The sequence below is a fragment of the Coturnix japonica genome, chromosome 2 (genome assembly GCF_054131305.1).
Source record: "Coturnix japonica strain WE chromosome 2, WE-NBRP24, whole genome shotgun sequence".
Lineage (NCBI taxonomy): Eukaryota > Metazoa > Chordata > Aves > Galliformes > Phasianidae > Coturnix > Coturnix japonica.
Window position 1 is genome coordinate 30,166,507 of NC_140664.1, and position 288,358 is coordinate 30,454,864.

At 36.8% G+C, this 288,358-nt stretch overlaps 2 protein-coding genes across 7 annotated transcripts in view; both read right to left on the reverse strand.

Moving 5' to 3' along the window:
- Positions 1-4,389: 4,389 nt before the first annotated feature.
- On the reverse strand, positions 4,390-151,169 carry C2H8orf34 (chromosome 2 C8orf34 homolog). 5 transcript variants are annotated; one of them, XM_015855746.3, is made up of 14 exons: positions 150,668-151,169; positions 123,128-123,275; positions 121,977-122,108; positions 116,032-116,160; positions 102,533-102,561; positions 96,167-96,336; positions 94,192-94,358; positions 61,186-61,321; positions 40,929-41,014; positions 36,301-36,374; positions 25,397-25,517; positions 20,939-21,438; positions 16,103-16,196; positions 4,390-5,418 (listed from the first exon to the last, which is right to left on the reverse strand). In XM_015855746.3, exons 1-14 carry the CDS (start codon positions 150,734-150,736, stop codon positions 5,411-5,413), a joined length of 1,863 nt encoding a protein of 620 aa, XP_015711232.2. In that variant the 5' UTR covers positions 150,737-151,169; the 3' UTR covers positions 4,390-5,410. The 5 variants fall into 5 exon arrangements, with proteins under 5 accessions (XP_015711232.2, XP_015711233.2, XP_085395577.1 ...); XM_015855747.3 differs by lacking the exon at positions 116,032-116,160; XM_085539451.1 differs by lacking the exons at positions 116,032-116,160; positions 121,977-122,108; positions 123,128-123,275 and having other exon boundaries at positions 150,668-150,783.
- Positions 151,170-179,557: 28,388 nt separating this feature from the next.
- PREX2 (phosphatidylinositol-3,4,5-trisphosphate dependent Rac exchange factor 2) overlaps positions 179,558-288,358 on the reverse strand; it is a 158,328-nt gene continuing 49,527 nt past the window's right edge. For both annotated transcript variants that reach the window (XM_015855723.3, XM_085539455.1), the window contains exons 7-40: positions 283,216-283,349; positions 280,721-280,824; positions 275,327-275,476; positions 271,582-271,726; positions 269,675-269,775; positions 266,428-266,531; positions 265,515-265,564; positions 264,822-264,897; positions 264,053-264,125; positions 262,861-263,003; positions 262,619-262,711; positions 261,333-261,481; positions 258,953-259,038; positions 257,323-257,459; positions 253,981-254,098; positions 252,931-253,115; positions 250,449-250,610; positions 247,574-247,796; positions 247,043-247,250; positions 242,614-242,793; positions 239,113-239,207; positions 236,874-236,956; positions 236,440-236,530; positions 234,850-234,978; positions 228,783-228,824; positions 226,230-226,447; positions 222,822-222,924; positions 219,772-219,915; positions 214,924-215,038; positions 206,724-206,790; positions 204,264-204,454; positions 192,938-193,040; positions 187,945-188,012; positions 179,558-184,793 (exon numbers count right to left, since the gene is read on the reverse strand). In XM_015855723.3, coding sequence (XP_015711209.2) covers positions 184,748-184,793; positions 187,945-188,012; positions 192,938-193,040; positions 204,264-204,454; positions 206,724-206,790; positions 214,924-215,038; positions 219,772-219,915; positions 222,822-222,924; positions 226,230-226,447; positions 228,783-228,824; positions 234,850-234,978; positions 236,440-236,530; positions 236,874-236,956; positions 239,113-239,207; positions 242,614-242,793; positions 247,043-247,250; positions 247,574-247,796; positions 250,449-250,610; positions 252,931-253,115; positions 253,981-254,098; positions 257,323-257,459; positions 258,953-259,038; positions 261,333-261,481; positions 262,619-262,711; positions 262,861-263,003; positions 264,053-264,125; positions 264,822-264,897; positions 265,515-265,564; positions 266,428-266,531; positions 269,675-269,775; positions 271,582-271,726; positions 275,327-275,476; positions 280,721-280,824; positions 283,216-283,349 — 4,116 coding nt within the window. In that variant the 3' untranslated portion in view covers positions 179,558-184,747. The remainder of the gene's footprint in view (positions 184,794-187,944; positions 188,013-192,937; positions 193,041-204,263; positions 204,455-206,723; positions 206,791-214,923; positions 215,039-219,771; positions 219,916-222,821; positions 222,925-226,229; positions 226,448-228,782; positions 228,825-234,849; positions 234,979-236,439; positions 236,531-236,873; positions 236,957-239,112; positions 239,208-242,613; positions 242,794-247,042; positions 247,251-247,573; positions 247,797-250,448; positions 250,611-252,930; positions 253,116-253,980; positions 254,099-257,322; positions 257,460-258,952; positions 259,039-261,332; positions 261,482-262,618; positions 262,712-262,860; positions 263,004-264,052; positions 264,126-264,821; positions 264,898-265,514; positions 265,565-266,427; positions 266,532-269,674; positions 269,776-271,581; positions 271,727-275,326; positions 275,477-280,720; positions 280,825-283,215; positions 283,350-288,358) is intronic.

Sequence of the window (288,358 nt, forward strand, 5' to 3'; positions counted from 1 at the left end):
AAGGGCCCCACGCTTTATTAAAACCTGGAACTGTGAGTGTATAGGTGTTGGATTACACACATCAGGAGGAACTGAATGATTTCTGGAGGCACTTATGGAGAGATTTTGAATTATGGTACTTATCAGGCCCCAGGGAGTATTTTGGCAAGTTTTGAAATTCACTCATGAATTCCTCATGTACTTCTTGGAGACAGATACAATGACTGAGGCACACAGGTTTGAATGACCCTTTGCTGGTTCATCACACGTGATTTCTAGTGCAAATGCAGAACTTTTCAGAGCAGCAACATAGGCACCCTGCAGAGCACAAGTCCTGCTGTCAGTGCCTGTCACATGTGATGATCTGCAACAACCCTTCTTCAGTATATGTGTCAGTAACATTTGCAAGAAGTTTTGGCCAGTTTAAATCATTTTAAAAATTTATAAGGTTCTACAGGTCCAACATTTCACTACACTGCTTTGCCTGGAGTCTGAATTCAATATTATCAGAACCTAAACAAGATGCAAGCAGTTAAGAAGTGAAGAATGCATTCAAGGGGGAAGATCACATCCTGAGAAACCACTGTCAAGCAAAAATACAAGCACTCGGGTATGTGATTTTCAAAGATAAACATCAGAAAGAGCTAGGGGCTGCTTGACCCTGGATTCTCCATCTCCAGACATTCTCAAAACAGATTAGATAAAAAGCTGTTGGAAATGGTTTTATTAGAGTTATGCTGTCACAGGATTAGCAACTAAATGATACCTCGAGGCCTTTTCCAGATTCACTTCCTATTACAATCCCTGTGTATGCTCTCATGCACATATTTCTGGGAGAGGAAGACCCTGGTAAGATTAGTAGCTCAGCAGTCAAGTCAAAGATGAGTGATTTATACTTGCTTTCCTGCAGTGTCTCTTCAGTGATCTGCCTTGGTTGTCTTTGGTGGGAACACCAGAAGGCTCTGCTGCCATTCAACAAGATCTGGCCACAGAATTGGGTAGAGAGAAACCTGATGAGGTTCAACAAGGGCAAATGTAGAGTCCTGCACCTGAGGAGGAATAACTGTGCAACAGTACAGGTTAGGGGCTGACCTGCTGGAGAGGAGTTCTGTGTATAAGGACTTAGAAGCCCTAGTGAATAACATGTTGACCATGAGCCAGATTTGTGCCCTTGTGGCCAAGAAGGTCAATTGTATCCTGGAGAGCATGGCTGGCAGGTCAAATGAGGTGATCCTTCTCCTATACTCTGTCATGGTGAGGCTACATCTGGAGAGCTGGGTCCAGTTCTGGGCTCCCCAGCTTAAGAAAGGCAGGAAGAGCAACAAAAATGTTATTCATAACATATACACTTCAGTCTGGAGAACAGAAGACTGAGGGGAGATCTTATCAATGTTAATAAATAAATAATGAGTAGGAGTCAAGTGAAAGGGGGCAGGCTCTTTTTGGTGGTATACAGTGTCTGGACAAGGAGCAATAGGCACAAACTGGAACAAAGGATGTTCCATCTGAACATGAGGAAGAAAGTCTTTGAGAGAAACAAAGCACAGGAAGAAGTTATCCAGAGAGGTTATGGAGTCTCCTCTGGAGACTGTGAGCCTGGATGCTTTCCTATTTGACTTACCATAGGGAACCTGCTTCAGCAGGGTGGTTGGGCTAGATGATCTCCAGAGGTCCCTTCCATAGCATAAAAAGCTACTCAGAGCGTGAACTTCAGGTTAGTATTCTTGCTGTAGACAATTTTATGTTACTAGAACCTACCCCATAAAGGCTTTTTAGTATTTTACATTAATAGTTCATGTGATTAAATGTAAAGCATGTCTAAATACAGCCGGGGCAACGAAACATTGTCATATATTCACATGTGACTTAGCTTTCATTTTCTTCATATATCTCCATGAGTTCAGTTGTTTCAATAAAGGATTTCTCCTGCTTTAGTTTGTTATCTTTAAGTATAGACGTAACTGAATCAATACTCCAAGGAGCAGGAGAAAAATCTCCTTCTCTTTTTGAAAGAGATCTAAACTGCAAATAAAGATATATTTTTAGGAACAATATTCCCACAGGGTCAGAAGCTTTTGTTAATACTGCATGCACGCAGCACAGCTGTTTATTATGTAAGTGGTTTTAAATTATTGCTTAAGTTTTCAAGTTAAGGATTTGCTCAGAGAAACTTCCCACTGCAAAATATTCCAAAAGTAATAGTTCTATTTTAATAACGTTTGCAAAGAAAATTTTCTTCCCATTTCTCCCTCAGCTGGACCTTTAAGTCTTAGAACCAGACACTGGGCTAGCAAGAAGTCATGCCATGAAGTCTGTCAAGTGATGAAGTTACTTGATATGAGCAGTAGAGAAGGAAAGCTATTAGTATCATTGTATTAATGGAATGAATAGAGATGGTAAGGTTGTTTTTCTGATTACCCAGATAATGTATCAAAAGTGTGAAGCTCTAAAAAGGAAACAACAGAAACCTGTATGGTAATAACAACCTTTTCTTCTTTTCTTTCTTTTTTTCTTTTTTTTTTATTTTAATAAATTGGCATTTGACAGGACAGCTGTTTATTAGACAAGCTACATTCATTTTCATATACTCAGGTATGTTTTCATTTTTGCCATTAGCAAGTACCATTGAGAATACAATTTCCCTACATCTCTGCGCTAGCAAATGCTTTTAAAAACAAAGAGGTAAACAAACATATCTGTTTATAGTGGTTCTTTCATCAAAAAGCGGTAATTGAGTAGCATCAGCAATGAGCCATGAAGTATCTTTCTGAAAACCACTAAATCTACTCTGCTTCCTAGAGATAAAGAGAGGTACATTTTTACATCACCTATACTGAACTATGACTTTGAAGTGCCTGGTGCAGAGTCAAAAAACAAAGCCAAACCTCCTGCCAAACAAACTAGAGAAGCATCAACATGAACTCACACAGCTGACTCTCAGTTCACTTAGGCACCAAGGAGGCAGAGTTTATTCCATAAGCAACTGACAAATGGAAACTGCTTCCTGAAGCCAAAAAGGTCAAACTGAAAATGAGTAAGGCTTCCCACAGATCAAAGGTGAAAACAAGTTTATCACACTTGCTTTCTGCACGGCCATCCCAGCTGCTGTTTATGCTCCCCAGCCCCAAGCCCAGCTGCTTGTTTTCTATTAAGACCATCTCAGTCCTTCTTGGATCTTCATTGCCAGCTTGTTCACAGTCAAGGCACCAGGTGGCTGCTTCTCCTCTACAATGCCAGCAGTGGTTGCTGGGCTGACTGCTTGCCATACACTTTAGAGGGAGTACTGCCAACCACAAGTGTTAAATAATCATGAGATCATTCACATCTCATGAGAGATAAAACAAAAGATGACGTGGAATTTTCTGTATGCCTTAGTCTGGGGAAGTGGGTGGAGGGAGAAGCCACATACTGCACTGTTTATCTTCCACTCTTCAGCTTACAAAATGCCCTAGAACCCAGCCCCAAGAACAGGCAGCTCTCAGGAGACCAAGACTTCACAGCTTTTATCGCTGGACCACACAAAGGTCAAACCATCCCGCCACACTTGTGAACATTTCACACTTATGAAGTTGCTAATTTTTCTGAGAGTTGATGGTGCACACTGTATCTGTAACTGAGAACAGCAACAGGATTATATTGTGCCTTCCTGCATAAAGCTTGTCTTATGTTTCTGGATGTAATAAAATTAGAATTAAAAAACATATACATAAAAATAGACATGTTCCTAACCAAATTCCTCTGCATTACCCAGTGCAAATAGTATTTCAAGTATTTTAGCTTGCAAGAACTTCTAGAATTAATATGCTGCCAAATTCTGATTTCTTCCTTAAAATATGAGCAATCTTAGTTCCATCAAAGTCAATGAGATTTTTTCCCCAGGGATCAAATATGATCATAACTTCAATAAATAATGTAAGCAATTAGGGGAAAAAAAGGCAAATCTACCTTGACATTAATGAAGAGTTCAAAGTAAAGTATGAAATGAAGGTCACTATGGAAGAATATAACACAGAACTATAGCTGTAACTACTGGAACTATAAGTAGTTTCACAAGAATGCTTTACTGCAGAAAACTGATAAACTGTAACTTATCAATGATAATATACACTCCCACATGCAAATGTGTATGTTGGAAATACAAACAATGAAGTAGATTTTCTTTATTGATGACTAATTAATGAAGCCCCAACCTGCAATGAACTTCAAGGGGCTACTCCCATGGGCCTCCAGTATGCTAAATATTTTACAAAAAAGGAAGTCTAAACGATGATGATATGTACAGCAAAAGCCAGCTCAGCACAATCACATCCTTCATTTCACTGACTTATGCCTAAGACAGACCAGACACTTTTTGTGCTAGCGCTGAATGTGTGAGAGACAGGGAAAAAACTTCACGCTATGGAACACACATGACATAGAATTCATGTTTATTCCTTAAACAAATAGATGATCTGTTATATTCTGTTTTTAATAGTTGCAAGCAATTTCATTATATCGTTATGCTTAAGATACAGGAACCAACTGTACATAATTGAAGACAAATGAAACTGAAAACACACTTGACAGAATTAACAGATACATAAATGAAATCAGTCAATGCAATTGCCACATCCCTTCATTTGACATCTGTGCAAAAGCATCTTCTAAATTCCCAAGCATACAGCATATATCAGTTTATTTTGAACAGCAAATTTGTTTCAGTAACTCATATGGGTAAATAGTGTTTTACTCTACATATGAAATCCCTTTAGATACTTTATTTTTGCATGCACCTTCCTCTCTTTATCGATATGTTCCCTTTTTAACAGTCCTTATTTGTTTTAAAGATCAAAGCAGATAAACTCAATACAAAGCTATATGACACAGGCAACACCTGTTCCTGCTCCCTGCACACACTTTTCACTACTGCAACACTCCCCCAGGCCCCTCTCTGCAGGTGATTCTGAGCAAACAGCTAGTTCTCTGTGAGACCTGAATGGGACATATAGAATGGCAGATGTGGGCAAATGCTTTCATGCCTGTTAATTTAAAAAAGAGCAAAGCTTACAAAAATATAGGGAGTAGAAAACCTCAGACAAGTTAAAATACATACAGTCTCTAGGCAAAGTTTACTTTGGTCAGGCAGAGTTTAGTTTATCAAACATCAATCCAAAATAGCATTGGGTAGAAACTAAACAAAAACATTAGAGTAACTTTATACTAAAAGGTGACAGCTACCCTTCTTTCCTAAGGCCACTGTACCACAGTAAGCACTCTGATTCACTGCATTTCAGCATCCACATGTTGGAGTGGCTCCCCTTATGCACTGCTGGCACTAGAAAAATAACTTCATTTAAAACTATTATGTATAAACTAAAGCAAATGTTCAGGTGCAGTTTTGATCACCGTACTTTTGTTTTTATTAAATTGTTCTTCAACAATCCCATTGATTTCACAAACCTATGAAGTCAAAAAGAAAACACAGAAATTAGGGCTAAAATGTACACCAAAAATATGATAAAATGGAAATTCACTGTGCTTGCATTTTGTAGAAGTTTTCCATAATGCTGAACTCACAGTTATATAAGCAATGCGGTTTTTGATGAATCTCTATTTTTCTTCATTAATAAAGTATTCAGAAGCAAACCAGAGCTTCTTTAGTTACATATTTTTCCCAATTACTCAGCATTTTAAAGAATTCTCTGCCTCTTCCTTGCAATAATAATGCTAAGTGGTTGCAAAAATTGAACAGTGTTGTACAATGCATTAAGTATAATAGGTAACTATAATGAATTGGGTGAGCTGAGATAGGAACATTTTCATTTCCAATTGTGTTCAGCTTGAAAACATTCCCAAAGCAAAATGGAAATTTAGCTTTTACAAATATTTCCACATGCACTTTGAAGCAGATTATTTTGCAAATGCTGCTGTCTATAACACAAACCCCTCCCCATATATTTGTAAAAACTCAAGTAATGATGCATCTGTTCTTGTTACGTGTACTTGGTTAGAAAACAAGGGTTATAAGTGGGAAATAAAAAACACCCAAACCATGTTAAATTACAGAGCTAAATGCATAAAGCTGTGTTAGTTGCCTTAGAAGCCTTCAATTTGTCATTTTTAAGCACTGAAGAAAATTAGGATGAGTAAATTCAACTGTTCATTTCTTTTGCATATATAAATATGCAGCCTCTCTTTTGGGGATTAAAGGCATTTGGCAGCAGTAAACTATTCCCTGTTACCTCCAGGTAATCAATTAGATATTACTGGAACAATATATTCAAGCTTCACTTAGCCAGGTGATAGGCCTGGGTTTTATGTTCGTTACTGTACTGATATTCTGCAGACTAAGCCACATACCATGGATTTCCCATTAGCAACATTTCTCACCCTGTATTAACTCAATATGTTTTTTTTTTCCATAACTTATAATTAATGTTTAACAACTATTTTCCTTGGATACACTTCATTTAGAAGAGATTCAAGCACTGTCACAGTTCCATCTTAAAGTAACAGATTTGTCGTAAGGGTGGAAAAAGAAAAGCAAACATATGTAAGCCTGTTCCATTTGCAAATTCTTCTCATGACTGTTATCTGCAAAGACTCCAAGGACCGTAGTCTTCTTAGCTGTAGAAGGAAATGGGATGCCAGACAGAAAACATAATCTATGCTTCCTCATATCCATTATAGAATTCTTGACTGATAAGAAATGATATTAATAAGACTAAGTCAACTCTCAGCTGACATGACCTAGAGAAGAGTCAGGCTGGAGATGCAAAAGATGAAGGAGCCCCTGACAGGGAGAATGGATTCTTTGTCACTTCCCAGCACTGTACATCTCTATATGACCTCTGAAGTTCCTTTGTTTCTCTCTATTTCAGAGAACAAATAGCTTGGACTATACTCCCTCATTTTTAGATAGGTAGGTGAGGTGGGTCATTCTGACATGCTGAGCACTTCAATGCAAAGAGAATGACAGTAACTTGAAAGTAGTTAATATAAGAAGAAAGCCATCACTGATTTACTTGAGTAAAATTACTGAAATAAACTACAACCATTTTAATGCATGTAAAACTACAGCAGAAAGAAATCCAAACAGACATTAGAACTGGGGCCTACACTTGTGACATGTTTTGGAAACAGTAACTGGTGATTTCTCATAGCTTTATTGTCAGATATCATATTTTATCATTGGAGTTTGAAGATCAGAGAAATAAAACACAGAGGACATAAGCATTCCCCAGATTCTACTGCAAAACACACTCTGGTACTACACATTGCCAAGTGAGATTTAACCAAAATGAACAGAAGCCACACAACGAGGACCAACCCTCCTCTCTTATTTCCCTGATTCCATTTTCCTGGACTTGCCCTCTAACAGGTCAAGAGCAGTTGCAGTTATTGAGTTCATTACAAAATCTTAACCTTTTCCATTGCAGACTTCTTCCTGCTGAAATTTACAATCCTTTCTCTTCATTAAAGAAGAGGAATTTTCACAGTTTTAGCTCAGAATAAATCCCATCCTTGCAAAATGTATTTATAACATTAAGATAAAAAAGAGCATCAGCTTTTTCTAGAGCTTGAAGAATACTGGCACAGGAGAAAAAAACACATTTCCTTTATAGATCCTTCACTTCCTGGTCATTTTTTCACCCTGGAATTAGTCATTCTGTTGAATTTTTTTGTTTGTTTCTGTAGCAGTCTGACCCCATCTGCTGAATCCATCATTTAGCTATGGAATCAAGAGCCTTTCAAAGCTTTATTTAATGCAAAGAGATGTACTCACTGCTTGCCACTTTCTGAGTCTTGCACTCTTGCACTTTGTGAGGCCATTTGCACTGAGTGACAAATTGGTGTAAAAGAAGTTTGCTCTGGTAGCAAGGCTACTTTGTGCTCTTTCTTTACTGCTATAAGTGACCAGTCAGGGCATAGGTGAAAGACAAACTGGGGTCTACATTTATTAAAAAGAGTTGCAACAAATAAATTGGATAAAAAGTACACTCTGATTTGCAGCAAGATTTTGTAGCAAAAGTGCACAGCCTATATGGCAAATAAAGGAATCCAGAAAGGCATTATAAAATGAACAGTGTAGTTCCTAACTCTTCACAATGCTCTGTAGTATGAAGGATACAAGAAATGGTCAGTTCCCTCCAGCTGGAAAGTCTGTACAGCAGTCCTTGAGCTGAACAGTTCAACGATATGCATTTCCGCAGGATTACTGTGCCCTTCAGTCTTCATTGGGTTACAACCACTTCAGTCTTTGCTAAAACCCTGGCAGCACTTTTCTTGAGCTTTTATTTTTTTCTGTGAAAAGTCAGCTGAAGCAGTTTCATCCCTACTGTCAGACTCTGAAATACCCTCCACAGCTCTTTCTGAATCACAATAGCACAAATGTCAGGGTATCCACAGGGCTGAGACACAACACGGGACTGAATTATCTGAGTAAAAATATTCTATATTTGCAAAGCGATATTTCAACCAGATCAGTTCATGGTTCACTGCACACCTTCACAAAGAGCTACGCCTAATTTAAGTTACGGTTACTCAACAAAGTAGGTGTTTTGGAAAAGCAGACTAAAAAATCCTGATATAGTCAAAACAAAATCAAGCAACTTAAATTTCCTCCACCAACATGCAGCAAATTAGACTGTATTTCTGTTATGAAGTTACATTTTGCAATAGCAGTGTTGTGGTTTAACCCAGCAGGCAGCTCGGCGAGCAGAAAAGGGCAATGAACTCCCACCCACTACATAACTCTCACTCTGCATCACATCATAAGCTGTGGAATATCCCTTTGGCTAGGTCAAGTCAGCAGTCCTGATTCTGCTCCCTCCCATCCCTTTGTTGGTATGAGCTGAGAAATGGTACAGCCTTGGCTCTGTACAACACTGCTCAGCAGCAGCTATAAACATCAGTGTGTTATCAACAAGGCTTTTGCCTTAGAACTGAAAACTAGCATCACACCAGACACTGAAGAAAACAATTCCATCCCAGCTGAAACTAAGACAAGCAGCTAACCTAATTATCTGCCTGTCAGCGATCAGTCAACAAAGCATCATTTTGTTTCATTCTCCAAAATTCTTTCACTAATGTTAGAGAAGAGCTCTATTTTCCTAAAGATTATCTTTTTGATTTTGACCTTTTAGACTAACCTTTTAATAGGACAACATTAGACAGCCTGTGTTTCAACACACACGCTACTTTGTGATTCAAATAAAAGTTCTTATTTAACTTATGTGATTGCTGTAAAAATATACAGTATTTTAATTGTAATGTATGCAAATTAATGTATGTTGATGATCTTATTTTGAACAAAACTTTAAGAAAGTACAGTACAGACTTGGAGTGATAAGCACAGATAATTACTTACCTGTGGAGTTTACCTGTACATCTATCCAAGGTCGTTTACACAATACATAGAACTGTGCACAGTTAAAAAATGGGGATACCTAGTATTTTTCACCTAAAAGCTCAGAATGTCACTTGCAATTGTTTCTGAATTAAAGTTATCATTAAAAACAACCAAACAAACAAACAAAAAACACCCAAAATATTTATTTAACTGCATGGTATATATTGCCATTTAATATTAGGCATTCAGGCTAGATAGAATGAAAAAATTCTTTACTGTGAGGGTGGTAAAGCCGTGGAACAGCCTTTTAGAGAGGTGGTTGCTCCCTCTGACAGGTGTGTCTGTGTCCAAGAGGTGTCTGGACAATGCCCTCAATAACAGTCTTTAACTTCTGTTTAGCCCTGAAGTGGTCAGGCAGTTGGACTGGATGATCTTTGGAGTCCCCTTCCAAATGAATACTGCATTCTATTCCACTCTTGTCACATACATCTTTAAAATTTTCAAAGTACAAAATCTGTTCACAGTATTTTCTGACTTGCTTTGTCCAGGAAAATAGAGCCTACATAGTATTTTACAAATATCTAAATTATGGTCAGTGTTAATCCAAACTCTTTGTATATCCTAAGTTCAAATGTTTGGATCATTAAGAACAGCCTTTACTTCACAGAAATACAGAATCATAAGGGTTGGAAGGGACCTTAAGAGATGACTGAGTCCAAGCCCCCTGCTCAAGCAGGTACCCTACAATGGGTTGCACATAATAGATCCAGAGGCACTTCCCTTTCTCACATAAGTAGTTTTTATATTCCAAAATAAAAAAAAATATGATAATTCCATGATAATAAAAATAACTAAGGAAATCTTTGAAGTTTAAAATCACTGGAAGAAACCAATATATAAAATCACAAAAATGTGTAAGCATGTAAATACAGTTATGTTCATGATATGGCATTTGTAAGAAAATGCATTTCTCATCTGCAAAGAAGCTCTTCTTGTTTGTAATCACATGATATTCACCAGGTACTGTTGGGAGGACTGAGAATTACTTTGAACATGTTAAAACACAAACAAGGAAACCTTTAAAGAAATTAATGCATATATGATCATTAACTCATTCTCACCTTTATCCATACCTAACAGGAAATATGCCTACCCCAGGGAAGTAACTGAAATTTCACATCTAGGCTACACTTTGCTAGAGTAAATAAGTATATTCTCAGACACTAGCAAAAAAATCCTATGTGCTCATCTAATTTGACCACTTGCATACCAGAATCTCCAGCTGGATTAACATCTGTCATTTACAAAGCCCCATCACCTCATGTTAATGATTCCAGATTAATCACTTCCCTCAGCTTTTGGTTACAATGCTTAAGGCTCCTGGCTGCTAGGTCATAGCATCAATTTCCGTTGTCATAGTTTGAAGAGTTTAATCTTTCTTATTTAAAGATCTACAGTTATATATCATCTCTGAAGTTCCTAGAGGATGCCTTTGGGTGAGGTGAACTCCTAACAAGACTTCTCAAATGCTGGGTTGCTTTTAATCTTCTGTAATCTCTTAAGTAATTCCAATCTTTCTTAATGACATTCGAACTGCAGATTTTAGGTGATACTATTTTGAATAATTACTTTGTTACTTAATTTTTTAGGCATGCAAGGAATGGTTTACCGTTATGTGTTTACAGCATTATTCTAAGAGCTCACACTGAGACAATCATCTGTGATAATCCTAAACCCATTAAGTCACTACTTTCCAGGACAAAGTCTCATTATTCTGCAGCAGAGACAGATATATTTCTCCGGTGTCACATATATTTCATTTGCTTCAAATATATTTCATCTGGTTATAATAAAGTTCAGTTTACTGGAATGTGGCCATTATATCAGGGGATTCATATTATTTAATATCTTCAACTTCTCCCTTACATCAATTATCTAAACCTATCAGGCACTAATGAGCCCCATTCATCTACATCTTCCCATTAGATACTCTTATTTTTTCATTTTTCAGTAAGCCAGCTTTTAATTCACCCAGTGTGTACCTTGATAATTCTCTATGTCACTCTATGTAATTTTTTAAAATGACAGTGTCATTTGTATTATATTAATATGTTCTTGAGAAATTCCAGTTCACCATAATAATGATAATGCAAAAATTCATATCCTGAGGTTTGGAAGATGTCTGCACTAAAATAAAAAAAAACAAAACTATGATGCAAAAATTCCTCCCTCCCTTCCCAAGTTCATTGGGAACTTTTCCAAGATTAAACAAAATATCAGACAGTAATAAACAAAGCGACATGAACTAGAGCCATAACAGAACATTCAGTCAAAAACCTTGAGTCTGATTCTGACCTTCCTAGGCTGCATTTGAACTCTTACCTTTCAAGACTAATGCAACTACTGGTAAAAATAATGTCAATCTCTATTTTTGTTTCACTATGAATAACTGAATACTAGAGTTTCCAGGACAGAAAATTGTTTTCTCTCTCATTTTCAGATTCAGAGATGTGTAATATGAAATGGTGAAGCTTCAGCCGTAAGTGTTACAAGACATCCAGGCAAGACTTCCCAACAGGCCTGTGGAAAATGCGAAATGTGTTTAAAGCAGACCTGGAGCTGTCTGGAAAGAGATGGTAAATTTTTCATAATACAAGCATAGCAGTCATGACACTTTCTAGAAAGGGTGGGGAGATGCAACATGCTGACTTTTTTGTTCTGGTCCGTTTTACCATTCTTGAGATATCTGATGAAAGAAAGACTCCCTAGGTTTCTTCAAAACAATAATGAATCTCAAATTAAAGTTCCCAGAAGTTGACTGCAGATTCACTTCTGAGATAAGAAATAGCATTTGCAGTGAATTTACTGTTCACTGGGAATATTTCTAACTATGTACATTATTTCTTATTAACTTGGCATGTAATTCATTAATACATTTTTGCAATGCCTTACATCTACATTTCTCAACAGAGAAAAAAATCTAATCTTGCCCCAAGTCATAAACACTGTAAAAGACTGCTATAATGCATCAGAGCAGAATGCAAATGCAAAAAGCTGAATGTGATGAACAGGAATGTGTTTGTGTTAATCCATAAAAGTTTCAATCAACAGTTTCTACTCTAGGCTTGGTTCTGTCACTCATACACATACGTATGGTAACTGGCTCTAGCAAGATGAAACTTTCACATAAAAAACATATTGCAGCATTAAGTTCCTTTTTATGAACTCCAATCAAGCAATTTTCCAAATCTTAGGAACATCTATTTTTAAAATTTATTAAGAAAGAATATCTGTTTATTTGTATGAACTTGCTCAGCATAAGGAATTTCACCTGCAGACAAACACTGTAAAGTCTGGAATTTTACTGGAACACATCCTGAATTTCTTGATCCTATAAAAAGTGGTATTTCACTTTTTTGGGTCTTTTTCTTACGCAGACATTTGTGCAGAATGGGAAAATGACCATTTTATTCATTACCTGTTGAAGTGATCAGTAAAGGGATTTTGACAGCAGTGTTTCAAGAGAAGTACAAGAATGAGTGGAATAGAAATACATAATACTTTTTCCTAACAATCAACTTTTACTTGTTAGTAGTTGACTTTCCATCGCAGATCCTTAGAAAGGAGTTTGCAGATGTATAGTGGCAAAATGTATAAGTTTCTTGCCAAGTTTAAGACTTGTCCCAAGAGTAGCTAATACTTCTGTTGTCAAGCTGAAGTTAGGATGTACTGATTGTAGCCACACTGCCTAGTGTGCCAGTGAGAACAAAATTGCCATACCTTAATCAGACTGAAGCAAAGGAACATGTATACACACACATACACACATTTAATATGAACAAATGAAGCAGTAAGTTCCCTAAATGCCTAAGTTATCCTCCTACCAGGTACATCTGTGAATGTGTAGGGATCCTGCATATCCAAGGCTTTTGAATCTGGAGACATCTGCTCTATGACCTACTTCTTCAGTTAAGAAGAAGTACTAAGGAAAGCAGACTGACTTTGGGCAGCAAGTTCATCCCAGGGCTAAAAGCAGGTCAAATTTACCACAAAAGACTGTTGTCATCCTTCCAAGATTCCTGGAAGCTAGCGATGCATCAGAATTCTTCATCAGCAATATTTGTTGGGTCTGTTCTTAAAGTAAAATTTACGCTGGCTCATGCCAGTCCTCTGAAACTTTTCAGAAAAGCTGTCTGAGAAATGCCTGGTGACTGCGGAAGCAGTTCCTCTGTTTCTTGGCATCAGTGCCCCGTAATGAAGAAAACTGCTTTTGACAAAGAACTCTCATCAACCTGAAACACTGTGGATCTGGTAACTATTTTCTGCAGATCCTTCCTATTCCAAAAATGATCTTTATGCATCCTCTGAAAAACTTCTGCTGAAAATTAGTATACAAACAAAGTACTGAAGACAACAATGGAGAAACGTCTTAACAGGAAGAAAACACAGGTCTCCTTTTACATGTTTTTAGTGACAGTAAAGTCACAGAAGAGCTATGCACCCTTCATTTTGGAAAATACTGCCTTGACAGTTCTCACTCCTCTTTGCTCAGTGCATATATAATATCAAAGAACATATTTAACAAACAGAATATGTTTAGTTATTAGATGACATTTCAGCTACAAGAAGTATGTACTAGTTCCTATTATGTTAATCACAAAATTTACACTTAAGGGGAAAAAAATACACATCTTTCTCTGGTATATGTTTGCAAATTTATATTGTTATAACTAGTATAAAACTTCTTTTAAAATGACTGACTTCTAGGGGTTTTTTTTGTTGTTGTTTTGTTTGGTTTGGTTTTTTGTTTGTTTGTTTGTTTTATATTTGGATGCTCCAGGTAAATTTGTATAATGCTGTCAGAGAGTCTAAAGGATTTAGAAAGTCAAGTCTGATTTTCAGGAATTGAATACCTAGACCTCCTTTCCCTAAGACAAGATATGCACTGCCATATCTGTGTTAAAAATAATTGTGGAAAGATTTTAAGATGCTAAAAAGTGTCCTAGTTCTGTTCAGTTATCATTCACTGGCATTGAAAATAGCCTCTTTAAACTCCTGCATCTGAGCACATTTGCACCGCTAACCCAAATAAAAGCTTTTCATTCTTTTTCTTGTAGAACAGTAACCACAAGGTATTAATTTCCAAAGAACTCAAGGTGACTCACATATCTTCTCTTTTTGTATTGTTTTTCCACTACCAAAAACTAGCTTTTCACCTGGCTGCTATTATCTGAAGGTAGTCAAAGAATGTGGTAAATATTATCCACATGTAATTTATTAAAAGCCGAGTCAAAGAACAGGTGTTGCTATTGTAAAGATTAATTTTGCAGTTCTTCTGCTAAGACTCATAAATTATGAACTCCTGGGCCCCTCAACACTAAATCACAAGCGCAACATCTATACAGATTTATTAACTTGAGGGTGAAAAACGATGCAGAATCTTGCCAGCTGCTCAAGCTACAAGCACTGGCATCAGCAAGTACACCAAACCACTCCCCAAGTCCCCACTTTACAGCTGGGAATTTGCAGCTTCTTCTTGCCAGCAATGATGGTTCTGCACTTTCTGCTTCCCTATGACCTAACTTATCATCTCTCTTGGGCATTATAACATTTTTATTTTTAATAATGTTGATGACCACTAAAAATCAGATATAGGAATTATTGCTTCGATAATCATTTTTTGTCCTACTTTAGTAGTGTTAATAGAAAGATTGAAATTCTCATGCTCTTCAGTATCTCAGCACGTAAATTGAAATTTCATAGTCAAACCTCAGGCTATTTATCGATTTGTGGAACTGTATATAGGTTTTTTGTTTGTTTGTTTGTTTGGGGGTTTTTTTGTTTTGTTTGTTTGTTTGTTTGTTTAAAGTGGCATCATTAAGAAATATATCCTGTTTATCTGGTATGATTATCATCAACCATGCATTCATTCACAGCTATTCCATTACATGAAGAGAACGTTTTTTTTTTTCATATTTTTAACTCTGCATGATTAAGGAAGTTTTTGTCACATGCATTAAGATTTCTAAACATGCTGATTAAATTGCCTGCTCTTTTTAAGTATGTTATCTTAACTATCTATGGAAGTAGTTTGCATATTTACCCTTTCATATAGGAAAACAATTGCAAAATGTGAAACATTTAATATTTTCAACAAGACTATTTACAGGTACATTGTAGCCAGATACAACATGCTGCAGTTTGAAAGTACTGTGATTTATAGCGTGCTACTTGTTGTTACCTGTTCTGTCATTTAGGTTATGATCCTGCTGACCTTTACATTCATGATTAGACAACTGCTTCAAAGAGTGTAGGAAATTAAGGATTACTGGTGCAATTGAGAACTTGTTTTCATACACAGGAACTCAAAAGAATGCAGGCAAAACAGAGTTAATGAAGGCTCTACTTTTCAGAGCTACTGGGCTTGTGTGTGGTTTTGGTTTTCATTCCTTTCCTTTTTTTTCCCCTTTTTTCCTGGTCAATACAGATTTACTGAACAGAACACCTATTTCGACTTCATGCTACTTCTCTGGAACAACTACTTTAACACTCCAGAACAAATCATTTCACTTAGCTAGGTAAGCTGTAGTCCCTGATCATTTTGTCAATGCTCAGCATCTGTAGGAAAGCTTATGGAAAACAATCCTATAAAATTCAGCCCTGAAACAGATGAGTAATTGCTTCTTATGAGAAAAGTTTCTCCGAGCAGGCATGAATTCTTTGTAAGATTTGGTGATACAAAAAAGTTAAAAGTTTTTTGAAATATCATCAGCTCCTAACAAGTAGACTTACGTTTGTCTTGGTCAGCTTCCACTCCTTCATTTTCTGTATCACTCGGCAATATCCAAGGCTGATGAGCAAGCTGAAGCTGTTGTAAGAATTCATCCTGCCATAAACAGATCTGTTTTAGATAAAATGGCATAGAATAGTACTACACAAATGCAGACTGTAGTACTTCAGTATGAATTAACTGGATAGGAAAAAGCCTTCAATTAAAAAATAGAAATAAAAATACATATTTATATATTCTTGCTGTGATGTAAACTCAGAATGTAGAGGCTATGCAGGCTCCCCAGATACTTTTTCTAATGGAATTCTTGTTTATCCATTTATTCCAGGGGAAAAAAGTCTATTTATTTAATTTTCTGCTATAGCCAGTGATATACACATACTCGACTTAGAAATGCAGTGACACAAAACAAAATGTTAATGAGGATATTGTTTATTCTTGCAGTTTTTGATCCATGCCTAGATATCTAATGAATGATTTGCTTAAGCAAGGCTTTGATTTCTTGGAACTTTCACCGTCTTCAATAATGTAAGAATAAGGATCTTCAACCTGATTTAGAACATACACCTTTATTGGAGAAGTAGAAAGCCTAGGAAGGAATAATGGCATGGAAAATGTCTCCCAGTTACCACAAAGCTCTAAGCATCAAAACACTAATGTTACACACAGTTAAGAATCTGTATGTGCCTTTAAAATGCTTTGCCATCACCCATTTTTTACAAAATATATGTATGTATATAAAAATGTTTTTCCATACGTACACGCTCATGTAAGCATGTACACTCACATGAATTACCATGACAGGTTATTTTGCAGTACTGAAGGTGAGAGATGAGATCAGGATGCATAGTTTCATTGCAACAGTGGCTCAAATATGCAAGTCGAGTCTCTGAAATTCAAGTCAAGGACTGTCCAGACGTCATAAAATTACTGGTCAGATTCTTATAGTCACCTAAAACAAAAGGAGGCTACAAGCCCTTTCTCATTTTCTACCAGTTGGAAACCAGAATCTACGTATTCCAAGTTAGGTTGCATTGTGCAGTGCTGTAGCATTATTTTTATTGCTGGACCATCTGGTTTAAAAATATAAACTAGGTTTGTTTTACTCAGTTCTTGCGAATTCACCTCAGTAGTTGAAATAAAACTGTTAATTAATTTTTTTATTCATCTGTTAAAAAAATCCCATAAGACTGCTACAATGACTGAAAAGGAAGCTCAGGCAGCAGACCCAGCCTTATGCATGTATTTCGCTTCATAACTTTTTCACAATCTGAGATGGTTGCTGACTGCAGCACTGAAATGGGAAAAAGCTTTGGTTGGTAGGGCAGGATTACTGCAGCAGTAGCAAGTGGCTTCTCACACTGGTCAGCATGTTTTTTAATCTTCCAAAACTACAGAGTGAAGAAGTGGGACTGGCAGCAGAAGAGAATGGAAGTACCTGACCAAGAAGAGTCCTCATGACACTGAGTGGTGCTGTGCACTCTTGAGATTAGGAAGAGGTCTTGTGTTAACCAATGATTCAAATCAGCTGAAATCTCCTAGTATTAACAATGACGGACCAATAAATGTCACTGAACAGCACTTCAAGCTGCCTGGATGAATAAAGTGACTAAAATTCCAAGCGCTGCGAAAATGTAATGGCAAACAAGGGAGTCAGTAGTATTTTTATCTCAACAGCTATTGATAACTATCACAGTATTGTGTCACTTTAATGGAATCCATCCTGAAGAGATAAGCAGTATTCAGCATTCCTATGTCAATTTATACAAAACACCAAAGGATACAGTCAATGCATAAAAATATCTCTGCAAAAGGATTTGGAGCTGTGATTTATTAGTTTTATAGAGATAATAAAACTATTTCTCTAGGTAGCATTTCGTTGCCATAATTCAATTCAGCCTGAACAGAGCTGATAATAAAACACACCTGTTAAAACTTTGTAGTATTATGTGTGCCAAGAGGCAGAAACTTGTCCACAAAGTCTCAGATCATTATAAGTTTTGAGCATTAAAATAAAATTCTTAACAGCTGATATGTTAAGTATTTGCCAGATTATTTAAAATGTGTGGTATAACAAGATTAAACCAGCACGGACTTTACTAAAACTTACTAAGAACTCTGAATTGTACTCTGAATATTTTTGTATTTTAGACTTATTGTACTCTGAAATATTTTACAAACTAGGAAGCATGTATAATGTATTTAGTGATATGTTAAATGTCCTGATAAATGGCATAGTGACAGTGCAAATTCATGCATACACTGTATTCTTTAATTCAAGCTCCATATGACAAAATGTGCTGCTGGTACTCAGTAACTGCTTCCTTTTCAGCTGACTTACTCTCATCACATGTGTACCAGCTATATACTGATTAATTCCATTAACACCACATAAGAGTAAGGAAGCAGAATTCTTTGCAAAATATTATTTGAGTATCTCATACAGTGCTGGCCATGTAACCACAGTGCATTCACATCTAATAGAAATTCTCTGCTCATACCATTAAGTCTAAGAAGAATAAAGGCAATGTCCCTTATTTTATTTTACTGTTTTTATACAGGAAGAAGATACAAAACCTATAATGAAAGTTGCAAAATAATATACAGTATCAGCTTTTAGTTTTCATACATTTGTAATATGCACAAGTACAAAGAACTTCATTGTTCACATACCTCAGGCTGCCTTAGATTTTCCAAGATTTGACTCTATGCTCAAAGAGAAATAACATGGGCAGAAATAGAGGGACACTTCTACCATAACAAAAGATATCATAGATCAGCAATACTTTCTGGGGATGTTCTGTCCTTACTCTCTTGTCTTTTTCTAAGACAGCAGGACCTGGAATAGGCAAAGATGGCTTAAAAGAGCTCCCAGAATTCCAGCAGAACACCCCAACCATGAGGCTGGCAGCTACAGATTGGCCAGATCTCCACCAGCCAATTTCTGAGACCTGAGTGATCTCCAGTACAAACGTGCTATACCAGCCATTTTACCCTTGGAATCAGAGCTAGTCCCCAGGGGAGCTTCAATGAAGTAAAATGTCACTTGCACGTGTCAGGAAGGGATGAATATGGTTTGGATCTGGGTCACCATCAGCCAACATGCTGATGCTAGTGCCCAGTAAGCACAGAGAAAGAAAAGTGTGTCACTTCTATCAGCGCTTATAACAGTGGATAAGATCTTGCACAGGAATACTGATATCTGGTATCAGCCTTAAAGTGATCTTGCTGGATGAGACCAGACATGTTATTCCATCTGTAAAACAGGGTAATAGTACTGCTCTTTTCTTAAAGTACTTTAGACACACATGCACACATGAAAAAAATATAACAAGACATCATTATTAGAAGATGTGTCAGTAAAGTTTGGGATTTGGCAAACAGAAATAACAAATCACAGCAAATTGAAATGGATTTTCAAAATTATCATTACTATTACCAGCAAATACTGTGGAAGTGAGAATTGTTAACTGTCTGCCTCGTTAGAGGAAAGATCAGAAGGGATCTGAGAGTTGCTGTCCCTTGGCAGAGATACAGCGTTCATTACATGGCACTTCAGGATCCATTACAACTGAAGTTGACACCACCTGACTATGTATCAGTGAAGACAGAAAAGATAAAAATAAAATAAAAGTGAAGAGTTTTAGTGGGAAACAATGAAACCTTTCATTTCTTCGGACCATTCTTGGTTACTAAATGAACTTCAGTTCTCACTTTCTGGTATGTGAGAATTTTCATCACACAAAGACACTCATCCCTCCAAACAGGGGCCAAAAGGTATTGTTAGGAGAAAAAAAAAAAAAAAAAAAAAAAAAAAAGTTAGGGAAAAAAAAAAGATATTTTTATTACAATCAGATTTTTTTTTTTTTTTTTCATGGAAAATTTCTAGCTTGAAGAAATATATCAATTTTAGCCATTTTAATCCTTGTATTTTTAAGTTGGATTTTCAAATCTGGGTGGAGAACTAGATCAAGCAATGGGATTAATGCACTGATATTATTTTTCACCACTGAACATACAGATCCTTCTCATCAGACCGGCATTTCCTGAGAAAAACTCATCTTAGTGAGGCATGCATCTGAGATAGACAGCAGGGCTATTCTTTCACAGATTCTTTTATTTCCACTGCCTACACACTAAAGTTATCTTTAAGGCAGCTAAGGTTTGCAGAGGAGAATCCCACTCAAAATTTACAAGGTACTTTAACTTTTCTTTTTATACAAAGACTAATCCCGTAAAAGCCATTAATATAAGACAGGAAGTTCTTATGCTCTGAATAAGTCTAGCTAACATGCACAATAGTACTAGACAGTCGTTCAGCAATATTGGACATTTTCCCATTTCAGTTCAGCTTTTTATTTCAGAAAATACGTTCATTCAGCAATGGCTAACTAATAATTCCAGTCTATCAAAAAAAAAAAAAAAAAAGGAACAATTAGACCAATGAAATATTATGTGCTGTCAGTGCAGCAGGAAAAATACCCTGGAATCATAAAGATAAGATATAGTTGTATTTAATAGTCCAGAAATAAGCAATTCAGAAACTGGAAGGCTAAGAAATCTGCTGTGCATTATGCAGGCAAAACCCTACCAATCCCTTTGAAAATTTTGGGGCATGAGTGCTTCACTACAATTTCCAGAACAATCCTAAAAGTTTCTCATCAATACTTCTCAAAGTTGAGCAGTATTTCCTGCAACTTTTCTTGGTGTTATGTTTCAAGCTTCTTTCAAAACATTAACATTAGGTATATTGACACCACTTCAATGGAAAACACGATCTCGTCTTTATGTTATAGTAGCTCCTAACCATATCCAAAACATTAAATTGAAAATCTTACTTCTGACAAACTGCTTCTTTGAGCAGTGACAGTGACAACATCTCCACTCATTTGCACAGAGAGCCCTGAAGCAGCGCTGAGGGTCCTCCCCATTTGGCTCTTCGATGTTAAAGATCTACTCCTATGCAAACTGATGATGCTTTCCTTATTTCCTTGACTGCTAGGAGTAAGTGGCCGTGACAGCAAGCTGTTTGGGGTCACAGGTCTACTACCCGGAGTTGATGGAGTCGATGGCCTGTTGGTTTGCACACCAGCTGTCGGAGGCCTGCTGTTTGTAACACTTGAGGCCTGTGCTCGGCTGCTAGTGGGCAGTGGTGGCGATTTGTTTCCCTGGAGCTGAATGTTTTTCCCCATTTGAGTTGGGACTTGGGGCCTTGGATTTTGGCCCTGTGTAGCTTGAAGATTGCCTTGAGGATCAGATGTACCCAAACTGTGATGCTGGATGCTAGGACTTCTTGAGAGCCTTGCTTCTTCCCACAGCGCTAGGTCCTTTTCAATATCTGAGCACACAAACACATAAACAAACAAAAACCTCACTTTCAGTACTCTCAGGTTTAAATTTCTTATTGATTCTCCCCACTATACGTGACAACCTGTAGTTCTGCAGAGAAAATCTATTCATCCTTAAAATACAAGGCACCAGAATTAATGGTTTAACAATTATGTCCTTAGAATCTATTCACAGTTGATTTACTGAATGCACATCTATCCCACATAAATGCATTATTACCATTTAACTGAACCAACTAGCTATGAATTTCACTACAACCTATGAAAACTTCGCTCATTTAATCAAACTTCTATGTGGCTTTTGCACAGTTTCTCATTAGTAATAAGATAAGATGAGTCTGTGAGCTGAACCTCCAATCCTCATCTGCACTGATGTGTAATCCAAAAGCAAGATGAGCAAGATGAGACTTAATGTTTCCAGCCTCCCTGTCTATTGCCCAAACAGAACTCTGGGGCCAACAACTCCTGACCTCTGGCATATCTGGGTCTGTAATGCTGCCTGGATCTGAATTTTGTGCTCTGGTTTGTCTTCAGTGCTCCAGCAGTTGAAGGGGTCACTAAGGTCTAGAATTTAAGAAAAAAGGTGCCCTCCATTTGGTGTTCTAGTTTCTACCCCGTACAAGGGTTGTATGAAATAAGATCCTATTTAAAAACAGAACAGTTCAGTGGTAATGAGGAAACTGTCTTCTGAATTCATTTAATTCATATTAATGATTCCAATCAATTAAATCATATACATTCAGCCAAGTTAGATGAGGGTTGCTGGAATTCAGGCTAGCATAGCTACTATACTGAAAGGTCCTTGAAAGTACAAATGTGAAGAAGCTTGACAGGCAATTCAAGTTCATTTAATCTCACACAACTGTTCTGAATTTTCACTCTCAATGACATTTACTCTACTGTAACTTGGTTTGGATAAGTTACGCTCTTTTCCATTAAATTGTACAAACCAGAAGCTGTAAATCAGCAAGGTTCTTCTGACTTAGTCATGTATTAAGTGAACTTATAGAAAATGAGCATTTCATTTTTATGTTTCTAATAATAACTTCAGGTCCTTAAATTCTAACATAAACACACTCTAAGCTGCTTATAAAAAATCAGATTTTCTTGCACTTCTGTTTACCAGTCAGTATAAAAACAATGCTTTATGTAAAACAACTAAACATGTCCCACCATTAATATCTTTTAAAATTACACTTTGAAAACAGGAAAATAAGTCACATCAGGTTTATGTTACTACTGCAATACAAGACATTTCTCACATTTATAATAACATTATTTAATAAAGTTGTCAAAATTTAAATAGTTGTGAAAGCCTCAGATAAAGCATCAATCTTCCAACTCTTTAAAGTTGCTAGCAAATTTTAAAATGCAGTTATTCTTCCCAGCACACAGTTTGGAATATTTCTAATTGCCATCCTTACAATAATCTTACCAAATCTGACCTCTTAAAATTATTTCCATTTTGACACAATTATTTCTCGAAGTACTCTTTTATTATGCTTTAAAAAAAAAATCAATACACATCAGTTTGGAATTTATAAGATGCCTGGCTGAAATCCAGGGTCCAAGAAATGACAATGTGGGTAACGTGATTTGAACCAAATAAGGAATATTCTCCATAAAAGATTCAATTTAGTTTGTGTCTCTGCAGATCTCTAACTTCCCCATGTTGATTCAGCATGTTAAGATTTTTTTTTGAATATTTAAGGATTTAATAGCAGCTAATTAAACATTATATTCTGGATCACATTTTCTTCATTTCATATAGTAGACAAGATTGTTAAACATTTCTCCGCAAATAATTTACATGTTTTCATAATGTATTTGTAATGTTAACATTATTTAGCACATGTTCTCTTTGTTGTTGTTGTTGTTTTGCTTCAACATCAGGTTTTTAATCAGAAGGGAAAGAAAAATATCACGGATCTCCACCCTTATGGTATTATCTGATACTCAGTAAATACCAGAATTCAATTATGGCAGGATTTTTTAAAATCCCTTGTCAACGTCATTTAAAGGAAATAAAAATGCAGGAATTAGAAAAACACAAAAGCATTTTACTTGCTTACCAGAAATTCTAGGATAAGAATACCATTCATAATGCACCTACAAACAATTTATGCACCTAGCAGTTCTACTTATGGTAAATCATATTCCAGAAGTATGCAGTGACCACAGAATAAGCATAACAAACCAAATGGGCAAGTTACTGGAATTAACTACTAAAAAAAAAAAAAGAATTTTCCACTTGTGTGTGATATAAAGCAGCCACAGTTAACGTAAGAGACTGGATTTTTGAGAAAAGTATCACTGGGCCACATGTAAGGAAGAAAGGGAAAACTGCTTCAAAATCTGATTTTGTAAAAATGTTGTTTTCATATAACAAGGCACTGAAGAAGTTGTTGACATTTGGTGCTAATCATAGGTATCCACTTGTGCCAGTGTTTAAAGTCAGTTTTCTATGGAATGCAGTCCATAACAGAAAGGCAGAACTATGTCTTATCATTACATGAGCCCAAGTCTTAGAAAAAATCTAAATGACTGCATAGTACAGGATAGGATTAATAGATTCCACTGTACTCAGTGAAAGAAAGAAGATGGCTTGCTGATATCACATTTTGTTGTTGTTGTTATTGTTGTTCTAATCTATCAGAAAAATAAGGCTAAGCAAAATTGCTGCTTTATTATCTTTAATGTTGTGCTTGTTAGTGAGAGGGATAATTGTCTCAAGCAGCACTGGTATAAGAGGAAGTTAATTGGTTAATAAATTAACTGGAATAGGGGAGTCCAATGTCTAATAATAGAGCTATGCTCTTGTGAATTTCTCCGTCAAACAAAAATATCTAGATAGTAAAATGCCTGAACCCCCCATACAGGTCTACTGAAGTAACAGACCCAAAGCAAATGACAACAGCATTGACGTGAGAAGACCTTGCACATCATACCACAGCAGACAATGTCAGAGAATAACAGAATCCACATAGTTAGCCAATTAAGCTAATTAAGCTAATTAAGCCAATTAAAATTCTATTTTCCAATCAACATGGTAGTAATTATTGTCTTCGATCTTCCATTCAGCATGGTGGTAGTTGTTATTGTCAGCTTCATCTACGGACTCAAGGATCTGCATGTTCTGCATGTTTCAGAGCATGCTGCTTAGAAGAGCACCTTGTACAACCATGGAAATGCTACCAGTTCAGACGTAAATCAAAGCAATGAGATCCCTTGTAAGTGACACCTGCCACAATACACAGGGACCATTTTTAGTTCTTGTTTCACTCCAAGCAAAAGCTTTTTCTCTTCCTCACTGCACTCACAGCCATGTCTTCTATTTGATTTCAGCTACATCAGTTCCTAGACAGAAGTAATACAGCTGCATCTCTCTCTCTAAAGAGGATACAGCTCCCAAGCCTTACAGGCCAACTTCATGGGTAGGATAGATGACCAAAATATTTTAGAAAATGACACTGAAAATGCTAACTTCTATACCTAGTTCTGTGACAGACTTGAAAGAAGGGCCTGAAAAAATTCAGTTTTCTGTTTGACAAGTAGCATGTGTACTACAGGACTACTGCAAAGCAGTGCTTTCTCACCCCAAATATCCACTGCAGACTTTTAACTAACATTAGATGAAGCATCTGTACCTCAAAACTGCATAAGTCTAGGTGAATTGTATCACACACACACACAAAAAAACGTATTATTAAGATGTCAGACTGCAAGATATTTAACAACAACAAATACTTTTAATTACTGTATTTACTGTAATTAAATTTTATTGTATCTACAAATATTTTTGCTGTTTCTCTGCAACGAAGGAAATGTGAAGTTTCATCTATTTTCATCAGCATCTGAAATAGATTATCTCTTTTCCTTTGTCTAAAATATTGGCATAGATCTGAAAGGATTGATATGTGTTTTATCATCCCTTGCTACTATACATACCAGCTAGGTGTTTTTCCATGGTCTGAAGTTCTTTTGCTGCTAAGGAGTCCTTTAAGAGTTTCTGTCTTGGGGAACCGCCAGATCTGACACCCATGGCATCCATAGTCCAAACTGGCTGAGACTTACACAGATAAAAATAAAATGGAATATTTTTTAACACACTTTCATATTTATATGTGAAGCAATAAAAAACAAGGGGAGGGGTAGTGACAGGTAAGTAAGGTAAGTAACTTCTTACCTTAAATAACATAAACAGTATGCATAAATAAAAATCAGCAGTTCTAGAGTAATTCACATATATATTGACACACAAGCTCTTGTTCCATACTGAGAAAATCTAACAGAACAAATTCAATGATTTGCATTCCAAGCACGTTTGTTAATGGGAGCTGCACTTTAATTTACCACAACGTTTGGCACAGTATCTCTGCAAAGCAGCACTTCTGGGAACATCACAGAATTTCCTAATCAAAATTGCTAGTGCCTTTTTATCACTGTAAAGTATTCCTCACAGGAACAGCATCTAAATCATCATGGTAACACAGCAGCTTGAAAGGGATGCTGGGAAACATACTTTCTCTACTGAACACTGTGGTACTCAGTTACCTGCAATTTCTGGAGCCCATTCAGTACATTTTATTTAAAAAAAATAAAATAAAATATAATACTATGAGGTAAACTCAGTAAGTTTTTATATGCCTATATATACAACAGAAGTATATGATAGAATGCTTAAGACTTGGTTATAAAAAACAAGAAACAAATACATTAATCAAAGCATTATTAACAGCTCATCTGAAATAAAATTTACGTTATTACCTCACCAAAAATATTTAATCATATAGGGGCTGCTTTCCCTGGTTTCCTAAAGAAACAAAGTTTATGCAGTGGTCCCACTGTTTTTTACCTCTTGCTGTTTTTCAAATCTCTGAGTAAATATCAAACAAATCTAGAGAGGAGCCAGGGTTTCAAAGTCATTGAGTTGATGTAATTGCAGTGAGAAGAATGATTGAGAAGAGGACATAAACACTGTCTTGTATTTAACTGACCACTGTAAAGCATGTACCTCCAAAATTTGTTAACACAGATTCCTATGTATAAAACAACAGTTATACTGTAAAGTTCCATATTCTTATATTAAAAAAAAAAACAACAACCCTATTCATATTTACTAGAATATGAAATAAGTTTACAGCTGCAGGCAATCCTACTGTTAGTAACACAGAGATTTTTTAGATCACAGCTGCTATTTCTTAATTTGCCAATTGCTTTTTACTGTAGTTCTGCTCTGGTTAGAGTCACACGTATTTCATTCCAGGCAAATACACAGGAGGAGACAAGCAAAATGTAAATTAGTCAGAAATTGAAGTTATCCTGCAAATGCATTTATTTCAGACATGTCACTGGACTTGATTCACCTGATTTCCCATGAGATTTTGAGAATTTTCCACTTTATTCAGTTCACCATCCAAATGATAATGTGTCTTATTAAGATCACTATAGAATATTCACTTGTATTAGACTACTCACATTTCCACATACTTGTTTCTAACAGATAATAGTAACTCCATATCTGTTTCTAGATAGAAGAGTAATTTGATCTATGAGCAGTTTCTCTGAAACTAAAGAAACTAAATAAGAGATTGGAATGGGTAAAAGTGCCTGTAACAAAACCATAATATTCTGGTTTTTAATCTGTTTTTACATATCGTCTTAACCTTCAGATTTTTATGGTGGAAATAGCCATTTTTCTTTAAGTATAATGGAGCACACTTCATTAAGGGAAGAAAAAAACAGCAGCCCTTCAATAATGTCTGGAGCAAAGAATTTCCCAATGAATTCTCTTTGAATACAGTTTCACACACATAACTCTGATGAAGTTCAGAATAAAAGCTAGTCAGTTGTCTGTGGTAATAACTGAAGACCAAACATTTAATCTAGTATTCTCAGCTCTGTTCAAATTTATTGTAAGCAAATGATTATGAGTTTTCACTAATTCTCTAGCCTCCAAAAGCACACACTTGCAAATGTTACCCTTCTCAGACTTTTTCAGCCTCCATTTCCTTTTATTCTGGAGATAAAATAATTTTTCTTTTCTACAAACCTCTAACGCTTCTTCTTACACCCTGCCTTTTCCTCTGCAATACTTTTTTTATATGCATCAATATGCATACAGCTAAGGTGAAGGAGTGAAGCCAACTCAGTCTACTGCCTGTAACAGAAACTAAAATAAATGGAGAAAAATGATTCTTTAATGGTAAGCACCATGTCAGTGCTTGAAATGTTTAAAAAAATATATGAATAACATTTAAATTTAAATTGCAATTGGGACACTCAAAATCACAAAGATTACCACACTTCAGCAATACCTCTGCATGCTTCAATTCAGATTATAAATCTTGCACAGATTCACATAAAACTGAGAGGAATGGCTGTGCATAAGCACATGCAGGCACATCAAGTCGTGTACACGCATGCATTCTGTAAATGCTTGTGTCTGCCTTCATCCTGTTAACATATAGTCACAGAGATTACAGAATTTGTGTTCAGTTCTGTGCACAACAAAGATTCACACATTCTTTTGGAGAGTAAGGATTAATGTTGGATCTGATTTAAAAGCAATACATTTGCATCTACCTTCCAGATGCACCATTTCAACACTGTGAAATTAGTGAGACAATTTTGGACAACTTTTTTCCAAAAATTTTGTAACGTTTTCTGTGCATTTCCTGTACCATGTGCTATCATAAGCTAATGGCATTTTGTGAGACAACAACACTGTAAAAAGAGCAGAATAATAGTCCAATAATAGCCATGAAAGATGAGATATTTATTAGTAGCCATTTAATTACAAATTATGGGCTCATAACATCATAACATTATGGATCCTCTTACAATTAAACACTCAGTAGAAAGAAAGAATGATCTGAAACTTTTAGAATAAAAAATAATCAGTTTATTATGAGATTAATACTGCTGTATTACCATTATTTTTTTGCTCCTTCATTGACACTAGATATTCCAATACCATAAGCAACATCATCGTCCTGAGCGAAAGACATGACCTGTAGGAGCATGCCCAGAAGAGGGCTGCAAAAATGATCCAAGGGATGGAATATCTCCCCTACAAGGGCAGGACAAAAGAACTACAGCTGCTCAACCTAGAGAAGTCTCCAAGTAGATATGAGAACAGTCATTCGGTATCTAAAGGAGGGCTATAAGAGAGAAGAGGACAGACTCTTTAGCAGAGTCTGTTGAGACCGGACAAGGGGAAATGGTTCCAAACTAAAAGAAGGGAGATTTAGATTGGATATAAGGAAGAAGTTATTTACAATAAAGGTGGTGAGGCACTGGAACAGGCTGCCCAGAGACCTGGTGGATGCCCTGTCCTTGGAGACACTCAAGGTCAGGCTGGACAGGACTCTGAACAACTGGATGTAGCTGTAGGTGTCCCTGTTCATTGCAGAGGAGTTGGACTAAATGACCTTTAATAGTCCCTTCCAACTCAAACAATTTAATGATTTCTGTCTTTCTGAAGGCAGGCTCAAGTAATGTTTTTTTGTTTTTTTGTTTGTTTACCTCTAAATAATACTGAACATAAAAAAAAATAAAAATAAAAAAAATCTCTCTTAATACATCTAAGTGAATAACATATAAATAAAGAAAGGTTTCCTTAGTGTCTTCAACAATGTATGCAACAATCTCGATCTTAAAGGATAAATAGAAGCTGAAAGCAGGGGATGTTAACAGGGAGCCTGTGGAAGCACATCAGTTCAAATGCCTTAGCAAGGAAAAATGAATTCACACATCTCCAGCAGAATTTGCTGGTATCCCTTCTCTCCACTGGATAAATGGCAGCAGTTCAGAGATGTCTCTTAAGAAAGAGATTCAGGCTAGCCAGTCAGTAATTTAAATCCTTCTATTCCATTTTTATCAATATGTTATCTTTATCTCCTGGCCAGGTACAGCAAAGATAACACACTAGTGTCAGTTATCTGTTATTGATAATGACAGTAGGCTGAAAGTAGTTGAAAAATTTAGTATGTACGTCTAAAGTGCATATATAGAAATAGTCCTTTTCTGTTCCTTCAGTATATTCCAAACTGCAATTGGCCTCAACTGTTCATTAAGCTTTTTTTTTTTTTTTTTTAATACACAAAAATTAACAAGATTTTATATCTTAAAATGAAGATGTTCCTGAAAGACACCCTTGCCTTTTCAGTTTGTAGGAACAGCTCTGGGTGCTGTTCATATCACCTTCAAACTCTGAAGGTAAGGCAAAGCCTCTGTGCTAGAAATATGTTCAAACAAAGCCTTCAGGATACATTTGTCAGCTTTAAAGGTCAACTATGCATCCATTTCCTAATTGGTTTTCCTTATACAGCATCATTATTTGTTCACTAACTTTATATTCATCAGCACATTCTTTACTTAGATCGCTTAGCCAAATTATTCCTAAAATAAAAATTACGAAAGATAAAGCCAAAGGGGATGTTTGTCATCACTGGTTCAATGAAGTTCCAGAAAATATCATAACTTACTGGGAAAGTCATAAGTATTTAAGGAAGTTTTCCATGATCAATATAAGTACTTCAATTTGCAGCACAATGTCATTTTGACAGCATGCATCAATATAGCTTTTATCCCTAGGAAAAACAGTGCAAATGTGAATGTCTGCAGTGACTTGGGCTGCAATTTCTGTATAGTCCCCCATGGAAGTACAGGGAATTTTGCAGAGATGCAGCATTTTGAAATATCTGAGGCAAAGAAGAAGGCCTCCAAATTACCTCCAACACCATCAGGAAATCAAATGATTGTTTGAAAGTAAATTAAGCCTTCCTGCTGACCATTAAAAGTTTGGAATGATGGAACACTACTCTTCTGTGTCATTTTGGCCTTTTTCAGAGTTAAACATCTAGGTACCCACAGGCACAACCATGTACATTCTCTTTTCAGACATAGGGGACCTCCCTACCTCATAAGCTCTTCTTCATTTTTAAAGACTATCTAAATGATAGACTCCATGACAAATCACATAATTTTGTCAAAATAAAGAGGTAATCATATAGAGGTATTGAAAAGGAGGTGAAAATCAGTCCTTGGCTCTTCACGAGCTGTAAATGCAGGTAATGTATTTTGATTTAACTTTTAATTCTCCATGATTTTGTTAATCAAGTGCAATTGTCATTGGCAGTTTCAGGAGATAATAGCATAGAAAAGACAACCACACTTACTTTTCTATCTATCCATAATTCCTATTATTCCTTTACTAAATGCCCTAAATGTCTTAAACAGAAACATTTGATGGAGAATCCTCCCAATGCAAAAAGTGTCATTTATTCCTCAATTTGTTTCCAAGTGCCCTTTCCATCTGACCAAGAAGTGGCAAGGACAACTGTTATTCAGCAATTGAACTTTTTGTGTAACATTTTGTTTGAAGGTCCTTCAAATAGTTTACATTACTTTGTAAGAGATCACCAAATTTTTTATCTTCCCAGTTCCACAGTATTTTCAAGAGCAATAGGGGAACTTGTCAACACATTTTTATTTTTTGGTATTGTTAAAACAGTGAACCTCCTCAAAGGTCTGATGCAATGTAAGAAGCCACCTCTAATCCCCATCTTCCACACTAGGGCCTATTCTACATGAAATGCCATGTAATTGAAATCATGAGCTTTTTGCTTCCCATGGCAGGCAACATTTTACACTCAGCCTCACACTAGAAAGGTGATAGTTCGGGTTAACTTACAAGTTTTCTACTCACAGATTGAAGAAGGAACTACATGGGCAACGGGGTATAACATGTTTCAGCTTTTCAATCATAACCTTATGTTCAGTCTTGTTTTATTCACTGTTGTTTGGATTAATATTTTTCAGTTTGTCACTTCAAAGACACCAAAGTTTCAGAAACAAAAACCCAAGGCAATCAGATTTTTTCTTTAATGAATTTTGTAATTTGCAGAAAAATCATTTTAAAGTCATCTTCTGGAGTATTAAATATTTTAAATTATGAGTATTTTCAGTTCAGAACACACTTGCTTTTCTGCTTACACCACTGAATGTCTTGAAAGTGTGAATCAAAAGCTGCACGCAGTTCCTGCCAATGGGGCTGGTGGAATTGAACTCACAAGGGGATGGGGCTTTCTGCCCACTGTACTCCAGCCATGGGCTGGGAGCCCTGCAGGGATGCTGGGCAGCTGAACCATGTGTCGCTAGGACTGGGAATGTACCTGAGATGCTGGATTTTGCAGTACGTAAAATGATGTCAGTAAAAAGAATATGAGCGGGTAAGAAGTGAGAAGAATTGTTGAGCACTTCAGGTGCTCTCCAAACCAAAAGAGAAATTCAAAGTAAGAAATTAACATTTTGCAATTGTACTCACAAAATGTGATATGTAATTTGTGAAATCTGTTTCACACAGATGATGTCTAGAGTAAAGAAGTTCAAGGTATGTAACTTAAACTATTTGCTTAACAACTTTAAGGAAATATTACCCATTTCCCAATAAACTTGATATTATGTTCTTTTATTACATTGTATTGTTAATTTAGCTAATGGTAATTGAAATAACACACTTGCAGTTCGTTTTGGCCTAGCTGCACAAGAGTTGCATTTATGTAGTATTATTTGTTATTGTTATTAGCTTTATGAGTTAAAATGTAAAGGCTAAAAGCATGTAACTTTATGTACCTGCATTTCCATATACTTAAAAAAAAGTGAAATTGGATTAAAAAAAAAACAAACAAAACAACAACAACAAAGAAAAAGACGGTGTGAGACTATAGTAATTCTGTATGTATAATACATAAATATAACCTTTTTAATTCATGCTACCTCACGGTGACACTGCTGTTATTCAAGATGTGTCAGAGGAGCCTTAAAACAATTATTTTATTGGCTAGCCTTCTAATTGCTATAAGGGGCCTCAATCCAGCAAAGAATATTTAGTTAAATATTGATGTTTACTTGATTTAAAGTTATAGTCATACTTCTATAAGCATTAAGTTATTTCCTAGGATTGTTCCCTGAGAAAATGATAAAAAAAAGCGAAGAAAATTTACGTCAGTTATAATGGAAGCTACATATCACTGGAATATAGCTGTATTCAAAATGTATCAATACCAAGAGTGAAAAGCTTAATTATTCCTTGAGCAGAAACCCTCAAATCATTTCACAAAATGAATTCCCATTAAGCAATTTCCATATATATTACAGAAAATCCTTGTGTATATTCATTCTAGGAAAGCAACAGAGAAGTTCCAAAGGAGAAGGAAAAACAGGAAAGGATATATTTTAAGCAAAACATCTCTATAAAACAATTCATTAGTGTGTTTTTCCCAAAGTATTACCAAAAACTCAAGCCAACTGCATGCAAAAAATGCCTGTTGGAGTTAAATGACTTCTTTTTCCCACAGTTTCTGTTTCACTTGTATTGGTTTGCCTTGCATGGATAATTTGCAAAGAAAAATAAACCTTTTCATGTGTACGTGCAAAGCAAGATGAGTGAATGCAAAGATTCACGTGAATAAAAACAATAAGCATGAGATCCAGGTGGTAAAAGAAGTAACTCAAGAGTGAACACAAGGGTTACTCAGTGTCAAATGCACAGTGTACATGCCCTAATCTTTCTTTCAGTTACTGTAAATTTGGGTTATTCCCTGGATACTTCACTTTTCAATTACTGTTAGATTTCCATCTGACAAAACTTTTTCCATGCATCACTTCTGTGTTTTCTTGAAGATAACTAACCAAATATTTGTAACAGTTGTTTACAGAAACAGAAGGTAAAATAGGACTCTGAGAAAGCCCCACGGCAAAAAATTTGAAAAAAAGCTCTGCATCTTGCCTTGCACATTTTCTTAAATTAAATATTTGTCAAAAAAAGATTCCCACAATAAACCAGGATCTCTAAGGACATCCTGAATGCTTGCTTCCACTTCATGTCCTTGCAAAACACATGGGAAGAGAGCTGATTCCTGTAAGTACTCTGAACTGCTTTCTGCTAGCCTTACTCATTTATCCATTCAGTACACTTTGTTTGGGACTGTGTAGCACTGACAAATAAGTTCTCCATTTTTCAAATATCAATTCTATTTGAGAAAAATAAAGCTTAGCAAAGGATTCTGCTGAAAAGACACACAAATGGAAAAGGTCTGATTCCAGAAACTTCCAGACTCTCTAGAAAAATAGAATGTTACAAGAAAATCACAATGTAGTCACAGTACAAGTTATGTTGAGGCACATTATAGACATTCCTTCTCTTCTAATTGCTGACATTCAGGTTGCTTTAATTTCCATACCAAAGATCTTACATGAAGACTTGCACACAGAGCATGAAAAAAGGACCCACACAGCTCTATTCTGAAGATGTTCTGAACATGCTCTTGTAAAATCCTTGCTGCTTCATCTCAAAATCTTTCTCAGAAGATTTATTCTCTGTAGGCTGAGGCACGTTTAAAGAAGATAAGTCAAATATACATGAGTAGAGAGAAATTTACGATAATGACTAGTTTAAGTAGCAACAGACTCATACTACCCTAGTGGGATGCAGTACTGGAATTAAATATGGAACACCTTGAGCTCAATCATGAATTCTTACAGGTAGTATGCACATTTGCGTAAATGTCACAAATCAATTTGTCTGGTTTATGATAAGTGTCTGATTAACATTGGATTTATTCTTCCTCATCCTATTTCTTCCTCTCCTTCTATCTCCCATATATCTCATATAACATCTGAAAATTATGTGAACTCATGAAAACATATTTTGGTATCAATTTTGAAGTCCCTTTACAGGCATAATTCTTAATCTTTTAAAGAATTTCTGGGAATTCATTGCATGAATGCATTTATCTTCACAGTTTTTCTATGCAGAACCTTAGCTCTGTTTCTGTTTTTTGTATGTAAAGACTGTCACAGAATAATTCTCACTGGAAGCTCCCATGGAGCAGATCTCTATTCCTTCACAGGTCTAAAATGCAACAACAGTTAAACCACTTTATTCTTTTGTGATTAGATACAGATACAGGCAAACATATAATGCTTGATAGCTGAATATTACTTGGGTAACAGCCATTTCAAAGACAGAAAAAACACAAACAGCTAATGACACTATTTACACAACAGCTTAAAGATCCAAAACACTAACTCTAAAAGCAGATGAACTAACAGTGACTGGCTTCCAGCTCCTTAGTAAATGAGACAAAGGAACTTTCCAAACACTCAGGAAAGGGAACCTAGTTGCCCTTGCCTTAGGAAAGAGGCTGTGCAGGCAAAGCAGAACCTTTAAATATTGCAGAGCTATGGTTCTGACTTCTCTTTGCAGCACTGGCACTAACAGCAGTATCCAGTGTGAATTTCAGGGATTCTTCCCAGACAAGGTCAGTGCCTCTGGCACTCTACTGCTGTGGGCAACTTTACCTCTGCCTGTATATACAATTCTGTGATTCCAACTGGCAGTACACTAAATTTATATACATTTATGTACATTCATAAGCATGTAAACACAGAATGTGTATATGAAAATACTCAGCTAAAGGGTGCACACTTCTCCAGCAAGATTTGCTAATAAATACAATGACCTTTTATTTTCCTTGTTACCTTTATGTATCCATGCAATTCAATTTATTTGTTGCGCTTTGCCTATACTACACATCTGCAGAACTGAAAAATCCAAGATTTTAGCCACAACAGGAAGTCCAATTCAGTAAGAAAATCAAGTGTAAGATCATAAGAAACAGCTGCAAAATTTATCACAACTCTGTTCACTGCTGAAGAAAAGCAGAAAGGAAGCTTGAGCAAGAAACTCAAAGCAAGGGCTGCTGAAGATTTGCTCCTCATTCCCTTTGCCCAATATCCATATCTTTGCAAGCTTCTTGCAGTCCAAGTTATCAAAGACTTTTAGGAATTGATCTGGAACTCCCTGTCTATCTGTCAGTGGTTTTGATACCTTAGTTTGGAAACAGGTTAAGTATTTTACAGGTTTGGGTTTTTTTTTAATTTTTTAAGCTTCACAAGTAGCTATCTGCCTGAAAGTCTGCAACATCCATCTGCATAGTCATCATTTTCCTTTTTTCTTCAATACTGCTTTTTTTCCATTGCCTACAAATACTGAGACCTTCTTTTCACTTACCTTGTCAACATTATCGTGTGCTAAAATCATAATTGCTACAGGTGAGCTGGAATCAATGCTTCCATATACAGTTGCCTAAAAGTATATTAAAAACCCCCTACATTTTCAAAAACAAAACATTCTCTTCTTTTAATTTGATTCAAATTTCTGAAGCAATATAACTAGCTCCAAAGTTCTGACTGTGTCACTTTCAAAGAATCATTTTATTGACAACCATATTTTTTGCAAATTCCAAACACAGTATTGCACTATTGAGACAAAACCATACAGATTTACAAGGCATATCTTATTTACAAGGCTCCAAGCAAACATTACCAAAATTCTAAGTGACTGAGGTGATAAAATGACAAATTTCATAATAAAATCTAAAATTTAAATTGTTTTTGTTCTGTTAAAATTTGTAAAATACACTCATCATACAATGATGTTTAAGCATAAATGTACATTTAAGACCCTATAGACAAGGTCTAAAATGACTGAGATTACAATAGGAGCTATACAAGTAAATCTATGATTTCATATGAGATCATAATAATAGATTTCAATATATGATCCCTTCTAGTTTGAAAAAAAAACACATAACTGCCATAGAACTGAATATGCTGGAGAGCTAGGCAAAATAGGCCTAGAAATAGCATAGAAATTATGCTCTCCTTGCTTAAGATGAGAGTGCAGACGAGCACTTTTATCTTTACACAAAATCCCATTTTTCTCATGCTATTAAAAAATAAATAAAAAAATTACAGGATTATTCATAAGGGAATCTACTTACAGATGCTGCCACTTGAGAGGCACTCTCAAATTCATCAATATCTTCCATAAGTGTTTCAGCCCCAGGTACCTGAGCTGTTCCAATGAGGTAAAGAAAAAATAAATTGCATTGAATAACCTCTAGTCACTTTGAAAATACAATACCTATAAATTAACTGCTGGGAAGGTAAATAGAGCTACCATAAAAGTAGCTTTCTAGTTACACTTGAATGGATATTAATTTATGACTAATTTTAAGTTATAAGCTTAATGCAATGAGGTACGGTGTCTATAACATGAATAGAGTGACAAGCAAGCTTGTTTTATCTTCTTGCAGTTTTATAGGTTATTTGTTATTTTTACTGTTAAAACAGAATATTACTGTCTGCACAATGGAGTAGTAGATTTTCAGGTTCCAATCACTTTAAGCAATGTTTAAAGGCCATGCAGGCAATAATTTTTGCCCATACTGTCACATTTATTAAACAACAAGATTTGGTGAGAAATCCAGAATGCCTCTGACACACACTTAATGTCTTAAGAGTCAATTTATGTACCTTTTCCAGAGAAAGCAATTTCTAAATAACATGCTGAGCAGTTTCACTGCCAGTTAGCCTTATAGGTACTTAGACGCTGTTTGGAAGCTATGTAAAAAACAAGATGCCCTGATCTTCCCTAAGTTTTGCTGTTATTCGACACTTAGCAGAGAGATCCTCATGTTTCCAGAGTGCCCAGATGTGTGAAACATCTCAGACTATACTTATTATGAAAACAACTGCACTGAAGCACAGCAATTACAGTTAACCACATACACTGCAAATGCAAATGAAAGTGGGGGAAGAAGAGGTGATGATGCAACATGGAAAAGTGTTCAGAGAACTGATGAAGAACTGGGAGATCATACTACATTTTTGCCATTGCCATGCCTGGTTCACATCCCACATATTTTTATCCTTATTAATTTTCTATCCTAGTCATGCAGTTTCTAGTGGAATAGTAATATATATGATGTATGAAAAAGCTCTATTTCTATTGAACTTCCCAGATTTCAAACTTTTCCATCCAAATGCCAGTTACATATCAGGTCTGGAGCTGGAGCTGGCTTACTACAAATAATAGAAACTCGTGGCTCCTGTTTGATAGGGAATTAAGCACTGATGTGAAAATTACTTAACAAAATTTATTTTGCAAACTAATTATTATGTATCACAGCACAATCTGTAGATTTAGTAACAGAATATAGTAAGAAATACCACATGCATACTGTGGCATAGCACCACATAAACCATCATTTTCAGTCCAAATATGTTGTTCCAGGAAAAGCCACAAAAAAAAAATAAGTCTTTGCTCACACCTTAGAAATATGTGGCATTGCATACTGCTCACGCCACAGACAGCATTTTCTTTTTTAGATTAATTGGGCAGTTTAAAAAGTTTAAAAAGATCAATGCTTTTCATTCACTCAGCATTCAAAGCTCACTCCCTTATGAGGTATTTTAAGCCTTCTACAAGAATGCACTGACTGCAAAGATCTTTGCAATAATTTCATATTTTCCTGCCTTGTACAGTGTCTCTCACTCAAAGTGTACATGGAATTTGCCAGCAGAAGAGATTTAAACAAGTGAAACAAGATCCCACTGTACTCAGAGGCACCCAGGACTAAACAAACACATGCATATGCTTTTAGTGATACCATTTCTTCATATCCATGTTCAAAAAACCACACATTAGTATATGACCTGTACAGTTCCCCCACCATGAAAGCAGCATGGAGACTGTCAGGCACAGATTTGTATTGGATCCATGCAGTTGTAGTATCTATCTGCACAGTACAAGAGGAAGATTTATAGGAGGACTGATCCATGAGACAAACTCAGGAGGCCTGGCATCTACAGGGGAAGTTAGTGCACTGATCAAAATCAGGAACGTAACTATTAAATTCTTCCCTGAGTTATTTCCTGTGAAATGGTCCAATGGGAAAGAGAAACAGTTTTGATGTTTATCATTTGGAACATTAAAACAGCAGCGTTAGAGCATCTTGTGCCATCTGATCTCAAGACCTGATTCCCCTATCATTTTTATTGCTTAGATCAAAGATAACTCTGCTCAATTCAGTAGGATTGCACTAGAGGGAAATCAGTGTAGTGGTTAATTAGAGCCAGATAAAGATTGTCAGTGGAGTCAGTATTGTGCCTGATACCACAGATTTTTTTACATAGGCTATTCCATTGCCTTTATGAGATGGAATTGCTTTAGTAAGCTTATTTGTAAAGGACTCAGATCAGATGTGCAGCCAATTACTTCTGAACCTGGTTCATCTGAAATCCACAAGAGAGATACTCCAGATCAAACAACTTAACAATTCCTCACTAACCCAGAAAGAAATCATTAAGGAAAGCTGTCTCAACTCTACTGTACATTAGCACCTTGCTTACACACTCCTGAAGGAATGGTTTACATCAGCACTTAGCAACTCATAGTTTTCTCAGTTAGGTCATTGGTATCAACAAGTAAGAGCAGAAAATAAATTCAAATAAACCTGGTAATTGAAACCTGCTAGTCTTTTTTTATGATATAATGCATACATTTAAGACATAACTAAAATTTCAAGTCCAACACCATGTCTTGGCTATTAAGAGTTTTCTAACAGTATCTTTTATCATCTTCTTCACATACTTAATTTTAGGTACACAAAAAACAAGTACTATGCTGCATTTACAGGAAAGATAGAATAGGCAGCTGTCTGAGTTCTACATCTGTTTCTAGTCTGTGCCTTCTTGTAAAATCCAGATGTGGGGATTTTTCTTTTTTTTTTTTTTTTTAAATCAAAATGTACTACTAGCCAAAAATTTAGGGAAAAAAAAAAAAAAAAAAAAAAAAGGAAGAAAAAACTTTGAAAGGCTAAACATTTCTGAGAGAGCCTCTTGTCAGAAATTTGGCAATACCTTACTGTTGACCTCAGCTTTTTTGCCCTAAAGGCGATGCTGTTTACTAGCTATACAGCTAACAGGTTTGTGTGTATTCACAGACATGAGATAGATGAGAAATAACAACATTAATCTTGTTGCCTCATCTACCTAAGTTTTATTCCCTGTTTTTGGGGAAAGGGATATTCCTCTCCCTTTTAATCATGACAGAATGTCCAGTGGCACATAAAGTGGTCAAAGTTAAAGTGGCTATGGTATTCTTGTGGTCCGTAATCTGTGACCATGAAAAACCCAGCTTCATTGTTAGTCGGCATCCAGGATCTTCTGACAGTTTCATCTTCTTTAATTCTAGTGCCTTTATCGCTGTGCAACAGGCTACCATTTTACTGACCTCCCAGTAAACAAAAATGAGCCTCCAGTTTCAGGGGGTGGCATAGCAATATATTTCCAGTACAATAATAAAGTTAGCAATCTGGGTCTCTCTCACAGATGATCTTCATCAAACTTGTAAGAGTGCAATATTCTGAGATTTTTAGTGCTCTAATAATTGTTTTTAATGAAGTGATCAATGACAAATGAAAGGAAAAATGAATTGTATAACTGGATTGAACCATGTATGTTCACAAAACCAGTTTATGACATGTACACTTAAAGACAAATTAGTTACTAATATTGACATGTTGCTTTACAAACATGACAAATGTGCAAAAGCTCAGGTTGATGTCACACTTAGGGGCATTAAATAATAGACATTTGGCAGGACAATTCAAAATGGCAAAAGCTCAGTTAGTCTTTTTCGCATTAATTAATCAAAATGACTAACTTATCTACAGATACTGAAGACAAAACTACAAATCTTCTCCTTAGAAGACTAAGCTGGTTCTGCCCTGAAGTAGGAGAAAAGATTAAATGATTCATCTTTTGCAGAATCTCTGTCCAAACTACTATTCCTTCCTATCTCTATTTCAGTGACAGCTAAGATAATCTTCATCCAGTGAATCTTTCATAAGAAAGAGGGGCATTCTCTGGCAGGATATCCCCCAGGAAGTGCTTTTTCCATTATATTCCAGGTGTTCTGTTAAGAACCAGAGCAGAAACTGAAACTGGGCTGTGTCCTGGTTGTAAATTAGTACAGCATGTATTTATGTGTAAACAAGGAAAATAAAACGTTCAGAGTTTTTTGTAAAAACTTCTTTGAACAGTGTTTTTTAATTCTTGCCAGCAGTGCTCAGAGAGACCACGGAGGCACTTTTAATACTGAGTCTAAAAGCAGAGGAGAAATTATTTAAATCTTTTTCTTTCCTAGATATTATTTGAATTCTGTGAATGAGATTGTACTACTAAATTAAATAATCCAAAGACAGTTCTTTAACACACAGGCCAGTTGGCAATGGACAGGACGTGTCTATACTACTAAGCTATGTTACATCCAAAATACTGTGCTAACTTAAAAACTGTCTACTACAACACTGACCCAAAATCACTGACCTGAGACATTTCCCAAAATACAGTGAAGAATTATTTTGGAGTGCTAAAGGGCTATGGCCAAAACTACATTATGAACTTTTCTAATGTCATGTGCCCAGTAACACCCTCAGGAAATAATTTAACTTCCCTTGAAGACATAAAATTAACTCTTAAATGAAAAATGTTGCTGTTGTTTTCTTTTTTTTTTTTTTTTTTTTTTTTTTTTTTTTTGATGTGCAGCAAATATCTTACTTACCATCAGAGTCTGAAATAGCTGGCTCTGACGTTTGAGATACCACGGACACATCTTCTGGCCTTTCTGCCATATTATCTCCTTGCAATCTAAATTGTGAAAAAACAGAACAAAAACACAAGCAAGTGTGATAAAAATATTAATTCTGACTACATACTCTATACAGAACACTGTAACTTTGCTGAAAAGTCAACATCTATGGTCATGTCATTTCTATCATGTCATTTCAGAAACCAGAACTAGCCTTTAAAAAAAAGTCAAATGAATTCCACATGGCTTAAATAAATGAAAAGGACTGCACTGTATCAAGGTGCTGGTGGCAGGGTGGCTACCAGGAATGGCCTTAGTGAGAAGGGGATGTGGACTACCCCATACTGGACATAGCCATTTCTGTCTGGCTCCAGTGGACACAATAATGCCCAAAATCCAACGTGGCAGCACTTCTGGATAAATGCATTTAAGAAAGAGGAGGAGATCTAAGGCAAGTAGAGCAAAAGGGAAAGAGTGGGAATAGCAGAGGGAAAACCATAGTTAGAGAAGGAGGTGGTTAAGGCACTGGATCAGACATTGTGCTGCATCTAGGGGAGAGGACTACATCATCTACTGAAAAACACAAAGACCATATGAGTACAGTGGAGCAGGTATTTCCTGAAGGAAACAAAGCCAATGGAGAGCCACAGTGGAGTAGCCCAGAGGAACTGTAGGGACTGACTGGTCGGGGTGTGAGTAGAAGAATGTGGAATGAAGAAGTGAAGTTGAACCTGGGAAAAAGGGGAGGAAAAGTGTGATTGTCACGGGTTAGTTAGATTTACCTATGCCCGTGACAGGGGAAGCCACCCCACGCCCCCCCCCGGGGCCCGGAAAGGAGGGGGAAAAGGGGAGTGGGATAAAACAGCGACAATCTAAGGAGGAAAAACTTATTTTACTAAATATGATATCGAAATACAAGATAACACAATATAATATAATTAAGGCTAACAAATCGAACGAAATAGAGAGAGAGAGTCTCCGAAAACCGAGAGGCCTACTGTGAACTCTAGGCGACACGGCTGGAACGCTTCCCACTCTCCGAGCAGTTCGAGAGAAGAAGCAGGGCACTCCAGCCTGGGAACGAGATTATATAGAGTCCTGGTCCCGTGACTTATTGTTACTCCTGTTGTTCTCTGGGATATGTAGTCTTCTTCTGTGGACTGCACATTCAACAGAAGTATCCATACTTGACATGATGTTATGATGTGGAATACTGATAGCAAAATTACAAAATTACAAAACCATGACATTCCACCCCTTATTCTACATTATTACATCATGGTTAATATATACATATATATACATATATATACACGTATGTAAAATTGTGATAGCTAAATAGTAGAATTGCATGTAACATAACTAAATGTACAACTATAATAACTAAAATACACTACACATGCAAACATATATATATATATATAGATACATAAAATTATTGACTGCACTCCCCCAGCATCAAATTCCCTTGTGGCACACATTGAACATCCCCATCCTTCTGCATTACCCACCAAGTGCACCCAGGTCCCTGGGCGAAGACAGTTCCACGGATAGGTTTGCCCTTTCCAGAAGCTGGAAGGACCCAAACAGCTTTTCCCAACATGTTCTTTACATGTATAACAGGAACCTTATCTCCTTCTACAGTGTGTAGGGGGCTAGATTGACTAGGACCATCACGATTGACAGATCCTCTAGTATTGACCAACCAAGTGGCTTCTGCCAGATTCTTCTCCCAGTGCTTAAATGTTCCACCACCCATTGCTTTCAACATAGTTTTCAACAACCCATTATATCGTTCAATTTTACCAGAAGCTGGTGCATGGTAGGGAATATGATAAATCCACTCAATGCCATGATCTTTGGCCCAAGTATTTATAAGGGAATTTTTAAAATGTGTCCCATTATCAGATTCAATTCTTTCTGGGGTGCCATGTCGCCACAGGACTTGTTTCTCAAGACCTAATATGGTGTTTCGAGCAGTTGCATGGGGTACTGCGTATGTTTCAAGCCACCCAGTGGTTGCCTCTACCATAGTGAGTACATAACACTTACCACTGCGAGATCGTGGCAAGGTGATATAATCAACCTGCCACGCCTCCCCATATTTATACTTTTGCCATCGCCCTTCCTCCCAGAGAGGTTTCATCCTTCTGGCTTGTTTAATTATGGCACATGTTTCACAATCATGAATAATCTGCGCAATAGCGTCCATGGTTAAGTCCACCCCTCGGTCTCTGGCCCACTTGTATGTTGCGTCTCTTCCTTGATGGCCTGAGGTCTCATGAGCCCATCGAGCTAGAAATAATTCGCCCTTATTCTGCCAATCCAAGTCGATTTGAGCCACTTCAATTCTAGCAGCTTTATCTACCTGATGGTTGTTTTGTTGTTCTTCAGTAGCCCGACTTTTGGGCACATGTGCATCCACATGACGCACCTTTACAACCATATTCTTTGTTCGGGAAGCAATGTCCTTCCATAGTTCAGCGGCCCAAACAGATTTTCCCCTCCGTTGCCAGTTATTTTGTTCCCACCGCTGTAACCACCCCCATAAGGCATTTGCCACCATCCATGAGTCAGTATAAAGATACAGCATTGGCCACCTCTCCCGTTCAGCAACATCTAAGGCCAGCTGGACAGCTTTTACCTCTGCAAACTGACTTGATTCTCCCTTACCTTCAGTGGCCTCTGCAACCTGTCGTGTGGGGCTCCACACAGCAGCTTTCCATTTGCGATGCTTCCCTACAATGCGACATGATCCGTCAGTGAATAGGGCATATTTCTTTTCATTTTCTGGTAATTCGTTGTATGGTGGGGCCTCTTTAGCACGTGATACCTCTTCTGCTGGTGATGTTCCAAACTTTTTATCTTCAGGCCAGTCCATGATTACCTCTAGGATTCCTGGACGATTGAGGTTTCCCATTCGCGCTCGCTGTGTAATCAGCGTAATCCACTTGCTCCAGGTGACATCGGTAGCATGATGGGTGGAGGGAACCTGTCCTTTGAACATCCAGTTCAGCACTGGCAGTCGAGGTGCCAAAAGGAGCTGTGTTTCAGTCCCGACTACTTCGGAAGCAGCCCGAACCCCCTCATACGCGGCTAAGATCTCCTTCTCAGTTGGAGTGTAGCACTCTTCAGACCCCTTATATGATCGACTCCAGAATCCCAGGGGTCGGCCTCGGGTCTCTCCTGAGGCTCTTTGCCACAAACTCCAAGTGGGGCCTTTCTCTCCAGCAGCAGTATAGAGGATGTTCTTTACATCCTGTCCAGTCCGTACTGGCCCCAGGGCTACAGCACGGGCTATCTCTTGTTTAATCTGTTCAAAAGCCTGCTGCTGCTCAGGGCCCCATGCAAAATCATTCTTCTTCCGCGTTACCTGATAAAGGGGGCTTACAATGAGGCTGTAGTTTGGAATGTGCATCCTCCAAAAGCCCACTGCACCCAGGAAAGATTGTGTCTCTTTCTTGCTAGTTGGTGGAGACATGGCAGTGATTTTGTCGATCACATCTGCTGGGATGTGACGACGTCCATCCTGCCACTTTATACCTAAGAACTGAATTTCCTGGGCAGGTCCTTTTACTTTGCTTCTCTTAATAGCAAAGCCAGCTTGTAGAAGAATCCGGATTATCTGCTCTCCTTTTGTGAAAACTTCTTCTGCTGTATCGCCCCACACAACAATGTCATCAATGTACTGCAGGTGTTCAGGAGCACCACCCTGTTCCAGTACAGTTTGGACCAACCCATGGCAAATGGTTGGGCTGTGTTTCCACCCCTGGGGCAAACGGTTCCAAGTATACTGAATGCCCCTCCAGGTGAAGGCAAACTGTGGCTTGCATTCTGCGGCCAAAGGAATAGAAAAGAAGGCATTGGCAATGTCAATGGTGGCATACCATTTGGCTGCTTTTGACTCCAGCTCGTACTGGAGTTCCAACATGTCCGGCACAGCAGCGCTCAATGGGGGTGTGACCTCATTCAGGCCACGGTAGTCTACTGTCAGCCTCCATTCTCCACTGGCTTTACGCACTGGCCATATGGGACTGTTAAAAGGTGAGTGAGTTTTACTGATCACTCCCTGATTCTCCAACTGGCGAATCAAATCATGAATGGGGAGCAAGGAATCCCTGTTGGTGCGATACTGCCGTCTGTGCACTGTCTTTGTAGCAATCGGCACCTGCTGCTCTTTTACTCGTAGCAGCCCCACAACAGACGGGTCCTCTGACAGGCCAGGCAAAACAGACAGCTGCTTAATGTTGTCCATGTCTACAGCAGCTATCCCAAAGGCCCATCGATACCCCTTAGGATCCTTGAAATGCCCCCTTCTGAGGTAATCAATACCCAGTATACATGGAGCCCCTGGGCCAGTCACAATAGGATGTTTTTGCCAGTCTTTGCCAGTGAGGCTTATTTCAGCCTCCAGCACAGTCAATTCTTGAGAGCCCCCAGTCACTCCAGAAATATGGATTGATTCTGTCCCTTCATGACTGGAGGGCATTAGGGTACACTGTGCACCGGTATCCACCAGCGCCTTATATTCCTGTGGTTCTGATGTGCCAGGCCATCGAATCCACACAGTCCAATAAACTCTATTATCCCTTTCCCTCCCCTGACTGAGGGCAGGGCCCCTCTATTGGTTACCTGTGATGACTGGAGCAACTCCACTGGTGGTTGGTATGTCTAGTAGTTCTTTCACCCGTGCTCGTAGTGCAGAAGTAGGCTGATCATGCCACTTCCTCATGTCTTCTCCACGGTCACGTAGGTAGCGCCACATGGAAACACGCGGTGCAATCGTACTGTTGTTCTTTGCTCGAGCTGGGAAGCGTGTGCGTTTAACAGCTGAGACTTTTGATGATGCAGGTGGGGAGTAGGACTGGACTAGTTTGATCAGATCCTTCATTAGACCTGGAGGCCCGTACGAGGATTGACCTTCATCAGTTGTTTCTGATACTATTACGGGATCATTACAATTAGTTGATGGAAACAATTTCTTGCACATTTCATCTACTCGATTTTCTAGCCGTGAGATGGCAGAAACTGCGGCATGCAGTTGGGGGAGCTGCTGATCGGTGGTTTGAAGCATTATAATCAGCTCAACAACTCGGGGCCATCTGTCCACGAACCCTTTAGAACCTGTTACCAATGACTGTGCCATTCTCTCTGGTGCTGTACTTGTGATTTTCTGCCACATGTCAGGATCGGCCCTCACTCTCTCAGGGTCAAGTTCGCTTGGATCAGGGCTGTACAACATTTTCGCCATGGCCAATTCCCTCAGGCGCTGAATGCCTTTTTGGACGGTATTCCAACTATCAAATTTAGGTTTCAAAGCATCCTTATAGGGGTACCTTTCTCTCACGGCTTCTAACAGCCGCAACCAGAGAGTGGCAGCTCCATCCGAACATCTGCTAATCCCTCTGTCGATACCTGCATCTTGGGCAATGCTTCCTAGTTGGCGAGCTTCATTACCATCTAGAGACAAGCTGTTGGCCCCGTTGTCCCAGCAGCGAAGCAACCAAGCAAGGATACCTTCATCTTGACGCCGTGTGAACTCCTTTCTTGAGCCTTGGATTTCAGTCAGCTTCAGAGGTCGACAGTAGGTGATTTCCTCCTCATCATCAGTCTCTTCTTCATGCCTCTTGGTTTTTGCCTTTGCTTTTTTTGGTACTGCTCCATGCCCGGCACCTGGGTCTTCTGCTGGCCCCCCCTGTGCTTCTCCTTCTTTTCGTTCTAGACGCATGGACACCCGTTTCCATTTCTTGCCTTCCACAGGGGCAACTGATATTGCTACTGATGCCTCCTGTGACTGATCAGAATTAACTTGGGCTTGAATCTCAGATCGGAAACTCTCTCTCTCCAGAATAGTATGATACAAAGCACGGTATGCATAAGCCAAACCCCACATAAGGTTTACCTCCTTAGATCTCTGACCCAAATACTCACTTAATTTCTTAGGGTCCCTTAGGTGTTCAAGAGTGAAATCCCATGACACTGCGGGTCCCCATGCTTCTAAGACTTTTCCTAAACCTTTCCATATTCCCTGCCAGTCATCATTCTCTGGTTCTGGAGGAGACTTCCGCATAGAACGAATGCATAGGAACATATATGCATGCATTGATAGTGATAACATGAATGCAAGTATGAACCCTATCTCAGTTATTGAAAAGCGTGTGGAAATCTGAGAGTACAACCTAAATAAAAAGGGTTTATTTAGCCTGTACAATGAATTAAACATGGTGGTGTTTGTAAAATTGCCTGTTCCATCTGGGATGCAAGTATTTGTAAAATTGCCTGTTTCATCTGGGATGCAAGTGTTTGTAAGATTCACAATTCCATCTGGGGTGTAGATGCCAAAATTCTGACCATACCACATCTCGTAAAAGTACCAGGCAGGTGTCTCCATCAGTATCCACCTTACTAGGCTATATATCTGCACAATTCCACAACACCAAATTATGGTGTTAATAGTTGACCAATACTTTAAGAAGATCATAATTGCTTTCAATCCCTTAAACAGAGCAACTGGGATGAAGAGTGGATTCATAGCTGGCAGGCTCTGTAAAAGTCAGAACTAGCTAGCTTTGCTCTAAGGGAGAAAGAAATCCCTTTGTTTTTTACACAAAAGTTAGATAGCAGTGCTGAGAATGTACAGCAGCCCTTAATGTTGACAATTTGTCTGGTATTTCAAGGTCACGTTCTCCGTGAGCAGCTACGGAAAGATAACACTCCCAACACTCCCGTAACGAAGCTCTTTAAGAGCAAAGAGAGAGTTGTTCTAAAAGCTAAAAAGCTCTAATGCCCGCATTCTCCACCAAAAAATCTGTCACGGGTTAGTTAGATTTACCTATGCCCGTGACAGGGGAAGCCACCCCACGCCCCCCCCCGGGGCCCGGAAAGGAGGGGGAAAAGGGGAGTGGGATAAAACAGCGACAATCTAAGGAGGAAAAACTTATTTTACTAAATATGATATCGAAATACAAGATAACACAATATAATATAATTAAGGCTAACAAATCGAACGAAATAGAGAGAGAGAGTCTCCGAAAACCGAGAGGCCTACTGTGAACTCTAGGCGACACGGCTGGAACGCTTCCCACTCTCCGAGCAGTTCGAGAGAAGAAGCAGGGCACTCCAGCCTGGGAACGAGATTATATAGAGTCCTGGTCCCGTGACTTATTGTTACTCCTGTTGTTCTCTGGGATATGTAGTCTTCTTCTGTGGACTGCACATTCAACAGAAGTATCCATACTTGACATGATGTTATGATGTGGAATACTGATAGCAAAATTACAAAATTACAAAACCATGACAGTGATCTAAATGCTTGTCTTTTTATTTCTCATCAGTCAAATACATTTTAATTGGCAATAAATCAAGTTAATTTCCCATAAGTCTGTTTTGCATGTGGCAGTATAGGCAAGCAATCTCCCTGCCTTTACCTAGACCCACAAGCTTTTTCATCATAATTTCTCCCTGTCATACTGAGCGTAGTGAGTGAACATGCAGCTGAGTAGGAGTTTGGCCCTTAGCCAAAGGCAACCCACCAGAAGAAATACACACATGAATATTTCCTACATCTTTGTTACTTTTTAAAGAAAATATCCAATATTTAAGGCAAGTATTGTCTTCAGGCTTTCCTCCTGTATCAGCTGACTGCAATGTCTTGATAGCAATTTACAAAAATAGACCTCGTAACTGTTGTTTTTCTTATGAGTATTCCAATAGACACACTATAGATATATAGATTCTACTAGATACACACCTTCTTCAGGCTCCTATGGTCCTTGAGTACAGATTTTGCTCTGAAGACGTGGTTTGTAGCAACACAGTTGTTATTTGCATAAAGGTTATTTTAACTTGAATTTATTCAGACATGAAAAGAATAAGAAAATGCAATTTTGCAGAGCCCAGGAATTCTAAGAATGCACTGAAATAAAACATTAAGAAAATAAATATGTCCTGAAAGGAGTTCCTTTTACTCTCTATCCTCACTCTCTGCAGCCGCTTTAAATGAATCTTTCAATTAACCTTTGAAACCAAACAGAATCTCCATATTAGCCCTATCCAATTTTCACATTTTATGAGTTTCACACATATTTAATCCATCATCTCAAAAATTATTTTCCCACAATAATTACTTTCATTTCCTTTTATGACAGAATGCTTAATATAAATTCATAACAAATCCGACCTGAGCAAGCAGTTCCATAGAACTCAAAACTTTTTAAGGCAACAAAAGAGTAAAACTTAGAAGACACAAACCTAACCTTTATAGTTCTATAGCGAGTTTGTATGCTCTAGTTACAAATTCTTGGAAAACTAAGCTTGCAAACCAAGCTTTTCAAAAGACAACAGTAAAACAGAACTAAACTTCTCATGCTACTCATGCTCATGTTCACGCTATGATAAAGACAAACAGAGAAAAACAAACTTCAGTGGTAATGGAAGAAAATCTCAAAACCCACATCATTTTCATCTGCTTTAAAACTGTCCTGCCCTCCTGTATTACATACATACACATGAATACTACAAGCATGTATTCAAGCTTATACAGATATGCATGAAATCACAGAACCAGAAGTGATGAGGCATTCTCCTCTGCAGCCATCCTGTGCTTTATTAAAAGCAAAATTACTCCAGTGTTCTCTGTTTATATTGCACTCATACAAAATTACCTCTAATAGTAGGAGCTTCTTATACCACATCAGAATTTTGTAAAACAACCAGCACGAACTCAGTTTTGACTGATATAAGATCCTGGATTTTTTTTTAGCATTTTCAGGACTTCCCTGCCTGTCTGATAACACCTCAAAACACATTATTCTTTAAATCTCTATGATTACAGAGGTGGAAAAGAACCACAAAAAAAATTTCCATAGCAGCATTATGTTCGCCATTAGACAAAAACTCAGAGAACATTTCATTAACTTACCACTCTTTTCAATAGAGTAACACAGACTACTTAGTTTTGCCAAAGATATTACAACTGGAACTAACTACATAATTTGAACTGTAGCAATAAAGAAGCATACACAGGAAAGAATCCCTGGATGAGGAAGATATGATCTCTGCCATATGTAAAACTTTTGAAATGATACCTGCTTTTCCTAACACAACTCACTGGGACATACTTCTTAGTGATGCTGTATTCAAACTGATATTACTTAAGCAGAATGTATAGTCGAACTTGTCACTACTATCTGAAAATTAGTCCTTTCACGAACTTGTCATATTTGTCATGAAAATAAACACTGACAGAATCCAAAGTCTGTATTAGTTTATTGCTCTTCCATACTGTAATTAGCTGTGTGGCATGTCATTTCAATCCCTCAGTCCTTTTTAGTATTTACAGAATTAGGGGTCTTGCTTTCAAATACCTCTGATACCCGTCAATGTCCAACATACAGGACAGCTTCTTGACATTACGGTAATTGCTGCTTTAGAAAGATGATTTAGGTGATTACTTAGATTGATGACCTCACTTAGAAGCTGAAGAGACAACACTATAAACAATCCATTATTTGCATCTAAAAATCAGTGAATCACAAAATCTCATAGCATTCCAGAATGACAGATTACAGGGGGTAAGTAATAAAGAATGGGATTACTAAGGATGGAAAGAGAGAGTAATACCTGAGAAGCTATGACTTCTCCACCTGTGTCTCTCCCAAAGCAATGCTTTAGGATCTCATACAGGTGCACAATCACAGTCAAACTATAACCTGTAGATAAAACTAACAGAAAACATTTGAGTAAGTTGATTTGTTTTTTCCTCTATTACTTAAATATGGTATGCAGTTTCAAGGTTGAAATTGTGGACATATTTTTGCTTGAGTAAAACTGATTTGTAAGAGGTAAAAGAGTTGCTTTAAGAGCAGCAATGGGTATGTTTAAATTTGACTGTGTATATTTGACTGCATGTATAGATTAAGATGAATTCCATTTGATGAATTCCTCTATTGCACTAAATTGCTAGCGCCAGTATACACCATGACTATCCTCTATATAAGCGTTGTTGCCCTGTGATAGTCTTAAAATTATCAGTAAATGAAATTATGCTCCCAAGCAGCTCTGCATTTTATGAACATTCTGATGTTCCCTAGAGAATAACAATTTTGAAGTTCCACTTGAAAAGAAACCCCCAAATCCTGTTAGTTCCAGACAATACAAGTGTTTATGCCATCTTTTTCAGTAATAAAGAAGTATTCCTTGAGGGGCTTCAGGACAGTGAAGGGCACTCCCTGTGGTGGGAGTGAGAAATAACGTGATGGCAGATCGCAGCTCCAGCCATTCTCTCTGCCAGATAAATTTTGTTGAACCTGGATAATTTCTGTAAAATATTTCCCTTTCTATGAATCATTATTTCCTAAAGAACATACATTTCACTGGAAAATTCCTGATATGCTTTGCTGAAGACTCAGCTGACTTCTTTTAGATAAACACAGTGAGAAGTAGAGGAAAGTTCAGAAAAAACAACCATAAGTACTTCAGCAAAAAGAACAGCAAAGCTATTTTCACATTCACCCAAGATCAGTGCACATTTTAAGGCCACAATCACAAAGAATTGCTTTCAGCTCTGAAAACCAGATGTAGTGTCATGTTTGCATTAGAATCTTAATGTAAAAGTTTTTGATTTGCTGAATGACTTATTTTCATTAAATTGCTGCAGACAACTGTGCTCTTGAAAGAAAGCCTAATACTTCAGTGATTTAAAGTTAGTTTCTTGATGAAGTAGTTATTAATTTGGTTCAAAAAGCATAAAACACATTTTGTTAGATTAAAGAATAACACAGACTTATTCACAGAAGAAACTTATGATGGCATTTCTTTGGCAACCAAATAAAATCTCAGTCAAGATGAGAACTTTCTTTCTTTCTTTCAAATCATCTGTTTCCTTTCTGTTATTTTAAACACCACATCTTCATCTGACATCTTTCTCTGATATCACTGTAATACTGAATTAAAATTTCCCTAAAGCAAATACATATTCATAACATGAGGGATGTTATAGCAACGGAGGTCAGACAAGCAAATTCTTGAAAGCCCCCACATGCTTTTAGGTTACACTGAATGTTTTCTTGCACCTTTCCCTAGCAACCTCAACACCACACCAGTAACAATACTCCACACGTTATAATCATTTGTTCTGACTTGCCTGTAATATGGTGAGCTTATTTCATTCTGTGTTCCCAAACAGACTGATCCAAATTCTGATCTCATGTACCTTGACTTGCTGTCTCCACTACTTCCACACTTGCTTACTGGTGTAGAATCCAAAGCTTCTCCAGCACCCAAACATAATGCCAGGAATTTCTGACCTATTCCATTTTGTTCTACTAATGTCTTTTACAAAAACAAAAATGTTAAAACCGTGCCAGCAAAATTCTTAGTGTATTCACAGGTACATATGAAAAAAGATGTGAGTTCTCCATTATTACAGAGTATGCCAGTTAATGTGATGGAGAAAATATATTAAATATTATTAAAATATATATATACAGGCAAAGTACTCTTCTGTTTGTGAAACTCTCCATCTGCTTTAGCTACATACTATTTCTTCCTAATGAAGAATAGGTTTAAAATCAGTTAGTATAAATTTCAGTTCAGCTGCAGAAGAAAAATGTTACATCTATGGAGGCAAGCAACAGAGGACTGTGAACGCAGATAGTAATGAGTGGCTGGCACATCCCAAGCTTTAAGTAACAATGGGAAAGCTCTGCAACATGGCACCTTGTTGTATTAAAAAATCAGTGTCATAGCTTCTGTTTTCACTGTAGACCAAAATAGGAGGTATCTGCATTGAAGAGAAATGAAGCATGAGGACTATTGGATTATCTAGCAGAACATTATACAGGCAGACATTTCCAAAGTTAAGCTCTAAGAATACATGAATAAATACAGGCATTTAATGTATATAGAAGAACGTGTAAGGAATTAAAAGCAGCAACATACTATGCATGTTCTGATTGAGGTTTGTAATTCTTATAATTGCAGTTGAAATCTGTGATGCAGAGCCCACAGGCAGGAGACTGCTGTTACTAATGCTGGCTTTACTGATGTATGTGAGATATACAGCATTCAGATTCTTTGAGTTACACCCTGATCTAAGGTACAGTCTAGCATAAATTATTCCATTTTCACTGATAGTAGTGGCATCACTATCTCTTAATTTTGCACAAAAGGACACTATTTCTCAGTGGTTGCAGACTGAAACAGCAAATGATTTGCAAATTCATAGAAGCCATAGTTCTTAAAAAAAAACACAACAGATTCCATTCCCTTTGTGCAAATTAAAAGCACTTTTATTTCCAGCTACTCTTCAAAGATTTTTGTGGAAACTTGCCACATCACCAATACATAATTCACAGCCATAATGCTTTCAGCTGGTAAAACTAGAATATTCACTCACTGAGCAAATTTACACATTGACAGAGCCTGCAAAATAATCTTTCCTGTGTGCCACTTGCCTTTTCACGATGCCTGAATGCAGGTCTTTGTGCATTTAAATAAGTACACTCTGCAGCTATTTCTGAGGAGAACCAAAAGTGGAAATATATTTCCCAGAGTAAGGAATCCATAAAGAGACTGAATTATCTAATCCTTTTACAAGATGGGGAATTAAGCCATTCTTACAGCAATCTTTTATCTGCTGCTGGCTTCAAACCATTATCTCACAGGAGAAAAATTAGAGTCTTTGTCAGTCTTTTCAGACTTAACACTCTTTCTTCTCTCTGAAACATTTTTTTCCAGGACTTGTGAAAGAGTTGTGTGTGTGTGTGTCTTCAAGAGCCACATTAAAGTGTTATCCAGAGCCTCAAATTATGACCAACAGGCTTCCTCTGGCCCACGAGCTGCTGGTTTTCACCCTTCATTATTCACATCCACAAGCAACTGCTACAGCTGATATACATCACAGTGTAGCACCAAACAGGAAGAATCTATAAACATCACAGTAAAGAATTAGCTTGCAAGGAACACATTAGAGAAGGAAAAAAAAGTAGGGGAAAAAGCTTGGGCTTTTTAAGTTATTGGGAAGGGCTGAATGTGTTTTGTCAGTGGAGTTCTACAGATGAAGGACAGGATGAAACAGATGTCACCCTCCATTAAGTCTGTAGACAGTATAATAATCTCCGGGACTATGCATAGATTTATATTACTTTCATTTTCAAATATGCTCCTATTGCTTACACTATTGCAAATCAAGATTAGGACATTCAAATGAACTAAAAAGTCCTTTAGGTCTTCTTTTCTTAAGATCTTTTAACAGTGTTAATGTTTGCAGGATTATCAACCCTGTTATTCCAGTTATTATTTTTTTTTTCAAGCTGCATGAGATGTAGAAAAAAAGGTCAAAATAGCATCAGCTGAACAATAGTTCTTAGAAAAGATGCAGTAATGTTACATCATTCATTCATAGAATCTTACACAAAATTTTTCTTTCAGAACCAGAACCAGACACTAATTCCTTGTTGCTAGTTGCAGTACGGTTGTCTCTGTATGAACTCAGTGCACTACAGGACACATTTGCAAAAGCAGTTCTATCAATGCACCAGGTATGTATGTATAAGATGAAATTCACCTGTAAATTTTATGTATCTGTTGTACAAATTTCAGGCATGCAAGCTAAATCCCACCCTTCTCACGCAGCCTTTAAGGAAGCACAATAGCTGTTAAATCAAAGGCAGCAGATAAAATAATCTCTGAGAATACTATGTAATGCACGCACATAGATATCCACTGCTCCTTTTAAAATGATACATCTTTCGTCTATATATATTGGTTTCTTCCCAGCTTACATAATTCTCAGTAACAGACAATACTGTAATTATCACAATATTTTGGAACATCAGATAGGTCTGATATTATTGCTCGGTGGATTTACTCATTGGGAAAAAAGGAGGAAAAAAAAGCCTGTTCCTATGATTTCTGTTTGAGCCATTGATAGCAATCTACTGTTATATCACTCCTTTCTTATGTCACAGCTAAGGTTTCAAAATAGACACACCTTGTCATTCTTTTAAAACACATATTCTCTGGGAGTTTTCCACGAAACTAATTAGAGTTTGGGATTAAAAGTCATAATAACTTGTGTATTTTAGAAGTCAATCATAAACCCAGAAACTCAAAAACAGTCACTTGAAATGACACAGGTGATCTCTGTTTTGCATAGTCAGATGTTCTAATGGAGCATTAGCCAGTGAAAGAGCAAGTAATGCTTCCACAAGAGACAAACAAGCACATTAATCTCACAGTCTAGCATAAGACAAACTCCTAAAATTTCATTTGTGTTTTTTTGTCCCTGATTACCATTAGGACTAAACTAACTTTTTACTAGGTTCTTTTTTTTTTTTGGTTTTTTTTTTTCTGCTGTTTTTCTATTTTTGAGGAAAAACGAATAAGACACCAAACTGGTTTGCCACTCTAAGAGAAAGAAAGACGAAGTGGTCTATTTTGCCTGCTCTCTTTCATGTCAACTCATGAGATGCTATCTCAGTGCTGCATGCTGCAGCACCTATTCCCTCACAGCTTTCCATCCCCAGCCATGGAGGATGGACAAGACAGGAGAACCCATCCCATTGGTTTCTGTACAGGGAACACAATGACATCAAGAGCAGCCTAACCATAAACTAAAATAAGGGGATCTAGTGCGCAACTGAAGATGGGGAAGCTTAGTAGGCTTCCTTCCTTCCCTTGAGGAAGCCTTCCAAGTTCTCATCTTTTTAAGTATAGATTTTGTTAGTATTTATGATGTTCCAGAGACATATGCTTTCATTAATTTTTCTCTTAGCTGTCTGAAATTTCAGCAGCATTCTCTGTGAACAGTATGCACATCAGCATGACTAGTTTAACAACAGTTTATTCTTGACATGCAGTTGCCAGCTTTTCTGCTTTTGATAGTTAAACATAATACACTTTTCAAGTTCCAGGTACTCAGGCACAGTTTATTATCCAATTTTCCACCACCAAATGTTTCTTAATGATCTCAAGTCTCATTAGTATTGTTATAGCTTTGTAATACTCAGATGAAACAGCTCCATATAAACTCATGCATTCTAGGAGTATACTGTCTACGATAGATGAACACCAGAGAATGTACTGACTAAATTTATTTCAGTTATTTTCTAGAGAGACAAATAAAGGCCAGTTCAGACAAGAGTTTTGTTCTCCATCATTCTTCTGCAAATTTATAGAAATTAATGTCTGTAGTAGTTTGTTTTTCTCTGTCTGGTTCCTTCACTTATTTCCTCCATGCTGTCATGGAAGCCTGTCTGTATTTCAGAACACTCACATGTGGTTCTTAAATTTCACACGGTACCATGTAGTTTATCTGAGTATATATACCAAAGACACATGGAAGTTGTGGTGTCTATACTGCAGAGTTTGAGAAAATTAAAAAATGCTGATGGTTAAAGAAAAGTTGACTCACTTTGGTAAATAAATAAGCTAATTTGTAGACTGGTGGATGAAGAAACCATCTAAAGGAGTTAAGATACAGACAGTAAGTAAGTAAGAACAATAAATCAGTCACAGGCAAAGTAAACTGATGTGAGAGTCTTTGAATAATTTTTCCAAACAGATATTTCAGAGAGTATTCATAAATGGTAGCATGAACAAAGCATCTCATGTATTCTACACTATCAACACAAGCTACCAAACTTGACCTTTAATACAAATCCCAATGGTGGTGGTTAGAAAAGCTGTGATTGCTTTTTTAATTGACAGATTTACTTTGCTTATACATATACATATATCTCTATGTATTTGATTTCCCAAATATGTTGAAAGGCCTGAGGACGCTGTGCTCCTGCTCCAACTAATCTTAAAATCAATTATTAAATATATTGCATCTCAAACCTAAATTTGTATGCAACGAGTGCTCCTTCCCAACATTCTTGTTCAGAAGCCTTCAAGCTTGTGGCACAGTATGTTTTCTATAATCCCATTTCTTTTTTAATCACATGCAACCCTTTTTTTGTATTCTATTGATGTTAAGAAGAATGAATGCAGCCCTTGCGCTATTAAAAACAAAAAGCTTCTTACTTCCAGGAATGCGCTGGCAAGACTCCCCAAGAACAAGATTTAACTTTTGAGCATGGCAGTGGGCATATAAGGCTAATGGGTGGTCCTCCAAAAAAAGAAAGAAAAAAAAAAAAAAAACAAAAAAAAACTCCATGAAAAAAACCTTAAACTTCATTCAAATAATCACAGTACATCAATATTATCTTCTTATCTTGCAGAACTCTCAGTGCACACATAACGAGATGTGAGAAAATGAAGTACTGTTCAGTTTTACAGTTTGTTACTTACACCTTTATTTAACACATATGAGTTTTGCCTATGTGTGAAGGTGCCTTATGACTCATCAGCTTAAAATGAACCTCAGTTTGTTTTGCTTGTATGTGAGAAAGAAATAACAAAATTGTATTACAGAATGGGTCAGTCCATTCAGTCCAACAAGCTGTGCCCCTAGACGAAGATGGAATTTTTATTGTAAACACTTTGCTCAAGTGATCTAAATCCAGGTTGGCTGTAGTAAAATTGCCTTTGCTAATTTCCCTGCCAAAACTGCAGAAAGCAATTATTCTAAATACAGTTATTTTTTTAGCCCGTTTTTTGTGTATCTACAAATCTTGCTTTGTTCTACCTTGTGAATGATGTCACCCTTTTATTTAGATGACTTAATATGCTGCTTAACACGTGATATAGTTCAAGAGCAGCTATGGGAATAACATTGTCCTGTAGCTACTTTCCCATTTGAAAACCCTCTTAAAGCTGTTATCCATCTGCATTTTGCTCACCGTTTGTGAAACATCTATACAGAAAACAGTGAGCTCTCTGTTTCTTACAGCTATATTACAGCCTACAAACCTATTTATACTCCAGAATAATTAACACCTACTTTTACTATTCTTTTTCTCAGAGGTTTTGTGCTGGCTTTTTTCCTCTTTCATTTTTTAAATCATAAGCTACAAAAAATAACATGGTGTAATAGCTTGAAAGGATTCCCCTCATCTCCTAGATGGGTGAAAAACATGCTTTCTTAAAATTGCTGACCTGGGCTGTGACAACTCCATCTGTTTTTCTTCAAGATGCTTGGTAAAATTATCAGCATTCATGTTTGGATGTCAGTTTCTAAAAAGCTTGTTTCTTTAAAAAAAAAAAAAAGGAAAAAAATGTATTTCTACTTTTGTCCATTCTCAGTGTCATGTCTCACAATTCTTGAAAATGATTTAACTCTTTTTTTCTAGGAAACTTAAAGCGACAGAGGGTGTTTTACCAATTGCAGTCTCAGAAGCATTCCAAGTGGTCTCTAAAATGTAAAATGAGTTTAATTTACTTTGTAACAAATAAGATTTATAATTCTTACATATAGGCACTCCCATTTCGCATTCTTTCTGAAGACCTTTCAGTAACACTATGTCAAACACTGCATCAGAAATCCCTCTTAGAAAAGCCATAAAATGTTTACGAAGCTTATGTAGGATGTACATAGGAGATAACATGACTGTGCAATGAAATCAAGATGGAACATTAAAAAAATACAGTAATTTGACAGAGCAAGGATTATGGATACATAAGAGTAAAATCAAACTTTTCTCTGAACTAAGATGCATGTTTTCTACCACCTGCAACTCAGTTAATCAACTTTGAGGTGAAAAGTCATATTCCTCCTACTGACAGACAAAATACCTGAAGTAAACATGACTTGGTAATCTGTTTTGACAGGTCTCATTAGCTACAGAATACCCACTGCTATTAACAAGTCCACTCATTTCAAATTAATTTCTTTGATGAAAAAATAGTGGATAAAATTAAGTGGAAAAACAAGTGTTTAATTGCAGCTAAAGGTACGTATAACAATAACATATATTGACTACTTTTTCAATTATATTCAAATATGCTTACAATGAAGGCCCAAAGTATTTATGAATAGCATACGAGACTACTTAGAGGATATGTAAAAATGAAAATAACATTTATAAAAGAAATAAATGCACTACAATTCTATATTATGCCCGTGAAATAAGTACTGGGCTTTCACATAACAATAGAGATAAATGCCGACACTGAGGAACCTTTATAGAGATGATCCAAGTGCTCAGACATTGATTTTCTGATATGTTATTTTCAATGACTATATCACTGAGTAACAGCAAAGAGAATAGCTCATGGAAAGAAACTGGAAAAGAACATATAGCTACTGCTAGAAGTCATTTGGCATATTCACTATGAAGAAACTGAAAAAACAGCTAACTGCAGTGAGAACTCTGTCTTGAGGAAGAATGGAGAGGTGTTCTCCAACTAAGTAAGAAAGAAGGAATGCTCAAAAAAAAAAAAAAAAAAAAATCAATAGATTTGTTCATCATGAGTCTTCCCCACAATTGAATACAAAACCAATAAACAGCTCTATTTTAAGCCTTGTGCTACTGAGAAGATGGTCTATTTTTTAGTCTATCAGAAGTTTAAAGAAATTGTTGAACTACAACCAGAAGAGAAAAAAGAACCAGTCAAGTAGGTATCATCCAGTTCCTCCCTCACATTCTTAAATAAGGTAGAGAGTGACCCAAGGGTATACAGGTGACATAAAGTACTGCTTTGCATCCTCTGATCATGAAAGTGAAGTGAGAAAAGCATGTTTTGTGAGATCTTTCTCTTGCAATTCACATTTCAAACTACAGCATCATGTAGTGCAGTCAGTTAAAGGACAATATAACAATAGAGAAGGTTGCTAAGACTGGCCCAAGATCTGAGTCACATGCTCCCTGATGTGCAGAACTGAGAGGATATATTGCATCTTGGCACCTGCTGCTAGTGGCTATTTCAGGGAATTTAAAATTTAATTAAGCCTCATATTATTCCATACAAAACTTATATAGTTCTTATAAATTATAGGCTTTTAAGTTCTAAGAGATCGTGGACAAAAATTAATATTTCCATTTCCTTAACTTTCTGCATGATAGTTCATGGACAACTAATGCAAGTTAAAAAAAGGTGTCATGTTATCACGTAGCTAGTTGTTTGGAAACGAATTATAACATATGCAATTTTTTTTTTTTTTCCAGTGAATTGGGAAGAATCTCAGGTCTAACATGTTTGCTCTTTTCTTGAAGCACTTAGCTGTGCTGCTAACAGTAAAACTGCCTGGACTCTAAAAGCCCTTAGCTTCTGCTGCTCTGTCAGTGTTGGAAATGAAGGTTGAGGCCCCAGGACCGTGCCGAGGAAATGCTACTGTGCAGATACTCAGTATGCCTATAGCTATACTCCCAGAGCATCAGAAAAAGTTTTGGAGCCCTTCCTACATAAGTGCCTTTTAAAAAGTAGTAACTTACAAGTAAACCGGGGGGGGGAAGGAGGGGAGAGGGGAATAGAAATGTAGGGTGGCATATGGCCAAACTTTTGACTTAATTTCACCACGGGTTGCTTTTTATTTACAAGCGACTAATCCCCTCTCAAACTATACAATGGAGCAGCCATTGGCAAAGCAAGCAGATAAAATTGGCATGCCTCTGTATTGTTCTTGTTAATCTGAACCATTAACAGAAGGGTGAGAAGGCTAGTTTTGTCATTTAAACAGGCTTAAATCCTTTCTCCAAATGAGCTTTTGTCTACACAGAAGAATGCATCTAGGAAATTTAAGGGGTTTCTGTTAGTGTTGCATTCTCAAGTTGACTTGGCTACAGGATCACCAAACTGTTTATTTGGCCCCCATACTGTAAATGCAAGAATTATTTCCAGCTGTCAAAATCAAAAGGGGTTCAACCCGATTAAATTATTTCTCAGAGGTAAAACAGGATGAGATTATAAAGTGCTAAGAAGCAGTTATTTGAAGTACTGGACTGCACCTGTGCAACTAAATCTCCATTTATACAGGTGCTTTTCAAATTGGATTTGAACCTTTAAATTCCCTGATTCATCTCCTGAAAAACCACAGAAGCTCAAATAACTAATGAAATTCAGAGACAGAAAGGCTTAAAATAGTTTCAAGCTGTGAAGTAAGGCCTAAGACTAACTACACTCTTTGATTCATTGTTGACGTGACATATCAAGCATAAACGTTAAGTTGCACAACCCAGATGCTAGAGGTCATAGGGTAGCTAGTAGCCAAGTAATTTCTTTTCTTTTTCTTTTTTAAACTTAGTACAGGAGAGGTCATCACCTGGCCCAAAACAAAGCACAATACATATCCAAAAACTTGGGGAAAAGAACGTATGTGGTAGCACTGCATGGTTTTGATTTTTACCTGGCACATCTTGCACAGATATTCAACGTGACCTTTGCTTGAGGTTCAGCAGGATGAGCACTTCTACTTTGATTGAATTTGCTACCAGAAGACATCAGACTTGTTACTCCTTCCATTCTTAGGTCATCAAGATCCTCTGCAACAAAACAGAATGACTAGGTGAATAGAGTATTAATTTTTATAGCAATACTTAATAATTCTGCTCATGCAAAATTTATTCAGTCCCTACAGGATCACTAAAGGTTAGGAAGAAATCACACAGTTACTTGAATAATATCAAGAAAAAAAACAAACAATACTTGGGATAGTTTTTATTTATATCAGCATCTGTACACAAAGGGTTCCGTCAAAAATACTCAGTAGCATTTCCACTTCAGACAGTGTTGTCTATTCTTTCATCTTTATTTCTCCAGTTCATCTATAAAAACTAGCAAACACACTTGCCAGTTGCTTTGTCAAGAGATGCTGACCAGTATCTCAGTTCCATGTAGGGCTCCATTGCAAAGATAAAATTCACTTTTTTTGAGTATATGGTCCTTTTTTTGAGTACTGATATAGGCTGGTATATAGTCCTCCTCTGAGCTTTTGTTGTTCTCTTATTATCTAATAGTTGGCAAAGACAACTATTTGTTGCTAAAACAAAAATGTTCCACTGAGCCCCAAATACGTGAAACAGCTACGTTTATCACACCAAAGGAACCATAATGAGCACACCTATAGCTACCACATCACTGTAATACATGAGCAACTAATAATCATAATTGGATTTTATAGTACTGCAAAATCACTCCCACTTTGCAGGAAGAGAGCTGAGGCTCTTGGAGAACCATTTTTCCCAGATTACACTGGAATAGTGTGGCTGTTAGAATGTAAACAAAATCTCCTGCATTAAAGTCAGGACATCCTTAACCTGATTTGCTTTTTTTTTTTTTTTTTTACTAGCATATAAAATAGGCACATTATGTATGCCTGGTGTATCCATAAAGTACAACTTCAAGTTGTTTATAATTCCATTGGTTCTAGCTGAAAAGTAAACAGAGTGCTAACTAGCTGCTATTGAATGGGCACCAACCATTCCATGTTCTGACTGAGGTTTGTGGTTTGCAATATATAGAACGTTATAATCTAATTAAAATGTCTTTCAGATAATATATGTACATATATTTTCATATACTTATATCTACAAAAGAAACCAGACATTAAATGACCCAAGTGAAGCAGTAAGCATGTAAAGGTGGACTGTCAGTTGTACAATCAGACAGTAAAAGATCACAGAGAATTGTAAAATCAGAAGCCATATAGGTTCAACTGGAATTTAAATTACACAAGTAGTCATTACATACACATAGTGGAGTACTAGACATGGCAGGATAATGCCATGCTAATCACACTCTTTTTGGGAGACTTCCATTTCAATAAACAAGATCCATCAATTGTGCTGAGAATAAAAGCACATGAAGACTAAAATCAAATGAATTTCCTGCTACGAAATTTTTGTAACTAAGTCTTCTTACCTGCAATGTTTTATTTCAGTGTTTAACAAAACCCTCCCTCCTCCTTGTCTTACTGGTATAAATAGACCGTTTCAGTAATTCTGTCATCAGTTTACACCATTTCCACAACTTTAAATGTGATCTGTAGTTTATATACAAACTAATTCAAAGGACTTGGAAGGATATATGATAAAGAGTTATAAAATCAATCACCTATGAGGCATTTCAGAGAAGGCATTACGCATTTGGAACATACTATGTATTAAAATAAATAATGTTAAATTGTGTTTTAAAGAGGTGCAAAAAGTTCCATATTTTTTAATAGATGTAAACCACTGGATGGATTACAGTTTAAATGAAATTGAAGCACAAGCCTTATATTTTCCCCCCTTGAACAGATGTGATTTCATAAAATGGGGTTTTCAGCTGTTCCCTGTTTGATTAAAAACTAAGAGTGTTTCAGTGGAGAAGTGATGTAGGCTGTTGTACCTATACATGATGTACCTATAGCTGTAATTAACAGACAAATTGGCAGAATTTTATGCAGAACTGATATTTACCAGCATGTGGTAATATATACAAGGACGTGCTAATAAATCAATCTTAGCAAAAAAAAAAAGATTTCATTTGAGAAGTCAATTCAGTTACAGGGCCTGGAATGCTGAATCTTTCTCTTTCAATGTATTTTTTGCTAGATCAACTAGCAACGATAAAGCTGGGTGGTTCAGTAATTTTGTTGAGGAGCAATGACATAATTCACTGAGAAAAAAAGAGAAAAAAAGCTAAGTAGATGACTGCTTCTGTGAGAGAGGACAGGAATACTATTAAACCTCTCAAATTTTTAGAAAATTAGCATTCTCACCAATAAGGAAGGACTTGTTAAGGAAGTAAAAGTTGGGGGCAGCTTGGGATGTATTGACCATGAGATGGTGGAGTCCGAGATCCTGAGTGGAGGAAGCAAAGCAAAAAGTAGGATTGCTACCCTGGACTTTAGGAGAGCCAACTTTGATCTCCTTCGGGACCTACTTGGGGCTATCCTTATAACAAAGATTAGGAAGTATGGGATAGATGAGTGGACGGTGAAGTGGGTTGAAAACTGGCTGACTGGCAGAGTGCAGAGGGTTGTCGCTGGCGGTGTGGGGTCTGGCTGGAGGCCTGTAACTAGCGGCGTCCCCCAGGGGTCTGTACTGGGTCCGGTCTTGTTCAACATCTTCATCAACGACCTTGATGAGGGGATAGTGACCACCCTCAGCAAGTTTGCTGATGACACAAAGTTGGGAGGATTGGCTGACACGCCTGAAGGCTGTGCTGCCATTCAGCGAGACCTGGACAGGCTGGAGAGCTGGGCAGTAAGAAACCAGATGAGGTTTAACAAAAGCAAGTGTAGAGTCTTGCACCTGGGTAGAAATAATTGCATGCACCAGTACAGGCTGGGGGAAGACCTGCTGGAGAGGAGCTCTGCTGAGAGGGACCTGGGCGTCCTGATGGACGACAGATTAACCGAGCCAGCAGTGTGCCCTTGTAGCCAAAAAAGCCAATGGCATACTGGGGTGTATTAAAAAGAGCGTGTCCAGCAGGTCGAAGGAGGTGATCCTCCCCCTCTACTCTGCCCTGGTGAGGCCTCATCTGGAATATTGTGTCCAGTTCTGGGCTTCCCAGTACAAAAAAGACAGGGATCTCTTGGAAAGAGTCCAGCGGAGGGCCACAAAGATGGTGAAGGGCCTGGAGCATCTCCCCTATGAGGAGAGACTTAGGGAACTGGGTCTGTTTAGCCTTGAGAAAAGAAGGCTGAGAGGGGACTTGATCCAGGTTTATAAATACCTGAGGTGTGGGAGCCATAGTGGTGAGGCTGGTCTCTTTTCAGTAGTGCGTGGGGATAGGACTAGGTGTAAATGGGATGAAAGTACAGCAAAGGAAGTTCCGCACAAATGTGCGGAAGAACTTCTTTACAGTGAGGGTGACAGAGCACTGGAACAGGCTGCCCAGGGAGGTGGTGGAGTCTCCTTCTCTGGAGATATTTAAGACCCGCCTGGACGCCTACATGTGTGACATGGTGTAGGGAACCTGCTTTGGCAGGGGGGTTGGACTCGATGACCTCTAGAGGTCCTTTCCAACCCCTACAATTCTGTGATTCTGTGATTCTGTGAAAGCCAACAAATATTTTCATGTGGGATCAAACATTATAATGAATCTTAATTTATGTTCTTGCAGGCCTCCAGTCAATTCTGATGCACCATTAAAATGATAGCTCTTTCTCTGAAGCAATGCATTTCTGAAGTCAGTATTCTTCCATCAGGACAGACATTGATGTATTGTTGCCTGTAGATAACACTGATTTGTCACAGATTGTTGACTAAAGAACAGGACCAATATGCTCTGGTACACTTAGGAAAAAATGAAGTAAAATAAAAAAACGGCTTCATATAGCAGTTTTGCTTACTTTCCAGGCATTTCTGCTGCTCTGTATGTCATACTTATGTTTCTTATTATGCTAACCACTCATCTCTGCTTTAGATAATTTTTCTTAGCAACATCAACAGGGCCCCTCCAGATCCTACCTTAATTCCAATGAATTACTGGAAGATTCAGGATTTAAGCTTCAAGACAAAAAGGAACCATTAATCTAGAAGGCCTTATGCTCCACTCCTGAAACTTTATTTAATCACTTACTTCAACCAAAGCTAAACTGGAGTTATCTTTCTCAATACACTAGTATAGGACATTTCAATTCTTTTTCTCTTATTATTTTTTCTCTTATTTTTCTATGACTTTGAGATTATGAACTTGGCAACACAGTTCATTATAATATGTTTTTCCCATTAATACCTTCAAAATATTGGAATGTCACCTAATCCAGACCTCTGGCATCTACAGATGGCAAGAAATTTTCCTGGTGTTTGTGCTTTCACTGTAAGATATATAGCACACCAAAACAACTGAAACCTGATTTTGCACATCCCTGAATCTGCATCTCCATCTCTACATATATTATTCCAGTTCAGCAGAATTCTACCCCACAGTCAAAAAACAACAACAAAAATCAACCTGGGGCTGTAGCAAGTAGCACTCTTTGTATACACTTAGAAAATGTATTCACAGTTAAAGTTCTCACTTTTAATCAGCAAGAAGAACAGAAATCTTTCTTCAGTTCCTCAATATTTCTATTTTAAACTGAGACTAGAATTAGTAAAGCAGGTAGCCTTTTCTGATTAAATTCTTCCGTATTCACCAGAGCACACTTCACTATGTTAGACAACTGCAAAAAGAACTGGCGCACAGACTCCATCTCTTACTTACTCTCCCTTTATCCATATGGAAGATTGTCTGTTTACTACAAAATCTGCTGGCAGGCCAGACTGAAGGAATACTGCCTGAGGGGATTAAGATTTTTACAATCACGAGTCCAGGCTTCAGCCTCTCACGCAATATCAGGTACATGAACTTTAGAGAACAAGTTGTGTCTCCCAATGGCCCAAACGACTGATTGGTTGCAACATTATAGTCTCATTTGATTTATATGACCAGGTCCATAACAACAACTGAAAAGAACTGGCATCGTGATCACTTATGCCGTACTAAGAATCCAAGGCAAAACAATCTAGAAGCACAAACAACAGCTGCAAATATCCAACCTCTACTTAAGAAACAATAACACAACAGTGCTCTGCAGTGTTTTGGCACAAACTGTCATCTAAGGTATTTCATTCAATGCTTTGTTTTTACAATAAAGGGAATGTACTATTAATTAGAATATATTACATATTTTGATAATGCAAATAAAAGAAAAATTAGAATATTTCATTTATTATGTTGCATTCCATAATGCTTTACTGCAACTGTAATATTTGTACAATAGTATAATGCACAAAGCAATGATTCACAATGAGAAAATCCACAAAATAACCAGAAACTTTGAAAGACAAATGTCATCAAAAAGAAACTTAATCAGCATTACTCCTCAGCAAACTTCCCTTTTTTTCTGCTTCAGCTCAAAGTATAACAACTTTATTTGAAAGGAAGTTTTGATCAATATTTCTAATCAGTTCCATTTCTGATGTGATTTATGCAACCACTATGTTTATTTGAATACGCAATTCAGACTGTGCTCAAAATCTGCATTCTTAAAGAAAAACAACAAAGCTTTTTTCATAGAAATAGAACAAGACACATTTAAATCAGTAAGTATTTTAAAAATCTGTTTAAAATACCAGGACCTAAGAAAGAAGTGCTTATTTAAAAGGTCCCATTTTGTTTTTAATTTGTTTGGTTTTTACTTTCTAGCAAAGAGTAGCCAGCCATAATGTTTTTCTAGCATGTTTGGTTAATGTACTACAGATGTTCCTTAAAATATTGCCAAAATATTGAATTTCACATGACGCTGTCATTTACATGTTCCTTCATTCAATCTATTTTGAATGAAACTGATAATTTGGATGTCTGTGTGATTTTTACAAAAATGCTTTAAGATAAAGAATAACTAATTTGACAGTATAGCTCACTAAAGCTAAAGCATCTACAGGGATTTTCCAACCAGAGAAGATGTTAAAGAACAACTTAATTTTGTATGAATCAGTTTTCACAGTAAGGGCTACATTCATGTCTATTTGCATCCATTTAGTTTATTCTACCTGCCCCTTGGCAGCATTAATCTTAGCTGACTTGTCAAGAGGCCAGTGGAAATTCACCTTTTATTGAAATGAAAGTTGTGGCGAAGAATAAAAATTACAAATAATCTTATGCCAAACATTTCCAGTAATACTTGACCCTCCAACAGCTTTCTTTTAAAAGAAATAGTAGCACAAGCATTTCTCAAGTGTCAGCCTTGCATCATTTGTATGCTTTCTTTCATAAGCCTATCTAGCACAAGGATTACTGCAATGGAATTATCTCCATTTCCATAATTTTTTTCATGTTTTTTAAATTAAGATGACTGCACTCCAAATGCATTTAAACACCATACTTGTCTTTCAGAGTATGGTCACGAAAACATAAACTGACAAAGACAGCATAGTTCTTGCTGAGGCAGACATGTCAATAACTCTATGATAATGACCAAGAGGTCAGATAACAAGCCAGAATAAATAAACTGCGGATCTTTGATATTGGTCTTCAAACTTTTCCTGATCTGCAAAGGGACAAATGCCATCCTTATTACCTCTGCTACCTATGAATTAAAGATAAGAATGACTGTAAGATGGGATCCAATAGGTGAAGCTCCATTTCTTCTAGCTTCATCCCTCTATCAGCTCACATCAGCTCTGCTTTGTGCTGAGACATGACTGTCTGTTTTCCATCACAATCTGTATTTTGGCCAGACAGTGGGACATCTGGAAGACCACACTGTACATACTCAAGAAAACAGACACTGAGCTGGATACCATCAACATACCAGTGGCATCACAGCTGACAGTGAATGCTCTTCCTCACAGACTGATTAAAGTCATACCACTGATGTCTTTCATGAGAAGGCAGAATAAAATTTTAAAATACAATTTTATCTCCCCAGCTGGGTCAGGCAAACTAGCAGGTATATCAAAAGTATCCCACACAGCCTATAGATTAGCCAGGTAATATAGTTCCAAGTAAACCATACAGCCTTCTATTCTGTTTATTTTTTACTGGAGAGGAATGTAAGCTTTTTTAAAACAAAACAATTAGTTACTAAAAGGCCTGTGTTTTTGGTGTGTTGTGTAAGTATTGCTTAGTTGTTAGAAATCTGTTTTGTACAGTCTTTCGGTTCAGCAAACTGTTGGGTCATGTTTGCTCTTGTGTTTGGTTTGGATAAAAGAAAATTAGGCGGCTTTTGGATTTCCTGCAATGCTTGAACAATTACACAGGAAAGAAAGCTGTCTCAAGTGAAAAACAACTATAAATGTAGTACATATAATATATGTGATCGCTACACTTTCGCTGAATACTGCAGTACAAGATTATTGCATAAAAAACAGATTAGTCACTACAATATGTTAGTTCATGTAATTAGCTTATACTCACTATCACATAGATTGTAAGAGTTGAATTTCTTTTTACTCACTACTATAATCTCTCCTGGATTTCTATTAGAACCACACATTTGTCCAGACAATCTCCTCTCAAAACTCTAGTGTCACCTTGTAAATGGATCAGACAGCCTCACCTGGCAACTGTGCCTCTCAAGGTATACTAAGTTAAATCATTACACCAATGCATTCAAGCTAAATTTGCCAATGACTCCAAAAACTCTGAAATTCTGAAAACTTATCTAAATTATTGCAAAATACAGTCCTTGGGGTTATCACTGCTTAATAGAAAAGCTGTGAAACTCCAATAGATCTAACAGATAACTCTGGAGTAGTCAGTAGTGGAACAGAACATGAGCCAGATCACCTGGCGGCCACAGTATGGCATCTCCTGCAGAGTATAAAAACAGCAAGTTATTTATTTGAAGTTACTTTTTAAATTGAGAATGAGGCAGGGATTTCTCAATGAAATGACAGTTCAATGTCAGATTGTAAATGTTTATCAAATAACTGTAAAAAAATAAATTAAAATTAAATAAAACAAAACAAAAAAAATAAACTAACAAAAACAACCAAGGATGAAGGAAACAAACCACAGAAAGAATTGAAGGGGACAGCAGAAAAGAGTATATTTTATCACAGAAGACAAATGACTAATTCAACACATTTTTCTTCTCAGAAAGAACCACCTGTGCTAAGTTCTTAAGAATGCCATCAGTTTGACTGATAACCTACAGATGAAATGAAACCAAACTTTCAGCATGAACAGTACCAGAAATAAGAGAGAAAATAATAATAATAAAACCCCGAAAGCATCTTCAACAATGTACAGCAGAAGAGATCTATTTCAAACAAAAGGAAAACATGTAGGATTGTATCAGAAGATAAATCAGGACAACATAAAAGAGCCATAGTTTTCAAGCATACAAATGCAATTCCCTGGCCCTGAAATATTATTAGCTCAAGTGGTGGATGAATGAGGTCAGTCTCCAAGGTGTTAACCAGCAGGTACTAAGGACACACAGTCTGGTAATCCAGTAGCTTGTTACCAATGACAGAGAATGTCCCATTTCCACCCTTCTCTTTTTCTACCATTCCCACTAATATGGTTGTTCCTCCTTGATTCTTGTTTGTCCACATTCATTTAAGTTCAGCCTAATTCTTAGAGCTATACCCTAAGGTGCAAGAGGTATTTTGCACTATGTACACTACGTATTTAACTTAGAAAGTTATCAGAAATGATGGAAGTCATCTATGAATCAAATTATCAAAAACTCCTTAGTTATCTGCTTCATTACCACAAATACTGTTGTTAAAATAGCGTACAGCTACATGTGGTAATCCACAAAATGAGGTCATATCAATTCAATTGTGTTTCTTCAAAGGCAACATCTCTTCAGGTTCCCAAAAACACTTTAAAAACATTTTTAAACACCTGATAACACTTCAGCAAGTCCACAGAAATCCATTTATTCAGCCTGTGAATAACATTCTTGATTAACTACGTATGCTTCCAGAAGAGTAAGCCTCATATAATGTTACCTCAAAACATTCTTGAGCCAGAAGCTCCTTCAGTTATCAAAATCTCCCTCTATTCCCTTTCACCTAGGCAATAGCTTTTCTTAGTCTGCAAGCTTTCTCACAATGCTTTCAACAAGTACCCTGAGAAAATACCTATAGCAGTTACCATAATTTCTCATCACAGCAATGAAAAGCTCCCATCTTAATGATTAATGTCACTTCAGTTATCATCTAGATAGCTGTGAATAATTCATGATGATCCAATATAACGAAAAATATTGCTAAATTATTTTGTGATTCAGTATTGCTCATTTAGAAGTTAGAAGTGATGTCCGGTAGGGACAAACCAAATTTATATAACAAATCCTACATAAAAAGTTATCAAAAAATCCTAATGCAATGGTGGCATGATTTCTCTGTTTATAGAATATGGTAGTTCTCACAGAAGAGCTGTGCCTACATATGCAAACATGTTATCTGATATTCCTCACCAACACTTCTAAACAGATCAATACACAGTTAATATTTAAAGAAGAAAAAACAACTAGCGATCAGATGCTATACACTGACAATATTTTGCCTCTCAGAAGTATAAAGCCATCTAAACAAAGTTCACAAAGCAAATAGTACTTTCTTTTGAATAACGCAAGTGTTCATAAGAAAAACAAAACAAAACACTATTTTAATATTTATTATAAATGATATATTTAGCCTTCATACTTGTGACTGACATAATCCAGTTGCTCTTCATTTACAGAAAAACAGCAGAAACATAAACTTTTCTCGGAAATACTTGAAAACATCAAAAGACTCTTTTCTCCCCCTAAGGACATTAATCACATTTGACAACATCCTCTGGAAAGATACATCTCCCTTTACAGTCAAATGGGAAAAAGAGTCTGCAAAGCATTGTCAGCCACCCTGCCAAGTCTTTTCGTCCCAGGCATTACTTATAGTATTTCTGCATTTAGGTGATAGTGATTCAATAATTAAATCTTGACATTCTGAGGAATTCTCTCTCCGGCCATTAACATTTGCCTACAGTCACGTCACATGTACTCTGACTGAGAATCAAAAATAAAAACAAAATGATGCATAAAGTTATTTTGTGTATATAAAAGGGCAACCACTCAGTCAGCTTCTCAATATCCAAAATAAAACGTACAGTAACCCATACTTCAAGAAAAAAAGTCAGCTGCAATGTGCTGGTGTAAACTTTAAGAGAGATAACAGGTGAACAAGAGGAAACAATTCCATAAGTAAATTAGGTATGAATATATTCATTATGTGTAGAAGACAAATGAGGGTTTTTGCAGAAGGAGCTGTGCATTCAGTAACAGTTGATATTCTGTGCTGTGTAGGGGAACTACTTGATTGCACTCAATGCGGTAGCTTCTCCGTAGGTCAGGTGCAGGACATATACCACCCAACTGGGTAACCTTTTACAGAATAAACTAGCTGACTTGCCTTCCAGTGCTCAGAAATCTACCAGTAATGAGAGGAATATAAAAACTGTAAAGCTGGCACATGGCTACTATGGTTCTTCTCCATCTCAAACTTTCATGCTTTCAGTTGAGTTTAGCTAGGCAAAAGATTATGTACAAGAACAAAAATAGTAATAATATATTTTCATTTTATACAAGTCATAAATTTTGATTGCTAATAATGGTTTATAAACAGTAGCAGTAAACATAAAATGGATATGATACTGCAGTTATTTTTTACAGTTACTGAAGAGTATGTTACCTCTCTGAATAGCCTTGAAGATGAAATTCTACATCAGAAGAGACATGACTGAAGAACTGCAGCATTAGCTTGGTTTATGAACACCACTAATTACAGTTTCAAAAAATAGGAATGTTCAAATGTCAACAACACTTCAAAATTCTACATTAAGGTGGGAACGTTTCAGACAAAAAAATAAAAATAAAACAAGTATGTAATCTCTCTTGGACAGAATAAGTCTGTGGCTATCATGCTTTTATTGTGAACTCTGCATTTAAGAACAATTTTATATTCTTGTTCTATTTACAATATCTTTTCAAGTTTTATTTCTCACTGAACTGAAAATATTTTAATAACTTCTGTTTTTAATAAAATAAGGGGACAGACCTTTTTGAAGCCGCAACTGGATTTGTCTTTCTTTGCAACTGATTAAAAATCAAAACAAAAAAATCCTATTATTTGCATACTTATTTATATTTAATTATTTCCAGGTCTGTATATTTTCCCTGAAGAGAATTAAAAGCAAAGGAATAACTATAGTTCTCTCCACTGCTATTTTATTCTTTATCCATTACCGGATATTTCTAAGATAGAATACTTCTTTAAGAAACTTGGGCTGTATCAGTGTTACCCAGAAAACAGTAAACTAATAAATGTGATCTATTCTTGTTCAGAACTCCTCCTTCTGTCACAAATGCACATTGTAACCTCCACTGTTAGGGCCAGGAACGTAAAAACTTCATGCATTTACCCTCACATATACACATACATATCCTATTACATTTCCATTTTTTTTTCAGCTGCTCACTCTCTCAATATTCTGCTAATCGTTTCCAGCCTTATTTTTACACATTCTTCCAAAGGTGATTCATCATCCCTCTTCATATTCCCTCACAGTGATATCTTTTCTTTATACACATCAGTATCCAAACACACTTCAGTGAAAGCAGGATTTAACTTTTTAAAGTGTGCTTCCTGTACAGCTCACTTTTCCAAGATCCTCACTGTAGTATTTGTGTGGCTCACAATGAGGAGGGTGAGAGAGCTCAACGGTTTTCATCTTCTCTCTGTTCTATTGCTGTAATAATTGGACCAGCCCAGACTTATACTCACCAACTTTTTTGTTTGTTTGTTTTTGTAATATATATATTTTTTGCTCAGACATGGATTGGTTTAAAGAGGCAATTAGAATAGCTGATTTGAAAATATAACTTAGCATGTTTTCAATTCAGTGCCCAGTGACATAAAACCAGTTAAGCATCCATAACTTCTTGTATAATTTGCTTAAGTCACAGAACTTCATAAAGGAACTTCAATGGAAACAACTGTATAGCTCTGTCGGCATGAAATATCAGTTTTAGTTTCCTTGGAAAGTGCAGGTGAAATCCTACAGGCTATAACCTATTTGAGGATATATTAGGTAGATATCAGAAATGAGTTTTAGCAGTCGTTTTAATACCTGTTTCTTTGGAAAAGGTTGCTTATGCAAAAGGATACTGTTTATATTATTATCAAGCTGAAAGATAAAAATTGTCCAAACTTTCATAGCTCCAAGGCAAACGTGTGTAAGATTAAGATGTTCCATGGAGATATTAAGCTTAAACCAACAGTACCACATGCAGAAGAAAAACAACACAAAACAAAACAAAACAAAACCCAACAACAAAAACAAGCACTAGTTTCCAATATCAATTCATACTAACTATAGCCCTGTAGGCCTCAAAGTGCTCTTAATGCAGTTGTTTCTCCTTCACCATCCCAGTCCTCACCAATTACACGATGCATCTATTAGCTGCGTATGACAGTAGAAACACAGACTTCAGCTGACATCCGCCTTTCAGTTCTTTTTAATTTATTTTCAGCATACTTTTAGTATGATGCTATAAACAGATTTTTCCTTTGATTAATCTTCTTACAAATTCTCACTTTTGGATTTGTATTTTTCATATCCCAAATTCTGTTATTTCTGTTTCTCTCATCTACAGTATTTCCCTCCACCTCCATCTCCTCTGTAGTCAAAATATCTTACAGATAATAGAACTTACAGTGATTACATTTATATATAAAGAAATACTTCTACATGAAGTTATTAAAAGAAAACCCAAAAAGAGAAGTTGGTGGTCCTTCTGAAGTCAGCAGGTACACTGCAGTTACTACTATAACTGTAAGTCTAAGTAACTCTAAGCTAACACTAAACTTGCAAACTCCAGGTAGTTTGAGGCATAATCACACTGTGAATCCCTGCCATGGCTAATGAGCTTCCTGATCTGCTCAAAACTGCTACATATATGCTGTAAAATAATAAAAGAAAAAGAAAGTAAGAAATCCTTTGTCTGCAGAGTAGTAAAGGCGGTTACTGCTGTACACAGAATTCCATATGTTGAATGCTTTGTCATGTAATTTCTTGAGACAGAAAACAAAGTAGACAAGTGCAATATTTAAAATTGTAGATGTGCTGAACAGTTGTTTCAAAATGCTTTCATTACATTTTGTTTTAAATCTCTCTCTCTCACTTACTATATCAAGGCATACCAAATCTTATTTTGAGTTACCTTTCTGAAGAAGCATGTCTCTTCTTCACTAAAATTGACCTTTTACTTCCATCTACTTCTTCTCTCTGTTTATTCTTCCTCCATCATTTTGACCTTGCAACAACTACAATCATTAAAAAAAAAATATTCCACGTAGGTTTTTTTCTATAACTCAGTATTCCTTCAAGTGAAAAACACTATTAAACAATGGCTGTGTAAGTAAAAGGCTTTTAATATAGGCTCAATCACTGTCTTCAAGAATAAGCAACAAGAGTTTGCATTTTGTCATGCTATTCATTATTTGTCATATTATTTGCTGTCTAAAGGATTTAAAATTGTATTCATCTTGCAGGTATTAAATCTAAAGTTGCATTTCATCTTGTGTTAAGCTATAGAAACACACTTTGCAGCAGAAAATTGAATTAGAATTCTTTCTGGTCAGGGAAGCAAACACAAAAATAGTTCAGATAGTTCTTCTATAAGCACCAAATGTAATGAATGACTTCCTACAGCTTTGTGTTACATCCCAGTAATCCTTTCACACTGATTTCAGATGTTACCCTCTGTATTTCCTATACTACCCTTCCCCTAGCAATAACTTTTTGACCACCTTCCCTCTCTTCCAGTTAATCAGCTTGTCCCAAATTCCTTGAGTGAGAGAACAGGTACATTCAATGACTCAAAGCCACAGTACTGATCAATCTGCAATACTCATGAGATTCTCATATCCAGATACCAAATTTCATAAATTTGGAGAAATTTCATGCATGAGACCTATTAAATTCTGTTGAAATCGATCAGAAGGTTTAGAAGTTCCTAGGATGAGGTAGTATGAAAAATCAAAGATGAACATCATAGAAAAATCACCTGTGGACATGGAATCAGGAAACCAGAGGCTGAAAACTTGGGGGGTAGGGGGGGAAACATTACGCTAGGGATAACTACACAGAGGAAAACTACTGGTTTACATCATACTAAACTCACATCTTTGTAACTATCTGACTGTGAATACACTCCAGATAAAACAAGCATTTCCATCTTTATCAGATTTCAGCAGTGACAGTACAGTTTTATTAGCTTTTGCTCTTAAAATATCAAATTTGCAAAGTCTCAGGCAGACTGCTTGTCTGACTTTCTACCAGCCTAAACTATCTTCCCCTCCTCTGACAAACACTGCTGCCTTCCTAGGCAGAAATAGACTTCCTTAATGCACTGGCCTGAAAGCAGATTTACAAGCAGATCAGATGTCTCTGCCCTGAGGGCTTCCATATCTATTAAACGTGCAGGGCAGATGGCTGAGGGTGGTAACAGCTTCGGCCAAAGATCTCCTGCTGCAAGTCTGTCAGAACCTAAAAAGGAACCAATTTATTCCCACTAATTATTTTGCTTACCTTCCTTCATTCCTTCATCAAACTGATGTGTATGAAACTTCAATTTCTTACTGTCTTTATTTCCCTCTCACAGATTTTTCAAATCTCCTTCACTTCTTCTGGAACCAATCTGAGACTAGGGTGACTAGAATGGAAACCCTCTATACCAGATTGAGGTATCTCACTAGATACACACATGGACAACTGAAGGAGACATGCAAGAAGTTTTACAGGATGTGCAGGGCAGTTAATCTTCCCTTTTGAACTAATAGCATGGCTCAAAGGTAGCTGGTTCCTTTTACATTCACAGCTGTTATGGGCCTGCAAGCATTTCATCACAACTGTTCATGTGAATAATCTGAAAGCTATAGCAGTAGTTCAAACCACTCTTTTTCAGATGTTTCCAGACATTTAGCAACAACAACAACATTCATCCACCGTCATGCTGTTAAACTGTAGACAGTTCTTTGCTAGTTTTTGGTCTTGACCAGCTTGAATAGTTGTGTAATGTTGTAAATGTGTATAATCTCTCAGTGGCGAACGTTAATATACTAAACAATACAATCTAACATAGGTAGTCTACTGTTCTTAGTCTGCTTAAAAAATAAGTTCTACAGACAACATTTATTTATCTATTATTCCTTTGCTACATGAGGAGTTTATATTCCATGACAGCATCTTTTTACCTCACCATTTGACCATCTGCTTCTTTAATATTCTCTTGAGAGAGGTTTTCACAAAAGTTATTTATGGGATTACAAAAATGCCATGCCTACTGGCACTTTTTCATCAATACTTTTAATGCTTTCATAGAATCATAACTGCACAAATTCTGAAAAGGTGGCTGTGCTCTAGTCTTATGATTAGAACTTCTTCTAGCTTTATACAGAGAAAAAAAGTCTTGACTTCACTATGCATGTTCACCTTTTAGAAGGAGGTAATGTTGCTGATGGTAAAATGGTTGGTTTAGTAAATACTGCAAGAAAGCAATGATTAAGTGCTTAGTGTTCTAGCCAGTATTAACTTCAGAAGCAACGGTATAGATCACAGCTATTTTGTACCAGAAGCAATGAAATATTTATACAGAAACGTATACAGAAAGCCCTTTGAAGTCCTCTTTCTCAAAACAGTATCTAATAGCTAGACCACCAAAATTTAATCAAAGGGCAGAGGTAAACTCATTTGAAAAATTTAAACACTGAATTTCAAGTGAGAAGTGGAAGCAAATTTTCTTCTCAGTTCAATTGTTAGTTTTTATTTAAAATAAGTTTTTACTTTAAAAAAGAGTGCATCCTATTTTCACTATACAAGACGAGTATACACAAATGCTCTAATACTTCAGTGAATCTTATATGCAGGAAGACACTCACTGGACGGTAACAACACTGTAACTTTACATACCAGTTGACAAACAAACCTGTGGATTTTCACATACCAAAACTGATGTTGGTAACATACACACAAATACTTTTAAATAAATAATCCCTTACAATACTTAAAATTGTTGGTGCAATATAAGCATTCTGATGCATACTGACAAAATGTGTGGCTCTGGATTACTTAACAGTAAACAAAACAGAACTTAATTGACTATCCAGTCACTCCCAATGAGATTCTGAACACAAAAACTCTTGAATACTGCTACACCACAGTCATAACTAATTTTCATACAAAGGTGATTTGAAATATTGCTTAGATGTTACACCACTAAGAGTGAAAGTGTAACCTAAAAACTTTCCATTATTGCATTCTGTAGCAAAGAAACAAGTTAAAGATGTGTTTTTCTCCTCATTTTCACAATTTCGCATTCAGAACCCTTCCTATTATTACATCATTATGACACCAAATTGGCTGGGAGTGTGGATCTGCCTGGGGGTAGCGAGGCCCTACAGAGGGATCTGAACAGGCTGGAGAGCTGGGCTGAAGCCAATGGGATGAGGTTCAACAAGACCAAATGCTGCATCCTACACTTTGGCTACAACAGCCCTGGGCGACGCTACAGGCTTGGGGCAGAGTGACTGGAAGATGGCATAGAGGAAATGGACCTGGAGGTATTGATTGATGAATCAATGTCGGCTGAACATGAGCCAAAAGTGTGCTCAGGCGTCCAAGAAGGCCAATGGCATCCTGGCTTGCATCAGAAACAGTGTTGCCAGAAGGAGCAGAGAAGTGATTGTTCCCCTGTACTCAGCCCTGGTGAGGCTGCACCTCGAGTACCTAGTCCAGTTTTGGGCCTCTCACTGCAAGAAAGACAATGAGGACCTAGAACATGCTCAAGGGAGGGCAACAAAGCTGGTGAGGGGTCTGCAGCACAGGCCATACGAGGAGAGGCTGAAGGAGCTGGGAATGTTCAGCCTGGAGAAGAGGAGGCTCAGGGGAGACCTTATTGCTCTCTATAACTTCCTGAAGGGAGTTTGTGGTGAGCTGGGGGTCGGCCTCTTCTCTCGTGTCATTAGTGATAGAACTAGAGGGAATGGTTTCAAGTTGCAGCAGGGGAGATTCAAGCTGGACATTAGGAAGTATTACTTCTCAGAAAGGGTGGTCAGGCACTGGAATGCACTGCCCAGGGAGGTGGTGGAGTCACCGACCCTGGGGGTATTCAAGGAATGACTGAATGTTGTGCTGAGGGACATGGTTTAGTGGGAGCTATTGGTAATAGGTGAACAGTTGGACTGAATGATCTCTTAGGTCTTTTCCAGCCTTGGTGATTCTATGATTATTTGGTAAATCCCAGCAGCTTCCCCTTTTATACAGTCTGATTCCACCAAGAAAATATCAGTTTCATAGCCAAGATCCGTTTATTTTGAATTGGGCAGCCAGACTTTAAGGAATGATGCAGTGCCTAAGGGGTAGGTGCACCCTTCATTCTCCATCCAAATTTCAGCTCACTTTGTTATCTGAACATACAAAGGAACTGCAGATAAGAGTCCATCTTGTTAAAATATCCAAAAGCACAGTGGTATTTGCTATACTGTTAGTTAAGGAATGCCACTCTAGAGAAGAGAACTAAGTATTTTTCAGAGCTAAGCAACTGGTCTGGACTATTCAGACACTAGATGACAAGAACAATATTCTGGATCTTCACTCCTTCTTTCAGGAAAAGCAATTCTGAGCAGATAATGAAAAATGATAAATTTCGTTTTACCTATTATTTGTTCCAAACATACCTCAAGATAGTATTTTTTCTAGTTGAAGTTCTTCAGAAGTATCTCAGGGATCAATATTTTCACACAGTGTATGACTGACATTCAGATATCTATGTTAATCCTTTCAGCTGTATTCAAAAATACAGTATCATTAACACTACATATACTAGGTTTCCAAATACTAAGTTCCCTATACTTTTACTCAGTACAGATTTACTTTCCTACTCAATGGCAATCTTGTCAAACATTTGTCCCAAAGACTGAGATGCTGGAAAATCTGGCTTCTTGCTGAAAGGAATTTGTTATCACATAAGTCTGAGAAAGCCTACCTGCTACGAGTAAATATTTGCTTCTTAGAGCACAAAGCATCAGAGTTTCCAAGGAGATGGAAGCCAGAAGGTTAAAGAAGCTCTGGCTCTAACCAAGGATCAGATTCACATGCAGCACACTGAAATCAAAATGCCATTACAACCCCTGTCTTCTAATTGCAGAGTTCAGACGTAGACCATGCTTGTAAATTCTGAGATAGGTGGTCCAGGTCAGTAATTGCACAGTCCACACAGGAGCTGCCCCTGAGCAACAGATCTTGTCAGTCCCATGGGGCTCCTCCGTGAAATTGACATTCTTGTCGATTTCACAGCTACTACAAGCAGGGAAACTGACAGGAATGTCAATTTCACAAGGCTGCAGGAGGGGCTTGGGCATTTTCAGAGAAAGAGAAAAATTCAAAATTCCCATTTCAGTCTTATTTGGAACATTAAAGAAAAAGCTCTCTGCCATTCAGTCCACTCTGATATCCATTGCTTTTCTTTAAGGAATGCTTATACAGCCCTGTGAATTATAAAATGCTACACTGAAATTGCACTGAATAAAATACCTGACCCCTTTTTAATGATACAGGGTACAGGAAACAGAACAGATACTAATTTCCATAGGGAACAGCCTGTGCTTTTATTATCAACAAACTACAAATGTGGCACAACACTTGTTCTTAAACTGCAATTCTTGACTTCAAATTCATAATCTTAGAACATTCCTGCCCTTCATGTCAGTATCTCAGGAAGTGTCTGTCAGTAATAAAGAATAGCAAAAAAATCCATAGTCACAAAAAGGATTATATACATGTGTAATACACATATATGAATCTATACATATATTATACATACAGTGGTTTATACATTATAAACCATTACAGACTGCTCTGTGGATGAAGAATACTTGAGCTTCAGGTAGAAAAAAATGATAAATATGTTCCCAACAACAGAAATTATGATATTTCAGATTACTTCAGAAAATTGCGGTACTCCTGCAGATGTAGTTTTGTCACTAATAAGAATTCTTATAAACGTACTTTATGTTGGCCTTTTAAGCTATAATTTCACCTTTCTTTTCTCTTGCACTGTTCTCCTGCTCATATCAACTAATTTCATTTAATACACATGCCCTGACAAATTCACACTATTTCCCATCCTGCAGCTTGCTTCTAATGAGGTAAACACTTGATTCTCCACAGGAAATTTAAAGTCAAGCTACTGATGGTTTTCAGAAACATTTTCTATACATGCTTGCATCTGTTTATAATGATCACTAAGAGTCTTTTATTGAAGAATTCACTGAAGAGAAGATGGGCAATGCCTGTTCTCTAAAAATAGCAATTACTAAAACCAACTTTTGAATAGTACTAGCACATTCTTTCTAATCTTCTATGAGAAAGATACTTTCTATACTAATAGATAGAAAAAGATACTCTTCTATACTAATCTTCTATGAGAAAGTAAACACATACACACAAAAACAAACATACAAACAAAAAAACCCAGCCTATATCATATCAGCAGCAGCTTTCACATTATTGATTGCTGAGCTTTTCATATTCATAGGTGAAAAGCCTCTTTTTTGTTGAAAGGAGTTTTTCATAGAAAATAAGTGATCAAATCTTGAAGGTGCATTTCATTTTGCAAAATAATATGCAAAACAAAATTCATTCATTTACTTTATGATAAATGCCTTCTTATTTTATATATTTTATGTCGGCATAAGATAAAGGGATATACTACTTTTTTTTTTTTGTTTGTTTGATTAAAGACAGATTTCTCTGAGTGGTCTCTTTTTGCCAACAGGTATAACCAACTCAGCTAATTATTTAAGATAGGCTTTTGTATTGACAATCGAACAACAAACAAATCCAGAAAGTAAAATAGTCACATCTTAAAGAACTTATTAGAAAAAACACAGTGGAAGGATTAGAAACATTTAATATTCAATTATTCCACATGATTCTAACAAAGGACCAGGTGTGCTGCGGACTAAAAGCATGAAGTCAGAAATAAAGAAAGCAATACATGTACAGTGAAGAATTTGACAAAGAAAAAGCCCTTAAAACTCCCTGGAACTTCAGCATCTTAGAAGAAATTACAGAATCAACTGTGCAGTAGGAGAGTTTTAACAGCAGCTGTAGCACTAACTTCTCTGTTTTTACAATAGTTTTTAAATAAGCACTTCCCAAGTTAATCACAAAAACTGTACACACCTCACCTCTTTTGGTCATACTTAAAAACTAAAACTGCCTCTATTATTCATACACATGTCTTTCAAACATACCAAGCAAGAACAAATTCCATTACAAAAAAAAAAACACAACAGAACAACAACAACACAAAACAAACAACAACAACAAAACAAAAAAAAACCCTATTTAATGTCATGAGAAAGTATCAAATTGGTTAAAACTCTAAACAGAGGAACCTGGAAATGCTGAATCTTTTTTTTTTTTTTTTCTTGCAGTTATACTCATTTAGATTTTCTTTCCAGGTGTTTAGTTTTCTGGCCTTTATACAGAGATTATTTCTAGACCTTAAATTGTGATAAGTAATTTATAGTAATAATATCAATTGCACACACAGGAAAAGGATACTACATTCCCTATAGCTAAGCAAGGATTAATTCAGTAACGACATTGAAATACAAATATGAAGGCAATCATTCTTGATGAGCACTTTGAGCTTAACATCTCCTCTCTCCCAACCAAATTGTTTTATTTATTCAGGTACAACCAACTGGTTTTGTATGACGTATTGATTTATATTATGCTACTTCACACACTATGTCATGATTCTTGTGCATAAATGAATTTTCCAGTGCTAAATGTTACTATTGATATGTCATTAAATACATGCCTACTTAATTACAAACACTAGAAAATCAAGAAATGAAAATACATTATAACAACAAAGTTCATTCTTTCAAGAAAGAATGTAAACACGTCAACAGTTGCTGAATATCAGCGCTGCTTCTGCTTCTTTGCTGTGCATATTTATCCCTTACCTGTATTTTGAGAACTGCTTTGCCAGCAGGTTTAAAGAATTGGGATAAATTATTACATATAAGTGGGTGGCGGCAGTCTTTATGAGCAACAATTGTTAACACAATTCTGCCACATTTTGACAAGTGTTGCACTTCAAGTTCACTTGCTTCTAAATTAATCAAGATGACATAAACCAGATCTTCCCAATTTGTATGATTAGTTGAGTCATGGAACAGACTTACAGGATTGTCTACCCAGACTTGGAAAAATTGGCAAAAAAAAAGCTTAATTTGTTAAAATGGACAAATCTGGGCAGTTTCAAAGACAGCTACCATATCACAGGCTATGATGGGAGATTTGTGCTTCCAATTCTTTTTTTACTGCACACTAAACCATTTCTTTACTGTATAAAATAATTAAATCATTGCTTTGTCGTAGGAAAATGTTACTTTTCTGTTTCAAGGCGAAAAGAAATAGTTCTGTTTCTCATTTTCTCTTCATGTTTCTTTTAAATGATTCGCATGTATCATAGGTTTAAAAGAGTAACTAGGTTTAACAAGAAACTATAAGGATATTGTACAATTGCAAAGCCTCACAGAAACGAGCTTTCAATTTCAATTTCCATATGCCTCTTACAATGATAAAGCATTTATTTTAGATTTATAACTTTTGGGAAGAAGGAAAAACAAAAGAAAAAAAACAACGATTTTTCTTGTCTTTCCCATAGATTAATCTGCATGTAGGTTAATCAGCCCAGAAAGGAAAACCATCAGCGCCCCCCGGTGGTCACAGCTCCCTTTCGACAATACAACCTTCAGTATCTACGGAAAATTGTATTGTAGCTAAAAAAAAATCCAGTTCATCGATAATCACATTTAAATCCCTTGCCAGTCATTCATAGTTCACTCTTCCAATTTGCAGTGGAACTAGGTTTGTAAACTGAAGGATCATTCTCGTTTACCCAAAACATTCACATTTGTGTCCATTTTTACTATTAAGGTAAGGCTCTATTTTTCTCTGTATTCTCTTAACTGTACTATAACTTCTCAAAACCATGGACGCTTTTTCTAACCTAATTGTTTTAGCCTGAGTAGACAATATTATGCTTACATGAAATACCAACTCTTTTAAGCACAATTTCACTGCAGTTTCTACTAGAAATACTAGATATTCTGAAATATCCATACTTTTATGAAAAATAAAAAAATTTTTTTAAAAAAATCATTTACTAACAATCTAATATTATTCCCTTGTGCTGCTACAGTACCTGTTAGCTTCAATTTCATTCTTTCTGGGACTCATAATAAGAAATGGCAGAGAAATGCACTTCCCAGTTTGAGCAAAGATCTAAAGACTTAGCTACTTACACTCAAAACATTATCTATGCTATTCTCAGTAACTTTCCCATACTCACAAATTCATACTGAAAATTTATATAAACCATAATAACACCCAAGAGACTATTCTTCTGTGGTTAGTAACATGCATAGTGTCCAGTGTGACATGTGAATTTCAAATCTGATGTACAAATCAATTCACTGACATTCAGCATTGTCTACTCATCTTCCACCCTACAGAAAATTGTCAGTTTCTCTATACGTTTTAAATGTTCCCTCTATGACTTCTGTGTCAATAAACCGTAGAGACAGTTGTTAATGTAATTATATCAATTGCTGAATTAGATGGCTCTGACTGAAAATTTATTTGGTGGGTTGGGGGGAGCGGTTGGTTGGTTTTTTTTTCATTTCTGTTTTTTCCCTGTCATTAATTAAGCATTGTTTTTCAGAATTTTTCACTTTTCTATGGTAGTTATATTACTAATTCAAATTATTTCCTACCTGTAAATCTTGGGAAATGCAATAACATGTCCTGAATTATTAAGCTAGAGGACAAAGAAATACCCTGAAAATACATGCTAAGTTAATTTGAGTTGCAGAAAGTGGAAGGAGGAAAGAAGGAGGAAAGAGGGAGGAAAGAGGGAGGAAAGAAAGAGGGACAGGTGAGGGACAGAAAAGAGATAAGAAGAGAGACAAGAAGAATGACAAGAAGGACAACACTGAGACAATAATGGTGCAACGCCCATTACAACATTCAGATCATCTTACTTGTAATTAAAAGTAGTTGGGGTATGAGATGAGAAATCGTGGAATTAAAATATAGACTGCTGGAATGAGCAAGAACTCCCTTTCCCGCACAGAGAATATTTACAGACTCTTTTCTTAAGGAAGAGAGATAGAATCAGCCCCCAAGGAAAAGAATTAATGTAATCATGCATCATTCTGCCATCCTATTGACAGAGTAGCAATAACAAAGGATGAACTCAGGAGTGTTTGGAAGGCAAACAAGTGTCTTAACAGTACTACATAAAAAGTAAATATAGGAAAGGCACTATCTAACTTCAAACAATTAAGACAAATACTCATTATTTCAAGGCAAACTACATATGACTATCCTTTATGAAGTTCCCAAAATTGTACCTAGTATTTAGTGAGTAAATACTACATTTCACACCTAACAGTTGTGTGAAGGAGAGTGAGAGTACAGGGATGTTATTTGATATCTAACTTCTCAAGATTGTGTTGGCATGCATAAAATCATAGCCCAAGGCTGCATTCTAGCGCTATCAGGCTTGGTTTCAACTCCATTAACTACTCCACCAGAAGCAGAAACAAATTTAGCTGATCTACCAAGACCAGGCAAGAGAAAGGTGTGAAGAAAGTAAAGTATGAAAAAGTGACTACAGATTCAGCAAGAATTAGACTTTTTAGGCCATTGCTACTTTTCCTATCACAACACACCACTGAGAAGAGCCTAGTCTCATCCATTTGCTTCTCATCTCCCTTTAGATACTCATAAACAGTTATCAGATCCTCTCTCAGTCTTCTTTTTCCCAGGCTGAACAGATCCAGATCCTCATACCGGAGACGGTCCAGGCCCTTTGTCATCTTTGTGGCCCTCTTCTGGGCTTTACCTATGAGATCCCTGTCCTTGTTTTGAACTGGGGAACCCAGTTTTGTGGGTACTAACACAAAAGCTTTTGAGATCAGGTCACAATTTTGTGAATATTGGTAAGGTGAAAATCAGAAGATATGCTGAGCAGTAAGAAACCAGATGAGGTTTAACAAAAGCAAGTGGGGGAAGACCTGATGGAGAGGAGCTCTGCTGAGAGGGACCTGGGCGTCCTGGTGGACGACAGGTTGGCCATGAGCCAGCAGTGTGCCCTTGTAGCCAAAAAGGCCAAGGGCATACTGAGGTGTATTAAAAAGAGCATGTCCAGCAGGTCGAAGGAGGTGATCCTCCCCCTCTACTCTGCCCTGGTGAGGCCTCATCTGAAATATTGTGTCCAGTTCTGGGCTCCCCAGTACAAAAAAGACAGGGATCTCTTGGAAAGAGTCCAGCGGAGGGCCACAAAGATGGTGAAGGGCCTGGAGCATCTCCCCTATGAGGAGAGACTTAGGGAACTGGGTCTGTTTAGCCTTGAGAAAAGAAGGCTGAGAGGGGACTTGATCCAGGTTTATAAATACCTGAGGTGTGGGAGCCATAGTGGTGAGTCTGGTCTCTTTTCAGTAATGTGTGGGGACAGGACTAGGGGTAGTGGGCTGAAACTTCAGCATAGGAAGTTCCGCACAAATGTGTGCAAGAACTTCTTTACGGTGAGGGTGACAGAGCACTGGAACAGGCTGCCCAGGGAGGTGGTGGAGTCTCCTTCTCTGGAGATATTCAATACCCGACTGGATGCCTACCTGTGTGATGTGGTGTAGGGAACCTGCTTTGGCAGGGGAGTTGGACTCGATGATCTCTAGTGGTCCCTTCTAAACTCTACAGTTCTGTGATTCTGTGATGCAGCAGAATTGTGAGGTCACAGCCTGAACCAATGGCTGAGCACCAACTGAGACAGCATGGCTAACCCAGGGAGTGACACACACAACCTTAAAAATCAGATAAAATAGAAAACCTAACCGAATCAAGCATGAACTATTGGGATAACTTTTTTTTTTATCAGAATAGTTACATAATCAGGTAAGATCCTGAATTTACATTACTTTCTCATTAGTTTTGCAGTGTTTCAGATTCAATATTTTACTTCAGAAATCTCACACACTTTCCACTAGCTGTACCAGAATGTATAACTTCTATATGCATTATGAAATGTAAATCAAAATCTATTTTCTACAACTAACATTAAAATACAGTTTCAGCAATTGGAAGGTTTCACGAAGGAACGAAAGCATCAGAAAAACAGATGAATCTCTGGAAAATGTTGTGTGGTGGTGTGCAGTGGATGTGAAAATTGAATCTGTTTTTCTACAGATATTTCCAAAACCTTGTTCCAGCAGATTCCAGCTTAAAAAGACATGACACAAAACATTTAGAAGCACGTCACTTATAGTTCACTCTGTTCCGATTCTTACTTCGTGTTATCTACAGCATATTAGTCAGATATAAATATCACTGAGAGTTGAGAGTCTAATACCTGGCAGTTTTTCTTGCAATAAATATACCTATCTTTTACATATATATATGTTGATCTTCCTTGAGAGGGTATTTCTCATTTATCTTCTCAAAATTTCTAGAATTTTATTTCCAGATGAAACATTCAAGTAATCCTCAAGCCCTGAAGGTACACACATACATGCAGCTTGAGTACTGCTGAAAAATTAGACGCTTATAGTCAGAACAAAGATCCCAAAAAGCAATGTTGCCTCATCTCAAAGAAGAAAGACTTAACATGCATCAGAAACCAGGCAGAGATGACTTGTCCTTTTTTATTTCTCAATTTTGGAACGAAAATAAATGATTCATTTAAAAAATTTCCGCAGTGGAGCAGGCTAATAAAAAAGGTTTGAAGGAAAATGAATTAAAAGAATGCAACAAGAAAATGCCATTATTTTTAAGAGGTCCACTTAAACTGAAATTAGTGAATCAAATACTGTAGTCAGCTGCTTCAGATGATTAACCCAAAATATTTGGTCACAGAGCCACTATAGGAACAAGTTTTCTTCACTTATTTCTAAGTCCAAATTAGTGCCAAATTCTGTTTCCACAAATCAGTGACTTTTATCTCATAGGTCCAGCTGTGTGTAAACCTTAATTAAGTAGTCCCAATTAATTAGCATCACAGAAATATGCTTGACATAAAGAATAAATAACATACTTTTCATACTAATTTGCACCATTTATTTTCAAGAGTCTCTCTTCTCAAAGTCACGAATAACTTCATATAAAATCAATTCCAAATAGCATAAACATCAACCACATTTGCAAGTCTAGCAGGCACAAGTTCAGCACAAACCTGAAAAGCAAGTGAAAAAAAACTGATCTCAGAAGTTGTCAATTTCAGCTTTTTGTGGATTCAGCTTTTTGTGGAGTTTTTACATGTCCAGTTCATGCCATTTCCAGATGACAATATTATATAAATAATTTCACATGTGAAAAGGAAATTGAAGTAAGTCATTCTGCAAAGAATGCAATTACACTTGCTGGACAGTCTGAAAAATGTCTATAGAGAGCTTTCTCCTCCAGATGTTAAAGACAGAGTATCAAGTGGGCATATGTCATAAAGTGTATACAAACACAAACCTGACAGGATATGGTAGAAAAGTACGAGGTAGTTGTGATAGTTATAAGAAGACAAGAATTCAGCCACAAAAATCCCAAGAAAGGATCAGAATTCTACAGGATCCAGCCCTCAGCTATATAGGTTCAGATTATACCTCTTCAAAAGACCTTCAATAGGGGAGGATCGAGCACAGGTGGGGACCACCTGGCTGAAAAGCAGCTCTGCAGAAAAGGACCCGTAGATCCTGGTGGAAGAGCTCTACATGAGTCAGCAGGGTGCTCTTGCTGCTACAAAGCATGATGGTATTCTTGGCTGCATTAGGCAAAGTATCACCCACAAGTCAAGAGAGGTTATCCCTTCCCTATACTCATCATTGCTGAGGATACACCTGGAGTACTGTATTCACTTCTGCTCCTCACAGTGCAAGACATGGACATAATAGAGAGAGTCCAGTGGAGCATCAAGAAAATGCAGAAGGGATCAAAGCATCTATCTTGAGAGGGAAGCCTGAGAGAACTAAGACTATTCAGCATGGAAAGAGCCCAGGAGGATCTCATCAATGTGTATGAATATTTGAGGGTGCAAAGAAGACAGAGCCAGACCCTTTTCAGTGCCAGAAAAGAGACAGTGGTTGTGGGGTCTCCCACCTTAGAGATCTTCAAAAGCCACCTGAACATGTGTCTGGGCACTCTGCTTGAGCAGAGGTTCAACAAGATGGCTTCCTAAGGTCTCTTCTGACCTCAGCTATTCTGTCATTCTGTGATCTTTCATGAATTTACCTGGTCTTGTACAATTATATATGTGTGCCCCAGTGGCGCAAGTGGTAGGAATGCCACCTTGCAACACCGGGGCCCAGGGTTCGAATCCCCCCTGTGGTGCAAGTGGTAGAAGTGACGCTCTGCAGCACAGAGGCTCGAATCCCAGGAGTTTGACTCGATGATCTCTAAGGTCCCTTCCAACCCGCATGAGACTATTACTATTACTATTACTATTACTATTACTATTACTATTACTATTACTATTACTATTACTATTACTATTACTATTACTATTACTATTACTATTACTATTACTATTACTAGCAAACTCCACAAACTTCTGTTTCAGTGCATTGCACAGAAAACTATGCCATACTCATGCAAAGGAACTTCATAGCAACTGTACAGCTTACAAATGTTATCTAAAAGATTCCACCTGACTAGAGCACAGCTCCTTAATATTTCCATGACGCCAGATGTTCCTGGCGTGACCAGAGAGATAAGACTGAGGAATAGAGGAAGCTGGCTAAGAGAATCACCACCTTTTCCCTCTTAGAAGTGGCGCTGGAGTGGAAGGGAGGTTCTTCTTATACCTGCTTTAAAGGGATCTCTATATCTCCACAGCTATGAAACAACAGAGTATTTATAAGTGTAGAAGAGCATCTGACTGATCCTATGGCACTGGGATCAGTATCACATTGTAATAAAACTCAATGTATAACATTCTGCTGTGCTTCTCTGGCTTTACTGAAGAGAAATCCCAAGCATGGGAATAAGAAAATTATTTTACTACAGACATTTAGGTCTCTGATCTATGCAATCAAGACCAGGATTGTGCAGTTTCCTTGGTCTATTTTCTTAGTGTAGGTTTAAAATAAGCCTGGTTCCCTAAGCAAACCACAAATAAATGAAATTTCAGGCCCTAGCACACCATCATATTCAGTACACATATATCTCTTGAAAATTAATCAGTCTTTTGAAGCTTTTATTGGCTCATAAATTACTCATTTCAAGTTGAGTCTATTATCTCTAACAATTGATTTTCTCTCCTTTTTCCCTTTAGCAATGTGAAGCTCAATAAGCTTCAACAGTAACCCATGTTACATTTATCAAGCTAGAAATAACAACACAAGTGTTGCAATAAATGACTAATGCACTTCAAAATTTATTTTAACCTTACAAACATTCTCTTAACTAAACTTCAGAATTTATAAATGTTACTAGAAATTACTGACAGTATAAAAAGTTAGTGTACACATTGAACATGAATTTCAATACTAATTACAACTAGTATATATTGCTGATTGTAAAACTGAAGAGCAAGGTTCCGTCATTTTAGGGCATTAAATCTCAAATCCCTGTTCTTTGAATAACTGGATCAAATAAAAGATTCTCACTGATTCTGCTTTCTTTTTTCTTTGTCCTAAAAATGAAGAACTCTATGAACGACATTAAATAGACCTGCAGGTTTCTTTTACATATGTGACCGCATATCATGCCAGAAAAAGGAAAATATAAACTATGGTATTTGTTAAACTTTCACATAGGTATTCTGTGACAGGTGTAATAAATGAAAACATTGGTTTAAAATGAGAAGTTTTCACGTTTGTGACTTTTCTCTAGACAATAGCCCTGCAGATCGAGGAATCTTATAAAAATACTATTGACAGTATCTGTAATAACGTTACGAGTTCAGTGAAATGCCATAAGCAGTCAAAAACACTTTCTGAGTTTATTTCTAACTGTTTTGTAAAAATAGCTAATGCAACTGATTACCATTATTTGCATACTGTATTTGGAAAAAAAAAAAAAAAAGCAATAACTTACTTTGTTAACTCTTTGAAGCACACTGTAACAATTCACACATTTAATTAAAAGCAAAAGTGCTAGGAATTGAATGACACTTACTAGCAAGATGATCTCTGTAGCCTGAAGATGAACATTTAAAGTACTCATAATTGCCCATTTTAAAAATGGAAATTCCCGTTCAAAACTTGACTCTGTTATTTGCTACTTTCTTGCCCCCTCTACTAGACTTCGATATTCACCATGATTCAATATTCACTCAAGATTAGATTCTCCATTATCTAATACTGTTATTATACCATCTATACGAATAACGTGAATTCTCAGTGGACTTGAGCTAAATGTAAAAGCAAGCCTATGTCAGAATGGCAGAGAATTCCAAAAAGATTGCAGACTTCCACAAAGAACTACTTCAAGTCCCTATTAGATTACAAAACACCACACTTGTCATGGACATATATCTACAAAATGAGTTCTGGAATGTTTTCAGTTACAGATCTTAACAGCTTTACCTTTCACATGTTTACAAATACATGTGGTTTTACAGCTTCTGCTTAGTCATGAAGATACTTTCCACTGTAAGGCTATCATCTGCTAGTAATGCATTTCAGCTACTTGTATAACAGAACTAAACTCACAAAACTAACAAAACTACCATTGTTAACAGCCCTCCTGTGTGCCCTACATTATACATAGCCCAAAATAAGAATGTAGCCCCATAATATTCTTTTTCATCTTTGCAAGTATATTTTCTCTGAAATGTATCCTTCCTCCTAAGTGTAATATCTTGTCTGATTCTTCTGTTGGAATGTTCCTGAATCAAGTAATAGAAAGCCTCAATAGGGGGGCTTGCAATACTGGACCTATTGATCACAGATGCAAATGAACTGATTGGTGAGATGAAGACTGGAGACTTCCTAGGTTGTAGTGACCAAGCAGTGGTGGAGCTCATGCTCTGGAGGGTTAAGACAGGCAAAGAGGACACTATAAGGAATAGCACAGAAAACCAACCATATCTTCGGCTGCATCAAAATGTGACAGCAGGTTAAGGGAAGTGATCCTGCCCCTCTACTCTGCACTGGTGAGGCCACACCTGGAGTACTGCATCCAGATGTGGAGTCATCAGCACAGGAGAGGCACAGACCTGTTGGAGTGTATCCAGAGAAGGGTCGCAAAAATGACCCAATGAATGGAATACCACCCATTCAAGGACAGGCTGAGAGCACTGAGGCTATGCAACCTGGAGAAGAGAAGGCTCTAAGGTGACCTGATAGTGGCCTTCCAGCATCTAAAAAGGAGCTACAGGAAAGAAAGTGAGAGACTCCATAGCAGGGTCTGAAGTGATAAAACGAGTGGAAATGGCTTCAAGCTTAAATCAGGTAGATTTAGACTTGATATAAAGAAAAAATCTTTTACAGTGAGGATGTTGAGGCACTGGATCACGTTGCCCAGTGATGTGGTTGATGCCCCATCCCTGGAGACTTTCAATGCAAAGCTGGATCAGAGCCTGGGCAATCTAATCTGACTGTGGTGTCCCTGCTCATTGCAGGGGAGTTGAATAGATGACCTTTAAAGGTTCCTTCCAGCTCTAAGGATTTTGATTCTATGATTCTATGCCATTTTAGCTAAACCTTCCCTGACAATTCTGATATGACTCCTAGGAGCTTTTTTAGAAGAAAATACCCCAAAAAGTCAGTTTCATACTTTTGATACCTAACTAGATCAACCAAATTCTGATAAAGATTCTCTTGGATACAGATCGAAGATCTTGCTCTGCAAAAACCTGTACTGTAAGTAGAGTATGGATTAAAATCATCTGTTATCAATAGTGGAATTTGTTTTCGCATAATTCAGACTTATAAGCATGAGGCTTTGAAACTTTTTTTTTTTTTTTTTTTTAAAGGGCCATATAAGCAATGAATAATGAATACTAAATGGAACAAGTGATGCATCTATATGCAACAATTCACTGCAATTTAGTTATGGCAGAAAGCCATTATTTGGAAGTACCTAGACTGCATGTGTAAAAAGCATCAAAGCAGTTAATAGATTAATGCAGTACATAAGAAAATTCAATTGCAATATCATGCAGTTACTGATCTGGAAAATGCAGCAATGAAAGATAACTATCTTTGCTGATAGAAACTTAAGTTCTTTATTTTACCTTCAATAGAAAATAAATGCCCTTCCTGTGCCACAATTTGTTACAATATCAAGTTTTGAGCAGTTCTGCAGGGTGTAACTGAATAATTATATTTTATGTAACACATATACTGCCAGCAAAAGGGAAAATGAGATTTAAAATAAAAATCAGTCTTTCAGAAGAATGTGACTTTCAAAATAAGCAGATTTATATTGATCATCCTATAGGTGTTGGATACTATAACGTGGCTACTTTATAATCACTGTAACCATAGTTACTTATTAAGAAACACTATGATTTTCCTCCAGAATCTCAAAAGTGCTTATATAATGTGCTGATCAAACCAAAGGTCCTCTTTGTGACCTTTCAATTTAAAGCTGATTTTGTATGAACTTGGCTGGTTTTAATGAAATGTGGGGTAGAAAAATGTTCTAGGTTTTACACAGCATAAAACCAGAATAGCGGGTCAGACTCTTTGAATCAAGTCCTCATTTATCACAAACAGACAAACCCAAACAAAACAAAATAAAACAAACAAAACAAAACCCTCAGATTATATTCTGCAAAAATGTCAAAACATGCAAAAGGATAATTTTGTTCATATTGACTTTTTAGCCCAGATACTTTTAGGGATTCATGAGTCTACAGGAAAAGATCTACACATAGGAGAAGCAAACTTACACTGAGTAGCATTCATTTTACTGTATCTGCAGATGTTAACAAAAGAGTCTATGTGGGTCATACATCATGAAGCTAATAACTTCATTCACCTTCTCCCACAGTACCAATCAAATGCCACAGAATCCTACTTAATTCTACTTTAGAGAAGTGCTGTGGTTTATAGCAACGCAAGATACTCATTTTTTGACACACAGACAAAATTGGAAAGATTACTAAATTTCATGAGAAAATAAAGAGATAACACAGCTACAGATTAGTTACAGCTTTCACTGGAACCTGTGGATTAACTCTGGAATAACAATTGATTCTATGAAGATAGCAAGTCCTCAGCCACAAACAGTGTGGCTTCCTATAAGAGGAACTAATTGCCCCACTGAGACACAGAAGAGATCCAGCCTATTATGTCTTCTTTCTTGTAAATGCAAATGCATGCATCAGATTTAAAATTACTAATAAAATCAACAAAAGACAACAAACCAACAACAACAACAGAACAAACAACAACAAAAAATAACATGGTATGTATTAATTCACAATTATTTGTACAAAATAATTGTTTATTATTATTATTATTTTTAATCATCAGCATGGTCAAGCACTGGAACACATTGCTCAGACACATCAACAACTTTTGCACAGACTCTCAAAACCCAACTGTGCCATGTCTAGAGCAATCTACTCCAGCTGACTGCTTATGTAGGAAATCAAATTAATTACTTTAATCACCTGAAACGTGGATTTGAAGCAGCTACTAGTTTCCTCACATATACATATGACTCTCATAACATCAACTCCTGAAAATTACTCAGTTTCGCACAGCTACTGGATACTTAGACTTTAAAAATAGGAAGCAGATTCAAACTAATCTATGCTTGATGGAGTATTACACTTCTTATCTTAATCAATAATTTAGATTTAGAAAAAAAATAATAAGATTTTATTGAAAAATATATATCGTTTTCCATTTACCCAGCAGTTCCATTGCATCATCTTCATTGTCAATGTCTTCTTCAGTCACAGATGGAGCTGTGCTGTGAGCAGAATCAAAGGAGTCTTGAGAAAGCATGGCAGCCAGCAGTTTCTTATGTTGCTGCTGTTGCTGTTTTAGTCCTTTAGTCTTTGGCTCCATTTTTAAGCTGTGAGGGAGGAAAGCAGAATTTTCTCTTACTGACACACTCTACAAACCATGTCACATGTTTTTTCAAATTCCTATCTAAAGTTTTGATTGAATGATGGTGGAAAGTTCCTATTGACTTTATGGTCATTTGATAAAGTTACATGAACACAAAAAGATATTGATTACTAATGAGTATTTTTAAGACACTGGTCACACAACAATACTGAGAAGTTTATAATAATCATACAGCATTAAGGACTACACAGTTACAACAGTCTTCATTGTGGTTTCTTGATGTGTCCCTAACCTAAGTAAAAGACAACTGGAACTGCAGAGAAGTTAGCAGAAGGGGCTAAGGCAGGAATTGCTGCAGTTACCAATTTTTGATTCCTTCCAAAAAAAAAAAAAAAAAAAAAAAAAAAAAATCACCTTAGAATGTTTTATAGACTGTTTCAGGAAGATTCTTTTGCAGAAGTATAATGTGCAATAAAATCAGTATTTATTTTCCCCTGTACAGATCAACCCTAAGAAGATAGACTGAACCTTGGGGATGAAGAACAAGTTCTGAGTTTAGGTTTTGGTTATGGATGGAGCCGCTTTAGTTCATTTCAGGCTTTGAGGAACAAGAACATCATAATAAAAATCACCCAAATTCTCCACTGTGTACACGATATCCCTCAAGGAAGTTTCCCAAGGGCCATGCTTCTTCTCAGAATACCCACAATATTTTTTCATGTTAAAAAATAAATAAATACTAACAGTGACATGGAATATAGTCCTATTTTTTGGTTCCCGAAATTCTGAAGAAGGAGCTCAGTACCAGGAGAGACACCATCAGCACTTCTATACAGTCCTTTATCACATATTAATATCTTGTCTTATTCCCTTACAACAGCAACAGAGTAAAGAGCTCAGAACTAAATCTCTTTGCTCCCATCTTGAAAACAGCTTATTTCTGTTCCTACTGAGAAAAGGGATACAATATCCTTGCTGTCCTCTACAACACATAACAAATTTTTATCCAGTGTCCTTATTGAACTGCTGAATAAGAAAATAGAGACCTGGGCCTGCACAATCAGGCTGCTATGACAGCTGCTGACTCCATTACTTTGCTGTTGCTGCTACTTTGGGGCTGTACTGTAATATTCACACTTTGAAACTGTAGTATTTACACCTTGCTAACAAAATGTTTGTTCTTGATAACAAACATTTCCAACATGAATGGAAAGTTAATAAATTCAGCCTCTAAGAGTACAGCAAATGATACATTAGTTCCCCTGTGACAAGGAATCCCCTGTGACAAGGAATTCTAGTGGAGAGGACACGTGATAAAAATAATGAAATTACGTTAAACACATAATAAAAATACTTCAGAACTTTTCAAAGGGTAACCAAAGACTTTCTGCATGCTTAAAAGAGCAATAAGAAGGTGTCTGCTGCAGTCAGTGTACTGATTATAACCAAAGAGAAAAGTTATGGAGTTGATGGAGAACAGTAGGGATTTAGGTAATTAAAGGAGGCAGTGCACAAGCTCTTAACATATACATGCACACACATACACATCTAGCTTTATGCACGAGAATCAAACCATGGAATTGCTAATGAGTGTAAAGTAGAAACACTATGTAGAAACACTATGTAGAAACACTATATGTAGAAACACTAGAGGAAGCTAGTCCCACTGCAGTGTCTACCATTTATTATGCATTATTCTACATGATTGTATGGGAATTCAATTGCACTGTGTTTCACCCACAGAAACGGGGCATTAAAAAGGAAGTTCTCTTTAACAAATTATCAGTTTTTTTAGACAGAATGAAATCCTACCTTCCACCAGGACTGCTGCTGTCTTCACTGTCCCACTGCTCATTTTTACTTCTTGGAATTGGTGGCTGCAGCATCTCAGCAGCCAGGGGATCAGCATCATTCTCTTCACGACCAATCCATTCTCCAATCACACGAGGTCTGAGAAGGGGGGTATTAAAACCTGTTGTCTCCTGAAGAGAAATAAAAACAACAACAACAACAAAAAAAAAACCAACAAAGCACCATATTACTTATTCTCAACTACAAACGTAAATCTGAAAATAAGACAATAACATTATTCATTAAAAAAGTAAAGAAAAATTATGTAATATATAAAAACATCAGAGGTCTAAGTAGCACCCAGAAAGAATCAAAGACTAAGGAAAAGACATTTTCCATTAATAAAATTCCAAGAGAGATTTCCCCACCCTGGTGTCTCAAATCTCTTCATGCTTCTCAATATCAACTGTATAAAGCTGGAATTTATCATTTTAAATGCAGAATTCTTTGGTTAAATCAATGTGCAGCTCCTGGAACCCATACGGTGTCAGTTAGGCTAAGCAACAGATGAGGTCACTTGCATAATGAACATCTTCGCCACCAAAAGACTTGCAGATTAACAGCATCTCCCCTATTTGCATTATGAATTAATGCAAAACTAATAAATACATCTGAATTTGGCATTTTAAAAATAACCCTGCTGGGATTTACATAATGTATCCTTCAATTCCAAAAATGGTATTAACATTTTAATAAAATGCATTTCTGAAACTAGCACTCATATTTTTAACCACTTACTGGAGAAGATAGCTGAAGAGGATTACAAGAAACAAGCAAAAATACAACCAGAATATTCAACACAGTGCTGGTTATTTGCATCGTTAAATTAGGAATTTAGGTTAAGGAAAGAAAATGCACCTAGAAATTATAGGAAAAAGCTGTTGCAAAGCAGCGAGAGTCTCTTTTATAAGTGTTATGAGGAAGGTTGTAGCGAAAGGGTCATACACTACAGGGTAATCAAACTACAAAAAAGGATAGATACAAGAAGTAGACACAGAAACAGTGGAGCAGGAATATAATTTGCTTCCTTTTTTTTTTTCCTAGGAAAACAAAGACATTTGAAATATAGTTTCTCTCACTAACAGAGATATGGTATTTCTTTAATAAGAGAAAAATTTAGGGAAAGAAACCCTTTTGGATGTTGCCTATCTCAATGTCAGAACAAATATTCCTTCCATAAAACAACGATTTCAAAACAAGTAGCTTCTGGAAAAACTACCATACAGTGATTACTTAGCTAAGCAACCACATTTTCCTGCCTTCCTGAAAACAATTTCAAAGTCCCTTTCTAAATGATATGGATACGGTAAAAGTCCAGTCTGAAGTAGCAGTCCACTGAAACAAATAAAAAAATAAAAACTATGCATAAACTGCTCCCATCTGATTGACTTTGGCTAGATGCTGTAATTTTGCTCAGCCAAATTCGAAGAGCTTCCATCTGATTGAGCCAAATACAAACTAGGCCCTGGATTAGATTCATCCACCCTTGCTATTTTGTTTTCTGCATTATTCCACTCTTATCTAGATGCACACATCCAGACAACTAAATTCACCTTTCACAGTATCTACTTTCTGCAAGGTATGGCCAGTAAAAATAAAATGAAGCCAACACAGAAGAGAAAAACCTGAGGAAAACACCACGACTGCAAAAGTTTTGGAATATCAGCACTGGTGATTTTCCTTTATGTAGTTAAAAATATATGTTTTATGCATCTATCTATTGCTGTGCCACAGTCTTGTAACACAGTTTCTTGTCATTTGACAGGTGTTAGCTACCACAGGTGCCTTTATCATTATAAAACCTATATGCTAGGAAAAAAGATTATTCCACAGCCCACAATACATGGTGCCCTCATTAGTTTATTTAAATAAGAGCTATTTGGCCCCATCTGAAGTTTCTTTCTGTTACTTCAGTCATTTTCTCTCTTCCCCTTCTCCCTATGTAACTTCCAATAATGAATTTTTAAGGGCTGTTGCTGTCAGTTGAACTTGCAACAACCAGCAGTGTCAGTCTCGCTAAAAGCTGCCAGTTACCAACTTGAAAGAGGAAGAGCACCTAAAAATTTGTCTTTTTTTCAGTACTGAAGCTTTTTTTCAGTCACTGCACTACACTAGTCCATGAATAAGTAAAAAACAAATGCCATGTCTGCCCCTGTTATGCTGATTTCTTCTCTAGACATCTCAGGGACTGAAGTAGTACTTTCATACTCTGCTTAACAGAAGTGTAATTTACATTACATAGTCATGCTTTGCCTCACTTTATTACCTTGCTTCCATTTTTGAATCTTGTTAATTAGTGCACCACAGTTTCAGTGACCTAATTTATTTTCTTTCTTTCAACTACATAAGCAGTGACAGTGAAAACAGTAAATGAGTATCAGAGACAGCTCTACTGAGAACACCGACTCATTTACTTGGCACATTATTTCAAAATCTTTAATAAATTTACTTGAAGTATTCTGTTCTCAGTCAAGTTTTTATACATGTATTTTAAATTCTAAACCTTAGAATCTTAACTGATTTTCAATTTGTAGTCCTCCATAAATAAATGAAGAGATTGACAGTGGCATAGGTGTGCACAGAAGCACAGGTAGGTATTTAAATCTACAATAAATTAACCTAGAGGATTGTTTTATGGTCTAGTCCAGAATCATCTACCAACCTATCTAGATCTATCAGCATCTACCCACCTGACAGTCTCATACCTCCTTTATGTAGAAACCAGGAGAATGAGAGAAAGACTAAAGGACAGCTAAATCTCATCCTCAAATTGACTTGAGATGTGGTTGTAATATGTAAACCCTATAAGGAAGCACAGCAACATTTGTTTATCCATTCATGTAAGCACAGCTTAAAAAGCTCTGCATTCTTTATTGCCAAATGGATTTTGAGGGAACTTCTACAGTTACAAAGACTTTTGGATGAGCACAAATTTGTTTTGATGATCTAGTTACGTCCTCAGTTTTATTAATTATAACCTATGTTCATTGCATCAATACTCCACCTAACAAGAAAGTACACCCTAGGCACTGCACAGAAAAGGTGTTTGAATGACCTTGAGAGTCCAGTATGATTTATCTAATAAATTTTGTCTACTGCTGTATGATTCTGGATCTCTGACTCATAGGGGACTTCCCATTCTTAAAGCTGACTGAACAAAATCATTTGAAATTCCAGACAAATCTCACAATTATATAGCAGGCCTCATATAATCTGAGAGAACTCTGCAACATGAAGCTCAAGTAAAGCACCAATCCACGGAATACTGGGATTATGTGAAAACCTTATCTTCTATTTAAAAAGAAAATATTTTTTGTCTTTGTAGTGATATAGTAAATAAATATCACTTGGAAAACAAATGTAAAGTGCTTAAAGAATCAAAAGCCAGAAGATGAATAAGCCTTTCCTTATACCCTTTTAAATTTCTTTATAATGTTATTTCAGTCACTTTTTGACTGGCAAGAGGCAAAGTGTGTGAGTACCTGTCTGGGGCTTGGTCTGGTTCAGAAACACTGCTACAGGGGGTACAAGCCCATCTGAAACACACTTCTGCACTGTAACATTCTGGCTATGCTTTAGCTCAATGTACCTTACAATGTACACATACTACAATGGAACACATACTACAGTTCAATTTGTGGCTTTCAGGTAAGTGGTGTTTTCTAGTAGCTGCAAATTCTACAGAAGGCAATCATCACTATGAATGCTCTTATTCAGCAGTACCACAGTTACAGCCTTCACCTACCATATGGGAACTCCAACAGTAGGGCTAGTCCATGGCTGTTCTACATATACATCTGTGCATATCTGAGCTCTCAGCTTCCGGGGATGTGTCCTCACACTGAACTTATAAAATGTTTTTGTCTAGGTTTCTTTTTTTTTTTTTTTTTTATAAATCAAACTGGAATTCCATAAATTTCACAGAAAGGGTAACATTCTGGCTCAACTTCTTTATGCTGACAGAAAATTATTGACATTTATGAAGAGCTTTGGAAAATGCATGCATAGTTTCTGTTCAACAGTAAAGAATTTGAGTCAGTTCAGGAATTTGAATCATACTAACGCTGCATGATAGCTTTGAAATCAGTGACTCACAAGGCATTCCTTCCCTTTTTTTTCCCTACAAACTGTACCTACAGCATCAGTTACTGGCTTTATATCGCTTCCACAGCTTAGACAGAGAACTGGGCTGAATCATCAGGCAAAACGAAAAATCAAACTCCGCAAAACTGAAGTAAATGAAATGAAAACGGAGGGAATCCATACAGAATCACAGAACCGCAAGGACTGGAAGGGACCTCAAGAGATCATTGAGTCCAACCCCCTTCTAAAGCAGGTGCCCTACAAGAGGTTGCGCATGTACAACCTGTAACCTATTAACAGCATAAGAAATCTGGATAAATTTCAGTAATGCAGTTATAGCTATGGAATACTGAAATTGTAGTAGGCTGTGAAACTGAAAGCTTCCATTCTTACTGAAAGACTTGCCTTGTCTGTCTGCTTTTTGTACCTCTCTCGGCGTAAAACTGAGTACTGAACAGAGACAATTATAGGATTAGTTTGACAAGAGTCCATTTAAAAGAAACACCTTTCCAGAAATGATCTTGCAATTCAGAGCAAACTGTTCTTCCAGATTCAAATGCTTGAATAACTAAGCAACTAACAAGTTAACTGGACTGCTTAGAAGAAGAACTACATCAGACAGTGATAACTGAGGAATTATCTGAAAAGGTGGCTAAAGATTATTGCAGCCAAAATAAAATTATTATTTTTAAAATACATACTTTAAAGGAAAGAAAAATGTATATAAATTCATGTTGTCTATTTTCTCCTGGTTCATAATATAGAACACAAAATAAACAGGAGAATTATGGTCTCTGTCCTAAGTGCCATGGTAAAAAAAAAAAAAAAAAAAAAAAAAAAAAAAAAAAAGAAGAAGAAGAAGAGGAAGAAGTAAGGAAAAGCATATAGAAGCATTTACAGAAGCATCTATAATGATGTTTAATTTTATGCCCCTTGTGACATCTAAGTAATGTCATTTTTATAAGACTCTAGTGTGAAGCATGGGACCTAACACATGCACCTGCTTCAAAACTCAGATTGTGTGTGGTTTAAAAAACATTTAGTACTGCTGCAAGCTAGATAAGGAAGCTGTAGCATCAGCATGTACGTCTGGGAAGGGAATTTCAATGAACTTGGCTACATTTTATGCATGTAGCTACCCTGTTGTAGAGGGAAAGAGTTTAACAACATGAATTTCCACTTTTATACTTCACAGCAAAGTCCTAACCATGCTTAACTTCCTCATACAAGTGTTGTGCTTAAACCCCTTAAAAAACTTTAAAGGGCAAAACAAGAAGGAATACTTATGTTCACTACAGATTTTCTTTTCCTTTGAATGTGGCTGTACAAAGGAAGTATGCTAAGAGTTTAAATATTTTAAATATTTTTGTATTTTTAAATGTACATTAAAATACTTAATTTTTTAACTCTTCAAATAATTTTTTATTTCAAGAGCATTCACTTTGCCTGTTCTCATCAGATGGGAAATCTGATGCAATACTGTCAAATCAAAGATTGGGCAATGCATGCTTTTAACTGTATTTAGTATAATAACTAGATTTATAAAAAAACATTTCCTATTTTAAATCATAAACAATAAAGAATTTGGTAATGAAAGGAAAATTCATTGTTCACTCAGATTGCAACAGGAGGAAATTCATTGATGATGCTCTCCACCCCAACTTTCACTAAATTATTACATTCCAGAGCATGAATGTTTTTTGAACAATCATTAATTGCCTGGGAAAAAAAATATATTTTCAAGTAAATTTAGCTTATATATGAAGAAAACTATGTGATCATAGGCTCTATTTCAAATTATCTTTCCTATACCCCAAAATAGCTTTCCATAGTTTTGCTTTGCTTGTTTTGCTTTGTTTTTGTGTCTTTTTTTTAATTAAACTCTCCTAAATATTTCCTCAAATTATAATATCTAATAGTACATAAGCTACCCAATGATATAACCTCATAAATAAAAGATATTCCAAATGAAATGTTTCTAAAAGTACACCATTAAAGTAACCCAAGCAAAGATGGTATCAAGATCAAAAGCCTCACAGCCTCATTAAGAGTGCCTTAAATCTCAGTGGTATAGCTGACAGCCCAACCTGGATCAAGCTCTTAATGTACCAAGAAGTACCGTACTTACCCATATAGTTTTTATACTCAATCTAAACTTGACAGGAAGATTTAGATCATATTGCCTAACTTTGTCACAGTCATCTGCCTGTTTGTACAGTTCATTAGGCATACAGTAAATCTTACCTTATCAAGTTCATCAGAAATAGCAATGCCTGAAAGAAAAAAAAACAACAAAACAAAACAGATTTTAAAGAAGAAAAAATTAGAAACATCCTTTCTAGAAATGTATTTTACTACAGTAAATAAAAGAAAGGTTCACTCTGAAAAGTTTCCATATTTTTCTCTGTGCACATCTGCATCATACAACCTATCGTGTTTTGGTGCACTAGTGAAATTGTCCAGAAACAAATATACTCTTAACTTTCCCAAGCTGCAAAATTATCAAAATGAGTTTTAAAAACATTATACAGTAGATGTGCTGGTGAAGTAACAGTGAGCATAAGTAAACTATTTCTACTTCTTTTCTAAATTTAAAACATAAGCTTAATAATTATGTATGGGCACATTCTCATGCAAACCTCTCCTTGACCAACATGCACAGTATCATACTGCAATTATAGGGAAAAATGTGCATGACTTCCCCCTCTTTTTCCATAGTTCAATGTAAAGGTACTTTTATGAAAACCAAATAAACGTATGGGGAGTAAAATCTAATCATAAAATTTAACAGTACAATGCAAAACAGTTCTTTCAATTCCTCTTAGTAAGAACCTACTTGTTTTTGTCCTTTCTGCCAGTGCCTGCCTGAGCTTTCCCTGTGTTAGGTTTCATTATGTCCTAAAACTTCTTTAATGTGTCCAACCTGTTGCACACTAAATGTGTACTCAGAATTTATGACATATCTACATGCCTCGGTCACATCACACTGCGAGATCAACTACTCATATGTTTAATGCCATCACACTGAAAGTTCTGTCTCACTGAAAGCAAAGGACTTCCAGCTTCCTATCAGGTTTGATAAGAGAGATACTGAGCACAGAACTTCGGGTCAAAAAATGCAGAAAAGCATCTCCTGGTGCTCAGAAGAAAGTGGAGAAGTAGACATGCATAAGAAGAATGCATACTTAAAAGTTATTTCCTAATTCATGTAGTATAGTCAAGACATCTTCTAAGGATTACAACATGTAATAAACCCAAATATGTAATTTCAGATGAACAAAGAACTATTCTTTCTAAAATCATACTAATACTACAGCAGTGAAAGTCTTTTTCCATAATGTTTTCATTTCTCACTATTGGTATTACCTTAATTACATTGATTCTTTTTTTTTCTTTAATGTCATACCTTTAATCATTAACTCTATGCAACTAATTCTTAATTTAGATTGCTTCCTCATGTATATTTATATATATAATGCAATTAGAATTTTAAGACCTGATCAATCCATAAGAAATACATGCAAGGAGCTAACAAAATATTTTCACTCATTCAACAGCAGCAAGGTAAATTATATTGAACAAGACTAATTTGTCTAACACTTCCACATCTCACAGCCATTAATATATTTTAATAACTTAAGACTTTTATTCAGGCCAGACACTACACTAAGGTCCGTACAGTATAATCAGCAGGTTGCACCAGTGTGCAAGAGAACTTCAATGTGTTATGAAATCTCATTTCTTCAATCCCCGAAGTTGCATGGACATTTACTGGAGAGCAGATAAATGGAAGCAGTAAAAAATTCAATTTAAAGTTCTCTTTATATCAGCCCTGAAACCCTGATTTCCAAAAGCCAGCTCTCCATCACATTTGGTTTATTTTCAACATCCAAGGTCAAACCACTTCTCAACCACAAATGATCTCTTCAAATAGACAAATCATCTTTCCTCAGCAAGTTCCCATAATTTTAAGAAAGTTCATTTTGTTTTGATACAGGTTTATTTCCTCAGATTAGAGGATGGTCCCCTTTCCATGTGCTTTCACAGAGGATTCTCTGTGAAAAGCAGAATTCTATGTTGAAACCTGGAAGCAAAGCCAGTAGTCAGAAAATAAGCAGAACATTACAGAACATAGAATTGCTGTTGGAATTTAAAGCATGATTAAATACAATCAATTTTTCACTGTATTTGCTCACTGATTAAGAATATTTATTTTCAAGTATGGCAAAGGAATTTACAAATGGTAACCTTGTCGTCTTCAAAACTCCATCACAAAAATAAATACCAAATGCTTTCACTGCAGAATTCAGGTAGCACGTCTAAGAGAATCCATCAAACAGGAAACAGGAATTCCATAGTGAGGGATCTGATGGCAGACACCTTCTAGCTCTTCTTCAGCATGAAGGTCTCAGGTCGTGAGGAATCTGATATCAGAAAACCTAAATTCATGGTTGCTGATCCCTCTTTTATTCTCCTTTTTTTCCTGCCTATGTGACATCCCTGGGTGACTGGGTAAGAGTCATGTGATTGCCCCCTGAGATGGCCATTTTCCTTGAGATAAGTCCACACAAAAGACCGCTTCATGGCCATTAAGCTGCAGCTTTCTCTCTCCCTCTCTCTCTCTCTCTCTCTGAATGGAGATTAGTGACAAGTGGTGTCCCTAAGAAGTCAAGACTAGGACAAGTGTCCTACAAGTGGGCCCAGGTGAAACTCACGCAGTTCAACAAATGCAAGAGCAAGGTATTCCACCCACCTGGGTCATGGTAACTTCCACTATCAGTACAAGCTGAGGGATGTAAGGATAGAGCACAAGCCATGCACAGTACCTGGGGGTATTGGCAAGCTGGACTTGAGCAAGCACTGCGCCCATGCAACACAGAACAGCAACCATACCCTGGGCTGCATCAAACAAGCATGGTCAGCAGGTCAAGGACAGTGATTCTGCCCCTCTGTGCCAGTGCGACCTCACCTGGAGTACTATGTACACATGTGGAGCCCTCGATACAGGAGAAATATGGACTTGCTAGAATACGTCCAAAGGAGGGCCACAAAAGTGATTTAAAGGATGAAACACCTTCCCTGCAAGGATAGGATGAAAGAGCTGGGGCTGTTCAGCCTGCATAAGAGAAGACTCCAGGGAGCCTGAGAGCAGCCTGTCAGTATCTAAATGGGAACTCTGGAGAAGAAAGGGACAGACTCTTTATCAGGGTCTGCTGAGATATGACAAGGGGAAATGTTTTCAAACTAATGAAGGAAAGATTCAGACTAAATATAAAGAAGAAGTGCTTTGGTTTTGTTTTGTTTTTGTTTTTGTTTTTACAGTAAGGGTGGTGAAACACTGGAACAAAAGTTGCTCAGTGAGGTGATGGATGCCCTGCTCTTGGAGACACTCAAGGCAAGGCTGGATGGGGCACTGAGGAGCCTGACTGAGCTGTAGGTGTCCCTGTTCATTACAAGGGGAGTTCGGCTAGATGGCTTTAAAGGTCCCTTCCAACTCCAACAATTCTATGATTTTATAACAAACGTCCATTATCTACTGATGATACAACTCAATCATCATAAAACAGGATAAAATAGGCCACAAAAAGGCGCTCAATTCATCCCAAGACACTACTGCACTAAGCTTGGTGTTTGCCCACTACTATCAATTCTCTTCAGCTCCCAGACAAAAATGCGTTGTTGAAAATGAGAGGAGGAGGCACTGGCATCCTGTGTGCCAGTGTAAAAAGTAAAAACAGGGAGGACTATAGAAAAAAAATGTAACCTGATGAAATAGAATCAATCCCATTGCATTTACCACTGCAACAATGGTAAAAAAAAACAACTTATATTGAGAGTCCTAAAAATGCAACTAGAGAAACTGAAATTCACAATTATTACACAAAGATAATTAGGATTTCCATTATTCTTTTAACTATTAGCACACTCAGGGTTTTTTGGTACTGTCAACTGCATTGTTTTCAAGCAGTACAGTGACAGCTTAAAAAAAAACAACAACAAAACAACACATTAATTCCTACAAAGTAATAGTAAAAATGTTATCTCCAATTTCTATAACTGCTGATATATTGTTTTTCAAATAAATCTCTTTTCAGTTGATTTTGTATATCTGGCAGCAAATTATTGGTTTTGTTGGTTTTGTTCTCTATACCTTGTTATAGTTATTTCTAATGTTTCCACACATCTTTCATGCAACAGCAGAAAGGAAAGAAAATTGCTTTTTATATATTCTACATAGGAGAATAATGTAAAGATCACAGATTCCTTCAGGTTTGGACAAAATGTCCACACTAAAAACTTCATGCCCAGCATTTCAGTTCCTTCTTCAAACTGTTGCCTTTTTCTCATCACAACTTAATACTAATCATCAAAATGCTAATACAAGAAAAACTAGCATACCCAGTTTGTTCAAGCTTGAATCCAATAGCTTTTATATTCCTAGAAGAAAAATTATTAGCGACAACTGCTTCTGACTTCCCTGAGTTTACAGTATTTGAAGCCAGACCCTGCAGGATACTGAAAGTAGAGAAAGGAAGTTTTAAGGTTGCTTCATAATTTTTCTGCTTCAAGCCACTGAGCAGTGGATGTGAAGGGGAATGTCGGAAGATCTCCTCCCTTTGTTGGAGAAAGCTTTCTGATTTCATATGGAAATCCTTTGGAAATAAAGAAATATACTTAACTCTTTTTCTCAGAGCAGATGTTTCTCATGGACATTTGCTATAGTTTTATGTCAGTTGTATTATGACAGCAGCAAAGTAATTCTACCAAAAAAAAGAACAAAGAAAGCAGCATTCTAACACAATGGTGACACACTGTAGTAGGTTGCCAAGGAGGTTGTGGGTGCCCCAACCTTGCAGGCATTCAAAGCCAGGCTGGATGTGGCTCTGAGCAGCCTGGTGAGGTGTTTGGTGACCCTGCACGTAGCAGGAGGTTGAAACTAGGTGATCATTGTGGTCCTTTTCAACCCAGGCCATTATAGGGTTTTATGATTCTATGATTCTGACTAAAGTGACAAGAGCTTTTGCTTGCCACCACCAGCTAAGGTTCACAGGCAAGGTTTACTGTGGGAATTTAGTTAGGTCTTTAACTACCAATTTTATGCCTTCAAAAATCCTCCCTCTGGCAATTAATTAAGGTTGTTGAATTTTGATCAGGCATCACAAGTACACAGCCCACTCAGCTGTCCAGTGAATTACACAGACAGATTCAGGGCACTTGCTTCTACTTTTAAACGTAATGACTCTCCTTGCCATCAGGGTGCTGGAACAACAAAGTAATTGGTCTGAACACGCTTTCACAGTCCTTTAGAAATTCTCCACAGCCACAACTACTGCCATCTCTGATCTGCAGCAAATCTAGAGGGGGGCTGTTTTTGCTGGCACAGCCAGTCTCAACTGAAACACTCAGTCTGTCAATAGCTTAGTTTTTGAAAAAATTGGAAGAACAAAGAACCTTCTAATTGCAAGAAATTTCCAGCATGCTAGGATTAAATGAAATACATGCACAAGCCAATGCAACATAATAATGCAACTTTATACTTATTTTAATTAGTATTATCATCTTGCATTAAACAGATTCCCCCAAAGCACGTCACACTTTACTAGGTTTTTACACACCTAAAATATTAAACTGCTTGTCATGTCTTAAAAAACAACAACAACAACAGAAAGTGGGGATTTTTTAATTGCCTGTATATATACAAAACCTTTCCTTGTCCTTTACACAGTCATCTAAGATTGTTGTTGCCCATCATTCATCCCTATGGCAATTTTGCAACAGAAAAACAGTAAGAAATGAGAAATGGAAATGACCATCTAAGCATTATAGCACCTTCTCTGATGAAAAAGCCACCTCCCAAAATGTATCTACATCATGCTGTAATGAAATTAAATCTTGCTTTCTGTCTATAAAAGGTTATCTCCCACAGTAAAGACCTCCTGCTTGTACTATTATACTTAATTTCTAGTTTACCAGGAAATGAACTTTCTTTCAAATTAAAAAAACAACACACTGCTAAAAATTCATTGGATTTTAAAAATGCCTCTCTCTTTCATATGCAGGTCTCAGTAGAACAGTTTCAATTTGCTGCTGCTCTCTCACGACAATTACAATTAATGCAGTACCTAACACTTCTGTGTAGTATAATTCTTCTGTGGAAAGCGATTTTAAGACTTTGATGCTCAAAATTCAACCACAAAAAAAAATCATTTTCAAAACAGTACATACTATGTGCACTCAGGTCTTGTTGAAATGGCAAGTCCTGTATTACCTGACTGGTACGCTGACTGAAACTTCAGAGACCTCTAACATTTTTACTTTTGTGTCCCTTAAATAATTGCAGGAAGAAATAACACAAAATAAGAAGTTGATGTTTAAGAAAGATTTATATTGTTCCAAAGGCAAAACATTCATCTTACCAGTCTAGTGCATTCCTAGTCTGAAGAAAAAAGAGAGAGAAAAAAAAAGCTAGTACTTAAATATATGGCATATAGTCATTCTTCAGCACAATGGTAGTTGCAAATACGTAATGCATTTTCCTAAGCATCCAGAAGATGGCCACAGAGATCCCAACAGCCAGTTTTCCTTCATACCAGTCAAAGCATTCTGGTTATTCTGGTTTTCACATTCAGTGTTCAGAACTAAAATACCCCCACAGTAACCATGACTAACTTGATAAAATTCATTCTTAGGATTAGTCTAGGCCAGGGAACTTGTGGATGGCTGGACTGTCAAACTCACAGTGTATCACAGGTTCTATAACAAACACCAGGAGGGAAACAGCATTACTATTCTACCATTATTCTAACTGTCCTCTACCAAATTGCTGCTTTGAGTATGAAAACAGAAATACCTTATCATACATATATCAACTGTCCATCAGAAAACTGCCACACTGCATTCTCTCATCCACTGTAAGTCAAAAGAAGCACATTTCCCTACCGGTGGGCAAGGCTATCTCAAATGTACTTGCATTTCTCACAGCAAAACCGTGTGCACAGAATGGTTGCCACACTACTGTTAGCAAAATGGTAAATTACTGAATGCATGCATCACATAGTAAACATGAGGTAGATGAAGATTGCCTATTTTACACCAAATTTGGATTACAAAGGATAGAAAATGGCTGTTCTGTTTGCAGTTAGAAAAATGTCTCCACTAATTTCAACAACACATACGCAGGAACCAAACCAGCTCAGTCATTTCTGTGCTGGAATACTGTAATAGATTTGTTATTGACTGGCATAATAAACATTCTTATGTTATTTATTCACAGTGAATCATTTTACAGCTTTCCAAACTAGCCCTATTTTCTCCAGTAATAATTCAATGCTTTTTGATGCTAGTGAGGCCATATATCCCTACATCATTAAGCAACTATACAGAAAGTTTCTGTAGGGGAATCCATACCAACATCCCAAGCCATTCCATGTTTCATTTTATCTTAAAGTCATAGCCCACCTTCCTGCTACTCTCTGAATGCCAAGTGCCTTTTTCTAAGGATTAGAAAGTATCACATATGAGACTGAAGTCACGCAAAGCCCAGTTCTCCAGGAAATTCTTAGCAAGTCAAGTACTGCTCCAGAAAAGGACAATATAACTCAAAAAGAGACTAGTTCTGAAATTTCAAGCACACTGGATCAGAATGGCATATACCTTAATAACAGTAATTTAAAATTTAACATCTGTAGGAAAAGAATATGATTATAACTGAAATCAGTAAGATCTCGCTGCCATATAAGCCCCATTGTATAATTGAGCTGCAATAATTATGTTCACATTCTTCCTGTTTCAATCTCAGAAAATATCATTATTTAGTATTATTACTCATAAATCACACTAAAAGCAAACGGATTTTATAAGCAAAACTAGTACTGAATAACAGCTGCAGTACTGAGATAAAATTATCTTCTTTAAAGGTTTGATTGAGCTTATCTAAAAATGTCGATCTCGCAATAAATCACAAACACTGAACTCATACAAAAATAACACAGTTTTAAAGTTCAGCCTGAACAGAAGGAAAAAACCTCCACAGAATACTGATGTTTTGTGGTTCAACTGAAAAAAAACCAAACATATTTAAGACTACACGGACTTATCACACATAAGTTATTTTAACAGACTGAAGTGTATTTAGAGTGTATGACTAAGAAAAAATAAAGTATTATGTCCTAAAACAATTCCACCTGAAAAAGGTGGTTGATCAAAGTCCAGCATTCCGCTCAAGCAAATTTTCCATAACCAATCTGTAAATCATTAATAAACTTTCTATAGAGTAGAAGCTAACTGATGAAAACCCATCTTAATGTGTTTCAGAGACTGCAAAATACATTGAAGTAGTTCGTGGTGTATATCCATTATCTCACATCCCACACACTCACAGACTCACCCAGAAACAGATAATATATTTTAGTACTTTGTTGACAATATTCTAATCATTTTTGAACTAGTTGTACCCTTATTGTTACGACTTTGATTCTTGCTGCTTATCTTCTTCTCCATAGGATCACATTTATCCTTCTAAGGCTATTATAGAAATAAACAGCAACTAACTCTGATATTATGATTAATATCAGCTGGAGGTACTCTGGAGGGATTCAGAGCTCTTTCAGTCTTGGAGATATTCAAAAGGCCTCTGGATATGCTCCTGGTAAACTGGTGCACCTGCTTGTGCAGGGGGCTGGATCAATAACATCCAGAGGTCTCTTCCTTCCAACCAGTCTGCAATTCTGTGATTCTCTATGGTACCCTTATAACAATATTTCCTACTGGACTTAAGTTGGCTTTCTAATTTACAGATTGTTTATTAACTGATTGCTCCCCCTCTAAATAAAGACATAAAGACCTAAAGACATACTTTTTTTTTCTGTTGTTTGTAGCTAGACATCATTATTTCTGGGGTTCCCTCAAACAGAATCAGATAGGCTCCCAAATAGCTTCAGTTAATGTTAACTTATTATCCTTTTTCTGACCCAAGAATGTCTGTCACATTCAAAGCAAGATAAACCTGTTTCTTGCCCTCTAATTTTGAGTATACACATGGATTCAGCAAGAATTCATACATTAATAAAACATTAGTTAACTCTGATAAATGTCTATTTGTAACTGTGAAAACATACCTATCTTAAAGTAGAATACATTAAGCATCATCAAATGGTGTTACTATGTGTAAATTGAAATGTCCAATATATACACATTTTCATTATGTACTCTAGTTCATATAGAAGATGTAAAGATGTTCACAAAGCAGTCAGAAATAACTACTTTGAAGCAAGCTCTTACTGATTTAATCCTTATTTTCTCCCACTTATAGCACATAATTCACTGTTTTCCATCTTTGTTTATGCATCTTTCAAACCTTGGAAGAGTGGGGATTAAGACAGGTCTATTTATGAGCAAGAGCCTCAGCTATGCAGGAGATTTAGACTCTGTTTAAAAGGAAAAAAAAAGGCCAGAAATGGAAATACAAGAGTATATATCTGAAATAGCATAAAACTTATTTATGACCTGCATAAGAAGGATAATGACAATAAAAACCTCTCAATAAAAGAAAATGAAATATGCATAAGGGAAATGCAGTATATACCTGTATGCTGTTTCATTAACCAAAGTCTCTCCTAAATAATTAACTTGGTAGTTCAAAATGCACCTCAGTAACACACAGGTCATCAGAGAAGCAAACAAAACCCAGATCTTCCACGTGGGTTAATGCTGGGAGGAACAGGTGAAAAGTGGAAGATTGGCAAGGAAGAGAAGAGAGCTGATGAGGACAGAAGTCCAGCAATGAGGACTGTAAATATGTTCAAGTGACCTTGCAGCTAGGAATATGCAAAGTCTGTTGAGTAGTACTGCGGAAAAATACATATATTATAGCTGCTGCTGTTTGTCCTCTGTGTGTTTCACAAGTATAACATTTCTGTATAGATGATGTAGGTGTTTGGTAGACTTGGAAGTATTCTATCAGACATATTTGAGCTTGGTATGTCTCCACCAAGTCTTGTCTTGGTAAAGAGAAGATCAAAACAGTGATGATTACAGCATGGTAGCAAACCTTTTATAAACAGGCATAAACGGTAGGCCAGGTATCCTCTTGCATGGATCACTGCCTGTGCCACCACATGCGTGCCTCTGCCCAAGTATTGCTTTGAGGATACCCTCAGTAGGACAAAGAACAAAGATAAATTTATTCAGTGTTTCAGTCATAGGTTTGCAGCTGTTCCTGTTGTTGCCTGTGCTGACTCACAGTCGACCACTTTAGGAAGGTATATTTGAGTCACAAGGTCCAATGCACACAGACCATAATTATGGCAATACTATCTTCCAGTCTCTCAATATGCAACATATCTTTAGCGTTAGATGTGAATTCACTTTTGCGGTTGTTTCAATCTACTGGAAAACAGAATTACTCACGAATTGACTTGACGGGACTTGAGAGGATGTACGTTTTGTGTGAAATGTACACGTTTCTCTCGAAGGTGAGATTTAACAATAAATAAAGCAATGGAAACTACAGTTTAATTCATAGCCTATGTCAGATGGATAGGAGGCAATGAAGTCTGTGGAGTCCTAGAATCCACTACAAGATCAAAAGCATTCCTTTAAAACCTGAAATGAATTCCAGAACTTGATAGAAAATTTAATTTCACATGTTCAACATCATGTGACACTTTTCCTTGTTAAAAGTACCAAAGAATTAAATGTGTTGTAAAAAGCCATTGTATGTTGTGATCCATTTGCACACTCAAATAGTTATTTGTTGAGCTCACTCCACTGCCTGTCACATACTGCTTGGAAACAAGGTTAGTAGCAAATGTAGATTTACAGACTTTATGAACATGCCTGTAAGAATCAAAAGCATTGACTAAGCAAGTAGTAACACTGAAGAAAGTGGCTGTAAGAACCTTTCTCAGCTTTTAAAAAAATCACCAGAAGGGATATTTGAGCCCAGAACAGAATGAGTTTCACATCTTTAACTTTTAATGCTCTAGATATGTCTCTTCATTGAATCCTTCTAAGATATTTGCTAAATACAATTTCAGTTCCCCTTAGGGCAACAATAAGACCAGATTCATTTTTAAAATTATACCCCTTCTTTTTTTTCCAACATTTTCAAATATGTCATTTTGAATTTTTATTTTATATCATCCAAATATGGAAGAAATCATAGCAAGGGAAAGAGTTATTTCCTGAAGTAATGTGAAAATCAGGAGCACAGAAATTGTAAACAGTACATATAGTTGAGAATCTGACACAAGTGTTTAAATGATACGACCAAAAAACCTAAAGAGAAAATGAATAATAACTATCAAGGAACAAAAATAAATTCACACAGAAAGGTACTACAAATATACTAGGAAAGGAGGACAAAGTAAAATGCAGAACTACTACATCAAAGATAAGGGAAACAAACAATGGACGGTACAAAGAAATCTCAGTATTTAATAGTTCCACTGCTTCGATCCTTACAACAACAAAAAAAGATAGTCACCAGGTTCCTAATGGTAGTGATTCTAAGATGGGTGAATTACAGGCCAGATGAGGGAAAGCTGAAAGATATTTTGATAGTTAAGATATGTTCCAGTTGGCAGAATCTTGTGATGTTCATGCTGGACTATCTACCAAACTAGCTAAAGAAATCTCAGTACCGTTAGCAACTGTCTTTCAGGGATGGAGAACAGGAAAGGGCAAATACCACATCTTTCTTTAGAAAAGAAAAAGGGAAGATGAGGAATTACTAATCAGTGAGCCTACAGGTAACAGCAGCAAAAATATTTTACAAAATTGTTAAATAAACAGTTTAAGGACTTCTAATGGACAGGAAAGGTGATAAGAACCAGCTGACACAGATTAATCAAGAACAAGTCATGTCAAATCACTCTAATTGCTTTCTCAGCTTGGAAACTTGCCTAGTGAATAAGAGGAAGAAGTAGAATTAAAATACTTAAGCTATTATAAGACTTTTTTTTGCTATCCTAGATGATAGTCAAATCAGAGAATTACATTCTAGGTGTAATCACTGCTAGGAAGATAAATATCTGGTGGGAAAAAATGCACTTACTGAGTAGCTTTCAAGGGCTGGATGTCAGATCTGAAATGGAATCATGAAGAAGTCTGACAATATTTCCAGTAATGATCTGGATGAAGAAATAGAAAGCACATTCATGAAAGTGAACGTTACATCTAGTTGCAAGTGAATTAAAGCACTCTGGGTGGTAAGACTAAAAGTTTGCATTACCTTGGTAAATCATCAGAAAATATCAAGTACTAGCAAGAATTAATGAAGAAAGTATCATTTGTGAAATAACTACAAAAACATGATTCCAACAATACTGACCAGGTATATTCATCTCCAGTCCAAGCACAGGACTCGGAAGAGCAGCAGTGTTAGAAAACTCCTGTTAGAAAACTCTTTGGGAAAAAGAGGCGCAGAATGCTGCTCACTATATGTTGGATGCGTGAAAACAGAACTTTATTAGAAGCTACACAACACTCAGAAGGAAAGACAAAAGATGTAGGACTGAGACTGGATTTATATTCTATTACTGGACTCTCAGTGAAACTGAAAATAAGACATTTCTGAATCTGTGTTAGTCCTGACTACAAGGATAAAGGTTTGAAACTGGCAGACATCACAGTAAGCCAGGCAATGGTGGGGCTGCAAATCAGATACCCAGTCAGAAAGAGTTTCAGCTCATCAGAGGAGAAATCACAGACAGACTAGTTAATGAGAAATGTATTTGAAGAGAGTCCTGTAACAACACTACTCCAGTTAATATAAATAGGAATTCTCAGACTATAATTCATGTAGGGAATTAGGGCATTTGAGCAAACTAGTTTTAGCTTTTGACCCCAAATTGGAAAAAATAAAATACAATCACAAAATTATCTGCAAGACAGATATTCCATTTTTCATTTAGCTCTGTTCCTGACATCATTATCTGCAATTTCTTCATTGAATCAAGAAGTGACAGGGATAAAACTTAATGAGAGGAGAAACTAAATAGTTATAATTCAAACGTCTTCCAGATCATGGCTCCCAGATCATATCATACATAGTTTCCATGCACCTTAGTAGAGTACATTTCACACTTTGATAACTGTTAATAGTGCCTGCTTCCATCATGTACTTCAAACTAGCATCGTGTTTCAGAAGTTTCCTTCTATGAGCATGCTATTCATATTGCTTCTGTTTCACTATGTCTCTTACAGGTTAATGCTTGAGGTTCTATTTTATGAAATAACTGGTTACCAAGTTTCTGAGTATTTATTTGAGATGCTTTACACTACCTGAAATGCTTCTGAAAATTGTAAGGAATTAATCAGGATCAAGGCCATGAGGTCTGATCTCCATCAGTGTCATTAAGGTTTCACAAAAGGTTAACCTATCTGTTAACCTCTACAGGAGTAGCATCTCTGTTGCATGTTCCTGCCATTATCCGTAAAAACAGGTTCTTGTGTTTTATCACTTTATGAGCTACCTCAACTCACTAAGCTGGCAGAAATTAAATACAAAAACAACAACAACAACAAAAAACTACCAACAAGGTGAAGGGGAAGTAGTGTCAGGAAGCAGGAAAGCTGCTAAACTGCCCTAGATGTTCTGCAAACCTCCTCGACCAGAATCCAACTGCAAATGTGAGTGAACTTACTCTTAATTGGATAGGAGATCACCTTTTTGATATATACTTCCAGATTGCAATTCAGGCCGTATGGTTACATTAAAAAACTAAAATCAATCAACTTACTGCGAGAAAGATTCTCAAGGGCTTTTCCAAGTTTTTTGCTCTCTTGAAGAATATGATTTAGCTCATCAAAATCATGGTTCTCCGGTTTTGTCCTCCAATCCCACTTAGGATGCTCTATTGACCTTGGCACTAAATATACACAGATATATACATGAAGTTTAGATTTGGTAGTTCAGACTCCTACAGGAGAAAACAAATAGCTGTACAATGTGTTTACAAGCTCAAGAATCTTGAGTGGAAATTGTTTAGTTATCTTCTTATTTAAAAGCTGGAAATATTTTCTTTGGTCAATGTGAAACAGAAATGAAAACATCTGTGAGCAAATACATACTCTGGATGACTATTATGACTGAATTAATTGGCAATGAGCAATAACTAATGCTAACAATTAAAAAATAACAAAAATTCTGATACTTACAGAAAATAAACTTAGTCTTTGGGAAATTCAGTCCAAAACTCTGTTTCCTATGTGTTACTTACTACTGAAACCTTTGACTAAAATTCAAAATAAGTTTTTCCACTGCTGAGCTAACCTCCCATCCAAATGCAGAGATAAGGAGAAGGAGTTCCTGAGGTATTTAGGACTCACAATACTTAATGCCGCATGTGAACATTCTGAACAACTTTTAGAAATGAGAACAAAAATAATGTCTCTGGATCTAGTGACTTCTAAACTAAAAGCAATTGTTGGGTTGTTTCCAAACACAGCATTGCCATGCTGGGAAGCACACACACTGCTGTGAAGATGATTATGTTAAGTTCACATTCGCAACAGAAAGAACCAGCTGCATTTACCAGTGGTTGATTACTACTCCCCTAAGAATAACTTCAAAAGTAAAGCATGCAAAGATACATTCAATGCCTGCTGGCCAGCTTTGAAATATTAATTTTCAATTTTGATAGCTGTTAACTAATTTATGATTACAAACATCATTTTCATTAAACACTACAAAGAAAACTTTCAGACTCCTAAAGACTTTGCAAAAAAATACAAAACACCAAAGGTATCTCGTGATCATTTGCAATTTCAAAGTGCTTTTATAATGGTATGGGGAAATTTATCTCGGACTTTAAGCTTTGGTAGCCAGTACAAAATGTTTTAAAAACTGCTGCCATTGAAATTTGCCTTAGTGCTAAATGTCCTCTGGATGTATATAGAATATGCTCTACTCTGGATCAACTCCAGGAGGTAAAGCTGAGGTTAAGTCAAATGCCAGGTAAGGAAATGGCACAATGCCCCCCAAATGTCACAAAAATAAATAAAATAATTTTTAAAACAATGATTCCATGTCCCATAGCCATACATGAAATCATTTATAAACTGGACATCCAAACAGAGTCTGAAAATCCAGGGTTTATTCTGATCTGTAACTCCCACTTAGGAACCTGGTTAAGTTTTTCGGATACTAGCATACTGGACTGCAATTACAGACATACTCAAAGACTGAAGACATTAAAAAGGATGTACAGAAAACAGACTAGGAAGAAAGAAACACAGGAAGTCTCAAGAAAGAGAATGGAAGAGAGTGGAAAGTTGGAGTGGAAAATGTCAGTCTCATTCTCCCTTGCGTTCAAAGGGTCATGTATTTCTGAAAAGGAATTCTGAGGATGGGAACTAATGAACTATGGTCGTTTCTAGTACCAAATAGAGGCATTCACGTACTAGGCCTGTCAGATGGACAGCTTACAGGTTTTTATTACTTCCTTTAAAAGCTAATTATTTAACTTACTGTTTTAGAAGGGACCATGTTCATTAGAATTCATGTAAATTTTTGTGTGATTGACATTTCCCTCTATTAATAAATAACTCCAATTAAGTAGCACAATTTCAGTGTTTCACATTTTTGCTTATTTTCCAGAAAATGAAATGTTACTTCTAGTATTTTTTCTAAATTTTCTGTAGTTCTACTAACTCCTAATAGAAATACCTAGTAAACTTGCACAGAAATTCTATGAGTTAATTCCACTTTTACTCCTGAAGTTCACATGAAGATCCTATGTACTTTAATTACCTGCTTTTTCAGTTTTCCTTCACTGTACCAACAAGATATTCTTCAGCATCACTCACTAACCTACTACCAGATTAACAGATTTTTCTTTCCATGTACAACGCAGCATTGAGCTCACCATAGCACAGAAACCCCACATTACCACCAAAATACAACAGAGAGCAATTTCATATAGTAATACCATGAACAAAGATATCCAAGGCTTGGAGCTACCAGGCTGCATAAAACTGCAGCAGGTTGGAGTGTGATATCACATCATTTTTAAATGAATTACATTTTTCAAAATTCGTAAGGACAGAATTTTTTGAGAAACAATATGATTTCAAAATAAAATCTGTCATGAGACCCACAACAGATGTTGAATGACACAAACACCATTTCCACTCAACAGCTGTGAAGCTTCCAAGGATCAGCAGTCATTTGGTATGTGGATCAACCTGCATCAGAAACATGTGAGTTTCGAGTTTTGCCTTCAAAAGACTGAATTAGTTCCTAGTTTTGTCTGGTCTCTAGTTTCAGGGAAATGTCCCGCAGACACCAAAATCTTTGTCCTGTATCTCACTAAGTGGATACTGGGAAAGCAGTCAAAAGCCTGAGAGAAATCTGTTTGTTGGTTAGCAGTCTGGATATTAATAAACCATTTTGTACTTCAGTGAAAATGTATCCAAAACAGACACATTATGGAACACTTCTGTTTCAATAACTTACTTTATTAAGACAAAACTGAGGAAGAAGATATGCAGAATTAAAAACTTCTATTACTTCTAGAAGACTTAGTTCTTTTTAGCTACTTACTCATCCAAGAAATGATTGAATACTAAAATTAAAAACTCCTTTGTTATATCATGTGACAAGTGTCTCTCCTTTCAAGGTTCATTTTCTGCTAACTTTTAAATGCTTTGAAAATGTGAACTTGTACCATCCCGATAATATGATCAACAAAACCAGCCTTTCCAAAGCAGATGGCTTTATGTGAAGCATGCAGAACACAAACACAATAATGACCCTTCCCTGGCATCTTTTGAAACACATCTTTTCCTCTACGAAGTTCATCGTACACCATTTCACATGTATCTTATGTCACATTTATCAAAATCCATTCATTACATTCCAACTTTCTTCCTTTATTATACCCAATCATTCCTCAAATTCATGTCAGTAATTTTAAATCTGTCATCACATTTGTTGTTTTGAGACATTTATGTACTTACTCTTGAGATTATCTGACTATCATGTAGAAGACCTATGACAACTACACATAGAGAGCATTTGGGTAGAAATATTTAGCTTATCCCTTTCTTTTCCCCCTTTCCCATCTCATCTTAGGAGAGGGCAAAAACACGCTTCCCTGTATTCCTGCTTTTCTGGTGTATCCTTCACCCTCCACCCATCCCACATACAGCCCCCACCCCAGCAAATGCACAACAAAAACAGATTCATTTCTAACTTTGTGTTAAAATCTGTCATAAATCAGCAGACCATTGTTTTATTGTAGCAGAAAATCAGAATTGTTTCAGTATCATTTTTACCTCGATATACTTGTTTTCAAAACATAGTTTGCAGATGAAAATTTATACCTATCAAAAGGCACCAGGCCACATATTCAAGCACACAATTTCACTGTAGGAGAAAAGACCTTCCTAGACTAGGAACTACATTTCATTAACACTTTGTATGCTAATCTTGCATCCCAAAGAACAAAAATGCCGATATTATTGAACATAAAATTGCTTAGGTATTGAAATCTTCCAAGATCTTTGAGATTACAGTTCTTACTGTGATATCACAGCAAAACTAATTTACACAATACCTGGATACTAGAAGGCTAAGTGCATGAAGGCCAATAGCAATAGACAGCCAATTGGTGATTAGAAGTATTTAACACCAAAAATGGCTTACAGAAACCTGGAAAGAGAACAGTGAACTGTAGTGGAGGGAAAGAATGACTTGTGAACTGATTTAATATGAAGCTGGCAAAGACATCAACCTATTTTGCCTAATAGTAGCTAACTGGATAGCAAGAAGTCTGTTTCACAGACTACTTAGAAACTTCAAAATTGATTATTCTTCAAATACTGGATGTAATTATCCAAGTATTTCATTGAACGGGCACACATGAACACAAACAGACACCTAGCTTCAAACTTCTTCCCTTGCCAGACTAGAATAGAATCCTAGGTATATTCTTGCATCTATACTCTGGAATGCATCAAGAGAGGCAAGAGAGGTGAATGTCCCCCTCTACTCTGCTCTCATAAGGCCCCATTTGGAGTACTGAGTCCAGCCTTGGGGCCCTAACACAGGAAAGATGTGGTGCTTCTGGAGAGGGTTAAGAGGAGGGCCATGAAGACGATCAGAAGGCTGGAGCACCTCTCCTACAAAAGAAAGCTGAGAGAGCTGACCTCATTTTGTCTGGGAAAGAGAACGTCCTAGTGAGAACTCATTGTAGCCTTCCAGTTTTAAATGGGAGCTTATAAACAGAAGGGAGACCAACTTTTCACATGGACGAGTAGTGATAGAAAAAGGAGTACAGTTTTAAACTAAAATGGGGAGATTTAGACTATACATTGGAAGAACATTTTTTACTCAGAGAGTGGTGAGACACTGGAACAGGCTGCCCGGAGAAGCTGTGGACACCCCACCCTTGGAGATGTTCAAAATCAGGTTGGATGGGGCCCCAGGCAGCCTGATCTAGAGGCTGGGAACCCTGCCCATGACAGAGTGTTGGAACTAGACATTCTTTAAGGTCTCTTCCACTCCAACTCATTCCATGACTCTATGATTTAATCAAGTTAAAAGTTCTAGATCATTTGTAAAAGACAGTCCTTTGACAAAAGTTGTGGAACAGAATATCTTGTCATTTTTCTTTGGGAAGGGAGAGGTATGTTTAAGGTGTGTTATTGTAGGGAAAGTAAGGAGACAGCTGAGGGGTTTTGAGGTATTTTACACAAATCTGGAAGTAAATCTTTATCTCTCATTAGGCCCTCATATTATTTTCAGTTAAACTCCTTACTATCTCTGAAAAAAAAAAAAAAAAGAAAAAAAGAAAAAAAAAAGACACAACCTTACAATCACACCCAAAAATGTCTTAAAGTACAATCTGAAAGCACACAGCAGGTGGGAAGTCTGGATAGAGTAGTGAATTGCTGCTGAACATGCTTGTTTTCCACTCATCTGAGTGGTTGAAGGAGCACACAGTGCCCACTGATTCTGGCATAAACCCAGCAAAAAAGGTCAGTATTAATTTGTTTGTTGGCAGAAAAGAAGAGAAGCAAGATATCACAAGACGGCACATTGCTGATACTAGCCTGTGCGATAGCACTTAAAATGTAGTTCAAAACCACAAGAAAATAAACAATGTGTTTAATGTATTTAAAAAGCCACACAGACATATTTGCAGGGGCGATTTAAAAAAAAAAAAAAAAAAGACAGAAGTACACTCTTGGCCATTGCTTCTATAAGCTGTTGTTACCCTGCAAAGACTGTAGATTATGAGTGACTGTCCACATCTCTGAATATCTATTTACCTTAGATTTTGACATTCTGTGGCCACTGGAATATTTTCCATTATCTCCACTTAAATCTAGACTTCCACATCTTGCTTTTCAGAGGAAAACCAGAAAGCTTTCTATTACTAAGTATATTCATCATCTGGGACACTTCATTAAACTCAAATATTCTTAAAAGTTTTTGCCATTATAAATAAAAAACTATAAAAACCTAGAATAAAATAAAATTTTGAAGCTCAGTGAAAATGTAGATTATAATTATAAATTCATAATGCATATGAGAGTGAAGCAAGACTCAAACTCTTCTAATATGTCTCTCTAGTCATTACAACTGCTCATAGTTTGCTTTCCTTTTTAAACCTAATGAAAAGAAACACAGACTATGGGTTTAAAAATGTGCGCAAGTTAATAATGCAGTGAACCTTACATGACTTGGACTCCGGTGACGGTGGAGAGATATTGGACACGGCAAGGTCACTCTTTGACTTTTTAGGCTTCTTTGCATTTACCTGCCAAGGCTTATCATAACTTCTGAAATCTCTCCTTGTTCCTTTATTTTCTGTTTGAAGAATAAAATCCAGCAATTATAATCTTCACAGGGTCATTTTAAAAACACTTCATAAACAATCAATTCAGAAATTCCCAGTCTTATCAGTGGAAATCACATACAGCTCTTTTAGCACTACTTTTTCTTATTTTTGTTAAATTCCATATATTTTTTTTGTTTTCCTAAACACTAAAACTGAGAAATTCCCTCATGTCCTTTTATTTCAAAACATACTGTGTTCTTTCTTTTTATTATTATGAAGAAGTCATTAACCTCAGTATCATAATGTTTAACAGCCTATGTCTGAAACTTTAAAATTGATATAAATAGTGAATTTGTCCAGCAGTTGACTACAAACAAATGCTGGAGATTTTTTATAATCTGACACAGATGATCAGTCATTTTTTACACGCAAAACCAACATTCTCAGAAATGTTTGTACCAAAATATCAAAGTTAAAATTTCTACTTTGGAATCACAAAAAATACTATTTTGTTGTGTTTTTTTTTTTTTTTAATTTACAACCAGAAATTGTCTGCAGGGGAGCTGTAAAGTATATTAAGTGCTGGAATTATGGCTTGTTAAAATTGCCTGTAGTAAAATCAATCAATCAAACAAACAAAAAATAAAAGCAACAAAACCCAGTAACCTCAATACATACAAACTCAGTTTATATAAAGGGAGATTATAAACAAGATGGAGACTGAGTTTCTGTACAGGTAGATAGTGATAGGACAATGATGAATGATTTTAAACTAAAAGAGAAGTATTCAAGGCTAGGTTGGGTGGACTTGATCTATTGGAATTGGAACTGGATATTTGTTAAGGTCCCTTCCAACCCACAGCATTCCATGATTCTATTAGATCAGTATTTGCACATTAAATTCAGTTTCTAGTGGACAAACAGGATTTATTGTATGCTGAAAAGCACAGACTAGCACTTTCACAGTAAATACATGAGAATCCAAGAAACAACCCAGGAAAATTGTGGGAAGATTATATTGTAGCCCTTTCCATCTTACAGAACATACCTGATGCTTCACTCTCTGCCCAAAGGGCGGCAGAGCCAGACAGTGTTCTCTGAAGCTGACCACGGTTCCCTTGTTTAGACTGAAGATGATCAATTAAAAATGGGATTGGCTGGTCAGGTGTCTCTGTTATCAGCTTGGTCATCAACTCCTTTAGAAAATTTAGAGAAAACACAGATAAGGAAGTTAGAAGGAGGATGTGGCACTGTGTTGGCTTGTATTTAGAGTGGAAATCAATTACTAATATAGGCCAATATATTATATCAACCTACCAGGACAAAAAAAAAAAAATAAAAAAAATCAGGTTATTAAGAACAAAACAATCAAGTTACTAAGAGCATTACAAAGCTGCATCAGCTCATCCAAAGAAGCTGTGGGTGCTCCATCATTTGAAGAATTTAAAGTTCAGTGTATGGGGCTTAGAAAAACCTGATCTTGTGAATGATCATCCTATTCACAGACTAGATAATCTTCAAGGATTCCTTCCAACTCATACTATCACAGTATCACAGTCTCGTGAGGGTTGGAAGGGACCTTAGAGATCATCGAGTCCAACACCTGGGATTCAAGCCCCTGTGTAGCAGAGCAGCACTTCTACCACTTGCACCACAGGGGGGATTCGAACCCGGGCCCCTGGTGTTGCAACGCAGCATTCCCACCACTGTGCCACCAGGGCACACAAAATCATTCTGATTCTCTAATTTACCCCCAAGCATAAATCTTATCAGAACTTCCATACAACTCAGCATCTACCTTTTACACACGTCATTTGATGAATATTTTTTTTCAAATACCAGTAGTTACTTGGTATTAAAATCAGCTGTTTTGGAAGAAGACAGTTAAGAATGAGCTTAGCAAAAACATCTATTAGTCTTTAAGAGGTTATTTGGATAATGAACTTAATAATGAACTTTAATTTTTTATTAGCCCTTAAGTGATCTGGTAGTTGGACTCGATAACAGTTTTGTAAGTCACTTCCAACTGGACTATTCTATTCTACCCACTTGTAAATATAACTCGCAGTATGCAATACTTGGACTATAACTTACTGTCTTACAATGCTTTCTGTTCTTTTTATTCAAGTACTGATACAAAAATTAGGTGTAAGTGAAAAATGAAAGGGAAAAAAGTTTCCATTTCAGAAATAGAAATTAAGCTTCAGAAGACAAAACAGTGTGATTTTCAGCAACCATGCACAGGGAACAAAAGAAGTATGACTCTATCTAGACTGTCTTTCAACAATGTAGGAAAATCCCTCTGACAAACATCATACAAGAAAAATCCAGAAGTTGGAATAATTCATCTTTTTGTTGCTTAGCAACACTCTAACAGCAAACCTTTTTTTCCCTGCCAAAATGCAAAATTAGTGACAAATGGAAAGATGCAATTCTGTGCTTGTAATGGACCACAATAGCTATAGGAATTCCAGTGCAGAGGATTCTATTACCAAAGAAAAAATGTCAATCTGTAACCTCCAAGATGCAATTTAAATCATTTATTTAAATTATGGTCTGAAAAAATAATTTTTTCTGTTGTAGACTAATAAAAACTAAATGATGAGAACTGAGAGACATGCACTAATGCTATTAATTTTCTTTAGTGATGTGTGGGTGTTGGTAATACACTACAAAATTAAATATAGCTTGAGAAAAGATAATAAGAAGAGATCTACACATCAGTGTACGACCAATGCTACTTGATTGTTGCGATAACTAAGCTACTTTTCCTAGGGTGGGGGAGGAAGGAAAAGAAAAAAAAGGGGGGTCTTCAGTTAAAAAAAAAAAACAACAAAAAACAAAAAAAAAACCAACAAATACAGATTTGATAAATAAAAACTTAGACATTGCAATGAAACTTAAAAACACAGTTGCACAGAAATGTGATATGACATCAGCTACTACTCAGGACCAGTTTTTTATTCACCCTTATATTGAAAAAGGGACCTCAGTGATCTAGAGATCAGGGAGGGGTGTCCCAGAGCATCATCAGCTAAACATTGCCAGTCTGTGACAGCAAACTCAGTAAGATTAAAAGACCTATAGGTAGGGGTTATTTTTATCTAGTTGGAGTCACAAATTAGTTGAGCCAATACTGTACAAATGAAGGAAAAAAAAACAGTTCCTTCTTTATGAGGAATTTTCATGAAATAAAATTAGTGTACAATTCCAAAACATTACCATTTCTTTATATGGTGTCAAAGGACCTACCTCCATTCACCCAGGCTCCAACCTTGCTGTTGATGCCCATGATAATTGTAAAGATTAGACTCTTGTCATCCCTAGCAAGTAGGCGGTTAATAGGAAATAGGTTATTTGCCTGTCTTTGGTAGTTTGGTTAAGACACAGCAGGGAGGGAAAGCAAAAAATTCACAAAGCCTCTAATCCTACTTGGCACTCAGCTCACATTTTAAGTTAAAACCCTGTTTTTTCTCTAGTTAAGTGTATACTATACTTTAGGAATGCCTACTGTGAGGGCATTCTTACTGCAGCACTATTCCTTATTAAAAGAGAAACTGTCTTAAGCTTCCATTCAAACTATCCAAAGCTGACTTGATGCTCTCATGTGTTGCTCAAATGACAGCCCAATAGACAGAAGGATAAATGTATTCAATAGTACTGTAATATACTCTTATAAGTTTGAAATAGTTCAGAAAAGACGCCAGAGATGGCAAAGGTATTAAATGAAAAACTCTAGTTATAAAAATAAAACTCCTTTCTGGGTAGCAGCAGTCTGATCTGACTCACAATATGTTAAGTAGGGAAGTTTTCTCCAAAAAAAATTAAAAAAAGAAAACAGACCAACTATTTTCAATGAAGCCGCCTCTGCGCTAACAGTAGAATAAAAATGGCACACGATAACTAAAGCTGGGATTCATTTCTTAAGAAAAAAATCAAGAGAGAAGTTTTGACTATGCATGAAAAAGCACTGCAAGATGTTTGCTTGCCTCTAAAAATATTAATTACGTTTTTTTGCCCTTTTTCCCTATTTCACCTAATTCAGAAAACAAAAGTGTTGCCTATATTTACAATTTGTTTTCCTACATGCACTGTATCTTAATGATAGTGAATAAAAAGTCATTACAGACTGGGTCTCCAGGATGCCAGATGAACCCATCACACATCATATCTCTTTCCTTCTATCTTATTTCCACCACTACAACTTCTCACTCTGTGTCCTTTCTGACATCCTTTTGCCCTCTCTATCAGTGTCACTCACTCAGACTTCCCCCTCCAGCTGTGTAGCAGGCAAAGAAACACAACCAAAGGTCAGTACGTATTAATTCCCTTTGCACTCATGAAAGATGCACAGAAAAGTGGTGAAAGGGAACTTGCAAGACTACTATAGACCCCAACACTTCAGTAAGTAAAGTTTATTTCTGCTGCTTTCTCAATGAACTTCCCCAAGTAAAATTCTGCAGGTTCTGCCCCATCCAGAATGCACCTTGAGCATGATAGGGATTAAAAAAAAGGGGAGGTGCGGGGCGGGGGCTAGAAAAGTGAAACAAGATCCAGTGGAATACACACTCATTAATTTTACTAAACTATATTGCTATACTGTTTTAAAAAGTATTTCCAAAACAGAGATTCATTCACATAATAATAACAGTGTGAAAGATTCTGGGGAGGGAAGAATGCAGGGGGGTCGGAGGAAGGGGGGTTGTCACAGGAATGAACTACAGAGAAAAAACACCTATATATCAGGACTTAACTAGTGACTGAATGTATTAATGTTTTATAAAGAGAATAATTGTTCACTGTTGTGCTGTCCTGAGGTCCTCTACTTGTTATTCAACATAGCCTCAAAATTCAATTTCCCTGTGATTGCCCATGCACTTAATATAAATTAAACAGTCTTCACAGTCTATTAATCATAGCCCCAATTACAGGAAGGCTCTAATTAGCTGTGTCTAAATGTACCTACCAGGTTATTAAGTTAATTAAGAGACATTCTATCTTACCTTATAATTGATAACAGTAAGTAGACAACAATCACAAGTTTTAACTATACAGACATCTACAGAGTATGGCAGAGCACACACAGATTTTGTCAGTACTACATTCTCTCTTCATGTTTTAAGTCAAATGTTTAAAGTTGGCAGAGTAAATTACCCTCAAAAGACGTTTGTTCTCTCTTTTCTGACCAAATAAAAAGACAAGAAGGCTTAGCTTAAAATACAAGGTTTGGATAGTATTCAGTCCAAAATTAAATAATTACAGTATTAATTAAATACAGTCGTATTCACACAGTCCAGTCAGTGAAGAAGCCAAGGGAGACCAGAGAGCTGCTCACCTCCACTTACGATAAGAACTGCTCTTCAGGCTCCACTGACTTTATTGACTGCATTGCCCATGACAGAGCTTAGACACCTAGAAGACAGGTAGATTTCTACATGTAGCTTTGGAAGTCGCTTCATTAGGCTGTAAGTGAACACAAACTCTATAACTGAGTGAAAACCTGATTTTAATAAAGGCTTTTAGTGATTGATGCATTTGTTCCCCAGAATCTCTTTCTGATTTGTGCAGTAATATACTAAATTGTGGAAGTTCTAGGTCATATAATGAGGAAAAGAAGTGGGATTCAGAAAACAAACATCACCGAATAACTAGAAGTCGTCCTTAAAAGCACAGCTATTACTTGACTTTACCAATTCAGTACTAATAGATCAGTTTCTGGGGCTATGTTACTAATCATGCATACAGAGAGCCTCTGGAGAGCAGAACAGAACATAGTCCATCTACTACAAACTCACTGCAAATCACACAGTCAGTTCCTTGAGTTGGATGAACTAGTGCTCTCTGATAGAAATCCCACTCGTGCACATTATAGCCAATAAAATACACATCACTGATCTTACTGATGCAGAAACAAAAACCTTTTGCATACATGAGCTCTGGTGGACAATTCTGAAGATCCACTGAGTAATCTCATGATAGTGTGCCCCAGTGGTGCAGTATTGTGCCCTGGTGGCACAGTGGTAGGAATGCCACTTTGCAGCACCGGAGCCCGGGTTCGAATCCCCCTGTGGCGCAACTGGTAGAAGTGCTGCTCTGCTACACAGGAGGCTCGAAACCCGGGGGTTGAACTCGATGATCTCTAAGGTCCTTTCCAACCCGCATGAGACTATGATACTATGATACTAAAACCACTGCAAATGTGCATGCGCAATATCAATCTGAAACTCTTGTTGTATTTTTTCCTTTGAGAGTTTCTTTCCACTTATCTTATTCTTCACATTTCAAATAACTTTGTCCCTAGTCAATTCTTTCAACCCCACAAAATAGTTTCAAATATATTTACTCTTTGGCTTTATTTCTAAAAGCTTTCCTTCCTTTCAATCATTCTAGACAAGAATGCTGTTTACAGGGAGGTAACCAGCACTAGGTTACTCCAAAACTACTTCACAGTAGCAGAATGAAAGGTAAAGGTATTATCTCTGACATGGCAAATGTCAACAGTGTCCCTTTTTTCCCCCCAGTTTTCAAATCACAACAATTTTCAATAATAGCTTATATTTCTTTCTGCAGCCCTCTATCTCTGCATAACAATCTCAGACTTGTGGAAGCATACCGTATCATTATCTAGACTCAGCAAGGATTTATCAGACAAGGGTAGTTCCTATTGCAGTAGACATACTGTAAGGTTTATCTCAAATGTAATTCAGAAATATTCATCAGTTTCCACCCACTCTGTCAACCAGACAAAACACTTCACGGTTCAACTACGAGAAAATAAAAACCTCTGGTTGTCTGAAAGGTTTAAAGGATGTGTATTGAGAGGAATACGCATAGATAAGGGCAAGGAAAGAGTACCACAACCTGGACTGATTTCCTTAAATTAAAGCACTAAGGCAAAACTAACTGTACATTCTTGCCTTTCGTAATACCCAATAAGTTATAGTTGACTTTCTCTATGAACTGAAATAATCTTACACCAATTTCAATGTCTAAGGTGAAGTTATTTCTTCCTCAGCATTCAATTATTCTGAAACTGTTAAAAAGTTATATCATATTTCCAGCTTAAACTTCACTGCCAGTTCACACCTACCTACATTTTTGTTTTGTCTTGTTTGTTTGTTTTTCAAGAGAAAGTTACACTAGGAATTAAAGCACTAGATATTTTCATGGCTGCCTCTGGTCGAACCCTATCCAATAACTAAGCATCCAGCACCACTCATTCATTCCTGCACCCACAGAACGAGGGAGAGAACTGGAAGAGCAAAAGCAGGAAAAACTTGTGGATCAAGATGAAGATAGTTTAGTAAGTGAAAAAAACAAACAAAAAATACAAGTGATACAAAGGCAATCACTTACCACCTTTCTTCACAAACAGGCTGATGCCCAGGCATTGTCTGAGCAGTGACTGCCTTGGAAAAAATCTACCCTTAGTTTCTAATGTTGAGCATGATATTATACATTGCGGAATATCTCTTTGGTCAGCTCAGGTCAGTTGGGTTCTTTCCCAGCTTCTTGCCTACTCCAGCTCATACACTGAGTGGGCAGAGCACGGAGCAGAGATGGACCTAATGCTGTGTCAGCACCAGTCAGCAATGGCTACAACATCAGTGTGCTACAAACACTGCTTTAGTCATAAGTCTAAAACACAACAGCACCACATGGTTTGCTGTGAGGAAAAGCAACTCCACCCCAGCCATGCACAGTACATCTCTACACAGTAATGGTTATTAAGAGTTTATAACTGGAAATTAGAAAAAGGTGGTAGCTGAAAAAAATGAATGGTACATTAAGGGACTTAATGGGAAAAGGATTTAGTAAATAACTATAAAGTCAGGTGCGTGTATAAATACCTTCGTGAACTAGATCAGTGTTCTAGGATTGAAAAACTTTAAGCATTTTCTACCTTCCAGAAGCCTAACCCCACAAATTAGGTCTGTTTTAGAATTTATACAAACATTTTGAAGTTCAACAAAAGTAATACAACTACCAACCATAAATGTTGGCTGCTTTTCTGTTTTGATTTTGTTTTGGTTTTGTTTTAAACTGGATTATTTTTCTCAATAAAGTTTAAAAACATGCAAATGTATGTTTTAAAATTAGATCACACATTGGATATGCTGCTGATAAATTATCAAAAGAAAAATTCATCCGAAACACATGCATCCCATTTATCACTTCTAATGCAATTTTCTGGTTCCTATTTTCAGTATTCAGGGAATTTAACTGATTGATTCACCAGTGCTTAAAGAACATTAGTATGCAGGACATGATTTAATACTTTTTCCAGTAAGAAACTCATTATAATATCCACACACAATACCAGAAATATGACATTGACAAACTTGGTCTAAAAATTGTGAGTCCCAATGTCACATTATTTAAAATCTCAGTTCTCAACACAGTTGAGTTGGCAGAAGAAGCATCTGAGTCCAGAGTTGAGCAACGGCATAAAGCTGGTGAATGCTGCAGCCCACCTTCTGGGCAATGCACATACCATCCCCACCCAGAGCCCAAACCATGTGAGAAGTAAATTGACTTGTCTACTATATTAAAATGAAAGTCACTTTGATACAGTACATTCTCTTTGCAATGGGGAGAAGGGGGTGGAAGAGCTCCAGGTACAGAACCACTTACTTTGTTCTGTGAAGGACTGTTTACATGGGCAGATAGAACAAGGAGGACTGGCTTTAAACTAAATGCAGGGGAAATGTAGGTTAGATATGAGGAGGAAGTTTTTCACTCAGCGGGTGGTGACGCACTGGAACAGGTTGTCCAAGGATGTTGAATGTCCTGGAGGGATCACAATGATCATCCAGTTTCAACCCCCCTGCAAGGTGCAGGGTCATGAACCACCAGACCAGGCTGCCCAGAGCCACATCCAGCCTGTCCTTGAAAGCCTCCAGGGATGGGGCATCCACAACCTCCTCAGGCAGTTTGTTCCAGTGCATCACCTACCTCTGAATGAAAAACTTCTTCCTAATATCTAACCTAAACCTCCCCTGTCTCAGTTTAAGATCGTTCCCCCTTGTCCTATCACTACCAACCCTTATAAACAGCCATTCCCCCTCTTGTTTATATGCTTCCTTGAAGTATTGAAGCATTTATCCCCTCAAGTGTATATTCATGAATGCATTCCTAATATGCAATCCAAATTCCACATAAAACAAGAATAATTCCTTCTGTTTGACAAATACATTTATTTGTTTTAAAATTACTTTGACACATATTTGATATTACAGGCTATGACATATCTTAGGGTAATAAATGTGCATAGTCCATGAGTTTTCCATGTAAGCCAGTCCTCAAGTTAATATCATTTGCACATTAAATATACATATGTATATATATATGTGTGTGTGTGTGTATATATATATATATATATATATAATTTATAAGTATATATATAAAAATATATACAAATATATAAATATATATACAAATATATAAAATATTGACCTTCAAAAAGAACAAACTAAATTTTTGCCACTTCATATTTAATAATTTTAAAAGCTTGTTAAAATTTTGCTTCCTATATAACAACAACAGTGATGAACAGTCATATCAGAAAGGCCTGATATTTTATTTGGACCATTTTCTTTGTGGAAAATCTTTATGGCCCCTTCCAACCCAAACTATTCAGTGATTCTTTTCAGTGGTACTCAGTACCAGGACAATCAATTAGCAGTGGGCACAATCTGTAACACAAAAGGTTCCATCTAATCCACAGGAAACATTTCTTTACTGTATGGGTCACCAAGCAATGGCACATGTAGCCCAGAGAGACTCCTTCCTGGATATCTCCAAAAGGTACCTGGACATGAGCTTAGGCATCCTGCTCTGGATGTCCCAGCCCAAGCAGGAGCTGGGCCAGGCAGACCCAGAGATCCCTTTCAACGTCAACCAGTCTGGGATTCTGCAAACTTGCAGTTCTAGAAAAATAAATTATGGTTGGATCAGGACGCTCAAATTTCAGTATTTCATTTCAGACCTCTTGGTTCATTTTGAGGCTGTCACCCAATTCAAGCTTTAAACGAAAGTTGAAATCACATCAATTGTAGCAATTAGGTGGTATCTTTCATATATAAAGTTTTGAAATCACTCATTAAACCAACCATTAATTGCCTATAAATTTAAAATTAAATTATGTTTCCGTTCCCTTTACATATCCACTTTATTTAATCAGTGTGCTTATAATAAATTTATTTCAGAAGTTTAAGCACAACCTAATGGGTAATTTTTATCAAATGGGTTTGGATTTATTTTAATCATTTATTTAGTTAGTTATTTTGGGAATGTGACTTATTAGAAGAGAGTGAATTGATCTTTTGAATTTTCAGTTAAATCATTTAAAAATAAAGCTTTCATTACAGATTTCAAATAAGAATTTTAAGACTTCTGGACATATACATGATTGTACTAGGAACTCTATGGAACAATAAAAGATACAGAATCAAAACAAAGAGTTAAGAAAAACTTAGCTAATCCAAAGCTAAAATTGCATCTTGACAATCTCTGTAGTACTGATAACATTAGTGTGACTTGAAAACACTCCAGGTACATAAACTGTAAGTGAACCTTTGTAATCTGATATACCTTCGGAATACACTTATTTTATCCAAACACTTCAGGATCAAACAAAGCCAATCACAGCAAAGTGACCAGAATCCAAAAGTACTTTTTCAAGGTAGCTGCCTGAATAACTATGCTACAGTCTGCTGACGCTCTCCAGCAAGAAGGTGCAAGTCTAATCCCCACAGGCTGAATCAGACATCCCACAGTCCCCAAGCAAGTGAAAAACAGAAGGATTCTCTGACCATTTCTGATTGTATTGTAAACTCAAAAAGCAGGCATTGATCAGCATTTTTTTTTTAAGTGACAGCTGATCGTAATCTTCTAAAGAGTGCTTTAAAAATAACAAAAGTATTTTATAACAAATCCACATAAAAACACAAACCCTAAGTAAAATAACTTTTTAGCCTTCCTAGAAAGCATGAGCTCATGCTTTCACACAAATATAATGACATACCTAAGGCAGAATGCTATGAATTCTAACGAAAATAAAAACTGTTACTAGACAGTGTTGGATTGCATGGATTACAGTTGGAAAGTACCTTTGAGTTTCAGATTAACAAGAACAAAGCATGTACTTGGGCTGCATATAAACTTGTGGCAAGCAGCCTCAGATGTAGGAACAAGAGGTAAAGGGAGATAAAGAATAGTGAGTTGATGTGGCAAGGTTTTGGAGTCAGCAGTGCAGGCTGCACGGGTGCCTCCCATGAGCACAGACCTGCACTGCCCCATGTCAGAACAGAGCCAGCTGTAGCTGCTCCAAAAGGAACCCACTGCTGTCATGAGTGATAATGAGTGTGCTCTGGGAGAACAGATTTAAGGAAGGGCAACGGCAGCTGGGAGATAGGAGTGAGAAATGGGAGAGAAACAACCCTGTAGCCATCAAGATCAGTGCAGGAGGAGGACAGGATGTACTCTAGAGGCAGAGTAGAAGTGCCTTGCAGACCAACAGAGGCCTACTGTGAAGCAGGATGTACCCCTGCAGCCTATGGGCATCATATAGAGCAGAGCTCCACTGACAGCCATGAAGGAGCCACAGCTCACAGGAGCCTGTGGAGAGGAGACCACAGTTGGCCAGGACTGGGGGAGCTGCTATCCATGGTACCCATGCAGTCCTGAAGGGTGGGCCCTGTGGTATGGACCCATATTAGAGCAGTGCTTTGAAAGCTGCAGCCTGTGGAAAGCCCATGTGAGATCAACAGTAGTTGGTAGTAGTCCAATTACAAGTTTTGTTTATAGATTTTGAATAGATGAATATCTATTCAAGATATGCATCATTATTTCCTTTTATTTACCTGATTTACAAGATTGACTTGTTCTCCTAAGACTTCATACCAATATTGAAACCAGTTTTTAAATAGAACTAAATGCTTATTATGTGCCAATACAATGGAGATGTCTGAACTGGAAAGGTCAGAATTTGTTGCTATAGAAAAATCTGGAAATTCAATTTCATCACAGCAGAACACAGGCGTTTCTTTTATATATCTGCAGAATTTATGCACTGTAAATAGGGCTGAAGCTCCTTCCATAAGACTAGTGAGTATTGACAAGGATATTTTAATATTTCACATTAAAATACAGATGGTTATTTCACCTATAAAGCAATTACTTGATTGATTCAAAGCCAAGTAAGTGTATCCTTTTTCCCCCTTACAGGAAAGGTCAGCCTGATTTGCCTTCTACAGGTAACATGAGGTACTATGTATCTTAATAGAATAATCACCTGCAAGCTGATACCTGAGAGTTCCCAGATGCTTTTGAGAATGCACAACCCTGTTCAGTTTGGTTCTACTCAGTTCATACACTACACTCACTGCAAATGAAGATTATAAAATTCTCCTTGTATACTAACACTTTTATATGCGTAGTAATTCTAACACACAGTTAGGAGTAACTGAGGTTTTTGCTTAATTAAATACCAATGTTCTACTCTGCAGTGAAAAATACAGTAAAATCCACACTGAAATCAGAACAAAAAGACTTGGTCCCCTTAAATGCTAAAATTCAGGAATTTTTTGCTATGCAAAAGCCATCAGCACATGGATATAATAAAGCTTGATTATCCATCAGTGATTTTAAAATAAGTAATAACCAGAAGAGAACTCACTGTTTAACCTTCTGGTTTTCTATACTCCAGGGGATCTTCCATCTTTCTGTGTACTGTCATTTATTACACGCTACCACATGACACAGACAACTGCAATAGTATGAGTGTAGCTGACTATAACTTTAGCCCCATTTTGGAAGACACATTAGTAATTCTAGTTCAGTTGGAAGTAAAATCCACCTGTTATTGCTTCCATGTGCATATTTATCATCCATTAGTTCACCCACAATTACTTGTATGACTTTCCTCATTAGCGAACAAGATGATAGAGAAATTGTCTTAATTATATCTTTTTTTCCCTTAGTATTATTTTTAAAGTTCTGACAGATTTGTAACACGCTTAGCCTTCATGGATAATCACTTCATTTGGAGTCAAATTAAAATGGGTATTTCCATGCTTAAAGCTGGGAAACTTTTGAGAATGAATATCCCATCACAGTCAAACTACAAAACAAACTAAAGATGAGGCACGTGCAAGAAAAAAGACACACACATACCCATTTTGACCTAAGCAGGACAGGCTAGAAGGACTGGGGTTTAGAGTGTAATGTGAACAATGAAAAGTCAAGTATGAGAGATGCAGAATCAGGGGAAGGGTATATTAACACTGAGTACAGAGCTGCCCATGGGCCACCTTCTAGGCTTCCCACACTGTCTTCTGCTGGCGTTACCAGGTTCTTTGCTCTCCTGAGCCCTGAGAAAGTACAGTCATTGCCTCGGTCACCATTTGCAAATGGTCCAAGCTGCCAGAACAATCCTCAAGGCCTACTGAAGACAAACAGTAAGCTGTCCAACAGACTGTGCCTATGAAGTAAAATCTTTACTTGCAAAGCAGGCACCGACCTTACCTTCTGAAAAGGCACACTCATATTGCAATTCCCAGGTCACCCCTGTTTGCTTACCTGATCTGCCAGAAATCATGTGCACAACTCACAGTAATCGAGTGTTCTTAAAACATATCCCCTAACACTCGTAAAGTTTGCCTATCAACTGGAAAGTCATTATCTAAATAGTTTTTGTGTAAGACATAAAATTAATGCTTAAGTACTGGCTTAAATGAAAATTTAAAAAAAAAAAACAACAAAAACCAAAGCACAAAAACCAACACAAAATCAGCCATCTGGTAGGAGGTATATAAAAGCATTCCTTTTTTCCATAACGATATATACACATACACATATATTAGTGATATACATCAGAATCATTAAACAACTCAGAATTCAACTGACAAACAAATTATGGGTTGTCTAAAACCCACCAAGAAAGGCTGATCCCAATTCTTTGCAAGAAATTAACTTTATTAGGCACCTTAACAAAGTCCACCTTCTTCCATGTCAGCACCAGTCGACAGAGCTGGTACTACCGCTTCAGATTTAAACAATACACTCAAGTACTATTGAAATTTGGAAGTACTTTGTATAAGTATGGATCTCACAATTATTTTGATGCTTTTTTTTTTTTTTTCTGATATTCTCTAACAAAAAATAACACCTCAATGTTCCAATGAATGTAGGGTAAAAAGATACAAAATGAACTCTTTGATTATGATAATAGACCCTATAATTACAGGAATTTACAGATTCCATTTTCTGTAATAATATGGTAAATTTTCATACACTCAGATATTAGACCTGGGAGCACATCTGAAGCAAAATGTGTATTATTGAAGTCCTCCATGTGAAAATAATTGCATCAATGACTTTCACTGTTGCTTGGTGAACATTTACAGAGACAAAGAGTGGACAAGAGCACAGTGAGGTGGTGGGTGGTGCGTTTCAGCTAAAGGTGACCAGTCACTGTCACCTCACTGGTGCAGAATTTTACAAGCATAGCTATTCAGGCTCTTGTTCATTGCTGGCAAAAATGCATAGCAAATGGTGGTGGCTACATTAAAAATGAGTGTCTTAAAGCTCAGAATATGCTCTATCAAATATGCGCTCTTTGTATCTGCTACGGTTTCTGTGGAAATAAAGAGGAGGCATTACTTTTGGATGGACTGGTACGTTTTATAAGCAGCCCAAGACGGTTCCTCTTCACTCACTGCAGCCCAAGTAAGCCAAAAGGTTGGACACCCATGGCCTAAGGCTTGCAAATACTACTGGTCAATGCAAAAGAGAACCTTGAAGAAAAAGGATGGGATAAATGCCACCAATACTGATGACCAGTGTCTTCCCCAAAGGATTGACTGTTTTGTTCTCTATACAGTCAAGCCACAGAGACAGCTCGTAGGAGCTTAAAGAGACAACAAGAATACCAGTTCAGCCAAATTAGGAAGTATAGCTGAAAGTCAGCCTATCACAAAAACACTTCAGCTGGCTTTACCAAAACCTTTCAGTTCAGTAAATGGAAAGATTTAAAGGATCAGTGCTTTTCAACAAGAACAACAAAAATAGAAGGAGATATCTAGCCAGCTTTGAGTTGCACATTGTCACTCCCTGTCTTCCAAAATGATGGCTATACATTTTACATTCTCAGACCTACTTACATCTGCTCATCATTGTGTCATAATGAAGAATTTTAAAACAGCATACCTTACATTTTAAGGACACATGTGAAAAATGATGCCCAAAGACACAAGCTGAAGTATGAATAACCCAATTACTGCTAACTGTATTATTGGATCTTTTTTTGTTGCTTGTTTGTTTTGGACCTCACAGCATAATGCCAGCACTTATGGCTGAAAATGAATATCATTCAAATTCAGATTCATATGTAAAGGGAAATTTGGGTAACTGGGAAAAAAAGCTGAAACATGCATACAGTTTTACCTTCATGATTTTTCTCATGGGTTATTCAGGATTTGTTCCATTAAAAAGATCCTGGAATGCTCACATCTTTATGGACTCTTCACTAAACTAAGAAATGTTAACAACCTCCCTCACACTATCTATCAACAGCAGCTGAGAACTGCAAACTGTGTCAATATTGAGCCAAAAAAAGTGCCTGAAATGATGGTTGTTAGATACTTCTCTTTGGCCTCTGGGAGGACAAATGCACTGGTTGCAAAGGCTTAAAGCTGATGCTTATCATAGCATGCCCACAAATAAAGCAGGCCTGAGATAATGGGGACAGCTAAATAAATACTAGCTTACATAATCAGGATGCTCTTTCCAGCCTAAGTTATAGGTTAAATAAGTTATACATATGATCACAGTAGTAAAGGAATTTTTACATTATGCAGAACATAAAAATGAAAGAAGTTATGAATCTAACTTTAATGCTCTGCATTAAAAAATACAGAAATTATTGAGTAAATATTCTTACAAGAAAAGTAAAGGCAGTAAAATAGGGAAAATATGTTTAAGAGTCATAAAAAATTGAATTCTGAGTTCTAATAATTACATTACATGAATCAGCTTAATGAAATAACTTTCTGGCTCAAACAAGGTAACTTCAGCATATAATCAAACTAGTTTATTTCCAGAGATTGCCATTGGTTCCCTGAATATCTCCTATCACAGACCATTTAGGCAGTGTGCTCTCACCAACCGATGCAGGACACTAACTGCTATATCCACATGCTGACATTTGGGTTAAGTTTACAAACAAAAGAGGAGAGGAGCTTGTCTTACAAGAAACCTGAGAATATTCTTACAGCATATTTAAATAATTATTTGATGTGGTTTAACTTGTGAGTCAGCTCAGCATCACAGGGCCAATCACTCATAGCCACACATCCTAGCAGGATGGGGATGATAATCAGGAAGAAAAAAAAAGGTAGAACTCAGGTTGAGATAAAACTATTTAATAGTACAAAACAGAAATAATAGTAAATATACATATTTTAAAAAAAGAGACATGTGCAACACAACTGCTCATCACTTGCTAACAGACACCCAGCCAGGACCCAAGCAGTGGCTGCTCCCCTACCAATTCCTTCTTTATAGTTTCCACATTAAACTATAGGATATGGAACACTCTTTTGGTCAGCTGCCCTTGTTCTGTTGCCTCCCAGCTACTTCGGCCCTGCCAGCAAGGGGGCTGAGGTCACTAGGAGGAGCTGAAATACCCTTGTCTGCATGCAGCACTGCTCAGCAGCTAAAACATTGCTGCATTACCAACGCTGTTTTTTCTCCTAAAGCCAAAACACATCATGATATCAGACACTATGCAGAAAATCAACTCTGTTCCTGCTGAAATCAGGATACTATTACTGTGCTGACTGAGAACTTACAGTTGGTAGTAAAGGTAATTTTTAAGGAAACATATCTGAATTGTACCTTTAACTGTAGTTCTGTTCATCTTTTCTCACCAGAGGTTTCTACCATCAAAACTGCAACAGCTTAGGCAAGCACAAAAAGTACTTCACTTCTCAAAGCTGAGACCTCGGTGATTTGAGAAGACACGCTAAGGTTTGGATTGCCAATCTATTTTTAATAACAGTCAAAGCATAATTAATCTCATTTTCTAAAGTGTTTTTTTTAATTATTATTTAGAAAACAATGCCTGCAAATCCCTCACGTATGTTTTTGTTTGTTCGACACAGCAAAGTAACTTCCCAACACTGACAGTGATTGTTCAATTAAAGCTTCCTGATGATTTGATTGCTGATAATTTAATGTTAGACTAAATCTGCCTGGTTATGAGTGAAGGCCTTTCTCTCACATATTAGGGGCTCACTGGCTAAGGAAGAGCTGCCTGTGGGAACACAATGTGCTCACATGAACTACACTGCAGTCTTGAGACTTCTCATTGCTCTGAATGGCCACACTGAATAGGAGAAAAGGGAAAAGGAATTTTTTTTTTATTTTTATTTTTTTTAATGTGTGACACCAATTAATGAGATTTATAGCACTGTCAGAAACGAAGGCAGTACAAAGACGAACAGGAAGCAGAAGGGCCACAGTGAGCTGTAAAAACTCCTAAACCGCATGAAAGCTGTAAGAACCAAAGGAGTTTGCAATTTTTGTGCAGATAAATAAGGCAGATAAAGGAAAAGGAAACACAAACAGAGAATACTACCTGTGACCAATGCAGAAGGACAACAAAGGCACTAGTAAGAAGAGAAGCCAAATATTGGATCACCATCTCCATATAACCATTGTATATGTTTATGAGAAGAGTCAGGAAAAGAACTTTTTTTTTTTTTTTCTTCTGCATTTAAGTAAATGTTTATGAAAATGTTCAAGTAAATGTTTAAGTAAATGTTAAGTGGATCTTCATTTTGGACAACTTCATTCTTCTCATCATTTCTCTATTATCATAGAAAAACATATAAGAAAATAAATTCTCCTATTTACCTTTGTTCCTTCTGTACCCTTGCTGTCTTCTTGTTTCAGGCATTCTTGCTTCACAGGGTAAGAAATCTAGATTAAATCTGATGCTCTATCAACTTAGTTCTCTTTTTGTGCATCTTCTCTCACTCCATACTGGTAAGTCTCCAATTCAGTCTTTGTCTCCAGATAGCTTCACTGTCTTACACTTTTTAGACTACAGGCATTATTATTTACAGGCACTGTAATGAACTAGTTCTGAAATATTATGTTTTCCCTGGGGACTCTAAATCAATCAGAAGTACGTGTCTTAAAAAGCCACTGAGCAAACTGCAGCCTGCATTCTCTCCATGGTTAGTCCTGAGTGGAGTACATCCTCAGAGAGGATGAATAAGATGAATAAGCAGCCAAGGATGAAGACAAACAGGACCTGCAGTAGCTGGCTTTTAGATCAGCCTCAGAACCTGGTGCTCCAGGTGCTAAGCAACTCCAATAAAGCAAGCTTTAAGGGAAGATTTAATTAAGAAGACTCCAAAACAATTGAAAGTCCTAAACTGTCATGATTCTGGCCCAAGAAAACAGCTTGTCTGAAACCAACAAAAGAGCCTGATAAGCTTATTGTTCCAGCTACTAGAGAAATCTGGTGCATGAATAGAGTGATTTTACTCATTAAAAATTGCAGGGAGCTAGCAAAAAGAGGACAGAGAAAAATCCTTTGTTTAAGTAAGTACAGAAGAAGATAGCAATTTCCACTCTCTACATGGACAAAAATTTTGCAAGAGGTGACTGATACAAAATAGTCTTCTACTTATGGATGAACAAGTTCACGAGTTCTTCATTTTGTACAAGCATTTCCTATAAGTGAAACACGTTTTTCTCACTGCTATTTGAACTGCTATTTGAAGTTAAGCTCAACAAGTTCACGAGTTCTTCATTTTGTACAAGCATTTCCTATAAGTGAAACACATTTTCTCACACTGCTATTTGAAGTTAAGCTCAAATCTGAAGTGTTTCGCTGGAAAAAGCTACATTTAATGCAAATACAATGCTTTCATTGTATATGAATGGTGAAAGAAAAGTGCCCATAATCACAGAAGAGCAAGTCAAGGGAGGCATCCTAACTCCAGCCTAACAACCTTGACTGAACGTTTTAGATGGAACTAAAAATAGATATACTGTGAAACAGAGTAGCCAGAAGAGAAACTAACACAGCATGAGATACCACAACTGACATAAAATTTAAGCCCGTCAAAAACATGCCCATTGCAAGTTTTAAGACAATATTACCCTTCATACTGAGAGTAGATATGGATGTTTGGGTGGTCTTTGTAAAGACATAGATGTCAATTTCAACTGATCATGCCCTTTCCTACATCTCAGAATTAATTTTTCATAGAATCATAGAATCCTTAGAATTGAAAGTGACCTCTGAAGGCCATCCAGTCCAACTCTCCAGCACTGAACAGGAACACCTACAGCTAGAACAGGTTGTATACAGCCCCATCCAGCCTGACCTTGAAGGTCTTCAGATATGGATTACCAACCACATCTCTAGGCAACCTTACCACCCTCACTTGAGAAGACTTTCCTTATATTCAACCTAAATCTCCCCTCTCTATGTTTGAAACTATTTCCCCTTGCCCTGTCACCACAGACACTGCTAAAGAATCTGTCCTCTTCCTTCTTATACAGCCTTCCTTTAGATACTAAAAGACTGCTATCAGGTCTCCTCGTAGCCTTCTGTTCTCTGGGCTGAACAGCCCCAGCTGTCTCAGCCTGTTCTCATAGGAGAGGTGTTCCATCCCTTGCATCATTTTTGTTACCCTCTGTGAACGTGCTCAAACAAGTCTGTGTCTCTCCTGTACTGAGGACTTGGGTTAGACTGGGAGATTTGGATTAGGTTTGGGCACCATCAATAGGTTTAGCATTTGGGTTAGACTTTGTTTAAGCAGTAGAGATAGGGTTAGGCTAACCTTAAAGGTTAGGCGATGAGTTGGGGTTGTTTGAGTTAGGATTAGGCACTATCAACAGACTTAGGGTTATGTTCTTCTTAGTGTTAGGGTTTGAGTTAGATTTAGGCTCCCTTCAGGGTTAGGACTATGCTTACGGTTACGTTTAGAGTTAGGCCACTCATAGGTCTCATAGACTCCCCTTAGGGTTAGGCACCATCAATAGGGTTAGCATTTAGGTTAGAGTTAGGCTCTGCTTAGGGTTAGGCACTATCAACAGAGTTCAGGGTTTGGGTTACAGGTAGGTTTTGTGTTAGACTCCCTTTAGGCTTAGACCCTCCTTAGGATTAGGATAATGATTTGGTTAGGATTAAGGTTAGTATTAGGCACTTTCAATAGGGTTAGGGGTTATGGATAGGCTCCCCTTGGGGTTAGGCTCCTCCTAGGGTTATGGCTTGTTTCTTTTTGGGAAAGAAACATTTTTTGCATAACAGTAAGACATTATGACTCCAAAGAGATCCAAAGAGGTGCCATGGAGCTCTGATATATGATAAATCCCTGCTTGTAGAACAGAAAACCTGTGTTTTTGAGTAACATCAGGAGATGTATTGATACAAACCAGTTATGTGGTTTGAATGATAGACAGAGAGGAGAGGTTATCCCAGCACACCATAACAGTTAAAAAATAATAATAATAGAAGAATAGAGAGGGCGTAACCAAGGGTGTGGGACACTCACTGGGGGAATTAGAAGCATCAGATAGGCTGTGAATCCTGGAGTACTAAACCAGTGAGGAAATGAGCAAGAGAATTCACTCCAAGAAGTAGGAAATATAAACTGTTGCATCTCACCAATCCAATGCACCTTTTCTCAAGTTGTTTGCTATTAGTAAAGCATGAAATAAATTGTGATTCATAGCAAATTCTGTCTAAGCATAGACTACTGAACATGAGCATTTCTCACAGGGTTACAGTTGTGGATAGGATTTGGATTATGTTTAGGGCTATAGGATTGGGTTAGGGTCCCCTTAAGGTTAGAGTTTGGATTGGGCACTATCAGTAGAATTAGGGTGAGGGTTAGGCACCACCAACAGGGTTAGAATCCTCTTAGAGTTCAGCATCATCAGTAGGATTAGGGTTGGATTCCCCTTTGGGTTAGGCTTGTTAGGGTTGGGCATCTTCAACAGGCTTTGGGTTAGGCCTTAGGATGTTAGGGTTTTGTTTTCATCAAGTGAGCGCTGCTTGTCATAACCTTCAGTGATGTCTGAAACAGTACACAGCCTTCATTGAGAAGTCAATATTTTTCCACAATTCTATTTGAAAATGGTCTTGCTTCCAGATCCATTTTAATTGTTTCTCATGGTTTCACATACAGAAGCGTCACGTATTTGTAGAGAAGATATCTCCTTCTCATATTTCACAGCTAGAAAACTAAGAAAGCATGCATCTGTACAATGGGAAGAATAGAGAATACAGCAGATAACATCTTAATGTCTGTAATATTCCAGTACGAATGAGGAGTTTGGGTAGTCTTTATAGTTTATCTCTGGACTCAAGATGATATCTACTGCCCCTCTCTAGTATACTTAAAGGGAAAAAAAAAGCACCAGAGAAATCACAATAACAAGCTATCAGTCTCCACCTTTTTTAAAATTTAATTAAAAAAAATAACAAACAAACAACCTTCTCCCTTTTTGTCTCTGTAAAACCTGCCAAACCAAAAGCTAAACGGAAACTGAAGGTGCACAGAGGATATTTCATGGAATTGCAGGTTACAGGAGATCATGTTGGAACGTGACAACGAGACAAAACTCCAAAATAGCAAGGAGAGGAGATAATGAGTAATAAAGAAGCACATTTGGCCACTGGAGGACTGAACATTCAGTGAAAAGATGTGGATATTTAAAGGACAGAAAACAGAATGGAAACAGTGGGAAGAAGAGATGAAGACGGAAAAGAGTGTTAATTAGACTTCCAAATTAGAGGCCAGCTGTAGAAGAAAATGCTCTTTAATATTATGTTTCTAACTCAATTTTTAAAATTTTCCAGTTTACAGTAACATTTTAAGAATGATAACTATCAGTGCTTCTTTTATGTGCATCTAATTAGTCAGTGTCAAAATAAATTAGCTAAGAAATCCATTTGCTCCATAACAGTGAAGAGGCAAGGTGCATCACACATTCCTACTAAGGAATTCAGTCTAGGATTCTACCAGAGAATCATAGAATGGCCTGGGTTGAAAAGGACCTCAAAGATCACATATTTCAACCCCCCTGCTGTGGGCAGGGTCACCAACCACCAGACCAGGCTGCCCAGAGCAACATCCAGCCTGGTCTTGTATGCTTCCAGGGATGCACCCAAACCTTTCAGAATTGTATTTAGTCCCTCCCAGAAGCTTCAAAAACAGAAGGCTGAGACTGTGTCAACTCTAGGTCCAGAAAGAACCTACCACAATTGGAAAAAGAGATCAGGAACTAAAATGTAAACATTTGGGGAAAAAAAAAAAAAAAAAAAAAGACAGAGTTAAAGCTGTTGAAATTTTTGTTATATTATTCATTTAATATTTGACATTTACATTTGTACTTTGCATCAAAAGATTGGATTAATCAATCAAATGAAACAAAAAATTTGAAGAGCTTACCTCAGGTTTAATTAATACTATGCACTAAATATAATCCAAAACTTGAGATGGATTTTATATGGCAATAAAAAGCAAAGAAAAAAAAGAGCAACAGTAATAGGCTTATTTTGGTTCAGACTGATTCTTTACTAGAAAGTGTCAGACAAAAATCCAAACCAGCCATTGTTCCAGTGCATGTCCTAGATTCCAATGCATGTCCTAGAGCAAAGACACCATTTTATTTTAAAAAGGAACATCCACCAGCTCCAGAGCTTGGCACTGAGTTGTCAGGCTCTGCTGGCCCTTGATCGTAACCTTCTCAACTGACAGCAGTTCCTCAGACTCACAGCTATTTATTTTTATTGTAATACATTTATGCCTTCTGCTCCATCTCAAGAAACAATGTAATTGTCATTTTAAGAGTCTAAAAACATTAAACATTAATATAACAAAATGAAGCTATTATACATCTCTCAGTTTATAATGTCATATTTCAGATATGGTACTTCACATTTGTTTATTACTATTAGACAAATAATTTAATTTTAATTCCTACTTTTTTATGTTTCTTGTGTCAGAAAGAGCTTACTAAAAGCCATTAAGAAAACTCAAATTTCCCCTTTAGTAATGTTTTTGTCACAGTGAAAACAAGCTTTATGTGACTATTGTGCATGTTTGTGACAACATAAATGTATAGTCATAACTGTAACCACTCTCACCACCTCATTCCAGTGTTTTTTAAATCCTCTGCCTAATTTCAAGCAAATTCCCAAGGGAGTAAATGGCACAAAAACCCACATTCCTTCAAATAGTATGAAATTAGCTGGTCAGGTAACAGGACCAGATCATGCAAGTCCCTTTAACTGAGGAAAGAACTCTTTTCTTAAACCCCATTCCAAGCAGAGAAGAATTATGAATGTTTCATCCAAAGGCAGATTTCTGACAGCTCTTGCACCTCAGTGGTCACAAAATCCAAGCCAAAAGCTTAAAGCCATCATTCATTAAATTGTTAGTTAATGGGAAGGAGTCTGCCTATCATTTTCATTGGGTTTTTTTTACTTGTCTTCCCTTAAAGACAACTTTACCATGACATCTATCTGCATGCATCATGAATAGTCAGAAAAGCAAAGGACACCTCCACATTATTTTTTCTACTTGACTTTCATTCCTCCATCTTTTTCTTCAGTACACACCAAGGCTACTACAAAGTCCTGCTGTAGTAAGGGACAAAAAAGTAAGATTAAAACAACTAAGACCCCTCACCTCAACTGTGTGTAATACTGTGGCATTTCCAGATCACTGCTGGCTTCCCTTCAAAAACTGCTAAACTGGCTCCTCTGAAACAATGATGAGAAAAGGGTTAGAACTTCAAATTAGAATCAGCTAGAACTTCAAATTATGCTCATGATGTTGAGATACAGAAAAACCTGGGTCTTCCAAAGGCTCCATCTAGCTGCCTGAAACTAAATGCTTCCCTGAATAAATCACTTCATCTAGAATACAGACTGTTCTGTGCTAGGGAAAGAATCAAACCAATTAAACAGAATATCAAAATGAAATAAAAGATGATTTGAGCAAGCCCAAAAGACAGTGCACATTAAAAATAACATGGTACTGTGAGCAATCTTAAACTGTCTGTCTACATTTGTGTATTTAAGAACTGAGGGCAAGCACTGCTGCAGAATATGGTCCAAACTCCAAAATTCATTCCCAACTTTGACTAATTCAGTCACAAGGCACACTATAAATACCACTGTTCACCAAACAGGTGCATTAGGATGCAGTCTTTACATTGTTTAAAACAAAAATTAAAGATCTGAGCCCACAGTACTTGCAGGAAAATTCTTAGGTGAGCTTATTTGAGAAGAGTTAGTTTGGTTTTCTATAACTCAAAGATATTACAGTCTCCTGACTAGCATAACAACAGTGTACCTGCTTGATTCTTTCTTGCTGCAGTTCTATAAACAAGAGAATTCTAAAAGTATGAATCCAGCTCTCTCTCTCTTGAATGTTTAATGCAATCTGTTCTTTAATAGAGCTGATCCAGCTTTCAAATTCATAGCAACTAACCATCAATTAGTTGGTGCTGGGTTAACTGGATGTTGAAGAGATGCAGTTGCATAGAAGTCTAAATACACAAATACTCACAGGCATCAGGGTTATTCATTGAGATTATTAGCATGAGGAAAAAAAAAAGAAAAAAAAAAAAGAAAGAAAAAAGAAAAAAAACGTTGGATCGGATGCTTGAAATGCAAAGTGGGTCAATACTTCACTCAGATAGAAATGAGTGGGTGCTGATTCTGAATACTCTGTCCCAGCCAATTTTAGGCACGCACCTCCTGTTCACATTTTAGAAAGATGGGAAAAAACAACAGCGAAGCTTCGTCACAGTAATAATTCAGATGTAGTTTTTACATTACAAGATATAAATGCAAAAAAAAAGCCAAATAACACCTCAAAAAACCCGAGGTAGTGCTATGCTAAGTGTTGCCACAAAAATCCCAGAAGAGGCGTTTCTAAAGGGCATTCCTCAAATCTAAGCTAGGTGTCTAATCACCGTATTCACAGAAACACAGAATCGTAGGGGTTGGAAGGGACCTCTAGAGATCACTGAGTCCAACCCCCCTGCCCAAGCAGGTTCCCTACACCATGTCGCACAGGCAGGCGTCCAGGCAGGTCTTGAATATCTCCAGATATTCAATATTCTCAGGTGCTCTTACAGAAAGATGTCTAAACTTCCAGGTTAAAAGAAAAAAAATAAAAAATTTTAAAAAAAAAAGCACAACAAAACCCAAAAGACTAAAAAGACAAAAAAAAACCAACATCCAAGACCCAATCCAAAACACACACACACAAGAAAAACCACCACAGGATAAGCCAGCTCATGGCAGTCAACAGAATGCAGGGAATTAGCTTAAGACCTTACTGTCAGTACTAACAGCACACGCATGGTCTAGGTCAGTTAGAACTTCCCCTATAGGTTCACAGGGAATTTTATCTGCACCTGTGGCAGGAAATGGCAGCTAAGTAGTAATTTTGAATTAATTAGAGGAACTACATTCTATGAGGAGATGGGATTGAACTATCCAAGTCATTTTGACACAGTCTCAGATGCACACGCTCATTCCTACTCATGTTCCTTCCTACCTTTAAGCCATAAATAAGAATCTAACTAGTAGAAATGCTTGGAGTCAGAAGTGAACGTGTGTTACCATTCATAGCCAATAGGATTGAACTTGTACTATTTGGTATCAGGTACTGTTAGTCTGCACGAGATCAATGCCTGCTGAGTCAGCCCAAGCTTGGTAACTCCTTCCCCAGGATCACAATCACAGCACAGATGAGGCTGGCAGGGATCTCTGGATCCATTTGGCCCAAGCAGAGACACCCAAATCTGGAGGCCCAGGAACCCCATCCTGGTGGCTTTTGAAGGAGAAGACTCCACAGCCCCTCTGGGCAGCCTGTACCAGTGCTCTGTCACCTGTCAGGTTACTGCTACCTTTCTAAGGAAGCCCTGTGCTCTTCTTGCATCATATGTCAGTACTTGGTCTTCAACGATTCCCTTTCACGCCATTCAGAAAGACAATTTAAGTATCAAATCATACAACAATTCAGTGAAGAAATAAAACTCTGCTCATCCACACAACACAGCATTGGTGGAAAAAAGATGAAGTCCAAAAGAGCACGTGTTCTTAGGCAGATACCACTGATTAATGCAGTACAAAAAGCCACAACAATGGTAACAGAAGGCTACTACTACAGGCAAAGGAGAGAGGATACACTATTGGAAGAGCTGCAAACTACTGGAGAACAACTGAGTAGCAGCTAATGGCATTTACCACTAGTGACTGTAACACAGGGGAATTATACTTCATTAGCAGAACACCACCCAGTCCCTCAGCCACCAGCTAACTGCATAACCATGCAAGATGTACGATGGTAAGTTCTTCTGATTCCAGAGCATTTATTTATGCAAGCATTAAATATGATCTGTTTATGCATCACCATTCCTGCATTCACTTCAAAAAGCTTCCAAGTTCTCTCTTCATATTTTTCTTGCCTGTGATTGCCCTCAATTACCCAATGCTGTTTTATGTGTTCCCTGAAATGCTGGCTTGCGAAGCATGTAGAGAGCAATTACAGTCACTACCTACTCAGCAAATAACACGGCAGAAAACTGAATCCAAGTCTACTCTGATCCAACTTGGGATGTGGAAATAAATACTCTGCAAAAAAAAAAAAGATGGCTGTCATCTATTACAACCGGTGATTAATTAGCATCAAAGCCAAAAGTGGTGGAAGAAAATGCTGGCTGTTTCTGAATGAAAGATGAAACACAGGTCTCACTCAATGTACCAGAACTTTTGCGGATATGAAAAAGTGATGTGTTAGGGAATATAACTGACAGTGAGCAGTGCAATGCATATATAATCGAAATACTAGTATATGTTAATGTAAGCTTCAACCCATGCATCAGTTTTGATCCTATCAACTTCAGAAACAGTATTTCCCTTAGTAAGAGTTACAACATCAAGCACATCTTGTTGAGAATACCAAGTACATCAAAGTGATAAATACACATAGCTGTTAATTGATGTTAGGAAGCAGAAGAGACAAGAACTCTGATGCTTTTCCTCCTAGCATTACAGACCAAAATAACTTTCAACAGCTGCATGAACGCTTCAGCTTTATTTCTTCAATCCACTCCTTACTACTGAGGTCTAAGTGGATTCTGCACCTAAAAAATAAATCTCTTCCTGGTATCAAGGAGCACAGTAACAACCTGTGGACAGCCCGTAAGGTTTAAGGGACATGAAGAGCCTTCCAAAGACTCTTGCCACAATGAGAACCTTACAGCACAGTGCCTAGTGAAATACTAAGCAATATATGAACTGCTATAAAAAGCACAACTTCTTTATTTTTTTCCTCTGCCTTTAGTAACTAAAGCATCCTACTGTTGTAACAATAGAAACGAGCAACTTACACTACTGTGAAACTAGGTTACAGCACAGAAGAGCAACGTCAAGTAACTAGCTTGAATTTTAATGTGTAGAACTACATTAACTGATGAAAATATAGAAGAAAATTACAGTTATCAAAGGCCCAACTTCCCAGCAGCCCTAAGGCACTCAACTCCCATCAAAATATGCACAAGTCCGGAACCTACACAGCAAGTGCCTCAATTGGAACAGTCCTTTATGTAGAATTTGGGTAGCAAAAAATGGTTCGGTTTCTGTGAATTCACAAACTAGAAAACTCACAAACAGTTCTCTGGGATCCACTTAGAGTTTGATCAAACTGGAATTTATTTAGTGCACACAGCCAACACTTCTGAGAGCAAACCAACACAATCTGTCCTAACAGCCTCAGTTCGTGAAGAAAACTAGACCCTCTGTCATGCAGATCGGCAAATGCCACCATGGACTGGAGACAGAGCATCCTCCCCACTATTTTCTCTGTGCTGATAAACCAGCATAGAAGAGATTTCACATGTAGTAGGTTTGACCAAGTGCAAGCCAAATACTAAGAAGGTAGACTTGCATCTTGGGATAATACTGCTGGAGTGTAACATATGTGCATTTAGATGTAAAAACTGCACGAGAAACAAGATGATAAATGGTAACGGTCGTGATTGCTCTGGTACCCTTTAAAATCCTCAGCACCCATAGCTCACGCACAGAAATAGTACAACACACACATCTACAGATCCAAGTGAAGCATATCTTCTTAACGCTAAGAGGAATAACGTTCCCGACTGTGGGACTGCGAACGAAAACGTCGGTAGCACCATTGTCACAGACTTTTCGCAGGACAGATGCACTCCCGAGAGCGGAGGGCGGGTTTCCTGGGGAGGAGGCGACCAGGTCTCCCTTCTCGCCAGGTCTCCCTCCCTCCCACCCTCGAGGGGGGTCAGCACCGCTGCTCTCGGGGCGGCCACCCCCGCAGCTCTGGGCTGTCACCGTACAGACACGAAGGCGAGGGGCTGCACTGGGCCCGGGATGCGGAGGAGACACACGTGCGAGGCGGGCAGCGGGTGCCCGGCGCCCCGATCCCTCTCGGCCGGACACACGACTCACGGACAACGGCCCCCAGAGGAGCCGCCCCCGGCGCGGAGGAGCGCTCCTTACCTCGAAGAGAGGACCGATCTTATTCTTCTCCAGGTAGGCTTGGATCCTGGTTTGCTGGTGAGACGCCATGAAGCGCTCCGGAGGTGGGAGCTGGAGCTCCTCTTCCCCGGCGGCAGCTGCTCCCGGCTACTCCCCCGCCTCCCAAGGGCTGCCACGGCAGGAGCGGGGGACGGTGCTGCGAAGGGGCGGCGGCAGCCCGAAGTGCTCGGGACGGAGCGAACTCGGGGAGCGGGGACAGGCAGCCGGCTGCCGAGCTGCGGCGGGCTCCGTCCCCTCAGGGAGCGGCGGGCAGGCGATGCCTAAAGCACAGCATTGTGCGGGAGGGAAAGAGCCGCAAAGGCGGCCCCGAGTCTGCCGTGCTCCGCGCTGTGCGTGTGTGTGTGTGAGCGCCTGACAGCGCCTTGGTTACGGGAGCAGCCGCGGCTCCGAGCTGCCTCCCTCTCCACAGCGCCGCGCCCCGAGCAGCCGGCCGGGCTCTCCTGCCAGCGCCCGGCTCCGCGCTGAAAGGAGGGAGCGGGGGAAGGGGAGGAGAGCGGGAGGGAGGCGGCTCTTTGCTCGCTCTCGTTCCGCCAGTCAGCCCTGTAGGTCAGCCCTGTAGGTCAGCCCCGAGGCGAAAAGTTGGCAGGTCGGGTGCTGGCTCCTGCGGCTGCCCGGCTGCCCTGAGGGGAAGTTCCACAGGCGGGGTGTCCAGCGGTACCAGAGGAGCCGATCGCGGAGCTGGTCGAGTATGAGTACGGTAGTCAGCACTTTTCCTTCTTATTTTTCAATGATCCTCAGATCTTAAAGCGCTACCTTTCTCACAGTACCGATGTCATTCCCAATTAGCTGTTCGGAGGATCTTAATAAAACGGTTGAAGTGCCCAAACGGACAGATGCTCCCTGGTTGCGAGTTGTGTCAGTTCCCTCTGGTAGCCAAAGGGCTCTGATTCAAAACCCAGCAGAGTAAATGAGAAACGTCCAGCTAGCTTCAGGGCACAGAGAATCAATGGCTACACAAGTATGTATTCCTTCTCTACTTCAAGTAATTAGCTCCCCCACCTTTCCTGGAGCACGGTCATAAACAGCTTTCTTTTTCCCCTTCTTTATAGAAAAGAACAAAAATAATACACTTCTCAGGATTTGACACTTGTGTTCTTCCTGCAGTAACTGATTCCACTGTACCAGCATCCACCTGTCTTAAAAAAAAAAAAAAAAAAAAAGGAAAAAAAAGTAGGAAAGGTGTATCTTGTATTTTCACACTATTTCTTTTAAAAGCTTGAAACAGCTGTGAGGAGAGCTCACGTCTCAGCACATCTGCTGAATCAGATCACGCTGTGCTCTGTGAATGCTCAAGTACAGCCTCCCCAGATCGAGAGCTGCGAAAGAAGGATGACTTCAGTCTGGAGTCAAAGGAACATGAGTTCTGCTCTCACAGTCACTGGCTGTTGTTTGACTTCAAAGCCCTTTTAACTGACCTTAAACTTCTTCCTCTACCTAAGACAAGGTCAGGTGCGTGTGTGATAAAGATAGCTTGCTGCATACTCTAACACAAGCAATGGCTTGTGGAATCCTTTAAGAGTTTCTCTGGAACATGCTCAGTTTCACTATTCACCCCAGTCCTAGTGAGGCAGTTTTGTTTTCTTTAGTAGACACTAAAAATACTTTTTATTATTATTATTATTATTATTATTTATTTGGGTTTTTAATCTGCTGCTAGTACATCTACAATTCATATCATCTCCAAAAAGGGCAGCTACTTCACCTGGTGCCACTGAAATAACATCATGCTAAGCTAGTTTAATCAGCCTAATGAATATCATAGTCATAAGGGTTATTACCAGTGATGCACGTTCTCTACAGTGCCTCTAATTATTCCTGTCAAATGAAAATGTTTTTAAGGTTTCACAAGTTTCCAGTAGATAACTCTCCTGCTTTGCAAAACAGTGCCTCCTTCCAATGATCTAAAAAGGAGAACAAGGAGAATGTGTGTTTCTTTAGCCCTACACAGCCTGACTTTTCAAAGCAGCGGTACTTCAGACCTTCCGTGACCTGACCACACCAGCAACTCTGAACTATGGTTGCTCCACAGAGACACTTCTTAATTCCACAATTCCTGTAACACTTACCTGATAGGTTATTCTTTGATACAGATTAAGCACTTGAGGGAGACATGAGCACGGACGGCTCTTTACCAAGAGCTTTGTGTTCCTGTTTTCTGGTTCAAGGTCTCCAGCAACTCTCTTAACAGAAAGCTCTGAGTGCTGAAGGATGGGAGTGCAGATGTCTCCTGCAAAGAGCACAGACTCAGTGACATGATGGAGTAGGAAAAGAAACCTCACAGTTGGCGTTTTTTACTCTAATGTCTTTACAGCCCAGTTGTAGCATATAGTCTCTGTACTGTATTGTCCTATGATCCCTGTTTCATTTTTTAGATACTATTTGCTAAAGCCAAACAGCATTTCCTCACAGGAACATATTTGGTATGAAGAGCAGTATATAGCATGCACAACTATGTAACACTCTGGACTGAACTGTAGGAACAGTATGACTGCAAGAATTGCACACAGACATTAAAAAAATATAAGGTGTCCCAGTTTCAAATCATATGCACCACAGAAGTGAAAAACATAAGGTACAAAAAGCCATGGAGAGAGGACAAAAAAAGCTAATTTTAAGATTCTTATGATGACTCTATGCAGTTTTTATCCTTTGTCTTCACCCATAATATCCAAGTTCTGTGTATATTAACCACCATATTTTGGTTGTTTTCTCATGCTGTATTCACCAATGGATGAAGAGTGTGCACAGTGTGTTTTGATTGGTTGCTTTTTGTTTGTATTAGAGCTAATTTATTTAGCTCTAATAGGGTCCCATTAAGTAATTCCTTAGTATTCTATATAATCTCAGTCATGTTATCCATTATTCACGAATAAGATTGCTGCAGTTCAGACACCAAGCAATGAACTTTCAGATTATGGGCACTCATGGTACTCATTGGAATTAAGGTACCCAGGCATTACATGCAATGAAGGCACTCTTCAGGAGAATCAAAGCTGCCGATGCCAAGCAGAAAAGGAAACTGATGACTTGGCTGTCTCTCGCACTGTGGTCACACAGACCCAATGCCAAGTCAACCATTTTCTCTCTGCTGGCTAAAATTCGATCTACATGCTCTGTAGGAAGTTTATTTAGTTATTTGAGATGGCATCTGAGGTGCTAGTTAGATTAATACCTAAGATACATTTATAGCAGCTATATGTGAATTTCTTACAGACCTTTACATAGCATTGTAGTTCCCAGTAAGTACTTCTATGCTTCAACAATCAAAATTGTTGCTTAGAATTTCTCAACATTCTTTCAATAAATAAATAAATAAATGAGAAAAAAACAACAGCGTAGCAGGCAGCTGGTGGTATTTTCTCTAAAGAAGCTTTCAATTTGTCAGTGTTTCCTTTGAATGAAATAACTCTGTAACAAAGAGTCCTTCCGTTTCTGTGGTGTGTTTCTATTGAATTTGGAATTCTATGCAAAGTTATTATCTACTTCACTAAGAGCAAAGAGAGTTATTAGTCAACAGATGACTAAATATAGTTCTCATTGTAACTTGAAATTACCTTCAGGAAAATAAAAATCCCTCAGCACCTTATCCACAAGGCAGTATTTTTTATGGCTAAAGCACAGCCTTGGAACTTTGCAAACCCCTGTTGCAAAATTGTCTGAAACAGCATCTACACACACTGGCTGAATATTGCAGTGCTTCAAGCTGTTTAAAATAATGGAGGTCTAGCAGTTCCTGACCTAGAAAGCTTCCATCCAGCTTTTTATTTAGTTATTCTCCTAAAAATGGATCTGCTTGTATAGTATGTTGTCAAAAGAAATTGAAGCGTCTTAGTTTGTTGTACTGAAACATCCAATTTGCCTTTTATCCCATATCAAGTTAGCAGACAGAACTGGGAATAACGTCACTGGAAGGGTCATGCTAATGATTTTGTAGACTTAATCTTGTTTGGTGCATTTTTTTTTTTTAAACTCATTCAGTAGAGGATAATATCCCTACTAGCATCAACTTGAATTTATACAACCCTGAATATCCATCCTATGTTTTTATGTTCACACCAAGATGAGAGCCATGTAGCTTTAAAATCAATGCTGGATAGGGAGGTGATTGTCTCTCTCTACTCGGCTCTTGTGAGGCCCCATCTGGAGTACTGTGTCCAGGTGTGGAGCCCTCAGTACAAAAAAGACATTGAGATTTTGGAAAGGGTCCAGAGGAGGGCCACGAAGATGATCAGGGGGCTGGAGCACCTCCCCTATGAGGACAGGCTGAGGGAGTTGGGTTTGTTCAGCTTGGAGAAGAGAAGGTTGCGGGGTGACCTCATTGCAGCCTTTCAATACCTGAAGGGAACTTACACCCAGGAGGGGAGTAAACTCTGAAAGGACTGACAATAGCAGGACATGGGGAAATGGTTTTAAGTTAAAAGAGGGAAGATTTAGGTTGGATGTTAGGGGGAAGTTCTTCACTAGGAGAGTGGTTAGGCCCTGGGACAGGCTGCCCAGGGAGGTTGTGGATGCCCCGTCCTTGGAGGTGTTCAAGACCAGGTTGTACGGGGCCCTGGGCAACCTGATCTAGTAAATGTGTATGTTTGGTGGCCCTGCCAGGCAGGGGGGTTGGAACTACATGATCCTTGAGATCCCTTCCAACCCGGCTCATTCTGTGATTCTGTGGATGCACTGTAAGAAACAATCATCATTCTCCTTGAACATTCAACCTGCCTATGTTTTGGATATTTTGGCCATTATAAGTTGTGATCTTGGATACAAAAAAGTCAACCTCTATGATAAATCATTCCTATTCCCTGCAGGTAGGTCTGGAACTCTGGGGAATATAAAAGCTTGCTTTATCTGCAGGCTCTCAATGGGGACAAGAGCAGATCACTAAAATCCTGGATTAATAAGCCCACGCTGTGCTTTAGGATGAGTGACTATCTCTCCAGTTGCCTTATTCTCAGATATATTGTGCAATTTGTTTTCATCACATTCATCTTCATGTTTTCAGTGGTTTGTTTAGGAATGCCCTTCTCTCATCCTATTTAAAGACAAATGCGTTTAAACATAAAAAAATATATAAAAAAATACTTACCTTCTTACTAATCCAACCATTAAGGGAAATCATTACCCTATGAAGAGTTTATTGCCACTTTAATCCATTTTTAGCATTTTTATAGTTGTTCCTTTCTCATTGGCTATAACAAGTAAGTAAAAGGAATAGTTGCACTACTACAAGAACACTGGTCATAGGGCAGGACCCAAGTGTATATGTCAGTCATAGAAGGGCTTGGGTTAGAAGGGACCTTACAGATCATCGTCTTCCAACCACTCCTGGCAGAGATTCCAAAATGTTCAGTGTGTTCCAAGGACAGATCTGCTCTAAGATTCCACAGTCGAAGCACAGGAAACCATGGGCGGGCATTATAAGGAAGCCAACTTAGCTGATAAGGCTGCTAAGCAGGGCTCTCACTATCAGCATAAAGGCAGATAGATAGACTAGATCATATTCAGCAACACTATCACTCAGGGACTGAAATAATTAAAGAAAAGATTTATAACACCATTTGTCAGTTACCTTCTTCTTCCTTCCAGAGGGATACAAATATTAATTTAATTACTTGGTAGTGGCTAAGACCATAAAACAAGGAACTGTTCCTTTCTCCCATTCTCCGTGGCTCTGCCAGACCAGGAGAATCTGTCTGCACACTGTTATCATTTTGGGAGCATGGATGACAGCAGGGACTGTACCGAGACCTTTTGTCAAACCACGCTGTCTGGTCCAATTCTTCCGATCTGTTCTTGGCACCTCTAACATTGTGCAGACCAGCCACTAGGGGGGAATAAAGAGTCACACTGCTTCCGTGGGTTGCGTTGGGCGCTGCTGTGCAGGGCGCAGCTCAGAGGTGTCCATGAATAAACGCAGTGCCTCTATCAGCTGGCCAATAGTTCGTCTTGCAGTCAGACTGCATTTGTGCATGTTGTGTTCAGATAGCAAGGCTTACTTAAAAGACTATGAACCTGGAATACGTGTGTGTACTCACTTGGTAATTACTATCAATTACTATGCTTGTAATGCTAATTATTTGCAGCGGTAAAGTCATGTGTGCTCCCCCAAACCAAGAGCATTATACCATGTTGTTGTTTGTTTTGTGTTTTGTTTGTGTTTTTAAACTCAAAGCATGTAAGTTTGGTTGTTACATGCTTTCGGATAATCGTATTTAAAGTGCTTTGCCAGATGATAGATAGCCTTTTCAATATTAGATGGGGGGAAAAGAGGCAGCAGCAGAGATTGGTCACAAGTACCTCTCTAGCCTAGTAACTGTAGCTTCCTGTAAGACATGCAGTACCCAGCAACTGCTGAATGCAGGTTAGGCTACTAATGCTATTACAGAGACAGCTAGCACAGAAACCAATCTAGACTGAGGAAGCTCATGACAGCTAGGTTTTGATGCTTGTGTGTGTATAACTGACTTCTCTGCTCTTAACAGCACACATTTATGCTAATCAAGCATTCTCATCACTCCTTAGGAATCCCCAAAGCACACAGGAGATTGTTTATCATATTACTTTTTGTTACCATAACATCACTAAGGATGAACGGGATTATGCTAAGAGCAATGCCAGCTTCCAGCGTTTAAAAAAGGAAAATTTAAAAAGACTAAGCCAGATATCATAAAGAGAGACCTTAAATTGCACTTTAAACATATAGATCTCACAATTTCAAAAGGTTCTGGGCCACCCTACCTCATGCCTACCTCCTGTTTCTCCCTCTGTTTCTCTTAAAACTGTAATCTGCAGGAACACTTTTTTTTTTAATGGAAGCAAAGATTCTCTTTTTTATTTTATTGCAGGAACCAGAGGCAGAGTAAAAGCTACTAAACATAAATGGAGTAATGATAATACATATATATGAGTTGGCAATGCTGTTGTATCTCCTTTTCCAGGCTTAATGTAGCCGAATTTGAAGATAATACTCAGGGACAACAGCTTAAACTTGAAAATTTACTAACCTGGAGATGTCTATCTTCATGCAAAAAATACAGGCAAAGATATGACTTGCTTTATAGTGAGAGGGAGGCTAGCAATGATCCCATCTTAATTTCCTGTAGTAGGAAGCTTAGCAACCATTCTGTAATAATATCTCATCCTTAGGTGATTACTGCTAATGCTTGGAGGGATGTGAAATTAGAAGAAGTCCTTGAAATATTAATGCCAATGCCCATTATAGTCCCTGAAGAGGAGGACAAGGACCTTGGACTGAATGTGCCATTGAATGCTTGCCCTTGGCAGCAGTGCAGCTATCACACACATCTGATTCTTTCTACAGGGGGAAAATTTTTGGCTGACAATCCACCCCCTTGGGTGTGTTTCACATGTAAACTGCTGGACACAACGTGACATCATTATGGCTGGTTTGCTTGATTGGAAAGGGAGACTGGTATTTCTGCTATGAAAGTAACTGAAGTTTAACGTGTTTTCCACCTAACACACCAAATCTTAGCCATACAGCTGGTTCCCACTAGCTATTGCAAACTTTGGGCAACTAAAATAATATGTATTACAATAAGAACACTCATCAGACAATTAGCAAAAAGGTAATTGAATTTGTCTCCTGTCCCAAAACAGAGGGAAAAGCTTGCCTTGTGATTAGTGACATGACATTCCCTAATGACATTTTAAAATGTATTTTTATTCTAGGATTAATTTTCAAGTACTTGATAAAGCAATTTACATTTCATAAGCTTCATTGTCCTAAACAATTTTGAAATAAAGGATTATCTTCAGTAGCAAAATTGAAAGACTTATTTGAAGACTAGGTGAACCATGTGCTTGAGCACTTTATGGAAGGTAGCAGATGGTTATTTTGCTGGAAACCTTTTCATGCAAATAACAGAATGCATTATCTACCTTACAGAAATATTGTAAGTTCAGTCTTGTTCTTATTTGGAGATGTAAATTCGAAACTTAAGCTTAAAAATACAATCCCCTCAAAAGAGCAAAGCTTGCAAATATGGGCAATATATTGTGGAGATAATAATTTAATGCTTAAGAGAAAGACTTCCATTAAAAATTAATTGTATTTTAAGTGCCTTAGCAGTCAAGATATTAATATTTTTCTAATTGTTTTCCAACCTGCTTTAAATCTTAATAGTGTGTTTGCATGAACTGGACTGTAGTTCTGTTCTGGTTGGATTTGTCAACTGAGTCATGAATGGTTTGCTCTGTGGGAAATACCTGTGCCCAGGTATAAAAGTTTTAGTGTATTTTTGATAATGCAGTGTAGAAATTCAGCATAGTGGCTTCCTTTGCAACCAGAACTCTTTTCTAATTGTTAGGTAAGCATTAATGCATGGCTTAAAAACTGTAATTTATGGACTTTACTACCTTATCAAAGATAAGTATGAGGGTTTTTTTTTACATTTGTCTGCATTTTAAGGCTTGTTTGGTTGGTGCTGTAGGGGAGGGAGATTTTTAAGACAGAAATGGAGATATTACCAATTCTGTATTTACAAGAGGACTGCTTGATTGATTAGATGGCATCTAATGATGGCAGGGAAACAAGAAACAACATAGAGAAAAAAAGCATAAGGAAATAAGTGGTTAGAATGCCATTAAGGGAGGAAACTATGCAAGTATCTACATAAATAATAAGAGCTTTGGGACTGGGCAAAATTCTAGAATTGTGCAGTCTACAACAGCTTAGTTCTCTGGAGGATCTGGAAAGTATCATAGACCAGGTAAGAGAATTGATTAGATAATGATAACTATCAAGCTCACTATTCTAATCTAAGCTGACAGTTCTGCCAAAAAGTGAAAGTAAACAAGAAATTTGTCTATTGTGCCTAAGAAGAGACAAGATTCCAAGAGTTTTGGAATCATACCTGAAAGACTGAACCCATGCCCTTAAATTTATTGGGAGCGTATTAGGTCCATGTACTCTTTCGAATGTAAACGATAAACCAAAGAGAAAGCTTGAAGCTCCAAAAGGAATTTTGAAAAGTTGTACTGCAGAGAACAGCTATAAAATTATTGCCAGATTAGTTGATTAACCTTCTTCATAAGTAGCAACATGCTGCACTTGAAGAAATACACAGATGAACAGCGTTCAAAATGGAGCAAGTACAAGATAGCAGCATTGTCTGTGTCTCCCACGGACTGTGAGCATTAAGCAGGCTGCTATTATTGAGCTTCAGATAAATTTCACTGGTATTTAAAACATTTTGAAAGGTTTGGAGAACTGGTTTGGATTATTGGAAATCAAGATGGTAGTGAACATTCTCACAAAGAATTAATGCACAAGCCCTCTCAGGAATGCAATAGCTTTCTTCCCCAAGGCCAATTTTCCCACTTCCTTTCTTCCTATTCACTTCATATTTATTGTTTATGATTGCTTTATAAAGGTATTAAAAAAATAGTTATGTTGTCTATCAAAGTAGGAATGATCTATTTCTTGACTTGATTAGTAAGAATGCTCTGCAAATTCAATACAAAGAGGGTGGAAAGAGAACAAAGATATGCACATCACATAGGATGGGCGAGTCCAACCCACTGCCCATATACTGCTTGCAGCCTGGCACAGCTCTGCAGCCACTGGCACCATGCCATCATGGAGGTGGCTCATCCTGGTGTCTCAGCACTAATCAGCCCTGTGAATCCCATCCAGGATGAAACTATGGTATTGGAATGGCGCAGTGCAGTGCCATCTCACTTGATGGCAAATAAGTTTATGCACTTTGGTATATTGGCTAAACACAGTCCTGTGAACAGCAAAAAATACTTAGCTGTGTTTTCCATTTTGATACAGGAATTCAAGAGTAGGATTTGAGATTGAAGAATAAAATCATCAATTTTTTGGTTTATTTGTGACTCCATTTTCAGTCAACATAAATATATCATCTACAAATTTTCTAATTGAACGTTTAGAGTTGCAATCAAAAAGCTGATCATGTCTCTCTACTGGACTTTTATAAGCCTTCTCTTACCAGAGAGATAAATACTCCTTACTTCACAACCACACCTTATTTGTGCCATTTCTTTTTGGCAGTATGTGCATTTGTGAACAACTGTTGTCAAGGATACAATACAGGAAGAGTAAAATTTCATCAAAAATCACTAACACCTTGTAAACTCACTAAGAATCACAGCCACTGCCATTGAACTGGACTGAAACATTAGTTTCACAAAAGCAGAGTCAAATATCCCACAGCTTTTATGGTTTTGTCCCTTTCTTTCTTATATGTATTAATTAAAAAACAAAACAAGGCATTAAAAATTAAAATAAGTTTTGTTACTTTATATTAACTATAAATATGTTAACATTATTTTATACTTTATGAAGGCTACCCTAGAAGTAATTTTCTTGTTTTATTATGTTGGCCCACAACATCAAATGTGGATGTTGATGGTATGGCAGAAGATGGCAAACCTTCCCACCAATATTGGATTACATTTTCTTGTTGTGCAACAGATGGCAGCAGAGCTACCTACACTGGTAAATCTTCACAAGTATGGCATGTAGGCTCTTATTCATCCCTGGCAAAAGTACACAGCTAATGATGGTGACTGTATGGAAAAGTAGTGCTTTGTAGCTCAGCATTTGCTCTATCAAGCAGTGTTATTGTGCTTTTTGTATCTACTGTAGTTTTCACATAAATAAATGGGAAGCATTACTTTTGGAGTGGCCTATGAAGTCCAAGACAATTCACAGAATCATAGAATCCCAAGGTTGGAAAAGACCTACAAGATCTAGTCCAATCATCCTCCCATTACCATTGCTAACACAAGCTACTAAACCATATCTTGTAGCTCCTCTTTCATTCAATGTGACCCAGGATACCATGACATAGGATAACCCAGCTTTTCACCAACAACAAAAAGCATCTCTCTTTCCTGCTTTGCACTGCAAATGCCTCTTAGATGCTTTCTTGCTCCTCATCTTAAGTGCTAACTTGTTATAAGGACAGGAATCTCAATTGTTACTTTAGTCTGCTGTGGTCCACTCATTTGCCTTTGCTAAAACATTTGAAATAAGGATGCTTTTGCTTAAGGCTGCAAACCTGATTGTTCAGTTCAGTTATGAAGAAGGTGATCAAGTTCATTACAAGTTTGAATGACATTAAGAAATGGTATGTTGGAATATAGTCTTCTGTCTCCAGCAGTGGTAAAGTCTTGCTTCAAGAAATCGCCATTTTAGTCTTTCTACCTAATCTCCTCAGGACAGAAAAAAAAAATAATGTAATTTTCCTACACCAGTTCTGCAAAAGAGTGACTTAATTGCAGCTGTCCCTTCATCATCTAATCCCATTCGCTTCACCACTGAGGGTGAAGTCACACTGATTTCCAGCATTCCTCAAACATCCTTTCCCAGACCATTCTTGACAAATTTTTCAGTCTCAGTCACTGCCTTTGTGCAATTTTGGTGTCCTGCCTTCTGTGATCCATAGTCTGCAGTGAAGAAAAGTTGATATTCTGCCTCATTTACTGGAATATTAATATTTGGAATGTTTCTTCAAATCATTTATGTGCTAGTGTCACAACAAAATTTCTACTTCTGTTTGGTTTACAAGTGGCTGCCCATTTGTATCGTTACACCCTACAGCAATGATGCTGTGTGCAAACATATTTCCTTTATAGAGTTATGACTGGCTGGCCCAAACTAATGAGCTGTTTTCCACTGCATTGCATTTCAACAGATATTCAAGCATGACAGACACTGGTCTATCTTATTAAGTTAACAGTTTACATTTTTTCATGGCAAAATTAACTCACATTAAAACTAAATTTTCTTTTTAGTTTAAAAGTTGATTAGCAATAAGAAATATTAACTTTTGAGTCTGTTAGTGTTTTTCACTGTATGAATAAACTTGTTTCAAATAGAGATCCCCAGTCCACTGTTGTCAGCACCTTAAACCAGTACATTCCAGCCTAAAGATGACTAGTATATGAACACGCTCTTCATATTTCCATTCAATACATTAAGAAACCCATAATATTTCTAAATTTTCTGATTCCTGTGTCTGAAAAAAGTCAAAAACTCTTCTACTTCCCACAAGGAAATCACCTCAGAATAGCAGGAAAGAAACAGCCATCTGAGAATTATTTTACAGCGCTTCAGTGTATCTTGACATGTTTTTAAAGTAGCTTTAAGTGTTTGTAGAAAGCACTGCATGAACAAAGGAAGGAAATGGAAATACAGCAAGAAGACATTTTCCTTACAAACAGAGAACTGAGTGCAATCTAGTTTTAGTACACATTTTAAAAGCTTGAAAAACAACATATCAGAAATGCAAATGTATACAATATGTTTAAAGACAAATATAATGCAATTGGATTGGGTAGCAGCTAAATCAGGAAATTGACTGTAATTATAGTTTATTTTATGAGAATATAATATAATTGTAAGGCTGTTGAAAGAGCAGCTCATATATATCAATATTACTAGATTAAGACATTATGTTCTTTACATGGAATTCTGCTCTCGGGCCCTGAGGCAAAGTGGAAGGGAGGGAGGCAATAGTAAAATAGCCCCACAGAGCACAAGAGCAAGCAATACTGCCAGCATAGTTTGGGGCAGGGAAGCAGAATGAAGGAACCAGAGTATCATTTCAAAATGGAGTGCCATGACAGCATGGAATAAAGGGGCTGCTTGGGACCTACTACACTTCCTTTCTTTTAACAGGTTGAATAAGAGTGTATACAGACATTCATGTTCAGCCTGGGCTAGAGGATGAAGTTACATAAAGATCTTATGGTATACTTGGAGCTTGGAGAAGTAAAAGTAGGGCTATTTCCTTAGTGCTCATCTATTGCAGAGAATAGGATTTGGCGCCGTGAATTAAGAGATTGCTAATACCAGTCCCTGAAAGCAAGAAAAATGATACTTGTAGTCTCACCTGGACATTAAAATGAACTGGATTAGTACATAAGTCCCAAGAATTTCAATTAAATTTGTGGTAAATAGGTAAATAAATACATGAGATAAAAATTCTCTCTCAACTAAGAAAACTAGTGAAATACAATGGTGGTGATAAGCTACCGAGTCAGATTGGATGTGTTTTCTCATATGGCCTACTGAACAGTAGGAGAAGACTATTTTGGATATAGTCCAAGTAGCATGCCAAGCAGAACAAAAAAGATGTGAGCTGAAGGAATGTTAGGAGACGAGTGATTGTGGTAACATCAGTTATAAGATATGTACAGAATGCATGCTGCAAGAAGAGTTAGTGTGATTTCAAGAGTAGATTAGAACTAGGTCTTGGATGTAAAGATGTAAATGCAGTGGCTGATCTATTCTGATGACAAAAGTACTGTCACTGGATAAAATAAGAATGAGAAATTGGGCCACAGAGATATAAAGTATTCTTGTGACAGACTAGGAATCAAATAGGTTTTATATACATTCTCTTAAATTAGGTTTTCCAAATCAACTAGAGTGTGATTACAGATCTGATACTAATAGACCACTCAAACATTTCTTAAAATGCTACCAAACGCTTTGTAAAGGTGGCAGCCCACAGCAGAATTACATTTAAAACATCTGCAAAACCCTTTCCAAGAGTAAAAAAGCCAAACAAACAAAAAAAAAAAAAACAAAAAAAAAACCACAACAAAAAGCAATTATTGCACAGGTATTTTTGTGGTGCTGTATCCATCCATTTACTTATGTTTAGCTGAACTTTACCTTACTCTACTTCTAGATAACAGATGTGCAAGCAAATGTTCTAGAATACCTTTCCAAATCTGCATTAGACTAAGCCAAGAGATAGCCAGGCAACAAATCTGTGAGTTATCAGACAAATAAAAAACTTACTTTTACCAGCAGTTGAAAAGGCATTCTCTTTTCCTCTTCAGGATTTCTAGCATATTAGAGATTTTTCAGTAAATATATAATGCACTGGGAGGTATATTAAAGACCTCTGTAATGTATTCATTTTCCTTAAACAAAAAAATGTTGAATGTTAGATTCATACATTCTAAAGAGCTGTGTGATCCTTACTCAAACCCTAAACATTTAGCTTGTCATTTAAGTTATAATATAGTATGGACTATGTAGTCTTGACAAAGATATAGGTGATCAGTTTTCTTGGATTATCCTTGGTTTTACCAAGTTCTGCCACAGAGGCACACACTGATACTTGCAATAGAAATATGAAGAAAAAACAAAACAAAACAAAACAAACAAACCAAATTCAATTAGAAAAAGCCCAAAAATTCAGAATCTTTCAGGCAACATCTCCATCAGTAACCATTTTTGCCTACCCATCAAGGTGCTTAAATGTTCATTCTACACTGTGGAAGAAACAAGCCAGCAGGTAGGAAAGTGCTTGGCCTTCACAGGTGTAATTATTACTGAGTAAAATACCTAATCTCTGCCCTGTTCTCTGTCTTCCCTCTTTCCTGCTGGCAGCATAAGCTTTTGTCCTCACAGTAAACAGCCATTCCAACAGTTTCTCAAAGTATCTTACAAATACTTTATTTTACAGCCTTTACCTAATTATAAATCATTATGAATATTTTAATATTTAATTATTTCATGTAATTACCAAGTCCTTATGGCTCTCCTTTGTGTGATGTGATCATTGCATTCACTCATTTGCTTTTTTATGTTGAAATGATGGCAGAGATGAACAGCAGTACCCATTGTTCTGTAATCTCATCACCTCATACAAACTAATTCAGGTCAGGCTGCAACACATTTGGATGCTCTTTCAAAACACAAAGAGGGGTTGCTCTAGGTTAAGTTGGTGATGTGCAGCTTGATAATTCATCTAATGTACCTTAACTGCACACAGACTGGAAGATGCTAGATTGCTGAAGAAACTGCTCATGAAATTAAGTGGATTCCAGCTCCTGACCAAATTCTACTTCCTCAGAAGAGTTTTTTTTTACCAGGTAATATCATTATCAAAGAATCATAGAATGGCCTGAGTTGAAAAGGACCACAATGATCTTCCAGTTTCAGCCCAGTACCCTCAACCTTTCTTCATAGGAGAGGTTCTCCAGCCCTCTGATCATCTTAGTGGTCCTCCTCTGGACCCATTCCATGAGCTCCACATCCTTCATATGCTGGGAGCCCCAGGCCTGGATGCAGTACTGCAGATGGGGCCTCACATGAGCAGAGTACAGGGGACAATCTTCCTGCTGGCCACCCTCTTTTAATGCAACCCAGAACACAGTTGGCATTCCTGGCTGCAAGCACACATTGCAGGCTCATGTCCAGCTTCTCGTCCACCAGGGCCCCTACATCCTTCTCCACAGGGATGATCTCACAGAGATCTTCCCCATGCTGTATGAATACCTGGGATTGCCCTGACCCAAGTGCAGCACCCTGCACTTGGCCGTATTGAACCTCATTAGGCTTTCATGGGCCTGCTTCTCCAGCCTGTCTAGGTCCCTCTGCACGGCCTTAAGAAATGTATCAAAACTTGCTACTCCCACAAAGATCCAGAATACCTGTGGAAGTAGGTGCTGTCTGCAATGAGAAAGGGTACCAGAATGTGTTCCAAAGCCTGAATGAGATCACTCTTTTAACCACATACTCAAAATACTGTCTGAAATGTACATAAAACCTCTTAAAGGGCTTCAAGTTGCTCTGCACTGCAGATTTAAATACGGAGAACTAGCCCCTCTAGTCTGCTCTGTTAATGTGGAAGTATGTTCCAGAAGCTAAAAGCAAGGGAGAAGGAAGAACAGGGAGATCTGCTTCTCTCCCAGATCCTCGGCTCACCCATCTATTCCTGTAATGTCAAATTTTCTATTCCACTGAAATTTTTGAACTGCTCTAATCTTTCGACCTTTTTCATTTGGTGTTTTCCAGCCTTTCTTTCACTTGGCAGTTTTTTTGCCAACTGTTTTTAAATGGTCTTAAAAAATAGTTCATTCGTTTTGTTGTTCTTAGAGACAGTTGTTTGTTTTCTAAAGAATAGATTGCAGCCCCCTAGCTGCAGTAGTACTCCATATTCATAATTATGTATGGAATGAACACAGTGTCACAACTAGGAAGCTGTGTGTTTTATAATGGAATTGCAGTCCATCAATAAGACATGCAGCTCTAGATTGTGGAAACATTGTTGATGAACGGTTAAAAAGAATGTGATTGCTATTAGATATTTTAAGACTATGCCAGAGAACACAATGTAAACTTTTCAGCTAAGCAAGGACCAGCAAATGAGCTTGGGTGGATGTTTGTTATTGTTTATATCCAACCCAAATCTACCCTCTTTGAGCTTGAAACCTTTACTCCCTGTTCTATCATAACAAGGGGAAAAGGTTTCAAGATCAAAGCAGGTAGATTTAGGTTGGATATAAGGAAAAAGTCCTCTACAGTGAGGGTGGTGAAGCACTGGAACAGGTTGGCCAGTGATGTGGTTAATTGGCCTCCCCTGGAGACTTTCAAGGCGAGGCTGGGTCAGGTCCTGGGCAACCTGATGCAGCTGTGGTGCCCCTGGTCAGTGCAGGGGAGCTGGACAAGATTGCTTTCAGAGGCCCCTTCCAACTCTTAGCATTCTATGACTCTATGATTTATTCAGATATTCATATAATAGTATGGTGAATCTTAAGATAAATTAAAAATAAAAATCAGTCTTGCACAATATCTGCCCTCCATGCAAGTAAAGTTATACAAAATATAAATGAACACAAATTATATGTTTTAACAGAAACAATGCTTTTAGCAACAGTTAGATGTCGTTTTGGTGGCTCTGCTATATAGCCATGCCAAACAAATGCTACAAGCTGAGGGAAAGTAATGCTTAGAAGAGTAAAATCACAGAACACAATGAAACATATTTGCAGATGAGAGAGAAAAATCAGTATTTGGAAGTTGTGATGATGACTGGAACAATTTTCATGTTCAGAGATTTAATGCAAGATTCAGCACAGCTAGAAAGGGACAGCTAGAAAGGAACAAGTCGTTAAGGCACACAGGTAGGAACCACATACTGCAATTCACTGTGAATCTGCAAAACAGAAAAATGTGCTGTGTAAGTATTCCTGATATCTAATAAGGGAACCAGGAACTGTAGGAACACACAGGCAATTAGGTTAGCCTTGTTATAACAGGAATCATAGAACCTACAAGATCAATTAGAAGCAGTAGCCACATTTTTAAATTTAAGTGGCTTAAGACAGCTGAGATCATGTTCCTGAAAGTACATATACATATGTACTTTATTGAATTATTCAGTTTATATTTAATCATTTCATAAGCACAGAGGGGTCTGAAGCTCAGAAAACACAGGACCAGTTCACAGATGAAGATCATTTGAAAGCCAGGCAAATACAAACAAAAGGAGAATATGTATTCACACATATGTACACATATAAATACATTGCATATATAGACATATATACTAATGCCCAAGAAACAGAGGCCAAAAAAAAGTACAAGTTATATGTGCCTTGAAAAAATAACACAAAAGTGCAGTTCATTTTAAAACTGTCCTTATTCCATAGGCAATAGGCTAAACATCATGAATGTTTGCAATAGAGCACTATTCTTTCCAGTTCCATTTGCTCCTGATTCCATTTGATTCCTGATCCCAAAACCAATGGCAGCGAACAATTTTTACTTCTCTAATTTACTTCTCTAAAACCAATTTTGGAGAGAAAAGCTTACGAGTAGAAACGGGCAGCAATGGTTTAGTTGATTTCAATAATACAATTTTGATTTATACCAGCTGAAAGTGTTCATCTTCATGCTTAACTTCTGTTTTGCATAACTTTATATTAGCACAAAGCAACTTAGTTCAAGTCTGAAATAGAAATTTTATGGTAATGGCTGCTTTTGAAGTAGTTCATGTTTGTTCTAAATGACCAGATACAAGCAGTTCCCAAATGTAACTTTGAACATTCAAAGTAAAGAAAGAGGTATTATCTACTGATGCCAGCAGATGTGCAAAACCACAAGTGATTTGCAATGAAAATTGACTGGGTTTCATTATCAGCCTATGGGTCAGGGAAAGCTCAGCTCCACAGTAGAACATAATTAAAGAATTGCAAAATAAGGCTGGAAACAATTTTGAGAAGGCTTTTATGCCACCCTTTGTCCAAAGGCAAAATCAACCATGTCATTTGTGACACAGATTTGTCAAATGTATTATTATTAAAGACCTGCAGTGTGAGAGACTGCACACATTACAGTAAAAAGCATTTCCTAATTTCCCTTTGTTTTTTCCCCTGCTGTTTGAGATCACTCATGTGAAAGACATGGAGAGAAAAAGATCTGCATCCTCTCTGCAGCAGCCTTCAATATAGGTAAAAATCAGTTCAAATTAAGGGGGAAAAAAAGAAAAGAAAAAAGGAGAAAAAAAGGGGAAAAAAAAGAGCTTGTTTTCTGGTTAAAAATATCTGTTAGAAAAGATTTATCATAAAAAAACGATTGCTGAGTAAACCAACATTTCTCTTACAAAATGTAAGTTTTGTGTAGAAAACTCAGATAGATAAGCTCATAGAAAAATAAACTGCTGTTTCATTCAAGAAAAGTGAAACTTCACTTTTTACCTTTTTTCCTCTAATGATTATTGCCTTTCTCTATCTCATTAAATCACTGTGTTGTTCCCACTTGCTACATTGCAGGGATGAAAGCGTGTATCCTTAATCATCACTATCTCTGCATCCTCTCATTAATTTTTCAGTAGGTAACCAAGACCATTCCAAAAAGGGAGGAAACAATCATCCAGTGTTCATGAGGGGGCTATATTTTAGCCAGATTTCCATCTCTACATTATAATTCCTTTGAGAGATCCCATTCACTGGTTTTGTTGGCAGCAAAGAAAACCAAGTATTAGTATTTCTCCTTTTTATATTAATATGCGTATACTATCTTTTTAAAAGCTCTATTTTACAACTGTTTTCCATCTCACATCCAGGCCCTAAAACTTGAAAGATCAAGTCAGACCTTTTTTCTTAATATGTTCATAAATTTATTTTTTATTAGAGTATGGATGTTTTGAGATCTTAATTAAAATAAAAGTCATGTTATATTCACAGTTTACTTTAAATGACTACTACAGGTGTTTTGTAGCACTGACTGTGGTTAGCAATCTGAAACTTCTTTCCCCTCCCACTTTTGCTCTTTGAAACACTTATTTTAAGTCATTTTACCACAGGAAATGAAATCTCTTAACTCCCATGCAGATGTCCAGAGATATATAACTGAAAAAGGTGTTCTTACTTTGAAGATGGCATTCACCTTCTTGCTGTTATTCTTCTTTGAATAGTTTTATCCAGAAGCAAGGAGGCATTCAGTCTTTGTGCTTTGCCTTTCATTTCACACTCTAGTACAGTTGCTGACACACCCACCACACATTTGAAGTGAAAAGTCATAATCAGGTAAGTGGTATGCAATCGTGTTTTTGGCACATAAAAAACAAAAGTAAAGGTGTGTCTCTGTTATCTTTGAGATCCATAAAAGGGAGAAAACCTTGCCATTAGAACTACTGTGCATTTGTTCTGGGTCAAACTCTAAGCTAATGTTTCCTTGAGCATACTGACTTCATGGTGCAGAATAGCTGGAGGGCAGCTTGGCACAGCACTTACCTTGCATCTCTTCCTACCCGCACAGAAGCTTCTCTTGTGCGACACTTGCTGAAATATCTTGCAATAGATACAGTCAGAGGTATTTACTTCTGCTTCAGTTCAGCAGTAATTGCCACCTCTTGTTTCTCCTCCATGAATCTCTGCCAGCTGAAGTGCATCTGGCTTTTCTTATCCTCTCAAATTGCATAACATGAGCCACTGCTACGCAGATAGTCTAAGTATCTGCAAAAACTGGAGTTGGAAACTGGCAGTGTTTCTGTCTAGATCAATGTCATTTGGTAAGGGCACTTGGTTCAACACTCCTGGCATGACCAGGCAGCCTGTCCACAATTTCCAGAGGCAGACAACCATATTATATCTGGCTCACCACACCTAGCATCTTCAGGAAGGCATCTGAGCCTACAGCCCTTGGTTTGTACCTCTCAGATGGCAGCCAGCCTGGGCTCTGCATGCTGGTGGTTGAGACATTCAACTGGTGGCTGATTGATTCAGCAGTCTGAGTAATTTAGGTCAGAAGGGACCTGAAAGCCATGCTCACTTCAAAGTTAGATCAGATTGCTCAGGCTGTTTTCCAACTGAGCACTGAAAATCTCCAAGGATGAGAATGGATGCTACAGCCTGCCTGGGCAATCTGTCCCAATGCTTATTGCTGAGGTAAAAAAAGTTCTTTCCCTCAGTGTTGGTCATGATGCATTTACCTTATTTTAACTTGTGCCATCACATCTTGTGCTTCAACTCTACACTTCTGAGACGAATATTGTTTTCTTTCTGAAACTCTTTTTTTTCCTGGCTAAGCAAGGTCAGACCATGTGTGCAGGGCTGTGGTCCCTCACATTCTCTATGCTGTGCTCTTCATACTTTTTAGATGTTTATGCTGGGTGGTGCGAGGGTTTGAAACTGGGCAGAGTACTCCAAGTGTGGTCTTCTAATGCTAAGTAGTGGGATTACTCACTTCCCTTGATTTTCTGGTTATGTCGTAGGACAGCACTGTTTCATTGCAGCTAGATATCTTTGCTAACATTTACACTGCAGACGGCATGAGAGGAATATCAGCAGAAGGATGGCATTTATAACTTGGAACCACTAGAACAGAAAATTTCTAGTCTACTGAAGCTCCAAATGAACTGTTTTCTTTTTCCTTTCCAAAGACAGTAAGACCGGTTGTAGTCATGTGTACATGCCTTTCTCAACTGCAATAAGAGCTCTAGTTTTCACTTACCAGTGTTTAGGTCTAGAAGACACTCCCAAATGGAGTCTTAAAACTGGAACAACTGAAGTAGTTTCCAACTTGAAGCTTGATGCAGGTGCTTAGCATGTCTTCTCAACTGATAAGTCAACAAGATTTTCCCATCTTTTCACAGCTTACAAAATGCCAGACCCGAGCTGTTTCTGAGATTAGTAGCAAGAAACTTCAGCTGGTGCTGCTTGAACATGGTTCCCTCCAAATTGTTCCACAGAGGAGATCACAGCTCAGTTGCTTCCCTTGAAATTACTTCCTTTTGCAACCACTGAAATGGAAAAAGAAAGGAAAAAAAACCAAAAAAAAAACCAAAAACAAAAACAAACAAACAAAAGAAAACAACCACAAATGATAGGAAGTAGATGTTCTCTACTTATTCATCTTATTCATTCTTTTCAATTTAAGCTTGAGGTTTGAGTTCTGAAACTTTCTTCAGGCGCCAGCAAGTCTTAGAATCCGCTACTTTGTAAATCAAGTCTTTTAGTAGTTAATAGACCTTCTATACTAAGGAGATTTTTCATGTATTATTTATCATAAATAAATAAATAATGGTTTAATTTTTCCACTTGAGATAAATCTATTTGGTGTCACACCAGCTCCAGTAGGAAAAACTGAAAGAAAATGTTTCAGTAAAGCACAGTCCCCTTGCTCCTGGGATTAAAGTTTTGGTCTGTACACAGCGTTTCTATGGTGCTCAGTTTACTTTTGCTTGTTGTAGTTGAACCATATGGATTTTGTTACCTAAGTGTTGGGGGAATGTTCTTTAGTTAAGTTTTGTTGAAGTTTTACAAATGTGTTGTTTCTTTGTGTTGTTTCAATGTTCTTCTGCTATACTTTCTCATGGCAAATTCTAAAGAATTAATGGACAAATTTTTGGATACCAGACAGTCACGTCAAGGAAATTAGGGAGGAATTAATGTAAACAGCCCAAAGAACATCACATTTAGATTCTCTGGATTTTTATTTTTTTTAAATTAATTTTAGAAATTCTGCACATAGCTAAGGTAAATAGTGCATTAACAAGTTTTCCTCTAAGCTTTCCCAGTTGTATTCTGTTGTGTCACAGAAGCAAATGCTTGTTGGCGATATTGATTTTTAATGATCCCTATCCTGAACGACCTCTCTTTGAGATGCAAAATGAAACAATTTTTCCAGTTTCAGAACTTCTATAAGCACACAGTTGCACTGAGAGCTCTCCAAATGACTGAAAAGCAGATTTATTTTTTTTTTTGCTCCAGGTATACATCCCAGAGACCTATTTATCCAAGCAAATTAAAGCCATCATGCACTTTAGGGCTTAGTCAAATCTGAGAGCAAACTACCATCAGCTTGGCTGCTGAGCCTGCAGAACACTTGTGCACAGTGAACATCCTCAAGGGCTCTTAATAGCGTTCTCCAACAACAACAACAAAAAAGGTAGATATTCTCAAACACATTTTCTTTTCCTAGTATTTTATGGGAAACCTTGCTCCCAGAAAGTCCTTCAGCATAAGCAACAGTATAAGCAACACTTTGGCAGTTAATTCTATTGAATATAGCTCCTAAGCAATATAAATAGCCTTAATCATAATATACTTCTTTGCGGAATTATAAAACTGCAGCTTATACAACTTACTCAGCCCAGGTCATAATAAAACTACAAAGTTGTTATATCACCATTTGACTGAATTTCATGAAGAGAAAGAAGAAAAAAACCAACCCTATAAATGTGTTAAGGGTACATGAGAGTCAAATCAGTTGCTTCTGCTCTTTTATAATTTTTTCCTCCATGTGAAAAAATAATATGTCAGATAACACAGTCTCTATTTTTCCTGAACATACGTTGTTCTCTCTTCTTTTCTGTCATCCAGATTCACCTGCTCTGAAAACACAACTTTGGAAAATGGTATACTACCACTCAGTTCTTTTTGTTTCACCTTTAGAAGTGTGAGAGCTTTCTCTGCATCTTCTGAGACAAATGAAGGCTCCTCCAAATCCACCTGAGGCCAAAAAGAGATTTTACCATTAATGTTACTGGGTTATAAGTATTACATCTGTGTATAGAGCTTACTCACCTTATCAGCTTATTTACTTCCCTGTCCTCCTCAGCTGCTCTTTTCTCCCTCATCAGTGTAGGCAAATTCAAGGCGCTCTACTATGCCCAGAAAATGAGGACACACTAAATAATGAATAATGTAAAATTTCACTTGTTTTCACTGTGTAGGCAGAATATAGAAATATCACTGAATATGTTTTGTTGCAGATAACCCATCTGTTAAAATGTTTAGGGCAAAACAGAGTCCAGCAGAATTATAGTCTCAGCGAACTGCATAGCTTCTTTTGATAGCTTTGGAATAAATACCATCCTAATAGCCTGAACAGTATTGACAAGGACCTGTCTTGGCTTGCCTGGTCCATGTAAACTTTTATTATAGGAACAAGTTATAGTAATATGTTGAAATAGGGCTCAGCTCTTCATTGAAGCCTCTGTTAGAAAAAACAATTAATTTAGTGTACCCAACTTACTCAGCTGATGCTTCTGAAAAGGTATCCCACTCTCTAGAAAGTCCAGAGGTTGAGGATCTTCCAGGTAACTCTATGTGCTTTACTGCTGGTCACATCAGTCAGTGCAGCAGTGATAGACAGCCTTCCCGCCTCACTATGAATGATTCTGTTCATCACCTTGTGTAAATACTTAATTGCTCTGAAGTAACTGCAAACAGATCCTAGGCTTCTCGGTTTCTTGCCATGGTCACAAACTGTGCTTCTTCCCTAACACAGTTACGATCCCACAGCAGGACAGAACAGCTATACACAGCATTTCCACATGAGTCTCAGAACGTAATGCACAGAGAACTGAAAAGATTGACAAATGACTACATAGAAAATATTATGGTGGCTGACAGTATGGTTAGGGGACACTTGCTAGGGATTATTCATGACTGTGTGATTTCAGCAGCAACACTGATTTACTCAAGTCCTTATCTTTCAGATTGTATACATCTTTTTAAATCTTTGGATATTTGAGATATCTGGGAGCCAATAGTGGGACAAAGACAACCTGAATCCTAAGGTTAGAAGTAGGTGGGAGCTGCCTGAGAGCCTGCCAAGAGATGGTGAGCTGACACATTTATGTGTTCAAGGACATTTGTAAAGAAGGTTAAAGAAGAAGCTCTGAATAAAAGCCAGGATTTCTGAATAACTGATCATATTGCCAGCAAGGATGTAAATATAACTTGCCATATACTGGAACTGGCAGTTAAAGGAAAAGGTCACTACAGTGGTGATTTGATACAAATTAGACAAGTGGTGAATTGAACTGCAAGTGAAAGGCTCTTGCTCTGGTGATATTAAATACTGGAACACCATGTGAGTATGCGTGGAAAATCAGAAATGAAAGATCAGGTTTGTTTACAGGAACTTAATTTCACTTCTGTTTACAGTTTATGGCTTGGAAAATTATCTTCTATTGCAACCCCACTACAGACTACCCTGGGTAATTTTCAGGTCAAAAAGGTTTCAGATTCCCCCTTGTGTTATGTTCTAACACACCTTCAAAAGAGAGAGAGAAAGATAAAGATAGAAAAGGGAGTCACCACCATTGGATCCAGTGATGTCGAGATAGATCAGTGTTGTTCCTCTGGTGGAGGGCATGCACTCCAACTGGCAGTCCTTTGCCTTTTATGTGCTCGCAGCTCCCCTGGAAGGGGAAGCTCACTCCTTCTTTAGAATAATCCAGAAACGAGTCTGGGGCCTTGAGCAGTCCTCAGGCTCCTGCAGACATTGTGACTAAGGTCTGGCCCTACCCCTGCACAAACACAATTTGAGGCCTAGAATATTCTGAGAAAAGGTGATTGGGTCAGAGGGGCTTCAGGGGGTTTCATTCTATCCCTTCCAAAATCTCCACTTAGGTGACTTTCCTTGGTGCACTGGCATAGATTCTCCCTCCTCCAATAAATCTGCCTGTTGTACTTCAGCAGGTCTGCATAGACTTCACAAGATCAGTCAGGAGGAATATCTTGCCTTTACAAGGCACCATATCTCATTAAAAGGAGATCACCACAGCAGTCTTCTACCAAGTGTTGGGGACATTAACCCTTTTCCTTTTCAATCTCTTACATCTTCATCTTATATTTTATGTGCATCTAGAGGAGATTCTTAAAGCTACTTCATTAAAAATGGCACAGGTAGCCTGATGGGGCTACCAAAAGCATTTTGATGCCTAACTGCCATGGGAATGGCAGGACTAGGCTTTAGAAAGCTTGACAAGTAGTTGTCTTCATGATTAGGTGTCCAGATGTCTCTCATCCTCAGATGACACTGATTACTAAGATATGTTTTCAGAAGTGTCTCATAAAAGGAATTTCAGGCTTTCATGCTGTGTCAGAAGTACTTGAATGTTGTAAAGTTATAAGAGCTGGCAAAGGGAATAGGAGCATCAGTTCCATGCTCAAAAGTGACTGAAATACCTGGACACTGCACTTGTTGCCAACAGTGACTAAATGAACAGAAACTCGTTTGCACATTGGTATTTAATTTGGATTAATTCCTCTGATCTTAATCACCCAGTTACATACTCCAAATGGCTCATGAGTGTGCCTTTAAGTGACTGTAGCAGCACTGCAGGTGTGCTTGAAGAGACAGACAGATGTCTCTGTGCCTCACTCTCATCTAAATCCCTCTAGGATCTGAACACAAAGCATGCCTGATCCCAGGTACATACATTTCTAACATCTAGCACATGCAAGGCTGGGCCCCCTGCTGAAGCTCTTAGAGTTTTTGGCCTGGAAATCTGAAATTTTTAGTCCAAACATCTGCTTGAAAACTGTTGAAGGCAGCTGTCCCACAGCCACCCCAAGGCCTGGTGAGCTCTAGGAGAAGAGCACTTCTCTGTGCCTCCTGATGAAGCCATACACAAGACACTGGGCTAAGAGATGCAACCAGAGGAACATTGTCATCATCTCTGATCTGTCCTCCCACATCATCCTGCTACTACCAGTAACCAAAACACTGCACACTACTGCTTAATGCTGCAGAAAGTAGAATATTTTTCAGTAGACTGACTGTTCAGATCCAGCTTGACAGAGTCTTATTTCCCTAAATAGCATAATTGAATAGCCCTATATGTGATCCCAACACCAAATTTCACCAAAAGGGAAAGAACTTTTCTTCCATTTCATCCCATCTCATTCGGGGTAGACATGCCTCCATGTATCACAGCTTTGAACTGATCTGGCAGAACTTATATGTTCCTGCACCAGCAGCCCCACTCAGTGAAATATATCAGACCAATGCAGCATGAAACACAACATGGCTGTGGCTTGGCACATTCGAAAGTTCTTTGACATCTATGATTTTCTTCCCTTTGAACGCAAGCACAGTCCATCTTCCATGCTGTTCTGTTTTGTTCTTTGTCCTCCCCTCTGAGTCTGCTGTGAGGTACATTCACAGGGATTAGGGGCATTTGGAAATAGGGAAATGGAGAGCGAAAGGACAGTAGAATGAGTTCCCCGCTTAGATCACATTTTGTACTTCTTTGTTGGAACTGTTCTGAACCTTATCTAAACTTTGATTACAATCAGGGATAAATCTCATTCTTTTGATCTAATGTGACCTAAAGCAATTTTAAATATTGAGGAAAAACTTGGAATTTCTGCCTTTTTTCTGCTCTTCTCATTAAAAACTTTATTACTATCTTACTGTGTGATATAAGCAGTTGCTCCACTTTTATTCTAACCAATACTTGAGGTCTGTTTCCTATTTTTCTAGGGAATAGATACATAATGCCATTGGCATTGGATGATATTCTACCTCCATTATATCAACTAACTCTTTCCAATCATAGCTAAATTCCAACAGAAACAGAGCACATTTGTTACTACTATATTTGTGAAAAGCACGTGACTGTTTCTCCATCTTCAGGGTCCTCTGCCTGACTGCTCATCAGGTCAGGACCCCACATGAAGCCCCACATAAAAGAAAACACAAAGAAAGGAAAAATTCTTGGACTCCACTGCAACACTGTGTTACTGATGAGAGTAGAAACGAAAATAGGAGCTATGACTAGATATGGAATTTGTGTTTCTTTAAAGATAAGGCTCAAAGCTAAAACATTTTTCTTTTTCCCCATGATTGTTGTGTGATGAGCATTCACACAATGTAGTTTAGTCCCGTCCTGCAATTTCAAATATTAACTCTTTTCTCAAAGTTATGGGAGGTAGTCCAGAAGTGAAAACCCACTGTCTGTTCTATTTGCATCAGACCCACAAATGTCCTTTAAAACTGGAACACTTATACTGTGTCTCCCAAGCTACCAGTTTGCCAGGGTGTGCTGACAAAACTCCAAACACCTACACTATTTCTTAACGTATAAAACCTTTACATATTTGAGAACAGCATCTCATACACTGCTAAATATTCATTCAGTCTTTACTTCATCTTGAAATTGAATTCAGCTGTCCCCAGTGTATTCTGAAATGTATTATATCCAATACAAAGAAGCAGCACTGATCAAGATCAGACATAATTTCTCTCTCAGTCTGGATGATACTGTCATTAACTATTGCGATGATGCACTGACTTCAGTTAATGCAATACTGACGTTCATTTGCCTGTAATCATGCCCTGTATTAGTTTGATTAGGCCTACTGAATGTCTGGTTGATGACAAAACCCCACTGATTACACATGGTCTGCTTCTCATTTCCAGTCAAGCTTTCTGCCTTGAGACATGAATAGTTTCATTAATTAGGTGATCCTAGCACGTTGACAAGCATTCAAGATAGTCAGGTTCTGGCATAATACTCCAAGTATTATAGATTCATTCTCCACAGTCAATGAAAATTTGGTTATTCATTTAAATGAAAGCAGAATCAAATCCGCTTGGCGTTCCTTATATTTGATTATGGTCCCAGAATATATATAGCATAAATTCCACCTACGCTTAGAAGCAGATACGCTTCACAAAGAAAGACACCAATTTATCTGGAATATGAAGAAGTATGGGGTACGTAAGAAAAATCCCTAAAGAAATCTAAATAACAAGACCAAACCATGACAAGCGAAAAGGTAGATCTTCCTTCACAAAAAGTTGTGGCTCTAAGTTACAATGGTAAATTGAATTTTCTAATACTTGGAAAAGGACTAAAGTAAATTTTTTAGAACAGATCATTCTTATGTTGGCATCACTCAGCAAACGTCTTATTTTGCATTCCTCCTCTTCCCTTTCCTGTCAGGTTGTAGAGATCATTTTCAAGTATATTCACCAAATTAGGGCTGTGGAGCATTTCTGGATGCTACTCTTTGTCCCAAGAGTAAAATCAATGGAAGAGGCCTCTCACCTGTCTTGTAATTGGAAATGGGCAGTTTTGTTTTTCTCAATCTAATTCCCAAATCCACAGCAGTGCGTTAAATATGGCAAAGCCTGAGCCAGAAGTAAATGTTCTTCTCAGGAAGCACCAGAAGTGGAACTGCTCCCCAAGGCAAAAGAAGTGAGGAGCTGGGGCTGACTACAGCGTGATGGCAGGGCCAGGGTGATGATGGGTTCTGCCAACTGCCCAGGCCCATCAAAGCAAAACAGAGAATCAAGTGTGAGGTTCATCCAGAAAGTCCAGATGAAAACAGTGTGTGAGACTTGAGAGGAGACTACCCATAACACAGGTTTCAAAAGCCATTTAATAATGTGTATAAAGAAATGAAAGGGGAAAAAAATCAATCAGTATCTGAGAAAGCACTTGCAGAAGTTAAACCACTTTGCAAATGCATCCCAGAAACTGGCTGCATTGGATCTTATGGAGGCAGTGATAGAACCAGTGGTAGGGAAAAGTATTTTTCACGCCTGTCTACTTTCTTCCAGCCTTCAGAAAATACAGTGCCAAAATCCAGGCCTTACTGCTCACGAAGGCTTCACTTTGTTTTGTTATTAAGTTATACTTCAGTAGTCAGCAGTGAACCTAGGCTGGACCTGAATTCCCATTTCTAGCAGTTGATTTTCCGTTCTCTTGCAACAGAATCCTGAAAGCAGTCACTCCAAAGGTGCTGAAGACCACCAACCCCAGAAACACTACGTAATTAATTCTTGTTAAAAATAAAGAGATTAGCAGTGGCCATAGTATGAATGGTTTTATTGCCATTTGACATTTTGTAATACATTGTTACCATTCCGGTCATTAATAAGTAGACTAAAAAAATAAACCATAGATCTAAAAGTACACAGTTATTAGTTTAACCCATAATCAACACAGAAGTCGACTCAAAGTCTGCTACATAGGCACTTTACAAAAATGGAAAAGAGTGATTTAAATCCATGTTTCAAGGACATTTAACACTAAATTCTGAAAGTTACTTCCAATAAACTCAACTATAAACAAGATCTGCTACCTGCTCGCTGAGAGATCCTGTGTACAGATGTACTTAGATATATCAAAGCAGTAATACTCTCCTGTGCTTATCGAGATGTTGCAAACTATGTGTGTGAAAGACTGTGCAATGCTCAATGCAAAAGTTTAATTGGTTGGGTTTTTTTTGTTTGATTGTTTTAAATGTAACACAACTATAACCAAAAACATACACTATTTACAGAGTGTTAATAAGGCTGCTTAAGTTTTAAAATCTGACACATTGTACAAATAGGACAGACACACATTAAAGAATGTTGTACATATGTCCATGAAAGTTCCAAGCCAAGCACTTTGCAAAAATGTCCCAGCTATTTTGAACACTCTGTAAGACATTTAAACTCAAGCAGAAGTTACTTCTAAAGCAGTTCACTCTGGCACAGAGCTGAGGTTTCTGGAGAAGAAACAAGCGCTTGATGGCCCACCCCTTGGGCAATCTGAATCTCCCACCAGTGTTAGCATCTGTGTGACTTTGCACACATACTCATTCATACAAACATAACAAGAAAACAAACCCAATTCTTTCAGGAAAAAAAAAAAAAAAAAAAAGGAAATGTTCCTATTAATGCATTCTCTTCATGAAAACTTAATGATATATACAGTATATATATATTTATATATATATAAACAACAACAAAACACAACTGTCAGTATACAAAAATATGAGTTCAGTATCTTATAACTCAAGCCTAATGATGATAAATCCCTGTATCCTGAGACAGGTACGTACTGTGCATCTAACTTACTAATGCCAGTGTACTGCTAGAGTACAATTAGGAATTACCTGCATTTAACAACCATTAGAGAGATAAAATACAGAAAGCAATGCATTAGCTTGGGAAACTCTCCTGTTTTCAAAACATTAAACAAGAACAGTGCAAAATATGCGTACAATGCTGGCTGACATAACGATGCAGTAAGGTAAGAAGTATGGAGCAATATGTATATACACTGAAGTTACCAGTTTCACAATAAAAATGGAAATAAATGAAAGATACTTTCCTTCCTTGAGCATCATGCTTAATCATGATGTGTATACTCACATTCAAGCAACTGCCTTAAATACGTTCATACTGCATCCGACAATCAATTAATACAAAAAATAATAATCAGTTTGCTCTCTTCCTAAAAGCAGATCAATAAAAACTGGGGTTTTTTTTGTTTTTTTCCCATTAGAGTATTATAATAGATGAAATATGATTACTATAAGTCCTCATAAACTTAATTGTTTTTCCTCCAAAGGAGCAGGAAGGTTATTCTGATACCACTGACTGCCTTGAAAACAAACACACAATGATACAACCTCAGAACTCAATGCATTTGCTTAAACCCGTGACAGCTGTCTAAAGAGGCACTGAAGATGGCAGCTTTCTCAGTGGTCGCGCTGTTAGATGGCTGCTTCAGCTGGAAGCAGGAGAATTTATTTTAAAATGGATTCCTGACAAAAAAAAAAATATTGTCATTTTTTGTATTAATTTACTTTAACAAACTGCAGGGACATAACAAGCATTATGAAATAAGTAATTTGGGAAACAAGACTGAATCAATACTCATTTCTCAGAATCAAGATTGTTTAGCATCCTATTATTTAGCAGCAGCGCTCACCAAAAAAAAAGCCAAAGAACTATCTTAAAAGGCAGATTTTCTCCAAGTATGAACCCAAGGCAAAATTACTCTTACTTGGCCCTTAACAATCCTTTCCCAGTTGTTAAATCTCTTAGAGACAACCAGTGACTTACAGCAGTATTTGGTAACTATCTCTACAGATCCTTGAATTTATTCCCAGAAGAATTACATTTGTCTTGGATGAAAAAGTAAAAACTCCATACCGAATCCTTCCCCTAAGTAAGTACAACACATTATCATAAAAATAGGCTGCATAATCTGCTGCAGTAGAAGTAAAGATTTCACAAGCTCTGGGTGTTACAGTTCTTGTAAATCATCATTCTTGGTCATCACTTCTTGTCATCTGGATGTCTAAAACTTCAGGAGGGGATAAACATTCTGTGTGGAGAATTGAATCTTTTTTATTCTGCACACTGCATAAGGAATAAAGACACATTCTATGCTTTCCAAACAAGAGAAATAGCGTTAGTCATGAACATATGTGTATTTATAATCAAAGAATGAGCTCCCTGTATGTCCATCAATATTATTAGAAGTCAGATGTGCCAGATGTGTTTTCTGAGATCAGAAGGCCAAAACAGTAGTTAGAAACAATGCAAAATACAGACTTTAGGAAGACATTTTGAGACATTAGGCACCTACATTCCATAGGCAGTCAATAGGACACGTGCCTCATCTCCTCTGGAAGTCCCCTCTCTACACGTCACCTCACCACCCAAGAAAACAGGCCTCAAGTCAGCCAGCACCTCTGCTACACTGACATGTTATTTGCAGTCACCAGGGAAGCGCACAGCGCCAAACAAGTTTTTGAAAACTCCCTCTGGAGAAAAATACAATGGAATAAGGAATTAAAATTAGATACAGACAGGAGAGGCCCAATATTTCCAATGCACTGAAACAACAGCTGCAGAATTTGGTCCAGGGACTAGCTCATAACTGTTTGTCCCTCAGCATTTGCCAATGTCTATTACCCTTTGCTTTCAAGTGCAAAACAAAGCAGATAATTACCATATTGTACAAGAGACTGTCTGGGCATATTTGCATTCGTAACAGAGTCAATGAGAAAAAGGGGATGCAACCAATTACAATGTGCAGCAGAGACTGTCTTTTAGATTATGTAATTTGTCCTATTACAAGAACCAGTAGCTGTATTCAGCTAAGAGCTGACTTGTTTTATAGCAAAAATATATATACAATAAAAAACATGAAATATGCATGTGGGCAGATCTCATTGCAAGATCTGAGCATGGACTGACAGCCCCAAATGGAGCATGCCACCATCACATGGCCTGTGACACCATCCCAGGCAGGAGTGCACTAAGTCTTCTATGTACTTCTGGTGTCTGAGCAAGCAGAAGCTGAAGCATTTGGGGCACTTTTGCATAGAGCAGGGTTTACCCCAGCCAACAATGCCTCACTAAATAAAACACATTCAGAAGTATGAGATGCTGACTGGAATAGCAATTCTGTAGATCATGACTCATGCACAAGTATGAAGTTGTCTTAGACCAGAAAAACTGAGTTACTAAAAGTAATACTTCCTTTTTAATCAAGAAGATTAAAGTCCCAAGATTCCAACTGGTATTAAAGAGTGAAGACTTCAAAATGCAAAGGATAAATTATTACTGAAGTGTTTGTTATTGCATGATATCATCACAGTTTAAAGAAAACATCCTACACTGAAGATTGAATTGGTGATGAATATGACTACTTATACACAGATAGAAACTAAAATATATGTGCAGACATATTTATCTGTGGATATACAAAAATATTTATTTTCTTAGCAAAGTTAAAGTCTGTGTAAAAACAATAATAAAAAGGTAGGAGTCCTAATTCCTCCTTTGGAGAAAAGTAACAAGTCCCCCAGAAATCCTTTGTAAAGAACACTCTTTGCAAGAGTACATCTTTTGAATTCTCACTTCACTATGGATTAATGTATGTTTGTTTGTGTGTTTGTTTAAGATTTCATAAATAATTAGGCAAAATTTGGTCAAGAAGTGATAACTACAGCGTAACTACAGTCAGCTGCTGTACAAAAAATACACTTTCTTCAAGCACTGTATCAGTATCTCTCTGGCTCTAATAGAATGTGCAGCAACTGCTAAAAGAACTATTGCAGAATATACTTTTTGCTTTAATATATTCTTAATCAAAAACTTCATTTTGGGGGCATTTTCTCTGAAAATATGTTGGCTAAAAGAGCAGCCAAATCCAAATCTATTTTCCCAGGGCCCTCTAAATACTCAGCACAATCTTCAAAATAAATCTGTCACAATTATGAACAGTCAACAAGTAAGAACTCAAATGTTATATAAAACAATACTGACAAAACAAGGGAAACGGTGACAAAACATGAAAACCCAAACCATGCTTTCATGTAAAACACAGACATTTCCAGTTAAACATAACAATACCATCTTACTGTCGATACCTCGCTGTCGATTCATTTGTCTAATGCTGTACAAGAATATACACAGCTCTGAAAAACTCTGAAACGCAGAGGCAAAATAATGTAAAACATCCACTAGACAGAGTCTGAGATTCAGTCTAATTATAATGGCAACGAAAAAATGAGGAAAACATCAACTTCATATGCCATGTAGATATTCCTTCTAAAAGGGTATGGCAATGGGTTACTTAAGATGTGGCAGAGTTTACAGTGGTTACATGGGGATGTTTATAGAAGTAGTCAGTCTGTAGTCATTAGGCACAAGTTCTGAGATGAGTTTTTAATCTTGCGATCTCATTTACATGATATCCTTGAAACACTGATGTCAGTGTTTTCAGAAGTTATGATGCTGACGGGAAAAATAAAAAGGGATTATCAGTGCAAAGGGCCAATATGAGGTGTATGCTCATTACCAGGCCTAGTTTATCTAGGCTTTTATTCCTTCCGCAAGAACACATCCTGGGAAGCGTGCAAGAGAAGCCATTTTCTCTGAACAAGATATTTGTTTTCAATCTGCTGGCTATGCCTACTGTGTGGCTGAACAAAACACATCAAAATGAACCTGATTCCAGTGTAAAATTCCTAAGGAAGACTCCAGTTCTACTGGCATATGGCTGGAGGGCACAAATTCCAGAAATGCTTCTAGAAAGTCATTTTTCAATGCCAATAGAGAATATATATATGGTATTTCTTTCTTCATCCTGAGTAAAGGTTGCTTGTTTTTTTTTTATTTATCAAAGGCCCAGGCACATACTGCTATAGTGCAGTTAGCTTTTGTCATACAGTTCCAGTGTCCTAAGTGCCACTGTTTGATTGTTTTCCTCATTCTTCTCCAACTGGTGGTGGTGGCTGGCACAGCTTGTATAATCTGACAACAACAAGATAAACAACAATAGCAATTGTTACTATGAATGCTTAAACATTAATAAAATAGATAAATTTAGATAAAAACTAAATCTAAGTCTTGTACCGCAAAACAACAGGTACTGAATTCAGTTGAATAACATTGATGTAAATCCAGTAAAACTCTATTCATGAGCATGATGTTTAAACTGACCATCCATATTGTTATTAAAATGCACACATCTCTAAGCACTTTTTTAATAAAGACGTCTCTGTTTAGTCAAGTCTTCATACTTCTGCATCAAAGTCCCATTTCAGGGCAAAGCAAGTTTCACTAATCCAGCTACCAGCTGTTGCTCTGAATCTCTAAATACTTTTGGAAAAGTTGCTTGGTGATTCCAGTTGCCTCAGTTTTGGTGTCCTGGCATAGAATCTAACCTCACTATAACAATTCCCTATAAATCTGAAGCCATTTGGTTTTGACATTCAAGAACCCAAACAGATCAGACTGACAGTATATAGGCACAAACTATTCACCATTTCTACATTTATAAAGGATTCTGAATTTCCATTAATACCTTTTGTATGGACTTAGTAGCACTTGCTAACACTTATTAGGAAGTACTAATGAGTGTTAGAAAAGTTAAGCTTATGTTAGGAATATTGAAAATAAATGGCAGTCATTCTGACCCGAGGCTCATTAATGGAAATAGATATTTCCTTCTGTAAGCATAACCAGCATCCAGTATCTCCACTAAAACAACAGCAACTAGAAACAGCAATAGACATGATCTCATGTGCAGATGACATATTTTCCTTGGGGAAAGGAATAACAAAGAAAAGAGCCCACGTGTGGTGTGGCATGGCAAAAAAACTGTCAGAAACCAAAATGAAGAGACAATGAAAAGACAATGGCACAGCATGTGCGTCAATACTTAACACAAAGGGTATATGACATTGAAGTACTAAAGCAGAGTAAATAACAACTGGCTTGGTAGGTCAGGATGCAAGAAGGCAATGAATCATACACTCTTTTTGGTACTACAGATCTTTACGATGCTCATACTATTTTGCAGGAAACTTTTGTGGGAAGTTCCATACAAACACAAGGAAGAACCTCCTTATCGTCAGTGCCAGCACTGGAGCAGGCGGCCCCGAGAGGTTGTGGAGTCTCCTTTTCTGGAGATACTCAAAACCTGCCTGGACAGCTACCTGTGCAGCCTGCTGTAGGGAACCTGCTTTAGCAGGGGGTTGGGCTGTATGACTTCTAGAGATCTCTTTCAACTCCCTACAGTTCTGTGACTCCAGAAGCAATTCCAGATCTACTGGCTGCTGCTTTCTTGACATGATACTTTGCTGCTGATGTTATTTGAGGCACTTTCTGCATGGCTGCTCCTGTAAGTACTGTGAGCCTCTACAGTATCTGTGCACATCCAGTCAGACAAAGCATCCTGCAAAAGCAGGGCAGGATAGACGCTGTTTCATGACTTCCCTTTCCATACAAGTTAAGATCCATGGTTCACCGACACCATATAGTTGTGGTGGGCCAAATAAGTTTTCACTGAAGTGAAATTCTAATTGGAAGTAATCAGCAGGCAGCATTGCTTCTGGACAGTGAGAATGAGAAGCACCAGTTCTCCAAGCCAAAGAGCAAACGTTAACCTGCTCAGACTCAGAAATGTGGTTATTTAAGGCATTTGCCCAGATGCCAATTAATTTTATGGGAGCTGTATATAAGCCAAAACACATACACCTCCTATTTGTATACCAACAAGAGAATGAGATGATCTGATCTTTATAGAGACAGGTGTGTGGATATAAATGAAACAAGACTTCTTTGAGTTACTTGATTCTACTGATGTAATAAAGTAGTAAAACTCAAAGCTAACAAAAGATAGGTGGAATGAATGTCAGAATCTCATCTAAGTCAGTAATTGTAGCAGGGTTAGTTCAGGGTAAAGTCTTAGCAAAATCCTTTTTCTATGGAACAATGTGCAGAAAAGCTCAGCACAAAAGTTCTGTGTATTCTTCAGGTAAAAAATGGTCCTTCTTAAGGTTATTTATCTTCAGAGCAGATTAAATAAAGAAATTCTGAGACAAACGGGCGATGAGGCCCTAAGATGGTATAGATGAGAAATAGGCTGTTCTGAGTCAGTACATATAGAGGAACTGTCTGAGTTGGTACAAACAGATCAGAAGAGAAGGTTTATATTAGAATTAGACTTTTGTCAATGTTTATTCAATTTTCTACCTAGGAAACAAAAATGAAAGCTTCTCAGAAAGCAGCTAAAATGCCAATAAATATTTTCTAGAAGATTACTGAGCCAGTCAGTTGCCAGTTCTGTCTCACTGCTGTAAGTGGTAGAGGAAGTTGAAGGATTCCATCTACTCTGTCCTTCACAGAGCAAGCAAGATGCCTGTATATCCCCAACAAAAGCTGCTATGCAGATTCACTCATACCCCGTACACTTCAGATGCACTCCCCTTCTATCATCAGATTCTGCACAAATGAGGCACAATGTGCAGTGTGTTTTGATTAGTTACAACACGTTCTGAATTGGTAGAAAGAAAAAGTTTTAATTGGACCTTAACTAATAAAACCACCAATACAGAATTAAAAAATGTTTTCTTATTTTCATTCGTAAATATCATGCTTGTTAAGAAACATTTCAGGTACCTGCAATCCATCACAGCATTAAAGTGCTCAATAAATATATAACACTCACATTTTTCTTGCTAATGGACATTTCAGAAAGAGACAAAGAGAGACTACATAATCTCTAAAAGTAACAAGAATACAACTTTTCTGAGCTATTGTAGTACAGTATTTCATTATAATAGGCTAATGGATTTAGTTTGAATATTTCCCCCAAACCACTAAACATCACAAGTGATGAAGGACTTACCCCGGTGCTTTCATAACTAACAAGAACTATATTTCATTTTCCAAGTATGTTGAATGTTCAAGCAGGTTTCAAGATGCCACACAGCCTAAACTTCTGCAACTAATTAATTAAAATGGTGCAACTAAGAATGTAATTGGCTCTATGCACGTTGAAAACTAAGTTTTACAATTTAGTATGCAGTGCAGTCAGTGTTTATTGTTAACTTTCAAGCTACTAGAACAGAATTTGGCACAAAGTAGACAAATCGTGATCTAGGATACAAACAGTTACCTTGGAGCAGACTGTGGCGTTCGATCCCTCACTCCCAAGTTCTTGGCTGTATTTTGCACTCTTGCACCCTGTAAAAGAAAAAAGAAACAATTTGCTTCATTAACTGTAGCTCACGTGGAAAGATTTCTGGGCTTTCTAGATGAACATAACAATTAACTGTAACTAATTAATACATAGGGTTGATGTCCCAGAACAACCCTGCTCCTTGGAAGTGAGAAATAAGTTACTTCCTAACATTAATTCTCAACTTAAGGGGCACACAACTACAGAGCAAGGCAAGCCTACGGCTTTCCCCAGAAATTCCCCCAGAACTCAATCACCAGATACTTGAAATTCTGTGTGTTCAGCAGAAAGCACATATTTAATCATTTTCAGTGATTCTCAGCTTTTCTCTCCCACCTCATCTCAAATCCATGAATAACTTTGCATCTATAACATCCCTGTGGAAGTATATCCACATCTTACGTACAAGGTTAGCTTATTATGTTCAGTTGTTTTGAACCTGCTGGTTTCACGTGACCTTTTGTCCTCTGCTGGAGGAGACAACAGTCGGCCCCTATCCATCACATAGATGCCACATATTTTTTAGACCTTTGTCATAACTTCTTTCCCTCATGAAGGTGAACAATCCCAGATTATTTTGCCTGCCCTTCTGTCCTACCTACAAACTATTCCCTACCTTTGATCATTTTCTTCTGTCTCTCCTTGGCCCTTTCCCATTACTGTATATACTTATGGGTTAGATTCTGTGATCATACAGTCTAAAACGAAGAGTCATTACAAGATTTTAAATTTCTGCTTTGTTTTCTATCCTTTCCTAGACCCATTTCACTTCTGCCCAGATTTATTGACAGCTACCGAGAACAAAGCTGATGGTTTTTATCCTGAGGTCTCAATCAGGAGATGTAAAGGCCGGTTCACAGTCAGTTATTTTGAGTGTGAATTTAATTTAGGGTTTAGATTTTTTCCTCTCTGTGCATTACTGTGTAGTTACAGACATTCATTTACATTTGTCAAGAAGAAGTAAACAAAGCACAAAGTAAAATATTTTAATGAAAAGAATAAGAAAACTCTGGAACATCATCCTTGGGAATCTCTGTTACAAGAGTTTTAAGAACACATAAGACACATGTCTGTCCTGAATTACCTAAGAATAACTGATCTGTATTGGCTAAAAGGTCGGAAATGTGGAGTTCAGATCCTCGTCATGTTTTCTCAGTAAAATATGTAAAATTTAATTAATATACAAGAATACCATGACAGACTGTCAGTGGCTGAGATTGGTATATTATTAATGTAACTGAGAGACATAACGTACATATGCATAGGAAAGCTATCAAAATTAATTACAAGTAAGTCCTGAACTTTGGTGTTGTGACTACCTCTGAGAACAAAAGGAGACTATTTTTACTTCCATCATTCACTAGACAAATTAATTTCAGTATCTTGCTCACATAAAAATAAAATCTGTTGATTTCAAAAGAAGACCATCTTTTAAAAAAAGTGTAATTTATAGTTTGGCAGGAGGACAAATCAGACTTTACAACCACCAGATTCATAATTCTTTTGAAGAAAACCCTGCAAGAATTTCTGTCAACTTGCTACATGCCACCTTTTAGTATCATTATTTTTTTTTTCTTTTCAAAAAATGATATACTCATTTCTACTCTTCCAGTATTGTTCCTTTAATAATGCAAATATTGACACTATTTGTCTCATGTACGTGTAACAGATAGCTCAATTTTGCACTTCCAGAATAGTTTTCTCTGTGTACCAGGACTGCCAGTGCACATATGAAAGATGCTGCTAGCTCTGAGGAAACTTCACCATCGATCTGGACACTTTTAAAAGAACTAGTATTCCTATTATCATGAGGAACAACGATAGGTTTTCTTTCAAGCTACACATTAATATAAGGATGGCAAAATCTAGTCACATAAAGAAAATAGATTTTCTTTATGGTCCCACTCAAAGAGCTCTAAATCAACATCATTCTTAGGAGAATATTCAAAATGTGGTACTATTATTATACTCCTGGAAAGGCATGAGAAAATGATTTATCACTTAGAAGACAACAGAAATTCTCTTTTAACCTTTTCTGTTCATCAGCTTCTTAGCTTTCTTTCTTCTTGTAGCCCTGTGCCCTCCTGCATTTTCACCCCTTTTTGGGGCAAGCTTTAGGTCATATTTTGTGGGTACATGCATTTATGTGAATACACTTTTATGAGTAAATAGTTAGTAAAAGACAGTTGTGATGATTTGTCAATATTCATATTTCTAACGTCAATAACTTTCTAACTAGATTAGCAAATGAAAAACAGGAGCCACGTAACTAAAACCATCCCACAGACCCATATCCATACCAACTTACAGAAGTTGGTCTATTTCTTTAGGTCTTTCAGAATAGGTGCTTGTGAATACCTAATTACAACTGACAAGGGCAATTACTTTAAAAATTGTTCCAACATTTTTTGCTATTTATGAGTCTTGATAATAACTTCATCTAATTAAGAAGAACATCCTGAGGTCATCCATTCAACTGAATGCCTTCAGTTATCCAGTACTGCTGCCCCAAACTGGAGAAAAACATCACCTACAATAAATAATATGCCTGCATGAAATGCTGATGGTGCCAGGAGCTAACATTTCCAGCTCCTCCAGAATAACAAAGAATAAATGTCCTTCCAATTACTATTCCTTCTGGTAGTAACCTCTCCTTATTCAACCCAACACTGATGGTGTACGTATGAAAGAGCTTTGTTTTTCTCAAATAAAGGCCTTTAATGCATACATAAATATCAAGGCAGGGAAAAGATACATGTACTGTCCTTACCTAAGTGCCCTGTAACAAATCCCAACAAGCTTTTTTATTCCCCTGCAAGTTTTATGACTTCCATTATGCTCCTGTCAGTTAAATCCTACAAATGCTTGAAGCATTAAATCCAGAAAATGTTTCAAGAAAACACTATAGAACGTTGCTGGAATTAATCCAGAACATTCAGGATTTAATGGAGGGTTATATATCTACAACAGAAATCCAGTACTGATTTAAAGTTAGAACAGAAGATTACTACTCTATCAAACACCACAGTAGTTTCTCACAAGAGGAATAATGTGTGAACAAAGTCTGGCTTGATATACTAGCAGACTTTTACAGTGTCTGTGGGTGGTATTGAGATACTGGTATCTTTAACGGCTATTGATCACCTGCTGTTTTACTACAGAGGAGGCAGGCCCACAGCAGGCTTTTTCCTACATCTTTCTGAGCAAGCCTAAGTACAATTACAGCTGCTCAGGTCCGTTAGCAAGTTATGTTCTGTCTTCCATTTTCATTTAATGAACTGCAGAAGACCTAAAAATGAATCAGCATTTTTGAAAACTTCCTAGATCTGTGCATGAAAATGCACTGCTTGACAGAATGAAAGATGGCATACAGGCAGAACTCAATGTCCAGGCTTTTTTATTGTTAAACAAATACCAAAGTGAATGTTTATCTTTTTACAGACATAGCTTGCTTTTAATATAAAGTTAAAGCTGTAATTCTAAGCTGAACTTCATGACATGATTCTAGAATCTGGAGGGTATTCATTCACTACAGAAATTTAATTTATGCATTGAATAAAGTGAAGATCAGATATGAAAAGGAATGATGCTAATTATTCAGATGCATCGTTTTTTTTGTCTGCGTATCTTACATATCATTGATCAAAATCTATGGCTTGAGAATACTTATATGACTGCTTTAATAGCCCAAAAGTTTGACATAGAATACATGAATTTCTTTGTATATTGAACAAGAAATACAGTACAGTCACTTAGACATTTCTGTAATTAAACTGTGATTTCTGCACAGAATAAGAAGTGGAACTTATGAAAATAATAAGGTAGATGTATATTAAAAATCAGAAATAATGAATTTTGATTAATGATTCCAGTATTAAAGTGTCCCCCCCCCCCTCCCCCCTCTTTTTTATTTTTATTTTTGTTTTTTATTTTTAAATTCACTTCAAGGCTGAATTTGTCTATCTTGGAATTTTGCATCCTGTTCCTTGTTTACACCTTTGTTAGGAGATTGAAAGTTACCACAGGCTGGGATATATGTTCCATACGCACAATAGTAATTAAGTCTCCACTCAGCCTCTCTTTGATCAAATGAATAGGTTGAGCTCTTTAATCTTCACTTCATAAGGCTTGTCTAACAACCTTTGGATAATCATGCTCCTCCTTTGAAGTCCTTCCAAGTCTCCAAACATGCTTTTGAAACCACATATCTGATAAGAGGATATTCTAGAAGTTGTGCCATTACACGGAGGACTGTATGTCCTGTTTTAAGTCAATACTCCCTTTTACTACAGCAATTTTTTGTCATACATTTGCACTAAGTGTTCATATTGCAGTGATTATCTATTCACAACAGCCTCTAAATCCTAATATTTTACTATGACAAGTTCAAAATACACAGTGCGAAATAAGCACAGTGTCCTCAGGAATCCTGCCTGCAAAGTTAAGAATCACAATGCCATTTCCCACTTCCCTCCTGGGCTTCCCCTACACTCAGTGCATGAGTCACTACTTATTAACTATTGTTAATGAACTTAAACTATTTTTATGAATGATAATGATTAGAATAATTTTTTTCAAACTCATTAGACTATGCTTAATTAAGATGATGCCACAGAAGTTTCTATACAGAAACAAATAAGTGAAATAGTAACCCTGTAAAAATGATGACCCCTTTACACACTCACAGAAAATAAGCATCTGGTTAAAAACAGCTTGTCCCACTACTAAAAACAAACAAACAAACAAGAAACAAAAAAGCTTTTAGTCAACATTACAAGAAGATAATTCTAAAAACAACAAAAACACAACAAAACCAAACACCAAGCTAAGAAAATTCACAGAGATATTAACAGAACAGTCAGATGGGGGTTAAAATGTTTGGTCAAGTCTTACTAGGGAAAAGCAAGTTCTTCCCCATAAAGCACCTTACCTGCTTGCGCATGACATCTGTAGCTTGCATGATATAGCGAGGTGGCAGCCCGTGGCTCCGAGCCAGAATGATTGCCTGTTCCAGGGTAACACTCAGGGTGCAGCTGCAATAGAAGACTGAGGTCACCAATCTGCTAGCAGTGGTTTGCTTTAAGTAAGTCCTGTACACTAACATAGTATTTAAGTTTTTTCCTTTTAAAAAAAGGTACATGCAGAGTAACTATGTAGGAGATCTGTCTCCTAACACCTCCAAACCATGCTGGTATTAGCTTGGGCACAAAACATTTCTCAGATGGAAAGATTTTGAGTGTAACCAAAGTTACAAGTGCATGTATGTGCCTATTCTGCTTGTTAAAAATAACAACAACAAAAAACGGCAATCCACGGTGTTGACTATGGCTTGGTTAGTGCATGAAGTATGACGCGCATAGAATGATCCTACCTCAACAGAACCTGACAAAAACTCTGTATTACAAGTTCAAATAATAAAGCTCAAACACATGCCTAAAATGTACTTTTGAGTAGCCTTTTGGAAAAATCCTGACCAGAAGATTCTGCATAGCTTAGATTATGCCCACAGAACAGACAATATGTTTCAATCAAACATTCATCTAGCTGAGCAGAAGATCTGTAGGAGGAAAAATGTGTCTGCACTTATTTTCTTACTGAAAAAAAAAAAACAACACCATGACATGTTTGAAGCACTGCCAAGTAAATTTATGGACTGTAAAAATTTTCACAAGTAGTTAGTGTAGAAGATATTAAATTTGATCCACATCTTTATTAATGGCCCTTTGTTAAAAATGTATAAGCTAAGTGAGTTTCTTTGCTAATGAAACCATTTTTATTCCCCTATTTCTAGCATACACTGACCTCAGCTAAACTGAACCAAAAGTACATTGATCTTTGTGTTGTATGTTTGATTCAGGTGAAAAACAGTCAAATATTAGACTAGAAACTCTCCATGCTACATTTTTATCTTGTCTTTGAAAGGTTAACTATCACTCAAAAAAAGTACTGCTCATAATTTTTGCCAGCACTAAAATCTAAATATTTAACCCTCAAGGACAGCCGAAGAAGCTTTGTCCTGTTCAAAACTGGAAAAAGCAGAAGTAGATAACCATAATTTCATAGATGTTTATCTGTAGGTATAATGGATGTTAATGGGTTCAAAGTGCAGCTTTCAACCAACCAGTTGTTAAGCCAGCTTTCCCATAAATCCCATTTTCTTGGAACCCAAACGACTGAAAGAACAGGGAAATAATATTCTACATGAGTGAATCAAAGCTAACAAATGAATATTGTAAATGAAGTTCAGCTTGAAGAATTAGATGCAAATACTAATCCCTTAATTGGAAAACACTGTCAAATTTCTCTCTGTCCAAAATCTGATGAAGTGGGCACTAGTGATGGACATTCTGAGCCATTAACATTTTTACAATGCCAAGAACAATTCAGAAATAAGGTTACCAAGGATGTAGACATAATCAAAGTGGGAAAAACACAGACAGGGTAAAATAACACAAAGAAGATTTCTTCAATGAGCTACTACAGAGATACAGAGTCTGTCTATGTGTTTCCTGATTATATTGTAGTAATTGCCAAAAATTGAAGAGATCACCTCAAGGCAAAAATTGACTATATTAATTCTAAGGATAATATTATTAAAATGTCCTTGAAAATCAATAGTGAAGACACTCAAGATTTAACAGCCACAACGAAGATGTTGACTATGAGTACAAAACTTTGATAAAATACTTTATACTCAAGATTAAGTAATACTGGTTAGATACTTCCACTGCTTCTTTTAAAACATGTTCTGTCTTTTAAAATTATGTTTAAAAATGTTAAAACAGGACCAATGGCATAATTTTATTTCATATTTCATTAGAAGTACAATATAATATTGCTAGATTTTGTTTCTGTCAAGTCAAGCAACAGGTCTGATGAATGGCAGTCCTAAAATCAGAATTAAAATGAAAAAGATTGCTTGTGGCTTTTGTTGTGTGATTATAACAGAAAGTAATGCTTTCTAAACACAGTAAACAACAAAAACAAAGAACTTTAGTTGCATCAGTGAACCAATCAGTTAGATGGTGTCCACTTTTAAAACTAATCATAAACCTTTCCAGGGGGGTTAGGCTGAACTGACTCACAAGCAGACCTGTATTTACATGCTGGTGCTTTCTTCCAGATTTTTAAGTATAGTTCTGGAATCACTACATATTCATTATCACAAATCAAAATGTTCTGAAAACCAGCTGTAGAAGAAACTAATCCACACACAAAACAGATGGTATTGCAGCTTACAAAGGGATTTAGAAGCAGTTCTGACCATTTGAAGTATCTGGTCATTGGGATGCAATCAGTCCTTCAACCCAAACAAGGAAAATACCAAGGGAAGAAAAGCAACACCTTCTAATGCTGTCACAACATTATGCTATGGGAAGCATAAATTCCAAATCCATATATTTTAATTTTTCTCTGTAAACAAATCCAAATCTGTTTTCACTCCCTCTCTCTTCTTCTTATCTCTTCTTTTGTGACAGAAAAAGACCCAAGCTCATCATTTTGGAATTTGCTGTCAGTCAGTTAGAATCACAGATTTCTACCCTTGACAAATTACAGCAGCATTCAGCACAGGCATTTGGCTTTCGCAGCACAACTGGGCTGAGAATTCCTCATCCATTCATTTGGTTTCCAAGGGGGAACAGAAAGGTCTGCAGCTGCTCCCATCCCCTGCCTGCTATCTCCTGTCTCCCATCAGTCAGGGCAATATTGATAAGAAGATTGCATACAAACTTTCCATTATCTGCTGTTTGAGACCATCCTGAATAAAAGAGGCTAAATCATTTTCTGTCACCAGTGTCCCCAGCAGAATTCATTTGTGGTATTTTAGTCTTTTACTTTTTGCTTTTTAATTTTCTTTTGTGTCTGAATATAATATTTACTAAATGTTTGCATATCTAGCAGACATACATAAATATACGCACTGAAAACCAGATTTGTAACAGAGGAAAAGACTGAAAATTTCTGAGAAACTTATAAGTTCATAGCATCTTATTTAATATTACCTGAAAGGAAAACTAATCTGAGCTGATGTACAGCACAGCACCTGCAGAGTTGCACTGAGCAAACTGCATATCTGTTACCAGAGTTAAAAGAATCTAAATTGTTCAGATCAGCAGCAGGTTTCAGTCAGGATTCCAGGCATCCTGCATCCAAACAGGCAACAAAACATCTCCCAGAAAAATGCCCTGAATAAAAAAGATGAGGTGTTGATGATATGGCAGTTACCATATCAGTTCCCACAGTCAGAGATGTTCAGATGGATTATGGTTACGTGAAGAGAAAAACAATATGAAAAGGATGCATGTATGCTTAGACTAATTAAAATCTAAAGCTGCTACACACAATGTAATTGAATGCTCCTGTTATACTTTCAACAATTTTTCTCTCTGTACACTGTTAGCTAATTATTAGCAAATTTAACCACCTTTTAAGCCAATTACATTATTATTTTCTTGTTTCTGCTGTCATTTAAAGTAATGCAGGTATTGCTGAGGAACTGGGGATAATTCTCTGCAATTACTAGTGATGACTGGATAATATATACTGATTTTGATGGGAAACCCAAAGAATAACCCATAATAAACTAAAAATAAGAGAAAATGTTGTTCGGTGCTATAAGAAATAAACACAAAAACTGCACATATGTCATGATGGAGAGTCTCTTACATTTTCTAAGCTACTGACATTATGGGAATATGGATCCAGGCAGGCAAATACTGAAGTTTTTGTTCTCTATGGCTGTACACTGAAGCTTTAAAAAATAGAATTTTTGTTTTTCTTACAAGGAGAAGAAATTTCAGCCATCCAGCAGGTATTAGAGATAAAATGCAGCTGAGGTTTGTGCAATAAAATACAATACTGTAATTTACAATTACAATAAAACTCTACAGGAGTTCACAACTTATGTTCAGTCTCTTTAAGTTTCTTATATTGAAGCTAAGATGTTCTCAGAGAGGAAAGATCACTGCCTCAAAATCAGCCCTGGATTGAGCACAAGCAATAAGATTTGTTGTGGTTTACCCCAGCAGGCAGCTGAGCACCCCATGGCTCTTCACTCACTTCCCCTGCAGTTGGATTGGGGAGAGAACTGGAAAACGGTATAACTCATGGTCTGAGATAATAGGAGTCTAGTAGGACAGAAGAGGAAGGGATAATAATGATAATAATAAGAATAAGAATAAAAGAATAAACAAAACCATTGCTCTACACCTGCTGACTGCTGTCCAGCCACACATCAAGCAGTGTGCACCCTCTGTAACCCACTCCCCCAGTTCTACACATCTGCATGATGCCATATGTTATGGGACATAACATACAGATAGTGTAGGTCAGCTGTCCTGGTTCTGCCCTCTCCCAGCTTCCTGTGCATTCCCAGCTCCTCACCAGCAGGGCAGTGTGAGAAGCTGAATAGTCTTTGACTCAGTTGTAAGCACTGCTCGGCAACAAGAAAAACATCAGTGTGTCATCAACATTATTCTCATCCTAAATCCATAGCACAATAACACCTATTAGAAAGGAAATTAACCCTACCCCAGCTGAAATCAGGCCATTTGTCCGATACTTACATTATTCCACAAACATATACCAAACAATACTCTGCATGTAAAATCTATTTAATTATGGTGACTCAGTAATCATAAACGATGCTTCAAAAAGTGACAGAGAATATTACTATATCACAAAGAAACGGACAGTTTGTAAGCAAGGGCACTTCTGCCTCTTTTAAGATCTATGAAGCATCGGCAAGCACAGCATTTTTTCACAAGGCACCACTGCAAACATGCAATTGTGCAAACCTCAAAACAAATATACCCCCAAATCCCTTAGTGGACACAAATCCCCATCCCACAACAAGATCCAAAGCAGCGCTACCCAGTATTTTCAAATACATGATACCAACAAAGTCACAGAATCACAGAATCATTAAGGTTGGAAAATATCACTAAGATCATCTAAAACCATCAAACCCAGCCCCATCATGCACATCAACCCATGTCCCTTAATGCCTATTTGCTGAAATAGATGACGTGGATTTATTCAAACTAGGGAATCAGTCTTAAGTAGGTAAGTATACATTCACCACATTTCAGTGCTAACCTTAGCTAATGGCTTTTGTAGTTTAAAAATATTGGTTTAAACAGGTTTATTAAATTCAACATCAGTTATTTTTGATCCTGAGCACACGGTAAGTAATGATGACTTTTTTTCTGTAGCTTATTAGGAAGATCACTATTTCCCCGTATATTTCTGACAGAACATAGGACTGTTCTATCCTTTTTTAAGACATAAAGCTTTCTGAAGAATAAAGAAAAAGCACTTATATTTCAACAAACATCTGCCAGTCTTTAAAAGCTGCACAGAACACCTTCTCAGAAACATTCATCCTCAAGATCTTGCCACCTTTAATCAGCAAAAAGTGTTGCAAGGGGTCACTTCAACCATTCATTATTACTTTCTATTTTGTGAAAGAACAACATTTCCAAAAGATTCAAGATTTGCCTTTTGGTCGCTGTCCTACTTGCAAAAACAAACAAGAAAAATCTAAAGGGAAAAAAAACCAACGTCAGACACTATCTCTCCTGTTCAGTACAGAACATCTTTTACACTAAAAGCTTCTTTGCTACTAAGCTGGAAAGTAAACTTGTTCGCTGGAAAACTGCAATTTACTTCTTGTCTGCTAAGATCTTAGGTTACTCTTCACCTCAGAATTTAAAGATGTGGAAAAGTTTTTAATGTTAGATTGCTCCTGAGAATTTGCTGTATTTTTGATATAACAGCAGTGTTTGTGAGGAAAAATCAGATTCTCCTCAAGACCTGGATTATAGGTAAGACAATAGTGCAGCACCTGAAGAGCGAAAAGATGTTTCTATAGAGCCAAGCAATTGAATCATCTATCAACTCTGTTGTCAAATGTCTATCCTAGTCCGTAATGTTACAACGCATCCACAAAAGAAAAAAAAGGAGCACGCTGAAATTCACACTGGGAGGAAGTTAGATCCACCCACCTGTCACACTGCATTTCTCTGCATTTTCAGATTGCGTTTTAAACAAAATAGTACCTCAGACTTTAAAATGTGTAAGCAAACTCAATGACCACAGTCCCTAACACACACACAGCTGAAATTAACAAAGCAAAAACGTGTCAGGTTACCAGGGAAAGGCAAATCTTAAAGTAAAATTACTACTGCTGTGGAGATAACTGGTCTGTGTGCAAAGCCTTGTTTATATTGCCTTAAGACAAATGCCTGCATATTGCTAATGTAACTATTTCAAATATTACGTAGTATAGAATAAAATACTCCACAATCTGAAATAATTTTAGGAAAACAGAAGTTTTGCTTATGCTTCAGTAGGCTGATTGCACATACAGACAAACATACTTAAACTGCAATTAAAATAGAGAATCTTCACTGAAAGGTGGGGAGTAGCCAGGATAGTTCCTCAGCTCATGCTGACCTTCCCCCTAAAATTAGTCCCATCAACCCGAGATGTAGCACAGACTCATTGAGCTCAGAAATAAATTCCTACCCCAAAAAAAAACCACCCAAAAACATTAAAAGGAAGTATTCATATGTTAGAGCATCAGAAAAATAAAATCAGGGTTCCTGTTTTTCAGCTTGTTTTATCTGATTCACTAGAAGGCAGCTGGCCATGGTGGACAGCTTATGGCATCCCTCTGCTTCACTGTGTGGAAGATGGAGCCAGTTTAGCTGGATTTCAGGAGCTGTGCCAGCTGCAGGAGACAGCATAATCAACCCTTGGCAAAACCTGCCTCATCATTCAGCTTAGCGCTGCCAGCCAGAACCCCACCGGTTGAAGGATGGTACCGCTAAGGAGAGACTTTCTGGAGGGGAAATTAAAACTCAGAAAGGAAAATAAGACAGTGACTTTTTTTCTGGGATGCATCAAGATTATGAAAGACTTCTCTCAATCCTCCAGGAAATGCAAAATTTTAAATAAACTTGGGATTTGTTTCGTTTGGATGCTTTAAATGATTCCTTTGAGCTTGTAAGTCTGATGGTCCCTGAATAGGCTTCTGCAGCTGCTGCACCTAATTTCATTTTGGCATGGAAAGAGGCGAGGGCATGTCTGAGCAGCTGAATCTGCTCTTCCCCCTCAAGCGGGAGCTAGCATCATGATTCAATAAAATTTAAAAGTGCCTTTCATCACCTACGTTTGTGCAGAGTGATTACAACTTCAAACGGATCGAATACAAGTAAAGAAAGCAGAGCATTGTTTACAGGGTGACAGTAGATTGGCAGGCAGAAATATAATTATGGATGATAGAAAAGGGCAAAATAGAAATACAAATGATCGATTTCTCAGGCTAAATTAGAGTTCTGTTCTCAATGCTGGTCAACAAGGCATGTTCACTTAGGATAATCCAAGGGCGGTCTGCACTATTCATATGTCACTGAGGACAGTGAAGGTTAAAGGGACTTATTTTTTTCCCATCCTTGTTTTACTTGTGACTGTAATATATTTGGAAAGAACTGCTGCTTGAAGTAGATATAGGATTTCAGGCTCTAATGTAAATTGGTAAACATATTGTCATAATAAAAATCAAAGCAAAGCAATCACCAGCAATTTAAAATCCCAAGTATTATCTTGGATATGGGGATGAAACCATGAACTCTGTCAAGCTGTTTTAGCCTAGTGCAGTGCAAAAAGTAATTTAATATGGATCACAGAGAAGTCAGAAACCAAGACGCTGCTGATCCACAGATCAGCAGTCACTGTCAAAACATACCAAGCTGTTCTTGGCTGTTCTACACTGAGACTGCCATCCAGCACCTCCCTCCAAAGCTATCTGGGATTTGCTTCCCATTAGGAGACAGAAACCTCTAGTGTCAATGCATGACATCTAAGTCAAGACAACACAGTAAAGGCTCTCCAATCATTTTAGTAAGACATAAACTGAGTGGTGTAAGGTTGGGGTTTAAAGTATACTAAATTGACAGATTCACGCTTTGTTAAGATCCTACTCACCAGGAAAAAAAGGAAAGGAGCTGACCAACCAAGAGCACTCTGAACTCTTCCACAGACCCAAAGATTCTCTTCCATTAGAGACCAAGCACTTAAATTGGCCAAAATGGGGATTTTTTTTTTGTTGTTGTTGTTTTTCAAGAAAACACATAAGAAATTTGCTCCAACTTCATTTTCTTCAATAGATAATACCACTTTTCAGTTCATTCATTATCCATATCATAGTGCTAAAAACTTTCAGTCAAGAGCTTTTGGTCTGGGCCTACAACATGTGGATTTCTGCAACTGATTGCATTCAACAACTTTACAGTATTTTGTTTCTAAGAATACAGAAGGCCAAACAAATTGCCAAATACAACCAGGAATGAATATCCTCTCTCTGAAAAATCAGTAACTAACTCACAATTTAAAGAACATTATTTTGTATGATTATCTGCACTGACTATATAATATCCCACCAAACAAGCACAAGAGTACAGCCCTCAGGGCTACAGGGAAGAAGCAAAATCTTCTTTGTCTATGGGGCATGATCACATCCCGCCTATTATTCATCCTTCTGTCCTTCTCGCAGGATTTCATGATGCTGCAAGAGTTTCACACTACAAAGCATCAAGAGGACCATGTCCACAAAAAACACAGAAGAATTTAGCAGCAGAAATTTCAGGAACACCCAGTGAGACTGCCGGCTGGAGATCAAACAAGCTTTCCACCCAGACAAAGGCAGTTTCAGAATGCCAAAAAGCAGTGTTTATTTAGTGCTGGATGGGAGAGATCTGGCCTGGGGAGGCCAGAAGAAAAACAGTATGTGATGTTATATGACTTCAAATTCTATGGACAGACCTCTTCATCCATCCAACTTGTATGCACAAGAGTATCTTTGGGTGACTCTTGCCTCTTGAGAAGAATAAAAAAGCTTCTTAAACTTCTGTCACTTCAAATCATAGCACAGAAATTCCTTGCAATCTCTAAATATATCGGTTTTTATCTGAACTTTCAGAAATTCAGGGCAAAAACTCTGAGTACCAATAAAATCTCAAGTAATGCATTCCTCACTCCTGGAGGGGTCTATCTTAAAATGTCTGTGATAATGCCAAGAGTTGATTTTTTTTTTTTTTCTCTGAACAGATGGTGGCCACAAAGGCAGTATTACTGCACAACTGAAGTACGGCATCTTGTACAAAAGCTGAAATGGGCTCTTCTGTAAAGCAGAACTAGTCATGCTTTACAGAACATCAACACAACAGTGTTTTGCGATTTTATATAAAAAGGCCATCTTGAATCCCTTAACATCTAGATGGAAACCCACACGTTAAATGATTATACTCCATTCCGTACTCCATACAAGTGATGACTTGTAATAAATCTTTGAAATCCAATGTGTGCTGGCTTGCTAGCATTTTGTTTTTTAAATATACTCAACTGGGCATTTAATCGTTTTTACTTTTGAATTAGTCTTAGTTTTGAGCAGGGATCTCATTAAGAATTCATTTTCATTTAAGAGTAATCATTTATTTGGGCTATTGAAGTTGCTCTGACTTCATTCTTAACAGTAAGAATTTTTGGAACTTGAGTCCTGAAATCATGAAGAAATTCAGAGGAGTTTTATATAAAACAGCAGAATTGAGCCCCAGATCTCTTCTGATCACGTAGGAAATGAAATTTGTCTTACTCAACACAGAAGTATCTTCAGAAGGGTACTCTGGAATAAAGAATCTGCACAGGGCTTTGACGAAGTAGTAACTGACAGCAACTAATCGGCATGAGGTCAGTCTGAGTATTTATTATTATTTTTTTCACTGTTCTTCAGAGACAACATTGACTCATTCTGTGGGCCCTACACAAGACTGATTTCCCACTCCCTATCCCCAGTCTTGTTCGCTTTTTCTCAGAGCAATATTTATAAGCAAAAATCATTTTAAGAAATAGGATCTCTGACACATAAAGAACGTCTCTGTAAGAAAAACTTCTTGTTAAACTATTTTAAATCAAGGGTAGAGACAGCTTTTCTCTGGCTCATCTTCACATTCTTCTGAAATGCCAATCCATGCTATATAGTATTCTCATCTTCTTACATGGTGACTAATGTTAAATAGTAATCTTATTTAGCAATTGTCTAAAACCAAGTACTGTATACAAAGTGACGTTCCCCTGTACCAGCACTGAAGAGCATCACAGTCTGTTGCAAACTCTGCTAAGAGAAATGGCTGGCACTGATTTTATACAACTTAATTGTGTTGGCTATATACAAAGCTTCTCATACTTTTCATACCTAATAGCCTACATTGCAGTTATCATGCATTTTTTTTCCCTAACCCTCTTTTAAAGAAATGACATTACTTAAAATTAGGATAAAGTAATGCTCATCTTAGTACAATATACTGGTAATCAAGCCTGCTTAAAATAAGAATTTGAATAGGTTATAAAATCACAGAATATCCCACAGGGATCCACAAGGAGCATCAAGTCCAAATCCTAATAAGAGTATTTTTAACATCACTTCCTGTAATCCATAGTTAGGAATTTTTTAGAAAGGGAGCAGGTAATTAGCATTGTGTTCTTGGCTATAGCTTGGACTTCTGCTGTTGTTCCCCCTTCCCCCCTTCCAATGGCAGTCTCAGCTTTTTTGGTATAATATAGACAATATTGTAGTCTGCTAATCTGGAATTACAACCACATTGCTGCCTTTGACTATTGCCATCAAATACCAGAGAGCTCAATAATGTCACTATTGCATTTTTTAATATGCATAAATAAATGTGTGTGTATTAAATTTTCAGGCTTAATGACAACAAAATTCAGCTGGCTACAGTTCATTTTCTGGTACTGTTAAAACAGACAGAACTTCTAGTTACAATACCATACACCTGCAGAAATGCATCTTGCTTATTTTTTTTCCCTTGGAAAAAAAAGCTTTACTACTATTTCACCAGCATATAAAGCAGATATGAATTTCAGCATTTCCTGCCTGTATAAAGGCACAGCATGTTTTATTCACCTAGGAAACATTTCTTCTGCTTTAGCAATTAAGGTTTCTGTCTTTTCCTGACTTGAATAAGGAACAATCCATAACAACTGCACAGAACAAAATCATACTGCTCATTTCTGTCAATCACTACAAGTACAGTTATACAATTACACCACAGAACTTTAAGATGCTTAGTCACATACATGGAAACACAGTGTAAGAACTCCATTTCAAAAGAAAATTCTCCAAACTGCAATGTCTGAATGACTGACTGAAACAAAGGGAAGAAAATAAATTGCCATACCGGTGAACTCCACTGTTGCACATAATGATGTGACAAGCTCCAAGCCTGTTACAGAGTTCAGAAGAAACTGATAGCAATCCAACTCCAGAAGCACTGCAAGCAGTGTACGCACAGGCAGCAGTGCGCTTAGATCGGATAAAGGACCCTACAAGTCGGTAAAGCTCATCCAAGCAATTAAGTGGCCTCATCAGCTGAAAAAGAGAAAAAGAAACTTTAATAGTTCCTACTGAGAGCGTGTGAAATGCTTCTTTTTGAGTAAGTCTTCAAAGATGCGTGTTGGAAAACCAGGGTAAGCTGGGACAGCCAAAGTGAGATTCTGTAATGTATGTAAAGAACATGTAGACTTTTGCTATATGACTTAGGACAACATTTTCTCACTCCCAGAACAGCTTTGTAAGCTGATTTTCAGTTCAATAAACTGAACAGATCCATAAGTGCCATTTCCATCAGTGGTATTTTCAGAAACCGGAAACCATAAAGAAGAAACCTGTAACCATAAAGCATGGAGAGGAGGGATGCCAAGGCTGGTTAATTGACTCATGGACAAAATAACTAAGCAACACTATCCCCCATTTATGCAAACATCTGTTTTCAAATCTTGACTAATACTACAGAAAGAGAAAAATGATCAAGAGTGACAAAATACACTGCAAAGCTCAGTACTACCATATGGAAAATGGATGATTCACCTAATAAAGAAAGTACCTTCAAGTGGAAGGCTGCCCTCTGAAGAGGAGCCATCAAAAGTAGTACAGCAATGAAAAGCAGCATCCATTGTTCTTTGTGTACAGAAAGGGTTCACAGCACAGTTTTGTAGATTCCATAATCCAAATTCCATTTCACTTTCTACCAGAAATACTTAAAGACTAACAAAATCCTACTACCCAAAGGATGGATATTTTGAAGGACAGATTAATACCCCAAAGATATTCTTAACTAATTAGAGAAATGTTGGTCTTACTTGCTCATTTATGGAGGTAACCTCACTAAAAAGCATACAGGTCAGGTTAAAAAAATTACAAAAAAAAAAAAAGTATATTTAAATCTGGGCAAAAACAAATTTAACTTTGTTTAGCTCCTATTGATTTAACTTGCACCCATTTGAACTGATTTTAACTGGTGCCATTTATGAATGCAGAGCTATTGGAGAACAGAAGTCACAGCTACAGCTACAAATTGAGATCACGCATTCACTCTTAGCTTGCTCCAATTGCAAAATAAATGCATTAGCTTAACTTAGCTTGGTTTGATCTATATTGTGAGTTGCTTTTATCTTGCCCTTGACCTTTTTACTGAAATAGCAGGTTTGGGGGTAACAAGCACTCCATATGTAGTTAAATTCCTCGTGCTGCGGCTGTGACATTTTAAAAAAATTAAGTTCTTGACACCATAGAAGGAGAAGCACAGGCACATGTCCTCCTCCCCTTCCTTGTAGCTCAGCACAGACAAGAAACAGGAACAAGAAACAGAGCAGGGTTTTTCTCTTCTCACTGGTGACAGGACAGGGGGAAACAGCCTCAAGCTGCACCAGGGTAAGTTTATGTTGGATATCAGGAAACACTTCTTCACAGAAAGGGTTATTAAGCACTCCAATAGGTTAAGTCACCATCCCTGAATGTGTATAAAAACCCTTTGGATGTGGTGCTCAGAGATATGATTTAGCGGAGGGTCGTTAGAGTAAGGGTAGTATGGTTAGGCTGCGGTTGGACTCAATGATCTTTAAGGTCTCTTCCAACCTGAGCAACTCTATGATTCTAAGATTCTAAATATCAGTCTTCTAATGGTCATACTGCATGATACAGTCATAAACTTCAGTCTGTCACAAAGCTCAGTGACAATCATTGCATTTCTCAAGACACAGTAACTCAATCAATTTTGCTTTTAATTCAGTACAGACAAGATCCTAGAATTTTAATTTTTTTCCTTATTGTGCTGCAATATAGCTACTAACTCTCCAACAATAGGGGAGCATTAAATGATTTTTCCTAGCCCCTGGGATCTCTCACTCACAGAGATGTGAAGACAGATGAAAGCATTTGAAGAAAGCCCAGAAGAGCAGATTCAGAAGGAAGTGTAAGGTGCTGAAGTAGTACATAATTTTCAACAGCAATTCCAATTTTCAGAACTAAAATTTTCTGCCTGCATCTACTTCCCCATAGCCCAAGCCTGTGCATGCTCCTGGTGTGACTGTACTACTCTGACAAAGCAGAGAAAAAGAAAAGTTATGGTTCTCTCTCTCAGATACATTCATGCCCTCCAGCCTCATCTGCTGATGCAGAGTCACACTGCAACAGAGAGCTCTTAGAAGTGGGGTAAAACAAAAAGCTGCAAGAGAGTTTCTCCTTTTGCTGCCCCTACAGCTTTGAACAATTTCATTTCTCAATGCAATAAGAAAGCCTCACTAAAGGACGCAGTGTGTAGCATACAAAGTTTAATTAGGTACTTAGCATTTTTATTTACCTTATCTATGTAAGCTGCTTTAGATGTTGAATTTGGAGGCAGGTTTGACTTGTCCAGGTAGAATGCCCTGAGAAAACAAACAAAATACAGCATAAACTGTTAATCGTTTGAACTCCTGAACAAAATGCATGAAGTCTAGTATGAAACATCATCTTAAGGCTGGATTATTATATTGTTATTACTACTATCAAAACAAGAGAAGACCAAGAATTTACAAATGTAAACAGGTACTAACGCTATTCTTGCTTTTCTTGCTTTGGAGACAATCTTCCCTCTGCCCTTTGATGGTTCACTGCAAAATTTTTACCTCTACTTAGAAGAAAAACGAGTTCTGAAAATGATTTTAATCAAAACACACATTTGCATCAATGAAAGGTATGTGGCGGCTTTCAGATTTTAATAGCAACTCTGGGAAACTTGGCATTGTGTCCCATAAACAGTGCTTGCATCCTATGCACTGCAAATTTTGTTTGTATGTTTGTTTGAATATCACTTGTAAATAACTACAATGATATCAAAACAGAATCCAAAACATGAAAGGCAGTACTGGCACTGAGGAAAGCATATTCAAGCGGAAAGTTATAAAACACCCACTGGGATTCCCTGACAGATGAGGCCTCCAGTTAGGACCACACAACACCTGCCACCACAGCAAGGCTGAAAAGGAAAAAAAAAAAAAAAAAAAAAAAGAAAAAAGAAAAAGAAAAAAATGCACGAAGTGAAACAAAAAACACAGAGTTTTGGAAAGAACTGGGTTTTTCAATGGAACCCTCAAGCAATTATACAGCTCCAAGACCTGAGCAGAAGCAGCAGGCCTGGCTAAGGGTCACAGCTGAACCTTGGCCCAGGCTGGAAATGATATCCAGCTGCCCTACAGAATGCGCCAACAAAATTTCAGCATGTGCTCCCCCAACTTATTTAATATTTTTGTATTTCTAAAATAATTTTATCTTCATGGCTGCAGTTATTCACAGGGTTATATATCTGCAGAGCAGAGATGCAGACTACAGATTTGAATTGCCTTCTATTCTTCAGACTGGAAATGTGCTGTTTAACAAATGCAGGCACCATTCTGTCTGGTGGATTTTTCTGCCCATAGTTTTACAGTTTTGAGAAGCATCTTCTCCCAGAGTTGAGGTTTGAACCTTATAGAGCTCAGCAATGAAACCTGATCTCATTCTGTTATTCCATTAAGCCTTTGTGTGATCCAGAATTTACTCTGTGTTAAAGGAAGCTGGAGACTATTGGAAGGAAAAGAGGTTTGCAGAGAAAATTACTCATAAATCACTGTGAGTGGCCACAGCACATAAAAGCTACCTCAGCAGCAACAGGCCAGCCTACCTCTTTGTTAGCAAAGCTAAAGACCAAAGCATCACCCTGCCATCCACTGAACATTATCAGACTAAAAGCCTTTACTGTTTTTTTCTTGCTTCAGAAAATCTGCTTCATTTTCAGTATGTTCAGCACTCCCATTCTCTTTGTGCTATTATTTCAGTAATTCAACTGCATTAAATGAGAGCAGAAACCAAATATAGAACAGTACACACATTAGTGGAGTACATGGAAAATAATCAACTCGGGGTACAAAATGAAGTAACATGAACACTGGAATGGGATATACAATTATAAGAATTACTGTATTAATTCAGTCAGTTATTCATTAACTTAAAGAACAAAACAAAACAAAAAATCAACTATACACAACATGAATTTTAAATATCAAAATATCCTGCTGTCACTGAAGCAATTCCCCCTCCACCACAATCAGATAACACTCCCAGATGTTTCTCCAATGCTTTAATTTTATTGCTTTTCATAAAAACTGTCTTCAGTATTTTACAGAACATGACAAACTGTGGACAGCATATAAATTTCCAAAGCACTTCGCTTAATTACTAAATGCTTGTTAAGGTCCCTCATCATATTTTATGGGAAAAGTTAATGGCAATCTTGGCACAGTGCCCAGTTCAGACAATATTTTCTAATCAATTTGAAATGAACAAGAATGAAATCATAGTTCTTTGCCTGCAACTGTGATGCTGTTTTTTGCTACTAAAATCCTTACAATTTCTATAAATTGTTGTAGAAAAGCCTTCCTTTAAAGAGGAAAAAAAGGCAGAAAAAACAGTAGATATTAAAAATACTGGAGATGATTGCTACCTTTTAAAGACATTACCTGTGTCAAAACATCAGATACCTCAAAGAAAGCCCACTATGGATTTACGTAACAAATACATTAGGGTTCAAAAAAAAAATCTACCACAAAATAAATTTTCCCAGAACTTGTGAATTAGATGCAGAAAAACCGATAAGAATTTGTAGGATACCCTCCAAAAATGATTTAGACATTGTAAGAACCTGAAAAAAATGAAACACTGAAAGCTTATAGGAGACAGGCATTTCTGAGAAACACTCTGTAAATGCTTGTAGATGCATAACCAAGCTTCTAGATTTTCAAATTGCTGTTCTAAGAAGTCTATATGCTTATTCTGGATGCTGACCATTCATTCTCTGGCTGGGCAAAGTGGAAAGATAAGTGGATTAAATAGCATTACATAAAGGCTAACTGGGGATTCTGCTCTGGAAAGGTCCAACAATGGAAGCCATTTGAACTGACAGTTATTGCAACACAGCATGATTATTACACATTTTATTAGCACTATTTCTGTATCTCTATTCATGCTCCAAGTCTAGAAGAAAGAAAACTGTAATTTTCTATCTCTATTTGGGTACACAAGAAAGGAACAGTTTTCATATAGACATAATACATTAACATAACTACCCACTGAAGCCTCAGCATACTGAGTGCTTCAGAGAAGTTTACACACATGAGCCATCAGATGTCAAAACACACAAGGACTTCCCACCTTGCATCATTTACATGCCTAGAAAAGTACACATTTCAGCAATAAAGGCAATGTGTAGCAGCTCTGTAGTTTCATCATAAAGCAATTATGGACATTAAGATTTCAACCCTAACATCTACGATGGTGATACAGTCCTGTATACAATATTATCAGAGAAAAGCTTAATTATAACAGGAAAACACCTTCATGACAATTTCACCATTTTAAATCCTTAAACAGTTTAGACTGTAATGTTATGACCATTCAGAAGCACCGCTATGCAACTCAAAGCACAGAACAGAAAATGTGAACGCTATGTGACTTTGAACTTACCTTGGATAATTCAAATTTCAGGTGTAAGTCCTTCCTGGCTTACTCTAGGCATAGTGACACACCAGCTTTGCCAGTGTTACTGCTTCTCCTGGTATACCAACGGCCAAATCTATGCTGAACCCATTGGTACCAAGAGCTTTCCACTTGCTTATCACAAAGTAGATTTCTCTTTTTGATTTATAATATTCCACACAAGGAATATCCTGTTAATGTGATAATATGCCGAACAGTCACAGGGTAGCAAGCATTTCTACTACACCTAGAAGCTGTACAAGCTACAGGCTTAGACTGAATTCATATCAAGTGACTAGAAGTGAAAGAAAAAGCTTCATCTCTAATCAGAGTAGACTCTCTCTGCATTTGCCTAGTACTAAGAAAACAGAATGAACCAGGTGTCATTTTGAGGTTGGTTTTTTTTTGTTTGTTTTGTTTTTTATTATTTAGGGTATTCTATCAAGAAGAATAATTTTCAATTTCTGAACATTCTCTGTAATTAATTCTGATCATACTTTGTCACAAGTCTAAAGAGGGTAAAGAATTTACACAGACACAGAGAGTACGTAACTGGAAGAGAGAAGATGAAAAAACCAAAAACACAAAAAATCCTAAATCTGATCCAGCTGGAGATATCTTTTAGACCAGCTAGACAATTTAATTTACTTTTATCCAGTATCTCTCTTCACTCTGGTCGTGCTTCACTTTAGATGTAATGAATCCCAACTGCTGTTCTACCTAAAATGTTTCTCATTAAGTTTGTCAGGAGACAAATCTGGCAATTATTTCCTTGTTATGTCCTTCAGACTGTATGCTTAATTCTCAATCTCTCCTTCATAACCATTCTGCATTATAGAGATTTCAGCTAGAAGTATCTGCTTCATTTGGAACCAAATCTTAAAATTCCATAAGGCATCAGATTTCCCTTTTTTTATAGGCATATAAACTACTTGATAAATTGGTATATGTAGCATTGCAGTTCAGTTTTGCTGCTGTATTTTTAAATGCAATGAAATATATCAAATACCTGGCATTAAAAATAGGAAAATAGCTTTTGCCTACTTCATAAATATTCCACTTTAGTGAAAAGAAAATGTTTTCATAGAATTACCACCTGAAACCTGTAAGTCTCCTCAGATTACCATGTTCTGAATTTGATGGCAATAACAAAGACTAGTTAGACATGAAGGAAAGTAAGACCAAAGTCACAGGACAAGAGTGGGACAAGAACAAACAGCACAAGCTTCTTAATCTCATGACCAATTTTACTCAGAAAGGCGTTCTACAGGAAACAGTGGGGGAAGAATTCTGTCAGTTTTAAGGTGGGTTTTAATGCATTAATTATGGGATTTGATATATTATTTTGTCTTTGTGATAATGCAGGCATGGTCTTGAGGACTCATAAGCTTGTTCCAGAGACAAATTCTTTCTTTCATCGTAATGAATTCTCTCTAAGTGGATCGATCTTTTATGCTGTTGTGTCATCTTTAACCAAGTAACCATTAGAGAATTTTAGTTCAACCTGAAGCCATGAATGCCATCACATCTATTTTCTGCCTTGACTAAGTTATACACAGTATGGAAAATCTCAGCCTGCCAAGGAGCCTGCAGCTTGAGAAGCAGCTGAGTATGTATACATGTTTGTGTTAATAAAAAGTTGTTAAATTACACAGGCATATTTTTGCTCCATGCTTATATAAATTCTAGGGGCAGAAATTCTTTCTTCATAATTCTTTTTCTAAATAAAAAAATAAAAAAACTATAATAAAATCTTGCAAATTATAGCAAGATTAAATTAAATTTGCCGGCATTCTGATGAAGGCTTATTATGTCATCAGACAGATGCAGGAGGCTTTAAAAAGAAAAACAGTTTGAAGTTATATTGTAAATTAAACACTTTAAAATGACAAATATTGCATTTAACGTAATCAGATGTTCAGTATAATGGGGAGAGTTTGCTAAATCATTTGTCATTAGATTCACTGATTATAATTGCTTCCTTAGCCTAACAGACTTGCATTTACCTCCCAAAATGATATCAAAGAAAGCAGCAACACAGGAGAAATGGAAAGCAAAAAGAAAAATAAAGGCCTTTTCCCTTTAGTGTCAGCTTGCTTCAAAGAACAGAGCCAAATCACACAGAATGGTAAGCATAAAGAACATTTTCTTCGAACCTTCTATGTTGATGCTCTTTTTTCCTTATGCGTGTTAGAGAAGCAAATTCTGTAACTGGTTTTCTACTGTCTTCCATGTGATATCCTACAAATGATAATCTTATGATTAATACTCTGTAGTTGAGGTTGCATTTCCAAAAGCCCCAAAGCAAGAACCATGAAAGAGAGGAGCTTTTATGACTGCTCAAATCGATGACAAAAAGGATTTGGATGGATTATATCCCTTACGATAAAGTGGAAAAGCTGATCATATTGATTAGTAATGAATGAATTAATTTTGCAATATAAGTAAGGATTCTGTTACTTATGTTACTTGATTGATAATCCACTATAAATTTACTAATATATCTCTTGATTTATCCAAGTAAATAATTTGTAAATGAATTCTGTAAGGCACATGCCAATGTCAATCTCTTCTCTCAAAAGACATTGCCTTCCTTGAAAGTGTTCTATACATTCATTCTTTAACAGAACTTTACCACAGAAAATTAAGGAGAAGCTGAACATGTACCAAACATTTTCAGTTTTATTTTCCTGCTTGATTTCATCGCAATTCCTTTCACAACCAAATGGCTCCATTGGGTTTACATTATTAGAACACTATTATTCAAATGTGTCAGGAATCAGAGAAGCTGAACTTGCTTCAAAAGTCCTGTTGCTCTACTTTGCTTTCTGCTGCTGTAGGAATGGAAAGATTGCAAAGTGGTCATCAGATAGTCATTTCAGAAGCAGCAATGTATTCCTTTTTGTACAGAGAAAGGATGGTTTACTGACTGTGTCTTTAATGACATTTTATTACTGATTAGGTGGTGCTACACAGAGGATTTCTTCCACATGAAGAGTTTAAGACAGTGTAATTGCATTTGTGTATGTTTCCAGGGACTATTCAATTTCACTTTTATGTTTTCCTTTGGAGCAATTATCCAAATGTTAATAGCTTTTGCTGCTGTACTTAGTTTACTAGCTTCTCCTGTCCAAACACCTACACAGCCTAGCAAAGAGCAGAACAAGAACAAAGCATCTGCTTTTCTCTTTTTCCTATTCACATTGTGTAAGTGAATTCCTCAATCTGTTTGAGCCTCATTTAAGTAACGGGTTAAGTTCATCAGAACACAAATGCAGAGATCAATTATTGAATGTCCTCATTGGACCTGAAATGGCTGGGACAAAAAACCCCACGTAATTTACCTATTCTTCAAACTGGACAGAGCTACCATTGGTAAGTTTTGTTGAACGATAACTTTCACAGCATCATCTTGCAGAACCAGGCATTGATCATTAGCAACCAATTAGATCCATGAATCAAAACACCATAAGAGTGATATATCTCATTAGAACCAAAGCATGAATGAAGATCCTAACTAGAACACATGAGATAAGCAAGCCCAAGCAACATTAGAACATTAGCTGAGAAGAACTTATTTTAAGGATTATTATGTGGGCTAAATGAGATCTATTCATAGAAAAGAACACAACAAAAAAAAATTTGCATGACCAACTGATAGAAAATGCTTTCTAATAGTAGCTAAGTTTGTCTGAGTTAAATACTGCCATGACCAAAGCTTTCTATAGAACTGAATGGTCAATACAACTTCTTAAATATATTGTATTCTTAAATACAAAGGATGAACTTTTTTTTCCCCTCCAAGCAGTGACTTTGGAAAAACAAAACAAAAAACAATGTGTAAAACAAAATAAGTAAATAAATACTGTACTTGCCACTAGGACAGATTTGTACTGACACAGATGGAACAAAGAAATGACATCTACAGTATTCACAGAGTACAATTGGATTTATGATTGCTTTTGCTGTAACAGCACTTGAATTAAAGCAGAGTTTAGAAAATGCACTTTTTTAATAAAATATTTCAGAGATACATGTGGAAGATATAAGAAAAAAGATGTCCCAACCACAGGAGTGGGTCAACTTGTGAAATAACTGGAAAAATATTGAGACTTTCACTTATCTGCTTCTTCCCATATAAATACTCATGGGATGATTGAACAGACTTCTTTCTCTTTGCTTTTCTCAGCTGTGCTTAATCTCTTTTCTACCTTTTGTTATATATAGTTTTTAAAAAAGCTGCCTAACATGGTAGAGTTTCCATCCAATTAAAAGATTTTAAAAGTGAATAGATGTGATTTTACAGCAGTCCTTTGCACTTTTTCCTCTTCATCTCATGTAAATAAGTATATTTAAAGGGTGTTTTCCACAGATACACTGTGCTGCAAGGGGGGTCTCAGTACATACCTTCACTATTCTATCACTAATAAATTAGTACACCAGAAATTCTGTCTTTACACACAGCTTCCTATTTATCAAAACACATAATCTTTACATACAACATATACACACTCTGTTATCCATACCTGAAGCTGATACAAATACCTAGGGATGTTTTTATTTCCATTAGTAATGGAAAAAATAAAAAAATAAAAAAAAAAAAAATTTTTTTTAAAAAATAGATTAAGCTTTGAAGAAAACAGCATTATCTTTAAGTCCTACTCTACAGAAATGTGATCTGCAAAATTGGACCATGACGTTCAGCAACTGATACACCAGATCAGCATTTGTGATCAAGCAGATATTTTCTTTTGCATATACATTAGCAAAACAATCATGAGACACCTACAGCTGTAATTTTCATGGGGAAAAAAGTTAGGAAAAAATATTATTCCACTTCTACTTAAATGTAAACTTAACAGTGCAGAAATAAGAAAAGTCAGAATCATGAGTCTTAGATTCTTTTTCAATCAAGCAACAAAAACAACTACCACACAACACACTTTAGTTTAAAGATGTATAATAGCAACTGGGTGAAAAAGCAAAACTTGTATGGCATCATTACCCACCGTAGTTTCTGGTTATACTGCTTGACTTTCTCTAGAGATGCTGCATTAATCTGAGCTTGAAATTCTTCTACTGAAACACTGTCTCTGTAGTAATATCCTTCCATGCTCTCCAATGCTATAAAAAGAGAAAGTACAATGGAGAAGAGAAAGAAAATCAGTATTAAATATTTAATATTCACCTTCTTTGTAGCTTTGTTCACAGACTAGTGAATTACTTTCTAACCTTAAGTTGTGACCCCTGTGGATTGCTGAGCTGCTTCTGTATGTCATCAAATTCATACAGATCTCTTTAAGATTTCATTTACAAGAAAAATTATATTTCTGGCCCTGTAGAAAATACATTTCTGCTCTCTAATTGAAGTACTGCTAACCCTGCATGCAAAAGCATTCTTTTAATTTCTGATATGTCATGGAAAAGCAGTAAAATGAACTGAGGCAGAAGAAAAAAAGTACCAGCTCCTTTCACACAGGGAGACCTAACTTTGTGTGAAGCCTCATTCGGGGAGATGTGGAGTTCTTGAACCTGTGGATATTTACACTGATAATCTGAAAGCCTTCTTCTGCAACAAGTAAAGTAAACTTCTTTGGATCTTTAAAAATATCACATAAGCTTTTTTAGCTCGTTTTTAGGTATCAAGTACGTCTCTATGTTCAAATACTCCACTTTACAAACACAAGGTCAAATATTGCTTCAAGAATTCAGGAACTAAACAAAGACTTCCAGTAAAAGTCACTGTCCTCATATGATCATCAAAGAGAAATCAGAAGGAAGGGAGAAGAAATGCACATTTTGGCACAAAAAAAAAAAACCCCAAAAAAACAAACAAACAAACAAAAAAAAAAAACCAAAAAAAAACCTACCAGTCCTTACATTTAAATACTCAGGGACACTCACCCTTTTCTTTGACTAAGCTACATTAAATGTTCAAGTGTTTGAAGCATCTCAAGCAAATATAGTCCAAAAAAATCAAGATCTTTACTTAATGAGAACTTGTTAAGAGATTAACCTCTTTATAACATAAAACAGAGGCTCTTGGCAAAACAGGCTTTTTAGAGAGGAACATTAAAGATTTTACAATTAAGAACATTGCTACTTTAGTAATCCATGCACACTAAAGGAATTCATCACCCTATCAAAAAATGCATGCAATAGCAGAGTTCTGACGGAAACATGCTGCACTCTTTACAGCTTCAGCTGTACACAGAATATTAATTCTGTATTAAGCAGTAATTGTACTGCTTAATATGACCAGTTAATGAATAATTCATTCAGTGTGAAAGAACATGCAAATTGCACTCCCCTTTGGTGCTTTCAGAGTTTCCAGTTCTGCTTCTGTGCAAAAAATATTAGACTTCAACATTTAGGTTTACCTCGTACTTGGTGCAAGATCACACCAGAAAGCCCATACAGAAATATCTGCAGAACTGTATTTATTATACGAGGTTAGTAGAAACATGGAGCTGATTATCTGTACTTCTTGTTTCATTGGCATAAAGTTGGTTTTACCCTGGTTACATCACCCACCAGGATACTCAATCACCTGTCAGGACTGACTGGGGCACACAGTTCTGTTTCTACAGGCACTGTGGGGGTCATTCTCATGGTTGCTAGCAGGGAATCCAATACTGTATGCTTTGTCTCCCTCCTTCATTCATAGAATTTAATGTATTTCTACCTAGTATACTGGAAAACTCCTTTGTAAGGCCAGCTTTCCTTATACACTGAAACATATCTTCCATGGTACTCTTCCGTCAATATTAGAATATTATGACCTGGACGCATAGACAATGGGAAATAAATGGAGTGGGTGGATGAGGGGAAGCTTAAAGGGTATTTGCTATTGGAACATTGTCTACATCTAGAGGCTCATTACAAGCAGAATACTACAGAGATCTACACTGATCAAAATCTGACCCAGAGGAGGTGACGCTTCCTGCCAAGTTTGCAGCTGCAACCAAACTGCAGAAATCACTGTATACATTTTTGCACAGGGCCACCTAGAGGGGGACCTGGACAGGCTGGAGTAATTGGGCAGCAGGAACAATGTGAAGCTGAACAAGTCAAATGTCAAGTCCTGCACCTGGGAAGATGGAGCCTGGGGAACAGCTGTGCTGAGAACCTGTGGGTCACGTTAGTTTGCAGACTTCACATAAGCCTGCAGTGTGTCCCAGCAAAAATAAATAAATAAATAAATAAATAAATAAATAAATAAATAAAATAATAATAATAATAATAAAATATATATATATTAGGCCAACAACATCCTAAATTGTGCTAACAGAAGCATAGCTCCTAGACTGACAGAAATGCTAGTCCTTACTTTCTTTAGTATTCATTAGATCGCATCTTGAAGCCGTGCCCATTTTTTGTCCCCGTGGTATCAGAAAGCTGTTGATCAACTCAAGATAAGTTTAGTAGAGGGCTGCCAAGATGGTTACAGCCTGAAGTCTCATGAGTAGAGGGTAGAGAACAGAGCCTGTATGGCCTGTACTTGATGGTTTTTTGGGGCATCTACTAGTCACCTGCCATTAGTTAACAGAACGTCAAGTAGATGACAAAGCCAAGCTCTTTACAGTGACACAAGGGGACAGTACAAGAGGCAACAGACATGAACCTGGAAAAGAGAGGTTGCAAGTGGATGTAAAGAAAACACTTTTCCATAATGAAAGCATTAAAACAAAGGAATAGGCCATCCAAGAGGTTGCTAGGCTTCTTTTCACATTTCTTGTTCTTGCTCAAGATCCTACTTGAAAAATCTTAGGGGAATCTGGATTGATCTCATAGCTGACTACTACTCCAGGACTTCACGACCTCATGAGGTCCCTTCCAATCTGAATTATTCTATTTTTCTATGAAAAACTAAAACATAAAAGAGCACCAAATTAAGTCTAAATGGCAATTTTAATTTGAATTTTAAAGATCGTATATTTTCATTAAGTATATTAATTGCTGAGAAGTCTGAATACCAAGAGTATCTCAACATTCTTAAACCTCAATACTGTAAATCAAAATATTTTGAACGTATAAACTTAAGCATATGTTAAGCTTAAGCAATTGTTCTAACAAGAGGAAAGATACATAATCAAGACTCAATAAATGTTCTAAAACTACAAAGAAAAAAAAGTTCACATTCCTAATCCTGCAAATACAGAGACATTTAAACTTAGGAATGGAGCTATGCAACACAGATAGAACAATACGGAGATAAGTAAACTGATATGTTCTGACTTATTCCTTCAAAAAGCTATTGCATAAGTATGATTTGCTGAATGTTTACTTGAAAACATTAGAAACCACTGTATTTTCTGGCAGGAAACAGCCTAGCTGTTTTAAGGTTGGAAAGCAAGAAGTAACTTCACAAAGGAACTCACAGATTTATACATTCCTAGCTACTAAATTTCAATTAAAGACGGGGATCTACTGAGTTAGTTTGATGGCAGTTCATCCAAATCTCATAGGAAAAAGGTAAAAAAGAGAATCTCACTACACTCATTAACAAGAGGGGGGGGGGGGAAAAAAGAGTAATTTAAAAACCAGTATGTAATTTCTTATTCAGGACTTCTTATTCTTGGAGTCTAATAGAATATTTTGAAGGAGAACTCTCAGAAATTAAAGAAATTATGTATGCAAAAGGTAGGAGAAAAATTGTACATTACTGGAAATTAATAAAGAGATGTGATATTTCAATGAATCTTTGCCCTTTTGTTTCAGCTCATTACAAAGACACTATTATAAAGATTAAAAATATTTGGGGTCTCTGAAACAGAAAGGGAAAATTTTCTGCAAAATAAATTCTGCAGCACACTGAATCCTTGCCCCCCTTCTCTGAATCTAAATGAACAGGTATTTCCAAGATTTCATCCGAACGAAGACAATTTCCATTCTTTCATGTGCTTTTTTGTCTGCTCTACTGAAATGTGTCTGACACTCATTGTTCTCCTTTCCCCATATGACTGAATTCAATCTATTAAAAGAAGTCTATTCTCTTTAGTTTATTTAAAAACCAGACTCCAGGGATCTTACTTAAGAAAAAAATCACGTTTTATATGTACAGTAAATTCTTCTATCTCTTTAGGTATCTTACTGTTCATTATTTCCTTTTACATTCTTCTTACCAGAAACCAAACTCTCCATGAAATTCTCATTTGTGTATCTGACTTCTGCCTGTTCTGCACAGACCCTGGAAGCCTTTCCAAGGTACTGCCAGCTCCTTCTGAAATGAAAAGGCAGCTCAAGGCAATCAGCACCTTGCATTTACCATTTCACTGAATCAAATTCCATGCTCCTGATGACTGTAATGACACCGCAGCTAATGCAGGCTGCCTGCAATTTATGAACAGCATGAGTATCAGTGCCTCCATTCATCACTTCAGTAAGTCTGCAGTGTCATAAATACAAAAGCCTGAAAAGGTTATTTAAGTCTTCATAACATTTCAAAGAGAGAGAATTTTCAGAGGATAACAATTTAGTTTTCATATATGAAGTAATATGAAAAGCCTGCTGTAACATTTGGAATGCAAAACACTTAACAGCAAGTTTCATGTTCTGACTACCATCCACTAACATCCACAAAGAACAAAACAATAATGAAGAAAGAGCATTCATGTTTGGTGTTGGAATAATATTAGAATTATAAAATTAGAAACGCATATCTACACATTTATTTTTCACCACAAATCACAGCAGTTCCTAAATGCACATTTTAATTCTTTACTTTACACAAAAGATATAAGCACAAGAACTATGCCCTTACAGTTATAAAAGATTTAAGTTATGTTAAACAGGGATTTAAGGAGACCTAAGTATTATTTGTAAGAGTTGGGGAAAAAAACAACAAATCAGGTTACCTTGTGAAAAAAGTACCGGGTGGATTTTAAATCCTCCTCCATTCTTCAGTCTTTGAGGAAGCTGTTCAAAATGGTAACTATCAAGGTAGAAGTAAACCTTCAAAGTTTGCCGGCTTCCTTCTGCTTGGTATGTGATTGGAACATCTGAAAATACAGTCAGTGTTAGTGCTTCATTAAAAACAATCACACATTGTTTTCCAGAAACTTTTGCACCCCTAATTCACATGGTTAGATCAAAATCACTACAGTCAAAATGAGCATGTGCAGTATTTTACATCAAACTTAATGCTGCTCTGGTCACTTTTGGCCCATCCATTTTCAGAAAGTAGAAAAACAGCATAAATCCATCTTTGCCCTGCAGCCAAAGGCAGCAAAAATACTAAACAAATACAGATGGCAGCAGTCTACATTGAATTCTCTGAAAATCGGATGAAACGTGTATGTACAACACACAGTTTGAAACCACTAGAAGAATGGTTTGAGTGGTTTGAGCCATATTTCATACACATAGTGAATATTTTTCACTATTTTTGGTAATAAAATACACTTTTATTGATCATATAGAATTGTAGTAGAAAAAAATAAATTGTCATTGAAAGTTCCTTGTTTTCTGAAACCACAGTAAAGATGATTTTGGTGGCAGCACTAAAGCTAAAAGGAAATACAGTTTGTTACACTCCTAGAGCACATGTACTTTCTGTTCCTCCGTATTTTAGTGCAGACACTTTGGTCAGAAGACACAGCAAAAGAAGTTTATCGGGATTAATCAGAATCAATTCACCAAGGGGAAAATCATGCTTGATCAATCTGGTAGCCTTCTGTGATGTTATGACTGGCTGGGTAGATAAAAGGAGAGCAGTGGATGTTATCTACCTTGCCTTCAGCAAGGCTTTTAAACTGTCTTCTATAACATCCTCATAGGTAAGCTTATGAAGTGTAGAACAGAAGAGCAGTCAGTGAAGTGAAGTGAGAACCAACTGACTGGTAGAGCCCAGAGGGTTGTGATCAGTGGTGTAGAGTCTAACTGTGGGCCTGTAGGGTCAGTGTTAGGTCTGGTCCTGTTTAACATATACATCAATGACCTGTATGGAGGGATAGAATGCACCCCAGCAAATTTGCCTATGATAAAAATCTGCAAAGCATTGGGTGGAAAAGAATCTTATGAGGTTCAACAGTGCCAAGTGTAGAGTCCTACACCCAGGAAGGAATAACTGCATGCATCAGTACAGATTAAGAGGCTGACCTGCTGGAAAGAAACTCTGTAGAGAAGGACCTGGGTGTTCTGGTAGACAACAGGTTGGCTGTGAGCCAGGAATGTGCCCTTGTGGCCAAGAAGGCCAATGGAATCCTGGGGTTCACTGAAAAGACCGTAGCCAGCAGGTTGAGGGAGGTGATCCTGCCCCTCTACTCTGCCCTGGTCAGGCCACATCTGAAGTAATCTGTCAAGTTCTGTGATCCTCAATTCAAAAAGGACAGCAAACTTCTACCAAGAGACCAGTGGAGGGCCACAGAGTTGATGAAGGTCCTGGAGCATCTCCCTTCTGATGAAATACTGAAAGACCTGGGACTGCTTAGCATGCAGAAGAGACAACTGGGACAGGATCTTATCAACACATCATAATTATCTAATTGGTGAGTGTCAAGTGGATGGGGTCATGCCATCTTCAGTGGAATGCAACAACACAACAAGGAGGAATGGGCACAAACTGGAACACAGGAAATTCCATCTGAACAGGAAGAACTCCTTTACTTTCAGGGAGACAGAGACACTGGGATAGGATGCCCAGACTGGTTGCAGAGAGTCTCCTCTGGAGATACTGAAAACCAGCCTGGATGCTTTCCTGTGTGACCCATTGTAGGGAACCTGCTTCAGCAGAGGGTTTGGACTAGATCTCCTGAGGCACCTTCTAACCCCTACAATTCTCTGTGAACAGTTTATGGTTAACTCCCCATCAGAAAGCCCTCTCAAAACAACAGTTCTATGTTGTTATCCAACTTGGCAAGGCTTTGTTTAAAAACAAACAAACAAAAAATCCACAAAAAAGCTACCACCAAAAAATCTCTGAGCAGGACCCTTACTTGACTTACAGAGAAGTAAAAATGGTCTTATGTTAGCCAGCTCTTACTTGGCCACCAGAGCTGTAATTCATAGGTACGGGTGTGTTTAGGAAATCATCAGAGCACAGGATCCTCTCACCAGTTTTGTGGAGGAGCTCTGTTTCTTCTGGTTTTGTTTATTGCAGAAGACCTCTTATGTGTGGTCTCAATCCAGTAATGGAATTGTTTCAGAAAAGTTTGAAGTTAGGCAGACATTCTTTCCTCCCTTCCCAGGGGAGTTTGTTGTTTTGTCGTGTTACTGTTTTTTTAACTCACTACATAAAATTCACTGCAGAAAAATCTCTACTTACTGAAAAAAATGGAGTGGCTGAAAACGAGTGAAGGGTATAATAAGAACAGCAGTCTCTGAAGACAGTTCCTTCCTACTAGTTGAGTGAGTATTGGAAGGAAGAGTCCAAGTGTCTGACTGTCTCCATCACCTGGTCTCAGAGGAAGCTTCTTGTAAGATTTAAAGCTACTCTGACAGTATTTGTTGTCTCTTAAGGAACTCTTTCTTCTGAGATCCATCCACTTTGTCTATCAGAGGAGCTAAGTGACATTAAAATGAAATGCTTTTAATGCTTCTCCATCTTATCTTAGTTGCATTTGTTTATTAAGGCCTTCAAGTTTCATTTAAATACAGCTCCTGAAAAACATTCTTTTTTTAATTTTCCAGGGATTTTCCTTCTGTGGTCATATACTCCCAATGGAAACTTCAATTAAACAGATACTTCCTCCCTCCAGGTTACTGATATTGCCATTTAATGATTCTCTGTCATGATTGATGCTAGCTGCATTTCAGGAATTCTTGGACTATTAGGAGGGCTAATTGTCTATAACTCCAAGTTATATAACAGTTTCTGTGGGAGGGAATGCTCTAGAAGATAAAAATATTAGACATACAGATAATATTTCTGAACAGCAATACCCAGATATTAATTATAATTACTCACTTGCAACGAGTGGTTCTGGCTCTGACTGCCTGAAGTAAAATGTAACTTTTTCCAAGTCAAACAGTGCAACCAGTGTATCCTCCAGCATGGCTTGTTCATCAGCCTAAAAAGGCAAAATAAAGAATGGAATGGTCAGTTTGGACAGATGCTTTCTCTACCAGAAATAGAATGTGAGCAACAGATAAGAATATTAAAAAAGCTACAGAATGTTGCACAACATTTCACTCAACATTTTAATGATGCAGTGTATGAAGTAATTAACTCCTAGATAATGTAAACATAGCTGCTTCTACTGGCACTTTCCCTTTCATTACTAGTCCATAATTAATAAAATAACATTATCATTTCACAATAGTAAATTAATAGGCAATTAACAGCTACCATTACTCCTTATGGCATTTAATCAAACAATATTATAATTATTCTTCATGTAAGACTTCAACATCTTGTCCGTGATACGAAGTCCATCTTGTAAATCAGTATAGAGAAAATCTGGCAAACAAATTCCACTTTTTTGGCAGTTTTCTTTTAACACTGCCATTACTTCTGTATGTCATTTATGAAAACTAGACAGCAGTTCATTGCCTCCACTCTAGCCACCAATAATTGAACCAATAGCTCTAAATGAGTACAGCTCAGTGATCTGTACCTACACCTACAAAAACCTAGATGCAAGTAAAAAGGTACATCGGTGTTGTGTTTTGCACAACACTGAAATATCCAGCCTCATTTACCAAAAAGCTTTAGGAAATAAATTACTAACTTCTTGTATCTTTAAAAATAGAAATGGTCACCAGCAAGGATGGCTATCTTGAGTTAAATATGCAGAACAATTATTGCAGGAATCAATAATCATTTAAAGTAAACCTCTCCTAGCACAATGAGCTCCAAGAGCTAAATATAAATCAGAGAAGTTAAATTAGATGCCTACAAGAACAGAAACAGTAGGAAGACAAAGAATAATCAACTAGCTGCCTGATAAAACAACAAAAGCTTGATGAATTGTAGAAAAGAAAAAAATATATATATTCTCCTTTTATTTATGAAAAAGCATCCCTACTTGAAATATTTTGTTTCTTGGTTCAATTTATGAAGTCTCTGTGGCGAAAGCAATGTTTTATCAGCATAATAGTCCAAAAAACACTCAGTGACTTGGGAAATGTCTGCACAACTGTTCAGTCTTTACTGAACTCTGGCCATAATAAGAGTAATTTCCTTCAAATACCATTGTTTAAAATAACATGGATCATTTGTAAGCAAAACAGTTTTGAGAAAGTATTGAAAATATTGCTTATAGTTTTCCCTTAATTAAGAAAATTTATAACTGAAAATCAGAATTTCTACACAAGCAGTTATACTGAAGAGGTTAAATGTAGGTTTGGGTTTTGCTGTTTTTTAATTCAACAATGGATATTGCTGGCATCACACTACACTTAAAGAGCTAAGTAGCATAACTTTTCATTACAAAAGAAGTCTCTACTTCTTGAAAGAAAGAAGTATTCAGAGATACAATGACAAAAGCTATTTACTGAAGACACAACCAAGCACATGTTAAATCATAAGCATCAGATGAATTTAATCTTGTACACTGAGGACACAAACACCAGGACAGTCTGGTGCTGAATGGTGCTAAGAAAGCATTCAAGAGAAGACATAAGAAGGAAATCCCCAGACCATGCTTCTTTCACATACTTCTCATGTAGAGAACTGCCCTTCTGTTTTTTATAGGCAATGATTCAGCTGTTTTTAAGCCAGAACAACTCATCCTAACACCCTGTCTCAAATAAGAATATGCATGTGGCTTGACTGCAAGACTAGTGCTTATACTAGCTCAGGTCAGTCCTCTTCATCAATACCACAGATTTCATGATTGTAATTTAGAAATATCTTTATTTTTATACAAGGGCTGCTCTGGCTATACTTTATTATTTTGTCCTACAACATCAGAGGTGGGATGTTGTTGGTAGTATGGCAGTAGAGGCTGAACCTTCCCACCCATATCCCATTACATGTTGTTGCCGCGTGACAGATGGCAGCAGAGGGGCAGTCTGACAAAATGGCGTCTGACATGGAAGTGTATAGAATGCAAATGGGTGGAACTGAATTCCTCCATACACAGAAAAAGGCACCCACTGAAATTCTTCCACCTTTGCTGAACATTTATGTTATGCTTCAGTAACAGTGGATGTGAGCACAGCAAGGAGGGATGGTGCGTTTCAGTAGTGGCAACAGCAGATCACCTCTGCTGGCACAGACTTTTTCAAGTGTGGCATGCAGGCTCTTGTTCATTGCTAGTGAAAATGCATAGATAACAAGGACAGGGACAAAAAAGAGTGTTCTGTAGCTGAGAATTTGCTCTATCAAATTGTGTCATTGTGCTCTTGTATCTGTTACAATGCCCACGGAAATAGATAGTAGGCATTATTTTTGGAGTAACCTAAGTAAACCTCCTCCATTTTGAAAATTTATAGGCATATCTCATTAGCAACTTGATGCTGAGACAGAGAAGGAAAAGTAACTTTTGATTACAAACAATTGTTTGCCATTTTTGTGGACTTCTATGCAGTAAGATGTACAAATCTGACACTAGTTTGTGAAGTTTGATCCCACATCCAATGTTGGTCCATTAATGAAATGTTGACGGTCACATTATGAACAGATCTTAAAACTTAACAGTAAGAATAAACATGAGCACAAGAAAAACACGTGACAACAACAAAAAAAAAAAGCAGTTAATTTTATGGAGTTAAACAAGAATTTAAGAAGACGGACGCAGACAAGATTCTGCAAACTGCTTTAGAGTTCCTGAGGTTAGCAGGAACAAGTCTAGTGTGAGAGGTAGCTTAAACAGCTGAAGAAGCACTTTGTTTAGCTGGGGATTACAGGACTGTAAAGCTCTGTCCTTTTTAAAATTGTGTTGTAAGCCATGGCTCTTTGCCAAGCCTGTGAAGAAATAGCAGACTTTCAATTATCCCAAGAGTCTAGGACAATTTGCCCTGTGCCAGGGGCAACGCAGACTAGCATATCCAGTCATTCAAAGGTATCCAAAAGGTGTATTTCATTTCTGCTGCATTGCTACTTACTGCAAGCTCAGATTCTGGTTATCACCTAATACTGCATTCACTACTAAGGAACAGCGATGACAGCAGTGGGGAATCATGGGTACATTCACTATCTGCTTAATTAAAACAAATGTAACACTGTCTTTATGAATAACATATTTCCCATATCACAAACAAATATCTCCCATATCTGTAATTATCTGAATCGCAAGCTTCCCAAATAGCACCTATTTAGTGACAAGCAAATCACAAAGGACACAGAGAAACACAGTTATAACAAAGAGTGTTTAAGTGCTTGGGGAACAAACATCGGCTGTTTGCAAGTACTTTCTGCGAGGGTTCTTACCAGATTAGGTGACAGCAGTGACTGGAAATGAAGGAGAACACCTGCACTCGCTATCTGTTCCAACCACCTTCTGCTGGCTTCCAGTGTCTCCATTTCATATTCTTTGTTGTTGTCAAACATCTGATTTAAGGCCACCATAAGCTGCTCTGAAAAAGCACAGACTGTGGCCACCAGACTCTGACAGAAGACCATGTCTCGCCTGAGTTGAATCTCGCTGTCTGTAACGGATAAAAGACAAAAGAGGAAAAGCAAAGCAGAGATGGAGAAGAAGATTAATTAATAGGAAAGTAACTGGATTTTTTTTCTTTAAAATAACTTGTTTTTAAGTCCAAGATAATGACAACTTTACAGCCTAATATTATTCAAAAAAGTTGTACTTCATGACCAGTACTATCATCTTCCACTTCAGATTTCCATGTATTTCCATCAATTTCATGCACTTTAAAAGTTAGAAGGTGATGGATGTGAGTCACAACTCTTAGCTGCTGTGGGAGAGCCAACAGGACACAAAAACATTTACTTGATACAGGAAAGTAAAAACAGGCAGAAACTCTTAACATGACTCTGTCATCTCATCAACTTTACAGCATCCAGCTGTGTGGGGCAGATGAAGCCTGTCTGCCATAATTAGCAGACAAGGGGTATAGAAGTGTTTCTAGCAGGACACAATCATATGAATATGAAATCTGAAAAGAAAGCACAAGGCAGCAGCATGTATCTAGGAAGCAGTAGAGATTTATGCAGTCAGGAAAGTCCAAGACAGGTCCCTAGGTAAAGGTCTACGGAATCCTTAGCAGCAGATTTAAAATAGGGTCTAGCTAATCTATCAATTTATTCTGGAGGGCACAGACATCAGGTTAGCTAGAGGTGAAAACAGTTAGAAAAAGAAACACGTTCTCAATAAAGCTCAAAATCCTGTTGTTAAATATTCAATACTTCCTCCTTATTCAAATTCCTCAAAATCTTTAAGTACTTTTATCATTCTAAGCTGTTAGGCAAACCTCAATCACAGAAGGTACAGATAGACTTAATATTTCTCATAGTAAGAGAGGAAGATTGGATGACAGAGGTCTTTCCAGAGCCTAAGACTTTTCCCCACAATTTAGGTTCCTCTGCCTCTAAGTGATTTACCTCTTCTTCCAGATTTCTTCGGGGCTGGCAATTTATTTGCATAAGTCACAAAATTAATTTTGACCTTAAAAATACGCTTTTCTTGGACTCCATGTATTTTTGAATGTTATTCTGTCCCTTTTTCTACCTTTCAATTTTGATTATTAAAATATAACTCCATCATCAGTCTCTCAAGTTATTCAGAATCCAGTGCAAACAGACTTTTCACCTTTAAAAACTCCACTCTCCTCCAGCTTCACAAATCCCACTGGCTTCTACATAATCTAAACCTTTCCAATGTCATCACAGTGCTTAGGGATTTGGGGCCAAAACGCATTCTCTCACCTTGCCTCACTCAGTGTTATCACTATTTGTCTAACAGCAGATGACATTCAGGGCCTTCCTCCATAATGTCTGCTTCTGAAGCAGCCCTCTTGTTCCTCTGACACCTCATTTCCAAATCTTATCTAATGCTACTTGAATCAGATTCTGCATACAAGAGCCCTTTGGGATTTTTAACAAAAAACAGATACAAAATGAATTATAGAATTTATGAACTTCAGTAATCATGTAAATAGGAAAAACAGCTTATGGGGGGGTGAATCAAGCTTGGGGGATTTTTCAGGTCACTTCTTATTTTAACTGATCTAAAAAAATATTTTAAACCTCTTATGCGATCTAGAAGAAATATGAAAAAGAAATATTATACTCTCCTTCATAAAATCAAACGTCATGAAATCATGAAATAATAACATGATGTTGATGTTACAACCATAAGCTTCTACAGTGACTGCTTTTTAGTCACTTATGCACCTACAAATCACACAATGAATCTTCTGTTGTAGGTAGTATTTTCTAAATACTAATTTAGTTCATGTATTTTTGCAGACAAATAGACATACTCTGTGCACTTGAAGCTGTATGAGTTGAAGTTACAGTAAATCACAGAATTCTGAGATCCCTTCCAGAAAGCAAGGATATTAAAACAAAAAAACTTCAATTGAACAAGTATTCTGCACTCCATTATGGTGTCTCAGGTACACAGTATGAGAATGACAAAAGGAAAGGTACAAGTTGTATTAGCAAGTCTGGAAAGAGTTGGGTTTGAAGTGGGGGGAAAAAAAATGGTAAAAAGGGAAGAACACAAAAGAAGGAAGACAGCAAAAGTACTTTGCACAAGCTTAGTAATTTGGCAGCTATTTCATCTACCAAAATTCAAACTGCATAGCCAGAGAATATGTTCTGCTTAAACACTGAATGTGCAGTGTCTGACAGGATGATCTTGGGAATTGTATCCTTCGGGAAACTTTACTGCAAACAGAGGAGTAATACTGGTTACTATCAGGTTATCATATATTATATTCTACCCCTTTCTCTATTCTGACAAAACAAACAAACACATAAAAATTTCCAGTGTCACTTCCCAAAAATCAGTAAAATTACCTGTATACTCAAGAAGTGCCAAGAGTATCCGCGCCTTCACCTCTTAAAGAAAAAAGGAGAAAGGAAATATATTGAAGTCATTACAGTTAAAAGGATTTTCACCAACATAATTATGCATTTGAAATTCTTCCATATAAAAGCAGCTTCCAGGTTCTCGTGTATGCCATCCTATCCTATACCTACAAAACAGTATTAAGTTTCAATTTCACTAAGTTTTACATTTGACTTGATAAAACCAATAAGCATCAAAAGCACCGACAAAGAGAAAAAAACACACAAAGAAGCAACTCCTGCCTTAGAGCACACATGTACCAGCTGGCCAATGCAAGTCTACATATGAAGAATTTCTGTCTTAAGACTTTGAGAAACAAGATCTGTTTTCATTAACTCCCACACTACTCCAGTTTTGCCCCTTGCTCTCTGGTTACATATTTCAACATGAGGATAACTTGACATTTTCATCTATACCAAAGTATCCAGGAAAAATTAATTGTCTTCAAGATTTGGCTTTGCTTGACAATTTATGAATCAAAAGGTACAAATTTAACAAACATCATACTGACAAAAACTTTTTATACATTACTTATACTGCCTTAATGAAAGGAAAATATCCAGTATATAGAAAACAAAATAACCCTTTTCTTTCCCATTTTCATTTTTGATTTGACAAAGTTTTCAAGTTGAAGGAAGTGATTCCTCCCATCTATCTGGTACTAGAGTTACCATAATCTCAGAGAGTGTCAAACTTACAACACGTGGGTTTTTATGCAGTAACTGCCTGAGGTACACGTCATTATTTCACATGCTTTCTTTCACATCTTGCCAGTCTTTCTTTCACAAGCCAATTTCCTATGCAGTTCTATTCCAAGAATAGCAATGCAAACAGTTGTTATGGAGTATACTTATATCTCAAGTGATGGAATTGACAGTATCAACAGCACAGTCTGGATTCTGTGTCTGACCATACCTATTCAAAGCTCGAATCTTCCCTAAAGGTGGCACTTAATATTTGGTGACTAAGCTTAAAAATACCAAAACCTTTCAAGCCTCCTCTTCAGCCATACTGTACAAAAAGAAAGGAACTAACAATACCTATGCTTCCAAAATACCTGCCCACAGAATCTTAAATACAAGAATCAACATTAATGATTAGTCTTTAAAATTGCATGGTGAAAAATCTTTGCCTTTGCTTTCTGTCAAGTGAGAAATAATTAGAGAAACTAATAACTTCAAATTGCAGACAGCTGAGGTGTACTCCACTGAACATTTAGCTTAGTAACTGAAAATACAATACAGGAAAAAGTATTTTCTATCTGAAGAATTTAGACACATTGAGGCTATTATTTGCAGCTTGCTTTATATGAAAGTTGTTCAATCTCCAAATTCAAAAGCATTTGAGGTATCTACAAATAACAACTTCTTCCTTACAGGAAAACTACAGGACACATCAATTTGCCTTTATCACTGCTAGAAGACTTCTCCATTTCAAAATATACCCTCAAGGAAGAGACTATTTTTAGATTATTTGTTTAAGTGGAGACTTACCTGGGGTTTAGAAGAGAACCTTGGATGTCTGTCAATCATCTGTTTTTCAATAAATTCCAAATGCTACAGAAGTTTTCAGCCCTTCTTTCTATGTGGCATGTGGAAAAGAATAACTTTCCAGCAATTTCTCTTTAGATTGTGTGTTGCACAATAAAAGATGCTTTCAACTTTCTTTTCCCCCCATCAGGTTATTTTGGTCCTTGCTAGAAAAACTTTTGTCTTGAAGGCTAGATTTTAGTTTTATTTAGTTTCTCATATATTAAGATATTTTTGAAGTAACACAAAGACTTGTACTTCATGTTTTACTATTTCATTTGAAATATATTTTTATGACTTCAGTGACTACAAGGCTCCTTCACTCCATGTTAAAATAAATGTGACCCTTCTCAAAAGAACAGTATTCCCTGCTTAACCTTAAAATTAATTAGTTTGCAATAAATAAATAAATTAATAAAATTGCACTTTCTCATCAGGCTGTGTGACTAACTGCCTAGAAATTAGACTTCCTCTAGAACATAATTTTTAAATATACTACTTTTATTTAGCAGGGTGGAGAGAGGGAGAGCAAAGGGAAGCATTTACAAAAGCTTGAAAGTTCCCTTTCCTAACATCCATCAGGCTGATTTTCCTGGTTCCTACTCTAGTCATCCCTCATTTTGTTTTTCCTGTGCTCCGTGATTTCCATGTCACATATCTCATGTACTTTCAAAATCTTGTACCTACGTTATTTTCTCGCTATTCATCACTGACTGAATTCCTACTGTGACTACTGCTCTCCCCTGCACAAAAAAAAAAAAAAAAAAAAGATAAGTAGTCCATCTTCCAAGATCTGCCTCAGCCAAGAATTTGTCTTCACCTTCTTTGGTATAACAATTTAGTAGGCCCAGTCACTCTAAGTGAGAACTTTCATTATTCCTTAAGTTACTTACCTGCAGATAAATCCTTCTAGAATCTGTATGCTATTTAATCACAGGACTCTTCAAGTCCATCACCTTGATTAGCCTTCCAGGGCTCACTTCTACTGCAACCATAGTAAACTCTCCTTCTCTAATTACATGATAGTACAACTGACAAGAGAGAAAGCGATCCCCACGACTTTTAAAGTTACTCTGAAGAAAGGTTTACTTTGTTTTGGTTTTTTTTGTTTTGTTTTGTTTTGTTTTTGTTTTTGTTTTTTGTCTTTTTTTTGTGTGTGTGTTCCAGAACTAATAAAAAGAAAATTAACAGGTCAAAACAATCATTCCCTCATCCTCAAGGTATTCTTATGTTTTCCCATTTCTTCATACATATTAAGCAAATCACAGAATCACAGAATCACAGAATGACCCGGGTTGGAAGGGACCTCAAGGATCATGTAGTTCCGACCCCCCTGCCTGGCAGGGCCACCAAACATACACCTTTACTAGATCAGGTTGCCCAGGGCCCCGTCCAACCTGGCCTTGAACACCTCCAAGGACGGGGCAGCCCGTTCCAGGACCTAACCACTCTTCTAGTAAAGAACTTTCCCCTAACATCCAACCTAAATCTTCCCTCCTTCAAGTTAAAACCATTTCCCCTAGTCCTGCTAAATGACTATTAAATGAGTCATTTAATACCTAGATCTTTGGACTTTTTTTCATAAGGATCCCATGTTTCCTTCCTTCTGCATTAATTTACTAATCAGTCTAATCTAATACAAGGCAACAGAAAAGTAAATATATATATATCACAATAGCTGGTGACATATTTCTGAAAATAAAAATGAGTTTGTTTCCAGTACAGGGATGTATTTATTGAATGCATCCATCTTTGCTTTACTTTAACACTCATCAGTAGTGGTTAAGCACGTTATTTACAACTATCTTTTCCCCGTGGTTTTCTATCTGTGATTTCCTCTGCTTACTTTCTCTAGAACCTGATATAAGAGACAAATACATCTTTTTGATTATTGAAATATCATCCTTTACTTAGGAACAAACATGACAATACTTCAGACGGCTTTGAATATCCCAAGACTTTTTTTCAACTGGCTCAAAAGAGGCTTAAGCCCAATCAAGCAGTCAAATAAAGCACATACTTTATTTCTTCTGAAATAAGAGGGAAGAAGGAAAAAAAGGCAAATGAGAGAGGAAAAAAAAAACTGAGTTGTTGTACCATGCGTTAAGCTTCCAGGCAGAAACAGCTCAGAGCAGAAATCTTCTGAGTATCCTAAACATATGTGAGCATGAAACATAATGGCAAAAGTAGAAAGAAGAAAAATGCAGATATGAGGGGGAAATTTAGCTGCTATAGCATTTTTAACCTTGCTTTCTGCTCATCTGATTTTAGCTAGATGCAGCCATTGGTTTTGTCTCACATTTAATTTATACAAGCCTAAGCCTGTCTAAATGACAGCAGCCTCCAAAACTGCCTGAGGGCCACGTTTCTGCTCTGAATCTTTTCAGCACTGAATTAAATATACCTGTCCAGTCATGCCTTGTAAACTAAGCAATTATTCACTTCCACTCTCCTATTTCTCCTTCACACTATTTGTGCCAGGGAAGCCACAGGAATCTTTTGCTTTCAGGTATCCTTCTCATTACTTGAAGGCCTTGGTACCACAGATAGATCAAAATGATGAAGATTTGGATAACGTTCCTCTAGATTCTCAGGACCAAGTAGGAGTGCATAAGCATGGGGAGGAATAAGAATTAACTAAGAAAAATGAACACAATACAGCAGAAAGCTTTGAAGATTATTAATGGTGAATGAACAGCTTCAGATGATAAGTTATACATAAAACAACTTATTTAGTTAAAAAGATGGCACAGAACCGGTGTTACAAATCTCTGACAAATGCTTAGGTGACATGGATGAAACGGGAGAGCCAAGAATATTTAAAATTGGCAGATAACTTCCAAGACACAGAGATGAGTAAAGATAAACCAGATTGCATGCTGTCCTTGAACACCAGAAGAATAATGCCTTTTCATGTTCTGATCTCTGAGCCATGCTCCATTTACAAGCACAACAATTGCTATAAAGTTACCTACTATAAATTATTAACAGAGAAAATCTATTTTTCATCCTAGTTTCTGAAACACAAGAAAAATGTTCAGTACATTTCAAGACTCTTTCCGATAAATGTCTCTATTACATTATAGTAGCATTTGAAAAAAGGAAATCTTGTATAATGGAGAGGTGGTGATTCATTTGGACCCTGCTGAACTCCCCCATGATATTCTTTCTGTACTAGACTTAAAACCAAATTCATTTGAATAATCTCAGACCAATATTAAGGGTACAACACCAATGTTGAAATTGGTTATTAATGCTATTTACAGGTAAACAATGTATAAAAAAGATTGTCAGACTTCAGAAAATCTTTAGAATAGGGGCAGTGAAAGACTGTTAAAGATATTTCCTTTACTCCCAAACTCTGAAAGAAACCACAAATAATATTTGATTATGCTCTGATAGAAACTAGAAACAGTTCTGAAATTAAAAATACCAAAAATATTTATTCATTTTTCACTATGTGGCAACCATAATTAAATTAAAATATGTATTCTTAGTATCAGACAGTCAGCCCACTGTGATTGACCCTATGAACAGGAGACATTCTTGTGGTTGTTCTTATAATTTTCTATCCCACAGTATGAAAATATGATTGATTCTGATCTGAGAAAAAAAAAAAAAATCAGATAAGGAGGAGTTTGTTTTGATGGGTTGGTTTCTGGAGGTTTATCTTAATAAAACTTATCAGAAAGTTCTTTTCCAGTGATCCAACTTTTCACTGTTTTTTAATGGGGCAACATGGAAATTAGCCAAGAAAATGAAAGACAAATGATTTGTGTGTATGTTTAAAGTTAGACCTGACACAATTCTTTGTTCCCACATAGACTCCTAGTGCAAATATAAAAATCATTTGTCTCATTATTTCTGTATCAGTGTCAAACAGTACAAGAAATAAAGCAGAAGCTACAGGTAAGATTTTTTGGTGAGGTAATCCATGTTACTTTCTTAGGAAGCCAGGAGACCGTAGGAAATCACAGATCACACAGGTAGTGGCAAGGAAGAGCAGAGCACTAAATAACTATTAGACAATGGTGGGAGGGAGGTAAAGGAATAACAATAATGGTACTGGATGTGATCAACTGAGCAAGTGATAATGATTCCAGAACAAAGACAGATACCAGGAAGAAACAGGCCAAAAGTTATGCTGCAGAGTCTTCACCTTTCCATTTAAGATGGTACAAAAAAAAAAAAAAAAAAAAAAAAAAAAAGGATTATAATTTCAAGGAAAGCCCCATCTGTCCTGCGAAGATGACAAATCAGCCTAATTCCCTGTACTTATCTGAAAGCTCTCTTCCTTTCAGTATCTAATATCAGTAGGGTAAGCATCAGGCAACTCAGACGTATTCCACTAACCTTGTTAATATAAGCACAAAAATAGTCCTCAATCACAGATGTTTAAACAAGCAATTGTATTTTTCCCCTTCCCTTTTCCAGGATCTATATCATAAAGTGAGCGTTCATTTATGGCCATGCTTTTCCTACTGACCTTCAACAAATTTTCTGATACTCTGGGCAAGACTCCGGACACTGCTGGGAAGGTTCCAAGGGTCTTGCTTGATGTGAAGTCGTAGCCTCTTTGGACAGCTAAGCTTCGGTTCCATTTCCTGCTGAAACTCTATGCGAAAATAAAAACTATATTTTTCTCTGTATAAATCTCTTGACAAAAATCACAGGAAGGCATTATTTCTTCCTAAATGCTTTCACACCACATGAAGGGGTCTTCTTATTTAACTCTTGTTACAGTCAGACTGACAGCTGTCTAACAATTGACTAACAATTGTCTAAGCTCCCCATTTAGTCAAAGGAGAAAGAAAGCAGCAATCAAAAAAATAACTCCTGAACCAGGTATTTAAGACAATAAAGTGACTGTCTTCATGGAGCAAGAAAGAGCCTGGATCTTTAAGAGGCAAGTATATGCAAAATTAATCCAATCAGAAAATTAAATTTTAATTAAGACAAAGTTACTTATTCTTTGACCTAGTCTCTTAAATCATACAAGTGTCCCTGGTACTGTTCCAGAAGTTCATGGATAACAAGAATAAAACATTCAGCTTGTCCATACCTTGTGACTAATTGAACATTTATTATATCACTGAAAGGTTAACGTTTTGGTAACATGCTTAGGCTGAAACACTGAGAAACTTAAGTAAGCACAAATGCTCTAGGTTCATTCTCGTAGTCTTGGTCCCAGAATTGGAAATGGAAAAAGAGAAGGTAAGTAAGAGGAAGATTTTATGTTGACTCCCAAACAAACTCACTGAGTACTTGAGGCTCCACAAGACCCAGTCACTGGTAATTATGTTCTGTTGACTTCAGTGGGATTTTGGTGATCTACAGAAGTCAGAGACCTGCTCTCTGGCCATTTACAATTAGCTTTCTTTGTGAAAAGACATGCGGCAGGGCCAAACCAAACCTACCGCACAGTTATACTCTGCAATACAACATTCTGCCTCCCACTGACCTTTCTTTTTAATTACTTTTAACTTTTTGCTAAAAAAAGTCCATAGTGTTTTTCATCATAATCTTATGGCTATCACCACTTGCCTACTAACACGTTCAGGCTTAGCAATTTTGTAAGTAGTAGCAGAATATCTCAAATTACATTGTTTGTTTTTAAATCAGTAATATTTATGTAAGCATATAAATGGTATAAATATTACTGTGATTACAAATTTACATTTGCAAATTGTACATCAAATTTATTAATAGAATATGTGCAAAAATGCCTACAAAACAGATTAAAATAGATTAAAAACTGCTTCAAAAGTTGAGACAAGTAAGTAATAAAGACACCTGCAAGACACAAAATCAGTCTCTTACTTCAAAAAAGTCAGCAATTCTATAGTCAGTTCAGAATCTACAATTTAAAGGTGACCTTCCAAGACAGATGAAATATATTGTGCAATAGAAGTGTTAGAAACAGGTTTTCCACTAAGTATGAATTTTCCAAAATCAATTATCAATGAATATGGCAAAAATAAGCAAAGCTGTTTTTTAACATCCTGCTCAGGGAGTACATAGCCACATCCATATACTTTTCAATCTGCCTTTTGATTCAGATAGACAGAATTTTTACCTTGTAGGCCTCGGCCCGGTGTAAAGTGTTTTGTCTGTTCAAAGGCCCTCATCACAGCTGGTCCTTTCAGAAGACTGACAATTGAATCAACCTGTTGTGAACAAAGTTCTGTGAGACAGATGTTATCTATAGCACAGATGTGAAATTCTCTATTTGAGAAACACAGACTAGTAGAAAACAGCTTTGGATGCTTTCTTACCTAATTGCTGTAGTTAAATCCCAGGGTTAGAGAATGTTACTAAATAAAAGGGCCTGTTTAATCTGCAGTTTTTAACTATTTTCAGAAAAACAGAAGGAGAAGGAGTAAATACATACCATCCCAATAAACAGTGGAAAGCAAAAGTAAAAAAAAATAATAATAATAAAAAATAGCTAGAGACATTGTAGCTGAAATATGGATGTTACTACTAAAGCCAAAAAAAATAATCTCATACTTGACCAAAAAGATGTTCCAAACAGCTATGGAGTTTGTCTTGTTTATCATGAGAGATTCGAACACTTATGGGAAGTTCATCGCCTGAAAAAATATTTTAAAATTTAAAATTGTTTAGAAGGTTTGGTATATTTTCCAAAATATAGCCTGGGTAATCTTTGCACATATACTGGTACATTGGCCTTCAGGACTATACCTACTATAGTTCTAGGCAGTGAAACACAGCACATTACTCAGAATCACAGGATGGAATTATAGAATCACCAGGGTTAGAAAAGACCTCCGTGATCATCCAGTCCAACCATCCACCTACCACCACCATTTCCCCACTAAATCATGTTCCTCACTACAACATCTACAAGTTACTTGAGCACAATCCCACAGTATGCCTTTGTTTTCCCCACATAATTTGGATTAGGCACACAGAATAATATAAAAATAAAACTTAGAGAAAGGATCGTTTTTAATATCCAAATGGATGTGAATTTAGGCAATGTGCCCTAGATGACTGCTTGAACAGGGGATTAGACTGGGTGATGTTAAGAGGTCCCTTCCAACCCCAGTGATCCTATGATCAGAACACAAGATTCTTCTGTGCTGGACAACACAGACCCAGCAAAGTAGTGGGAACCTGTAATTGAGAAGATCACAGCGTCACCAAAAATCATGGAATTTTTATAGGGACTGACTCTTCACAATCTTAATGTTCTTACTACTGAAATCATAGAAGCATAGAATGGCCTGGGTTGAAAAGGACCATAGTGATCATCTAGTTTCAACCTCCCTGCCATATGCTGTTTCTTATAGTTTTACACTTAAACAACAATACAGTAACCAAACCCTGCATTTGATACAAAGCTTTTAGTGGTATAAGTGGTATACAGAAAGTTGTTTTCTAAGACAACACAAAGGAGGACTCTCCTAGGTCACTGCCCTCAGTCACTTGCACTCTCAGAAGGCAGAAGATGCAAGCCGCACTCTTTCAAAAAGCATGAAAAATTGAGCTACAACTGGTTTTCCCCCTTGCTGTTACAGTGACAGGTAACAAGTAGTCACTTGATAATTTATAACCCAAATTTATTCATGGTCAATCGAGTCTCATTTTTCTTATGTCAGTGAAACACTTAAACAGCAGTTTTGTCTCCTTGATTTTCTTTTCAGCTTTTTTAGATGTCCTTATAGCCAGCAGTTATAACCTTTCACAAGATTTTATTTGTAACAAAGAACTCCAATCTGAAGTAAGGCATGCTAGCTTTGGAAGCAGAAGAAAATTAAGTCACTCAGATTGTGAGAGCTCACTGAGTGGCAGTACCTATTGCCATTAACACTGTATCTGCACTTGACACCTATACTTTCAGGTAGCTAAAATCAGTACCTGAGTGTTGCTTCACTAGGTCATATCAGTTTGTCAGTATACTAGGTTGAAGATAAAGACCCTGCGTTTTCTTCATCTCTTTTCTCTGTACCCGCTCTCCACTCTTCAAATTTCTTGAAAGTAGCTGACTAGAATTACATTATTTATAAGGTATCTCAAATACGTTGCATAATGTCATAATATTTCCTTAAAAAATCCACTTCTCGTGAGATGACCAGCACTAAAATTTTCTTTCCTTATGATCAAGTCTCAGTGTTGGCTCACATTCAACTAATATCCCCAGTTCTTTCTGTTTCTAAATCACTCCCAAATGATAAACTAACAGCTTAGAGCAAATATTTTTATTATTAGTCCCTGAGTATATGACCTTGTATTACATGCAGTTAAATCTCATCTCATTCCTATTAGCAGCTGCATTTATTTAAATTCAATTTGTCATGGCATAAACAAAAATGTTCTCCTATGTGGTCTCACATTCCTTCCTACAAACATACACAGCCATATCCTGCATTCTGGATGCTGACACAAGCTGGGCAAGCATTCTGTATTCACCTAAAATGCTCTTTATTCTGTATAACAAACCTTCCTGACAAGGACAGGGAATGAAAGTGGTTAAAAGTAGTCACTCTAAGAGCTCCAGCTAATTCAGTCTATCTACAGAGGTGCTGGAATGCAGTCTCTCTTTCACAGAAGGACTATTTAAGCGCAGCTCTAGCTAGGCAGAAACAAAACAACACACTTCTATTACCACGGAGGAGGGAATTTTTATAATGAAAACAGCAACAAAACTGCCAGGTAAATGAAAAGAATAAACCTGAGTAAAAGGAACCAATGACAGATTCATAGCTTTCTTTTCTAAACATACCTGAATCCATTTCATCACTGTGAAAGTAAGAACTGCATTGGCTGCTACAAATGCTGGTGAATGATGCAATGGAGTTTCTGTTGCTGTTGCAGTCACTTCAAAAATAAAACAAAGCAGAATTAAATAAAGCCATGTCCTTTTACACTGTCATTATATCAAAGTTATGGATATTTTTTCCCTTTTCTGCTTTTGATCTTAATGATGAGACGCTCCTTACAATTCTTTATGAACAGTAAAGATCCCTGTACTTAGGCTATCATAATTTACAGTCATGGTACAATGCAGACAACTAGATTCTCTAACTCAGTGATACCATATTCATTCTTACCTTTGCATTGCAAGCATTTGCAGAGTGAAAATGTATACTTTCAACATGAAACAACTAAATTTTCTTACATGAGTGACAGTGTTTGAATCTATTTCCTCAAACAATTCAGTAACTCTGCATTCAAATTCTGTACTCAGTCCATAACTATTACAGTATTACCAAGTACTCTGGTTTATGGCTTCCAAACTAGAACTCATATTGGGCTTAAAACAGATTTAATCCATTTCATTAGCAGAGAAATTCAAATTCCAATTTATTTATCTCTACCAGGATGTCTTAGTTTCAAGCTGGGACAGAACTGCTTTCTTCAGAGTGTCTGGTATGATGCTACATTTTGATTCTAGAAGAACAGTGTTGATAACACACCAATGTTTATAGTTGCTGCTAAGCAGTATTGTACAGAGCCAAGGCCATTTACAGCGAATGGCCCAAGGAGCTGGGAGGGAACAATATCAAGACAGCTGACTTAAACTGTCCAAAGGGATATTTCATGCTATACAACATTATGCAGATGGAGTTTTTGAAGGGGGTTCATCTCATCTGTTCCACTTGCAAAAAGGTAGCTAGTCAGGCATTGGTCAGGGGTGGTGAGCAATTGCTTGTGCATCACTTGTTATATTCATTCACACATAATTTTTTTTTTCACAACTATTATCCTTTTTCTTTTAGTAAATAGTTTTGTATCAGCACAAGAGATCTGCTTTGTTTATTTTCAACTCTTTCCCTCATCCCACCAGGAAGTGGGGGGGGATGGTGTGAGCAAAGGGCTGCATGGTGTTAAACCACAACACATCCAAAATACATCTTATTTGCCCATCTTTTTCAAATGTTCATACTATGAGAGATGTAGACATTTACATATATAACTTCAGTGCAAATTTTTATGCATGAAAATTTTCACCCATATTGGTCTAAAAAGGAGATTTGAGGATTCAAATTTGAGAGTTTTTTTCTGCTGTTTTCTCTGCCCTAGATACTACACTCATTCACCTCATCCTTTCTCCCAACAATAAATTATTCCATACTGAAAATAGACACAGAACATATCTACTTTTGCAGCGTAGAGTAAAACTTGACCTTTTGTACTGAAAAAACTATGAAGAAAAAATTGAATTCCAAGTCTTCAACAGTAAATGATTTATTCACTTCAAGAAGATAGTCCAGATTCAGGAAAGGATCAAGTAATTACCCAGCAGAGGGAGTCTTAAAAACCCCAGAGAATACAAGATAAAGTACAAATGTACCTAAAGCACACTTCAATGTAAGGAATTAGCTCTGGTTCCATGAACTGGGTGTACAATAAATCAAGACATAAATAGATATATTTTACATATTTTGCTACAATTATTCATTCATTCATAAGCTTCCTATTTGTTTTGTTTGTTTTTGTAAAAATAGAAGTCACCATTACTATTTTTGGCATGGTAACTTACCTACTCAGCTACAAGTGAGCAGGGAAAATGTTAAATTGAACCAATGTGGCATAATTACAATCAAATCCACTGAACAGTATAGACATCAATAACATGTCCCTACAGTGGATGAACAGACCAAGGAGTATTAAGAATTTCTGGCCGGATATTAAGAAATGTTTTCTAACTCATTCTGTTCACATACAAAAGTCCCCAAAGGGAAGATGAAGGTTATTTAAAACAGGATTGTGCTAAGTATGAGAAAATGAAACATGGGAAAATGAGAAACAGATTACACATAACAACTATATGCCATATCAGTCTGCATTTTATTTTTATTTTTTTTGAGTGTGTGTTATAGAATGAGGCTCTACAACATAAAATTAGGGCATTCTAACAGTTGAAATTAGCATAGTAATTATTATAATGTCACAATGGGATCTGAAATTTTCATGTTTTGCCTAATGTAATTATTTAAACAAACAAAATGGAAAAAAAAAAAAGTCTAAAAAGGAAGAAAAAAAAAATTCTACTTTCTAGTTACAATAATGAACCATGATCATGAACATACATAGCCATGGAAATAAACAGGAGGCATTAGTTTCGGATTAATCTATGTGTGTTCAGTATCACAGTTCACTGCTCTGAAAGTAATGCCTTCCATTTATTTCCACGGAAACTAGAACTGACACAAAGAACACAGTAACACCAGCTGATAAAGTCTGAATGACAGAACACTATTTTCCAACACAGTCACCATCATTAGCTATGCATATTCACCAGAAACAAAGAAAAGCCTGCATGCCATGCTCTTAAAAATCTGCACCAGCAGAGGTGACCCACTATGGCTGCTACCACTGCTGAAGTGCACCGCCCACTACCTCACTGATTTCCCTTTCACACTAATGAACATCAATGCCGTTTTTTCCCGTAAGGAGGAATTTAGTGACACACTTTTGCTTCATATGCACCATTTTGTCAGACTGCTCCTCTGCTGCCATCTGTCACATGGCAACGAAATGTAACAGAATACTGGTGGTAAGGTTCAACCTCTAGTCTGCCGTACCACCAACATCCACCTTGTTGTGGGCAAACGTAATAAATTATGCATTAAATTAAATTAAGCATTACTTTTGGAGAAACCATTGTACAATAAAGCCTTAATTCACTTCTGCTAAAATTTAATTTAGATTTTACATCAAGTGTAATTAACCAGTTCTCTCTAAGCATCAGACAGTTGTCTTTATAAAGACCTGTGCTTGCTATAATTACTTCTTCCTTTTCAAATTTCTTTGCATTTTAATTCCCAGTGAAGGTGGTGCATTATGAATTCTAGATGTATGATGCTGCTATACATAATACATAATATTGACTGGAAGAAGAAACAGAATATGTGTTGAGAATCAGACATTTTTTCTCCTTGAGATCAGCAATAATGGTGGCTGTGGCCCCTTGCTTTCCATGGCAAACATTCAGATTTTGCTGGGGAGCATCGTAATGTAGACTTTCTATTGCTTACAAGTAATCTATAGAAAAGCTTTAAAGCTCTGTCTGTAATATCCTATTAAGTTTAAGGATACTGAAGATCTAATAGCTAATCTACATGCAAACAATGTTATTTTACATGTCTTGTAACATATCTTGATGCCAGTTATTCTAGAAATGTCAGCATCACTTGTTTTTATATTCTTTTTGATTTTATACAAACACAGAGGCTCAATTCATTTGACAGACAAACAAAAATATTATTAGTAAAAGTACCTGTAAGAATCTCTGTTGCTGATAGTATCATGACCAGAATCTTCTTGTTCATCACCTGTCACACTGAAGCAGACTTTCTTTCCGTTCCTTTCCCCCTTTTCATTGTCACTGTCTGCTGGTATTAAAGGCTCAGGTGTTTTACGTTCTGATCTTGGAGAATATGTTATTGAAGAAAGAAGGCTGAGGGACAAAAAATAAAAATAAAGATTTTCAGTGATTTCAAAAACAATCCACCAACAGAGTATTTGTCATCAACATCTTCCAAATATTATCCTATAATATGCCATGAGGTTACCTTAATTCAGTCCATGTCTGTTTGAAACAAAGGACAAAAGTGGTATATTCTCCTATTAAAAAGTGTTACAGTTGACTTGATGATGTTTTAATCAATGAAACTAATTAACTATTCAATCCTCTATGAAAGCAAGATTCCATTTGGGGATTAAATACAGCCTATTCTTGGAGACATTTTATATTAATGGAACTACCTTTAGGCATAAATCAGGTGCTTCTCAGCACAAAACAAGGCAACAAATGAAACAAACTATTTCTCTGTGAAAAACATTTATTTTCTCAAATACTACTGTAGCAGATACAGCAGCCTGCATCACAAACTCTTTCAAAACATTTTAAGAATTCTTATTAACATGCCTGTGTTATTTCCTCACATTCCAAGTGCCTCAGTCACTATCACTAGTAAAACTGATGATTAATCTACAAGCTTCTGTGAAGAGCACAAAATGACATCCAGTCAAGAACAGAGAACAGTACAAACTGCTGTATTTGGAAATTGCACAGATATTGGAAGCAAAAAGAATGATATTCCTGAGTGATTAATTCATATTGAGAATGAGATGTTCTCATTTACTTTCAAGATCAGAACAGATAATACAGACTACCCTTTTTTAATTTCTCTTATTGAAACACTCCATTAAAACATTGTTATCAAACAGTGTTTGGATTTGGAAGGCAGCATTTTTCTTGCAAAAACTTCTTTCTAAATTGTAATTTTTCACTAAAATCAGATGACACTGAGTTCTTAAGAAACCAAGAAATTGGACTCTTTAGAAATGCAATAGCATAAACTATCCCCACAATGCTGTTTGTTTACTGTAAAGTAGTGAACACATAGCTCAAACAATGGCTCTGTCTCACTGAAATCAGAACCTGATTGATGTTAACACAGGGTTTGACATTAACTTGAAGAAAGCAATGAATGTAAACAAAGCTTTTTAACAATTTCTTTTATCATTTCTGTGTGGGTTTCTCCTACTAAAAACTAATGAGACAGACTGACAAATCTATGTATCAGATATGTGTATCCTGCATACAGGAAAAGGTACTGATCCTAACTGTAACTGAAATGTAGATAAATTATGTATACAATAAAAATAATTCTACTGGATCTTAAAATCATTCATCCTCTAGAAAGACATAAGTGGGCTACACGATGCCTTAGTGCTTCCTATCAGCGTTAAATCATCACTCAATTCTTCCCTATCACTTAAGCAATCTCTTAGCAGGATATCACAAAGATGGGAAGGAAGATGGAGCGTGCACTTTACAGCAGTGTTCAGTTTGATCTATCTTCTCCTTTTGTGTTATGAAAATGTAAATATTAAAAAATCAGTTCTTTGTAATACTGCTAAGTACAGAATGCTCTGAACTTCAAAATACTAAAAAAAGGAATTAGACAAACATGTGGCAGGTGATTCTAACTTTTCCAAAAAGATCAATTTCAAGAACACCCTATAGCACTGTCCACTGGAAGATGAGGTAAATAATAATTAATATATACTTTGCTTATTTTCTCATGTTTTCATTATCACCTCCTTTTAGGATAAAAAAAGAAAAGGCCTTTGGACAGATACATTCTGGTAACTTCTTGTGGATTTTGTTCTGCAAGAAAGTAATCGAGAGTAAGAAACAAACAAGCATAATGAATTGCTATTTCAGCTCCTGAAAATATCTTCCCCCGAGTAATTATTTGTCAAGAAACAGACAGACTATTATATCCTGTTCTTTTATGCGACTGTTTAGTCACTGTTGCCAAGATCTTGGAAAAAGACTGATGAAGGTAGCTGGAGCTTTTCCTAAGGGAGCTGTTCGCTTTCTCCCAGCATGCAGGCTCTTTTTCTAAGGAATTTTTTTTTTTGCTGAACTACTATGAACGAAAGCTGGAACTCTGGATAACAGAGCTCTGGAGATGGAGCTCCTGAGGTCACTGAAGTGCTTTTAGAAACCCAATTCAGGGAGTCTAAAACACACAAAACCAGACCTGGTTTCAGAAAAACACATCAATCATTTTAAACAGACTTATTTTCTCAAGTGTTACTTCTTTTTAAATATAGCACATGCTCATTGTATTTTCTTTGGAGATGGTCTACCACAAACAAAACTGTATTAGACATCCATCTGTCAGAGGAGAAATACGTGTATGAGTAGTAACTAATAGCCAGAAAGTCCCTGTAACTACAGAAAAGGAAGAAAAAAAAAAAAATTAAAATTAGATATCCAATAAACACAGATATTTAAAACTTGACCAAAATCTTTATGGATTGAACTAATCTGATATGGATGGAACCCAAATAAACACAATTCTGCAAGTATGTCAGAAACAAAAGATGTAATGGTCAGTCTGAGAATTAAGAATGGAAAACCATCCCCTTTCCCTTAGAAAGAAAAAAGAAAAAAAAAACAAAAACAAAACAAAACCAAAAAAAAACCAAAAACCACCACCAATGCAACTTGTAAGTTGCTCTGACTTTTCCTCAGTCCATGCAGAACAGGAAGTGCTCAAGCTCCCCGACAGATATCTTTCAAAAAACACCTGGGATCATGGGAGGCTGGTGACTGCATGTGAAACAAGAATATAAGGTCACTGTGTAAGAAAACAACTGGAGGCACTTATTCTTGTGTTAATGCTAGGCAACTGGCAACAGTACTAAAGAAATACTGTGATACTGTTAAACTACTTGAACAAGGAGTCAAAGGAGCTTTGAGAGGCTGTGGGAAGGGAATAAATGCCTTTTTGTTTGTACCTTTCTTTTCCCGTTCATACTTCCTATTGAGGATCCATAATGAAAGTTATTATGGAGATGATGCTAGGAATATACAATCTTCTCTTACTCATCCCCTACCCATAATTCACAAGCTCTTTCAGGTGAAACACACATCTTTTTCAGTTCTCTTTCATTCACTAACTGGAGAGGTTGGGCAGATATCACTGCCCCTGGATTTTGAGGGCAGGGACAAAGATCTTAGCACAGAGCAGAGAGATCTGTAACACAACAGAGCAACAGAGCAATTCAGTCATGAATGTTATTGTTGCTCAGGTCAAAATGAAAAAGCATGCTGTACAGACTTTGTAAAGTTCAAGGATCTACATGTTTAAGTATATTTGACCTGTTTGAATATTCTATCTCATTATTCTTTTTCTCAGTAATCCTAATATTACCTCAGGAGGTAGTTAGTAGCTGTAACTGAGTTCTGATGCAATACACTATGGACTCCTCAACTGCTCTCACCCAGCTAGTCCTGGCTTCCCTCTTTCTTTTTCAGCAGTTCTTCACAGAATAACAGAGCCATACATTACAATTAATTTTTTACTGTGTAACTATTACTTTTCCATCTCAACAATACAAAAAGATTCCTACTCAGAAACAACTATGACAGCATAAACTATTTTATGGTCTACAAAATAACAGAAGGATATACCACCTTTCTAAACTGAAAGGAATCACTTTTAATTTGATTTGAATTAACACATCTTTTAAATTAAAATAATTATGCAATTTGTATTTTCAAAAAGAATCATTCATATCACACATGGAATCTCTCAGAACAGAATCACCTATCATTCTTCACCCTCAACCCAAACAGTCAGCTCACTTACCTTGCAACTGGAAAAGTACATTTTAAATGATCATCCTAAATTAGGACAGACTCTGATGTGACACTAAGCATCCCATGTTCTAATCAAGTGTCCCAATCACTCAAGCACAGCTCTAAACCTAGAATCCTTCATTAAGGCTAATTTGTTTTTTAAAAATGTCTAATAAGCTAATAATCTTCCTATCAGTAAAAAATAACTTGCCACCAAATTCATCTTCAGGACTATTTGGCCACTGATGAGTTATAAAGAAGCTAATTATGTAGCTCTGCCTCTTGCTTCCGATCCTAGCGAAAGCATGTTGACATATGTATTTCATATTTCTCTCACCTCAAAATTATTGTTCCATACCACAAAAAAGCTACAAACAAATGGGTAAAAAATAGATGCAGAGGAAAAATGGAAAGAAAAATTCTGCAATTCTTACAACTTCATCAGTCAATATTGATTTTTTGATTCCATTATACGTATGGTCAGATTCATTAACGCCGTCAATGGAAAAATTTAAAACAAATGTAGGCAGCAGCATCCACTTACTCATCTATCTGACAGACACATGTTTCCATCTCTTTCAGTGCAGTTTGTAATTTGAACAGCAATTTCTGGTAGACATCTTGTGTTTCTAAATCTTCTTCTTTTAAGAGGTACCTCAGACCATGACCCTCTTGGTGGCTGAGAGACTGTCCTGAAGGAGCAGCCATAGTAGTAATGCTATGTTGAACATAAATCATAGGATTCAGTTTACCTAGGAAAAATGCAAAGCAGTTAGATTTATATATTTATATTTATATGTATTTATATATACATTTTTTATTAAATAAAATAAGTAATAAAATTTGAAATATTTACCCACTTGAAGCTTCGTGTAATTATTTAATTTAGCACATTATTTTCCACATGCAAGTCTAAATAATTAAGTAAAAAGTTGGCACGAAATTATAATTAGCTTTTATTATGTTTGAAAGCAAACAAATATTGAAAACAGGATTTCATAAAGGTTTGACTTAATGTTTTATGGTTCTGTAACAGAACTGTTGGACTTAGTTCCTTCGCACTCTACTGGCCTACCTTGGTCAGTGTTTTTATTTCCCTTTTCATGTGAAGAATGCTTCCTGCTGTCTAACTGCACACCAAAAGCACTTCCAACAGAAGTTGAGGTTTTAGGGTAAGAGACTTCCATTACATTTATATGGCAATTGGTTGGACAGAAATCACTGCTGTGAAGAGGTGAAATCTTTGATTTGGCTTGCTTGAAGGTAGGCCAAGCTCTGTTTTTTAATACTCTTGAAAACTAGAAATGGGGAAAAAAACACAAAATTTTGAATAGCAGCTTTTGGTATATCAGCAGTCATCTGAAAAACCTTAACTACATGACTAGAAAACAAGAGCTATAACACTGGCTATACTTCAATTCTTAAATCCCATTTTTGTAAAAAAATAAAGTTTTATATATATATATTATTTTTTAAAGTAAATGATACTTTTTATGAATATAAAAAGTTTTGTACCAAGAAGACAATTTATTTTCCTTGGAATACAAAAAATACTAAACGGTGTTCCAGGAGAGGAAGCCTAAATGTACACCCTATGATCCAGTGCTGTATTTCACATGACATTTATAAACATTTCCTGACATAGACACAGTTAAACAAATTTCTATAAAGAAAAATTCTAAAATTTTAGTTTGATAAAGAATACAGAAAATAAAGAATTTGCAACTATAAATTATGAATTTCATAGAGAGACATGGTTCTCCCTGGTGGTAAGCATGGGTGCACTAGTACTACTGACAGCAGGTCGGTGAATGAGATTGTTCCCTTCTGCTCAGAACTGGTGAGGTTGCATTTCGAGTACTGTGCCCAGTTCCGGTCTCCCTGGTACAAGAGAGACCTGGACAAACTGGAAAGTGTCTAGCAAAGGGCCACAAACATGATGAAGGAACTGGAGAACCTGTGAAGATAGTCTCAGTCAGTTGGGCCTGCCTACAGAAGGATGAGGGAATCTTATCAACATGAGCAAATACTCAAAGGGAAGTTGCACAGACTGTGGATCCAGGCTCTTTTCGGTTGTATCCATTGACAGAACAAGGTGCAAAGAAAGATAATATTGCATAGACCTTCAATAATAAGTCAGTTAAGAAGCATAACTCAAGAATAAGAATATTTTGATGTCAGTGCCAATTCAATCTATTAGGTTTTGACTAGCACTTTAGCTGCATCAAGATATATCCCCTATGACAAGCAGCAGCTTTTTTGTGCTGGAATTTCAATTTCTGTTTATTTTGGTGAGATTTTACTTCAGCTTAGTAAACTCTTGATTGATAAATCATATTTAAATCTTCATATTAGAACATGATCTGGAAGGTTAGAAGAAATCCAATTATGGAATTGTTCAAAGGCGAAGAATGTACAAATAGTTAAGAAGGGCACTAAGGACATTCAATGATGAAAATGTTTCTGCAAGCAGTACATATTTCTCATCTTAGTCTCCCACACATCATTCTCCAGAGAGACCAAATGCCTGGCTAAGATTTAATCAGGTCATAAGTCAGGCCCGAAATTATTTTCATGTATGTGTTGAGAAACATCTGGGACTCATGGTACTAGATTCCAAGTTTATAATGAGCAAAATGTTCTGATAAAAATAATAATAGTAGGAACTTCAGAAATCTATGGGGCTTCTATTTATAGAATTCAAACTTTCGCAGTGAAACCAGGAGCCAAGCCAAGCTCAGGCATTCTGAAAGTCTTCTGTAACTATGGTTACCTTTACCTTGCCAAGAAAACGACCTATCTGTTCCTGAAATTCACTGCATTATTAATTGTTATTAAAAGCTCTAACTGTGAAACTAACGATCTTTCAATGGATGAGCTTTAAAGTGCAGTTGGTATCAAGTATATTTTTCTAGACAGAACAAGCATGATGAAAACCTCCCCAAGGCTTATTCACATCCAGCATAATACAATAAAATTTCACTTATTGTCTTGGCCTCCTATAAAGAAACTGTACATCATTCTCTCTCTATATATATACATATATATTGTTTTACTAGAGGATAGGTATAAAATACCTCACGCTACTCAAATTCTACATATGCTATTATTAATATTACAACTAAGAAATCTGCTTTCAAAAGAATATATTGAATTTAAACTGTTTTTAGAAACATGGAAATCTGTAGTTCAGGCAAACGGCTGAGAGCCGGGATGTTAAATAATGCAGTATCAGTACCACTTTAATCCATCCTTCTGGGATTCAGCTCCTGAGTTTATTCCATTTTTTGTTTGAGACTACCCTATCCAAGTCTTTGGAAGCCATTTTTTTTTTTTGGTCTTTATCCCACACTGAACTATGCTTACAAGCTTCCCTCCTCTTCCTTTAGAAAGCATGCAACTTTCAGCATAGGAAGTATCAGGACAGACAAATTTTTAAGTGTCACAACTGAGATTTCTTACAACTAGTCCCTAATTCCTAATAAGCAGATGTTTTTTAAAAGTCATACTAACTGGAAGGGCATAAGAGATGAATGAAAGAATAACAATTTAATATTTAAAATTAAAATGTACTAGAAGGAAAAACAATTCTGCTGTTATCACTTCATCTTTGGTTAAAATCTGCCAGTTCACAATATTGATCAAGAACAATAGCCCTTTTGTAGGAAATATGTAGCTGATTCTATTTGCAGCTGAACACAGCAAACAAGAAAGGATATGAACTACCAAGTGTCTAAAAAAGGGATGATAAAAAGCACAGCTTAAAAACTATTTATGTAATAACTCAGTTTAGGCATTTAAGGCTAATCTAGGCTAATATAGCTAATCTTTCAGCCATATTGTTTTCACTGTAAGAAACATTCAGAAGAATTATTCAAATGATACAATTTTGCTTGTTTCTTTTCCCTTAAAAGACAAATGTCACACAGCTTAAGACATGCAGGCCATACCTTTTTATAACTAGAAATTCTTCGGTAGATATGTTCAATTTTCTCACTGCAAATAACACTGAATTTACTTTGAAGCTCAGTAGAGATTACTTCACTTAAGGAACTGAGGCTGTTGCAGTTCTGCACAAACTGCTCATCACTTTTAGCCAATGCTTCCAGAATCTGAGAGATTAAAAACAAGATCACATTATGAAATAATATGACTAAAAGAACCCTTTACTTATCATCCCCTACAATCCCGGTTGAAAAAGCCAGATACTCAGTTGCCTTCTAACATTATAGGCATTACCTTCACAGAACTAAATCACAAGAAACAATGGAAATCTGGAAAGCAAGAAATGTTTATCTGAATTTGTCACTGTCATAAATTATACCTATAACAAGTAGTTTCACTTGGCTTCTCGTTATGAGAGAGTTCTCATAATGGATTTACTACTAATTTTCTACTAATGCAACCAACATGGCTCACCTGAAATTCAGCATCTACTGTAATTACTTTAGCAGCACATATTACAAAGAGCTTATGAACCAATTCATTAGTTGTAGCAAACATGTAATGCCATGTAATGAATATTTTCTAAAAAATGAACAAGCATATAATAAATCTGAGTGATTTCCTTTTTTTCATTCTTTGCAAAAAAAATCTTTTCAAAACATGGGATAGTGAACAGAATAAGCTATACCGGCCAGAAAAGACTGAAGTATTGCTATGACGAAAATAGTCCCAGCAAGTGATGATAGAAAACTGAAAGAAAGGAACCTTAAACAGTTGAGGGAAGTATACAGCGCTTTTTTGAGTAGAATATTTATTTCAGGTACTGAAATTCACTGCATGATGGAGCATGGGAGATGCCTATTGCAGCTGCATCGAACCTCTGATAAATGTATTTGAAAAGCAAACATTTAAAGCTTAACAAAGGTCTAATAAATGCACCCCAAATCCAGATTAACACATATAAACAGAAGTGGTTTGAATTGTCCCCAGGAGGATAGAGGAAAGACTAACTCTTTTGCAACAATGAGTACTTACTGCATTAAAATATCCCAATAATTTTGGTTACACTTGCAATGTTTTTGTTTAATTAGTAATATTATTTCAATAATTTAATGAACAGATGAAAAAATGTCTTAACTGCATTAAAATTAAGTAACTTTTGCAATACAACTCTGGTTACTTGTCACCAAAACACAGTAAAGCTTTGCATAGGATCAGAAAGCAATCCAGTATTACTTCACTCTACTATATATGATGCAGAATAGAGATGTTTACAAATGCAAAGCAACAACAAATACATGGCAAGATGAGAGAGAAGGAAATGAAGAGAAGCATAATACCTTACTGCAAGTGCAGAGTTTACATACAGAGCACCAAGAACCATTTACAGACAGCTGTTATTGATAAAATGCCACTGCAGCCATCATTACTGCCATTGAGAAAAGGGGTCTGCTCATTTTGTTATTGTTTTTAAATCACTGGACATCTTTTGATCATTATCACTTTTCTAACAGTCATATTATTAAAAAACAATATGGAAGTGTAATCTTTGAATAATTAGCCAGCCTAAATAATAAGGGTTATGACACAGCATTAATTATGGCCAGAATCAGAGTACTGAAAGTCCTGAATGCAACAGTGGGTAAGTATTTCTTAAGCAGTTAGCAATTATTACCTCATTTCACATGCTGTTATGAATATAGGAAGAACTAACAACTTTCAGGCCAGTGACTTTTAGCATTAACTAGACCATTTCCAGTCTATGGGGCTGGATGACAAGCATCCCAGGGTCTTGAAGGAATGTACCAATGTGACTGTCAAAACTAAGCTACTGGGTGGCAACCCTGACTACAGTAGGAGAGCTGGAACTAAATGACCTTTAAAGGTCCCTTTCAGCCCCAGACATTCTATGAACTATCAACAAAAAAAACCTTCACAATCCCTTTCATTACCTGCATGTTTTAATATTTGGAAATATTCACTGAGAAAAAATTTCTGTGTAAACTCTTAAGTTGCACTTGTTTTGCATTTTGCCATTGCTAGTCCCCGCTATACACACAGCTTTATTTTATTTTAAAACATAAAAAGACAGATGCTGTGCTACTTCTATTACTGAAACAAATTTAAATTGTATATGCTATTTTGTTTCATCAAAACCATATTTGGAAATTAGTGCCTATCTTCACAAAGTTTTGAAACCTTCAACTTTATTTGAAGTTTTATTTGATAATTAAGAAGATAGGAAAAGACGTAGGAAGAATGGAAGACTGAAGCTCTCTAATGTTTGCTCAATTTAGAGGCTCAATTTATAACCACATCATAACTTATTTTATTTCCTGAGTACACAATCATCCTTCTAACTGTAACAGGAACAAAGGTTACAAGATATTAAATGAAAAGCATACAATCCTAAGCAGAAAACAAAACATGTTGCTACACTGGTATTAAGCTTAGCAATAATAAACACATAGAAAAATTGCTTCATACCTTTGCAGTCAAACTGAAAAATCCCTTTGGTTCAATCATTTTTTCTAACACATGGCACTTGATTCCAGCTGTGCTGTCATACTCGTAAACCACTCCATACTCCAGATGAACATTATCAACAGTCAGGCTTACATGATCTTTCTTCCCATCTATTATCGCCATAGTATTAAACTTGTCAATTACCTCTAGAATAAAGAAACACAAATCAGCAGAGGAGCACTGGCCATTGAAAAATGAATAATAAAAAGGACAGAGGAAAACCTTCCAGGAATAGGTATGGTCCGATGATTCTACTTGAAAATGTACTAATATCCCAACTAGGAGTTGAGGGATTTAAAAACCAGAATGCCAAGTAGTTTATAAATGTTAAAATACTGCTACTGCATGAACAGACACGTCACGACAGACTCTTCACAGAAAAAGTCATTGTTGAAGGGGACTAATTCAATTTCCCTTAAAATTTAGAGCTATACAATGCAAAAAAACAAACAAACAAAAAAAAAAAAAAAAACCAACTGGAAATCTGAATAATTCAAAATAAGTCAGATGAAAATGTCCAGAAATGAAACCACTACGTCAGCATTTACTCAGACAATACAAAATTCTCCTTAGCCACCTCTTTAATTATCATCCTTATACATGCATATGAATCCAGACTTATCTAAATGTCAATTGCCTGAAAATAATCTGAAGGAAAGCTGATTTGTTATTTCTCACACAGTAGTCACTAACTCATCTAATTTAACATTCAGTGATTACTAGTGGTGACAATTCAGATAATTCCCAGCATTACAAATGAAAATTGAACAGCTTTTTCCTAAAGTGTTCACAAAAACCCTTTTTTTTTAATAAGACATAACAATTTTCAAAGAACAGCATGTTAAATTTACATTTTTTGAATGCAGAAAAAAGCAAACCCTTATGTAAAGCACATCCTACTGTCTGACTGAAGTTTCATCTCTGAAAAATAAAGACGAAACACTGCCTGTCTTTTCCTTGCTACTTACACCAACATTCTGAGAAAAACAAAATCAAGCCAGCACCATATACCTTCCACTTTGCAGTCAAAGGCATCTCCTCCATCATCACCAGGGGGTTTGGCATTTGTTTTCTGAAGATCTTCCTGTGCACTTTCAATGCTGTTGTAAATCCATTGTATAGAGTCTTGCTAAAAAAGCAAACAAACAAACAAAAACAAAAAAACTTTTACAATTGCAATTGGTAGTAAATTGTCTAAATGCTCTCAAAGATGGAATACTTAATTTAGTGTCCTGATTATTATAATCTCTACTACCTTCTGAACCCAGTTAAAAATAGTATTTTGAAAATACGGAGAATTTTGGCTTTGGTTAAAGCATTTCAATTCACTTATTTATTTTAAAATATACTGTCATGAACCGGTAGCAAATCTGTGACAGTATGACATCCATCGGTTTCATGTTTCTGCCAAAAATACTCTAAGACATTTCAAATCCAACTGCAGATTGAGAAATATTTGAGATAAGAAATTGTGAAAAAATATAGAGAAAAAATGTTTGCTTTGCAAAATCTGCAGTTCCTCCATAAGACTGACAAAGATTATAAAAGGCCAACCAAACATACATCACGTCCACCTAATCTATCACCCATGTATCACTGGCAAGAATACTACACACTACAGACTTCGTTCTTTTTTTTTTCCTTCTTGATAGTTACTCTATTAGATGTTTTATTTTACAACCCAGTTATCAAAACAGTAAAAGGACAGAATCTCAGGCCCCAGAAGTTCATCATCTTATGTAATTGAAGTGCATGTGAATACAAGAACAGTGGCTTGGTCACAGAGCCTATGAAAGCCATCTGCAAGCCTTTTATCTTGTTTTCTCCCCTCACTTGTTTAGACACATGCCCACCACATCCATATGGATGGGCCTACCAAACACGGCATCTACAGAATGCTCTTCTCTTCCCCTTACACTTCAAATGAAATTTGACTGCCAGTTAATCATTCCATCTAAACTGCTATGGCAGAATAAGCGACACAATTATGACTAATCTGAATTCACTGAATTTAAAAAGAAGTTTGAGTCAAGAATTCAGTGTTAAGCAAGAACTGTAAGTTGAATGTTGAAGTGTTCAGGCAAAATGCCAAATACATCAGATTATGCTTTGATAATATACAATATTCTGCCACTGTCTTTAACCCATTAGTCCCAGACAACAACATTTCCACACAATCAAGGTACCCTTTCTGTATAGGTTCTGTAGTTTCATCAGTGCCTTACTTCTCACTGAAAGACATTGAAATATTTTAATAAGGGCCCCTGACTTTCAGAGTCCTCTGTGAATTGTTGGAAGATACCTATGCATAACCTGAATAACATAAATGGTTTTGAAACCAACTCGTCTTTGTAGGTACACCTGAAAGTTTGAAGCTTATCTGTGGAGACTAAAAGGTTACCTTGGCTCAAACAAATGGGCAGCACTAAGACTGCCATGCCAACATCTAACAATTGATGTATGTTGTGCCAAAGATTTCCTTTATTTCAGAACAACCTACTTCAATAGGAAGTCAACCCTTCAAAAGCTAGCACAAGATACATTGCTATATAATTTCAAACCGTTTTCTCTAAATGCAGCACAGGGGTAATAAATCAGGCATATATCTGTCACAACATGATTAGTATCACTGCAAATTGTTTGGAATTTCAAAAAGCAAAGTCAGTATTCTTTCTCCAGGCAAAACCAAGAATATAAACACTGTCCAACAGAAGTTACACAGTTATTCATACTGCAGTCATCTGATACAAAACTTCATGAACCAAGCAGCTTGGAAGACTCCTCACACTGAGAAGTGGAATATTCAGAACACAGAAAAAGATTCATTTTCAATTATGAAACTGCCAACCACAGGAGAGACTTCAATATTCATGTTAATTAAATGATATAGTAATTACTTACAAAATAGGACAAATCCATAGTCATCTTCCAAATAATTAAAAATCCACATTTCTGATTAGTAAATTATAGTTTAGCTGTCTTGGTACCAGTAGGAATACTGCCGTCTAGACATTTGATAGCAGCAAATTCTAAACAATGATTTTCTTATAGATTCTCATGAATCTGGGGGATTTTAGTTATTAGTGATTTGCTAAAGATACGTGGTTTTTTTAGATTTAAATAAATAACCTGAATAGGAAAAATTGGTATGTATTCCAACATATTACACAAGTGGATGCAAAAAATGAAACAGCAGTGACAATGCATATAAATTCATTCCAGCCAACAGTAGTTACTCCTCTTTCAATGTCATTAACTTCTGGAGGAATTCCACACATAGACAAGAGAGAAAATGCACCTGGTACTAAAAAAAAAAAAAAAAAGAAAAAAGAAAAAAAAAGTAAAAACCTTTCATCATAGCCAGCTTTACTATTTGTGCACATGGGCTCTTTACATAGCCCATATTCATATACTTGAAGAATAGGTGAAGTCTATCTTTCTATGCATGCAACAACTTCAATTTCATACTGCAGTTAAAAAAGCACAAATGTTCAGACATTCTCATGAAGACAGTATTTTCATGACACAGTTCCAATTCTTACTTAGAATTCTTATCTCATTTCTATGCAGTAGGTTTGAGAGAAGGATTTCACTCCTGATTTTAATTGGATTTTTCTTCCCAGTTACCATGCTCTGAAAGAATTTGTGAAGTTAATTAATGATACCAGCTCACAGTTTATGAAAAAATTGCAGGAACTTGGAAAGATTACATTATACAATCAGAGTGGTTTTGATTTTCTTCCCTACAATTTGCATCTTGGAAGACATTAGGTTTTCTCCTAAACTCATGTGAAAAAGATAACAAAACAATGTCTATATTTAAAAAAGGGAACTTTTGTGCCCTTGAACTTCCATTTATTTCCAGTATTGTACTGCAGTGGGACCACAAACGGACCTTCATAGACAAAACGTGGGCTCACTGCTTTCTATTTGCTGAAGCATTTCAAAATTCTAGAAGATCAGCTTTCTGCATTACACTCTCAGGCTAATGAATAGGCACCTACCTGCATAAATCCCTCTTCATAATGATAAAAGTAAACCTCCTACTGCTTTCAATAAAAACCTGAATCAAGCCTTTTAAAATACAGTATTAAAAGTTAGCCGTAAGCTTGTATTTTTCAATGCAGAGTTTAATCAGATCTTGAACATCTGTAATATACTGAGCAGTCTTCAGCTTTCATAATTCATCTGGATTCCTTCCATTTTTATTCACCACTCCTTTTCCCTGCATCACACTCAAACACAATGGGTGCATGGACAGAGAACCACACCACGTTGTTTACTTTGGTTGCAGGGATTATTTCAGGAGAAAAAACAAGACAAAAATTTGCAAGATTAACAAGTGCAATGTACCTGCATTGGACGCCGATACTTCCTGCATGCTGTGACATGAGCAATAACACTTGCATGAGTCTCCTTGCTGACATTAATTCCATTCACCTTTATTATGCATTGGCCAGGGTGGAGACCTGCTGCAGCTGCCACTGTTCCTATTAAAAAAAAGACAAAAACAACAACAACACAAAAACATGTAGTTGACAGACTTCCTTTCCTAAACTTTTCCTTTAAAGCATTTAAAACATTTCCTTTACATTCCAAAAGCCCCTGACTTCAGAGTGCTTCTGAAGTCAGCTGGACTTAAACAAAACAGAGTTCCACTGACGTTTCCAAGGATCCTGTCTGTGTTTTTGTCTTTTTACCAATTCATTTATAATAGTCCTTACAATTTTAAGCAAAACACACAAAGACAGCAGAGTAGAAGTTCTAAGAAACATCAATAATTTGCAACAAAATCTATTTGTTTTAGCAATGTAAAATACATAGTTCAGCAATTTATTTCCACAGTAGAACAGCCGTCTTCAGAAAAATCCTCCATGTCCACTGAAAGGGTACTGAAAGCCTGCTGGATTATGACCACCCACCCATTTACTTCCTTATGCCTCTCTTGCTATTTCTAGAAAGGTGTAAGTAAAGTCAAAACCTACTGGCTAGAGAATGTAAAATTGAACTGAACTGAATTTGCATGGCTGACAAGTAGAAAATCACATTACAAGCTGTCAGTTAAGCATATCCAACAAAAAATAATAGAAACAATACATCTCTGTTCCTATTATTTTTAGGTATTATCTGGTCATGGCACTGTTTAAAAAAATAAAAGCTGCAGGAATAGATGATAGTTGCATTTTAAATCTAGCATCAATTAAAGTCTTTGGAAATAGTATTATTCCTAGCTATTGTAATCTACAAAAGTCTTGTAAATAAATTATTAAATGTCTCTCAAAAAGCGTATATTTTATTCTTCAAAACAGACAACAACAACAAAAACCATGATCCCAATTCAGCAAAGTGTTTAAACATATGCTCAAAGTCTTCCAGGCTTAGCAAACCACACAAGCAAGACTTAGGTACGACTGAGGCTAATTGGAATAATGTACGTGCTTAATGAATAAGGATAGGCAGTTGAATTGAGAACCAGGTGCAGATATAATTACCACATCAACTCAACAGTCTGTAGTTTATTACTTTCTCTCACAAAATCTAATTTCTGGCACCACAGCCTAGCAAAAATAAAAAAAAAGAAGTCATCGAGCTTGTTCAAATCTGGCTGCTTTGCTTATCAATTCATTTTAAATTCCTCAATTGCAAAGGTAGGAGGAGGTGAAAGGACACAACTGTCCCATAATAGCTGAAAATACAGAGGTAGCTGGCTTCACCATTTACTGCTTGCAATACCACCGACAACAAAAATGCTTTACTTCTTTTATTATCAAGGCACCAATCCAAAATTTATCAAGTTGGGGACAGTATTCACAGGATAATGAGTTTTTGGATTTGTCAGCTATTCATCAACCTGTAAGGAAATCACAGCTTTAATATACCTCACCTTAATTACTCGGTGGATCTTATTTTGATTCATCACAGCCAGGCCAGTTACATATAAAATGTATAATTACTTCTTGCACCGACAGCTCTTATAACTTACCTCTCCCAACAGCGTGGACAACTGAAGGGCCAAAGCCTCGGATCTGGAACCCAAGTCCATCTGCAGAGTCAGGAATCTTCACTGTCCTGATACATGCAAAAAATAAATACAAATATAGTTAAAGGTTGCATTTTGTTAATTAACATAAAAGTGGACAGCAATAAGTAGGTTGTTTTTAACACCAAGGTGTAAAATCCATCCTTTCAGTCAGTTCACAGATTCAGATTCAATATTCATTTTCTTGATCATTTGCACCACTCGCATCAGAACTAAGAGCAAGCAGATACTGATAGCAACCAGAGGAAGACAATATTATTTCACACAGAATTTCAGTATGCCAATTAAGACCAAAGCAGCCTGCAGATTTAAAATTCTTCCCAAAGGACCGCAACTTGAATAAGTTGTCATAAAACAGCAAAACTGAAAGCCCTGGGAAGGCAGGCAGTCTATCAGCCATCAGCACAGAGCCTGGGGACCTCAGATCATGGCAGGCCTCATCAGATGAGCTGCAGAGGTGAAGACTATGTTTGTGTCAGAACTTGTTAACTCTTATTGAAAAAAAAAAACAACAACTCTTTGCACAGTCTTTCTATGTAAAGCACCGAGCTTTTTGAAATAAGAGTTGCCTGCTACTGTTAATGTGCACACACATTGTGTTACACTCTTGCTTAGTCTATGTGCAGCAGCAATAAAAAAATTCTTAGAATTATAACCAACAAAACAGTTAATTTCTGAGAATTAAAATTCACATCTACTCCTTAAAATGAAACCCTGAATTCACCCAAAGTAAGCTGATGTGATATTAGCTCAGATTCCACAAAAAGCAACACAGCTGCTTCAGCCCTTATCTGAGCTCGTTAGGTCACACATAACACTGCACTGATCTAACTCTGCAGTCTTTACTTTCAGAGCCAGCTCTGTTAATATTTAAGGGGTCTTTGCCCTGGACTCCATTTGCCAGTGCAAAAGAAAACTGATGGTGATAAGTGAATGCAAAATGCATATGAACTATAGGATTTCTGACATTCAGATAGATTTGAATAATATCACTACATTATTTCTTGTTCTTTCAGGCTTTTTTTCTGGTAAATATAACTTTTAGTGTTTGGAGCCTATTACAAGCAGACATGAGATCCAAATCCCATTGGAGCCCACGAATTTGTACAAAATATTTGTTCAAAAATATACTTTGTGAACGTATTAATGAATAAACAAAGAAAGAACATCGCTAGAAGTTTCAGCTAAGAATTTGTCAGAGAATCGTCTCTCCTGCCAGCACAGTTGTGCTAGAAGCAGCCTCTGACAAATGCAGACAGTACAGGAAATAAATTCTTAAACCGATCCGAACTCCTTATTCACCAGATCGTCTCTGTTAGCCCTGAAATTCACTCACATTTTCACTGTGTCAGAAATTGACCCAAGATCAGCATTAAAGAAACGCTAGCATAAGCTTTTTATGTTTGCTATAGAACATTCATCTACAGTGCTTTTGTTGTTGCTGCTGCTTGGTTGCTGTTGTTTTTGTACTATCAGTCCAGATTATTGACTTCATGCCATGTTTCTTTCTTTGCTCTTTTTCCTGTTCTGGTTACCACTGTATTTCTCAAGACATCTTTCTTATTAACAGAAGAAACACATCTAAATTCTGCTGCTCAAATTGAGCTATTTCCAAGGCTCGCTACGTGTTCTTTGACAACAGAACATGACTTCCTCCTTACTTTGCAGAAGCTGATGGGAACTTCCCCCAAATGCTGTTTCTTACTCTCCTATTTCAATATTCCTATTTATTGCTATTAAGTAGAAACCACTAACTGCATTAACCTTACTAGCAGATCTATGCCTGTTTACATACCAAATGAAGCCAGGCATTTAGGCCTCACTTAGAATTTCTTCTACATAACAAATTCCACTCGGGTAGGAAGGTTCAAACAACTGTATAAAACCTCATCTATTGCAGTAAGATTGGAATTTGTTTACTTGCCAAGGTTGCTTACACAACCAGCACACATACCAAAGAGGCCCATCAGATCAGAAAGTCCAGCTCCTGGCAAACTAGGAACTAATCCTCAGACAGAAGAACTTGTTTAATAAACATAGTAAGAGACAGGAGATTGAAACTACCCGTGTATTCCAAACTTTATTCATACACTTGTGGTTTCTGCATACACGTGGAGTGCCAGACCTGATGATCTAAGCTCATTTGTCTTGTCTTTGCTGATGACAAACATAATAAAACAAAATCAAAGCAGACCAAATTGCTTGGCTTTATGACGTTAAGATTACTAATAACTTTAGAGTGGTGCTTTTTGAAGTTCCTCTTGTCTTAAAATTTGCTTCATTTGTAACTTCTAAAAACCTCCCTAAAGGAATGACAACTTACTCCCGTGGTTTAGTGCTCACAAGAACCCGCAGGGGCTTTCTGCTGTTCAAACACATTTTCAGGAAGCAATCCACTTCACTGAAGGGTCGCAGAAAAACCAGGTCACCATTAATGGCAAAGATTTTTTTTCCAACTTCCAAGCCTGCCATCTAGAAAACAATAACAGTTGTGTACACATTTCCCATTTACAACCAACAACGCTGTATTTTCTTCTTGCATGCAACCCCAATACAAACAATGACCACACATTTAAAGGAAATTACTTATGCAACCTTTATAAAGTACACAAGACATCAAAAGACACCCAAAGTGTTCTGGGACTGGTTACAGTAACCTATGAAGAGATCTAAAGACAAGCCCTAGTCTCATTCAGGAGGTTATGAAAGCATTACTACATTAGTTAATATTGGTAAATTAACAAAACTACCATCACTAATCCAGTTGGTTTCGATGTTGGGTGTTTTTGTTTGGTTTTTTTTTTTTTGGTGATGTCACCTAATCTGTCTTTCTCAAAAGGAATTAAAGCTTCTTTTGTAAAGATAAGTATATACTAAGATTCAAAATAAAATGTATTTTTTAGAACTTTTATGCCCATACCTTTGAGCAACAAATTTATGTACAAGCTTTAAATTGTGGTTTAACAAGAAAGAAATAATTCCTGCACATATTCCTATAGCCATATATTCTATTAGTGGTCTGCTGCATCTATTTCTAATAAATAAATTCTACTAAAACTTCAGTTCCACAATGAGACATAGAAAGGTTTGAAATCCAGGTCTGAACGTTTCTTCCCATGGAAGTCTTGTTCTATATGTTCATACGTAAGACTCCCATGCTGTTCACTAGATAATATCAAATTACTCAAATTGCAACTAAAGCAATACTAAGAAATTGAAAGGCTGTAATTTATTCATTCATATCTCTGAATTCTAGACTTTGCTTAATATACCCTTTGTTATGAAATACATTAAATGCAAGCTACAGACTACCATATTTTTCTACATTCATTTAATATGCTTTTGAAGGATGCTAACTCAACTCATGAGCAATGTCATAACTGAATATTTTAATAAGCATAAAAATAAATGTATTATTTTTGTATCAGAAATAATGTAGAAAACAAGTGTTGGTAATCCTCACAGTTCTATTTTGTTTCAAACTTAACAAAGCAAGATTCATAACCACAGATTTCTCAGGACATTCTCATATATTGCATTATCATCTACTACACATTTTCTTAACTGATGTAAAATAAAACAGGAAATTTAATTTATAATATTTAATACCTCAGCATTTGATGCTTTCTCCACCACCTTAATAATTGGCACCTTATTTTTATCTTCTAAACTGAAACCATAGGTACCTTCATTAGATTTAATCTGAAAAATAGAATTTTTCAAAATATTGTTCAGAAAGGCATTTAGTAAAGTATAGCTCAACTGATAAATGAACACACAGTCCTCATTTATTGTCACTAAAACCAATATTTTGTTCTCATCCAAGTATATAATCGTTTGGTTTAACTCACCAACAATGACTTCGCTATGACATTTTCCACTACTTTCAAATCATGTTTCATTAATCTGTGTTTCATATTTGACCCTTCCATTTCTTCATCCGCATAAAAACGGAACAGCAGTGGTTCATCTTTAAATTCACTTTTCTCTAACACTGTAAGAAACAGAAACACAGACTAGTAGTACAAGTACAGTAATTGTAATTATTTTGTGCGTGAACATAGTGAAATCTTAATTTTTATTCTAATAGAAACTTTTTTTTTCCCCTGGATCCATTATATATAGTTAACACAAGTTCCTTTTCAGCTACAGAATCAGGATTTCGCCAAGCTTAGGAATACACATTAGCCTGAAAAGCTTTTAGTGAAAATGCAAAGCACAAGATTTTTGCTTAAAATAGATTTAAATATACAGTTTTCAAAAGTTCTGCTGGCCAACTGATGGAAATGTTCACAACAAAGACCTGGCAATCTCCAAATGGTGAAGTATGCCAGGTTCAGTATTAGAAATGGGTTTGCTGGGACTATTGAAGCAACCAGAACAGCAGACAGATACAGTCTGCACGTTCAAAGACCAAAGGGCAAAAGAATGAACAGCGTCTGAAAGGACATTAATCCTCCATCCTTATCTATACCAGCTGATGAGAAAATCATTTCCTCCTCATTGTATTTCAGTGAATGACCCACTGCTTCACTTGTTTCACTGAAATTTTCCCTCTGATGGTATTAAATGCAACCTTGTTCACCTCATTTTTGGTGCTCTCTTCTTTGTTCTCTGCTATCATTAGCATTTTCTTTTTTTCTTTTTTCTTTTTTTATTTTTTATCTCTACAATCCACATTCTACAGCTGCCACCACTTCACATTTTTGGAATTCATGTTCCTCCACTCATTCCATTTCTCCAAAAATGCTTCCTTTCTTTCCAACATTACCTCAATTACCACTTTCAGTCTCATCTGGGTAAACAAGTATTACCCTGCTTAAGAATATTCTTTCAAAGTACAAAACTGTCAGTATGTGCTTTGACTTAAAATAATTTTCAGAGTATAAAATGGCTTGTTTTTTTCTTCCTGTGGATTATAGCAGTGGTATAATGAACCACCTTGCAGTTTCTTCTTTAAATCTTCGAGAGCCCCAACTTTTCTCTTCACCTATGTAGATGGTTTAAGAACAAGCATAGCTTGTAGAGAATGCGTTTACTTACCATGGTGCATAAAGCCATTATCACAAAGAGCTACACCAAAGATCATAGCTTCTTCCCTGGTCCGACAATCTCCCTGTTAAACCATAACATGTATTTTTTAACATACCTTAAGATATCAGCAAAATGCTATTTGCAAAGGCATAATCTCACAGGGCCAGCAATGTTTGTAGATTACATTTACCATCATTACCATTCAGATCTTTATGGTGAGCATATGAAATATTATATAACATCAATATTATACCTTGTTACAGATAAAAATGGAAATACTTTAATAACAGTGCATTCTCAATTAAAATTGGACATAATGAAATCTAAAAATATCGTCACTTTTTACTTTTATTTTATGAAGCTGGTACATATTGACTGAGTGAACAGGTTATCCCATTCCTGGTTTGCATAAAATAAAATGGAACCATTACAGCAAATTGATGCTCACTGTTATCCTCCTAGTTAATAATTTAGTTTTCATAGCCTATCCATTTCATTTTAAGCCTCAAACAATGTTACATGCTGAATCACAAAGCTAAGTCTCATTAAAACATTTAAAGTTCAATTGCAAATAAGGAAGATAAGTACTAAAGTAATGAATAGTATAGCTACTGACAGCTGAATTCTGCTATTAAGAGGATTACACTTACACGCACAAACTGTTCTAATAACCCTCACAGTGTTTGGATGTTATTTCACTTATTCCATCACAACCTTTCAAATCAGAAATGAAATACAATATTTAGACAAGTACATAAATCCAAAGGTATAAACTTGCCTGTGCAATCAACCAGTCTATGAGTTTGTTAGCCATGACAACAGATTTGTAGGTACGAAGATGATAATCTTTATCCCTGCCCAAAATGAAATAAATACATATGTCAACCAAAACATCAAAAGAGTCTAAAATCAAAGACAAACAAGCAAACAAAAAAACCCAACCCTTTTTCTTTCTACACAAGGTAATACAAGCATGAATTGAGCATTTTGTAATGGTTCAGAAATAGAGTTTCTAAAGTTGCCTATGGAGTAAAGCAAGTCTAACCTTTCAGTACAGACAGAAAGAAGGAGGCTGAACAAATCTTAGACATATCATTGCCAATTACGTCACTGAAGTGGAAAGACAGGTACCTTGTTATAGCTGGGACTCTACAAATGAAGTAATGGAGAGTTAGTATATTACTGGTATACGAGTATATTAATAAATACAGTAAGCATCTAAGAGTATATATCAGGATCTAGAAAGAGCTTAAAGTCTGGAGAAAAAAAGAGGTCATCCTGAACATTGTTTGTAGCCATTTTATGCAGTAATATTTTTTTGTCTTCGTAGTCCCTCCATATTTTTACTTCTCCCAGGAGACCAATCTTAAGGTATGGATTAGGTTTCCTAAGTTTAAACACAAGATTTTCATCTTCAGAATATACATAATTCTTTGGAATAAATCTCTAGGGATTTTGCAATTGGACTCACCTAATTACTGGGGTAAAGAGACTGTGAAGGCGACAGTACAGTCGTACACCCTGTTAAAGAGAAAGATGAGTTTAGTTACTCAATTCACACCCCAGAGAATATAAGGCAAATGGACACAGAAAGTTCCAATGCACTTCATTTAGCTAACAAAACAAAACGATTCGGATGCCTATATGTGACAGAAGTTAAAAATTCCAGATAACAATATTGATTATTAAGTAATGAGAAATATTTTAAACCAAGCTTCACTGACATACATGTAAAAAAGAATTATCTTTACGGTAGCATTAACATTCTTCTAAAACATAGTATTTGGAAAAAAAAAAAAATAAACCTCAAAATTGGAATGACAAAGCAATGTTCCTGCATATTAAGGTTTCCCCAATCTCTGCTCAGTGTTCTACACACAAAGCAAAGGAAGTTAAATATATATACATGTATACTTATATTGAAATTGCAAATAACTAGTAAACTTAAAAAATAAAACAACTCAGATATGTGAAATGCTCTCAATATTTCAATTGAAATAAATAAACAAATGAAACATGTGGAGGAACTTAAAATACTACCACCAGAAAATAGCATTGAAAACAAACAAACAAACAAAACAAACAAAAACAAACAAAAAAAACCCACCACATAAGTAATCATTTGTAGATTATAAAAAATAATCATGTTTATAACATGCAAGGTGAAACTTGAATAACAATAAGAAAATTGTGCCAAAGTAGACTTTCCTTATTACAAATGGAAAACAAAATCCAGTTCACATATAATCACCTATATGAATATAGGGACAGACAAGTGTGTGGGGATGTTGTGTATTCTTGCATAATATTGTACTTCACTCCTCAAGTAGAATCTCCATCTTGAATGCATTTTTCTTAGTAATAGCAACTGATTTATTTTTTACCTTAGAAATCACTTCCTGCATCTCACTCCTTGGATAGTATGTTCCGTCATCATATCGGAATCTGTACAGCATGTGTTCAGGTTTGAACTGGTGCTTATCAGTAACTAAATAAAAATAATAATAATAAAAAAAAAAAAAAAGTACATTGTCAGGTTATACTTTCTACAGGACAGTAAAGAAGAAGGACAAAGTCATTGATTCTAATAACATGTCCATTACAAAATAGATTTCTGACACGGGGAAATGAGTAGATCATCTGCCACAAGTTGCTCTATGTCAGTGAGGTAACTCACTGTTTCAAAACATTCAAGTAGCCCACAGGAAACTAATAAATTTTAAGTAACAGGTAAAGAATAAGGTAAACAGACCACCTGGGAACAATCTAGAAAATCGGGCTCTTGCATGTGTTGTAGTCTCCAGCACTTTTGCAAAGTTTAACAATCAAATAGCCAAGAATACAGCTTCTTTTTCCAATCGTCAATCTACGTTTTCCACAGTATCCTCTATTCTAATTCTTGCTGAAGCCCATCTCAGATGTGAGTCAGTAAAAATCCTCCAGAAATACCTGACCAGTCCTGCACTGAGGAGGGTAGAGGGCATGTCTTCTACTATAAAGAGACAGCGGAAGGTCTTTGGTGCAAGAGACTTGCAACTCTTACAAGGATGGCCTAGGTTGGAAGGGACCTCATGGATCATGAACCTCCAACCACAGTCAGGGCCACCAACTTCCATATTTGATACTAGACCAGGCTGCCCAGGGCCCCATCCAACCTGGCCTAGAACACCTCCAGGGATGGAGCGCCCACAACCTCTCTGAGCAGCCTGTTCCAGCACCTTACCACTCTCATAGTAAAGAACTTCCCCCTGACATCCAACCTAAATCTTCTCTTCCTTCAACTTAAAACCATTTCCCCTTGTCCTGCTGTTATCTGTCAAAACATTTTCATGCTGTCAAACACCTCAGTACCTCCCCACATCATTGAATTTGTAGAATTTGAACATGATATATACAGTGGTTTCACTGATGTCATATGCAAAGGAAAATAACTTTTCTACCTGCATTTGACATATCTACAGATAGCAAAGTCCAAGACATTATTCTGATTATCTTGAACTGATGGCTTGTGCTGAGGTGATTATCCAAAATAACGCTTCTTTTACATACCATAAATTCACAGTACATCAGACACAAAGTTCACACATATAATGCCTAGCATAAAAGTTGAAATGAATTTTACTGTAGTAGGATCATTTAAACAGGAATATATATCTTGGAAAAACTAAATTCCTACTGTTGGAGAAAAAAATACATATTCCAGTAGATCAACATACATTAAGAGTTTTTAAAATTGGAAACTACAGAAGATAGAAAACACCACCAGGATCATACTGCAGAAGAAAGAAAAATGCCTGCAAAGCACCCTTCCATTCTTACTTGCCCATGAACAACAGAGAAGGCTCTCTGCTGTGAAGAACGTAGTTTTGTCTTCACAGCCCCTGCTAACACCAAAAACTATGGTAGCAGGCCCACAAAGTTGCCACATCCTGAACTCCAGAAAGCAAGGAAACCAAACAAAGATGTTTCCAACTCAAATGTATTCTGCAAAATACTAAGTATATCTAGGAAATGCTGTTAGTGAAGCTGCAAATTACTATTCATTTTAAGGTTGGTTTGTTTTCTGTTTTTTTATTTTATTTTATTTTATTTTATTTTATTTTATTTTTTTTATATAGATGTGATTTGGCTTGTTGTACTTGAGGATGAATAGATATAACAGCCATTGGTATCTACCATTTTCAGGTGTACATTTGCAAAAGCATGGTTTCAAATGCTTGAAGATGATAAAATGCATCACTATCGCTAAAATACAGAACTCCAAGTTGTTTTGTATTTCACTACCAACCCTATACCTATACATTCTTTTGGGATAGATTTCTATATGGCACACTTCAGGTTTGAACAGGTTATTTTTACTTTTCGCCCAGGGTAATTTTGACTCAGATCAGTATACCAATCCAAAAAACTGCATAACCACATAAATACTTATCCATTTAAAATCATCTGACATTTAAAATGAGCTGATATTCACATTAATTTTCTAGCTACAAAGTTCCTTACTGCCTTGAGAGGAAGATTCCACCTATAATCATCAGTAATAAGTGACTGGACAAAATATCTCACTATGACAATGAATAAACAGATTTTATCTTTTGCAAAACTTGAAAAAACAAGGAAAAGAGCTTAGCTTCTAAGAGTTCACATACAAGGAAGCAAAACAATGCCCATCACAACATGGGTCTGGCATTGCTGGAATCAAGCATATGCTAGAAAATGTTAGGTCTAACAAAGCCCCCTACAATATTTGCAGTGTGAATAACAGCCAAACTCCCTTGCTCCCTCTGTGAAAACAGATGGTTCATTCAACTTTATTTTAAGAGTTCTATTTTCACTGAACCACAGCTGGATCCACTATTCAAAGTAACATGTCTGGCTCTAATTTCAGTACTCTAATATAATTACCCATTTATCTCATGAAATTACACAATATTCATTTAATTCTGTATTGAGAAAGTCTATCAGTGTATTTGGGATATAAATTACAAGATCAAGTACCAGTATCTAAAGGGGAGCTATATGAAAGAAAGGAATAGACTCTTTAGCAGAGTCTGTTGTGATTGTGCATGGGAAAAAGGTTCAAAACTAAAAGAGGAGATTTAGATTAGATATAAGGAAAAACTTTTCTTAAAATAAATGTGGTGAGGAACTGAAACAAGCTGCCCAGAGAGGCAGAACTTTAAACTTTTGGGTTCTTGGCTGGATTTAGCAACTAAACTTGCAGTTCCCAACAAAGGATCAGGTATATTTACCAGCAACCAGCTGTGACAGTTTTTGCCCTCCCCTAACTAACAACGCTTAGTCCAACATATGTTCCTGAAAAGCCTCACCTACATTCAAGGCTTAAATTCTTAAAAGCAGTCTCTCCTTCTGTCTTATTCCAAGAGCTATTTTTTCATAGAACAGAACAAAAATATTTCTATAGATCCCATTTGCAATGTTGTAACAGATCTAATCTGATTAAATCAGGGGAAGATCCCCAGTTCTATGTGTGGGCAACAATCTCAAAGGCCCCTACAAAGACATACTGAAGATGCAACATACAACCATGTTTCTGTTAAACAAAATTAAGCCCACTCCAATTACAACAATTACCTGGAAAACAAGCAAGTTAAAACTAATCATATTTACCATGGTGGATAATGCCATTCTCTAATAAAGCTTGGCCAAGATGAACGCCTTCTTCAGATCTGTGTATCTCTCCAATTTCTAACAACCAGGACACAAATTCACTGAAGAAAAACAGATATTAAACAAACTTGAAATGTCATGCCACCATATCTACTATATTTTCTTCTCAGTTACAAGCCTAGCAAGATTTCTTATTAACTCAGTAAGAACTTCTTAAATCAAATAACCATGAGAATGCCATATCACATTCAAAAAAATAATTTCTGCTTTTGATTATTTAGACATGATACGTAGGTCATTCCAAAAGTAATGCCTCCTATTTATGACACTGCGCTTCAAAATCTGCATGGCCATCCAGAACACAGCTTATCTTTGACATCGCTGCCATTACTGCTGAAATGCACCACTCACTGCCCCACCATTTGGTCTCCATAAACATTCAGCAAGTGTGGAATGTCAGTGTGTGCCATTTTTTTATGCATTTTTTCAAGACTGCTCCTCTGCTGTCATCTGTCAAACAGCAAGAAAATACCACAAATATCTGCCTCTGATGTCATAGGCCAACAAAATAAAATAGGAGGCACTATTTTCTGACGAGCCCTACTACATGAAAGTTTCCCTTGATATGCCTTGCCTTTCCTGCTCATATGTTTCGTCTTGTAACATGGTGAATATTTTCCTTCTTTTCCAAATATATATATGTAATTATTTATTTGAAGTAGAATAGAGAAAACAGATCAGGCTCTCAAATCCAAGGAAATCCCCAGAGCACTACCTGCACCTGTACTGGGTGGATATGTCATGAGGGCAAGATGTAATGGCAGTATGATAGGTCTGTTATTTCTGAGACATTCTGAGCACAGAAAGAAAGTATATGGCACACAATGAGGAAATATTCTGGTTATGTCACCATAAATCTGATGCAGTCCAGAGATACCAATCTTATGGCACATCAGATTTTTGCACGTCTGTTACAAATCAAAATGTTGCATAGATAGGGAGTGCAATATTCATGGGTTCTAACTGGTGACCCAGAGAACAGCACACTTCAAAAGGGTCCATTTCAAAGATAGAACAGAAAAGCCACCTTTCATTTAAAGGTTTAAATGTTTTACACAACTCTATATGACGAGTGTATTCTTCAACTTCTTCCAACAGTTCCTCTGAGGAAATGATTCACAACTCAATAATTAATCTTAATTCCAGTTTTAACTCTCGCCAGCTACAAGATATTGGATAGTACATGAAAATCTCCTGTTTCATTTCCTCTTATGGACACAGTAGTGAGAATCTTCACCAGAACACATGGTTGTATAAAACAATGACTATAGTTTTATAAAACCATATTCCATACTCATCTGTCTTATGGTCAGAAGAAAAAAGGATAAGCTCTCTGCCTACAGAAATGCTTTTTTTTTTTTTTTGTAATATACAGTACCTATTGCTTTCAATTCCTCATGCATGCATGAGGATAATGGTATTCTAAGTATCATCCACACAATAGGTGTAAATTTTTAAGTATGTATGCTGCATTCAGTAATTCCATATCTGACATTCAGGTAAGAGGAGAAGGGAAACGGTTTTAGTGAAATCTTTGTTTTAGGTGGATTAAAGCAAATTTGACACTCTAAACTAGGCATTTTGGAAACAAAAATGCATTGAACAAGTAGGGAATTATTTCTCTAAAGAAATTATGTTATTGGATGTATTTTCATAGTTTCAACCTTTGCAGCCTTGGCCCTTTAAAAGCTACACATCCAGATTCAGGCAGGCCATTTTACATTTTGACTAAATTCTAAGAGACAAATAGTTCTAACAGACAATGTGTGGTTTTCATAAAATCCCAAAGAAGATTTAAAATGTGTTTTTAGAGAGTTAAAATTCATGGTCTTGAATGTATATAATACCTTCCAAGAAAGCATTTGGGGAACGTGGTTAATTTCCTCTTCCTGTCTTTGATGAGACTCCCTTGCTTGCACATCATTTTGTACAGCCTTTCTCCTTGCTCAGAGATCATCACCCAAGTATCTTGTTCCATGCCCAATTTTAAACCTGTTAAAAATACAACAAAGTTTTATGAAACGCCATTGCCTTTACATTTCAAAATCTTCACCAAAATGGAGAAGCAATATCAATATTTTACATATTAACAAGCAAAAGGAATTGGTTTTCATTTTACTCCAAATCAAGACTTATCTCTTAACATCTAATCTCCACAAAGCATAATCAAACAAGTGTTATAAATTACAGTGAAGTCAAATTGTTACTGAAAACATACACCTTTACCAACAACACCATTGATATTGCAATAATACTAATCCTGTAATTTTCACAGACTTCAATATTTGAACACTTACAAGGGAAACTAAAAAAAAAAAGTACTTTGTTCATACTCTAACCGTATTACGAGAAAAGTATTTCTACACGTTGTTGGGGATTTTTTCAGATTTCCAAGGAACTGTCACTAATTATCTGTTATAAACTTGTTAATTGCATAAACAATCTTTTCTACAGAAACACTTCTATGTCTAGATTTTTATTTGTTTCAGTGTTTTCCCAAAAGCCAAAAGCTATCAAGGAGTTTAATTAAACATTTATTATTTCCGTGTTTCACCTTTTGAGAAAGTCACTACATTTTCAGAATTACAGATGATCAAAACCAGTTTTTGTTGAGTTATGCATCACATTGGCCATTGACAGAAGGTTGCCCTCCCAAGGAGTAATGCTGATCGTCAAACATGGTATTTTCTCTAGAGCAGTTCTTAATTCAAAATAAACCACACAATTCTGAAATATCTTCTTTAATGTTTTCAGTTTCTCTTTCCAAATTTGCACATTTTTAAAAAGTGTAACTGTACCTGCTCGACACGAGTAGTACTCTGCCACTTCATTAATGCCGAAAAATACAGACAGAAATTATAAGAAAAAGCTAACAAAGGTATTGATCACAGATACAGAATTGTCTCTTACTCACAAACCAGCTAGCAGACAATGTCACACAGTCATAAAACTTGACTTACTCACAGAAAAATAATAACTAACCAGTATACTGCTTTAGGAGCTTATTTATTTGTACTGACTACTTGAAACAGGTCACCACAACACCATCTGCCTTAAAACTGATGACCATTTAAATAGATTTCTAACTTTCAGAATGCCTCAAATGGTTGCACAGAAATCTAAAAACTCACAGAAGTATTTCCTAACAAAAGTTTCTGATTCAGCTTTATTTTTCCTAGAAAGAAAATACATCTAAAAATGTAGTCCTAGCTGTGAGCGAATCCAATAACCACTGAAAACTTTGCTGAACTATTTCATTTGGGACATTCTCTCCCTTTTGTTCAGCCTCTGCCATATTGACTCAAAATAACAGCGTAGGCTGAGCTTCTATCGGTACACTGAATCCCCAAGTCTCCCCCATTCAATGGTCCAGAAAACCCCAAGATATGGCACACCAAGCTGCATTTCCATGTTCCACATTCTGTATCTACCTAGTCTAGAGATCACTGCAATCTCTGTGAGATGAGGGGTACACAGCATCACTAAGAAGGAATGTATGGGCAAGCTCTGCCACACAGTGTAGTAAAGGAGGCAGTTAATCATGTGAGCTTCACTCACAGCTCAGGAGATTTGCCAAGTGTGCTTATTTAATTTAGTTGGAATCTGACTCACAAAGGAGTCAAAACACTGTTCTCATACATCAGTCACACTTCAGTGTAACTGTACATAAATATATAATGCATGAACAGGCTCTACATGTTATTTAGCAAATAGACAATTAAAGCATCTTTATGTTCAAAGAGTGTAAAACTGGGAAAAACTGGAAAAGTGTTTATAGCCGTGTTTAGATAATATTTGAATTCTAAAAACATTTCGGAGTGATTTGAGAACCTTTTAGCAACTAAGTTGATGTATCCTGCTTTTTAATAGGAATGTATACATATATTTTGGAAAAAAAAAATAAAACAAACCTGTGCTGGAGGGAATGGATACATTTATAAGAGGATGAAGTAAATCAGACATTCAAGAAATACTTGTAAAGATTCTGTGTTCCAAACAGAGTGTGTACCAAATCCTCTCATGCTCTAGCCTATTCTTGTTTCTTTCACAAATGTCTTCTCAGTGGCAAAAGCCTTATGACCTCCAGGAGCTGAATTCCCTAAATAATACAATGCTAAAATCCTTTCCTGACTTCAAGAAGGCAACTTGTGACCTCAGGACCTGGAAGGTTTACATCAAACCCACCTCTAATAGCAGTATAATGTGAAATAATAAGAATACAAAATCCTCCTATTTCTTATTCCTTAGCTAAAGGTACCAAGCATCTAGAGAAACCAAAAAAGAACTTACTAAAAGTAAAGTGGGATTTGCTAGAAATCTGTTTTAGCCAGATTCAGACAAGGTCCTTTGCTTTTTGTTGCATTTGACGTCATCTCTACCACACTGTTTTTCATTCAGTATTCTAAAGTGTTGAGGGTTTAGAACTCTAAGGCACCCTTTTAGCTCTTTCACTATTAGTTCTCAATAGCACTACTAATTAGTCAGTTCTCAGACACTCTAGTTGAAATTCTAATCCTATGGCAGATGTTATACAAACATCCAGTATTCAGATAGGACCAAAGAACTACTGTTATTCTCCTTAGAGTGAAGTCACAAAACAGCTACTTTAACTGTCCACAGGAAATCCAGGCAGACCAGAAACAGAAACACAGATCTAACTACAAGGTCATACTTTCTTTCAGTACCAAGGCTCCATACATCCTTACTTATTAAGAATTTCAGCTTGCAAATGAAATTAGCTGCAGAAGATGATGATGCATCATCTTTCCCTGTTTCTATTTTGTGCTGGGTTTCACCTTTAATACATAAAGTTATTCATAGTCACATTAGAAAACAGGATCAAATGTAAGACACTAAGGATCAAATTTAAGCCAAAAAGTGGGTCGCACATGGGGTTATGGGTATATTCTCTACCATTTCATGTTGGATCATCTGCATGAATAAACTTAGAAAACCTGCTCGTTTCAGTGATTCAAATTTCCATTCACAAAATGTGTACAGATCCCAAAAGGCATTTAGAGTATACCTTCATATATCACAGACCATTCTTAGGCCTTAATGAAATTATGACATCATACTCTGGTCAAGGATAGTCTGCAGATAAAATCATCTCCCCATTTCCAAAATCAAAGAATCACCAAGGTTGGAAAAGACCTACAAGATCATCCAGTCCAACCATCCACCCATCACAAATAGTTCTCACTAAACCATGTCCCTCAAGACAATGTCCAAATGTTCCTTGAACACCTCCAGCATCGGTGACTCCACCACCTTCCTGGGCAGCCCATTCCGCTGCCTGACCACTCTTTCAGATAAGTAGTATCTCCTAACGTCAAGCCTGAACCCCGCTTGGCGCAGCTTGAAGCCATTCCCTCTAGTCCTGTCACAACAACATTCACTACCAAAATATATGATACAAGTTATTACATCCTTCTCAGTACAGTTTTATTTTTTTTCCAAGCTGGTATTCATAAACCATCAGCTGAACCTGACACCAGAAATTTGCTTAGCAGCTGGTTTTGTTTTATATCTCAACATATAAATACAGTGTGGCTTTCTGGAAAATCAACACAAGGAAGTTTATTAACCTACCTTTTCGTCTCTCTCGCTCTTTCAAAATAGCTTCCAGCCATTCTTGCTTCTCTTCAGGAGTTTTTGCCATGCATACAAACCATTTGTTCTTTGCTGTGTTGTGGATCTTCCAGCCATTAATGACAATGTGGCCACTACTGTGGTAGTCAGCTGGGAATATATAAAATGGCTTAACGACCAAGAACACTTACAAAATAAAATACTCATAATCCCTAAGAACTCCTAGAATGACACATAAAAATTATGAAATATGAAAAACAAAACAAAGTAAAGCAGAACAAATAAAAAGAATGTAAAGTTATCATTGCCATTTCTGAACTACTGTCCCTTAGTGAGTGGTACTTTTAACTTTTAGTCAACTCAACTCATGTTTTTTATCACATGACAGAACTGCATGGCATACAGAAGACATACTCAGTACTAAAACAAGTAGTGTCCTTTTAAATGAACAGATCGCTGTACTTAGAGTACTTCTGTTTGTGTTAAACGGCCATAAATAGATCCATAAAAAGCAGCATTGTAGTTTCATCCATTATTTGTCTCAGAGCTGTTCTATTGTTTAAACAATTTACTATTAAGTTTATGAAAGTACTAAGGACACAGGGAGGAAAATACAACTTTGTTTTGAATATATTTTTACTGGTATTTTATATAAAACACATAAGCAAAAAACTTATCAGAATAAATAAATACATATACAATTTGTTTACACAAACTACAATATAATAAAAATGCATTATAAGCAAATGCAGAGTTTTTGAAATACATTCCTAACCACCCCATTTCCCAAGTGCATATAATGGGAGAGAGGTTACAACTTCTACTAATGTTTGTAAATATCCTGAGTTTTGCCTCTTAACATGCAAAATGCTCTGCTACAAGAAGTATATAACTTACCTCTTACTGCCCTCTCTTTACTTACATGACATTTCATGTTAACATGGCAGACCATAAATCTTATTCAGAAATTTGCTATACAGATCTTCTCTGAAACTAACACCCTTGTAAAGCCTGACTATCCATGTATAGGATTAGATACATCTCCTGAAGCAAGGTTTGTGAGGCATAAATGGCCTCTGATAGCAAACACTTTTTTGAATAAAATACAGATTAAAACTTGAACTAGTAACTATTGTAGAAATTATTACAAAAATCAAAGGTCAGCATTTTCTCACCATAAACTTTCATTAAGAAGCAAGAAAGCCCTGGGGCCAGCCCTGAACTACTCTTAACAAATACAGACCTCTTTACTTTGTAAATACTTTTAATAATTCGGCCCTGTTTTACATAATGAGATGGGATTTTCTGAAACTGAAACTCTTGCTGAAATGCTTGCTACGATTTATCATAAATCTCAGCAGACATGCTAGCATCCTTTCAATAACTCTGCATTTTAATTAGATGGAAAGCAGCCAAGCTGTCTACAGTGGGCTGGGAAATGTCAGGAACTACTAGAAAATTATAAGACTGATGGCTGATTTCTAACTCAACAAAATTTTCTATTACTCAAAAGAGTGGATGAAAGTCCAAGCAAGTAAGTGTATGATGGAAAAGAAACGGAATTTATTTTTATTACATTGAATTTAATTCTGCTTACCTATGTACCACATTTTAATTCACATAACCTATGCTTAAAATCCTTTGCATCTTTAAAAACACCAATTCTTTAAAACTAACCATCATATCACTTACGCACCCTCAGAGTATAAAGTCAGAGAAAATAAAGTCTCACACAGAAGCTATCAGTTGAGTTGCCACAGCCTTCTGGAGATGAGAGGTTGGAGGGCTACTAGAGAAACTTCACAAGCCACTGTGTTATTTTTGAATGGACTTAAAACTCTAGCATTTAGGCACCAGTTGCACTTTTTTGTTTATTAACTTTTAATTTGCAGGATAATGTGTATAAAACTACAGGGTAATATTTTTCCTGTGGTCTTATTATCTTTCTTATCATGCATCTGTCAACCCAACACTCCTGTTTGATGGGGAAATATGATCTCTAATGTAGCAATTTAAATTGTGTGTAAAAAAAAAAATAAATAAATAAAAAATCAAAAACAGATTTAGATACCTATATTTCACCGTGAACTGAATTTTGATGTTAACTTGAGAGTTTAATTCACAAAGTTTGGCTTACCCAGCTGCTTGAATATCTCGGTGTACAAACTGGCATTTGATATTTACAGTTTGCACCGCCTCTGAGTTTCTGTAACTGCAGGCCCCTGAGTGCTGGCAGTCTGATAACAAATCTATCTCATCCCTTTAAAAATCACTGAACTCTCTGAAAAGTGCAAACACCTACCTCAGTGCTAAGACTGCCTAATGTTAGTTGGCAGTGAGTTCAGGTGGATAAAAACTGGTAGCTGTCACCAAATTTGGCAATAATAACCCACTCGACTTTGATCTGTGCCTTTAACTGTGACACCCCTTTACTCTTTTGGTCCATGTGCTCCCCATCACAATAATTCCTCAAGCTGTACGGCCTCCCCAGTACACCTATCATAGTCATTTTAATGGCATTTCAGCATTCTGGTACCATTCCATACAACATTTTGCTGATTTTGGACAGCCTGTTGGACAAAATCTGATCAAGAGCTTCACACTTGCTGCCTGGCTGGCCAGACAGGAGGTATGCAGGCACTGATGGGCCAGCTGCACAGGAAACATGCACACTTCACAGTAAAGTAACCATATCTGCCACTCAAGCTAAGCAAGGGGTTTGGAAATCTGACATCCTGGTCAGAGCAGAGAGAATTTCATAAGACTTAAAGATGATCTTTGCTGTCTAAAGAAGCATACTAAACAATCATTAAACTTCTATCTTCACAAGAAAAGGTGAGGAAACACATGGTCTAATGAGATACAACAATACATTAAAAGCTTGCAATGTGACTGGTAACAAAGTTTGTACAAAATTCAACACTCAAGCCTTTGAGAGATGCATATCAAGCAATTTGTTAGTGCCATATACAATACACTTCTTTTCTAAATAAATAAATAAATAATCTGGACTCTCAGGATCACCAGCGCTCAGAAACACCAAACACACGGTTGCTGCAGAGTTTTAGTTCCCTGCCTCTTCCTTATACACTTTTTCAGCAATCCCTGGTTACTATTATCACACAGTGACTTTTCTGTTTCATGCTTTATTTCAAGACAGAACTAACATAATAAACCATAAATCTGGTATTTCCTAAGCATCGAGTGCTTGTATTCATAAACCAAATAGCACTCTTTTAATGACGGGTGAAAGCCTTTAAAAATCTACTTTCCTCTGAATTCTAAAAACTGAATAAACAAAATAGAGTGCTTCATGATGTTGAAAAGCAAGGAAGAAGAGGAAGAGAGAAGGAAAGAAGAGAAAGCTTCCACCAACTGCACTGCTCAGTCAAGAAAAAGCTTTGTTAATTTTTGCAGGCATGTCATTAGCATGACAATTAACCACACCAGGAATCTGTTTTCCTAATTCTATTCATCTGTTTATCAACAATAAAGACTACACTCCTACATTTATCAGTGCTGAAAGCAAACACACTCAGTTATCCAGTTCCCTGAAGCACTGTGGTTGTTTGTACCAAGACAACAGATGATCCCAAAATCTGCAGTAAAGATCTGTGAAAGTAAGATCTAGACTCAAAAAGACTTTAATGTTTATAAAAGCCCTATGAAATATACATGAGAAAGAGTCATGTACAGCTATGAAAATAAAAGCACTATGCCCCTAAGAGCTTGTACTCTGAAATTAGAATTATGGAGAACGATGGATAACAGATTATTAAGGAAAAGAAAATAATATAACAAACATTCACTTGCAAAGCTTCCATGAACAAGGCTCAAAAGAACAAATTGCTACATTTGAGAATGAGATAAGGCAAAAAGAATGCAATAAAATATTGCAGGGTTAAAGTTCAAACACAGATGACTACAGGGGCTGAGAAACAAGACATCTGGGTGCAAGGAATAAGAACAGTACAGAAAATAAGACAGCAGAAGGTTAAAGAACAGCATCGTGATAGGACTGACAGAAGTACCAGCACAAGGAGGACTTCTAAATACAAGGAAAAAAACAAGTTTATTTTATATATATATATATATATAAAAGAAAGAAAAAAGTGATAGGAAGCAAGAAACGGAAGGAAAGCTGCCACAGGCCAGGGGAATGGCAGATATTTCCATATTTCAAAGAGAATCATAGAAAGATGAAAAAGAATAATTACATGTTTCTTCATGTTAAGTTCTAGGATATTGGACAAATAAAAATGAAGAAGGCTGGAGGATGTGGAGGAAAAAAGGTGAGAATAATACACAAAATAAAATAATCAAACTATTAACTCATGTTTCTGAAGTGAGGAAAGGAGGACAGGTTATAGAAATGTTGCATATATCAAAGCAACAAGATCTGAAATTGCTCAGAAGAGGAAGTGAGAAGGAAGGAAGATGGCCTTCAGTATTGTATGCAAGGCTTTAGGAAATGGGTAAGGTAGCCAGATTTTCTACTGATGGAGGAAATAAGACTACTGGAGTGCGGAACTGAGAGGGGGATAACTTGTGCTTGAAAATTCACTGAGGAAGAAAATGAATGCACAGGAAACAAAAGGCCAGTGTAAACAAGATCTAGTATGGAACAGCTAGAACAAGCCAATGAAGAAAGCAATGACAGCCTTGAGAAATACAGATGATGAACAGAGAGAAAGGAAGAAAACTTCACTGAAGACAATAGAGGAAATATTTGCTTAAAGCATGGCAATATGTGGAATTGAAAACAATGAAATGATGTGTTACAAAGTTCTTAGAATATTCATGGTGGATATAATCTTCTCTGGTCCCAGCAATGCCAAGAGTTATAATTAATGTAACGTCAACTAATAAAAGGAGAGTTAATTGGTTTTCTCTGGAAGAGAACCTTCAAAGTCATAGAAAACTGCAAAGAAAAGTTGAAGAGAAAACTAGAAATCCAATGAGTCATATAATCATTGGAAATATAAAGTAACGCTTCCTGTTTTATTATGTCCTAAGAGTATTATAAAAAAACTTTTTTCTTTTCCTCAAACACCTTACAGATCTAGCATTTGCTACTGCAAATACATCAGCTGCCTAGGGATACTATTTAGTAGAGCTGTAACGTTGTAAAGTTAAACATATGATTCCAGTTGAGCAATAAATGTTACTCTGTTTTATTACTCTATTCATGCTAGCATAAAATTAATCTACGACTGCTGAGCTAATAAAGTATGAAAGCAATAATATGTCACAGAAGTAGAGTTTTGATAAGAGCAGATTGCTCTTTTGAAGTGTCTTTTTATTTTCTTTATTTTCAAAGAAATTATGAAGCTTCGTTTGATTTCAGCACCAGGATAAGACTATTCTGTATATTAGCAGCACAAATATACTCACCTGTTCCATCATCTACATTTTCTACTTCCATCACTTCTGTGTTTATTCTGCCCCGAAAAAGGTAACGATGGCCATCTGTAGATGCTTTGCTGTTCTTCAATCGCCTGATCAAAGAGGAGCAGATAAGCAGTCACTCGTAATCTTGTGCTTTGTTTCTGCAATGCTATCTGTACATGTAGCATTTAAGGACAACTGAAAGCATCACAGCCCACTTACACCTGTACAGCTGAACTGTGGTAACCATTCCTGAATAGGACACTCCTAACCTTAAAGCAAAATGCTACCTCTGACAAGAACTAGATACAATCTACTAGATGACAAGAGGTTCTGTAAACAAAGTCTCATACTAAATGTCCTGTTCCACTGCCTTGATACCTACATGCCACTCTGTCGTTAAAGACAAAATACAGCATGGGAGAATGTTTCCTCCTGGCTTAACCTCCTTATACTTGTCAAGAAATTCATAACAAGAGTAGCACGACTGAGAAAATAACACCTATAGATATACATCTTGTACTATACACATTATTCTAATTTATGATGTTTATGCATGGAAGAACAATAAAGTCATATCTCACATAAGAGTTGATCATAAATTATAATTAAGAATTGCTGAATTTTTGTTTAGGCATTGGTATAACTCCATACCTACTGAAGGTTTTTTGAGACTCCTAGCCCCATGCAGCTTTTCCTATGTAAGATAAACCAGAGGTGATCTTCTGCCCTTTTCAGCCTCATAACAATAATTAATACTGTATTCAAACAAAGGTCAGTTTCCAAGAATTAATGACCATTCTGACCTTCACTCACTCAAGAGAGATACTGATTCTCAGAAAATAACACGTCTCTCCATCATTACAGTAGCAAGCAGAAGGGGTTCAGTATGTTTTTTTCTCCCACGTTTGCTAAACCAAATAACATTTGTATCCAAGACACTAAAGCTTTTCCTTGTTTATACAACTATGCTGAAAAGAACATTCAAAAACTATATAAAATATCTTGCATTGTAAAAAAAAAAAAAAAAAAGAAAAAAGAAAAAAAAAGTATATAATTTAGTGGTGGTCAAGTGAGAAGGTTCTAAATAATCAGTAACTTCATTATAATAATTAGATATAATAATAATTAGAAATTGAAAGAGCATGGTTTTACAGTAAAATGGTGTACATTTACATCAAACTGAGCAGTTTCAAATCCATAAAGTCATTACTCAGTACTAAATACAGTGAAAACCAAGAGGTTTCCTAAGTGGCTCATATTCAACTGTTTCAGCATTAGCAAAATTTGAAACTTAAAAAAAGGACTGATGCACTATGTGTAATAAAGTATAAATGACAACTCTTTTCACAGGTAAATGCTTCTTCCTTAACAGAATACTCTATATAAGGAAACAGTACTAATTGAGAAAGGGCAGTTTTAAACACTTCCCCCACCACTCCCTAAGTTACCCAGTATCTCCTTCAATAATAAGCCACAGCAAGAACCAACATTTCCAGTTCAGTCTGAATAATGCCCTTGCAGAACAAGCTCAGCAACTTTACAATTTAGAGAGCTCCTCATAGGATATTTCTGATCAAAAGGGCTGGTGGATGCTTTGCACTACAATTTTCTGCTTTGCCAACTGTGTACTGCTGAGAACATCTTTCCCATGAATTAATTCAGCAAGAAGCTGTACAGGTGGTACATCTAGCCAGAAGACTATAATCAGAATGCAAGGAGAAAAAAAGGATATTCATCCATTAGCCATATACTAATGGATGAATGTTATATGAGTAAAAAATATTTGGTAAAGAAGTATAAAGTATTATGAATATGATTACAAAATTATTGCCATGATAAGTTTTATGCAAAAATTAATGTGAATATATCCTACATAAACTATACACCATATAAGACAACAAAAAATTGTTTGTGAAATTGTAAAACATCACTTAAATATTGGTTTCAGATTCATACACTTTATGTACAAATTTCCACTGATTAGTTGTATATATATACATCATATTGTTTTTTGAAGCATTCTCAGGTCATTGCTGTAGTACACAACACATGAATACTGTGGTGCCCACTCTGGAGATCTAGTCTCTATTATCAGTGGCAAAGAATTGTATTTGGCTGCAGGATTAGAGAACACTTCCAAGGTCTATCTTGTATCTTAAGGACCTACAAAGGATCTGTTTAGAAGATTGTTTACCCTTCCTACAACAGTAGAACCATCACATAGAACCGACTGTGGAAGTCTGACGAAACAGATTCCTTCTCTCTGTACATCACCATTTGGTTTCTGCAATCCTGCAAAACTTTCTCAGTGTTTGAATTAAATACATCTATCCCACATAATAGGTTTTCTCTGAAAATGCTGAAGCATAGACTACAGTTAATCACAGTAATTATTTTGGAGCTGTTCAAATATTAAAAAAAAAAAGTACACAAAGAACTAGTAGCACTACCATGAGAAAAACATAAATGATTTTTCAAAGTATAAGTGAATTCTTTACCTGTGCTTTTTTTTGCAGTACACCAAAAGGTTATCAAAGAGAAAAAATATCCGCTCTTGGATATTTCCTGCTGAAATTTTCAGAAGTAGTCCACTTCGCAGCATCTCTGTGCACGTATCAGTGATGTTGGACCCCTACGGACAATGAGAGAGAGATCATTTTTTTGTGTGAATTCCACATCAAGAAAGGACAACATCTCTTACAAATACAAAGGTAACTACTCTCCAAAACATCAAGATTAATAAATATGGTAATTTATTACCTTGTAACTAATATTTTGTAAAAATTTACTTAATGATGTTTAACATTAGCTTTGTTTTCATCTAGTAACTGGAGTAATGGTTTGTTCCTTTTTTGAACATTTACATTTGAAATCAGGCCAACATGTCTCAGTAATTTTAATATTGATTAAGTAATATGTGAAAGTGCGGCTTTGAAACACACAGTGTATGCCAAGATCAACTGGAAAGTGAAGGTAACTTTGAACATAAGCATCACTAAGAATATATATATACTTCCACACTAAACTGAGCTAGAGATAGACTCAAAACGAAAATCAGTACCAGTTAAAATTCAAGCAAAGTTAACTACAGCATATACTATTAAGACTGTCTAGCATACTACATAACACACACTGAAGGTAAAGAATTTCACTAATCTTTGTACACGTGGACTGAAATTTCCCATGCCTCATTTTGCTTCAGGCAGATCACTGCTATTTGAAAAGAAGGCAGGCATTTTCAAAAAAGTTAATGAAAAAGAAGCAACTTTAACAAGGAATAACATTTTTCCACAAATAGTTCTATGAAAACTTCCTATCATTTCTGTGCCTCATAATGGCAAACTAACCTCCAGAGGAAGCCTGCCTTTAATTAAAGTTGTTCTTTGTTATTCTGAAAATCATAGACTCAGACAATCATTTGGGTTGGAAAAGACCATTAAGGTCACCAAATCCAAATACCAACCTAGCACAAATGAGTCCACCACTACACCACATCCGCACATTTCAAACTATCTCCAGAAACTGAGACTCTACCACTTTCCTGGGCAGTCAGTTCCAATGACTGTTCCAAGGGTGTCTTCATCTTTTCAATTAAGTTCTTCCTCATATCTGGTCTAATCACCTCCCCTGGCAAAACCTGAGGACATTTTCTCAGGAACTCTCACTTGTCAGCAGAGAAAAGAGACTGAACTCCACCAACTGTAAAATCTCCTTTCAAGTTCCTGTAGAAAGCAATGGTGTCTCCACTCAGCCTCCTTTTCTTCTGATTAAATAAGTGCACTTCCTTAAGCCAGTCCTCATTATGTCTTCCTCTCAATTCTCTTTATAAACTTCACTGCTCTTCTCTGAACACGTGACAGCAACTCAACATTCTTCTTGTAGTGAGAAGCCCAAAACTGAACAGAGTACTTGACATGTGGTGTCTCCCCTGCTAAGCACAGTGGGACAATCACTTCTTTAGTCCTGCTGGCCACATTGTTTCTGACACAGACCAGGATGCCACTGGCCTTCTTGGCCATCTGGGCACACTGCTGGCTCACATTCAGCTGTCTGTCAACAAGCATCCCTAGGTCCTTTTATGTTAAGTAATTTTCCAGCCACTCTTCCCCTGTGCAGCTTCGTGGTGGTGGTGTGGCTAAAGCACAGGACAGAATATACTGTCTTATCATCTGACACACAAATCCGTGTTCCTGAGGGACAGAGCTCCCATCCCTGTGCTACATTAGTCCATGCCATCCCATCAAAAATTACACATCTGGCTGCACCTAAAAACATACAGCTCTGGCCTAATTTTAAGCAGACAACATTCAACTTGGAAAATCTGCAAAAGCCAGGATTTTCCTTTTGCCTGCACATGTTCTGAATGATTTCTACTTGCAATAGCTGTAGTTACTTCCTCTTCTTGATCTAATCAGAGAAGCCCACAAAAAAAAAAAAGCACTCAATTAAGAACCAGGAAGCAATCATGGGTTCACTCTCAGCTCTTCATCCTACCATTCATCCTTTGTACATCACAGCTCCAAATATTGAGCAATAGCTCAGACTCTGCTCTAAGGGGAAAACAGGCTGTTTACAGAGATAAGAGAGATTGCACAATTATAACCAAAATTCAGCTCTACAAATCAAGAAACTTCAGTACCAGTGCTAAGTAACCACTCTTGTTTCTATTTAGGATAAAATGAGGCAAAATGAATGTCATCTGTAGCTGCTAGGCCATACTTCCTTTCCTAAGAGAGAATCAAGCACCAGAAGCTAGCACATTAATTTTACAGTCTTATTAGAAACCAAACACTGATGCACCTTAAAATCACATTCAATAATGTAAACTAAGCATAAATTAAGACTGTACTTAATTCTTGCTAAGAACTACAGACAAGTAGGATATTACTTTCCATTCTATTTCATTGCATTTGTATATTAATAAGAGTAACCAACACCTCACGCTGCTTTTAAAATTTGTTGGAATTTAACTTTAAAGGTCTGGGTTTCATGTTGCCTTGTTTTATCAGAAAATTCTGTCTTTGCTGGAAAATAATCATTCTTACCTGGGCACCAAAAAAAATAATTGTAAGGTTTCAAAACTGTATCAGTAGTTTCGTTTTCTACAAATGGGTGTATTCTTCACAGAGAAGACATTTAATTAAATCATTTCATCACTTTATATCGAAAGACACATTTTCACTGCAGAAAAATTTAACCTTCTCCCAGTGACACAAAAGAGTTCTGCTACTATTCCAGAATCATGACTTAAAATACCATATTTTATACAAATGCTATATCTATATATTTCAGGTTACCCCAATTTGCAAAATTTACCTCATTTATGATTCAAGTTTAATGCTGCAACATGACAGTATTATCTGTACTATATTACTATACTATTATTTTCCTCTTCACTTTCCTCTTCTAATACAAATTACTGGATGATGAAAACATTCTAGCGATACTTCTTTCCCTTAGAGACCTCCCTTCCAAATACTGAACAATGTTAACTTCACTTATCCTATGTCTTATGACAAGATCACAACCCATGCTGCTGTGGCTTCAGGTCAGTGAATTATGTTATTACTGTTGCATTTCCTGAAGTCCAAGGGAATAAGATAACTGGATCAGAAGTCACGTCTGGCTCTCCTACATAACACTGCCGGTGCTGAAATATCCCTGCTTCTGCTCCCTGCACCATGCCTTATGTGTTCAACACATAAGGAATTTGGATGGGAAAGGAGTTGAGAGGGAAAGAAGAGGAATGGTGTATTATGTGAAAGTAGAGGTGATTCTACATCTGAGGTAAGCACTCCTCTCCAAAGCATCCCCAAGAGACAAAAAACATCCCAAAGAAGGACACTTTAAACAAGGGTTTACATCAGGAATGCTCAAACTATAGTTCATACCCAGGCCATTAGGATAACATAATTATCCAGCTCTGAGCAGTCCCTCTCATGGGGCAAGTTCAAGGCTACAAGTAACAAGACACCCTTGTCCCATAAGCAGGAGAGGCTGCTGACTCCATGGTAAGACTGAACAAACTTTTGGAACAAAAATTACCAAGTTCTTCTGAGACAAAAATGCTCTCATTAAATATTTGAACTTAATCTACCAAGGAAATCTTAAATGTGAGCAATTAGAAAGTGAAAAGTAAATAGCTTTATTAAAATTTTCAGGAAAACATTTATTTATATTCACTGCTTGCTAGCGAAGATCATACTGTTGCTCAATGTAGCACTGCTCCTATGCTACAACTCATTTATTGATATAAAGTACAAGCATCCTTAAGTCATTAAATACATATCTTTGATAGTAAAAAATTACTACTATGTATTCAAAAGCTGTATTTGTTGGTTTCAGCTTTTTCAGAAGTTACCACATATTCTGAGCAAATTTCATTCAAATATGAAGATCTGACTGTGCTGATTCAGGAGCCATCATTCTATCAGTGATAAAGGCCAAAAATAATTACTTTAAATTTCAGTACTTGCATATATGCATAGGAAATAGAAGTAAACCAGGAAAATGGGTTAAAACGTCTGGAATTTAAAACAGAAATCTCTGTTAAAGTGCTGTTTGATTATACAACAAAACAGAATATCCCATGCTATTGTTACTAAGTTGGCCTGTGAGTCACAACTAAGTTCTGGTTCCAGCTTAGAACAAATGCAACAGTTTTATTTCTTCTTCTGTCACTGAAACATCCACGCAAATTTTACTGGCTCCTTCAGCTGCTGAGCCATTCTCCAGCTGAGACAGCCACCTACACAAGTTCTGGAATCAGGCAAATAAATTCAACCACTTCGAAAATTTTGAGTATAATGACTTTCTCATTTAATTTCCTTTCTTGAAGCAGATGTTCCATTTTTCCATGAATCTGTATTTTTGTTATAACAAATACAAGCTTCATTTTATGACACTTATGTATAGGAATTCAAGCCATGCTTTGATCAGATTCTAAAAATAGTCATTTTTCCCCCCCTTTCCTTCTAGTTGGGGCCAGGCAATGTGCTAAGCATTTCCTTCTGGAAGGAAATCTCCAACAAGTTTCCTCTTTATTTTTAGGCTACGCAGAAAACCAGATGTTTATTAAATTAAATCCACCCTCATACATCACATTCAGAGAGTTTTCATAGTTGTTGTTTGGATCCATTCAAAACATTGTTAGTTCCTACGAATGCTCTGGAATTCTTACCATTTCAAGGACTAAACATATTTCATGCTTGCAAAAGATGTGCATATTAAGTCCAGGAAAGTTTTGCCAGATTGGGCAACCTGTGGCTGCCATATGATAACATCAAACCTGATCAGCTCAACTACAGTAAATACCACATAACTGCTCTGAAAACAGACTATCTTAAGACAAAGGCACTCGTTCAGAGTTCAAACATAAGTGAAATTATAAATTAAATCTAGGGGAAGAAAATCAATGTTGGAAGGAAATTACTATGTTACGGTTCACAGAACACATTCTGAGCAGAGAGAGACAAAGTCTGTTTCACATGTTTCTGTCCATATTGCTACCTTTGCTCATTAATATATTTCCAACAGCAAACATATTTACCACTGTAAGTCTTCTTAAAGAGTGAAAAAAAAGCTTAATGCAGGAAAGTGGATTTGCTTTTCAGGGTTAGATGTTTGAGCAGAGTTCTTAAT

Coding starts and splice junctions, on each gene's coding strand:
- C2H8orf34 (XM_015855746.3), bottom strand. CDS start 150,736: ATGGCGTCTCACCAGCAAACCAGGATCCAAGCCTACCTGGAGAAGAAT. Junction 96,337..102,532: donor TTTCTGATGAACTTGATAAG/GTAAGATTTACT, acceptor ATTTCTCTTCAG/GAGACAACAGGTTTTAATAC. Junction 36,375..40,928: donor AGCTATTTCAGACTCTGATG/GTAAGTAAGATA, acceptor TCATTGGAACAG/CTCAGGTACCTGGGGCTGAA.